Raw genomic sequence first — 275,647 nt, 5'->3', positions numbered from 1 at the left:
CGATGCAAACTTGGCGTTTAAAATAAACAAGAACAAGATATTCTTCTACTTACTTCATGATAGTTCGTGTATCGTTTTTATATTTCGTGCAATCCGCAACAAAACTTGTTTCTGACCAGACAATGTGGGGAAGTACAGCTCGTACAATAGCTTTAAAGTCTTATTTTTTGCGCTCCGTCTCTACAAATTCCTATTTCCCGCCTTTGTTCTTTCAAAATTCTTATTTTCCACTCTCATTTTTTTAAATTCACCTTAAAATATGCAGAAATAAGAAACTTCCTTTCTACTGTTTTGAAACCAAAAGAGCCCACAGGACTTTGTAACGAGTGTAAAATAATTTGCGGTTTATCAAAATGACGCCTACGCCTACAATTACATCTTTTCAATCGAAGCATAGTTTTACAAATACTTTACTAGTTTTCCACAAACACGTGGTTAGGGAGGTGTGTTATCATTTTAATTTAGCGATTTGACGAAAAATAACATGTTTATCTCCCCCTGGATTAATCATTATAGTTTTAAATCGATATTTTTCTGTTTAATTACCCTGAACTTCTGTAAGACAGTATATAAAGGGTAAAGGATTTAGAATTCGTCAGTGAAACAGCAGAACACTGCGCTGATAATATCAGAGTAGTAAACAAGGTATGTAACCCTCTGTATATTTATATTAAGAGCGCATGACAGTATCTCGTTGTTTTTTTTCGTAGTAATAAACTATTTTTCTTTGTGTTCCTGTTGAATTTTGCGACAATTTTTTTTGCATCGCACACTTCCTATCACAAGATGAATGATTATAAATTATCCATTTTAACACACTTTGTTTCCATTCTTAGATGAAGTTAATTCACTTGGTGCTGCTTTTCGGATTCGTTGCCGTTCTATGCGCAGGTAGATTTCAGATTTTTTGTGTTTTAGCTTGATTTTCTATAAAATAGTTAATACAAAGCTTTCGCAGTAAGGATTAAAGGTTAACAAACAGGCTAATTTTGTAGAGCAAAAAATAAAAGTTCAAGAAGATGCTGTTGTTTATACTTCCGAATTAGACCCTTCAGAAGACGAAGAAAAAGAGGATTTCACCGAAGGGAATGACCATGATGAAGTCGAAGACAGTGACCCAGAAGAAATAAACGATGGTTTGTATTGCTTTTAATATTCAGTTTCTCTAACATCTTAGTGCTTTATGGAAAAAAAACCTTTTACCTATTAACTTTTTGTGCAGAAGACGAAGAAGGAAATGATATTGAAAAGAGCGACAGCGCTGTCGAAGAAAAAGATGGCGAGGAACAAGGTAAAACTGGTCTTTCCCGTAGCACGTTTAGAACTTAGATCTTTATATAAATATTTAATTTAATGCTCTTTAAGATCCCGCGGCCTGGTTTTCACGCCGCCGACGAAGAAGATCTTCCCGCCGACGAAGATATTCTCGCCGACGTAGATAATATGGCCGACGAAGAAGATCTTCCCGCCGACGACGACGATTTTATTATCCACGACGAATCATCAGGAGCCCATTTCCAGGAAAATAAACACAAACATTTCTTTTGATTATATTTTACCAATAGGGTTTTAGCTTTTGTTATTGTTATGTTCCTATAACCGAACAAACAGATACAGCTAAATACTGATCTTTTCATACTGATGTTAATACAGAGCACAGAATTTAGTTCGCTCATTATGTCATTGTTTGACATTTTTATAAAAAAAACTCAAACCATTTAATGGCGCATGTGCCAGAACATAATATTACATGTTTTGCGAAGCACAAAAAAACTATATTTCTGAGGGAATAGCGCGTCTCTTGTTTTCTGGGATGTGATAATGGCCAATCATTTTTATTTTCGTCTGGAGTCGGCTTAAATATTAAATGTAATTCCATTCTGTTAGAATGCATCGTTCTATATTGAGACAGACCTTTTAAAAGTGGGTTATCCCTCGTTCTTGATAACTTCCATTTTGAAAAGAAGTTTTGTGTTATGTCGTTTTAATGTTCAAATTCTCTTCGTAATTTAACACTGAAAACATAGGTGTTTTTTTTGGCATCACTATTAAGTTTTCTCATTTTTAAATAAAAAACCGTTTAACGACATTTTTAATAATCCATGTTTGTGTAGGCTCGAACTACAACATAAAGCTACGCGTTATGATGAAGCCTAACAAAATGTTTTATTTATGTTTGTTGGTGGCAGTTTTTTTATGTCTCGGAGTTGAGTTAACAAATAGCAATATTGGTAGGAAAAATAATAAATGTCGAACTCCAATTTCTCGTTACCTACTACATCGCATTTTATTTAAAATAAGTACTGTTGCAAAATGTTCTTTATATCAAAGTTTGACACGCTGAGTGTGTTTCTCCACTGGGCGCTTATTTCCTCATTTGTTGTTTTTATTTAATTGATAAGTTAGCTAAATAAAAATTACCCTGCAATACCATTTTCTAAACATATCTTAATGTTGGTTTTAAGAATAGTGTCGTAAAAATGTTTTTCCTTACAATGGAACTGTTAATCCATTGCTCGGGCTTTTTGCTGGTATCTGAGAAAATTTAGAAAGCAAAATGTCGACTTTTTTAATAAATAAGCAAGTAATAAAATATCTCCGTTGTTTTCCCTTAATTCACTCAGGAGATTAGTTTCTAAGGCTAACAGTTTTTATAAAAGTTCTTGGAAGGCGGTTGTGGATGGATTGGCTAGATTATTATTTCTAAACTATAATAAGTTAGTCATACAAGCTAAAGCAGCATGCAAAAAATTAATAAGCCTGACAAATATTGCTTTCAGTACTGCCGTCTGTACTAAACCTGACTTCAATCAGAAAATAATTAACGGTGTTTGCAAGGTACAAACTTGGAGATACAAACAACACCACATCTTCACTTTTTTGTTATCATCAAGCGACGCTATATACAAAACAAGAAGACTTGCGTCTATAACCATCTGTGTGCAAATGTTTCGGATAAGTAGGACTTTCGCTAAATGGGACAAATTTTCCCGGTCCCTAGCTTATCCATGTACCATTTCTCTACGTTTTCAGTCTGTCAATGTCCCACTTAAGTCGTCTTCTATGAGAATCTTGTACTTTACTATAGACTGTTGAGAAGTAAGTTTTCTTTTGTGCGCTACGCTGATATTGTTAGACGATATGTTGCTTTGAAATTAACTTTGAATGCAATGCGCAACAAAAGACAGCGAATATTTTCTCAGAAGTTTTTGGTTCCAAAGACCGGTAGCATATTTCATCGACCCCGAACTTACTGTGATCCTCTGGGTCTATCAACTTTCGTAGATTTTTAATTTAAAGATATACTCTAAACTTCACTCCCGTTGAAGAACACATTTACTGCTATAAATCACAACATGAAAATCGTGAGATGAAAATCAATATAGTTATCAATATATGTTCTTTGAAACAGAAGTAAAATAACTCCTGTTTTAAAGAACACATTTGTTGCTATACCGCAAAATCACAAGAGTGATACAACATGAAAATCGTGAGATGAAAATTAATATAGTTATCAATATATGTTCTTTGAAACAGAAGTAAAATAACTCCTGTTTTAAAGAACACATTTGTTGCTATACCGCAAAATCACAAGAGTTATAAACTACATCTCAAAAAATCGAAGAAGGTACACAAAATATAAAAGTATAAAGTATCTGTTTATGCTTGTCTATTCAATGCATTACTTGAAACCAACACAGTGCGATCAAATAGTATTTTAAGCCCAACCTTCGACAGCATATCATACACAACTTGATTCTGGTCACCTGGAATCGGCATTGCAACTTTGGTGTAAAAATCTTCAACACTATTCCAAAACAATGTGATTGTTTCAGGCTTGTTTTCAACCAAGAACATTGCTGATAAAGTAAAATTTATCTTCGCATTCTTTTTTAATGTAGATAATTGACAATGCTCACATATGAGCTCGGAAAATGCAGTCGTATGGAAACCTACCTTAACACTACTAACACATTTGCTGACACAAAGAAACAGCAGTGCTGTGTTCCGTCCGTGTAAATTAAAATGCATCTAGCTATGGCGCCTACAGAATATTACAAGCACTTCCAAAACCAATGATGGTGGTGTGAAACTCTATCGGGTTGAACTAAGCAAGCAATTAAATCGATGCAAACTTGGCGTTTAAAATAAACAAGAACAATATATTCTTCTACTTATTTCATGATAGTTCGTGTATCGTTTTTATATTTCGTGCAATCCGCAACAAAACTTGTTTCTGACCAGACAATGTGGGGAAGTACAGCTCGTACAATAGCTTTAAAGTCTTATTTTTTGCCCTCCGTCTTTACAAATTCCTATTTCCCGCCTTTGTTCTTTCAAAATTCTTATTTTCCACTCTCATTTTTTTAAATTCACCTTAAAATATGCAGAAATAAGAAACTTCCTTTCTACTGTTTTGAAACCAAATGAGCCCACAGGACTTTGTAACGAGTGTAAAATAATTTGCGGTTTATCAAAATGACGCCTACGCCTACAATTACATCTTTTCAATCGAAGCATAGTTTTACAAATACTTTACTAGTTTTCCACAAACACGTGGTTAGGGAGGTTTGTTATCATTTTAATTTTAGCAATTTGACGAAAAATAACATGTTTATCTCCCCCTGGATTAATCATTATAGTTTTAAATCGATATTTTTCTGTTTAATTACCCTAAACTTCTCTAAGACAGTATATAAAGGGTAAAGGATTTAGAATTCGTCAGTGAAAAAGCAGAACACTGCGCTGATAATATCAGAGTAGTAAACAAGGTATGTAACCCTCTGTATATTTATATTAAGAGCGCATGACAGTATCTCGTTGTTTTTTTTCGTAGTAATAAACTATTTTTCTTTGTGTTCCTGTTGAATTTTGCGACAATTTTTTTGCATCGCACACTTCCTATCACAAGATGAATGATTATAAATTATCCATTTTAACGCACTTTGTTTCCATTCTTAGATGAAGTTAATTCACTTGGTGCTGCTTTTCGGATTCGTTGCCGTTCTATGCGCAGGTAGATTTCAGATTTTTTGTGTTTTAGCTTGATTTTCTATAAAATAGTTAATACAAAGCTTTCACAATAAGGATTAAAGGTTAACAAACAGGCTAATTTTGTAGAGCAAAAAATAAAAGTTCAAGAAGATGCTGTTGATGATACTTCCGAATTAGACCCTTCAGAAGACGAAGAAAAAGAGGATTTCACCGAAGGGAATGACCATGATGAAGTCGAAGACAGTGACCCAGAAGAAATAAACGATGGTTTGTATTGCTTTTAATATTCAGTTTCTCTAACATCTTAGTGCTTTATGGAAAAAAAACCTTTTACCTATTAACTTTTTGTGCAGAAGACGAAGAAGGAAATGATATTGAAAAGAGCGACAGCGCTGTCGAAGAAAAAGATGGCGAGGAACAAGGTAAAACTGGTCTTTCCCGTAGCACGTTTAGAACTTAGATCTTTATATAAATATTTAATTTAATGCTCTTTAAGATCCCGCGGCCTGGTTTTCACGCCGCCGACGAAGAAGATCTTCCCGCCGATGAAGATATTCTCGCCGACGTAGATAATATGGCCGACGAAGAAGATCTTCCCGCCGACGACGACGATTTTATTATCCACGACGAATCATCAGGAGCCCATTTCCAGGAAAATAAACACAAACATTTCTTTTGATTATATTTTACCAATAGGGTTTTAGCTTTTGTTATTGTTATGTTCCTATAACCGAACAAACAGATACAGCTAAATACTGATCTTTTCATACTGATGTTAATACAGAGCACAGAATTTAGTTCGCTCATTATGTCATTGTTTGACATTTTTATAAAAAAAACTCATTTTAAACCATTTAATGGCGCATGTGCCAGAACATAATATTACATGTTTTGCGAAGCACAAAAAAACTATATTTCTGAGGGAATAGCGCGTCTCTTGTTTTCTGGGATGTGATAATGGCCAATCATTTCTATTTTCGTCTGGAGTCGGCTTAAATATTAAATGTAATTCCATTCTGTTAGAATGCATCGTTCTATATTGAGACAGACTTTTTAAAAGTGGGTTATCCCTCGTTCTTGATAACTTCCATTGTGAAAATAAGTTTTGTGTTATGTCGTTTTAATGTTCAAATTCTCTTCGTAATTTAACACTGAAAATATAGGTGTTTTTTTTGGCATCACTATTAAGTTTTCTCATTTTTAAATAAAAAACCGTTTAACGACATTTTTAATAATCCATGTTTGTGTAGGCTCGAACTACAACATAAAGCTAGCGTTATGATGAAGCCTAAGGAAATGTTTAAAAGTTTTTTTATGTTTTGTTAATGGCAGTTTTTTTATGTCTCGGAGTTGAGTTAACAAATAGCAATATTGGTAGGAAAAATAATAAATGTCGAACTCTAATTTCTCGTTACCTACTACATCGCATTTTATTTAAAATAAGTACTGTTGCAAAATGTTCTTTATATCAAAGTTTGACACGCTGAGTGTGTATCCCCACTGGGCGCTTATTTCCTCATTTGTTGTTTTTATTTAATTGATAAGTTAGCTAAATAAAAATTACCCTGCAATACCATTTTCTAAACATATCTTAATGTTGGTTTTAAGAATAGTGTCGTAAAAATGTTTTTCCTTACAATGGAACTGTTAATCCATTGCTCGGGCTTTTTGCTGGTATCTGAGAAAATTTAGAAAGCAAAATGTCGACTTTTTTAATAAATAAGCAAGTAATAAAATATCACCCTTGTTTTCCCTTAATTCACTCAGGAGATTAGTTTCTAAGGCTAAAAGTTTTTATAAAAGTTCTTGGAAGGCGGTTGTGGATGGATTGGCTAGATTATTATTTCTAAACCATGATAAGTTAGTCATACAAGCTAAAGCAGCATGCAAAAAATTCATAAGCCTGACAAATATTGCTTTCAGTACTGCCGTCTGTACTAAACCTGACTTCCATCAGAAAATAATTAACGGTGTTTGCAAGGTAAACTTGGAGATACAAACAACACCACATCTTCACTTTTTTGTTATCATCAAGCGACGCTTTATACAAAAACAAGAAGACTTGCGTCTATAACCATCTGTGTGCAAATGTTTCAGATAAGTAGGACTTTCGCTAAATGGGACAAATTTTCCCGGTCCCTAGCCTATCCATGGACCATTTCTTTGCGTTTTTAGTCTATCAATGTCCCACTTAAGTCGTCTTCTATGAGAATCTTGTACTTTACTAGTTTTTGGAACACAGTAAGTTCGGGATCGATGAAATAATCTACCGGTCCCTGGAACCAAAACCTTCTGAGAAAATATTCGCTGTCTTTTGTTGCGCATTGCATTCAAAGTCAATTTCAAAGCAACATATCGTCTAACAATATCAGCGTAGCGCACAAAAGAAAACTTACTTCTCAACAGTCTATAGTAAAGTACAAGATTCTCATAGAAAACGACTTAATGGGACATTTCAGTTTCCCCATCGTTCCTAGTTTCATACGTGTCGAGCCTGGCCGCATCGCGCTACGCTATGAAAGTTGATAAGCCATAACAACGCAGAGAAATTGCTATGAAGGCTCTGATTTGTAGTATGGTGGTTTACACGATAAACTTCGGGAACAAATTTTGTCTCGTTTTTGGCGCAATGCCATATGTCGTTCTGTTGTTCAGAAAGACAAATCGGGAAATGAATAGGAAGTTTATCGCGAGATTTTCAATGTTGGCGCTCAAACCCGAAGCTGAATAAGACAACACACCTTCGAAGGTAAAAAGTTCGGGGGTCTGAAAAGTATTGCCCCAAAATTCTGGCGCGAGTGCTTCAAAATGGTGGAGATAGCCAGGAAAAATGATTATATACTCACTAATCAAGTGAAATACTTTTTTTATTATAAACACATGAGATGCAAATCAATATAGTAAAGATATACATACTCTAAACTTCACTCCCGTTGAAGAACACATTTACTGCTATACCGCAAAATCACAAGAGTGATACAACATGAAAATCGTGAGATGAAAATCAATATAGTAAAGATATACTATGTGTATATATATGTATATATGTTCTTTAAAACAGAAGTAAAATAACTCCTGTTTTAAAGAACACATTTGTTGCTATACCGCAAAATCACAAGAGTTATAAACTACATCTCAAAAAATCGAATAAAGTAAACAAAATATAAAAGTATAAAGTATCTGTTTATGCTTGTCTATTCAATGCATTACTTGAAACCAACACAGTGCGATCAAATAGTATTTTAATCCCAACTTTCGACAGCATATCATACACAACTTGATTCTGGTCACCTGGAATCGGCATTGCAACTTTGGTGTAAAAATCTTCAACACTATTCCAAAACAATGTGATTGTTTCAGGCTTGTTTTCAACCAAGAACATTGCTGATAAAGTAAAATTTATCTTAGCATTCTTTTTTAATGTAGATAATTGACAATGCTAACATATGAACAAGGTTGAATGGTTATCCTGTGATGTTTTCCGACACTTGGGACACGCCAACTTTCGAGATATGGACTCAATACTCATCGGGGGGAAATCTGCAATTTGAAAATCAATGTGGCCACGTCATCATTACAAGGAGCAAATATTTCATCAGATGTTACAACTTTAGACAAACCTTGCGTTGATAATTTGAAGAGTCCTGTTGGCCATTCCTTCAAACGTAAATTCTGCAATACATATGAGCCATTTGTAGTAACATTTGTTGCAAATGATCCCCATAGTTCCACAAACATGTTATCATTTTCATCATTTATAATGGCAGTTTTCATTAGGATTGTAATGAGTGTTGTCGGTCTGTTTTCGACAGTTAAAAAACCCTTTACATTAACCAACTGGTTTACATGGTTTCCGCCTTTGATTTCCTTGACTGTGACATCTACAGATTGTACTATCATTGGCTTTGATTCAAAGGACGCATCTGTCGGTTCTACATTGGAATCTTTCGTAACTTCTAAATCCATGAGTTCATTTGAGAACTTATTCGGCCTGGTTACAACGGTGGTTATTTTTACTGGAGATTTATGTTCCATTGCAGAATCGAAAGCCTCCATCAAATCCATACGATAGGAAATTCCGCGGTAATTTTTTTCTTCCGCCTGAATTTTCATATTGAAATACGCAACATTACTGTTCCTTCTTGACGTTTCTACAGGTGATACATCATGTACGTACACATGTACAGCATTTCCTGGAAAGAAAATCCGAACAAAATTTTAAGAAATGTGGTAAAGTTTCGGAAAGAGAAAGTCTTTGCCACAAAATATGCTTCAAATTAAAGGTGATATAAATTAAATTCTTGAAGTTCATTTCTGCAAAATATTTGACAAGATGAAATTTCGACATGATGCATTTTCACATAAAATTTTGTTCACAAATACAACGTAGAGCCAGAAATAATTTTCACAAATTACAACAAAAATTTGGATGACTATTGACTGTTTCATTCTTATTATATAGTGGCTAAGTTTTATTGAGGTTTGTTCATTGCTCTGCAGGAAAATATGCAATCATGATTCCCAGTTCAACCTTATATACCAGGGGTTCATAGCAGGTGCAGAGAATTTTTGCCCCTGACTTACAGAAAAAAGTGATATATTTCCCTGACTTTTGTGAGAAAAAAGATACTGAATTCCCTAACTAAGACTTTCCTGACCAAAAACAAAACGCTTGCATCGAAAATCGTATGGAAACATATGCTTGAAATTATTCGTTGTACGGGCAAAGTTAGTTTTCAAACTGAGTCGGTCGGTCGTGAAAAAAATTAAAGACTTCTTTGAAAACTGTATGACTGGAAGTGCACTGTAAAGTTCCAGCTATATGTTTCTTCATAAATTTTTGTTACTTATAATATTATCGTGATTTTCACGATCGAAAAATATTAAAAATCAATCTATTACAACTATTTTTAACTTTTAATTTTAATTTCCATATAATCACAGTGAGCGTAATAAAATGAATATGTGACACAAGATAACAACGTGTACTTTGTGTGATCATTTGACCTGCTAACACATCTTTTTATTAGTAAATATCGAGTCTAGGAAGTGTTCGAGTTATAAAAGTTAGGAAGTTATGAGTTGGGGAGTTAGGGATTTACAAATTTTTACGGTAAACCGAGTTACATGTCCGGCGAAAACTTGAGGTCAATATTTTACCGTATCTTCGACCGATTTTTTAACCGATTGCCGTAACGTCACGACTTTTAAAGTCCGACCTGACCCCGCGACCTAACGCTACGCCGGTTTTGTGCGTATCTTGATATTCGTAAAGACTGCGCTACGAAATTGATCACAAATATTGTTGTAGACTGTTATTTTAAATAAATTAATCTTTCAGAATTGTTCGAATTGTTTATATATATACAGAAAATATTAACCAAGGAATATTCCAAAGTGTCGATTTGTGAAAATATAAATCCAAAATTTTGTTCTTCATCTCAAGTATATTTTCCACGAATTATTTACATGTATTTCACAACCTTGTGCCCAGAGTACTCCTTATTTAAAAAGTGTAAAAATTGCAAAAGTAAAAAAAATACTATGCAAATATAGGGCTGCTCAATCGCATTAAGAAACAAAAAAATAAAAAATAAAATATGCTTCAAAAATGATAATGAAGGGAATCAAAAAAAAATATTTGAAAAAAAAGAACAAAAAAAAAGAAGTTCTAAAGGTTGAGGAGAAAATTCCGTGTTGGCATGTATTTCAAATTTTACAAAATTAATTAAGCATGTTGCTCTTTTCTTTTCGCTTGTCGATTTTCACTATTAGTAAACAACAGGTGGACACAAAAATATGAAAAAAATACCATAAAAAGACACCTGTTACTTTTCCCTGGTGCTGTAATGAATTTTATCATACACAGTATGATTGGTAAAATATAAATAAATAACAAAAGAAGGAAACAAAAAACAAATCAGAAATGTTCTATCTTCGTCATTACAGAGCTCGATGAAATATATTTTCGTTGTATATTAGTATAAAGTATCTGGTAAATATTATACATCAATGTTTGGGGTTTTCTGTTTCTATAGTGAATTTTATTTTTATTTTTATTTTTTATTTGAATTTCTTTTTTACTGTTTAGCTATTAGCAATGTAACATCTTGATAAGTGAAAATTATCATTATATAGTTTGTTGGTAAAATCCTTGGACTCGTCACAATTGCTTATCTCAATTTTCTAAAATAATACTATATAATTGTAAATTGTGCTTGATTTGTGTTGGTAATTTAATATAACTTTTTTTAGGGAATACCTGGCCAAGGTTTATAAAAAACAATGAAGAGATTGGTTGATTTGGGTTCTGCTTTAAGTTCATTACACAATCCATTTAATGTTGGATACTATATATACCCTGTACAGGTGAGTTGCTTGCTGGATAAATTGCATGTTGTTGTTGTTGCCAAGATATAGACCCTATACATGATTGATGTTATAGTTCTCCTGTGTAATGGGCATCTATCTTTATTGTTAATATTTTTTATTATTTTTTGCTCGGTAGGACAGAGCTATAACAACAGAATTTGGTAAAAAATTGTTACACATGCTTCATGAAAGTGAACAGATATTGCTCGAAAGTGGTTGTTAATATTTGTGGGTTTATTTTGTGATGGCAATTCTCTGGTTCTTAGAAAAAAACAAAAATTGCTGTCTACTTTTATCTGTTTGATTCTTAAGTATAGCAAGAGCATTGACAGTTAAACCATAAATTAATATTGTTTATAACATAAAATAAAAAGGAGTAACCTAAAAAGTTACAAAATTATTGTGAGTATATGTCCCAACTGTTTTTACATCAAGTTCATCCATGTCGTAGTTTATGGCAGCAAGTTAATTCGATTAACACGCTTAGATCTGCTGGGATGTATATTTTCAATGATGATTATTGGGTAAGAAGGTGTAGAGGCTTGATAGTTCCTGGGGCAAAGCCCAAAGGCAGACCGAAAAAGAGGTTATAAGGACAGACTTGATACAAAGGAAGTTGAGTTGAGATCAATAACACAGTCTAGATCAGATTGGAAGAGGGTCATTAATATACCCCCATGCTAGTTATTAATATTATTATGTCATTGATATCCAACCCATGCTAGCATGAAAAACGGGCGTTAACCCAAGAATGATGATAATGATGACGGAAATGCTTTTTTATTACAAGCTAGCAGAGCTATTTTCGTTTTTCGCTAAAGTGAAATAGTTTTAGGGTTTCTTAAAATCTTCGCTGGAATGAGCAAAACTTATTAAAATTGAGAAATCTGCTTTTTTAACAAAGGTTACTATAAACTGCACTAACTATAAGATTGTCCCGTTTCACAGCTCAGCCTGTCGACAAAAAAATTCAGTTTATATGTCATTTTAAGTCAAAGCAATACTTAAGGATTTTTTGTTAAGTTTAGCTAAGCTTATACCTTAATCCTTTCAAGGGTAGTAAAATGACCATTTTGAAAATCTTACTTCATTCGAACGACTCACTTAACACAAAAAGAAGAAATCGTAATTTAATAAGAATATTGGCAGGTAGTTTTAACCAAGCTGACGATGCCAGATGTTAGATTAGACTTGTGCCGAGTGTCATAATTCAATTAAATGAATTTGATTTGTTAAATTTGACAAATATTGGTTTGTGTAACACAAAAAATCGTATGTGTTTAGAATACTCAGACTTGATAGAATACCAAACTGGTTTATTTTATTTTCTGAAATAAACAGAGTTACCACACTTCCTCAGAGTTCCATTTCTTCTTCATTTTGTCTCCTCTTTTTAGCAACTTTCTTAAATCTCCTCAATTTTTCCTTTTACAAAACTATATGGTTTGTGAAATATTTTCAAAATGTATAAAAATAATACATGGGTACAGAAATAATTTGTTCTTTACTCGTGGCATTACCTTTAAAGTCTCCTTCTTTATGAATATATGAAAATCCTCAACTTTTCTTTATGAAAATATATACAGTGATCTTCTCATCAATTCTCATCAAAAGTCCTCAAATCTCCTGAAGTTTGATTCTACACAACGAGTGGCAACCCTATTATACCATTTAAAAGTCAGATAAATGGAGTTTGTTATGGTAAAAAATATCATTCATGATTTCTTTTGTTTTAATGTGATAAAGATAGAATGGTAAAAGACAAAGCAAGTTCCAATGACAAAAATACTGAGAACTAAGGCATCCAGTCTTTGTCAACTGGTTAACCCCAATCTTGCCTAAACAATGCTGCAACATTTTTTTTCTTGAAATACATTGGCTTTTGACAAAACGCATTTTTTCTTCACAATTAATTTGTGTTTTTGGATGTATTAACTTTCGAATATACTACTAATAAAAAGAATACAGCTACATATTTTAACCCCAAGTTTCAAAAACATATACTGTAACTCTTATTTTGAGAGCTTTGTTACTTTTAGCAAAAGAACTTGGTATCTATAAATCCTCTGTAAATTCAAGTCAGAGAAAAAAAAAACATTTAAACATTTCTACAATTTACACCCCTTGAAATAAAAACAGTCCTATGTTTGTATTATGATTTTTGTCATATTTATTAAAATGCACCAATATTTGCCACTCATGGTGGATAGAAAGACTAGAATTTGCTTTATATTGACTTGTTTCAATTCAGTGCTCTTGTCATGTTTTAGCTTTATTGTATACAAAATATCCCAAAATTAGTGTCAATTTGTAAGATTACTCAATAACCGTTGAAAGGCTTCAAAATATTCATAAATAATTGTTATAGATCTTTTTGTTTGTCATTCTTGGAGTTAAAAGGGTTCCTGTAGTTCTTGGTATTGCTGTCTTCTTCATTATGGTCTAGCATTTTTTAGACCTCTGTAGCCATATGTTCTTATATAGTTTGTTGATATAAAAAAATACAGGTATGTCTTTGTTCCAATAATTTGTTTGTTTTATATCCATGTTTAGTTGGTTTTTATTCTTTTTATTAATAATAATAATAATAATAATAATAATAATAATAATAATAATAATAATAATAATAATAATAATAATAATAATAATAATAATAATAATAATAATAATAATAATAATAATAATAATAATAATAATAATAATAATAATAATAATAATAATAATAATAATAATAATAATAATAATAATAATAATAATAATAATAATAATAATAATAATAATAATAATAATAATAATAATAATAATAATAATAATAATAATAATAATAATAATAATAATAATAATAATAATAATAATAATAATAATAATAATAATAATAATAATAATATAGTAACAACGACTTTACCATTCGCAAGGTGGGGCCTGATCAGAGGGTGACTCGGATCGAGATTATGAATGGTTTGTACAGGATAGAGGATATCGCGACTATTGTCAATAGCCAGGCGGCAGACAAGATTAAGCTTTTTGTTTTGAAAAATGGACTCTGTAGGCTCCGTCTCAGCTATGCGATGGTGATTAACAGACCCCTACAGGAGCTCCTGGGCCTACCCTACGACCCCGCAAAAAAGTACTACACGAGCGGTGACCACGATGCCCATTATAGGACCGATGTGTACCATAGGTTGAGACTCGTCTGTCCACAGCTGGATGAAGACGACTGCCTGCTGGATGGTAAAAAGTCTAAAATTCTAGCCTTGCTTCCTACTAAGGAGCTAAACACCTGGGGGGATATGTTAAAATGGAGTTTTGATACCCCTGTTTACCTTTCACTGAAGGGCTCTACGGACCGTCTAGAGTTCATGCTAACAGACGTCTATCACCATGAAAAGAACGTCTCGTTCACCGGCCTCACGATGCATTTGTTATTAGAATAAAGATGAGCGATACCAGCAAACTGTATCCGAGTTTGCCGAGTGCACCTGCGCAAGGCGCCGATATTCAGGATGAGAGTCAGGTTCACAGACTCAAAAAGATTGAGGATATTTAAAAGTACCTGCGGGATGAGATTAAGGAGCGGAACAGACTTGCGAAAAGATTCAAAATGCATAATACGTGGGTACGATTCTGTGATCATGGTTTGCTTGGCATAAGCATTATCACGTCGGGGCTTGGAATCGGGGCCATTGCCTCGGGTATGGGAGTTCCTTTGGCCATTGCCATGGGGGGCTCGCGATTGCAGCCGGTATAAGCCAAGCCGGTCTCTGGAACGCATCGAAAAGGCTCCGTGTCAAATCCAAGAAACATGGACGTATAACGCTACTCGCAGAAGCGAAATTGAACTCTATTGTTGATCTCATCTCAAAGGCAGTGGAGAATGGTGTAATCAGTGACTATGAGTACAGCCTGATCTCTCGAGAGAAGGAAAAGTATATGCTATTGAAGGAACAGATGCGGCAGCGTTTTAATCGTATCGTGAATGCCATTAATGAACAAGAGCGTGTCCAGCTAGTTGCGAAAGGCCGAGAGGAGGGGAGGCAAGAGGGAAAAGATGAAATTTTAAAAAAACTTCAATCTGTACAGTATGCAAGCACTATGTAGACACACCTCCTGTTTACAGCCCCTAATTTATATATATATTTTATAAGTCCATAAAACATATGGTTATTAATCCTCACTCAGCAACCATTTCTTTTTAAAGTCCTTGTACCGACATTCCGTAATATGTACCTGAGGGTAGTAGTTTTTACCTTGCATACACCAATGAAATAGCCAGTATGGCACTGGCTTGGCAGGGTTCATCATAGGGTACTGGCATATCGTAGAATTTAGTTGTGATCGCATCCTTGTAGTATTTGAGCTTGGCGTTCACATAACGGTCCTTCTTCACAGGCTCTGTCGTCAATTGCTCAGATATCAACTCTTCGATTTTGGACCAGATGTGACGATACTTCTTAACCCAATCAGGATACTCTTCAAAATCAAGACTCATTGCCAGTACTGCATTGGCGTTATACCGGGTGACCCCATGTGAGGACCAGATTTTTGGTGTTTTTACCCCGAGGGCTACCACAAGGTCCTGCGTATGGTATCCTATAATGTACCGTTGATCCTTACCCCCGTTAGCAGGAACGGGATCCGACACTGTCAGGTAGTCCACGTTGATATCGTTGATGTCCGTAAAGGTAGCAGCAAATAAGTAGAATAATTTAGGTTTGACAAGCTCATTCTCAAATTGTACCATCCTGTTTATTGTGTATTTCGAACGACTGCAGAGAATTGCATGTCATTGTACATACGCAGCCACCCCCATTATATATGGTATATTTATAGTAGCAGTACCAGTATAACATTTTACCGCTTACCACAAACCTACGTCCGCAGGTGCACCTGTCGTATGCATCGAGTACCCCTTCACAGTCGTTACAATGCTCCATTTACTCTATAGTCTTCAAGACGATCATCTAGGGCTTGAATCTTCCGTTCATTCTCCTTCTCCCTCTCCGATTCTTGTACTACTGCCAGGGCCATGAGGGGTAGGGAGATGCTGATACCAGCTATAAAGGTCATCAATGCTGCAGTTCCGAAGATATCGAATTTTGATTGCTGACAGTTAACGCACATTTATTATAATATCTTACAATTATAATATCTTACAACAAGGTTGTAAGATAACCTTGGTTTCTTCACCTACATATACGGCACGTTTTGTAGGGTATGGCCTGTGTTTTGAACTTGTTTGGCACAAGCCTTAGAGAACAGGTATGATGTTCAACGGCCTTGTTGCACATGTCCTGCGTCTTTAAATGATCCGGAATAAACGAAAATATATCATGGTCCTTTAGGAAAGCCTCGTTACACATATCCTGCGTCTTGAAGTGGTATGGAACCCAACATAGCATGTCCGACATCTTTACTATGGCCTTGTTGCACATGTCTTGCGTCTTGAGTTGATCTGGTACATTCATGAGCGCCCGGGGCTCCTCCTCAACAGCTTTGTTGCACATGTCTTGCGTCTTAAGTTGACTCATCTATATATGTGCAACAAGGTCCGAAGATTGCCGAGCAGCTACTGCGCATGCGTTGATTTTTAGGGAATTCCCCTCTACGCTAGAATTTTGGACTCATTTGCTGTATTTTATGACGTCATTGATCATTAGGGAATTACCCCTACTATATACCATATGATATGGACTTTACCCCTTGAATTTCATGGTTAAGCACTGTATGGTACCGCAGGGTACCGGATGGTATTGGACTTGCTGTGACGTCACTGCGTTCACGCACGTGACTGCGCCAGAAGGAACATTTCCCTATCTCTGCCCTTAACCAAAAAAAACTCTTCGGGATCCTTCGGGGATGACAAGGAGAGAAAGCACGTTGGAAAAAAAAATTTACAGTACATACTCATGTGTTGCATTTATGGAAGAAGAGGGGATATTTGCACAAAAACACATTTTTAATTTACAAGCAAGTCACCCAGTGTTATATATCTTCCTACTTTTACATTATAGGACAATCTTCGCATATGATAAACTGCTCCTTATGCAATGCGAACTCTTTTTTTCTTTGTTATCTGTCCCTTAACCAACTTAACCTAGATGACATTCATGATGAAACTACAAATCAACGTAGATCACACACACCCGGAGAGTAAAAAGTGCCTGCTGTAGGAAAAGCGTCTGCTGAAAAAATATTTTTTCTTTGATTTTTACCACGGCAGTGGACCTATGAAGATATCACTTTTTCGTGCTTACTGGTTGTTTAATTCATCTGTCGTATTCCGAACCACAGTCGCAGGGCTTTTTGTCTCTCACCAGTACTGCTCTTCTGACCACAGCACCGAATTTGTACAGCACCGAATTTTTTATTTACTAATCAGGAAGAAATAACGGCTTTCCGGACACAAGAAAAAGCATTATCGAAAGTGAGAATTGCTTCCATCAGTTCTGTTGCAACGACACTTTCTTGCGAAACATTTGACTTTTGCCTTTACTCAAACTCAGGAACATCTGCGTGATGTGTTTTTTCGAAGCGCAACTTCTCCGACGCAATTCATCAGCTTGATCAAGATCCAATCAACTGCTCTTTACATCCTTTGATTTTGTATACAAATTCAGATGTCGTAAAATTAATAACCAGCTATATGTTCAGAAAGTGTACAATCCAAACCTTGATGCTTGAGCTTGGGGATATAATCAGTCACCTCTGTTATTTCTCCCAAACCTAAATGTTACTTAGATGCGCCTTTAAAAAGCAAAAATAATCTACCTAAACATTTTAATTTTTACAGGTACTATTTATCGAGAATTTTGGTCAAAATTAGAAAATCAAGTACAGTGTACTTTTTTACCATGAAACCCCAAAGATTTATTTCAGATAAAGAAATAAAAAAGGGTTAAAAAGCAAAATATTAATTTGAGAGGTGTTCAAGATAAATATAGTCCACTGTAGGAAGAAAAACTTCTTCACATTTATTGCAGAAAAAAATTATTTGCTTCTTTGTTTGTTTCAGTAGTCTCGGGTGCGCAACTTTGGGTGAAAACACGACTAACTTCTCCAGTTGAGTGAGATATTTCTACCAACACAATGACTAGTTGACATAAATTACAGAAATTATCATTGCTTGTTTGATTCTAACCAACTTCTAAACTCCGACACTCTCGTAAATGTTGTATACATGAACTTTGAGTTGCAATGTGAGCTGACAATTCCTTGTAATTGCCATCTACTGTCCTTCCCACGACATACCAACCCTCCACCAGCATTTCCATGACATGTAGCCTCCCCCTCTTCCGGGTTACCTCCACACAACATATTTTTTGTCACCTTAAAAAGCATAATAATTTTCGTCATGATAATTTTTTAAGACCAGCTTATTAAGTTAATATTAAATACTTGTCTTGTCAACTATCAAACGAGCACTCTTTTTGGCTCAAATCTTGAATTTAAATAACCGCCCCTGGGCTTTTACTTATACCAAGAGAAGTGATTATTATAAAAAAACGGTTTTAAGCGGAGTGGAGGAAATGGTTACAGATAAGGTTAACAATTCTAAGTAAATAATAAAAAATGTTTTTAATGCATATGGAAAAGTTTGCTTACCGTTGACTTCGAAAAACGTTTGTTGCGGTCATGGCAAACTGTGTTGATAACAAGTTGTATTTTTGACTGTTGCAAATTTGAGTGCCTCCAACCTGAGAAAGAAATTTAATATACAAAATAGTCAAAATTGTATTAACTTTGTTATAAATAAAAAAACTTGCTCATGTTATCAAACTGTGACGTTTATATTCTGATACAAAAGAAAGTGGTTTGTCAATCGTAATGAAAAAAAAAATTGTCAAAATTTTCTCTTGTATTGTGCCTCACTATGTTTTTCTTTGACCTGTTGATAGTTATTCAGCAACCTCTTTTAAATGATGACATAGCGAGTCAGGCTTACCAACAACAACACAATGAGCGTCCATCTTGACATAATTCAGCGGCAAGCAGACAGGCTGCACGTAACTGTTATATTGGATAGGAGTCTTCAACTGAAGGAGAGCTATATCCTTATCCAGAGAGAATTTGTTGAAGTCGAAATGAGGAACAACATTCTTAACTTCATGATCAACGACAAATGTATTTGAACTGTCATCAGCTGCGACCCTAAAGAAAAATCGTAACAATTATGGAATTTTTTTTCTTGTACGTGCACGTTCTTAACCCTTTTAAAGCATCGAATTGTGCATTAAAGAAAACAATGAAAACTATTGACAAATTTGTATAATCGAGTGTCCGACAATGAGAACTTTAATAAGAAATTAGCGGATTATTATAGTGGGTAGTAAGAATTGGCATTTTGTCCGCATATCAAACCCAACCTAACAAAACTAGCGGAGAATAATATACAACTGGGTTCGCCACTGGTTCACTTGTCATGCTGTATCTAAGCATCAGCAACCCGTCTTACATATCATGGGAATCGCCAGTTTGTGCATCCTAGCAGAAATTAATGATTATGACGAAAAAACAATTTAACGATTTAAAATACAACTACTAATATAAAGATAACTCCCGGTAACTCGAACCCCCAACGGACCAAGTAAAATACTTCGACTTAACGAATGTTCGAGTTAAACGAAGTTTTCTTTAAGTCGAATTTACTCTAAAATGAGATTATAGTTCAAGTTAAAGCGATTTTTTCAAGAGGTAGAGCAACAGTTACCGAGAAAAGGTGCAATCTTGGCGATGAAAAAGGTAAATTAAATTTTGTTTAACAGACAACATTATCTATCTATATTACATCAGAAGTTAAAATCAAAGAAAAATAGCTGTTAAACTGTGAAAAATCCATGGGAATATTACGTGCGTCCACAGCACAGCATTACGTTCCACAATACACCGGCACGGTGAATGCGGCTGCAGGTATGACGGATTCCGTTGTTAACTGGCGATTATATAGATATCAGTAGATTGTCATTGCTAGTGTTGTCATTGTTGTGTCAGTGCACATTCTTAGTCCATTGTGGACATTTTTTTTCTAAGCGTAACCACTGGAATCCTCATCCGTATAGAAAAAAACTTTTTTAGTGCGAATAAACTACAAAATCTTATTATTCTGTACTAACCTGGCCAAATATTTGTTTGCGTTTGTTCCCTGGACGCAATGGGCAGCTGTAACAATGTGATATGGTGAAATGATGGTTCCTCCACATACGCGTCTGTTATTATAAAACAACATAACTTGCCATGGCCATGATCCAATCACTGCATTTCTTTCGCCAGTAATATAATTCGGCGAAATGATTGGTTTACCACAAGTTTCTAAAATATTATTTTTACAAAATTAAATAATAAATAAGATAAAAGAAAATAATTAAAAATATCCCTCCTCAAGAAATCATAAAAAATATTTTGCTACGTTATTGAAGGAGAAACTTACTTGGGGTTCTCGTATAAATTGGAGTCTGGGGAGCATATGTTGGTGGGTTAGGTCCTAAAGAAGAAACATTTTCAGTTATTGTTATTGTTATTGTTATTGTTATTGTTATTGTTATTGTTATTGTTATTGTTATTGTTATTGTTATTGTTATTGTTATTGTTATTGTTATTGTTATTGTTATTGTTATTGTTATTGTTATTGTTATTGTTATTGTTATTGTTATTGTTATTGTTATTGTTATTGTTATTGTTATTGTTATTGTTATTGTTATTGTTATTGTTATTGTTATTGTTATTGTTATTGTTATTGTTATTGTTATTGTTATTGTTATTGTTATTGTTATTGTTATTGTTATTGTTATTGTTATTATTATTATTATTATTATTATTATTATTATTATTATTATTATTATTATTATTATTATTATTATAGTATTAAAAGAAATATCAACATCGAGCCAACAGGGTTGCGTACGCCTTTTTTGTACGCCAATGTTTAGCTTTGCTATACAGTAATACTTCGTTATGAGAACTAGCGACATTTAACCAGTTTGTTTGTTAGTTTGTTCATAATTGTGAGAAAATGAAATGTGTAATGTGCTTATAAATTTCGTTCTTTGTGCAGAATTAGCTTTTAATTCTCATTTTTTTGCCAGTTACAAACAATGTATTCTCTTCCGATCTTACCTTGACATGTTTTACAGCATTTTCTTTTAAATACATCTTGTCGACAATCGGCTTGTTTGCATAGATATGCTGAGTTATCTCGACAAACTAAAAAATGAGTTTAAGAGTACCGATATGAGAAAAGTCGATTTTCAGGACAGTAAAATGTAGCAACATACCCTCTGTAAAGCAGGTACTAACAAACAATACAACCACAGTGAAAATCAGCCTCATTTTTACCATGCTCTTTGTTGTTGTTGCTCCTTCTTCTTCCACTTCACCTTCGGTTTCGTTTCCTCGCATCTTGTGTGAAAGCTATTAATAGACTTTTTTTATTTACACAGCCGTATTATACAACTTCGCACGACATAAACTTAGTACTTTGCTTTCTCAATGTATAAAACAGTTACACTTAGTAGCGAAATGGTTATGAAGTTAATTAAAAATGGGCAGTGACATCACTGTTGCAATAGCTAAGTGATAGAAAAATACAGATGTTCTGCTTCTTGAGGGCAAGTGCTAATATTGATATTTTACATTATAGCTGTTGATGTCAAAAGTTTAGTTATGTAACCAGAAGGTTGGTATGTTAGTTCAAACGCAGAAATTTAAGAAATTCAACGTTTTTAATTTTATATTTACCAATACAAAAATTTCAACATGTGAGAAAAGAATTCCGAAAGCCTTTAAATTTTGTAAAACTAAGACACAGACGCAATCAGGAAGTCATTACTTTTTATTAAATCGAGTACTATTTAATACATTGCTGCTAATCATCCATCCAACTTCCATTACCTTTTCCTGGAGAAGTTTTAGAGAAAGAAGTTCTCTAAAAAGTCTGCAACCTATTTTTGCTCTTCGTAAACAAGAGTACTTTTGCTGTTGATGAGATTTGCAATGTATTAGTGACGTAAAATCCACGGGTTCGCCCGTCCTTTTTTAGACCGCATTGCGTTTATCTCGCTACTTGCGGTATCATTTTGCGTGACAGGCGAACTTATATTGGTATTATAATATAGACTCGTCGTTAACCCGTCCTTTATTTATCACATACCGTGTTTCCTTAAAAAAAAGACAAACAGATGCACGAACAGACAGACGGGATACGGCTATTATTAAAGAGATTCGCAAAGTATTCGCAAGGTAGTGCTTATGAGCGTTTGTAATTACTATCTTGCGAGAATAGTAATTAGAAATAATTTTAACCTAAAATTTAAAAATTAAAAATAATAAAAATAAATCACTATATAAAGGGTTGCGGAGCGTCAACAGGTTCCTGGTCTGTAAAATATATAAAATATTAGTAAATCAAATGTTTTGCTGATGGGACAGAGACAACACGAAGAGTTGTATTTATTAAAAAATGCTGTGTTATGAAATTGTTCCCAACAACATGAAAGTCAAACGAAAGATCAATCATCGAGCCCTTCGAACTAACACTAACATCACAGGAACAATAATCGACTGTAATAGCAGCATTTCGACAAGACTGTCTTTAACGATTTACCAAAGGCCATAAGAGATTGCAATGAACTTAATGAATTCAAAAACGAAACTAAAAAGTACTTAGTTGACAAGGCCGTGCTAAGGCTTTGTCAACTAGCCAATGATATAAATTTTTACGTTATAACGTTCTCCCATAGCTAAAACTTATGTTGTTGTTGTTGTTGTGTGTATAAGTGCTCCACAAGTGCTACCAATTCCTGTTCTTTCAATTTACGCGCCTATGATCTTATTCTAATCAACATGTCAATCTTCTGGATTTTTTTTCGTATACTCAAGTATCTAATGTTTAATTGTATTCATATATTTATTTATTAAGTATTTTATTCATGTGTGTGTGTGTGTGTATGTGTTAAAGTGGTCCACAAGTGTTACCAATTCCTGTTCGTTCATTTACGCGCCTATGATGTTATCCTAATCCTTATACCAATGTCTTTATTCTACCAGATTTACTTCCGCTACTAGAGCAATTAATGTTTGATTTTCGTTCTTTGTGTTCCTTTTGGATGAAGGATTTTTTACTTTACGCTATTTCATATATATATATATACTTACGCATTTCAAAATGAAGAACCATGTAATTTATGGATATGCTTGAAATAAATCGGTTATTGTTATTACCATCTCGCCTGCGAGGATAGTATTGGTTTCCAACTCGTAACTGGCTAACTATGTCCCAAATGGTCAATTGCAACGTCACAGATTTAAACTTCGTACCTAAACTCTCTAAGTACTTAGAAGTCATCTAAATGACGTTTCAGACCAAAATTGGTATTTGTTTTCGACAAAATTTGGCACAGTTAACAAAAAAAGTATGCTGAAAATAATGGTGACATTATAATTTTGATTTTTGTCACCTAGATGTCATTTTAGGCCAAAATTGGTCCAAAAATTAAAACCACTTTATTTTCGACCAAGTTTGGCACAGTTAACAAATAAAATATGCTGAACATAATGGTGACATCAAAATTTTGATTTTTTATCACCTAAATGTCATTTTAGGCAAAAATTAGCTTAAAAATTAAAACTATTTAATTTTCGATAAAATTTGGCTCAGTTAACAAGGAAAGTATGCTGAACATGATGGTGACATCAAAACTTGGATTTTTTGTCACCTAAATGTCATTTTGGGCCATAATTAGCCCAAAAATTAAAAACTACTTTATTTCGACATGATAGGCTGTATTTTTTGTTAGCAGAAATTGTAGAATTGGGACGCATTGTCGATGTTTAGTTGTGCATTTTTAATAGCGAGATAGTTTATGCAGCGCCTGCATCTTGTTTTTATTATTATCATTATTATTATTATGTTACTAGTTCTAAGAAGTAATTAATGCGTCAAAAAAGACTTTAAAGTCATTGTTGTTGCTTAGACTGGCTTTATGTACAATAGATTTTATGTTTTTATGCAAAATTTCGAAGGATATAACTACCTAACTAGCTAGTTCAAAAGTGCGCAACACAGCAACTATTGCGGCTATTATGCATGATATGTTTATAATATTATTAAATGCTAGTCGTTAGCCAGTGGAAAAATCCACGGGTTCGCCCGTCGCAGCTAAGCTACCATTTTGCGTGACAGACGGACTTTTGGTAGCCATTATGTACGATGGCCCCTATGGCTCACTTTTCTTTCAATTTAAAAGCACTTTTCGTCTATGATCCAAACAATTCTCTTCTGCGTTTCACACCTTTCTTTCGTATTTTGACGCTTTTCTTCTGCACTTAACACTTCTCTGCATGTGGTCGTAAACTTCTCTTAAACTAAATTCTGAAACTAAATTTAAAAATCTGGTCCGCAATTTTACACCCATGGGCTGTAAATTTTTTTCACTTTTCGCAAGAAGTATACTTTGCTAACAAGTGCTCAATTTACCAACAGCTTTATATTGTAGCAGGTCCTTCGGTGCATGTGCATGATCAAAATAATATCAAAAATCAGTTCAGAGATCAGTAGCAGAGTAGGTAATTTTATTTATCAGGACTCGATAAATGGAAAAATAAATGGCTGTCCGGAGTCCTCAAAATCATGGTAGTGTCCACCAACAAAACTACATGCTTTTCTTTATAATGAATGTGCTTTTCAAGAATATCAGGCTGAGATTTTAGATTAAAACCATACGTATTTTGTTTAGAACAATAAAGAAATAAGAATGATAACCAACCTGGTTAAAATTCTGGTATTCTTATAAAAAACGTGTGTATTAAAAAAGATAAAAGAATGCCTTAAACGGATACCACAATATCATTTCTTCACCCTCGTCTCAAGGGATTTTCGCCGTCTCCCTTATATATCAAAAACGCAAAAAACCCTGGAGATGAGGGTGGTCGGTCATTTATTCAAAAATGTGAGTTATCAAAATCCAGTTCAATCATTACTCCGGACCAGAATTGGGTCTGGGAATTTTTTCAGTTAATGGAAGAAAAGTGTTTCCATCTTTGGAAGAGAAGTGTTTCGAACGGAAGAGAAAATTTCGGAGGAATGAAGAGAAGTGTTTTGACTAAGTGGCCATCGCAATAATGACTTGCAGGAAAAAACATTAATTCTTTTTCCCGTGAGCTACTGCAGTGATCAGTTTTATTATTAGTGTTATTAGTCACGTGACATTCCGACCGGGAGAATGGAAAAAAAGAAAAACATTAGTTATGCATTTCAAATGAGTTATTATACTCTAGAGAGTGATATATATATATTTTTTAATAACTTACATTTCAGAAAGTGTGAAAGATTAATGAACGAAAATCAAGATCAATTAAATGTATAATCATTATCAAATACAATGATGAAGAATCATCGCGCTAGTAAATTGACAACAAAAAAAAACTACATTATTTGCGACGTTCCGGGTGTTTCACACACCCATTTTCAAGCAATGTAGTTTTTTTTTTGTTATAACCATTATCCTTTAAAAATCATACTTACAACTGGAAAAGTGAAAAAAATAGTTTTTGGATTTTTTTAAGTACATTTCGTTTACAGTAGCCTTAAAAGCAACGTAAGTACTTATATCGAATAAATCATTAATATCCAATATATGTAAGAAACTTTTTTGTCATTTTCAGTTATATTTAGATGTCCAAAATGATATTTAAGATGATTGAAGTTGTTGTTTTTGTCCTCAGTGATCATAAACTTTTGCACCGCCAGTAGCCCGACTTTCGTGTAAGTCATTAAAGTCGAAAACAAACAGCCGTTTCGTAGCCCCTTTAAAAGAAGTTTAGTTGACTGTTGTTTTTTACTCGAACGATTTCTAGTCTTTGATTGAGAAAGTTTTTTCACCTTTTTTTAGCTCTTTCACGTTTTCAAGTTTATATGTTTAAATATCTCTGCGTCAACATTCTTCTCTTCAATCTCAACATTTTCACCTCCTTCTTCCTACATTCTCAGTTCCAGACTTTTTACGGAGATTATGTTCATTATGTCTAAAAGTCCTTACTTAACACCTCAATTGAAGTCCAGGTTGTTGAGAAAAGGTTGAATTGTGGAGACGGCTACGGTATTAAAATTCTAGTTATATGTTGTTTTATTGCCACAGAATGCTTAGCAAAGTACGCAAACGAATTTTAGAGTTTATAAATTTTTATAAATTGTAGAGAAAAAAATCTATATTCACAATTTCGCTCAAAAAGTATCATCCACTAATTACTGATTAGAGTAAATTTGAGAGAATAACGTAATAATGAAAGAATGCTCATACAAGCGAAACTACGGCAAGTTTGCATGCGATTTAAAGGTGAGAATGCGTCATTTTGCAGCCGCCATATATGGAAAAACTCGCCCGCCACGACGCAGAACATTTTCTTTAGTGTGTAAACTTACATTATAGATATTCTAACGGTACAAATTTAAACTTCGCACCTAAACTCTCTAAATATTTGGAAAAAAGTTGTCACTCGATAATGATTCTTTTCTTTGAATTCTAATAGAACCCTCCTTTATTTTACTGACTTTGATTCTTAATCCATTGCTCTAACCACAGAGTTACGACCCCGCTGTTGAGGATGCGAATTTGACTTGTAACACTTTTTGGTCTAGTGTAGCACCAGGGGGGCGCTTAAAATGCCCGCGGGCCATGAATCCAAAACTTGGCACACTTGTAGAAAGCCCTAATAAAACAGTTAAAAAAAATTAACATGATAACGTCATTGTGATCAGAACTGACGTCACACATGCTAAATTAGGCCATTTGCCTTCATCGCAATCGAAAAGTCTTATTTTTAACAATAAAGGTAAAAAAATCCTTTTTTCCAGAAGTATTGATGTTCATGTCATTAACTTTGGTACATGTTTACAATATGACATTTATAGATGTTCGATCAAACTATTCTATTTGCCACAGAAACTCTTTTGTATAAGCTGTTTTAACTCGTTTGTTTTTTGATTGAGTGTCCATACTGTCCGGTGGGAGTATCGTATATCGAAAAAGGATATGTTGTGGGTAAGGGAATGACCTAAGAAACAAGGGCACCGGTCTTGTTTCTTATACCGCTTTCTACTCGGGTAGTGAAGTTGATCCACGATAGCTGATTTAAGCAACGGTTAGCTAAGGAAAAATAAAGAAAATTGATCTTACTAACTTATAAGAACACCTAAACCAAGGAATGGTCCACTACCACGAGAAGTTATAAGTTTGTCCGTGCTAGGACGGGATTGAAAACCGACGATCTCATTATTCAGTTAGTTTTTTAAAACAACAAACATATTGATAGATTACCTAATTGAACCATAACACAAAAGTTTGCTCAAACTTCTCGTAAAAACTTAAAAACATCTATATAATAACTAGTCGATTAGGCCCGTGGAAAAATCCACTTAGGCAGAAAAACAATGGAAAAGTTCTGTCATTTGAATTTTGATGACATCAGCAAATATTTCAGTATATTGAATATGCCTTTTACTAAAAAATATAATCTGAAAATGCATAAAAAGAAAGTATATAAGTCATAATTTAACAAAAAAGTTCTTAAAATCTAACACAAAAAATCAAATGTCAAATCGCATGAAATCCTCCCAACAAAACTTCTCTAGTTAGTAGAAAGTTACAACATTGACAGTCACAACCCAGACAGTTACGACAACAATAATAATAATGTCAGAAATAACACATATCTCAAATATGTATACATCTTATTATGTGATTATGTTGAAAACCTTCAATATTTTAATCTGAAGTGTCGAAAAGAAAGGCTTGCAACAGTAAGCACAGATCTATGAAATAAGTTCTTTACGCATTTTAAACATTGTCTTTTCCCTAAATGCTTATACAACAATACACCCTGAACAATATCAAAAAGCGAAACTTAAACAAACACAAAACACCTAAAAACAAAAAGTTAAACTTTGAAAAATCATTTATTCGGTTGCATACCATCCTCTCCCGCAAAAGTATGCACAAAATGTAAAAATTAACCGGTTAACAAAACAATTTTTTGTCTAATGATCCGTACTGACTTTACCAAACATTTTAACCTGAAATGTCGAAAAAGCAATGAGCAAGGAGTAAATTTCAAATCAACAAAAATCATTATTTTGAAAACATTGTATATATATATATATGGTCCTTCCTCACAAAAGTTTACAATAAATGTAGAACACAAAGGTTTATGAGGAGCAAATCAAAATATGAACAAAAATCAGTTCAATTGGCATGTTCTATATTGTCTTCAGCCATAAAATCTTCCACAAAATTGATATGAAACCCATCAAATTCAACTCAGAAAAAGCAGTCATTTAAATGCATACAAAAATACAACTTGTAGAATATCAAATTATTATTTTTAGTATATATAATTGCATATGGTCCTCCCTCACAACAGTTAAATTTTTGCACTAAATTTGCAACACAAAATACAAATTCTAAATAATTACTATGGTTTTCCTCAAAAGTTTAATCAAAATATAAAAGATGAGAGGTGAACGACAAAATCAAAGTTTGCAGAATTTAATTATTTTGGTATATATATGTCTATTGATATATGCCCTTTATAACAATATTTCAATCCAAAATGTGAAAAAGAAAAACAGTTTGCAACAAAATCAGTTATTCTGATGATATTGCATACACTTTTTCTCCACAAAAGTGTAAAATGGTTGTAAGAAATACTTCTGATTCAACAAATACAACAAACAAACAAAAAGTGTTCCCGGTTTAGATATATTTAACTGGGGGTCTTAGCTACTGTTAGCTAGCTAATTTAGCCTCTCCAAGTCCTGCTCTCCCATCCCATGGCTAGCTCTAACCTATGAATTATGTTGTTATTCCTTTTTTTTAATATGTATAGCTATCTAACTTAGTTTACCTATCTTAAACTTCTCTTCTTTCATGAGCAAAATCTTTCAAAGATTTAAACTTTGGACAGGATAGTAGGATGTATTTTTCTAGGAGTATAATTATTTTCACATTTCCTGTAAACTTTGCAAGGGGACCCAAGCAATTTTTTTCAGAATTTAAAGCATGTGTGTTAAGTTATTGTTTTGTTTCTGACATCCTGTTAAACTTTTGTCAGCCTACATGTAAAATTCCAGGTTATTTTTACAGGGGGTTGTAGACATTTGATTGGCAATTTTACGTGGGGTTATGACTTTATTTTAATTTATGAGAGGATGGTATGGTTGCTTGTGTTTTTGTTTATGTTGCAAACTGCTGCTTTTTAAAATTTTGTGTAAACTTTTGTGGGAAAAAGACCACATGCAATATACTGAAAGAACAAATTCACGTTTTTGTTAACGTTTTTGTTAAGAATTTTAAAATTGTAATAATAACTGTGTTTGGTGATAATGAAAACTTTTTTGTTTTTAATATTATATGAAATGCCTGATTTTTCTATGATTTGATGTGTTTCATAACCTTTTTGTGGAAGATTTTTGGGCAATGGCAATATAGGACATGCTAAAAATGGACTGATTTTTGTTGATTTGAATGTGCTCCTCAAAAACAAATCTGTTTTACATTTTGTGTAAACTTTTGTGAGGACAGACCGTATATACACTCTGTTTTCCAAAAATAATATCTTTATTGATTCAAATTTACTCCTTATTCATTTTTGACATTCACGTTTAAAATGGTTGGTAAAGGTCACTACAGATCATCGTACTCAGGAAAAAATTTTTGTATTCTTAACCTGTTCATTTTTACAATTTGTGTATATTTTTTGGGAACAGGATAGAATGTAATCGAAGAAATGATTTTCCAGATATAAATTTTATGTTTTTTGACACTTTGATTGAATTATTAAAGGTTTTTCACAAAGTAGAGATGTGTTATTTCTGACTTTATTATTTGTTGGTGTTGTACATGATTCTATGCATTATTTTGATTATTATTTCAAGCTTATACATAATGATCTTTGTTGATTCAAGATTATTCTTTGCTCATTGATTTTTTGACATTTAGGTTTAAAATTGCTGGTAAAGGGCAGTACGGAACCAAAAGTGAAAAATTTTGTGTTCTTAACTGGTTGATTTTTACATTTTGTGTACATTTTTGTGGTAGAGGATGGTATATAACCGAAATGACTGATTTTTCTAGATTTAAATTTGATGTTTTACAAACTATGGCTTTTTCGTATTTTTGTATAAGCTTCAAAGGGAAAGACAATATATAAAATGTGTAAAAAGTTTATTTTTGTTGATTTGTGCTAACTCTTGCAGGCCTCCTTTTTAACATTTTAGAATAAAATACTAAGGGTTTTCAACATAATCACTTTTAGGATGTATATACATATTTGAGATGTGTTATTTCTGACATTGTTATTATTTGTGTTGTGGCTGTTGGTGTTGTGACTGTAGGTGTTGTAACTGTCAGTGTTCTTACTGTCGGTTTTGTGAGTTTGGTGTTGTGAGTGTCGATGTTGTAACTTTTTATCAACTAGATTTTACACCTTGCAAGCTGTTTTTTTTATTTTGCGTAAGATTTGAGGATTTAATGCGATTTGATATTAATATGATTAATATGATATTGTAAGATTTTAAGGACATTTATTTTTATATGCACTGCTGATGTCAGAAAAACATCTAAAGCAACCTATTTTTCATAGGACTTTGGCCTAGGTGGATTTTTCCACGGGCCTTATCGTCTAGTCTATATAATAATACGCCAGTTCTGTCTGTCTGTGACTTTTGCAAAGTGGATTATATACTTCACAATTTTCTTTAACAAATTCTATAAAACATCGCCTATAAAATTGTTCTGTAATTTACCAAACTTTAACGCTAAAATAGTATTGACGTCAAAGGAAAGTTAATTAAGATTAGTGAAGCCATTACAGTGCACCTAAAATTTTGAGGCCAAATAACTTGGAAACGAGTTGGTGACGTCAATGTTTTTTAACCGCGTGGGTAACTAGGGACCACCTGGGACCAATTTGGGTAATTTTCCAAACCTGGCTCCCCAAATCCGTTTCGGAATGAACGGGTTTATGACGTCATCAAAAAACCTTTAAACCACAATATTTCCGTAACCGTTGGTCAAAAGTACATGATCCTATACATTTTCTTGATCAGCGTTTCAAGATCTATACGAGGGAGGCAACAGGTACATGAATTTCTGAAAAAAAATTTTTGTGTGTTCACGGGCCTTTGCTGACCAGCACAATTTTAAAACCCTTTTATGTCCTTTGTCGTTCGTAGAAAAGATATGATCCTATATATTATTTTGATCAGCGTGATTCAACCTCTACACATTACAGGCAACGAATAAACTAAATTTCGCCATTTTTTTTTTGGATTTGCAATGCAGACGTCAGCAAACCAACTTTTTCAATGTCCTATTGCCTAAGTGGATTTTTCCACGGGTCTTTATCGACTAGTAATACATTAAAGCATCAATCAATAAACAATTTTGACAACACATTGATTATTACACACAATGAACAGACTTTGCACGACTTTCTTTTACTAAAGATACCACTGAACAACACAGCACATACTATATGGCTCGCTTGATGTCAACTCGTTATTTACCAACATTCCTTGGGATGAAACCATAAGTTCCGGAAACATACAAGCTTGGCTTGATATACACTTTATTACATCGTTGCTCTAAAAAATTTCTGCCAATGGGATATCCTGGAACCTTCATCGATGAAGTTGTTAAACGCCTTTTTTAGGAAGTATTTATTTATAGGCTAGAACTAAATTAGACGGACTGTTTAAATGTACATCGAAGATATTTTCTTTCAACACGATGTTCATATATATCACAGCGTTAGCATTCCTTAACGTATTACTTTAGCTTCCGAACTAATCGTCCAAATCGCATTTGATAATTTCCTTTAGACTGTTGTTCTTCAACGCTCGAATTTTGTGTTGTCTTTTTTTTTACATTTTTTTCATTTTGGTGTGCTCATGTATCGCCTGTGTATTCTCGTTTATGCTCGAATTTGTAATCTTCCCCCTCTTTATAACAAAATTGTGATTTCGATGGAATAAGGCGTCTTCTATTTAAAAGAATGGCAGTGTTCTCGTCTGTTTGAACAATTTATGTTCGTTCGTTTTGTTTTCGAAGAATTCGACAATTTTTCTAATCGCAACTAACTTTTATCATCTTCATCTCGGAATGTTACTATTTCGTTTAGTACAAATGGGTTCAAGTCTTTCCTGTTTTATCGTAATATTTTTTGGTGTCGCTACAACTGATCTTCAGTGCAACTATTGATTAAGATACTCGTAGCAGACGAGTTAGAACTGTTCAAGGTCCGTGGAGAAATCTACTTAAGCAGAAGAACAATAAAGAAGATCCGTCATTTTAATTTTGATGACGGTAAGCAATGACCCGACGATCCCACAAACATTATTTTTCAGAAATTATTTTTCGTCGATCAAATCGATCGATAGCGTTTTTAGTTAAATTGGTTACCAATTACATTAAACAATGCCTTGATCGATGGTGATTCATTCAAATTTATTTCAAAACATCAAAGTGCAATGCAATAACTTTGCTAATTTTAAAAATGCTATTAACGGTAGTTCAATTGCATTGACGTCGTGCCGTAACGTCTGGGAGACATAAATTTACAAACTATTGAAACTTTTCTAGCAGAATGAATGACCGGAGTAAAATCTTCATCGATATAAATATGACAAGTTTTTGGGAAGTTTTATATTTCATCAAAACAGTCACTATAAACACTCGGAAGTTATTGCGTGTGCGTTTACGTTCAGCAGTCGTTTAATTAAGTTACGTTTTTTACTTGATTTTATTTCAAGGATTGGTGGCGAATCTGTATCAGCAACAACAAAAAAAAAAAAATACGATCTCACCGGAATAATCTATATTGATTATGTACTGCGCTTTAATAAAAATTTCTTTACCAATGTAAGCAGTTAGTTAGTTGTTGATATGGAAACACATTGACTTGTGCACCGGCATCGATTGTGTACTTAATTATTTCTTTGTGAGATGACAAGTTTGCACTTTAAAAGTTTCCTTACTTCCATCGATGACAAATACCTTCTCCTCCGACATGTTTATCTCTGTTGTATCTTTTGACTACACCAATAAGAAATTTCATCAGCTTCTAAATTGTTAACAGATTTTAAAAGGCGTTTGTCTTTGAAAACGCAAAATTATTTTTTTTGTTACAGTTTCTACTAAACTTCCCATAAACGGACACACATTTCTTTTATGTGACCCTCTACAGTATCTCTTATAATAATACGAAGTGTGTGTGACGGTCATAGTGGATATCCTCATTTTCCTTTAATGTCGCCGAAATTTTCTTTTAAGTCGCCGAAAAAAGTATGTTTTAAATGTTAAATTTTATGACGTTACGGCGCGACATCGATAACACTACTTTAACGTCAATATCCTATATTAAATTAATGAAGCCGTTACAGAGCACTTAAAACTTTGAAGCCAAATAACTTGGAAACGAGGTGGTGACGTCAATGATTTTTCACCGGGTGGGTAACTAGGGACCACCTAGGACCAATTTGGGTAATTTTCCTAAACCTGGGTCCCCAAATCCGTTTCGGAATGGGCGGGTTGATGACGTCATCAAAAAACCTTTAAACCCTAATATCTCTGCAACCGTTTATCAAAAGTACATGATCCTATACATTTTCTTGATCAGCATTTCAAGATCTATGCGATGACGGCAACAGGTATACAAATTTCTAAAAATAAATTTTAAGGTTTTGACGGGTCTGATATCTCCTTAGGCGTTCGTCGAGAACATATGATCCTGTACATTATTTTGACCAGCGTTTCAACCTCTACACATTACAGACAAAAAATAAACAAATTTCGCGAATTTTTTCATTTGCACTGCACTGCTGACATCAGCAATACATCATTTTTTTTATTGACCTTTTGCCTAAGTGGATTATTCCACGGGCTTTATCCACTAGTTTACATATATTTTTATACTTTTTGCTGTACTCTTTCTCTCTTGAAAGCAATTGCGCGGTCTCGTTATGTTCAAGTTTTTAAGCGTGAGTCCAGATTTCTTTTAGTCTTTCGTCATTAACGCCTAAGACAATGTCTCTAATCAAAGAGTTTTCTAGTGTTCCAAATTCACAATCGTTTGCTATTTTTTTAGGTTGAGTAACAACTTAACTTCGTTATTTTGTTTATAATGTAGAAAACTTATGTCTTAAAAAAGTTTTTTTGTGGTAAGTAATGGCCATCAAACTTTTTGAGAATTATCTCATAATCAAGAGAATCCTTCGTGTAAAAGTGAGCGTATTATAAATTTCGTGACCTATTGGACCGATACAAGTTAAGAAAATACTAGACGTAACTTTATTGTTCTTCGCGTCTTCTTCTATTGTCAACAAGTAAGAATTCTAATTCTTGCTTTCAGCGAATCTACTGTTTCCTGAGATCTCCGTCAAAAGACAAATGTCTAGGTGGACTTAATCTATTCATTCCAATCAACAAATGTGTGATCCCCCCTTCCGACACCATGTTATGTTCACGAATGAAATAGATTTTTACTTCCTATTTTATTTCACGAATATATACAACTTAGAATAGAGGCTATAGGACACCACGAGAACGAATATGAGGCTATACAATATAAAGACATACAGTGTGAGACGAGATGGACATTCACAATGTGGACATATGATGCACATAAATGCGTAGTATATATATAACAGATACTAAGATGCAATCCAGAAATAGGTTGTTTTCAGGCGTAGTTTATAACTATAAATGTGGCAGCTGCAACGCTACTTGTCAGCAAAACATTATAGGATCTTTAGGTTAGAGTAGGCGAGTACATCAGCGTGTCTCTATTAAACGCTAAAATTTACGTCATCTCAACATAGTGCAGTCACAGACCATATAAAAAAACGTGAATATTCCATCTCTTGACGAATTTTGTATCCTAGCACGAGGAAGTAATCGATTTCTACTAGAAAATTAAAATTGAGAAGTTATTGTAAAAAAATTGACTTAAGAATGGGTGTGATTACCCGAAACGATGTCAAAAAATGTGTGTATTTTATCGCATATTACATTTGATATTGTTAAAAAAGTTAGTATGACACAGTTTCATTATTCCTGGATTAAGACTCATCAATTTTATGGCAATTTGCTCTTATGTAATCTCCTAATTGAGAAATTAGTTCAACATGTGGCAATTGATTACTCTAATGAGCCTTGCATCGATTGTGTGTGTATTTCTTGGTTTCAACCACCTTCTCGTTTTCCCAAAAACATTTCTGTGAATGAAGTTGCATTGATTTTCTTTGACGAATAGGTAAAAAAGAAAACCAATCAGGCTGACAAAATTCTTAAATCTAGAATACGACCAACGATATAAAGTCAAATAACAAACAGAGCAATAATTCTTTTTCCATCAATTGCTTTCGAAAAATAATTAGATGTAATTTTTGTCAACAGCGTCCAATTAATCTCTGAACATAATGAAAAGTATACGAATAGCAACATTTAGAGAGCAACAACAAAGACAAAAACAACAACAACTACGACAACAACAAAAACAAAAACAAAAACAACAACAAAAACAACAACAAAAACACTTACAACAGTAACAAACATTGAAAAAAAGCATCTATATTTTATTTTGAATGTTGACGATAATGATATAATATTTTGCACTAAGTACACGCCACAACAACTTTCCCAAACAAAAGTCTTAGCGGTGTACTTTTTAAATCACGTCTTAACAATTACACCTTCTCGTTATTTACAAACTAAAGACCACCATTGTGCAAATTGATAAGCAATCCTACTTTGTTTATATTTAGTTTCCTTAAAAAGTGACTAGCTGTCTCCTGACCTTCCGCACCAAAAGTTTATTCACTTTTTCAATCAACTCCAAAGGTTGTAACTAAGACAAACAAAGAGTGCCGAGAGACAGCACCGACATAGTTCCAATTTCTTTTTTTCTGTTGTTTAAAGCGAGAGGAAGAAATCAATGCCTGGTCTATATTTCTTTTTGACATAACCTTTGTATTGTAAAAAGAAACATGAACGGATATCACACAGCAACGTCTTTCGTAACAACGGTTAATTTATATAACTAGAGGAAATTAAGTTAGGTTGAAAATGACAAGTATTTAAAGACAGCCGAGGATATGGGCATATTTTTAAGATGTTTTGATTGGTGGCTATTAAATGTATTAAAGCTCTGCTAAATAGTTCGTTCGGAAAATGTAATATCATTTAACATATACTTTTAAAGAAACTGCTACTAACCATAACATTATAAGATCAGCTGCGTGAAAATAATTTTTTTTTGACGTATTATTGTAGATATTGTTCAACAACCTCTCTATCATGTTGGAAAAAATATTTGTAAAGAAAATGGAAAGAGAAAGAAGATCATTTTATACTGAGCTGTATACCAGACACAATATGTTTTCGCGAATGCAGCATCTATCGCTCGAAGAAAGCAGTGCGACAGAAAAGTCGTATTACCATATAGCTGTTCTTGGCGATGGAAAGGTTGGAAAATCGTGTATAATTGATCGCTTAATGAATAAATCTTTCCAACTGGAGCACACGCCAACAGTATCCGAATTGTACGAGGTGGAACTTCAAAGAAAAGTCAAACCTTTTGCTACATTGTGTATTTACGATACCGCGGGTTCCATCGCTTTTCCCGTTATGAATAAATTGACAATTTCTAAATGCGATGCATGCGTCATTGTGTATGCTGTTGATAACCTTAAGTCATTGAAAGAAGCTGAGAGACAATTTCATGAAATCAGAGAAATCAAAGAAGATAATTTTCCCTGCGTGTTAGTAGGAAACAAAAGAGACACGCTTTGCAGAGAAGTCACATTTGACAGGGGACTTCGATGTGCTGTCAAATTTGGTGCATCGTACATTGAGATGTCGGCGAAAGAAGATGAAAATGTAAAAGATGCTTTTGAAACTGTTGTTAAAAAAATCGGACATATCGAATTATTTAAAAAGAAAATTTTGAACGGCAAAAAGAAGTTAGTGAAAGGCTTTTCCGCTCGAAGGAATCTAAGCGTCAATAAATATTTTGTATAGCAAAATTCTGCCAACTGCTGTTTTACAATTCCGATAATAAAATACATAATACAGAAGGAACTTTTGGTGGACAATATTACCCTCAACAAACGTGAAAATATATTTTAACGAAAATTCACACTAAATTATTTATACATAGAAGAAAATTTTATTTAATTGTGCTCCTAATTATCGTCATCAAAGCGATATGATTTCTACTTTTGTTTGTACATATTTCTGATGTAAATATCTCTTGCTGATAAGTATAATACACACAACATGACAAGCTAAAGACCTATGCGCCAGTAAAATTTAAAAGATGTAAAATATAATATTATTCAAATAAATAAATAGCACCTAGAAAATCGAATATTTCACTTCTTATGTTTTTCTTTGATATAAACAATTTACCTGAGAGATTAATTATTTGATAGTCGCAAATACTATGATTCTTAAAAATTTCTAGCATTAACAAGAAAAAAAGCAAAGAAATGAGACGATCGTAAATGTATAATTACTAAATTGTAGCGAGTAAAGTCAATTCCCAATTAAGCAAACACTCAACGTCGGAGTTAAATTAGGATGGGCAAAAACGCGAGAATTTTCTTTCTTTTCTTTTCAACTTGTTCACTTAGTTTTAAAAAGTTTTCGTTAGTTTACTATTGTTGCGATGTATTGCGGAGAGGGAAAGTTGCGGGAAAGTCGTTGTTAGTACATGACGCGACCATTGTTGACGCTCAGTCAACTTAATTAGAATCTTAATTAGCAGTAATTTTAAATAATAATTAAATCTAGGTGACTGCTCAGAGCAATCGTAGAAGGACGGTAAAACAAAGAAAGCTATAGCAAAACAAAAAGGAAAACGAAATAATGACACCCTAAAAAGCTCTTTGCTATTATTGTTTCCTTGTTTTTTTTTCGACGTGCGAAATAATACCTTCTTTCTAAATATACTATAATGGAGGGAGGGAGGAGGGGTGGGGGGGGGGGGAGGAGAGTGTTTGTGTGTTAAAATATGGCTTTATGCCAAGGATTATTAGTCAAAGAAACATATTTTGCATGGTGCTAATGAATTCTCTTTTTTCCAAATATCTGTAATTTGCCCAACAAGATCTGAAATAGTCTTTTCTAACAATAATGAGAATACACCTCGAGCATGCATTAAACTAGGTTAGAATGTAACTCTATTCGCCGTTTCCAAGCCTTCTTTTTTCTTTGGGTATCGATAATTAAGATCCGTTCTGCTTTCCTAAAGTTTTTACCCACATAAGACCGCATCAATTATTTCTTTAGATGTGAAATTCCATACGCTTAAACACATTCGAGTTTAAAACAACGTTTTACCAATCATATAGCTGAATAGTAAGAACATTGTGTCAAACAACGATCAAAACTAGTCGATGACCGGTGGAAAAATCCACGAGTTCGCCCTTCCTTTTTAGACCACGTTGCGTACATCTCGCTACTTGCGGTACCATTTTGCGTGACAGACGGACAGACGTATACGTGTATTATAATCTAGATAATTAAACACAAATTCCGTTAAGGGGAATCCGAGGTAATCGTATTATTCAACGATTCTTTCAATGCAAGTGTTTCTGCTTCAAGTATACTTAAAACTTTTCGTATGATTTTTAGATGAACTCAATCGAGTAGTCTTTTGTAAACGCAATTTTTTTGTTGCTGCTTCACATAGACAACACGATCTTTCTTACACCCTTGATGAAATGCTAATTTCAAGAAGGCTGGTGCGTCAACTTGAATTTCGTTGCTTTCTTCAGACAACAGGGCTTGCTCTCGGCTGGAATAATCCTGAAGCTATTTCTTTCACCGTGATGACCCATCTTGTAGAAATAATTTTCTGGCCTTTGATCTTCGAAAGCCTCTTTCTCTGCATTCCAGCTTGCAAGCTCGACATTCTTTTCATCAATCACCGCTTGTTCTTCGTGCCGATAAACAGAAATGAAGACTACGTCACTTTCATTACTATTCCAAACTTCTTCTTCTGAAATGTATCTTTCGTATTGGTTCGTTCTGATCGTCTCATTTTTTTTGCCGTCTTTTTATCGTTCAATTTACGGGTACTTCATTTTTCAGAGATTGTCAGAGAATTTTTCTGTTCCTTTCTTCTTAGAGTGTTTTCATAATGTTACATTTTCATCATTAATTTCATTACTAATCGGTGCTGAAAAGTCTTCACTGTCTTTACCAGATGCGAGTGACGAAACAGTAGGTGTAGGAGTTGGCATAGATATGTTGCCTTCCATCTCCTTGTTCATGACTTCGTTATGAATAAATTGTAGCTGTGAAAAATATTTACACTTTGGCAAAGTGTGTGCCGCAGCACCTGACTTCATCATTCATATTTTTCCACTCTTTCTTTAGAAAGTCCACTAAAATTATAATAAAACAAGTCAAAAATGCTAGCTACCTCTAGGTGCCTGTGCAACAAATACAATGTATATACACATTTCTTTCGCACCAATAAGTGTTTATTTCCAACCTTTCGAGATAATATTTCCCAGCAATTTTGACGAATATTTTGGTCGTAATGTGATCTGGCTGATGTGATGTTTTCCATAGGCTGAGATGGTGAGATAGTTCGTTAATAAATGCCTCTGGTTCTTAACCTTCACTATTCTGCGGGAATGGTGCTGGTTCAAGCAGCTGTTCCTCGCTTTCAGCTTCTTTTCCAATTTGACTCGTTTGCTTCTGAGAGCAATAATTCAGCAGAGCACTGAAGTTTGTTGTGTTTATGTCTGCTTTCAGCAACTGTTGGTACACCATTTTGTTTTCAAATACCGCAAGCGATACGAAGGATGATGTAATCATTTCATTTTCAAGAAATCTGATTGGCTATCCCTGTAAAGCTCCCTCACAAAGTTGAATTCATTCTACTTTGCGAGAGGGCTTTTTTTGTCGCTGGATCACAAAAATCTCTAAACCAGCGACATTAAATCTCAGCGGCGAAAAAAGCAGCTCTATGGAAATCCACCTTAGGAGTACGGATGGAAAGTTTATAAGTTCTGTACGTGTTCTGTGGATTAAATCTTGTTAAGCATTATTCTTAACCACTCTGTTACTTTAGTTTGTCTTGTTGGTCGGAATAACGGAATAACACCTCACAGCTAGGCTGCTTAACCTTTCCTCCGACATCATGTTTCGCATCTGAGTCTTTAAACGCCTTAGTCCAGAGATACTTTTCTCACAAGTGCATGAGGTTACAGGAATTGTAGCCAAAATTCTAAAACTTCACGGATTGATGGAAATGTGTACCTATTTGTGGTTTTAAGTAAAGAGGTGATATCTGTTGGTAGAGCACCTTGATAGTTCTTCCAAAATATCCCCCACATATCTAACTGGGCATATGTTACTAAGGACCGGAATATCACTCGCAAACAATCGCAGTTAAATCTAGTTAAATCAAAATACCTTCACAGAAACACCAGCAACACCTCTCCTGGGCTCAACAATTGTGTTGAATAAATTGTCCATTTGTTTATATCATAAGCTTTGATAGGTGGTTTTAATAGGATGCTACAAAACTAAAAAATATATAGAGTGACACAATTTTAAAGGTACTGCCTGCATCACATATAGTTTACTCCTGTCAGGAATCGAACCTGAACCTTTTACGAAATTCTATCATAAATATCATACCATTTGATCACAGGAGTTTAGACATTTAGTAAAAAATTATTATACCTCAACAACATTAAAAATTGATAAAATGCACATAAATGATGACCAAATGGATTTTGAAACATATTTTGCTTACTCAATTATGACCAGTTTTCTTGACTTGGTCTTTGTATCACATCACAACCATCCGATAAACATTGCACAAAAATATTGTCAAGCGGTTGATCAAAATTTTCAAAAGCCAGGGTTTCGTCACGAATAAGCAACACAGAAATAGATCTGTAAAGAGAGTTACCATCTCCACTGACACTGCATAACAAAAAAATACATCAGATAAAAAGGCAGTTATGAAAAAAAAAATATTAGTAAGATTGGTAGGATTCTTTCTATCCATATTGTTATAGCTATATAACATATGTCAAGTAGTCTTGGCAGAAGGCACCACTACGATGACTTGGCTTGAAAATTGATGGATACGTTTTCCATCCTTAATACAGCTCTGTTTCCACTCATCATACTGGCTCAATATTCTCTCAAAATCCAACCACTAGTGTATCTTGCTAGGTATAAAATAACAAATTTAATTTGTGTGGTGGGGAGGTTTGAGTATAAAAAATAACACACACAAGACAAAGCAGTAGCTACAAACTCATTTTGTTGAAAAAATATAGCACCAGAAGTTTCATACAGAACAGGATTAGTGAAAAAACTTAGTGTACACACATTCTCAACTACTATAGTGAATAATAAAGAAGTATCTCTGTTCTGCCCAATCTTAGGACGCTGCCCAACCTTTGGGCATAAAATTGCCCAGTCTTGCCGGCCAGTCTTAAGACTGGGCAGGGCGTCACAAGATTGGGCAAAAGACCATGTTAAGCCCATCTTTGGCACCTTTTAGATTTCTAAAAAGGGATGTACCACACGAGCAAGTCCTCAGGCACATTAAAACATCATTTTGGGTACTGTTGAAATGACCCGGCCACTTTTTGGACACAGTAGAGTGAAAATCGCAGCTAGCTAGCTAGGTAGCTGGTAGAGCACGTGTTATACATTTAGCATTTATATACAGCTTGTGTAGTAGTGGCTAAATTTTAAAAATAAAATGTTTATATTTATGATGAATCAGAAAAATCGTATTCAACCATATTATTAGTTAGCTAGCTGTTAATTTCATTGGATGAGATGTTTAGCTAGCTAGCTAATATCATAGTCTATAGAAGAAAAACCTTATAGACTATGCTAATATGGTTGAGTAGTTTCAATTTTTTATACATAAACTACATGGTATATATAAATTTTTGGCCTTTTGATTTTCCAAGAAAAGTTTCAATTTAAAGTTCCTATAAAGAGGTAAATTCTAAAAATTTTACTGTGGAAAGTTTATTATTTCTTGAACATGATAGTTTAGTAGGCGACGTTTCGGGAGATCCTTCTCCCATCATCGGGCAAAGTAAAATGATGTTGAGCATGTATTTATATAATTGCAGAGGATCGAAATTCATAAAAATTAACCAATATGAATTTCGATCCTCTGCAATTATATAAATACATGCTCAACATCATTTTAATAATATGAATACTGAACAGACAAACCGAAATAATATCTTCAATAATCTAAAAATTTTATTGTTCTGTTTATCTTCCACAATTGGGCATGTGCGTCCATAGATTGGGCAGTCCAATCTTAAGACTGGCGACCCATTTGTCACTGTCGGAAGATTGGCCTGGCCAGTCTTAAGACGGGGCGCGTTCCAAGATTGGGCAGAACATCTCATCCACTATATATATATATAGATATTTTTGCAGAGAGAAACCTTTTAAAACAATCTTCTCAAGCCAAAAAAAATCTGATATTTTATCTTACGGAATAAACTATACATACTACTACACACTGGGTACTTGAAATTTATAAGAAATAGTAAAAAAGACATCCAGAAACCTAAAAGTATCACACTACCTCTGCCGTCCAACTTTGGTTGATTGGTTATAAACACGAACAACGTGGACTGTTTACATTCATTTTGTTACGGTTGAGAAATTCTGTCTACCTTGCCTTTTTTTGCTTATTTGCTTATACGTGATAGCAAAGTAGTTTTTCATCTCCGCATTCTCTCCATGCAAAAAAGCAAATATATCAACTTTGACATGCTTACTTGCTTATTCTTAAATAAGCGAGAAAGCAAAGTTGCTTTTCGTTTCGCTTGCTCAGAGGAGTTTCTATCTACTTTGTTTGGGAAAGTGAATAAGCGCAATAAGCAAAAACACAACTTCCTTACCAGACTTCCTAAAAATTACAAGGAAAACTACACACACGAAACGCGTGCGGACTTTTTCTCTACGTTTTTGAAAGTAAGCGCACGCTTATCTCGCTTATACCTCCGCCCGACCCTGCCTCACTCTTAAACTCGGCACAAGAAAGACCAAGACCAATTACTTTAGCGTGCCTCTCCACTTGTTGTCAGCCTCCCCCTTTTAATACATTTGTTCACCGTTTATAAAGGTTGTTTCGGATGCACGCAAAGCTTTCTTGTTGTTCGTATTGTCGCAGTCAGCTTCATTAAGTTCAGGTTTTTTAAAACAAATGGCAAATGCACCAGTAAAAAGTTAAATTGGAGCGAAATTATTGTAGTTTTGTAATGCATTCTTAGCACTCATCCCAACAACCTCTTCCACTTTAAAAGATTTTTATTCTTTCAACCACTAAATCAGCGTGATTTCTTTCATACACCCCGGCACTCCATGGAGATTCAGATATACCCAAAGGGCCATTCAATACCCAGTTGATATTTATTTGGATTTTGACACAGAAAATGTCTATATCCAAATCTGTTTACTAATTGACACAACTTTGATTCTAATTTTCAATTTCAGTCGTTTAAAATCGAATTTCGGATTTTTCAATATTGGATTTGATTAATTTGAATTTTCAATTCTTGCTTTGACCTTAAATATAGTTGGTAGAGCAGTTTTTTAAGATATTAAAAAATAAGAACGACAAAATCTACGACATATCGAAATATATCTTTCAGCAAGCTTTCGCCAACGCCCAGGTTGGCATGTTCACACTGCTTCTAAATTTTATTTTACAAGTTAGAGATAAAATACTAAACATAATAGGATATAATAGGAACAAAATAGAGCTATTATAATAGTTCTAAAGGCATAGATTTTACCGTGTTATTTAAAATGGGACGGTCACGCTCAATTAATAAGCTCTCCATCAGAGTAAGTTTAAAATCTTTAGACTCTTCCGCAAGTACTGAGAAGTTGTGAAACGATGCTGGAGAGTAATTACAAAACATTAAATGTTCGAGAACCGCACTGGCCCGGCACTGGCCTGGGGACCAAGTTTAACGCGTTTACCTGTAAGTGCAGAAATACCTAAATGCTCAGACATACGGACTTTAAAATGGCGTTTTGTTTTGCCATAATAAGTGGCGTTGCAGCCACTACACTTAAAACAGTAAACGAGTCCGGAGCGTAACGATTCGGGTATTCTGTCCTTAAAGGCAAAGCAGCTACGTAGCCTCCTCTTAGAAAGAGATCGTTTAAGTATCTCGTTTAAGTATCTCTAGATGTTAAACTTATATTTTTTTCGAGACATTATATTGATTTTCTCCATATCACGACACTTTTTCTTGTTTCAAACGACAGATCAATTAAACGTTGTTACGACACACAACAGAAGAAGTTACATAAGTTGGGAAATAATGAAACTTAACATGTAAAAGTAGGACACGATGCGAACAAAGTTATATTTAACTTTTCATCTTATAAATTGTCTGACTCAGAAAAATCGTTGCTTTGTAAGGGACTAAATTTCGCTATCCCCCCAAAGAAGTTGGAATATGCAAGCTATCTCGTACCTTTCGAACTTTTGATGAGAGATATCAACAGAGACGACCTGTCTAACGAAGACAAAAACTACATAAAAACAAGACTGAAAGATACTGCCTTTTCATCTTATTACTCGTACAACAGTAATCCAGAAAAGCCCAGCCTTCCTGCTAATGAGTTTAAAGCATTGCAAGACCCCATGAATCGTGATGATATCGTAATACAAAAAGCTGATAAAGGAAACACAGTAGTATTGTTGAACAAAGATAGTTATATTGTAGCTGTTGAGTCCCTTCTTGATGATGATACAAAATTTGCTAAATTGAACCTCCTGGTAAGGACATTAATTATATAATTAATATAGAAAATAGATTGAGGAATTCCTATAGATCTTTATTAAACAATAATTATATCGATGAAACTACGTACAAGAAACTTTGTCCCAGTGGGTCCAATCCTGGTGTTTTGTATGGTCTAGCCAAGGTACATAAACCTTGTGTTAATGGCGTACCTAAGTTTCGTCCTATTCTTTCTGCTATTGGTACTCCCACGTACAAGCTTGCAAAGTTTCTTGTACCTAAGCTTGTAAGTCTCACTATCAATGACTATACCGTGAAAGACTCCTTCAGTTTTGCGTCTGAAATTGTTCAGCAGAATCCTAACTGTTATATGGCTAGTTTTGATGTTAATTCCAAATATTCCAAATTTTTTCCGAATATTCCATTACATGAAACGATTGATATTATTATCAATGAGATAGAATCTAATTGTATAGATGGTATTCCTAAGAAAGATTTGAAACATCTTCTTACTCTAGAGACTACCGAGTCTATTTTTGTTTTCAACGGCGTATATTATAAGCAAATTGACGGTGTGGCCATGGGGTCTCCTTTAGGGCCTACACTGGCCAATATTTTTATGTGTCATTATGAAAACATTTGGCTTAAAAATTGTCCGTCTGAATTTAAGCCGATCTATTATAGGCGATATGTTGATGATATTTTTGTTTTATTTGAATCACGTGAGCATGTTCAAAATTTTTATGAATATATTAATTCTAGGCATCAGAATATTAAATTCACGTTCGAAGAAGAATGTGATAAGGTTTTGCCATTCTTGGACGTTTGCGTCATGCGTGAAGGTGATTCTTTTGTCACCAACGTATATAGGAAACCAACATTTAGTGGAGTTTATGCTAACTTTTCTAGTTTCATACCCATGGAATAAAAACACGGCTTGATTTTTTCTTTACTTTATCGTTGTTACCATCTGTGTTCAGATCTTAATAAATTTCATGTAGAAATATCTCAGTTGAAGACTATTCTTGGAAGGAATGGATACCCTTCAAAGGCTTTTGAATTCTGTCTCAGAATTTTCAAGAGCAGAAATTACGAACCAAAGGAACAAGTGTCCCTTGCTCCTAAGAAAGAGTTAATCCTTGTTTTACCTTTTTTAGGAAAGATTACCTTGTTAAACTTATATTTTTTGTTAAACTTATATTTTTTTCTAAGAGGAGGCTACGTAGCTGTTTTGCCTTTAAGGACAGAATACCCGAATCGTTACGCTCCGGACTCGTTTACTGTTGTAAGTGTAGTGGCTGCAACACCACTTATTATGGCAAAACAAAACGCCATTTTAAAGTCCGTATGTCTGAGCATTTAGGTATTTCTGCACTTACAGGTAAACGCGTTGAACTTGGTCCCCAGGCCAGTGCCGTTCTCGAACATTTAATTGTTTTGTAATTACTCTCCAGCATCGTTTCACAACTTCTCAGTACTTGCGGAAGAGTCTAAAGATCTTAAACTTACTCTGATGGAGAGCATATTAATTGAGCGTGACCGTCCCATTTTAAATAACACCGTAAAATCTATGCCTTTAGAACTATTATAATAGCTCTATTTTCTTCCTATTATATCCTATTATGTTATGTATTTTATCTCTAACTTGTAAAATAAAATTTAGAAGCAGTGTGAACATGCCAACCTGGGCGTTGGCGAAAGCTTGCTGAAAGATATATTTCGATATGTCGTAGATTTTGTCGTTCTTATTTTTTAATGACCTTAAATATCTCGAGAACCAAAGCTCACAATTATAAAAAGCACAACTTGTTATCAATCGTTGGTCCTCCTTTAATACTTCTGCAAGTCGATGTGAGCCTGGATTGAAATAATCAACATTTTTCAAACGCTCACAAAGTTCATCACAAAAAGATGATAAAGATGAAGAATTTAACCGGTACAAAACTCCTATGAAGTAAGTTCCTCTGCAAACGAACTTTACCTATAAAACGAACCCTGTAGTATAATTCTGGTTATAAAACGAAAACAATAATTGGGTTTCAGTCAGACATATGTCCTCATTATGCTGAATGTCAATAGCATATTTTGATAAAGATCTAACATTCAACAAATTGATCACCAAGGAGCTTATCTCTAAAGGCCAAAATACTAATGGTGGTCTACCATAAACATCATCCCACTATCACATTCTGCACACAATAAGACTTAACACCGACTGTCTTCTGAACTTGTCTTGTGTAATTATACTTTTAGGTTTGTCGCTGTTTTTTTAAAGCTCAAAACCATAAGGCAACGTGAAAGTTTTTAATTCGTTTTTGCAATAAGCATAACGTAAGTCTGATTTCGCATTTTCTCTTGCTAAAACAACAACGTGACGTCACTACTTTAAAAGTCTGACTTGGCCCCGCGACCTAGCCAAAAAAATAGTTAAATGTCGGCATATATATATATATTCTTTTCTTTCATTTCAACATTTTCTCTGCTTTGTTTCTGTCGTCTCAACTTCTGCGGTATTTATTCATAAAGAAGATGAGCACAGAGACTGACACAACGTTGTTTTTCGTTTCTTTATTACCACTACGGTCTCATAATGGATATTTATTAAAAAAAATCGGAAAAAAATAAAAAATAAAAAAAATCGGCAAAAAATGGTGATTGGTAATAATAAATTAGTAAAAAATATCTGCAAAATTTGTGCGAAAAGTATTAGTCACTTTTTTCTTTGCAGATATAAATTGTACCTTTCACACCGCGTGGAAAGCAAACTTTAAGCGCTATTATAAGAAAAAGCAGGACCACCTTGTCTGGTGGCCTTCTTCCCCGGCTTGCTCTATAGGGGTTTTGTTTTGACGTGAAGAGTGATTTTCTTTAGCTAGCCTGGCGAAAATTTGACCATCTATTTAATCAAGATTCGTTGAACCTAGGTTTAACACGGCTAAAAAAATCTCGACCGGACTGGGAGGCTAAAAAGCCTAGTTTTTATAGGGTTTCTTGTATTTCCTTGGTAATGTTAATGTTTACTTCATCAAATTATGTTCACAAAAGGCGCTATTTGCACCCATTTTTGCATTAAGCTATACATTACATTACATGTAATGCCAGCTAGCTATGATGCTTTTTAATAAAATCTCTTTTTCATATTTTCCTCCTACATATTAGTTAGATTGAAAGTGAAAACAAAACCAGGCTGAAAATAGATTAATATAGCCATAAATCTTTTTTCAGCCTGTTTGTTTCCAGGGAAGAGGGTGCCGATAAGTGTAGTAGAATATTCTGCCCCCCTAGATTATTCTGCCCCCCGTAGTTGTGACTAATTACTTTTAGTAGCAGCTATTTGTCCGGCAAGGCAGTTCGGCAAGGAAGCGAAGGAAGGTTAGTTGAATGTCAAAAATAATCTCTGACTTTGGCTTTTTATAATACGAAATAATCAAATTGGTATAAAAAAGGAGTCAAAGATGTATTTAAAATTAAAAATAGCCAAATTCATACTCTCCTCGGAAACGAAAATGTTGACTGGCAGTTAATGGAAAAGTTTCATTCTAAGAATATAAAGAAATTACTTATAGATGGCTTCTATGCTGATAAAAAATAATTATTTGAGGAAACAACTCGAACACAATCTACACTATTTACACTCCATTGTATTTAATTAACGTAGCACATGACAAATACTAATATCCTATAGTAATACACTTGTGTAAGTGACTGTGTGAGTTACCAGCACTAAAATTATGGTTTACTTCTTTACAACCCATGCATTGTCTACTCAAAGCGTGGCGTTAGGCTAAAATTTACTCTTCAGGATAAAATGAAGTTTAGTAAACAAAGTAAAAAACTGATTGGACTTTTATTCTGAAAAAGCTACCTAGATACCTGCTGAGAAAACCAAAGAAAAGCAGGTGTGTTATTTAGATTATCTGGTAGAGATTTGAATTTAGATGCATAACCATTTTTAGCCTTTTAATTTTCAGAGCTAAATTTTCCTTTAAATAGTAAGTTCTTGTTGTGTCTACAGCCGTAAAATATTTTCTTTAAGCACTGTTTTTGTGAAGATAATCTCTAAACAATGGGTCAGAAGTTCGGAATATCCTAAGATTATGTCTAAGCTTAATTGTTTGTTCTAAATAAAAAAATTGTATGATATAAAATAGGTTGGGTCTGTAAAGGTAAACTGTTCTTTTATTATTTTGGAATGAAATATTGCGGTAGATATGCGATATACTGAAATGATTCAAGTTCTTGCACATCTCTTTTATGTGTTCTCAACTATTGTTTTCTTATATTTCAAGTATAACTTTGGAACGGTTGCTGAATGCAATAGACTAAATAGCTAATTTTGAATGAATAAACGAAAAATGTTGGATTTTTTTTTAATGTCTGGGATACTTTTTTTCCTTGGTTTATTTTATATAGGATGTAAAAATCATTTATTTAAAAAAAAATTATAAGAGAATAACTTTTTAATGTGTGAGATTCCTAACTGAAACTTAAAAATCATATTCAGAGGAACAGGAATAAACTAAGCAATATATCTTTAGTTAACTAAACTCAAGCATAATAACCTTATCAACCACAAAATGTTCATATTCACAAGCACCTGTTCACTAAATTTGACTATTAAGCTTACTTAACTAAACAATTCAAAATAAGCTTCTTTCTACAGCCCATTCCGGGTTTTCATTTCTGACTAAAAAAGTGATAAATAACTGTTAACCAGTTTATTACCATATTGTCTGTGAGGATAGTATTGGTTTCTAACTCATAACTAACTATTAAGGTAAATTAAACTTAAATTTAACTAAAAAAAATTAAACACAAAATAGTAAAAATAATATACCCTGAAGTATATTTTCAATAGTGACAAAAATAAATATTTAGTGTTACTTTTTACTTTGTATGAAATTGTAAAATAGGTGTTTCACTCTTGTCGACGTTTCACAGATGTAACCGAACTAGAAAAAAATGTAAAGAATAACTATTTGAGAAAACAGGATAAAACATCCTAGTAACAATATTAAAATTGCTATAAACTTATGCACACAGAACAAATTAGAATAAATTTACTGTCACTTGGCAACATCACAATTTCCTTAAAAACAAATGGAGTTAGACTGATGGAAAATTGAACAAAGCAATATTTCCTTAAAATTTCGTTAAGGAAACAGAAACAACTGTCACAGAGAAATGAAAAGATAATTGAATATATATGTAAGGTTTTCTCAACAAGGAGACAATTTTTTAAGAGCCACCTTAAGATGGCAATCATCATCAATTTTGTTGTTACATAGCACAGATAACACCCATAACAAATCTTTCTCATCATTATTCATTTTATGTAAGATGGTTTTAGCAAAAATAGATGCCAAATTTTTTCGTTGCTTTTTTTTCAAACATTTGCTTGTTATGTACACAAAATCTCCTTTTTTTACTTTTAGACCTTTTTGTGTTTTGTAAACTTATTCAGTTCTCTCCTACAGTTTATAAAAATATTCAATAGATTTTTTCAAATCATTGGAAACTTTTAAACACAATATTTCTTGTACCATCATCCACATTTTTCCCATCTACAAAAGTTTGCCCTCAAGCACCTTTTCCTATACGATCTTCCTATACAATATCTGTGTTTGTAATGTATCCAATAATTTTTTGCTAGCATTACCCGAACAGAAAAAGTTTTCATCGGAATTACCAATTTTAGCTATTTGCTTAGCTAAATATTCTCATCAATACTTTATTGATCTTTGTTTTTTCGATTCATTTGGTCAATTTTGTAGGTGATATCTTTTCGACGTTGCCTATACTTTTGGATCTTATTGTAGCTGTTTGTGCCGTAGTCTTATTTTCCAACTAAGTGTTGGTTTTATTATTGCTAACATGATCCTTTACAAATTTAAAAAGGCTGCACCACTAAAAGTAATAGTCAACGGATCCAGTCTAAACCAAACAACATCTTACAAGTATTTGGGAGTCATTCTTGATTTAACAATAACCTTAAACGAAGATTTTAACTCGAAATACAAAATCTTAGTTCCCGATTACGACTGCTGTCAAAAGTACGTCCGAACTTGACTGTAGAAGCAGCCAAAATGATTTACACAAGTATTGTTTCAGTGTTTACCTATTGTGGGACAGATTCTATTGACATTCTCGACAGATTAAGGTTCACAGGAACCTTAATCTGTCGAGAACGTCAATAGAAAAACTTGATCAAATACACGATCGTGCTGTTACCGTAATCACTGGGAACAAAAGTCAACAAGAAATCATCACTCCGATCATGACATCAATCAAACGTCACGCGTGTAAAATTGTCAGACGATCAATTACAACGAAACTCCCATCGCCTATGGATAATTACTTTGAACTGATGTCACACTCCAAAACAACGAGAAATAATAAACACTCAATAAAGTTAACAAAGGTGAAATCTAAGAAAGCAAAGTGGTTTTTCCTATCAAGCTGCACATATTCACAATAGTTTGTCAGAGACATCTGTTATGAAAATAACAAAAATATGTTTTTAAAGAAATTAGATAATTTTAGCTTTTAACTCTGTAACTTTTTTAACTTTTTATCTCTAACTTCTAACTAGTTTCCAGTACGGTTTGGAAGATATATGGTATTATACTAATTTCTATCATGTATTTTTGCTTTTAAAATTATTATTTTATTCTTTCTTAGACGGGACTCGTTTGAAAAGCAGTTATTTTACACTTGTAAATATATATGTAAACATTATGTATATAAACTGAAACGACCTATCCTGTATAAATGAATGAATGAATGAATGAATAAATTGCCCTGTGATACATAATTATCATTAAAAAAGGAATCACTTTGCATCAGGTTACTTGCATTACATTCGCACCATCCAAATACATGCAAAGGTCTTCCAAGATCTTATTTAAAGCAAAAATGTGTCTGAATTCTTCCACAAAGTGGAACAGTGGAGCACTAATAGGCTTGTTAAATACGCCCAGAGCACGACCAGCCAAATATGCAGGGTTATCTTTTTTGATGGAGGTGTGCAAAAAATTACTTTCCACTAATCCTGTTTAACCATTGTTGATTAACTGTGAAAGATCAAAGAATATAGAATATGTGCGTGATTCCAAATTGCTCCTAAATCCCTAAAGATCTTAACTAATCTATTTAACTATACTCTTCCTTTCACGAACTACTTGTTTTTTTTGCATAAATACCTATGGATAACAAAGCACCAGGTGTAAAATTGAATAAAGTCTACATAAAATTTTTTAAGGAAACATTTTAGTACTATTGTGATTCCTGTTTTAAGGCTCTTGGCTAATTAATTTTAGTGTTATTAGACAGAGGCCTAACAGACACGAAGCTAAATAAAGGCAGGGGGCTAAATAATAGAACTTTAAACACAATAAATATTTTTTAAGACAATAAATAATTACCTTCATTTATTTTAATATATTCTTCATTGTATTTTATTCCACTTGTCACACAAAATTTGAAGATAGATTTGAGTGTCTAGAACATAAACAGCCCATTATAAAAAGAAAACCATCAATATTTTAAAAATGAAATGCTGATACAGCGTATGGATATCGTTATATATCATAGGGGGATACTAGATAAAGCAAGGGGCTAAATAACTTGTTTTGCAGCCACTGCTTGAAAAGCAATTTTTTCGCTGAGTAGGAAAAAAATTTCTATAATGACATGATTTTGTTCATTCAGTTGATGGCGCCACAGTTAACCATGATGGTAAATAAAGTGAGCAATAAGTATGTGTAAATGATATATCAATATCAAATGTGTGATGTTAACAATTCAATCGCTACATTTCTATTACCAGCCCAGTTTTTTTATTTTTCAAGGAGTCAACATACCAGCAGAAAAAATGCAAAATTTGAAGCCTGATAACTGAAAAAAAGGAGTTAAATTGTATTATTTTTTGTTTTATAGACATTGCTAAAGGTCTATCAGCTTAGAACTTTTTATTTTTGTTTTTGCTCTTCTTTAACATTTAAAAATAATTATTTGAGGAAATAGCTTTGACAGATTGATAATTAAAAAAATAAAGAAATAATACCTAGAAATTGTGTGACACATGCAAAATGACACAAAATATCTGATTCTGCTAATACTTTCTTTTTCTTCTTCAGGAAGCACATCATAATTCTTAATGAATTACATTTTTCCTCAAAAGGCTAAATAAGTGACATAAAAAACAATTGTTAATTAATTGACACAAAACTAAACAGTCAAGTTGATTCTCTAGACTTTACATATATCAGTAAGCATCTGGCATCTCCAAGGAACACATTCTAAGTACAAAAGTATAGGAACCAGCATCAGGCATTAATTGATACCCTCCTTTTCTGTACTTTGTACATCTATATATAGGAATTTATGGAATGTTCTTATTTGCAAGTTTTTTTTTTAAAAAAATGAGTTTTACAATATTACAACAATTCTGAACACTGATGTTTTTAAATATGGCAAGTACAACTAGAAATTCACACACAACAGCTAAATCACTCTGCTGATCTAATGGAAAATCCTCATTTTAGTCGACCAATAGCACGTCTCATTCTTCTCATTCTTGATACGTGGCTGAGCCATCATAGCTGGTTTCTCGAGAGTGTCAGTTCAATGTCTTCAACGTCAGCACATAATAGAATATCCTTATTGCTAACATAATCATCCCATTTGATTTTTATTATTCTTCTTAGGTGATGCTGTTGTACAGTACACAATTGATTGATGTTTTTTGCGATACAGTGTCCGAGTCTTATTGCCATACAGAAGCAAAGGCAATAAACATTGCTTCCACACTTTGATTTTTTAGAGGTAGTAAGATCATGCGAATCAAAAACTCTATTTCGCAAACGACCATATGCAGATGAGATCACCTGAATACGAAAAGTCAGTTCATCTTTCATCGAGCAGTCTCTGGATACAAAACTGCCAAGGTACTTGAAATGCTTGACATTAATAAAGCCTCACTCATATTTTACAGATACTTGGCTAAATAGCAAAAAAATACAGACCTGCATTTTGAGGTTTATACCATATACATAATAGACTTAATTTATAATAAAGCAAAAAAGCCTGCCAATCTGAAGGTGCAAGGATCTACGTTAGAGTCATTTTTATATTCATCAGAAGCAATCCAAGCTTTATGTCTGCATTCAGACATCCATCCATATCATCTGAATTCAAAATTGCGACCCAGTGAAACCTCATTAACAGGGACCAATAGTTAAGAGAAAAATAATGCTCAATGTTTTGAATAAATTTTGTTGTAAATTAATGCTATCACAGATCATCAAAAAATCAACTCATAAAGATGGTAATACACTTGATCTGGTATTTCTAAACGAAATGGTTCATGATTACCCAGTTATTCCAACACTGTTCAATATACGTTGCTGAACTATTTTAAATATATAAACTGGGACGAATTAAATGACAAGCTTCATGAATATAAAATTCCACAAAAAAGATGTAAAGGAAATGTTATCAAGTTTAACTCTGTATGATTTGATATGACGCTACGACTTAAATTAAAATAAATCAAAAAATCAGTACAACTTCATATATTGTGTGGGAATGTTGCAGAAACTGTACCCAATCAGTCATTTTCTATTGGACCAAATTCACTCTTGTTGGTGTTATTTCAGGAGTGCATCCAGGCAGCATACCTAATCCCCTCTTCTATATCATCCTCCTTGGGGATATAGATATCATCATTTCTAATGGTATTTTACAAACTGCTTATGAATTGATCCTGGGATAAATTTCTTTAGTGGAAAACTCTTATAAACCAAAAAAGCATACAGTTATATAAAGTGTATAATGTGAGGCATTAATCCAACTGATCATTATAAACTAGAAGAAAAATTTCCTGAAAATTTTAAAGTGAAGTATATTTGATGAATTTTTAGGGAACAATATTCTCAGTTAAAAGACAGCAATAATTTTCTTGAAATTCTAAGCAAGTTTATTAATCTCAAGCAGAAATGAATGGAGTATTTGCATGGTTAGATTAAGATTTTGGCTAAGTTGTGTTGAAATGATTGAGCTGTTGTTAAAAAAGTGCTTTTATTAAGAAGAGATGTGAGCCATAGGAGTCATATTAGTAATGATGCATAATTGCATTAATTTTTTTAAGAAGGGTAAACATTATGGAGATTACTGTGCAAAGATTATGATATTTTAGTGGGCAATGTTTTGGGAGATCCTTTTCCCATTATCAGGCAAAGTAAAATAATGTTGAGCATGTATTTATATAGTTGAAGAGGATCAAAATTTAAAAAAATTAATCAATCAGGAATAAGCTGATAAATACAGAAATGCAAATTACAAAAAAAAACCATCAACAGTGTAGAAGAAGACAAACACATAAACAGCATCTTGTATTAACTTCCTGAGATACGATTTATTAGCCCTACAGAAGAACTAGTCCATCTAGGTCGGAAAAATGTTAATTACTGTAATGTTAAGTACTTATTTAATCCTTAATTTCAACAGAGAACGGATGAAGCAAGTCTGCAAAACTGCACTTACAGGCGAAACAGACATTTTATCATGGATATTGTAGATAATTTCTTCATTTGACAAATCAGCTTGGAAATGGTAAAGACGCAAACTAAGAGTCATGACTTGCTGCTTCCATGTCCAAGGGAAAGGCACAAGATCATGAGGATTTGTTTCACTACCAATAACATTTCTACAATAATAACAGTAAAGGGTAGAATCCTTACTCCAAGTGCCATAACATTTAGAGGAACCCCTGTTTTGTTTTTAGACAATTATTATAAATCTTATTTTTCCACTAATTTGAATAACTTTAAGCTAATTTGAAAAGGTATCAATAATATTCTGGGTGTTAATCAGTCATCAAAAAATTGATGACTGATTAACACCCAGTCTATAATTACCCAATCTAAAATGACCCACAAAACATTGCAAACACTTTTAATAATCATTTCTGTAATGTAGCTGACACAGTTCGGTCAAAGATTCCAAATTCATTTAAACATTTTTCTGATTTTCTTGACCTTTTTTTTTCACCTACTGATCCTGGTGAAGTACTAAGTTATATTAATTCTCTTAACCTGGAAAAGTCCCAATAGTATTTCCAATAAAATCCTAATCCCTATAAAATTTGAAATTGTTGTCCACTTATCAAAGCTAATCAATCTCTTTCTCTAGTGGTGTTTTTCCCAATTTTCTTAAAATTGCCAAAGTGATAGCCCTGTTCAAAAAGGGCTCTCCACTCGATTGTTCTAACTATCGTCCAATTTCTCTTTTATCTAATGTGGAAAAGATATTTAAAATAATTATATTCAAACGTCTTTATAACTTCATTAAGCACAATAATATTTTATTTTTTCGTCAGTTCGGTATTTGGTAAATCTTTTTCCACATCTCATGCACTTATGTCTATCATTCAGCTTATTTCTAATGCCCTTGATAAAGGAAAAATGTTTGCATTTGCATGTGCCCTATTTATTGACCTCTCCTCTTCTTAATTTATATAAATGACTTATTTCATGTTATTACATTTGTGGAGGTCCATCATTTTGCTGATGATACCAACTTGTTACACATCAATAAAAATCTTAAACATCTACAAAAGGCATGTCAGTCTGAAATTAAACAATTTAATGCCAATAACACAATTGTTTCCACATCCAAAACCGCATACATTTTATTTAAACCTAGACGTAAATCTACTCACAATTTTAATTTTAAATTAAAGATTAATGGTAAACGTATTAATTCTAGTGTCATGATTAAATATTTAGGTATTTTACTCGATTCCGACTTTTCCTAGCGATCTCATATTAATTTAATTAATTCCAAACTTAAAAGAGCTAATGCCATCTTATCTTAACTGCGCCATTATGTCATCATCATCATCATTCTTGGCTTAACGTCTGTTTTCCATGCTAGCATGGGTTGGACAGGGTATATTAATGACCCTCTTCCAATCTGATCTAGACTGTGTTAGATCTAAACTCAAATTCCTCTGTATCAAAAAATACTCTTTGTCAAGTTCTTTTTGTACTTTTTCATTCCCATCTTTCATATTGTTGTTAGATTTGGGGTTAAGCCACTTCTTCCTTATTTAATACAATTCTAACTCTTCCAAAACAGGCCTTATGTATTATTACTTTTTTACATCCTCGTTCTCATGCTAACCCACTTTTCCTCCAACTTAACATATTAAAATTTCCTGATTATATCCACCTTCATAATGTCCTATTTCTTAAAAAAAATTACTTTGAACACTTCCATTCTCTGTCATTAAAACATTTGGTATTGATTTCTCTGTTAACTACGGTACTCGTGGATATAGTGATGGTCTCATAAGTGTTCAAACGGTATCCTACGGTTTAAATTCAATTCGCTTTCAATCCATTCCATCATGGAATAAATTTATCCAACATTTCAACTTATCCTTCCTCGATTTATCATCTAATGCTTCAAGGATTAAACTAACTGATTTTTTTTTACAATCTTATACCCAACAATAGTTCCTATTTCTTAAACTGCTTACTTTAAGCCAATTGTTTAAAACTTTTGTCATTACACTAGGGTCATGTGCGTGTGTGTCTAGGTGCTGGTTCTGTGTGTGTGTAAATGTGTGTGCAATTGTTTTCAGTTTTTGTTTTGTTTATTGTATATTGTTTGTTTTTTTGTTTATTTATTTTTTCCTGGTTATTTAATTGATATATACTCCATTTCATATATCCCTAAATTGTCACTGATCATATTTCTTTAATCAAAGGTGGCCTCACAATTTTCTAGCTATGCTATAGTGTGGTCTCCTGGATAATTTTTATAGTTGTGTGGATATCATTATTTTTATATTTATATTGTATTTTATTTTTGCTGTTATCCTTACAAATGAATAAGTCTTGTAAATTTCTTATTCCGAATAAATGACTACTTACTTACTTACTTCTTACTTACTTACTTACTTACTTACTTCTTTGTTATGTGAGCCACAGCTGTGGTGTTATTTCCAATCTTAATTGAAAATGTCTATATTGAATGATTTTTAAGAAGATATTGAGTGCAAAAAATGCAACCAACAACTCTGAAGTATATTGATATGCTCTGTGGCAATTCTCCCTCAGACCAACGTCCACCTATTTGAAAGTTTCTACCAGTACCACCTAACCCTGAAGAACATACATAACATCGAAGGATAAAATTAGATTAATTTAAGGCAAATGTATATATAGGTCTGGTAAACTGAGCCACTTTGAGCCACCATTTAATTCTTCAAACAAACCTGGGGTGAGGCATGCACAACAAGTCCTTACATTAGACTCCTTTTTTTTGACCCTTTCATTGATAGGCTATTGTCATCTGAGCAGAGTTTAACACAAACACTAAAAACACTATGCATTGGGCAGATACTAGAACTGACTTGTTTGGATGTATAGCTATATAGTAAATCTTAAGCTGCTCAGAAATGAGACAGTAGCCCCAATGTTTCTTTGGCATGATTCACAAGTGTCAAGTTTCGAAAGAGCTTAGCTACTGCTAAAAATGTAAACAACAGAATTCATCTATTAGTTTTACCTCTTTCGGGACATGTTTATTATTTTTAATGTATATAATTGTAATAGACCTTTTCATAAATGATTGCGTAACTTTGCTTCGTTGCACGGAAACGAGGCAAGCGGTGCTTAAAATTCTTTACTAATTGCTTCCAATATGATTCTTTGTTTACGCTAACAACAGATTCAAAATGCTGCGGAGATACATTATTATGAGGGCGATATTTACATAAAAACGAGTTAACTCCTTAATAAAAGGCTTTATCTCTATAAAGTTACGCATCTTTTGACATTAATAAGCGCTGGCATTCTGAGTTTGAAGACAAGATCTGTGGAAGTGTTGGTTTTGTGACAAGCTTTATTTCAGAAATATTATATCTAAAATTTGTAAAAAACAGTTATTTTAATAGCTAAATCTCAGCTCAATATGGATTTTAAAAAACACGAGTTGGAGATACCAGATTTTGATGATTATTTCAAAAACAACATGGTTGGTAAGTAACCTTAAACTTTTAAGCTAGCTAGCAAGAGAAATTTACGTTTTAATGGAAAAAAGTGATTGTTAGGAAAACGAAAACTATAAAAAATGTATATATATAGGTTTTTTAAATTTATGTAGATATGGATGCCATTACTCTCACAGAAGATGATATTGACAACCCATATGTAAAATTAAATGTTACAATGCTTTCAAAATATCCTATGGAACATTTAAAACAGTGGTTAGTATTTAGAGGAGACACTCTACGTGGTATTCACACACTAAAAGATGCCCAAGTTAGGTAAGTGATATTAAATTGTAGAGAGAAGCTGAACAGAATTATGGCTTTATTATATTGCAAACACAAATCTAGAAACATAAGAAAAGTGGAATGTTGGTAATTACAATTTCACAACAGAAGTCAGAGCAACCTCAATAAACTTGGATTTTATAATATTTTCATAGAAAATTATTTTACATGCTTTTTTACCATCATATGTGTATGTAGCTATTTATATATAATATATATTCTAAAAAAATATTTTCCTAAATTCAAGATTTTGTATGCATAAAAAGCAACACATTTGTATTCAATGTATTTTTCTTCACTTTAGAGTATGGAACTACTTTGAGAATAAAAACAATCAGAAGATTGTTGATCCAACACCTGATAAGCTTTGGATTAGGAAAAAAGCAATGGAGCTAGGAAAAATTTTAAAACCGCTTTGGAAAGAAGGCTCACTACCTGAAGCACCCTCAGCAATACAAAATGATATGAAAAATCCATTGGACCTCACTGGCTGGTCAAAGTCTTTGCAAGGTGTACCTGTCTTTACCGTTACGCAAATGACAGACTATCACACAAAAGTAAACAATACATTTGTTGAAAAGGCTAAAACAATTAAAAAACATTTTGCAAGAGGTGAACAATTTGTAGAAGAAAAATACATTGATACCAGCACAATATATGTCAAACAAGACAATAATATATTTTGTATAAAAGGTATAGCTGCTGCAAGTTTAAAAAAAATGAATAGATGGGTGTTTATTGTACTTAACAAAATTAATGGTGAAGTTGTATTTGCACATTGTCAATGTCCAGCCGGAAAAACCGGCACATGTTCGCATTGCTATGCCGTTATGAAACTGTTAGCTAAATGGGTAGTTGATGAATTGCGTATGATTCCAGAGCCTAAAGCATGCACATCAATGCCATGTGTTTGGAATGTACCGCAGGCAAGAGAATATATGCAAAAGCCACCTGTCTCAGAACTAACCATTAAATCACCAGATTCAAAAAGGAATGCCACAAATACTGAAGGAGCTTCTAAAAAAGGAATTACATCTTCATTGTACGAGCCAAGATCTGAACATAACAGAGACACACGTAGTGACAGTTTGAGAATTTTGCTTGACAACGTCACTAATTTTCATGGCAAAGCACATGCACCAAAAATTATGAACACAAATCCTCAGCTATACACGCAAACACAATTTGGGCCGGTGCCATTTGGATCTATTCTGAGCTACCAATGTGCCTTAATGCCACCAGATTTTAAAGTTTACTGTAACATTAAGGAGGATGGAAACAAGGGCGACCGGGTTTTGTTTTCAGATTTTACTGACCACTTTTTTAAACAAAATGACAATGTTATCGATAATTATGCCAATGAAATTCATTTAGTTGAGCAAAAAAAGCTAATGTTACTACAAAATTTAAAAGAGCAGGCAGCTGATGCAATCAGCATCGAAAAAAATACACGAGACCAAGCTAACAATCCAAATTGGTTCAAGTATAGAGAAAACAGATTTACTGCCTCACTGTGCAACAAACTTGGAAACAGTGGACCCAAAACAGAAAGAGGCTTAAAAACTTTAGCACGAAATATAGTGCATGGTTGTGTACCACAACAGTTTTTAAAAGTTAAATTTGAGTATGGACGATATCATGAACCCATAGCCATTGCACATTATGAAAGATACATGAAGATTGCAGGTTTCCAAGTTGTTGTGGAAAATAATGGTTTAACAATAGATCAAAATAATTATGTGCTTGGAGCTACACCAGATGGAAGAGTTAACTGCAATGGCTTTTATGGCATCCTTGAGGTAAAATGCAGTCACTTGTACAGAGACATAGATCCAAAGTTAGTGTGTTCTGTGGCGAAAAACCCTTGCATTCTCTATGACAGCAATACAGAAAATATCAAAATAAATAAAGATCACACATATTACAATCAGATACAAATGCAATTGGCTATCACATGTCAAACATGGTGTGATTTTATTTTTTATACCTCAAAAGGTCTTGTAATCGACAGAGTGCCATTTGACATGAAATACTGGCAAGAACTACAAAAAAACATTTTACGGTTTTACTTTACATATATGCTACCACAAATCATAGAGAAAGATCAGGACAAATTGATGTAAAATAAGACCTGTATATATTTGTAATGTATATATATCACTCTTTTTGTAAATATTTTTGATTTAAAACATTGCTTCAGTCTAAAGTTGTTTGTTTACTTTAAAATAGGGTCTTGAAAATTTGTGAGAATACCACATACCGAAATAATTTGATTCAGGGAGTTCAACATGTTTACTGGAATAACTCGATCGAATATTCGAAAACATTTGAGTCGTTGAATCATTCTTTCCACATGAATTCTTTCTGATGCTATTTGTTGACTTTTGACTACTTCAGACTCTGAAAATTGCTCGCGTCCTTTCAAAAATGATGGCATAATTAATTCCACACCAAGAGGTTTTACATAGTCCTCTATCAAAAAACCTCGATCAGCCATAATAGCATCTCCTGCCTGCCAAAGTTCTGGAAATAATAAACCACTTTTGACAACAATATCTTTATCTGAGATGCTACCGGGGTAGGCACTCGATATAAATGTGAAACCTCCACCAGGAGCAATGCCAACAAGTACTTTAACGGTGGTGTGACTTTTGTATTCTGAGTACATCATTTTGTGTAAATATAAAGATGAAGGCACTGCAATTTTAAACTCTACACAATCTATAATGCATCGTACGTTTGCAAATCTTTCTTTCATACTAGCTGGCATATTTTCTTGAACTTGACTGCGGGAAGGCCAAATGCATATTGTTCCGAGCTTAACATACATATAATTTACCCACGTTTGAAAAGTATTTGTTACAGTACCTTCAGACACTTCAAACAAATATGATAAATGGCAAACATCAAAGTTTCTTCGCATTCTAACAAGGGTCAATAAAAAACTTTCAAGAGGGGACAGCGTACGTGGTCTACCTCTATCACTAAAACCTTTGACATCTTGATTATTGTAAAGAATAACATTTTCTCCATTTTGTCCTGGGTTTAAAAAAATTAATAATTCTTTAAACACTTCGATGTTTGGTATGCCAGTGTAATGTTTACATGATGCATCAGATGACAAAACATTTTCGACAAATTTTATTTTAACTGTAGAAATTTTTTCCATGAGTTTGTGTTTCAACATTTCTATCTCTTTACACAAACTCTTTTTTTCTTCTGTAAGCTTTTCAACTTCTTTTGACAAAAAAATTGCGTCTGGTTCCTCCCTCATAATAAAGTCTGGCTCAGCTACAAATTCAGTGGAATCATCCCCTATATCAGTCTCATCAGGAATTAGAGTGGATGTTTCTCTAAATTTTTTTCGAGGAGATGGTCTGTTAACAGGAGCTTTTCTTTTGCTAAAATCCTCCACATTTTCAAATAGTGTAGGTTTGGCTCCACCTCTCAATCTGCGGCGTGTCCCTCCAGGGGCTTTTATTATATCACTTTTTGCAAAGTGTTTTTCGCACAGCACAGTATGGCTGGTTACTCTAAAGTTGTCTTGTCCATCAATACGTTTAATTCGGCTGCACCACACTTTCCTTGTTCCTGAATCTTTCGGAAATTTAAAAAAACTTATGGTTGAAGATATTAATTCATTTTCAAATTCAACCAGGCTACGATTATTGCATCGCCAGGCAGCACATTGCTTTCCTTGAGATCTTTTATGTTTTTTCTTCGTATTCACCTCCGACATTTTGTTTACAAAAAAGTTTAGCACCGCTTGTCTCGTTTTCAATACGAGGCATACTATTGCGCAATAATTTATGAAAAGGTCTATACAGTTTTAGTAATTCATTTTACTTGATGATGTTAATATGCAACGAAAAAGTTCGTATTTCAGTCAATTATAGCTAGCTAATATGTTCTGAAAGAATTTTGTTTTAATATGAATATGGAGCATATAAAACACAATCAAAGGGGCTGTAAGTCAACAAATATAATATGTAATGTAATACATTGTCACTAAGCTAAATGTGAACAAATATATGGCCGTAATATATACATTTTCACTAACCTATATCCCTATATAACTTTGTGTACAGTCAACACAGCAAACTTCGCCATCTTTAACGCAATCGCCGGACAAATATTTGATACTTAAAGTAATTAGTCACAACTACGGGGGGGGGGGGGGCAGAATAATCTAGGGGGGCAGAATATTCTACTACATAAGCCGCAAACGTCCGCATATATACGGGCGAGCTCGAGCGACTTTTCAAATAAAATTGGTGGTTGTCCCCCGAAACCGCCCGCACTTTCCCGAACTCGTCCGGAACATTCCCGAAATGCAGTTCCTTGTAACAAACCATGCGGACGATGGTTGGGAAGAAGGCGCTTGGTGAGAAAGGAGTTAATAAAGTTTATATATAAGTTATTTATAAAGTAAACTTCTTCAAAAGCCATCAAAAACAGTTCTTCTAAGAACTTCTCTACGACATAGTAAGTTTATTTTAATTTTTATAGTTTTTTTGAATCATATATTAGTGTCTGTTTTTTTTCTTCTTTCGGGCATTGTTCGGGTCTATGCGGGTTTTTTCGGGCGAATACTTGAATTTTTTTCAAAACGCTGAACTCGCCCGAAAACGCCCGCACTTTTTACGGCGTATGCGGCTTATCGGCACTCTCGTTTCCAGGGCCCTTTTTTATCGCCATCCCAAATGCAAAAAAATAAGAAAGAAAAAAAGGAGTAGGCAGGAATGCAACTTCAGTAATACTGTTTTTTTGGCATCATTTCTGTGGCCTTTTTCTCTGTCGATTCGTGATTTAACAGCTCACAATAGTACCTGGAGACTCTGGCTCTTAATCCACATTGTAGAAAAAGATACACCTGAAAGGTTAGTTGATGATTATAAATTCATCATGAGAAAGAAGGTTTTGAAAGTTTACTTCATGAAAATAAAGAAGCCAGAACCACCTACTTTTACGAAGAAACTGTTGTATATATGTAGTTTAGTTTGATATCTTTGACACTAGAAATAATTTTCTTGTGAATCACCATTTAGTCAATATTTTGTTTTATGTTGAGCAGAAAGATTTGCAACCTTCCTGAACTAGCTTTAAATTTTCAGATCACATTCCTTTTTTTGCATATATATCATATTTATATACCTGCTAGACATAAAATTGGCAGATTAAAACTTAATATTTTAAAAATAAATAGTGTGCATATATTTTACTTTTAGTGTTTTACACGTTTCTTTATTGTTTCAAAATATGCGACAGGTTAAGATGCAACATTACATTATATATCGCACGTTCTCCAGCGTTGCATACTCATGCTATTGGCTAAGAGCACTAGCAATCACAAAAGCTGTGGGAAATCTCTATGCATTTTTAAATGAATGGACATTTCACTCAAACTGTTAAGTTTTCGCGGGATCACAAAAAACCCTGATAGAATTGTTTGGAACTTTTTGTTAAACAAGGTTCAAACTAAAACAAATACACAGAAAGTATGAAATACAAAGAAAAACACAACGCCTAAATTTGAAATGAATAATAACTAAATAAATAACAAATATATACCAACTATTCTTTACAGAGCTTGACAGGATGAACATTGTGAGTGTATAACTTTCTTGAACTTCTTTAACTGACGCAAATTTATTTGAAATTTGATAAAGAAAACTTTGTAACTTTTGTATTTGAAATTTGATGTAAACTTGTTACCTTGTCCTTTTGAGCGGGAAATGAATAAAAAAACGTGAAAAAACTACATATATAAATTCTATCAATGAAAATAGCACACTTGAGACACGAACAAAAAACACAAGTTAATTACGCAATACACCATATAAGATCAATAAAACATGCACATAACAAACATATTGAACACGAAACGAACGTATAGTATCATAAAACACGAAATCAACACAAATCCAGAGTTAACTGTACACAAACTACTTTTAAAAGTAGTTTGAATGAAATGTCCATTCATTTAAATAATACCTTAATACCATTAAAAATAATAGTTGCAATTGCTCAATGTTTGTAGGGGTGTTTTCTCTTTATTTTGGATAGAAGTAAGGCAACCTTAAATCTTTACAGGGACGTTTTCTTAGCATTTTAGAAGGAATTACACCAAATGCTAGGTCTTCTAGGTTCTTTTCTTCGTTGTTTTAAGCTTTGTAGGATCGTTTTCTTGTCATTTATTGTGAAATGCAGTGATTATCCCACATCTTTATTCAATAATAATAATAATAAAGTTTGGCTTGCTACATTAAAGGTGATTGTATGAAACTTAACACATGATTCATTCAAAAGCATGATAACGTAATCGCATGGAGCTTAAATAACGCCAACATTTTTTCACACATTCCTCTCTAATGTCTATTTATTATGCTTTGTTTATGCCTGCCAAGTTTAATGACAAAATCTAAATCCTGGTATAGTTCTATATTTAAACTGCAAAAGTTTTGATTAATTTTTCAAGGTTTGACTCGCCTTCTCCTTCCTTCTTCTTGGACCTAAAATCCTAAAACTTTAAGGCCTATGTTAAGCTTTAATATGCTTTTTTTAAAAAATTCTGAATTTTCTTTCTCCTTCTAGAATTGTTAATATCCTACACAAAATGTTCATATCACCCAGGAAAATGCTATGAGAATTCTTACCAACCCCTTAAGGCGATGATACACGATCCACATAATTGAATTCGATTTGTCGAAATTATATTAAGCATTAAAATAACATCGAAACTTGACAGGTGATAAGGTGATGATGATACACGATCCAATTAATCAAATTCAATTTATCAAAATTATAGTGAGCATTCAAATAAAATTGAAACTTGACAGGAGATACACGAGAACAGATTTTTGATGTTTTCCTTTCGATAAAATGTCTTCAGAGAGCAAAGCCAGAGTTGAACTCGCTGCTGTTGCAGTTATTAACTCAGCAAAACGTATTATGTGGACGAAAAGACCTGGTTGCAGACCTAATTTAGAAGTGTGTTATATGTTAATAAACAAATTTCAGTTAGAGCGAGAAGATTTTTTAATTTTCTTTAGATGTATTTTGTTAATAAGCTCCAGAGAGAATTAAAGATGTTACCCAGATAAGAAGATTGAATTGGCTGGGGCACTTAGAAAGAATGGAGGAGGATAATTGAGTAAGAAAGTGTAGAGACTTGATAGTTCCTGGGGCAAAGCCCAGAGGTAGACCGAGAAAGACTTGGCAGGAGGTTATAAGGACAGACTTGATACAGAGGAAGTTGAGTTTAGATCTAACACAGTCTAGATCAGATTGGAAGAGGGTCATTAATATACCCCGTCCAACCCATGCTAGCATGGAAAACGGACGTTAAGCTGAGAATGATGATGATGATGAGAGCGCTTCTTCCAACATCCATTCACTGATAAAAATCTCTTTAAATTTTTCTTTATCTTTTTTTGAAACATGATGTTTTTAAATGTCCTCTAGTAATGTTTATTTTTCATATAGAAACTCACATTTTTTTGAACACACATTTGATTTGCAGATTTTAAGCATTTTGATTGGTTAAAAAACTTTCGATTAATTAAAAAAGTTAAGCCAGTCCGACTTTTTAAAAATCAAATTAGACAAGTCTGAACATGCTGAAAGCATACGATTTTTACATGATACACGATCCAATTTGTCGAATTTGACAAGTCCAATTCAATTAATTTAATTGTGTTTCACCGCCTTTAGTGAAACAACTTAATATGGGTTACTCAATTGTTTGTCAATCTATTTCTAATTGGAACGAATTGTATGTGTACTTCCATGATCAGGACCTTGGTTTCAAAGAACTTAATTAAATCTGTATGCATTAAGTTCTTACAAGTCAATAAAATCAACTTTTCTCATGGAAGGTAAGCTTTAACCAACCCCTTTTGCTTTAAAATCAAAATTTTAAAGCTTACCGAACTTGTTAATTTTTTAAATGTCTTAAGAAGTTATTAAATTTTACATAGATTTAATAATGCTTTTAAACAAAAATCTCAGATGTTACCCTAATACTAGGGGGGAATCCAGCAGTCAATAGCGAAAAGTCACTGTAAAACCTTACATGGTATATGGTGTTAATTCGATTGCTTATCAATCATTTATTTAAGAGAGTGCAATATTCATTATTAAAGTTCTGGAAAGAGTGGTTGGTTTTGTTCTAATGGCACTAGATGCAATATTTTTTCAAGACAGCGTCAGGAAAAGTATTTAGAAAAGAAAAAGAATCTCCATTTTGCCTTGTAGACAAAGGTGCTATGTAAAATTATTTGGTGGGCAATGAGAAAATTAGGTCTGTGTGCCTAAAGTTCTGTCCTTTGGTGTTTGTTTTTTAATTCTCAGTTTTTATGACCAGTTCATGGATTTAAAACCCTGTTTTTTAATCTCTCTGCAATGATTTTTTTTTACACTGCAAAAAATTTGACTTGACCAGCCATTTTTAATTCTTCACAGTCATCATAAGTGTCAGTGATAAAGTATGAGTGGGTTAAGAAGCAAGTTGACTACCTGAAAGTCTTCCTACATGAACATAAACTTGACATTCTAGCTCTAAATTCGGTATTACTAAACTATGGAACTACCCAGAACCACCCAGAATTAGCCAGAACCACCCAAAATCACCCAGAACTACCCAGAATCAGCCAGAGCCACCCAGAATTAGCCAGAATCAGTCAGACAGACAGACAGGGCAACTCAGACTCAGACTCAGACAGCTAGCTATAATTGCCAACCAAAAAAACCCATGCTTCATACCTTGAGACGTGTACTACGATAAGGCTTTCAAAACTTGTATATGCACGTTCAGCTAGTTAATTAGACGATATGGATTATAGCAACAAAGAATACCTGATGCTATTCGACCTGCTGGATAAAGAGAAGGTAAAGTTTAAACAAAAAATGTCACAGCACTTTTTTCTAACAACCATAGTAAACAAGTAATGTTCTTCGCTGCTCAATACTGCCATTATCCAACGGTTACAAATTACTACGTACAGGATTCTTCGATGTGATAAGGTACCATTGCTAAATTTCGGCTAGCCTCGGATGTTGTTTGTTTTCATTCAAAAAAAGTGTTTGAAACTTCTGAAAAAACTATTTTTACTTTATTATTTTGGCTAACTCGTGATGACATATTAATTTAACATGTAAATATTCCTATACAATTAAAATATGGTGCTCTGCGTGCAATGTTTTAATAAAACTTTCATGCGATGAGAACATCCCCCAAACTTTTCAAAATACCGATTTTTTCTTTGAAAAAAAATTGCGGGTACCTACAATTCTGAACGCTATTCTGGAAGGACAACACAAAGACATTATTAATAAGGCCATGATGCACTATAAAATGTCTTAAAAAAGGAGCATTCTAAGTTAAACATTTCATTCATTCTTGTTTCGTTTATTAAAAAAATTTTCATGCTCAAAAAAAACCCAGACAGTCGGTGTCTTTGTTGCCGCGAAAACTTCTTGGAAAAAATCAAATCATTTTTTTCCTGCTTTTAATGGCAGAGTTACACTTAAATGATATTGCAAAAAAATTGAAGTAACAAAGAAACTTGTTCGTGTAATTTATTTTCGTATATTACTTTATTTTCGTATATTACTGTTTCAATATAATAGACTTTTTTGTGCTGATTTTGCGTAATTCAAATTAAATTGAAAAAAAATTAATCCAATTTGAAAATCGAATGAATGGAAAACGATTTTTTTCTTCACCTGAAAAATATTTTTAGCTATGATACACAAAACGATTTTCGAAAAATCGAATATTTTTATCAATGTCGCGTAAGTGTAGCTCTGCCTTTAACACTTTTGCTCAAATGTCGCTAGACACACCATGTCAGTATATGCCTAGGAAAAATCTTAACAAAATTTTTATAGTGTATTATGGCCATAGTGTATCAACGGCTTGTGAGAAGCAACATTTATCCGAAATTTTGCGACAGTCTTAGGTTACGATGAAAGAAAATCTTAAAAACGCTCAGGCATTAAAGCCCATTTATGAATTTTTCATTTCTTTTTCATTCAAAGTTTAAAAGACTACCATATGGACCATTAGCGAAGTATATCAACGAGGATGTTGACGAAATATTAGACGTTGGTCACGTAAGAGACAGTTTTCTGGTTTCGTGTATGTCAGATAAGGATGAGTTATGGTATGCAGCGGACAGCTACAATATAAACCCACGCCCTTCATGCATAATGTACGATTTTGATGCGTCACTAATACCTGAGGCGATGCAAATTCCGTTACCCAGTACCAGTGTTGAACATATTGATGGAATATGGAAATAACTTTATCGTAAGTAATAAAATCTTTTATAATATGCATTGTATATGTTTTATTTCTGACATATACTTAATAACCGCTGCTTGTACTAGGGAGAACCTCGATCACAATATCGCTGCTTAGAATCAGATAAGGAAGCAAGTGTAACTAACTGCTCAGAAGATATATACGAGAATGTCCTCTTATCACCACCTCTTTCTGATTGCACAGATTCTGGATTGGTAAGAAATATAGAATTGGTCAAAACCTGGAAGAGGTATTGCCGCATTGTTTTTCTTTACTTTTTTGTAGACTTATAAATGTAATCTCTTTTATAGCAACCGGCTCAATCCATCCAGGAATCATTTAAAACTTTTACTAATAAAAAGGTATACCTTCGTATAAGTTTTAAACGAACACGGGAATAGTGTTTTACATTTATGTACTTATGTATATTTATTCCTAGAACAAGGGAATAAATAATACTGCAGCTTTCATCTTTTCAAAAATATTCGCTGAAGTTACTGACTCGAGCCTTTTCTTCAATTCACATGCAGGACCACCGATAGGTATTTCATATTATCTTAGTACCAGTCTAAGGTCTTTTTTTTATATTTGCCTACTTTCACGTCCATATGCTGTTCTTAATTATAGGTACGATAACATCTGCGACATATTTGGTAAATAATGATCGGAATTCACTTGATTCAATTATGGCCGACGATAATGGTGTGTACAAAAATATTGGAACCTACACCAATTATTTCTTCTACGCCGATGGTGATTGTCAAAAAGCACATTTTGAGGAGCAGCAAAGGTTTGTTAAAAAAAAGAGTGGGCAAGAAGTACACCAATGAAGCCGTAGAGAAGGAGAAAATATTCGCTTTGGTTCGAACATATCGTCGTCACTCTGTTCAAAAGAGCTTTACAAACACGATATGCCGCATAAAAAGCATCACAACTGAAAAATTTATGAAATATTGCCTCGTTATCAACGCGTGGTCTGGCGAAGAATCGACAGACTTTCGTATAGCATGTCATGGTAATGCAAAACGGAATACTGCAAGGTCGACACCATTTATCCGAACAGAGAAAAAGGTTCTAAAGCTAATGGAAGACGATTTGAAAAAAGGAAATAGACCAGAAAGTACTTATGGTCAAGGCATTGACAATTCTGGAGGACCATTTCGATGTTCTTCGAAATCCACGCAGCCACGAAATCAAAAACAGGTATTACCAGTTTTCTATTTTAACTCTGGCTTAAACGTTAAAATATACAAACAAAATTATTTAGAACTTAATGTTTTTAAGATGTATAACATACAGCAGAGCATTGGCAGAATTTGTTGTACGAATAATGAGACAGATGTTAATGAAGATAAGCTGCTAAAGGTTGTTGTGGAAATGAGGCGGGAAGAACAAAAATTTATTCGCAATGTAATGTTCACACCAGACGAATATATTGTCACCGCTTTCGATGACCAACAGTTGAACGAAATCGAGAAATTGTGCGTAAATCAAAACAAAATAATTGTGATGGATACCACATTCAATGTGTGTGATATGTGGCTTACAGATATCGGCTATCAAAACCTCCGACTTGTAAACGACAAAGGTAATCATCCTTGGTTTTATGGTCCCGTCCTTTTGCATATGAGAAAAACACCCGAAACATTTTCACGTTTTGCAACAGAATTTCTTTTAGCCAACAGCAAATTACGTAGCCTAACTTATTTGGGTACTGATCTTGAACGAGCATTATTCCAAGGGTTTAAACATGTCTTACCTGATCTTAAAAGTCTGCTTTGTGTTAAACACATGTCTGATCGAGACAAAAAAAAGTTGACACAGCTTGGTGCAAAGGGGCAGAAAAATTTTTTAGCGGATATCTATGGCATCAATGACGGCGTTGTTATGGAATTAGGATTAGCGTCGGCTGAAGATGAGGACGATTTTAAAGCCAAGCTTGACTCTTTGAAGGAGAATTGGGAAGACCTTGCTCCAACTTTCCACGACTGGTTTTCGAGGAATCGAGGAAAACAGTTTATTGAAAGCGTGATCGAGTCGGCGAGAGAGGGATCTGGTCTGGATGGGCTATTCTACAACAATGCAATCGAATCACTTCATTCCATTTTAAAAATGGAAACTGGAAATAAAAAACTTGGAATTATCGAGCTTATTTCAAAAGTGAAGGTCATTATTCAGAGACAAAGAACTGAAGAAGTTCGAGCTGTTTACCAGTCTGGAAAGTACATATTAGCAAATGATTACAATCAATTTCAGGTCATAATATAATTGTTGTATACACTTTTTTTATAAGAAACAGAAAATTTTGCTTCAGCCTGAAATGCACTTGCCATTGTTCTTTTTTTTCAGCAATTCTGATCCTCATTGTTCTTATAAAATTGTTCTTATATAAAAAAGTGTAATTGTATAATTGGTAGTAACATAGTCGTTTTAAAAAATTACTTTTCATAGATGCTGACATAGTATACGTTCACGTCGAATAAAATTATATTATAAATAATTGCAATATTACAGGTTGATCCAATCACTTGGCACCGTTAGGACGAGGCACGTAGAATGGAGCATGTAAACAGTCTTCGACAATTTTCACCATCGTTCAGTGACCTGTATATAACATCTAAAAACGTTGGGAGGAAGCCAAACCACATTAATCGCAAACGCCACTTCACAGATGCAGTAATAGCCGAGGAAAGGATTGATATAACTCAAACCCCGGTCACACCACTAGTTGTTAAAAAGAAAAAAAATGGCGATTATCATTGCCAGAAGGTGATGCCTGTTGATTTAACTATGATTAACCCTAAACGAAAGACCTCTGGGAAATGTATGATGCTACGACTCAAGGCAATGCATAAAATGGTTGCAAGGTATTTTTAGTTCGTGTAATTCTTTAACATATTGAAAGTGTTAAACTCTTTGTCTAAAGGTTTAAGCTCTATACGTTAGAATGGCTGGCATATGGTATTTTCTTGAAAAAAATTGTTTTAATATGTTTTAGATGTGTCTCACCAAGTTGTACCATGAGAATTACGCCGCAAGACTTTCTCATCATCAAGTCTACTGGCGTCGTTACATTCACCGACAAATATAAGAAAGTCTCACTACTGCACAATGTAACTTTTTGCTTTCGCTAGGAATACCCATTACATTGTAAATATGTTTTTCACTATATTACAGTAGCTAACTAAGTACTATTAATGTTACTATTACCATTAAGGTCAATCCAGCGCGTGAGGTTTTTTGTGCGTGTGTTTTGCCAATTTTCTCGTTATGAACAATCGCTTTTTAACATTGTATATTGTTTTACATGTAAATAAAAACATCTAAACAAAAATCATATTTTTTCTTAACCCTACGCAATTATAGCTACCTTTTATCCTATTTTACAAAAACCGTTAAAAGTCCAGCATTGTTATTTGCCCAAAGATTTAGGGGCAAGGCGGTTTATGAAATCGCGCCCCTGACGGTACCAAATTAATAAATTAGTGCATGATTTTGTTACACGTGTTAAGCCCTAATTCCACCGACCATCATGACAGAGAAGCAGGGCAGAGGAGACTGGGAGTTAGAAGCTAAATCACTGCTGCGGTATATTAGCATTTCATCCACAGAAATAAAGGAGGTTTTAATATAGAAGGAGGGAATATTGGAGATTATTTTTTCATCAAAGCATTGCAATTGCTATGCTACTGCTGGATTTACTAGAGAGGCGGAACAACGCTTACGCGCAATTTTTATACTGACTATGGACAGGTCTGAAAAAGTACCCTAAAAAGAGCATATGAAATATGATTTTCACACTTGATGTTTTTGACTAAAGAAAATTCTTTACTATCAATTATATTTCTCTGTAGTAAATGAATATCGAAAACACAATGTCCAGTGCAACATACGTGGTCGAGTAAAAATTTTAAAAGAGTTAAATTTCTCCGTATTTAATTCGAAATCTTCTTTTGGGTGTACGCATTCTCACTGTATTTAAGATCGGCGCAGTTTGCGCATGACATTTGAAATCGGCTGGGTGATTCTGGCTGATTCTGGGTGGCTCTGGCTGATTCTAGGGTGGTTCTGGGTGATTTTGGGTGGTTATGGCTGATTCTGGGTTGTTCTGGGTAGTTCCATAGTTTAGTAATACCGCTCTAAATTAGACTAAAATTGACAGCCATGTCACTGTTGTAAAGTGTTGGACAAGACAAGAACACTTATATGTGTTGTTGAATGTATTATATAGCTCCTCACTTGTTACATGTTTCTGAAGATATCGCCATAACTTAACCAAATAAATCGTAACTCTGCACTGACACCAAATTAAATTCAATCCACAACCAATCACGCATGAATACCTGCATCCATAGAAACTTCACCAATTGCAGGATCAACAACCACCAACCATATCAATTTACATTGATAACAACAATCGCAATCGCGCATGATTACCTGCACCCCATAGAATCATCACCAATAGCAGGATCAACAACCACCAACCATATGAATTTACGTTGATAACACCTTCAATATGTTTCATTGATATATTGACTTGAATATAGTTCAATTTCAATATTTTCTTTCCAACAGTCATTTGAACTATGTGTAATTTTACGTTGTAACATATGGTATAACTTCTTAGGAGCTTGTATAATGTATGGGTGACAGAGCTTGAGCACCCCCCACAAGAGTGACACTGGCCACTAACATTTGTCTACTAAAGTTAGGTTCACTCTAAGAGCTTACTAACTGCCTCGACGTTGGCAGACCAATTGGTTAATTGGTGATTTACATTTGTCTACTAAGCTAGGTTCACTCAAAGAGCTTACTAACCGCCTCGACTTTGTCAGACCAATTTGTTTAAAACCATGGAGGGTGACATTGGTGATTGACATTTGTCTACTAAGCTAGATTCACTTAAAGAGCTTACTAGCCGCCTCGACTTTGTTGGACTAATTTGTTCCAAACCACAGAAGAGTTCTCCTTGTCCATGAGATGTCCATAGAAGGCAGTACATAAAAAAGAGAATCAGTAATTAACATATTTCCTTCATCAGTGGCGTGGCGCCGTAGATTAGTGGTTATAGCTCTCGTACTCTGTGCGGGAGACCGGGGTTCGATTCCTCTTGACGGCGATTCAACATGGGCGAGTGAATGTTACCATAGCCCCGGGTTAACCCAAGCCATGTGAGGAAAATTGGGAAGATGGCACACTGTGTGGGCCGTTGGATGTTGCCGGGAGTTGTCTAGTAGAGCGCGGGCTCTAATTTGGTCTGCGTAGCTCAAAATGAGCATTAAATACTCTAGGACTCTCCATCTACGCCATGGCCCCTCCTGGAAATAATAGACAGGGTATATCCCTCGATATTTGTGAGGCTAGCTATGTAAAATATGCACATCTATCTATCTATCTATCAGCACAATAGCAGATATAAAGAGCTTTTGTTTCTAAAGTGACTGAGTGTATACTTCCCAGTCAAAACACAGCATCTTGGTATACCCAACACATCCCTTCCTTAACTATATAGTACCTTATCTCCCCTTGGATATTCTGAAAGGTTTTGAGCTATAGTAAGCGTTTCCATCAGAGTCATATGTTAGTATTTTAGGGGGTCTTCTCTCCCTTTTTGGACGTCTCTTTACTACTGATTTGTCTTCCGTGTCTTGCCTTATATCTGACGTTCCTTCTGTATCATCATCTCCCATAGTTGTCTTTTCAGAAACATGATTATCTGATTTATCACTCTCCACTGTGCTGTCTAATTCTTCCGTGGGTTTAACTGTGCTTTCCTCTTCTCCTGGGCTTCTTTTTTCCTGTGGATTGTTCTTCATCGGGAAGTAGGTTACATTTCAGAAGAAGGTTTTTATGCAATGTTCTCATATTTTCTTTCCCATCTTCCTGCTTGACTTTGTACACTGGTATGTTTGGAAAACATTCAATTACTTGGAAAACCTTATCCTCCCAAAATGAGCGTAGTTTCCCAGCTCCTCCTCTCTCTGATAGGTTTCTTACTAAGACTCTGTCTCCTTCACTTAATTCACCACCATGTTGTTTCTTGTCATAATGCGACTTACTCCCAGCAGATGTCTATACATCTTTAACTTTTAAAATGCGTAGTTCTTTAAAGAGCAGATCAGTTGCAGGTAATGACCCAGATGTGATGTGATAGTTGTCATTAGATGTTAACATTTTTACTGCCTTTTTTGTAGAGTGAAGATGGTAAAAGCATCTGGATATATTGGAGTTGAGCTTATTACAAGTCTTGCTAACCAGATTATAAAGGATGGTGCTATTCCGAGTGAGTGGCAGTCGAGTGTAATAGTGAATTGTTTCAAGGGCAAGGGTGATGCATTAGAAAGGGGTAACTATAGAGGTTTGAAGTTGGTTGATCAAGTAATGAAAGTTATTGAAAGAGTGATTGATAAGTTACTTAGAGAAAGAATTGATATAGATAAGATGCAATTTGGTTTTGTTCCAGGGCGTGGCACTACAGATGCAATATTTTTACTCAGACAGCTTCAGGAAAAGTATTTAGGAAAGAGAAAGAATCTCTATTTTGCCTTTGTAGATTTAGAGAAAGCTTTTGATAGAGTGCCACGTAAAGTTATTTGGTGGGCTATGAGAAAATTAGGTGTGGATGAGTGGCTAGTTACGATGGTTCAGTCTATGTACAGCAATGCTAGAAGTCGTGTCAGGATTAACGATTCACTTAGTGATGAATTTAGTGTAAATGTTGGTGTACATCAGGGTTCTGTACTTAGTCCTTTGTTGTTTATTCTAGTCTTAGAAGCGCTGTCGATGGAGTTCAGAACAGGTTGCCCATGGGAGTTATTGTATGCAGATGATTTGGTTCTCATAGCAGAGTCGATGGAAGAATTAGTTGAAAAGTTTGAGAAGTGGAAGAAAGGACTAGAAGAGAAAGGGCTGAAGGTAAACACAGCAAAGTCTAAAGTCATGATAAGTAGCATTGCAGCCAAGTGTGACCTTGTAGTTGGAAAGTGGCCTTGTGGAGTTTACAGGAAAGGGGTTGGTAGTAACTCAATTTTTTGTCAGACTTGCAAGCATTGGGTACATAAGATGTGCAGTAGTATTAGTGGAAGGTTAAGAGCTGGCATACAGTTTGTATGCAAACGTTGCAAAGGTGAGATTATAGAGAATGAAGTATTTCCAGCTTTAATGATGTACAACAGTGGCTCGTTAGAGATAGTTAAGAACTTCTGTTACTTAGGTGATATGTTGGGCAGTGAAGGGGGTGTTGGAAGAAGTGTTACTTGCAGGATAGGTTCTGCTTGGAAAAAGTTTAGAGAGTTACTTCCTTTATTGACTAGCAGAGTCCTGTCAATTGAGGTAAAAGGTAGGTTGTATGAGGTCTGTGTAAGAAGTGTTATGTTGTACGGTAGTGAGACATGGGCAGTGAAGCAGGAAGATCTTGACCGTTTAGAAAGGAATGATATGAGAATGGTTAGGTGGATGTGTAATGCCAGTCTGAGAGACAGAAAGAGTTCAGATGAGCTAAGAAGCAGGCTAAGTCTCTGTAGAATTAAAGATGTTATCCAGATAAGAAGATTGAATTGGCTGGGGCACTTGGAAAGAATGGAGAGGATAATTGGGTAAGAAAGTGTAGAGACTTGATAGTTCCTGGGGCAAAGCCCAGAGGCAGACCAAGAAAGACTTGGCAGGAGGTTATAAGGACAGACTTGATAGAGAGGAAGTTGAGTTTAGATCTAACACAGTCTAGATCAGATTGGAAGAGGGTCATTAATATACCCCGTCCAACCCATGCTAGCATGGAAAACGGACGTTAAGCCGAGAATGATGATGATGATGATGATGACAGAATCACAAGCTGACCCCCAGACTTGAATGCCATAAACAAAATGATTCAGAGCTAAACAATTGATATTTAACCATAGACTTTGTTTGAGCTCTTGGTTGATACAGTTTTCAAGCTTGAGAAGACTATCAGATTCAAAATAGATGTTTGTGTCATCAGAAAATAACAGTTTAGATGAAATGTTAGGCAGATCATTGATGTAAAGTAAGAAGAGAAGTGGACCAAGTACAGACTTTGGGGGACCCCGGTTGTAATTGTTTTGAGAGAAGAAGATTCATTTTTACAATTTACATATTGTTGTCTGCCTGATAAATAAGACTCAAACCAATCTAAAGAAGCACCCCTGACACAATAGTGTTCAAGTTTGGATAATAATATTTTGTGATTAACAGTATCAAATGCTTTTTTTAGATCTATAAATTCCTTATGTAGAGGGATGACTTTAGCAACCTTCAAAGCATTAGGAAAAGTACCAGTTAAAAACGAGCTATTAATTAAACTGCAAAGAGGAATTATAATCAGATCAGCCACAGATTTTAACATGTTAATAGGTATACTAGCAGGACCTAAACTTTTACTTTCCAAACCTTGAATAATATCAAGCACCTCCTGTGAAGTAACGTTGGATAATAAAAATTCATTGTCTTGTCTATTTTTAAAGAATTTGTCATACGAGATGTTTTTTTAATTTAGAAATACTTTTATCTAAATTAGGACCAACATTCACAAAAAAGTCGTTCACATGATTGGCTATCAATATTGAATCGTTCATAATCGAACCATTGACATTAAGTTGAGAAATGCCTTGATTTGAGTTGTTTTTTGTGTTGATTAAATAGTGAATACCTTGCCAAGTTTTCTTTATGTTATTGCTATGAGTTAGAAAGTAAGAGTTGTAATAAGCAATTTTAGTTTTTTTTTAAGTATGGTTTACTTTATTTCTAAAAAGTTTATAAGCTCTCTTCACATTATTGTTTCTAGGTTGTCTTTTTTTCCTCGTAAACAATTTATTTTTTAATCTGATCATTTTTGAGAGGTTTTGGTCAACCCAAGGTGTAGTTTTAAGTTTCAGTTCATTAAAAGTTAATTTTTTCATAGGTGCATGTCTATCTACACAGCCTTCGAGCCGCCATAAAAAATCATTCATTAACTTATTGCTTTCACGTTCAATCTTCCAATTTTGAATTGAGATATCATCTCTAAATGCATCTGCATCATACTTTGAAAAGTCCCTTGAAAATACAATCTTTGGCTTGAGTCTAGTTTTGAGCGATTTACAGAAGCAATTTGGGAAAAGTGCTCTGATAGGGAGAAATAGATGTTCCCACTATAGATTTTATCCCAGATATTATTGCTGAAAATATTATCAATTAAAGATGGTGTTTGATTTTCTACCACCTTAGAAGGATGTTGAATAAGAGGAAGAAAGCTATAGCTACAGAGTAAGTTATAAAAATTAAGAAAGGAGCTAACTTTCTCTAGTTTTAGAAGATTTATGTTAAAGTCGCCACAAATGTAAACTTCTTTATTTTCTTTGGCTAATTTCTTAAGGACATGTTCCATATAAAAAAGAAAATCGTCTAAATTTTGTCTAGGATGTCAGTAGATACATCCACAAATAATGTTTTTACTTGTTTTGTTAGAGATCTCAATCCAAGTACTCTGGAACTGATCAGATTTAGCTCCGAGGTCATGTCTTGTAAAAGGTTTGTAAAGACTATTAACAAAAAGGAGTGTACCACCTTTAGCTTTGTTTGTTGGCGTAGAAAATATGTCATAAGCGGCAATGGAAATGTTGGAAATAAATCCATCATTTTGTTCAGATGTTCTGAGATTGCAATGATATCAAGAGGTGAAGGACAGTCAGATAAAAATTGATGTAAATTTTCAAACTTAGATTTAAGGCCATTGACGTTTGAGTGAAAGATATTCAGCTTATTTTTAGCATTAATATTGTAAAAGGACTGGACAGTATGATAGTGATTGTCCACTAGACTAGGAATTTCTTCTACATCATCACCTATATTATTGTTAGGTTTGAACTGAAAATCAAGCTGGCTAGCATTAGATACTATGGTTGCATTAGGAATACAGATGACACAATAATTATTCAAAGCTGTAATTCTCCTAGTGAACTTAAATCTGCACTTGATATTGAGTTAAATAATGTCAAGAAATGGATCTAAATTAATAAAGTCACCATAAATAGTGATAAAACTGAAATGATCTTTTTTGGAAATAAAGCAAAACTTAAAGCATGCAAAGACATCACTATACGATGGCATTGAATTAGCTTCAAGAAAGAAGGTGAAGTACCTGGGGGTTAGCTTTGATAGTAACCTGAGTTGGAAAAGTCACATCAAAAGCGTTGTTAGTAAATCATATTATAAATTCAATAAAATAAGATACATCAGTTCATACTTGAACAATGAAACAAAACAATTACTCGTGAATGCTATTGTTCACCAACATGGTGTAATGCTAATAACTCATCTTTAAAAAAGGTGAATAAATTATTTTCTAACATAAACACTTTCTTGGGTAGAGATGCTTCAGATCTGAACTCTCTATTTAATTTGAACTCAAGTATTTTCATCTTTAAAGCTGTCCATTAGATTGCACCTGTATATTTGAGCAATAAGCTAACATTAATTAAAAGCAACCATTGTCACAGCACCAGATCATCTACAAGTAATATGTTAGTTCCTCATCGAAGTGGTGCAAGGTGTTGTAATAGAACATTTTTATATTCATCTCCAAAGCTTTTGAATAGTTTGCCAGGTAATATCAAAAAATTGAATAGTCTCCAACAATTCAAGGTTGCAGTTGGCAAACATTATAACTTTAAATAATAATTTAAAGTTCTTACATTTTTAATGAAATATTTTAACCTTTTTTCTTTTCTTTTAACACAATTAAATAATTCGGATATATAATAATTCTCAAAAGTGGCCCCCAGTAGAAAAAATCTGAAAGCTGTCTAAAAGCTGAAAGATTATTCTGGGCACTGCCACTATAAAAATACATTATTATTACTACTGCTGCTGCTGCTGCTGCTACTAGTAAATTGATGATTGTTATACCATATCTTTTTTGAGTGAAAAGTTATTTACATAACTAGAAATTATGTTTTTCTGGTAATTCTTGTTTAAACTAATTTTATGCTCTCAAAGTATGTAATGTTCATTTTATGTAACAGAAATCCCACTGATAAGATGGAATCTGATGTTAGGCTAGTGGATAATAAGCAGGAAGCAGATTTATATGAGGAGGTGCGTATTCTAGGGAAAGGTGGATGTGCATCTGTATTTCTTGTTAGAGATAGAAAAAGTGATAGGTGAGTTGACATACTTCCATTTAAAACCTTTTTTATTAAAATCATGATGTTATTTTTTTGACGTTTGAAATCTTCAATTAACTACAGGAATATATTCAGGTGATCTTTCCTGTCTTAATTTAGTAATAACTTGGTTATAATGTAATTAGTCTCCAAATTTGATTCGGTAAAACCCTTCAAAATATTTATTTTTTGGTTTTTATACTTTCATATCATTAATTATTTATAAGTTACATATTTTATTCCTTTTTAAAGACTCTCCCTCATATATTATTCTTATTTTACAGAGCACTTAACCTACTTGATTAACGTTTCGGTTCTTTTAAAAATAAAAAAATGTACATACACACATTAATGTAAAGTGAGAGAAAGAGAGAAACTTTAAGTATAGGAAATAAGGTCACAAAGAATGAATAACTGTCTCACTAATAAAAAAGGTTGTAACACAAATCCTTTACGCAGATTAGTTAATACTGAATTTAGCCTTGCAGAATTAATTTTTTCAGAACTCATTTTGTGAACTTTGCCATTAATCTTAAACAAGTCCTGCGAAGAATTTTAAATGACTATTTGAAAAATATTTCCTGTAAAATAAGAAATTCTTTTCCTTGTGAACAAATATTTATGAAATGTAATTTTGCTGTTTTGGAATGTTTATTTTGGTCCATCTCAGCCTTTTTAACACATTAAATGTTACATTATATTTTTAAAATACTATTTTATAATGTTATTCTGTTTTATTTTAAGTATATAATATTTTTGAACTATATGCAAACATGAAGTCAATACATTTCATTTATAAGGTGCCACATGTTATTTTCAACAACTTATTATGTTTTACAATTTTTAGGTTTTAGGTTTCCTGAAGATACTAACTGTAAAAGCAACATAGTTGTTGAAAGTATTTATTAGCAATTTTCTTATAAAATAAGGCTGGAAATTTTGGATTTTTTTTCTTTAAATCCTAGTGGTTATCTTTCACTACAATAACTTTAATTATTATTTTAATTACTTTTGTTTTTTTACTTTTAGATTATTTGCACTAAAGAAAATAGAGTTAGATCCTTCAAGAGAATCACGTTCCAAAGAAAATGTGCTAAAGGAAGCCAGGTCTGATTTTGTTTTTAAAGAAATATTATGAAGTGTCAGAACTTTGCTAGTTCTATAGCACATCTAAATTAATCTATTCTTTACTTTAATGTGTGTGTTTAACTTTTGCAAGGAGGATGATTTTACAATTTATTGTTTGGCAACCTTTTATTAGTGAAGCCGATGCTGTGCACTTTGTTGAATCTAAGGCTAGACTTAGTAATGGATGGAAGTAACTGACATCATCTCCTATGTGGGTAACGAGGGACAACAAGGGGCCAAAGCTAAATCAACCCTATTTTCCAGAATCGACAGGTTGATGACCTTTAAATTTTATCTACTTTCTTTTTCCAGGAAAGCACATGATCCTATACATTATTTTGATAAGTGTTTTTAGAAGCAACAGGTTAACAAATTTCAGATTTTTTTTTTGTATAGTGGGTGCTGAAAAATGACTGCTTTAATATATCTGGATACTTTTTATGCCAATAAACGTTTATTCTGCCACTTAGAGATTTCGACAATAGCTCTTTTTAAGGGTTTTTCAAGATTATTGCAAATCTGCAATTTTTTCCACTTATTGTTATCCACACAATTGGATTCATGAAAAATTATTTACTTGTCTTCATGGACAATCTAACCTAAATTTTCCTAAGTTTATGCTACTGCAAACAAAATGTAATTAAAGGATAATGATTATACATTTAATTGATCTCGATCTTCGTTCATTTTATCTTTCACACCTTCTGAAATATTGTTATTTTAAAAAAAACATCACACTCTTGAGTATAATAACTTATTTGAAAAATATACCAAATGTTTTTCTTTTTTCCATCTGCTTAAAAAAAATTACTTTTTATTTCTAAAAATGTAAACACCTTGTCACGATTCGTTTCTTGCAAGCAAAAAAAGAAAGAAGAAAAAAGTTTATCATGTCCCATTAAAAGAAGAATAAAAATAGCTAATTAAAAAAATTGAGTTTTGTTCTGTTCTGTTTCTCACGTTTTGCAAATAATATTTTAATATTTAATAATATTGTAAACATATTAGGTTAATAGTCGTGATCTTTTGAAAAAATTTATCGGACGTGAATTGTCCTGTACATCTTGGATCTTATTTACAAAACTATAAAAGCTCTGTGGGTGATTAAACTTTCATGTGCAAGCCTTTTTGTTTATCTAGGAAGGTTTTTTAATTTGTTTTACGGCTAATTAAAATATTTTCAAGAAATTACATCATAAAGTCAAAATTTAAAGTAAGAAAAAAGTATTGTAACTGTAAATTGAGGCTGTTCTAAAACCAAAAAACCTGTGTATCACGATTCTAAGTCACGTGGAATTGGAACTGGGAACAAAGTAGTTTTGTAAATAAGGTCGTTTTAGTGAAATGTGTTTTTCTAACTTTTTTTTCTTCTCAAATAAGAGAAGAACAAAAAAGGTTTTATATCTTTGGAAAGGTTATTTATTACCGTAACTACTAAAACCACAAACCACCCGAAATGAGCCAAAATCACCCAAAATCAATCTAAAATACATTTTTTTTAATTGCCTGATTTTTTTGGTTGCCATATAAATTTGTGCAGTAAACAACCTGGATAGTGACAGTACTTGTGAACCCCTGGTTGTCACGATGTACCAAATGATACAAGTGGGTTTTAGTTTAAAATGGATCCAAAGGATTTTGCTTTGTGGTAGTTATTGGAGTTACCACGGTTGATGTTGTTGATGCTGGCATTGTTGTATCAATACAATCATGAAAAAGTTCTGCTTCAGAATTGCCACACCTAATTTTTTTTCAGGTGGTCCCTTCAGACTAACATTTTTGTATATGGGTTGTGTATGGGTTGCAACTGATTTAAATTTCAAAAAAAGTTTCAAGTGTGATTTTCTTTTTTCTTGTGACCAACTTAAATAATTACATGCGCCACGTGCATAGCTTTCATATCCTGGAGCCAATCTATACTCTCCCTGTCCATAAAATGCTCTTTCAGTTTCCCTATTTTATGACAATACCCAGTGATACAAGTTTTGGAATACAGCAGTCACTGAATTGAACAACTACTTGTGCCTCAAAAATATTAGCCCTTTTTTTGACTAACCAGTCATGAAAACCGGGTACAATACAATACCATACTGGCTGCAAACTGGAAAGCTCAACTTGAAAATCTTAGGAATCAATGATGTCTGCTAAACCAAACTGAAGAAAACCTGACTTTTACCTGACTTCCATAAATATCTGAGAGTATCCTCTACCTGTCAGACTGACTTGCACCTTATTGCTCAAGTTTTGCTATCATGTTTACTTACATGTTTACTTAGATTTTGTAAACAGATTAAACTTTCAGCTGTACTGAAGATAATTGTCAAACCATTTTTTTTTGCTGCATCAATGTTGTGATCAACTTTATTTATAAAAAGCAAGTTAGGTAGTGCATTTACAATTTCTGTCCCAAGACACCTGTACATCTTTGAATCTTTAGTGAAAGGGACCATATATGAAAACTCTGGATAAGATGTGCTGTCACTGCATTTTTTAAAGCTATGTTTGTATAACTAGTGTCAATTACCCACAAATTGTTTATTATTTTAAAGGTTGTATTACAACTTAGCACTGAATGGCCATTCACACAACAACATTCAATATTTTGCAATGAGTGGTCAGTGAAAGCAAAAGAAAAGAAACAATCTTGCAAAATAGTCAAATTTCTTATAAAGTTTTTATCAGGTGAAAATCTCACTGCTGTCACAATATCTGTTTTGACTGGATGTCAAGTTCCACAACTGCTTAGGATTACGAACTTCTTGACTCACTAAAGACGAAGGTTTCCTTAATTTTTTCCTCAATTTTTTCATAATCTCAAATATCTGCTTATTGGTACGATAATAAACTGGCGCTGTTGGCTTCTTTGCTTTCCATGACGGGTTAGTTTAAAATTTTATATTTCTTTTATTTCTATGAGTAGCAGGATACATAGAAGTGTGGCATTTCAGATGAAAAGTAGGTCAAGATAGAATCGCCTTATTTTGGCGATATTCACAAAACAATTCATAAACACTATCCAACTGGACTTTGATTCTGTTGCAATTTTTCCTACCCCACTCATAAATATACTGGAAACCGTTTTCATCTATTTTACATGTCCTAGCTAGAATAACTTCACTCTTAGCCTCATTAAACTGAACAAAGAAGAATTTCTTTGTTGTTCCTTTGCAAACATATGCTTCATTATCATCTGACTTACATTCGTCAACTGATATATCTGTACTATCTAATGTGTAAAGTAAATTTTTGCGAAAACACCAGATGGCTTAGTTTTTTATTGAAAATCTGTTGGTGAACACAACAATATATTAAGCACTGTGGCAGCATCACTAATACTTTACTTTGCAGCATAAAAACTTTTTGGATCCTCAAGACAGTGAAATTAAAAATGGAGCAAAAATGGACAAACAAACACTCAAAAAATTAAAAAAAAAAACAAGTTCTTAGGATCATTAACACTCATAAGTGGCTTGCATTTAGCAAACATAGCTACGTAGGTACTTATTTTCTCACCTAAAGCCAGCTAACATACGAGAAGAACTTTTAAGTAATGCAGCGTAATTCCCAATATTGAAATAGCAATGCTCCAGAAAAACTTGTAGAACTGACCTACATAACTGGCATCTATCCTTCCTCTTTCAGTGCTTTCCAATCTGTACCTACCGTTTTGTTTTAGATTAGCGTTGTTTTTTATGTGTCTTGGCTTTCCGGAGTTAAAAAAGTGTTATTATTTATTAAAAAAAAGGTCAGATGTCTTCATGCTCATACTACTCACTAACAATTTCTATAACCAATATACTTGATAAGAATAAAAAATATTATTTTTTGTCCAATATAGGCATAAATACTTAAAACATTTGCACTTTTAACAAATTTTACACCGTCTTATGCATTGCAATAATCAAAAAGGTAAACTCATGCCGTGGGCATGAGGCAACATCACTACTCCTACAAAGTGTTTAGCTTTAGCTTATAAATTGCTAGCTAGCTAGTTATAGCTGGTTATGTTATGTTTTTAATGTTCTGAAAGCTTTGCTGGTTTTGGCTTGTTTGTGTGGTTTTGGCTTGTTTTGGGTGGTTTGGGCACTTTTTGGGTGGTTAGTGGTTTTAGTAGTTATGTATTTAATATACTTTTAAATGATTAAGAATGTAAAAAAGTGTGCTTGAATTTTTTTTAAAAAAACAAATTTTAAAAAATCATGCTCAATTCCTTTACAGTATCCCTAAAGTTTTATGGCCTGTATATGTGAAATATATATATATATTTTTGATAGATTGTTATCTAAATTAAAGCATCCTCACATTGTGGCATGTCAACACTTCTTCTTCACTCGAAATGAGTACTTGTCAATTGTCCAGGTCAGTATGAACTGGTAGTAAAGATAGTTACGAATTTGCACTATAGGTGGTCATTAGTGTTATTAGGAAACAAGAAAGCCCTTGTGGTTTTATCGAATATGTCAAGTGTAATCTGCATACCTTGAAAAGGTAAATGCAAGACGAGAGCTTGACAGCTAAAGAAGTGTGGGCTAAAAATTATGTATGACGACACTAATAAAAAAATGGAATGGTTAAAAATATAACCCTACATGCCTTGGTAAAACAGCATCTCACCAAGAGTGGGTTAATTAGTGGAGTCTAAATTCTTAAGAGCCAATCAGAATTTGTGAAGTTCCTTTATTAGATCAACTTATTTCATTCAAAAAGGTAAGCTATTTGTTGAAATTGTGAATAGTGAATCAAAAAATCATCAAAAAAAACTCCTTCTAGATCAACTATATTAATTTTTGATTCTAAGAATACCTTTGAAAATGTGCTCAAAAGTTTGCATTACTATTCAAAGTGCTCCAAAAATGATGGATTAAGCAGGACTTAAACCCATGATCTCTCGCTTGCTGGGTGATTGCTCTACCCACTGTGCTATCAATTTAATGCTCTCTCCCTAGCATGCAGCATTTCACGTTCCATTCAACCCATCATCTTTAAACTGATGTGCAAACTAACTTATACTGATATATCTAACATATATAAACAGTGGTTTGTATTAATGTTTAATGTCTTTTAATAGCTTTTTTAAAAACACTTGCATGTCAAACAGTTAAAATTTGCTGACTTGAATTAGGAATTTTTGTTTACATGCCAGCTTTCGCTTTAGTGCCAAGTGTGGATAAGAATTAGCTGGATTAAAATGAAGATTTTCCTACTTTGGATTTGAGAACCTAATAAAGGCAGATATTAACCAGGTAGAATATTCTCTGTGTGACCTGAGAAGTCGGTTCAGAAATTATCAAAATTTACTTTCAGGATTATTGTGATGGAGGGACAATTTATGATAAAATATATGATGCTAAGAAGGTAACATCTGTTTGTTAATGTGAAGTGATTTGTATTAAAAAAAAGTGTGATACAAAAATTTTATTGTCTTCTTTAGAACAAGAAATATTTTGATGAAGGTACCATCCTTAAGGTGGGTTGACTTTTATGTGTTAAATTTCTAATACAACTCACCAATTTTTCTAAATAAATAATAACTTTTAATTTTAGTGGTTTGTCCAAGTATGTATGGCTGTACAATACATCCACTCTCAAAAGATTCTTCACAGAGATATCAAAACTCAAAACGTGTTTTTAACAAAGCAAAATATTGCAAAATTGGGTAAGAAACTTTACTGGCTTTCACTCTGTGAATATGAACCACTCAACTCTTAACTGACAAGAACGTTTTCAATAAATTGTATCTAAAAAACAGTCGTTCTTGCAAAAAAAAATTGCACTATGTATCATAAATTTAGGTATATTGAGTTTTACAATGAGTTAAAAGTTCAGTGAGCTCATTTTAGAACGCTTATGAAATGCTGTGACTATTAAGTAATAAAATATGATAAATTATGTGTTATACCAAAGGTTATTTTATGAACACATTGTTTTATTTGTTTATTGGTCACATGCGATACAAGAGTGGTCTATGAATAAGGGTCTGTATGTTCATACTTCACAGCAGAAACTTTTCTTTAGGTCTGCGTATTAGTTTTTTCTAATTTTTTACACATAGTTTTTTTATTTTTGTTCTTTTTGAAAAAAAATCATAATGACACTATTTTGGACCCAAAACCCAAAATGTGGCTCAAAAATAGGGGTAGCTTTAGCTTCTCTGAGGAAATTGTTACTTTTTTCTATAAATAGTTTCAGATGTTACTACAGATTATTATCTACAAATATTATTTGGTCCCGTATGTGGGGGAAATCTGGTTGGTAGGCAACAAACCTAAAATGGCCTAAAATAGGTTTTCTTTGCATTCTTATCTGCATTCGTCACAGCTCATTTCTTGATTTTTGCACTAAGCTACTTATCAATAATGCTAGAAAGTGATGATTTTAAATTTTTAAAAAAGTCATAATGGTGGCATTAACCAAAAATAATGTTTGATACATGCGTGTGACCATTAAGATGAGAAGATGTTCTGTTTGACTGGAATCGTCTGTGTTTTCCCTTAATCAAAAGTTGTACCACGTGACGTTCTTACAGTAAGAACGGCTTTTTAGAGAAACATTTGGATAAAATTAATAGGATGTCCTATGGAAGATTGTCAGATCTTAGTCAAAGGCCTTTCAATGACCCTATGTGGTAAAATTAATATAATTGCATATGCAAGCGCCTTACTTTACTTCACTTATCATTTACAAGCTATTACTCAATTCTTTTTTTTCACACTTCTTTTTACGTATGTGGAAAATTTACCATTTAAAAATATATTCGTAACAAAGGTTAAAAAAAATCTTCCTGATGCTATTTTATTTACCTGCTTAGCTAAAAAAATATTTTTAAGTTCTTTAAGTTGATATTTTTAACTTACTCATAGTAAATTTTTCTCAAAATGGTTTTGTAATTTATCTATACTGTTATTTTCTCCATTCTGCAAATTAAACGTTTATTGGCTTTGCGTCATGCATTTGACAGGCCGCGGCTTTACATGGTGCCTTTCAAATTATTGACTTTCAGCTTTCACATTTTAATTTGTAATTGGACATATTCTCTGTGTTATTCGCACAGCTTGTTAATATAGATTAGACAGTTACAATTAATTTTACCAGATTGATTTTACTAGCAATCCTAGCTATATTAGCAGCATTTATTTATGCGACTAGACTGACTAGCTAGACTAGATTATATACATACAAATTACCTAATTTACCTAACCTTTATTAACATTTAACAAAATTTACAATAACCTTGCATTTAATTTCTGTTACTAAAATCTCTAGTATGATCATAAGACAAGCGCATAGAGCTATTCTGTTATAAAAACTGCTTATGACTTCTTAAGGCAGTTTTTATACCACAAAAATGTTTCCACATAAGTTTTGTCTTCGTAAGACCATTGTTTGTAATACCAAATCTTTCAAAAATAATGCTTTGCTTACCCAACATTTTGTAATTTCGATGGCATACAAAGTTACCCAGGACCAACATTCAGTATAAGGAAAGTTGTTTGGGCATCTTTTCATAAAGATGACACCAAATTTGGAGAATCTGTAGGCATATAGTGTACTACTAACTCATGTATGTCAATCTGCTTTTCCTGCAAAAAAATTATCTTTATAGAAGTACTGGGATTTAAATTACATATTAGAGCAAGGTGGTGCATTATTGAAATCATTAGGAAGCACCCAGAGATTGACTGTTGATGAATTACCTATCACAATCTGTATTGAAGGTGTATCAGTTAAAATTGCAGGTACATACAGACTACATACAGGTTGACTGTACTTGTAAAGAATTGGATTTGATTAAAACAAAAAGTGCCTAGATCTAAATTAAATATACATAAAAAAGAATAAGTAATTTTTTGGATATTTTTTGGACAAGTCTATGTTTGTTATAATTTGTATTTACACTCTGTTTTTAAATTTGTGTTTAGAAAAATATACCTTAGATGCTACAGAAATTGTTCAACCTGCGAAAATACATTAAAATACATTAAAAAAATATACAATACCAGAGCAAGCTGTTGCTAATAAGCTACAAATTTACTTAATGTGTCCTCATAATATGCGAAATATTGTTAAAAGTTGTTATAATGTCAAAAGGACAATTCCTAATGCTGATAAAAACGATATCACTTATGTACTTCCACAAGGAACGGAAAGTAAAGAGTTTTAAATTAAGTTAAATTTGCGTCTGCTTAAAAAATAACCCTCTGTACCATTACACAACTAATGACAGGAGGAACTTTCTATCTGAGTCAACTGTTCCACAATCAAATAATGAATTATTTAGATGAACACAGATTTAACAGCCAGGAAAGTTTACTTATCACTACTATTCCAAATGTTGAGAAATGTTGAGAAAGATCCTACAGAAGTCATCAAACGAGAAGCGAGGAACATCTTAATGGAGTTGAAGAGAAAAGAATACATCAACGATAAGCAGTATTACCGACTGAAACCTTGTGACGGACCACCACCGCGATTTTACGGACTACCAAAAATTCATAAACAGGGAAATCCAATTCGACCAATAGTCTCCTGCACTGGAACACCGTTATACAACCTATCAAAATTTGTTGCTTCTATCCTCAGCAAATTTACAGTAAGTGATTACAGCAAAAACTCAAAAGAATTTTCGGAATACATCAGAGAAATAAAGATAGCAGACAACGAATGCATGGTATCATTTGATGTCACATCACTCTACACAAGTGTTCCCATAAAAGACACCTTAAACATCATTATCGAAAACGATGTTGCATTCGGTGAAAAGACAAAGATTCCAGTTCCGGATTTTCTGCGTTTGGTCGAACTTCTTTTAACCAAAACATGGTATCTGTTTAATAAGAACTTCTACACTCAAACAGACAGAGTTGCCATGGGAGGCCTCGCATCATCAGTAGTCGCAGAAATATACATGCAAGCACACGAGACAGCAGCATTACTCACATCAGACAGACGTCCAAAGGTTTGGAAAAGATTTGTTGACGACGTATTCGCCATAATCAAACGATCTCATCTAGAAGAGTTCCATGAACACATCAACGGCCTACACCAATACTCCAATACGTCGAGTTTTAAGAAATACAAGATCAAATGCATTCTCAACTCTAAAGACACCCTAAGAAGCACTTTGTCTAAACCAAAAGACAAAATAAACATGGAAGAACAAAACAATGTTGTTTACGAAATCCCTTGTAAAGATTGTGATGCAGTGTACATAGGCGAAACAAAAAGAAAGTTTAAGCAACGAGTACAAGAACATATGTGTGCAGTGAGAAACGGAGATGTGAAGAAAAACGAAATTGCGGACCACAGCTGGAGCAGAAGTCATCAGTTTAATTGGGATGAGAAGAAAATCATTGACAGAGAATCCAGAACAACGGCCAGAAAGATTAAAGAAACCATCAACAGTGTAGAACGTAACAAACACATAAACAGCATCTCGTATCAACTTCCTGAGATTTGGTTACCAGCCCTACAGAAGAAGTAGTTACTTACATCTAGGTCCGAAAATGTTAATTACCGTAATTAAATGTAATTATCAGCTCGTTTCTGATTGGTTGATTTTTATGAATTTCGATCCTCTGCAATTATATAAATACATGCTCATCATCATTTTACTTTGCCCGATGATAGGAGAAGGATCTCCCGAAATGTCGCCTACTAAACTATCATGTTCAAGAAATGATAAACTTTCCACAGTAATACATATTTTTTCTTTGTCAGTGACACAAAATATAAAGTTGCGAAGTCAAATAAATATTTCATTACAGAAAGGATGTGGAAATCAATTAACTGCAGACATGCTTGCCTGAGGCAAAAGCATGTCAGCTTATAAATAATATTAAAGCTACATCAGCATATTGGAAAAGGTTCTTGTTTGAAGTATTGGTAAAACAACTTTGTCTACCAACTTTTTTATGACTTTAAGCTGTTCTGATCTGCATCGAGATGATTGCTAGTATTGCAGAACTTAATGGGAAAGATGTAAGTGATGATAAGATAAATAAATCGTGTGGATTATTTTGAACATTGTACATATTTAAATCCAAACTATGTTCCACTAGCTAGGCCTTTTTTAATATCTTGTGAAAGCATTCTTAAAAACTATTTTAGTCAATGGTATTCTTTACTATGCTTATAAGAGTCCAGTTACAAGCAATTTGTAGACCCACCACATATTTATTCATTTCTTTCGATATTGGATTCTTCACCTCCTAATGCATATGCATTTGTTAAATATGCTGCTTACACTGCCTGACGGCTACAAAAATCCAACTTTCTTTGATTTAGTTGCCACATTATCAAATTCATTCCCACTCTAATTCCTGTCGAAAATACACAGGTATGTAGGTATAGGTATATCCTGTAGAAATATCGTTGTTGTAGCATTTCAAAATGACATGTCTGACAAAGAAAAGTAGTGATAATGCATAAAAGGGATACTCTGTTAAGTCATGTTAAAGCGTATTGTTGATGAATTGCTTAATCCTAAACAACGCTCCCAGAAAAGTGGTGCCAGTGATAATGAAAACTCTGGAGCAAGTATCCTAGTGTGGCCAGTGCAAATGTGAGGTACTTGTTACAGACTGATAGTGAATTGTGATGTGTGTAATATTATGTGTCTGCCAGAATATTAAGTTGTATTATCTATTGTTTTGTTCATTGTAACAGGTGACACAAATGAACAACTTACAGCAAGCCATGAAATTGTCTTTAAATGTTTTGACATCACACCAGACAACAAAAAAGGAATAGCGAAAAAGATGCTTAGCAAGACCGTTTTTCAGTTAGGCCTGAGGATTTAATAATTGTATAATAAGTGCTTTGAGTTTTTATCCTAAATTGTCTTTTGTTTAGCAGTTAATGATTTTAATTAAAGGAACACATATAGAAATAGATTTCTCTTTTGTAATTATTGAAAAATTGACACCTTTTCAAGCCCGCTTTTCTGGCCCTGGTGACTGCTTCACAAATTCTTAGTTTGTGTAATTAGAGTGTAGATAAGTTCTTATTTTTTTGTTTTAATGAGTGTATTTATTTATAAGACGAGTTTTATTATACTTATTATATAAAGCACTTTCCATTTAATAACACGGTTAACTAAGATTTTTGAGACATTTATGTCAAACGTAGCTATTCTATTTTCTTTTAAATTCTTTAACTTAATTCCAACTTTGTATCTTTTTTTAAATGTTCTATCAATTTTTTATATCCTTTTTTCTGCCTTTGCTTCCCTTTCCTTCTTTTTGTCCCCATTTACTTCCTTGTTGTACTTTTAATCCTTGTTACAACTCCTTTTAACTATTAATTTTAAAATGCAGTTACTTATTTTTTGTTATTATATAGGACATTTTGTTGTTTTTATAGGAGATTTTGGCATTGCAAAAGTAATGGAAAACACTCTTGATCTTGCTCAAACTTGTATTGGCACACCTTGTTATCTTAGCCCTGAAGTTTGTCAAGATTTGCCGTATAGTTCTAAAGCTGACATATGGGTAAAACTAAATTAATCATTTGGTACATATATTTTCAGCAGAATAACTTTTCCATCCATCCATTAGAACATCTTAGAAGGGTAGTTCTTAAAGGGAACCCGAGATGTAAAATGATGTTGGACTTATATTATAGAGCTTAAAAAGTTGATTAAAAGTCTTTTTATAATTTTTTACAAAATTTAAAATGGTCTGTTTTTCCATATTTTAGGCTTTAGGCAGTTTACTTTTTGAAATTTGCTCATTATCATACCCGTTTGAAGCATCAAACCTTGTTACCCTGTACTATAAGATCGTAAAGGAAGATGTCAAGGCAAGTGAATTTATTTTTAACACCATGTTCATACCTAGCATAGATAATTTATAACGTTTCACACAAATTTTAAGGAGCTACCACCACACTACTCAAGTGACGTTCACATGTTAGCAAACAGCATGATGAAGAAAGCCCCAGAAGACAGACCCAGGTTTGCATTTAGCATAATTAGTTTTCTTTAGTGATCCATATTTTATGCGTAATTAATATTATTTAAAAATTACGTAATTGATCTCTTCCTTGAAGGTAGTGACTGCTTATATCAAGTATTCAGTTAATTGAGAAATCAAATCTTACTATTTCTGAATTTCAAGTTAAAAGTTGAAGAATAAAACTTCCAAGCTGTAATGTTGTTTTTCTGATTTTCAAATCTTCCCCTCCATGCTTCCGATCACATTCTCCATTTTGAAATATGTTTTCCATTTTACGCCATTGTTCATATTCCATCATATATGTCTCAAGGAAATAAATGTATTTATCAAAAAAACAAATGTTAGTTTTACCCCCGTCACCAAGAGGTGAGTTTCGAATGAATAATTTCTTACTTTTTTCGTCCTTTTGAAATTTGAAAAAATGAAGGGTCTTGTCCACATTGGAAAAAAATATGTAAAGCAAAAGAAAAAATACGGAATATCTGTTAATTTGGAATATATATAAGACTAACCTGTAGGTTATCTTCACAATAATTCTTTTTGTATTATAACGCAACGCTAAATTAGTGTGATTGATTCAACTCAACACTATGGAACACCACTTTAACTAAACACAACGAATTACCAATGATACTGGTTCAACACAATTAAAACCCCACCACCAAGTGATTCTTATTAGTAATCGCCTAGATGGAAGATAAAAAATCTCCCTCTATTTTCTTTCTGTTTGGCGTTCAGTTGGTTATTCGAATGTGAGAGGAATTTATGGCGACTCCTACTCGCTTAGTACAGTGGTCTTGGGGCAAAACTGGCTCTTCACCAAAACCCTCTACTGTACTAGTCTTGGTTAAGTCATCACTACATGTATCTCTCTTTCTTCGTGTGATTACTTGTGTGGAATTTAAACATAAAAGTTCTAAAAGATAAAAACTCAAAAAAACTTTAATTTTTGAACACAATATTCAAATTTTCATAACTCGACATTAAAAAGGTCACTATTATTCCTCATGACCCTTCTGTAGCACATTCATTAAGAGTGTGCTACTCGCTCCTTGTTTTGTTAACACGTCTGCTAACTGATGTTTGGTAGAAATCCACTTTAATTCAATCTCTCTCCGATTGATACTCTGTCTAAGGGAAGCCATATCAACCCTTAACTGTTTGTCTTCCAAAGACTTTGTTGGATGGGCAGCTTCGAACAATGATTTGTTATCTGTATGACATAAGATGCCTTCTAGATTAGTATTCAACACTTCATTTATCACATTCTTCACCCATATGCATGTATCAATACCATTAACAAGAGCTAGTGTCTCAGCAGCAAGAGTGCTACGCGCAACTCTCTTAGTATTTTTAGACTGCCATGTGATAGGTGCCATAAGATTCTCAACACCTTTCAGGAAAATAAAAATTTGAGAGCTGCAATCTTGAAGGTTCCCAAATGAAGCATCAGAATATAAGATCAGTTGTAATGGAAGCTTAAGCTTCCAAAATTTCAAGGAAATGTTGGGATCCAATTTCAACTTCTTTACCACATTATTGACTCTCATGACATCATTAACTACTGCACAGTTTAGTTTTGTGCTTAGCTGGCACACTTCAAAAGAAATGTCAGGCCTTGATAGCGATGACATGCAGTTTAGTTGCCGGTATATGCATCAGAAGTTTGATTGTTCTTCATGTGATAGTTGTTGATGTCTGTCTGTTGTGTTTTAAATCTTGACCAGTTTCATACCTGCCACACAGTTTTTTTGGTCATAATTAATAGAACCATTAGATTGTTGTATACTGACACCAACATATTTGAAATTGGAGTAATCTTCAGATCCAATGAGAAAAGTTTCTCTGATAGGCGAAATGACCTTCACTTGAAAATCATGGGATCCTCCTAATAGAAAATCATCAACATGTATCTCAATCAGTCCTTGGCAGCAATCATCTTGAATCCAATAAAATAATGTTTCATCAAATAAAGACATTCTCAACCCCAAACCGATTAGCTCTTCCTTCACAGGTAGATACCAAGCTCTTAAAGCATCAGCAAGGCCGTATACAACTTTATTTAGTTTCCAAAACACACCTGCTGTATTTGCTTCCTTTGGGGGCTTTATGATAACCTCTCTGTCAATCTGGTTGCCTTGAAGAAATGCGTCTTAACATCTAAGGTGTGACATTCCCATTCATAGGTTACTAACATCGTGAGTACAATGCGAAGACTTTCTTTTGAAAAAGTTGGGGAGTCCTTAGTCAGATTTTTGACCTCTTCTTCTTCGAAACCTATTATGACCAAACGAGCTTTAACTGTTTTGTATCCCTCTATATTTTTTGTTGCGACCAACCATCTTGTGGATATTGCAGATTGATCCTTATCTTCTACAGTGGAGAAAACTTTGTTGTCTTCCCAATTAGCTAATTTTTTATACTTTGCATTTAGGACCTCATCTGTAACAGTTGCTTGAGTCGATAATATTACTTCTTCAGTCTCGTTTGTCTCAACAACAGGTTGCCAGTCACCCACACATCTTTTGAAATCTAACCAATTTATTTCATCTGTGTCTTCATTTTGGACATTTAAACAGCTACCATACTGTCTGCCTTCTTCTTTTCTGCTCACTTATCCTGCTCTGCTGTGGACTAATCCCCTTGTCCATTCACTGTCGGGAGTTAGCTTGTAAATGATTTTTGTCTTCAACTTTGGTCTTCCTTGGACTGTTGACGAATTGCTAACATTTCGATTGGTTGTGATTTCATTTGTTGATATCTTGTGTGTTATTGTTTCATTCATTAAGGCACGGTCTGATGTTGTTTCTTTTGTTGTTTGTAAATTATTGTTTTCTCATTTTCTGGGTCTTCTGTATTGTTACTATCAAAATCATCTGCACCAACATATTCACCAAAAACATCATCGCGTTCAAGCAGAATGCAATTGTTCACTTGTGTAGTTGTCACTTCAGTACTCCTTTCTGTGTCTTGTAAAGGTTTTTGTGAATGCAAAACTTGGTCCAACTTCTGCAAGCGACACATGTGTACTCTAACATAACTTCCACCATGTTTTACAAGGACTTGCTTATTCTCCTGTGCAATTACAGTGCCTGGTCCATGCCATTTTTCACTGTCTTTTCTCTTATAGAAAACTCTATCTCCATTGATATATCGCTCATCATTGTAACACTGAACATTATGCCTTAATGCTCTTCGTATATGCTCAGAAGACTCTGCTGCTATAAAGGCTCTTCGTGATGCATGCATTACAGCAAGGTTATGGGCCACGGTTTTGCTTGAAACTGTGTCATTCATAGCTGGTAAATGATCAGTGAGGATGCAGGGATGGTCGTGATTTTTACCATAAACAAGTTGATTTGGTGAGAATCCCTTATAGTTTGATAAAGAATTCTTTGCACTTATATAGAATAGTGTGCGATTGTGTGTATATTTTATGTCTTCAATAATTTTTCTCAGCACTTCCTTAATCATACTATTGTGTCATTCACATAGTCTATTTAACCAAGGACTTTCAGCTGCAGTTGTTGAAAACTCTATGTTACACTGTCCACGCATTTCTTCATACACTTTTTTAACAAATTCTCCACCATTATCAGCTAGAAACTTCCTTGGTTGACCAAATCGGGCTAACCAAATTTCAAAAATAATATCTGTTATTACATCTTTGTCTTTTGTCTTTGTCAATTTTGCTGATGAAAATCTGGTAAAAACATCTATGATAATGATATTGCGAAAGTTGCACAAGATCTAGAGCCACACACTGGTTAAATTCTGATGACATTGGTAAGCCATCAATAGGTCACATTCTTGGTTTTCTCTATTTGATGCACACTTCACAAGAGTTTGATACTTCAACGATGACTTTCATAACTTCAAGGGGAACTCCAGTAAAAATCACTTTTTTCTTTTTTGTTTTATACGTACTCAGAAAAGCATAAGAAATAAAAAAAAAATTACTTCACTTGTTTTCCTTATTTAAAATTGTTGTACTAGCCTTCGCATATTCAATTTTTTTCTCATAAAAAAACAGACGGGCGAGATTTCATTTAGGACTGGACCCGATTATAAATAATGACATCACATTGTACAGAAAGTTTAAGCAAGCACAGAGAACGTCCATGTTAAGACTTATAGCTTACATTTAAATCACTTTTTGTATGTAATTTACGTTTAAATTTTCAAAAAATGGTTAGGTGCTCTGCGTTTCGATGTAGCATTCATCAGAGAAGTGTAAAAAAGTCAGTTTTCACAGAATCCTGTCTGAAAAAGAAATAACTCAGACAAAAATAGCTAGCTAAACAAAATACGTCGTGCAGGTGATCTACCAAGCGATCAAAGTTTTTATATTTGTTTGTCGCACTTCACAGATATTCCTTTTAAAAGAGATCTCCAGGAAATAAACTTCCATATTAAAATATTGCCACTTCGTAAAAATGCCATTTTAGCTAGCAAACGCGATCAAAGTTTCTCATTTCTTCTTATTTCATTATTTGTACTTATATTCACAGAACACAACCAAATAACGTTTTGAACATTTTTATATTAAATAAAAGGGCATTATACCAATTTCCAATACAAACACTGACAAAAAATTTTTTAGTTACACATGTATCTTTCGTAGTGCTCAAGTTTATATTCTTTGTTTTTCAAAAAAGAAGCTTTTTTGATGAAGGATCTGCTGAATATTTTCAGGGGATAAATGTGCCCATTTTCTTCAATCTTAAGGCTCTTAAGGCTGCTAATGCAGTTTCTAAAACAGCTTTTCAAAACAACCACGTATAAATCAGTAGCTTCTGCAACGCATTTATGACCTACCATAATCATAAGAATGATTTTTATTTATACAATATTAATACCCCCGTTTTACCAACTTATCATAACATGAACATTATTCGATCTTTCGATCACGCATTTCAATGGTCCTCCATCATGGAGAAAATTCCAACGTTACATAAAATTTGTGCGCATTTGTGTGCAAAAAAGCTTGTAATGTAAGAAAGGTTTTTTACTGAAGCAAACGATAAAGTTTTTACGAAAAGAATGTAAAAAAAAGAGATTTTAAATATATTTTTTATTTCTTTAAAAAGAAAATATTATGCTTTGAGTCAGTAAAAGGCATCAGGTCACTTTGCATCAATATTAATATCTCCCTTGTAAGACAAAAGAGGTGTAAAGTTGTATGGTAGCTTTGTAAAGTCTTTTTCATGAAGAGAATTATCCGATTCTAAGTTTTCTGAGTTATAATCTTCGTCTTTATTACAACACGTCTTATCAACGAACAATGTAAACAGTAAGTAAACAAAACTTTTAGAAGGCGTGCTGCTGAGCTCACGGACTTTCTGCACGATGTGACGTGTGCTCATTTATTCGGACCTAGCCCTCTCAACTTTACGCGACCTTGCAAATTTATTTGAAATTGAAGATGTTTACAAACCCGATTAAGGTATAAATAAAGATTTTTAACGATTGTAAAAGGTTTATTTTGACATATTTATGTATTGTCTTATCAAAATAACATTTTTTCAAATATTTTTTTTTCACTGGAGTGCCCTTTTCACTTCGGTCATTTAAGAAGGAATTAGATGCTTTGATAAGAGATTTTAATTTTTCAGCACTTGGATGGCAAAATTGACGATGAAGTTTAATAATCTTACTTTTTCTTGATTTTGAACTTGCACAAACAAAGGCAACCTGGGGTAACAAGTGGTCATGTCTCTTTCCATTCATCTCTATAATGTTGTTGTTCAAAGTTGTAAATTTTAAAGGATGGTATTCTCCAAACATTGTAACCAAATCATTGCTAAAATATAAAACTGCCTCTGCTTTTTCCATGGAAGCTTGACTCAGTAACAAAGGAATTTCGTTTGGGACAATTTTTGTCTCTAGATAAACTTCTTTTGAGACAATAATTACAGGTAAGAACACTCTTTTTATAGAACAAACTGCTTCACTATCTCCAAATTTAAATCTCATTTGCCTGGGATGCTCTTCTGGTAATCTATCAATTTCAATAAAACATTGATACCAAGTATTACCACAAACGGTCTTTGTGCAACTACAGTCTAAAACTGCACATGACAGGGTTTCACCAACCAGAGATTGCATTTCATCTTCCCTGATTTTTGCAAAAAACGTAACCTTAGAATGACTGTCATCTTTTCTAACATCCTCGGGTTCCTGGTTCTCATAAGAGTGTGGACAGTTTGAAGTCCAGTGATATATAGATTGGCAAATATTGCATCTTGATGGACTTCCAGATTGATCGGGTGGATTCATTCTTCTATTGTTGGATCTGGTTTTTCTTCCTGCATATCTCTGATTTAAGCAGCTGCAGGTCTTCCTTTTCTAAACCTTGAGCGTTGATATCCCCCTCTTTGAGTGAAGTAATTTTGCTCAATTGTATCTGCACTTGCCTGAAGAACTGGTTCTATTTTTACTTCATTATTTGTTTCTAATGAGGCCACAGTATCCCCACATATTTTCTTTAACTGCTGTACCATTGCTTCATACCGTAATTCATTTAAAGTTGCTCTTGCTAACTGTTGCTGCTCTGGTGTAAGGTTGGCACTTTGTAGAACTCTATATGCCAACACTCCATCAGGAAGCACCATATGATGTCCTTGGATCTTATGGTATAACCGTTCAAACTCTATAACTCTATGGATCATTTGGTATAACTGTTCAAACTCTATAAGATAGTCATTCATACTCATCTCAGGCGGTCGCTTAAATCTTTCAAAGGTTTCATAAGCTAGGTAAGCAGTTTGATTCTCATCTTTTAAATATTTTTTGTCCAATCTGTCAATATTAGCTTTTACTTATCTGTTCAATGTCTAATTCTAGAACTGATTCTTTAGCTTTCCCTTTTAAGCCCATGAATATAGCTGGCCCTTGTTTTTTTGCCTTTAATTCTGTCAGTGCTTGCCATATTTGCACTTCTTTTTTCCAAACTTTGTTACTCGTCTCTTTGTCTAATGATGGTGGGGGGACCCAACTTTTTGACATTTCACTTTTATTCCTCTGCTACCATTGTTAATTTGGAATACATTATGTAAGACAAACCTGTAGATTATCTTCGCAATAATTCTTTCTGTGTTATAACGCAACGCTAAATTAGTGTGATTGATTCAACTCAACACTATGGAACACCACTTTAACTAAACACAACGAATTACCAATGATACTGGTTCAACACAATTAAAAACCCACCACCAAGTGATTCTTATTAGTAATCGCCTAGATAGAAGATCAACAATATCGTGCAACCAATTACACTTTTTTAAATTTTTCATTGACAAAACGTATTTATAATGTTGTAATATTATACTAATTAGGTAAAACTGCAATATCAGCCCGAGTTTTGAATGTAAAATATGTGTTCGAAAATATTTTCGTGAAAACCGGGCCCTAAGTTTTATATCTCAATAAGATGTGCGCTAAAATCTTTGGGTTTGTGGAAGAATCTTGGCCTCGTGTGCTGCGTATTGCTGCAGTAATAAAAGTCAGTGCGAAAAAGATAGAAGTTTCTTCCGCTTTCCTAAAGATGATAAGTTACAGAAAGCATAGTTCCAAGCAATGGGCAGAGATAATACTCCGAAATATGGGAGGCTATGCTCTGACAATTCAACTGCTTTGCGTCGGCAGTACTTTTTTGTAGTGAAATTTTTCAGCTGGCAAACACTTTCGCCTTTCACCTTATATTGGGGCTAGACTTCTCATAAATTCGATGTATTGATCTCCTAAGATAATGACAAATGGCAATGAATTACAAGTCTCATTGACATGCCTTCCCGATGGTGATAGTTAATAGTTCACTGCCAACTGTCTTTGTATGTTTCAAGTTAAACTCATTAGGTCAGCATAATTGTGTTGTATATTGCTGAAGTCGCCGGTGACGTGCTTCGAAAATGCTTGTCACTGGCACAGTTTAACATGAAGCAAAACTGTACAGGAGACTCAAACGTTAGAGTCTTCGCAGAACGTCTCTCCTCAATAACCGAGGGCAGGCCCGACCCGACTTATTGCCTGCTGTGTCAAGTGGGACGATATACATTTTTTTCTATTATTAGTGCGAATCGAATGGCATCACAGTATTTCTGTAGCTTGAATGATTTTAGTTAGTGATAATGGCCTAACTTACTAAAAAACAAGTGTAATTTTTCTTTAGTCGCAATGAGTGGGAGTAGCTCAAACAATACCACAATTGCTGTTTTTTAAAAATTTTACAACAAAATTACGTCGGCAATCTTTTTGCCGATGCAATTACGCTACCTTAACATTTTACGTCAGCAATTTTGTCGGCAGTGGTGAATGCCAACGCAAATTTTAATGGCTGTGTAACTCTCACACTTTGTGCGGAAGACCGGGGTTCGATTCCCCTAAACTAATAATAACGGATAAACAATAAATAATATCTACGATATATCATTAGAGTTATTATAAATACATTTCATTAGTTGTCATCGTCCGGGACTAGGGTAATCCTAACGTATCCTATTCACAACACAAGAGGGTATGAAACGACATACACCTCTTCCGAATCATTAAAACTGGACAGGGTTTCCGAGGCACTCGCTCTAATGGGTTAATATTGAAAGTCAATAATGTTAATGTTATTGCTTTTAGTCGCCATTTTTATTGAAAAATTGTTTTAAAAAAAGTTTAAAGAATGTATCGAACAACTAGAATGCAATCTATACTTATAACACTAAGATGCGTTTATGCTTTTTCTTGTGTTAAGTCCCGAAAGTAGTATATAACAACTGACGTCAAACACATAGTTACGCATATTAAATTTTTTACCCAGTCTCTAACTGCGCAAACATTTAGAATGAACAAAGCTGTGCTTCGACATGGCCACATGAAATAAACTTTTGTTTTTGTTTGTTCTTATCAAAGATTGTTGGGGGAAAGGTAGCAGTTTTCTTTATCAGTGTACAAATATGAGTTAATACAGCCATTACAATCTTTAAGCAGTCACTACATTTAAACAAAACAATAGTTAGGTTCTGTTATTTCCCCAAGGATTTAGTCTGTCTCGGTTTAAAACTTGATAATATTAACTGGCTGAGTACTCTGTGATATGCATTTTTGAGGTGTTTAGCGTTGTAGGTTTTCAGAGAAATTGTTTATATCAGCCAGGTAAAACTCATTTCTTGTCCTGTCTAAAAACATGTAATAATGTGAAGCAGCTTTAATGTTCGTAGCTGCTACTTACTGAAAACTTGATAGTTCTCTGACGTCAATGCAGTTGTAGGTTATTAAAACTGATTGCAAATAATGTATAAAATACATGAAGCACCCAAGTTGTTATTTATGCCAATTATATATATAAAGGAAAAGCTTGTAATTTATAAAAAAATTATTTTTATTAAAAAATAAGAAGGACAGGAAAATATATAAAATAAACTTTATTTGTAGGTTTTATTCAGTAAAATTTTTTTTTTTTTATCCTTAAAAAAAATTGTTGATGTACCTGTATTTTTGGAACCCCGATAAATGAATATTAAGACAAAACCATGCTGTTTTTTTTTTGTTTTTTTAAATTGAATTGTTCAGTTATCATCGCAGTTTCAAGGTAAAAAAGTACAATGGAAAAGCACAAAAAAAAACATTTGTGCAAATTTGAAATTCAAACTTATTAGTTAGTACTTCAGTGGAGATTGAGTTGAATGAAAAATTATTTTTTCATAGTTCTGAACATGGGTACTACAGTCAAACATGTTATAACGGTCACCTGTATAAGCTGTTTTAAATGACCAAATTTAATTTATAGTCATGTTGCAACTTTTTAAAACGATCACCTGCCCAACGTAACCAGTGACTGCTATTTTTCATTCCCCAGACAAGATAATACCTGTGTTAGGCAGCGTTTACATGAAGCCCGTAGTGAGTTCAAACTGGTTTGAGATTCCACTACACCCGTAGCGAATTTCACTACGGCTTTAAATTTCGTTACGGCCCCTGGTCACATCCCTATTACCATTTACATTAATACACCCATTCTGAAAGTCAAACCAGTTTGACGTCAAACCGGCATGAGAAATAGGTTCGAGATTTCAAACCGGTCTTGAATGTTCATGTAAACAGTATGCTAGCCTTATCAAGTTTTTTTACGCATGCGTCAATTCAATTATAGACATGCGCAGATCTGAAAGCAACAAAACGGAGCGAAATAACTGTACGATCCTTTCATTTTGAAATTTGTAAACATGAGCAACAACGAACAATCAACTCTCGATGCCATAAAACGATTTAAACGTAGAAGATTAGGTTTGAGGTGAGCCTTCTCTTTTTGACAACTACAGAAATATGTCAAGCATTCTTCAGTTTTCCTTAGCTACTTACCTAAAAAACTTTCCAAACCAAAGTTTTTATTAAACTACGTAGCTAGCTAGCTAGCTAGCTAGGCATTTTCCTAATTTTCTGATTTATAGCTAGTATTATTACTTTTTTAGTAAAAAATCTGTATCTGCTACCATCAGGGAAATGTCAAGCGGTGGAAATGATGACAGCAGTGGTGATGAAGAATCACAACCTACATCGATTGTGTCAGAATTTTATAGCCGCCCTGAAAACCAGCTGAATACGATCAACGCTAGTGATATCCATGAAAATTTTTACCCTGCTGACGAATTTCCAGAAAACCCACCACCGCCGCTGCAGCAGACTGCAGCACCATCATCAGGCATCAGGGTAGGTCAAAAGAGAAAGGCAGTGAAGGAAAAAAGATGGACCTGGAACGATGAAATGGTGGAAAAACTGCTTCAGAATCTACACGAGTATAAAGGCTCGAAAAGTTACGAAGGTGTAGATTTTGAAGCAGATTTTGTAAAGATGTATATTGACCTTTGAACCGAAATGAGCAAATTATTTCGTATATCGGATTTTGGGCCAGAATCAATTCCAAGAAGAGGCGAAGACGAAAACAACACCAACTATAAGAAAAGGATAGAAAAATTAGATAAACTAAAAAAAGAAGGATACACTAGGGTCAAGAATAAGATCAGGGAGTTGAGACGTGGATATAAGCAAGCAGTAGATCGGGGTACTCGTTCCGGTTCGGGAAGACTGGTTGCTGACAATTACGAGCTGCTTCGGGAGATATGGGGTGGATGCCCATCCGTGACTGCCATACCCACAGGCAGGGTGTCACTGCAAACAATGGATCAAGATGTTGGTAATGTTAGTGAAGAGGAGGAGGAGGAGCAAGTAGAAACCGTGCCTGAGGAGTCCGTTCCTGAAGACAAGGGCAAGAGAGTAAATATGCAAAAAAAATTATCTGCGCACCAACGCGATATGATGCTGGTCGACCTAGCAAGAGAGGAACTGGAGTTAAAACGGGAGAATACAGAGTTGACACGAAGATCTCTGCAACAAACTGAGGAAGCCATCAAAGGCATGACAGAGTCCATGAACCTGATAGGGAATGGCATAAAAGATGGACTGGGTTTGTTAGCAAATGTGTTTTTACAGTCTCAAACTCAGACACAGCCTCCTATGTACCCATTTTACAACACCCAAGGTCATAGTGCTCACCCTTACCAACCACCATTTATGTCGCCACCGCAAACACCATCTAGTGACAAATAATTTGAAAGATAGTTTTTTTTTTATTTTTTAAAGAGTTTTTGTATATCTTTTATATATTTTCTCTACACCGACTTGTTTTCTTTGAAGCTACTTTTCCTGATATGACATGTTATACGTGTACATATTCTCAACTTTCTTGCCATGCACCAAAATTAATATGCGCAAATGGTATGTGTGTCAAAATTATTATGCGCGGAATTTTTATTTTTGTCTGTAAAATTTCAAATATTTTTCTTTTTTGGAAGATCCGGATCATCCCTTATGACTGCATGATTTGTGTTCGAAAAATAACAACCGAAAAGATCTCGTCCTTTGGTTCAGTATGCAGTGTTTTAACAAGTTTTTCATATTTTTGAAGCAACAAATGTTTCTCAATATGATCCGCGAAGATATGTTCACGCGAAAATTTCTCGGTAAGGTACTGTGTGAACAATTGGCTGCGCGAAAATAACTTTTAAGGAGTGTTTTTCAGAAAAAAATCAGAAACATATCAGCCTTGCCATTGTTATTATTTTTCAGTCTCATTATTGTTATAAAAGAAAAATTAGTTATTTATATACCTCAGGGGATTTGTCAATGATAAAAATGTTACTGCCTATCATAACGGTATTCCATCACCAACTCCCTGACAGGTTTTCCACGTTGGGAGTTGTATGTCTACAACCGATTGACTTGGTTGTGGTGCTCACAATCCATAAATTTATCCACGTAAGTCCAACATCATTTTATACCTTGGATTCCCTCTAAGGTGTAGCTTACGCCATTTAAAGCACATTTTAAAAACACCTGGTCAGAAAAAACATAGCATCAATATTTGTGAGTGTTTGGATACAATAAAAAATAAAACATCATTTAGTGGAGTGACTAAAATATTTATAAAAAATACAATATACAAGTTAAAAAGACAGTTTTTCACAAACATTTCTATCTATAAAAAATACAATATAATACAAGATAAAAACAAATGTTCATAGTTTAATTTTCCATTTTATTGTGCAAGTATTCCATCACAGAATCTCTGACAGCTTTTCCTCGATGTGAGTTGTACGTGTATAGCCGATAAACTTGGTTATGATGTTCACAATTTTGACATCGTTCTTCGTTCATCATTTGTACTTGGAGCAAGTCAGGATGCACATCAACCTTATTTATTTCACAATAATTGTGAAGAACAAAACAAGAGTAAATGAGATTCATTGCAAAATCCAATTCAACATCGAGACACCGATTTAAAATTCTCCATCTTGCTTTTAACCGTCCAAAGGCACATTCAATTTGATTTCTGGCACGACGTAATTGGTTATTAAAAATCAATTCTTTTGAACTGCTGCATGAATTAAATTCTTTCATAACATTAGGCAACAATGGGTATGCTGGGTCTCCAATTAGTAATGGCGGTACTGGTGTATACCCAGGCAATAATTCCTGTAAACAAGGTGGAAGACGGTTGTTCACAAACATTTTGCTAACTGAACTGTTAGCAAAAACCCTTGCATCGTGTACACTACCAGGCCACTTTACCTCCACATCGATAAAGCATCCTTTCTTGTCACAGATAGCTTGACAATTCAGTGAGTACTTCATCTTGTAGCAGAAGTATTCCTGTGCATTTTCAGTTGGCCTTTTTATGTACTTCATCTTGTAGCAGAAGTATTCCTGTGCATTTTCAGTTGGCCTTTTTATAGGAATATGAGTGCCATCAACACAACCGATGGCTTGAGGGAATCCAAACTTGCTTTCGAAGAGCGTTGCAGCATGTTTCAGTTCAGCCTCTGTACAAGGAAATTTTATTAACTCTGGACCAAGAATATCATTAATTGCCCCACACACTGATCTTAACGACTTGGAAAGAGTGGCTAATGATACACCAAATGTATTACACGTCATCCGTAAAGAGCCTTGATCCTTCAAGTAATATAGGACCATTGCTGTTCTTTTCTCAGCAGAAAGAGTGTCTATTCGAAATGAATTGTGTGCCGGTTCAACTTCTACACAGATTTTATCAACTAAATTCATAAATGTAGGGTAGTCCATTCTTAAGTTCTGACACCATTCCTGTTCCAGCAACGCTCCAGAGTATAAATTTTGCCAGCAAAGATCAGTACGTCCTGGGTTGATCCATCTTCTTCTTTTTCGTGTTTTGTTTACCCTAAATAAAAAAAAACTTCAGTCGTAAAGCCAATAATTTTTCTTTCTGGATATTAAGCTAGTAAAGCACAGGACAGGGAAGCAAAAAGCAACCTACCTATGTTTTAAATTCTGCATTTTTCTTAGTACAGCATTGTGATCTTCCACAGCATTAAACAGATGTCGTTGCTGTTTCCTACGAAGTGATAGTAGATATTCAACATTTCTCGTAAACACAGCAACCAATGAACCCAGCGAACTTAAAAAAAATGATATAAGCATAGAGAAGTTTTTCATAGCATATGTTTTGCTCGTCGCCATCTTGAAAATAATCCTAAAAATACGCACGGAAAAGACTGGAACTAGAAAAAAGATTTGACGAGTTTTATTACCTGGCCAAGCCGTACCGAAATTGTTCATGTAAACAGAAGGGCTATTTCAAACCGGGGTGAAAGTCAAACCAGTTTAAACTCATTACGGGCTCCATGTAAACGCTGCCTTAGATGACTTAATTTTCTTTCAAAAACAGGAAACAAATGTGTTAATTCGGCAAATAATTCTTTTTCTCTTTCACCTTGTTACATCGAAAAATTATCAATTTTGCATTGTTTCCTCAAAAATTTATTTTTAAAATTTTCATTGTTTCCTCAAAAATTCAATTTTTAAATTTTGCTCTGTTTCCTTAAAAAATTATTTTTTATTTTTCTCTTGTTTTCTTAAGTGCTTTTTTCAAGTTATAGTGTATCATACTATCAACAGATGATCAGCCGAAATATAAATGGTAAAATAAATTAAACAATGGAAATTAAATATTTATATGGAAGTTGCTATGCCGTTTAAGACACAATTTCAAACATCCCCCACTTCTCTAAAAATTAAAATAATACGGAGTAAAGCATTTACATTAGGTAACATAGTTTGGATAACGTTAAGATCACAGCACTTGCGTAATTTTAACTTGTACCACACTAAAAGGTAAAAATCTATCTAAAAGGCCATCTGACATTCTTACTCTGCTATAAGCTGTATGGAAATGTATATAAGAAGTTTATTAAAATAATAAAACCTTAGCTTCATAATGTACATTTTTTTTTCACTTTCAGCATTTCAAGTATTTTAAAGCTTCCATTTATCCAGCTACATATTCAACAGTTTTTAAAAGATTGTGAGAACATAAAAGAGAAGCATGCTAATAGGTTAATAGAATTTATTTCTGTCATACTTCTGGAAATATTTTTTTTTAAAAAATGCAGATTTAACTAATTCTTTTAAACTTAAATCTTAAATATATAATATGTCTTACTTTGTCCAGTTTACTGTACAGTTGAAATTGTAAACAGCTAGAATTAACTTTTCTTAGAACAACACCACGCGAACAGCAAAATAATGAAACTGAATGTGATAAAGGTAATTTTACTTCCAATATTTGTGATAACGTTGGTTTTTTATAAAAAACAGCACTTGCATCCTAATTCATTTTAAAGTCTATTCAAGTTATGAAAAATCTGACTTGGAATACTTGCCATGTGATCTCAATAAAAGATTTTTTAAAAGTATATTTTCCAATACACTTGCCAGAATTATGGAGAGTTAACTCAATTTTTAGAAGCTTCAGCTGTTCCTGTTAAAATAATGTCATCTATGGACACAGGTATTTATGCTGATGACTTTATTGAAGAGGATGAATCAGATTATTCGGACGACTTTGAAGAAGATGACAATGAGGTGGAGGAGGGAGAAAAGGATGTAAATTTAAAATGTGAGGAGGAGGAAGTATGTATCTTTTCACTTTTGATAGCTGTAATTGATTATGTATCCTAGTGGAAATCAATATAGAAAGAGTTGTGAAGCGGGGAACAGGATCCCCTAAGTTCGTAGGCGAAAACCCTTTCCAGACATAATATGGCAGATTGTGGTTACATACATTAGTTAAATTTTCTTGTGATGAACTAAAACACTCTTGTTTAATATGAAATTTTATTTTCCATTATTGAAATTGATGATGATGATGCTATGAGGATAGAACTGTATGCAATTCTTCCCTTTTTTTCTTCAAAGTTCCACTATTGTCCTTGATATAGCTACAATATAGCTATATATAGCTATAGCAACAGGTGCAAGATAATTATGTTTTTTCTAGCCCTGTCAAGGATTCGAACCTGGATCCCTCATTTGCAAAAGTGTCATAGCCATTAGACCAACAGGCACAAATGCATACATAAATTTACAGTTGCACGTTATACCCAGAAGTTTACAGTAAAGTCTAGTTTACTAAGCTTTTCAAAGATATCAAAATTCAGTTTCCTTATACGAATGTCTCAAAGCAAACCCAAGCCAATGTGGTCACAGCCAGGGAATTTAATTTAATCTGCAAGTACTCTAAAATTAACCACAACAGCAAAAACAAATCAAAATATGCATAACCAAAATGTATCCAACTTTGTACTCTGTTCACATGAAATACAGACAATATTTACCTCAAATCAATCTTTTTTCACCAAAGCGAAAAAGGTTTAATTTGAGGACATATGTCCCAGTCTGTTCCAGACGCGATATTTCATGGGTCATTAACATTATTTTGTTAGAACTTGATGTTCCAGAAAATGCTAAAAAATGTTTAACACAACAAGAATGGTACCTGGCATCAGTATACAGTTCGGGTCAAGTTCCATAAATTTTCTTGTCGGAAATGTACAAGTTTATGAGATTTCTAGATCATAAAATGTTTTTTTTTTTAAAGTTGCTCTGATTGAATGCAAAAATTGGTACATATGTTTGAAGATTCTCAGTACGTGTTGACGATTGCACGAGAACCGCTCCTCATAATTTAAAAAGCATCGTTAATAGAAAATATAGATGTTGATGTAGAAAATGTTTCCTGATATAGAAATACTTTTCGCTTCTGTAACCTTGACCTGCATTGCTATTAAAAAGCCAAAAAATCTTGATGTAAAAAAATTGATCCTGGGGTTGCTGTATTATAGCAAAAGAGCAGTCTGTTTGAGACGCATTAGTGTATGGGTCATTTTTTTTTTAATTTGACGACCAAAAACAAACCAGTAGGTAAATGTCTACTCGTCAGGTGTCAGTGATGTGACACTGATTTTGTCTAAAATTTGTAAGATCGAGCATATTTTGTGGACAGATTTAATTACCAAGCATAAGCTATGCGATATACATTTCTGATTGAAGCAGAATTATGTCACTCACTGTGCAATATGTGTATCAGCTAGCTAGCTCAAAAATTCTCAAAAAATTCTCTGATAGCAGCATAAGAGAATTTTTTAATACCTTAATATATAGGTAGTTTTATGCTAGATAATTTGGTAATTTTGGGCTTGCTAAGCAGCTACTGTTGTGCTAGCTAGCTTTAGGTGTATGAAGTTAAAGAAGGGTTCATAACATTTAAAAATAGTGATATACTGAGTACATATACTGAGTAGTGATATACTTCTTTCTTTTCAGAATAGTCTTATTCTGTTTCTAGCTAAGCTTAGCACCATCTTTGAAAAACAACAAAATCTCTGACGTTGTGCTAAAAAAACATGTACCAGAGAATGACTATATTAAATCGCTGGAAAATAATAATCCTTTAACGAAATTTTGATATTTTGGATGTATATTGGGGGACGGAAATGCTATATACTCTGCACCGTAGTTACTTTTCACTTATATTTACCTTATTTAATGAGGAAATGGGCTTTCCTCTGCTTTGCAATAATTTACCAAGAAAAAATAAAGTTGTAATTATGTACTTTACTTTAATCTTTAATCAAGTGATAGTCACATTTCTTTTTTTAACAAAGGATTTTTCCTCCGTTGTTGCGAATGCACGAGAAGAAGTAGAAAAGGAGAAGAAATGTGAAAGTAAGTGTTTTTGTAACTATACAAAATTGTCGACCTATATAAAAGAGACTTCGTTGTGCTAGTGGTTCAATGCTTTTTCAGCATCATTAGTATAAGACCAACCCTGATTGATTATAAGCCATGACTTTAGACTACAATAGTAGTGATTGGAAAGTCAATTTGTACATGCTCTGATGTGTGAGCAGTTTCAATCATTGTCATAAGTTAGATAAATTAGCAATGAAAACAAATAATTGATGATGATTTTTTTGTTCTTGTTGTAGGTGACGATGATTTCTTTGATGAACCAAATTACTCAAGTATAACAAACAGAAATCTTTTTAAGAGGTTGTTACTTGTTGTGTTTTTATTATTTTGTCAAATCAGATTAAATTCTGAAAAAATCTTTTCTATCTGAGCAGCTTATTGCTGATGACATCATTTTTTCTCTTTTAAATATTTGGCATACTATATACAAATGCTTAATATCAAGGAGGAAAACAGACCAGAGATCTGCTTTGGTTTATTTTATTAAGTACATATTCTTTCTTAGAAAGGAAAAAGGCAGTGATTTTGAATGATTATAGGCATTGTAAAGATTTGATGGGTTCTACTATCTTTAATCAAGTTGTTGACATGTGCAGACAAAGGAAGGAAGATTCCCAACTTAGGTAGGCTGCGCTCTATGTTCCAACTTGAAATAAATTGTGACATCAATCATATGTGACTTCTGTCTTTTTGTAGACCACAATTTGAGAAGGTTGCCAGAAGTGAACTGCTAGAATCGTGTTTCCTTGTGAATGACCTCGTTCTGAGTGAAAATATTGACGACGATATACAGAAATGACTAAAACGAGATCATTTCTGCATGTGTAATCTTTTGTGTAAATTTTTAGAAGTTTTTTTGATTTATTTATTCCAAATTTTGTTTAATATTTTTACCCTTGTATATTCCAAGTTATATGAAACATTTTGAAATGAAATGTTTTGATTTATCCATAGATATGTATACATTTTTAGAATAAACAATTGATTTTTCACCTAAACAATGTTATAGTGACCTGTTAATATTGTGCCCTAAAATTTGTGTAGCAATTGCTTCTTATATTTGTTTATCAAACTCTTAACAGGACTATATATCTTTATAGTTGAATTAAAAGATTTTTTTTGTGATAATGGTAATCGTTTAGAGCATAATGTAAAAACTATGTTAAACGATACGTCTGTGTTGAATTCTCTTCGTTTTACTGGTCAAATAATTCATCAACCTCTTGTGTGTTAAGTAAAATGTTTGTTTTGCCTGTTACATATGTGCGTTTCACTTGTTACATGATGTGTCGATTTCTCTTTATTTTTCTTGTTAAATGATGTGTTGACTTGTTTTTGATTTACTTGTTGAATAATTTGGTGAATTATCATCTGCTTATTGTATCATGTTCAGACACTTGTTTAAATATGTGTAAATTCTTTAATGCCAATTTATTTTAGAAGTTACTAGTAAACAGTCGCTTAGTTATACTCAATAGGTATTGATATTATGTGAAAACTATATACATGAGTTTTTATTATAAATGTTGTGATTTTAGAGCATAATAATATTGGACATTATGAGTGGAGGATTGTATGGTGGAGGTAGGTAAATTATGTCATAGACTGTAACTTGTACTGACACTGAATATGTACCAACACTGAGATTACATACTAGCACCAAGTTTATATACCAGCATCGAGTTTATGTACCAGCACCGAGTTTATGTATATATATTTTAGATGAGGTTGGGGCAGTTGTTTTTGATGTTGGTTCTCATACTACTAGAGTTGGTTATGCTGGTGAAGACTCTCCAAAGGTATTCTGTTACATCTGTTGTCACTGTTTTTATTGTTTTTGTTGATTTTGTTGAGTGACATATTAAATAATATAGAAGTACCTCTAAGTCGAAAAAATAATTTTCCAGCAAAACATTGCAACAAAATAAAAATCACCATTGCAAACATTGACATCATCTTGCAGTACCTCTTTTGTAAAACATCAGACAATTGTATCTTTGTCAATTAAAATATTACATAAATCATCACTTGGTCAGTGTAATGAAAAAGAAAGTTGTATACGCACATGTTGCTGAATTATACTTTGAAATGCAAAATTTGCAATTCTTCATCAACCTTATTAATTGAGTTCTAAAAATCATAATATTATTTCTTCTATATATCATAGTATATAACATTTTCAGAGTATTGACGTCACACTCAACTAGTGTAAAATAATAAATTTACGCAGCTAGATGGCAGCAACTAAAATTGATGATGCGACAAATTAGTTCTGCCAACAATGAAATTGATGCAGATTGATGTTGTGTGTAGTGGAGATGTTTGTCTCCTCTCCCAGTACGAAGATCTGCACATCCTGCTCACTGCCACTATGCAGTGTCTTAGCACAAAATATCTGTGCTTCAATTTAAAAGAAATTAATATCAAAATTTCATATTAAGACCTAATTTAGGTCTTTTGCTCAACAATTATTAACAGGTTGTTATACATAGATGTCATGTTCTAATTGTCTTTTAAAAGATAATTTGCAAATCTCTACTTAGGGCGAGATTTCTACCACTATTGGTGTCATAACAGAACAAGACGAAACAATGGATACAGGTATGCTCATGCCGAGTTAAAATCGATTTTCTTGATTCACAATTTTAAAAATTGCAATCATTTAACAGGTTTTTGATTATTGAATTTTTTCCAGCAGTTATTTATTTTATCAAGAAAATGAAAACTTTTACAAGTAGACCTATTTTATGATAAGTTAATAGCAGTCACATCAAAGTTTGGAGACACTGAACTTGTCATGGTGGGCGGCGACTTTATTGGTCATGTTGGGAAGTCATCTGAAGGTAATAGGGGTGTGCATGAAGGCTATGGATTTGGGAGCAGAAATAAGAAAGGTGAGAGATTGCTTCAGTTTGGAATGGCAACGGACATGGTGGTTTACAACACATCATTCAGTAAGAGACAGAGTAGGCTGATAACATATGAGTCAGGTGATTACTTCCTGGTTGGAAAGTCAGACAAGAAAGTGGTGAAGGACGTGAAAGTTATATCGGGGGAAGAGTGTGTTTCCCAGCATAGGTTGCTGGTTTGTGATATTATCTTGAAGAGTGTTAAAGAAGCCAAGGGAAAGTCCAGGCCCCGTTGTAAAGTCTGGAAGCTGAAGGAAGAGATTGTAGCAAGACAATTTAGTGCAAATGTTCAGCAGTTAGCCCACAATGGTCAGTGTGATAGAGACAATGTTGAAAGTACTTGGACTACTTTGAAGAATTGTCTTCTAGAAGCTTCTGATGATACCTGTGGGTGGACGAAAGGACCAGCTAGACATAGACAGGCCTGGTGGTTGAATAATGAGGTTGACCAGTGTATAAAGGAAAAGAGGGAACTTTGGAAAGAGTGGAAGTCAGGTGGTAGTAAAAATATTTACTTAGAAGCTAAGCGTCGTGCTCGTACAGCAGTGTATAAGGCAAAATCAGAAGCAGACAGAAACAGATTTGCAGATGTGTTAAGAAGGGAAGACCAGCGCAATGAGGTATTCAAGATAGCAAAGCAAATGAAGAAGACTAATCAAGATGTTGTAGGTGAGAAGTGTATACGTAGTGATGAAGGTGTTTTGGCTAGCACAGAGGAGGAGAAAAGGGTAGCTTGGAAGAATTATTATCAGAGGTTGCTTAACACTGAGTTTGATTGGGATGAGGATAATTTGTCTGATGATGATGTTGTAGAAGGGCCAGCTATGCAGATCAAGACAGAATGGGTAGTGAAGGCTATTAGGAAATTGAAGATTGGCAAGACTGCAGGAGTATCAGGTATTGTTGCAGAGATGGTAAAAGCATCTGGATATATTGGAGTTGAGCTTATTACATGTCTTGCTAATCAGATTATAAAGGGTGGTGCTATTCCGAGTGAGTGGCAGTCGAGTGTAATAGTGAATTGTTTCAAGGGCAAGGGTGATGCATTAGAAAGAGGTAACTATAGAGGTTTGAAGTTGGTTGATCAAGTAATAAAAGTTATTGAAAGAGTGATTGATAAGTTACTTAGAGAAAGAATTGATATAGATAAGATGCAATTTGGTTTTGTTCCAGGGCGTGGCACTACAGATGCAATATTTTTACTCAGACAGCTTCAGGAAAAGTATTTAGGAAAGAGAAAGAATCTCTATTTTGCCTTTGTAGATTTAGAGAAAGCTTTTGATAGAGTGCCACATAAAGTTATTTGGTGGGCTATGAGAAAATTAGGTGTGGATGAGTGGCTAGTTACGATGGTACAGTCTATGTACAGCAATGCTAGAAGTCGTGTCAGGATTAACGATTCACTTAGTGATGAATTTAGTGTAAATGTTGGTGTACATCAGGGTTCTGTACTTAGTCCTTTGTTGTTTGTTCTAGTCTTGGAAGTGCAAGAACAGGTTGTCCATGGGAGTTATTGTATGCAGATGATTTGGTTCTCATAGCAGAGTTAATGGAAGAATTAGTTGAAAAGTTTGAGAAGTGGAAGAAAGGAAAAGAAGAGAAAGGACTAAGGGTGAACACAGCAAAGTCTAAAGTCATGATTAGTAGCATTGCATCCAAGTGTGACCTTGTAGTTGGAAAGTGGTCTTGTGGAGTTTGCAGGAAAGGAGTTGGTAGTAACTCAATTTTTTGTCAGACTTGCAAGCATTGGGTACATAAGAAGTGCAGTAGTATTGGTGGAAGGTTAAGAGCTTACATTCAGTTTGTATGCAAGCGTTGCAAAGGTGAGATTATAAAGAATGAAGTATTTCCAGCTTCAATGATGTACAACAGTGGCTTGTTAGAGATAGTTGAGAACTTCTGTTACTTAGGTGATATGTTGGGCAGTGAAGGGGGTGTTGGAAAAAGTGTTACTCGCAGGATAGGTTCTGCTTGGAAAAAGTTCAGAGAGTTACTTCCTTTGTTGACTAGGAGAGTCTTGTCAATTGAGTTAAAAGGTAGGTTGTATGAGGCCTGTGTAAGAAGTGTTATGTTGTACAGTAGTGAGACATGGGCAGTGAAGCAGGAAGATCTTGACCGTTTAGAAAGGAATGATATGAGAGTGGTTAGGTGGATGTGTAACGCCAGTCTGGGAGACAGAAAGAGTTCAGATGAGCTAAGAAGCAGGCTAAGTATCCGTAGAATTAAAGATGTTATCCAGATAAGAAGATTGAATTGGCTGGCGCAGTTAGAAAGAATGGAGGGGGATAATTGGGTAAGGAAGTGTAGAAACTTGATAGTTCCTGGGGCAAAGCCCAGAGGCAGACCAAGAAAGACTTGGCAGGAGGTTATAAGGACAGACTTGATAGAGAGGAAGTTGAGTTTAGATCTAACACAGTCAAGATCAGATTGGAAGAGGGTCATTAATATACCCCGTCCAACCCATGTTAGCATGGAAAACGAACGTTAAGCCGAGAATGATGGTGATGATGATGATGACCTATGCCTTTTTCGCACAAAACATTGATGTTGTAGCCTTATTCCATGATCAATAACTTGTTTTCTCTGTTCCTCACTTTTTTAGACAGCACAACATTAACACCAAGCTCGCGAAGATATCATTTTGATCCACAACATGTGTTTCCTATCTCCAACAAAGACATGGCCACGCCACTCAAAGATGGCATGATTGAAGAATGGGATTTGTTTGAAAAATTGTTAAACCACATTTATAAGGACCATATACGTGACAAATCCGAAGCACATCCAGTGCTGATGTCAGAAGCACCGGTATAATTTTTTTGTGATTGTTTTAAAAACCCCTTTCTCGGAAAGTCAACGTATGTAAAATTTTACATTTTAAACGCATACAATAGACCTTTCCTGAATTTCCTAATTATGTCAAACTCAATTAAAAAAGGTCCATACTAAAAGTGATTCTTATCCCTTAGTTTCTTAGCAAAAGGTAGAACAAATTACCTTATTCGTAACTATCTTTATTCGTTAAGTGCCTTAATATCGGGATAAAAGTTACGGTCAAACCCTTCATAAAGCTTCATAAAGAATAGCCTCTTTTCACAATAATTATTTTCCTCAAATTCAAATAAAATCCGACCAGAATATTATATTGCTCTAAAAACTTCATTTTTCTCATGATAATTTAATATTCTATCTGAATATCATTATTTAAAGAGCACAGAAACATTATAAAATTTGGGATGACGTAATTTATGAAATTCGGGAAAGGTGTATTAACGCAGTTTCCCCAAAATTACATTGCGGGTGCATAAAATATGGAAGAAGTCTAGTAAAAAATAATTCTTGTTTTAAATTTTCTTTGCTCTTTAAGCAAAAGAGTAAATTCAACTACGACGCCACTCCGAGCATCTTTTACTCCGCGAAATAAAGCCAAATAACATCTTTTCGCTGTTTACCAATTTTTTATTTTTCGACTTGCTGTAGCTGTAGATAGTGCTAGTTAGGAAACCCCTATAGCCCAATTGTTGTTTGGTGTGTCGTTGCTTTTTCCCCAAATAAGTTTTCTTAAAATGATCAAATAATTTGTTGGAATGCTTCATTTTATCATAATGCATACTGCATGCATACCCTTTCCATACCAGGTCGTAGTTATTTAGTACATGGAAAAAGTAGCTGTGTTTGCTTTGTTGGATATATGAACATCCTATTTTTATGACTTTTAATATCTCAGTTGCTTAACATAAAAGAATTGAGAAAATGACAACATAGTTGCCATTTAACTGATTTAACTGTATCTGTGGTTTAAATGATTTAGCTGTAGTTGTTGTTTAACCGATTTAACTGTTGTTGTCGTTTAACCGATTTAACTGTTGTTGTCGTTTAACCGATTTAACTGTTGTTGTCGTTTAACCAATTTAGCTGTAGTTGTTGTTTAACCGATTTAACTGTTGTTGTCGTTTAACCGATTTAACTGTTGTTGTCGTTAACTGATTTAACTGTTGTTGTCGTTAACCGATTTAACTGTAGTTGTCGTTAACCGATTTAACTGTTGTTGTCGTTTAACCGATTTAACTGTAGTTGTTGTTTAACCGATTTAACTGTTGTTGTGGTTTAACCGATTTAACTGTAGTTGTGGTTTAACCGATTTAAATGTTGTTGTCGTTTAACCAATTTAGCTGTAGTTGTTGTTTAACCGATTTAACTGTTGTTGTCGTTTAACCGATTTAACTGTTGTTGTCGTTAACTGATTTAACTGTTGTTGTCGTTAACCGATTTAACTGTAGTTGTCGTTAACCGATTTAACTGTTGTTGTCGTTTAACCGATTTAACTGTAGTTGTTGTTTAACCGATTTAACTGTTGTTGTCGTTTAACCGATTTAACTGTTGTTGTCGTTTAACCGATTTAACTGTTGTTGTCGTTAACTGATTTAACTGTTGTTGTCGTTAACCGATTTAACTGTAGTTGTCGTAAACCGATTTAACTGCTGTTGTCGTTTAACCGATTTAACTGTTGTTGTCGTTTAACCGATTTAACTGTAGTTGTGGTTTAACCGATTTAAATGTTGTTGTTGTTTAACCGATTTAACTGTTGTTGTCGTTTAACCGATTTAACTGTTGTTGTCGTTAACCGATTTAACTGTTGTTGTCGTTTAACCGATTTAACTGTTGTTGTCGTTTAACCGATTTAACTGCTGTTGTTGTTTAACCGATTTAACTGTTGTTGTCGTTTAACCGATTTAACTGTTGTTGTGGTTTAACCGATTTAACTGTTGTTGTCGTTTAACCGATTTAACTGTTGTTGTCGTTAACCGATTTAACTGTTGTTGTCGTTTAACCGATTTAACTGTTGTTGTCGTTTAACCGATTTAACTGTTGTTGTCGTTAACCGATTTAACTGTTGTTGTCGTTTAACCGATTTAACTGTTGTTGTCGTTAACCGATTTAACTGTAGTTGTCGTTAACCGATTTAACTGTTGTTGTCGTTAACCGATTTAACTGTAGTTGTCGTTTAACCGATTTAACTGTAGTTGTCATTAACCGATTTAACTGTAGTTGTCGTTTAACCGATTTAACTGTAGTTGTCATTAACCGATTTAGCTGTAGTTGTCGTTTAACTGATTTAACTGTAGTTGTTGTTTACCGGTTTAACTGTAGCTGTCGTTTAACTAATTTAACTGTTGCTGTCGTTTAACTAATTTAACTGTTGTTGTCGTTAACTGATTTAACTGTTGTTGTCGTTAACCGATTTAATTTTTTTTTAAATAACGCCAAAGATTTATCAACTTGTCTAGCTACCTTCTGACCTTACATTCCTACCCTGAACACTTTTTCCTTGCGTTTGTGTTTCGCTGGCTACTGACAAACACAATCAAAAAAATTCAGGGTTCATTTGACAGTACTGTCTCAGTAGAAAAATAGTTGTTAAGCAAGCAGTTGAGAAACTTAAGGGTGAAATTGGCCCTCTTCACTAAGCAACATAAAGGCTGACCCCGGAAATAGGGTTGCTTTGAATGAAGCGGGTATAGTTGACAAATTTTCACTCATGATTAATTTTTATTTAGTGGAATGTGAAAGAGAAACGGGAAACACTTACAGAGCTGATGTTTGAAAAATATAACATTCCAGCCTTCTTCCTGTGCAAAAATGCTGTGTTATCAGCATTTGCAAACGGTCGTTCGACCGGTTTGATTTTGGACTCAGGAGCCACACACACAAGTGCCATACCAGTGCACGATGGATTTGTCCTTCAGAAGGGTATCGTTTATGTTTTATTTGTCGACAAAATATTTCGTATTGGTAAAAAAGGATGATGTTGCTTTCTATTCCCAGTATATTGTATTGTATTGTATTATTGGTTAGTATTTGATTTGGTTTGTGTACTACCCGATGTCATTTTGATGCTTATTAATTTAAATCGAAACCGATTTTTATATGTCGTTCTTTGTTCTCAGCAAAGGAAATAAAAACCTATAGTGATATAATTGTCAACAAAAATTGTGACAATTTTTCCACAGGCATTGTTCGTTCTCCAGTAGCTGGTGATGTCTTGACAGGTCAATGTACAGAATTGCTAGCGGAATGGGGTGTGGAATTAATACCTTCGTATGCCATAAAAAGTAAAGTAAGTTTTCCTCTATCGCTAGCCTCTTCGTGTAATGTTTCTAATTTTTGATGTTTTGCGCTTTCTTCCTGTTAGGAAGAAGTTGAAGAAGAAGAAGCTCCAGTTTACACGCTTCGGAATCTACCAAAGTTAACTCATTCTTATAAAAATTACATGAACAAAGTATGGGTTGTTTTTAGTAATGATAGTGATACTGCTTTGCAAGGGTTATAGTACTTGTGTTTTCTATAGATGCTAATGCAAGATTTTCAAAAATGTGTGTTGCAAGTATCAGACAGTCCTTTCATTAGAAGGTATGCTTTTTGTATGTTATTTGCAATGGCTTTTTCGAAATAGGACGATGCTGTTTTTAAAAGTTTAGGCGGACGTTTTTTTTCACAAGCAGTATATTTAAAACCTACGCCTGGGTAAAAGTCCCAAAACTCGCGACCCACTGTTACGGGAGTATTAGTTCGAAATTATGGAATCTATAACTTCAAATAGTTTTGGTTTTTGTGTTTGAAAACTAACCTCGTTTCCATGGCTTTCTCTTTTGTTCAAAGGGACTGTGAAGAGGTTGTTTGAAAACGTCTTTCTTGGTCAAAGCTTAGTTCACACCCGTCAATAAACAATATTTTAAATATTGCTAGTGTAACACTGATCTAAAAAAACGGCGTGTTATTAAAAAACTTGTACGTATTTTTCCAGGGTAGATCAATGCTGTTTTATTTTCTTTTACTACTAGCTTACATTTACGTCAGTAAAGTGTTAATTCTGAAATTTTATTTCTAGTGAATTAGAAACAGTGCCGAGTATTTTATACGAGTTTCCGAACGGTTATAGCCGACAGATAGGCGTGGAGAGATTTCGTATCAGCGAATGTCTGTTCGACACTTCACATATCAACAATATCAAGGTAACGTTTCATACATGATGAAAGTTGATGATAAGGGAATGCAACTTTGCTTTTTTCTTCCCAGGCAAATAAAATCTAAAGCTCGGTCTGGTACTGTCTAGAAAAAAATATTGCGGTTTATGCGAGCTCTTTACGTCGCGCATTAAATCGGTTATAAGTAAATAAAAGATGTTAATTTTCTTAGGGTTTTGAGAACACTACTCTCCTGGGAGCACCACATGTTATCAACACAAGCATTGGAATGTGTGATATCGACATTCGTCCGGTAAGTGGCGCCACATCTTGTTTAGTAACCTTTCACAAGGTTTAAATGCAGTTCTTATTTTGAATTTACACTTGACATTTATGTTGTTTTATGTGTACAATTGTTTCTCCTTGTTGTCAACCTGCGATTTTCATATTTTACTGTAGGGTTTATACAATAGTGTTATTGTGGTCGGAGGAACAACCTTAATAAACGGATTCGTTGACCGACTAAATCGGGAACTTCTTCAAAGGACACCGAATGTAAGTACACATTAATTTATTGATTGTTTTTGTTTATTGTACCGTAATGCATCGGTTTATCCGCATCCCAATCACATAAAGCCTCCCTTATGTCAGCGCCCATACTCAGTTAAACATCCTTTAAGATTATGTTAGCGCCCATACTCAGCTGAGCATCCTTTAATATTATGTTAGCGCCCATACTCAGTTAAACATCCTTTAAAATGATATCAGCGCTCATACCCAGTTAAACATTCTTTAACATTATGTTAGCGCCCATACTCAGTTAAACATCCTTTAAGATTAAATTGTATGCTTCTACGATCTAACAGTTTTCAGTTAAAAGTAAAAAGAATAGACAGTTTTCAAGGTTAATCTGGTAAAACTAGAAGCTTTTGTTAATTATTTTATAATCTCGTTGTAGGGGTGTTTAACCCTATTTGCTATTGGGGGGGGGGGGGGGGGCATAAAGCGCCCGCGGCATTTTCAAATTCTAATAACTTTTTAAATACTGGATGAAATTACCTGAAATTTTGTGACTTTTCCTAACTTTTATTGGACATGGAAAATGAAAAAAAATTTTCAAAAAATTGTCCTGTCAATGTCATGTCCTTTTTGACAGGGGGTCACATCAACTTTTTTATTGTAGTGCTAACAATAAATGTTTTCTAAACTAACCAGTTGTATAAATATGCGATTATGTATGTGATAGTGACAAAAAGTCATCATACAATATTGACATGCATACTGTGTAATTTGCAGACCGGAATATTGGTAATTTACAGACCAGAATGTTTGTAATTTCCTATTTCTCTATTTCTATTGTCATATGATAACGCCATAGGTCATTTTGTCCCATGTCAATCCAAATTGTCTTTATTGAGTAGCTACCGACGTAAGTTCTAATAGATATACCAAGTTTTATTCCATGACAGCTACTAACACTAAGGTTCTCAAATATAGATTTTTCCAAAAAAATTCTTGAAGATTTGAATTCTGATCGATTTCCATTTTCTCCTTAGAGAAATCCTTTGTCTTTATACCACCTGTTAATGTTCCTAATAATATCTTACATTCTTATATTACTTTTTTAATGACTAGTACTGTAAATAGTTTTAAAAAAGATAAAAAAACGAGAATTTCCAAGAAAGACATATCTTCAACCATTGTCACATTATGACGTCATCACTTCCTGTGATGACATGTCAACCTAAATATTTTGTCACTAATTAAGTTAAAACATATTGGTGCTTCTTTGTGCCAAGTTTTGTCACTTAAAACCAAACTGAACAAAAGTTACAGCCCGCGGGCACGTTATGCCCCCCTATACTTACAAGGGTCAAAAAAGCCCATACCAAATAGTGTTAAGTATTGTTTTAAAAGCACAATCTTTCTTCTTCCCTTTTTTTGCTGTCAATTGAAGCAGCCAGACAGTAAAAATGCAGAATTCTTTGTGTTTCAGAACATGCGATTAAAGTTGGTTTCAAACAATCAATCATCTGAGAGAAGATTCAGCTCGTGGATTGGAGGATCAATTCTTGGTTCACTGGTTAGAAAATATATATACGCCTAATTTGTAAAAAGTTATTTTTTTGACTTTCCTTGACTTTGTCTTTATTCTTTGCAGGGTTCATTTCAACAAATGTGGGTATCGAAACAAGAGTATGACGAATTAGGAAAATCGATCATCGATAAAAAATGTCCCTGATGGTACCATCGATCTCAAACACTCAATCACTCAATCGATCTACTCCGTTTATTTACTCCAAAAAAACAGTAGTTATTTATTTGCACCAAGACGTTCGCGGGAAACTGTGTTTTTATTACTTTAATGGCTGTAAAAATAAATAAAAATATATGTATTAAGAAATGATTATGTTAGGCCACTAAGTGAGTGATGTCTATTTTAAAGTTTGAGTGACTTTTCTTTACAAGAAACCTTTGGACTATCCTGTGCAGTTAAACATATCATTTACATATACACTGAAGAAGAAAAACAGCCATGCCACTTGTCCAATGAAATTATCCTATAAAAATCACATGATACAATTCAACTTTTAGTTAGTTCCCGCCAGTCGTTACGCACAATCCCGAAAATCCCTGAGGCTTGGAAGTCTGCTCAAATTTAATAGTATTCAGATTAAAACAGCGACACTTCTAATTCCAATGGAAATATAAGTAAAAAAATGACAGGTTCATGTTTTATACAAATATCTGAAAATGCCTAAAAGGAAAAGCTTACATCTGTATTTACAGGCAATCCTGGTCTTCGGGTAGATCATTAGCATATTATGCCTCACTGGCTTCGTTTGTGATTTGCAGTTCTAACGACTGTGTATCAAATTCTGCTTGCAGATACACGCATGAAAACTGTGGTAGCACTGGTTCACTTTTATCACAAATATTTGAACCTTGATTTCGCATAAAAATTATGAAATCTAAGGCCGGGGAACTTAAAAATAGTCGGTATCTGGTATGATATAGTGACCTTAGAGACTGTCACTAATGTTAAACTCCCATGTTAAACAAACATCTATATGGCGGAAAGTTGAAAGAGGCCACCTTAACCCTGTTCCAAGGGTGTTTATGATTAGTTTGATAGCTGTATTGTTAGCTGCTTTGTAATAACGGCTAAGAGTGGCTAGGAGGCCCTGGCGATGGATACGGTCATCTCTCAATAACAAATGTGACGGTCAAATCTCTCATGTGCTGCGGAGGGTTTATAGCGGACACCTTAACAACAAACGTCTTTACAGAGTCAAATTTACTAGCTGTAAAACTGACAGACGCTCGTGGGTAAAGTTCAGCAGAGTTGGGGTTCATCCATTGGACTCATTCTCGTCCCCAGAGCTCTTTGAGATTAAACCTACCGTAACTCTGTCATGTGCAAAAGATTTCGACGGTTGTTGTCCCAGCATAGAGATTTGTTAGAGATTTGCTAAAGCAACTTCATTGAATTGAACCAGTAGCTAGGGTAATCAGACGTTGTTAGGTTCGCATTTTTTAGGAAATTACTCTGTGAAGGCAGCCCACGATGTTAGGGGTTTGGACATACACCTCCTAAAACATTGCTCATACTTGAGAATTCAATTTCTTATTTTAACTATGATATAAACTGGGAATCTTAAAGCTTGGTTTTAATTAGTAAAGATTAAAAATTATTATGTCATATTGTACATTTTCCCGCGTATGTCAACCTCGTTCCCAGGGCAATTTTTCGCTTTTTTAATATCCGGGACGGCGCGAAGAAATTCTTCTCGCCGTCCGAGATTGTCAGAAAGAGAAAAATGGGCCTGGGGACGAGGTTGCCACGTATTTGTATTTTTTAAAAAAATAATAATATGCACATCCCTTTGATTTATCTTACACTACATATTTTTCATGAGACTTGAGATTTTTGTTTTGAGCCTCACGATTCTTAGAAAATTTACATTTTTAGGCCTTAAATAATTCTTAAAAGCGATTTAAGTAATCCACAAATCTTTTAAAAAATGCGATGACATTTAAAACATGGTTGAACAAATGAAGTTGCTGTTAAAAATGAATATTTCATATTAAATTCAAGAAGTTAATTGTCTCGCGCGCAACATTTAAACTTGTTAAGTTAGTGAGAATTAGTTCCTATGATTATAGTAGGAACTAAAAGTTGTACAATAGACTTCATGCAACAAACCAACACGATCGTCGCATTTCAATTATTTAGCCCCGCCGTCATGAGCTGCATTATAGGTCCCAGGTCCTGAATTTTCTACACCGATAGATTGTGGACCGTGATATGCAGGCTGTGAACTTTGTGGTGGAAAAGGAGTTACAAAACGAGCATCATAACAACGAAGACATCAGTTAGATTAGATAAAGTTTGCAGTATGGAAGACGATGTAGGACTAATAAAAGCTCCTCGAATGTGCCACATGGTGCGTGGAGATAAAGGATATGGATTTAATTTGCACGGTGAAAAAGGAGTCGTTGGACAATATATAAGCGCAGTAGATCGAGGTGGGTTTTCCTCAGACTTTTTTCACTTGTCACTGGACCACAAGGTATTGCCAGTGTGTTTATGAATGCTTTTAAATAATTCTTATGTAAAAGATTAGCACAGGTTACTAAAAAGTTACTGAGAGCTAAGTGTATTTATTTAGCTACGTCCAGAAGACCTCTGATATGCGGGACAGTACACAAGTTCACAGTTTCAGTTAACCATTGCTTAAATAAATCTTTCTTTTGTTACAATACTCTTGTTGAGAATTGAAAAAGGAAGTGAACTGTCATGAATTAAGAAGCTCTGACCATGAAGAAAAGAGCTTTAGCTAAGTTGGATTAACCAGTACGGGATCTTTCCCTGATCAGGTGAGTGTCCCCCGATTGAGTAAACCACTGGATCGAGAGAGTCGGCACTGGCGGCAATTTTTTACGACCATCCGATTGAGTGAGTCATAACTGGCGGTAAATTTTTAGCTAGCTAAATACATAAACAAACCGAAGGTGCTTGGGAGAGACTTAGTTCTTGCCTAGCACCTAGTCAGCTTAAGCTCTAGAGACAGCTAACTAGCTAGCTATGTTAAAGATATCAATATTTCTCTACCATACTTTTTGTCAGATACGATAAAAAATATGCACATTTTTCTCTATATAGACTGGCTTCTTACTAAACTAATTCCAAGTACATGTCTATAAGACAACTAAAATGAGCTTCAGAGGTACAACATGTGCAACCTAGACTGAAAATATGCACCATGTTGTCAATCCAACTCAAGAAATCATCAATAGCATTGGAACGGCACGGTGAATTTTTTTTTTAATCAGTGAAGCGGCGCAAAATAAGTTTATGACTTAATGTAAACAAAAATTATATTGCACTTTTGGCCAGCAGCTTGCCCTTTTAAAAAGCAATTTTAATAAAAAAAAAATACTCACCCGATTCAGGTAAGTCTCTCCCGATCGGAAAGACTTACCTGAATAAGAGGTTGCGCACTCACTCGATCGGGTGATTTACCCCGATCGTGGGACAGTCACCTGATCGGGGAAAGATCCTGTACTGTTAACTGCCAATAACATACTAAATTTTCACGTCAAGAGACTAATTATTTCTTCAGAAAATGAGAAATAGTAATAATGCCCATAGTAGTCAAAGCCTTATAGACCACTTTCTTAGTGACATAGTTGTTTTGATTCCATTTTTAGTTGTTTTGATGACATAGTTGTTTTGATTCCACAACAATAGGCATGGGCTGACTTTTGTGTAGGTAAATTAGCAGGACTCGCACAGGGTAAATAGGCTATTAATGACTGTTAAAGATTTTTTGAGTAATTTAGGAGGAACTGAAATTAAATTTTAACTATATATATATATATATATATATATATATATATATATATATATATATATATATTCTTTTCATTCTTCTTAAAAGATTTCACTAATTTTAAGCTAATATTTCTTTTTTGTATGAATTAATTTGATTACTGTGGTCTGTTTTTATATTTCGCATCTACAGAAATGCTTGCACGCATGCAAAGAAACACAAACATTTTTACTTTAGTAGCATTGCTTTAGTTATCATCTATTAGATAAATTTATCCTGACTAAAAAACCCTTGATTAAAAGAAGTAAGGAAAACGATTAACAATAAATGTTTTCACCAGGTAGGGAAATTATCGAGCACTTCCTCCACATGATGACCCTAAAAAAATTTTTGAACCGGTATATTATTGCCATGTGTTTGTGCGTACTATTGGCCACATATTCCTGATTGTATGGGTATTTTTTGGTTATCAATATTTTGTTTTTTTTTAAGATATAATTGACCATAGCTATACATTAGTACCAACTTCGCTACCCCCTTCTCTCAGATTCTTAAAAATTTTATTTTAACAATCCTGGATGTAGGTATTCTGGATGCCGAGATCTGGGTATTTTGGATGCCAGCACTTCCGTGACTGTATAAGTGATTTAGCAATTGTGTACACAGTGATTTAGCATTTGTGCGCTAACAGCTGGGAGAGTAAGTATGTATATGATGCTAAAAATTGAATCACAGAAACATCAATTTATCAACACAGTGATTTAGCATTTGTGTGAGCATTGGACCTCCATATTAGAGATCAATTGCTGACACAAATGAACCAATAAAGCTTCTTTTTGATAGTATTCCTCATGACAGCGATTTAACATGGTAGAGTGAATGTTACCATAGCCTCGGGTTAACCCAAGCCATGTGGGAGAAATTGGGGAGATGGCACACTGTGTGGGCCGTTCGATGTTGCTGGAAGTTGTCTAGTAGAGCACGGGCCCAATTGGGTCTGCGTAGCTCAAAATGAGCATTAAATACTCTAGGACTCTCCATCTAAGCCATGACCCTTTCTGGAACTAATAGACAGGGTATATCCCTCGATATTTGTGAGGCTAGTCATGTATAATATGCACATCTATCTATCAGTGTTTTAGATTTTTTTGGATAAATAACCATTCTGTTTAGCTTAGCCCAACTATTCAAATTACAGTAAGACATCTATATATGATGATAAAACAATATCCTATAGTATCATCAACAATCATCTTAATGAAATCATCTTTAGAGAAGTCTGGCAGGTTGTTAGCATAAAGGCTATAGAGCCTTGGACCCAATAATGAACCTTGTGACTCTTAGGTCAACAGGACAAGACTTTGTGCTATGTGACAGTTAATATCATATCTTAAACTAATAATGGTAACGTTTTTATAGTTTTGGACTGTTTTTATTGTCGGTTGACGTCGTTGTGACATAACATAATTACACAAAAGATTAGATAAGGATCTAAAATTCCAAGGTCCAGGGACTGACATTTCTATCTTTCAGCCACAAGAATTCTCCACAATGATCAAATGTTATCTGTGTTGTTGTTTTATGATATTATGTAGAAGTGAGTTAAATTTGTACTGCAAATTATAACTAGTGTAATTATTCCCTGTTAAGTCAATGTTTAAGTCTTTTAACACGTTCTTTTAAAGCTTACTTTAGTAACAGTTTCCAAATGAAGAATACCATTTAGGTGGTTAATAAATGCAATGTATCAGAAGTTTTTGCAATTTACTAACAACTTCAAGCTATACAAGTTCCAAATTGTCTCAAAAGAGGAATTCTTAAATCATTTTCTGCAACTTTTGAAGTATATGAGAATGTCACCCCAACCAGATTGTCCAGTACTTCTGTCTTTCCTGAGCATATTTTTACCATCAAAGTTTATGATAATCATTTTCTTTTATTTAATTATGCAAGTGGGACTCATTTATTGCTGACACATCTAATTTCGATTCATCCAGAAGTAATTTAAATTTCCATGCATTGTGAACAAATGACCATTTATATTTAAATAGCTAACGTTTAAACCAAATACATATTTTAGATCCTGCACTACAGTGAAGCAAGGGGATCTTGACCGTTTAGAAAGGAATGATATGAGAATGGTTAGGTGGATGTGTAACGCCAGTCTGAAAGACAGAATGAGTTCAGATGAGCTAAGAAGCAGGCTAAGTATCCGTAGAATTAAAGATGTTATCGAGATAAGAAGATTGAATTGGCTGGGGCACTTGGAAAGAATGGAGGGGGATAATTGGGTTAGGAAGTGTAGAAACTTGATAGTTCCTGGGGCAAAGCCCAAAGGCAGACGGAGAAAGACTTGGCAGGAGGTTATAAGGACAGACTTGTTACGGAGGAAGTTGAGCTTAGATCTAACACAGTCTAGATCAGATTGGAAGAGGGTCATTAATATACCCCGTCCAACCCATGCTAGCATGGAAAACGAACGTTAAGCCGAGAATAATGATGATGATGATGATGATGACTACAGTTTTATAAGCAAATGAGTGGGTTTGTCTACTGTCTAAATTTATTTTGCTTTTAAACACCTTGGATACACGACTATTTAAAATATGACAGTTTACTGTGTTCCTCATACTATTTGACAGAAACATCTCAACAAGGTGACACGACATTTGCAACCATTATACTGAATAGAAAATGAGTTATTGCTACAGCTATTTCACAGATTGGATATTTTGGAGCAATTTTTGCAATAATTTTGGGGTGTATCTCAGGCTAAGTTGTCGTCACACCTGCCTTCTGTCTTTAAGGTGCGTCACCCTATTTGTTTCTGCACCTTCTTAATCTTAAACTCCCTTATACTCTGAGACTGAATAGTTGTTTGAGTATGTTACATTGTGAGTATAACTTATAGTAAAGCAATTTATTAGTATAGGTAACTAAAGATGATTTAAAAAAACAACAACATTCTATTAGTTTTAATTTTCTATTTCAGCTCTGATCGTAGTCTATATGCACAACCATATTCAGGTGTTTAATGCATTCATATCTTTGCTATACTTAAATGACACAGATTAGTATTTATTAGAACACTACAACTTTAAGTTGACTGTTGGGAAGGATGTTTGTTACTTGAGTATATCTCGATTTTAAGGTTCCATTCAGGTAAAAGGTAGCTTGTATGAGACCTAAATAAGATTTTGTACGGTAGTAAGATATGAGCAGTAAAGCAGAAAATTCTTGACTGTTTAGAAAAGAGTGATATTAGAATGGTTAGGTGGATGTATGTTTAACACCAGATTGAGAGACGGAATGTGCTCAGATAAGCTAAGATGCAAGCTAAGTATTCATAGTGTTAGCATTATATCTTTTGACATTCTTTTTTATTATTATTATTTTTATTCATTATTTTATTTACAATTGAGTTAATGCTCCCCAATCTTGCTCTCTTACTTATGCAAGTTATCATTCATTATTTTTTTTTAAGTTTGATACAAGATTTTGGCACAGTTCTTTAGCCATCCGGCTTTCTTGTTTTCAACTGATTTCTTTACAATTGTTTCTTGAGATATTTCTGTGAATTATTTTATGTAAAAATCTTTTATCTATGCAACTGAAGAGAATCAATGTAATCAAATTTTTAAAACAAAATAATAAAAAATAGTATTTTTACATTTCTATTAAGAAGGTGAAAGGTAAATTGTGAACCCAAACACCATTAACTTTTCAACATTTCCGAAATGATAGTCTCTACATCGTCTAATATGCTGATATGCTATGACTCAAAGAAAAAATCAGACTTAAAAAATAATTTTTTGAGGAAGCAATGCAAATTTAAAAAGTAATTTTCTGAGGAAACAAGACAAAAGTCATAAATAATTATTTTCCATTTGTTTTTGTTTGAGAAGAAAAAATATGGTTGTCTAACATAGGTATCTTGTCTAGGTATAAAAAATTAGCAGTTGCTGGTTGCACTGACAGGTGATTGTCTCAGACAGAATTTATTGGACATTCTACAACTTTACTAAGTTTCTTGACTCAAACAAGTGTATATAGTTTGAGATTTTTTGCCTGCAGGCAGTCCCCCTCTTAGGGTTAGACATGCCAAAAAGGATAGGTATGTAATTAATTTATGTTTTTGCTATGAAACTAAAGCAACTTTATTTATTTTATTAATTACCATTTTTAAATTTTATTTGGAATTAATTTTTCATCAGCATTTTGTAATCATTTTAATTATTGCCATGCAACCATTTTCACTCCCAACCTCCAGATTGTTTTCAATAACGTTTGCACTGAGTGTTCATACAATTTAAATTTTTGTCGACTTTTTTCTTATTGTGAAGTTAAAAAAATTTAACTGTTGAAACAAATTATTTAAAAGTTTCACACTTAGCATGACAAAGTGTTTTTTTAATACATTATCTATAATTTTCTTTCATTTTTTTGTTATTAAGGGAATTCAAATAAGAAGTAACAAGCAAAAAAATAAAGAGGAATGTAAAGGTTTATGTCATAATCAGGGTATCAAATACTACTTAAATGTTAATTGAGCTGTTACCAAATGTTTTTTAAAAATATATATTAATGAAATATAATAATGATCCAGAAAACCAATTAGGCCTTTCCATCACTGATCACTTGAGTCAAAGTGATTCTAACATGTCATTTATCTCTTATGACCATGACAATGCAAGGATTACATTAAAACTAATTAGCATTGTGGTTTTTCAGCAATGGAAAATATAATTTTTGTGGAAATTTTATATTCAACTGTCAAACACCTTTAAACACACATTTCATACAAAATATCAGTCTTTTTCAGGAAAGGCGTGCGATCGCACACACACACCTTGGCACACGCCTAAATCTTTTCAGCTGTGTGATTAATCTGAAAAATAAATATTGAGTTTTCAAAATCAACCTTTAAAATCCATTTTGTAGCACGCGATGGCAGCCCTCAAAAGAATTTTTGGAGACTCGTCAGACAAAACGTCCTATAGATTTCCATCATGGTCGGACACTTTCAGATCTCAGAAATTTTTGAATAGTCCTGGTCCTTTTAATCCACGAGCAAGCATATTCATAACCAACCTGACCATCCTAGCTAATTCACCGACTCCTGACTTAGTTTAAAGAACTACGTAGACATAATTCTCTTTTGCCTGTCATTGGTAACCAGGTCTTACACAAAAAATCCAGCCATGCGGTTCTTAACTAATGCAGAGGTGAACGCCGACGGAGCACGGATGAAGCAAGTCTGCAAAACTGCACTTACAGGCGGAATAGACATTTTATCATGGATTTAATTGTAGATAATTTCTTCAGGTCCGAATTTAATGGATTTTTTCTTTAGGCCTGTAAAAACGAAACCCACATGCAGTGTAAATTTTTTTAAAGTTTTAAGCCACGTGGATAAAGATTTTTTTTAACTTGAAAACAAAGCATATTTTTGCCTATTTGCTTGTGATGACCTGAAAAGTGAACAATAAATATAAAAATGACAGTATAGTCATGCATACTATTTCGGACATGTAGAAAAGGAAGTTAAGATTGAGAGAATCGCTATACCAGTAGACGCTCGATCATCGTGTTTGGGGTTCACGATTTAAAACTTCCCCCCACTGTCGTATGCGTAACATTCTTTGCACATGCGCTTTACATCGCGTTACTTGATTTACACGTGCGAATCATCGCACACCTACTCAATATTCCTGAAAAAGACTGAAATATATAATAATATATAATAGAACTAAAGTGATTGAATTTTAAGCAGATAGTGGCATTTTAAAGAAATTTCAAGCTTTTGATGACGTCACAGAAAATGTGTTGACGCAAGCAAAAATTTATTGCTGCCATTTTTTTTCTTTTGTGACGTACTATAAGTGTGCTAAGCTTTATTCAATTTAGACATGCCTGTGGAAAGTTTTTGAGGGGGGGGAGGATTACTACTATTATCTTTCACCAAAAATATTCAAAATATTCATACCTCTTTAAAATAAAATCATGAATAATTAATTGTACAGAAAGAAATGACGTAATTATTAAAGATAACGTTAATAACAACAAAGATGGCGCATTATGTAGAAATTTAAGACGATCTATATTATACTACACTGCACAAGCTTTAACTTTCAATAGCATTTTTGTTTTACTTTAAAATTTTCAGACATGCTTGGTGAACCATGCAGCCATGATATGGTGTGCGAAAATCTTTTTATTTGGAATATTTTTTTTAACAGCGTTTGATGCAGCAGGGGATGCTAACAAAGAATCTTTTGAAAAAAACAAAAGGCTATTGTTAAAAAATAAAAATGAGCAAAAGAAATCCGCACACTGTTTTAACAGGGTTAACCCAAGGTTCGTTTAAAAACAGGTGATGAAAAATAACAAGATTGTAAAATGTTGGAGCTCGCAGAAGCCGATTTTTTCTTGTTCATGATACATTTTTAAATAGAAATTTCTCCTGACTCAGCAATTTTAGTGTTAAGTTAAAGTCATTTTATTATGTATTGAGGCCTATATTTTTAGGAAATAGTAAAAAAATGGTATAAATAAAACACTGGGTAAATAATTCAGCTATTTGGACAGCTAAAAAAGGGTTACTGCCACCCTAACACAATAACACTATGTATATAAAAATCAGGGATTTAGACAATTCTTGCCTGTTTGACAATTTGAAATATTTTTAGAGATAGAAATGTTTTAAAAGATACTTTAAAAATCTATTTTTCTGAACTGAAACTAAAGTAAAGGAGTGTCAAATATTTGTATTTGAAAATTTACAAAAAACCTTCAACTACTAATTTAGGTTTTTTAGAATATTTTGGCATATGTGCTGCATTTGGAAACTATTATGTTTTGCTTGTATATACAGGTTTGGTTTTATAGGGGAAAGCTTACTAAGGGAATAAAATTTTGCTAACTCAAAATGATTGCGGAAAATAACTTTAGTCATTGACCCCTTCTACTTTTTTTTGCGAGAATTAACTTTTAATCTAGGTGTTAATTATTGTTTATTCAAGGTTTTAAAATACCATGTAAAGTGATATATTTAAATAATAAGAATACTAACAATAATAAATAATTAATTATAATTGAAAGTAAACTATACAACTTCAACAATGTAAAAAGATAAAAAAAAAGTGTTGTTGGTTTGCTAGATATTTACAGGAATATGTTGTTCCATAAATCCTGTAAAGCGCTTTTTCACCTAAGTACCATGAAATTCGATGTGTTGATCTAAGCACACCTTTTAAATAACTGAAATTAATTCTGAAACAACAAAAGTTTTGAGTAAACGCATTGAAGATTATATTTCAGGTAATCACACATACATGCTAAAAAAAAGTAGATAGACAGACTCGTAAAGAAATTACGTAACAAATGAGGAAATAAACTTTTATGATCTTTAAAAATATTTATCAGGCCTAATAAAATTTTTAAAGTATTGGAAGTCATGGATGGTGGGATGGAAACACTTTTAAGGTGATTGTTTACAAATTGAGTTAGTAAGTATTAACAGGCCATAAAATTTTGTTGCCCTAACTTTTAAATAGTGTGAATGATTTTTTGTTACCCAAGAGTATTAATATTTCATGAATATATATTTTAGAATTTACTTATAACAGCCATTTTTTACATTCAACTGGTGCGCTAAGTTTATGCTTCCATGTTTGTTATCAAAAGTAATGAAGATAATTTACATGCCCAACATCAACAGTGTGATAAGGGTCGACCTTGTCTCCAGCCTTTTAACTATTTTTCAGCTCTTTGATAAGGTTCTTATTCATGACAAAAAATAGCTCGCACAAGAGACTATAGCTCTCAAGCTTGCATAATGGCAGATATTAGCAGTAGGACAGAATAACGGATAGAAACTTTTTTTTGGCTAGGCAGTGATGTGACATTTGCTTAGAAGACAGAAAACTGTTAGAATACGTATTTATTTGCACCACCCAGTATTTTCAGTAATTGTTACCCTAACAATGAAATAGGTGCAACGTAAAATCACTGTTGCTCAAAGATAAAATTGGGGTGAAAGAAGCTCTGTTACCCTCAAACTTTTTCGGCTTGAGCAACATTCACAGTATAGTTGTTACTCCTCTATAAAAACTACATATGAAATGTAATCAGCACAAAAAGCACAGAAATGGTATGTCTTCCGAACAAATCACCATTGACCACTATATTGCTTTAACATAATAATTGTTGCTTTTTAATGTTTTAGGTGGTCCAGCAGATAATGCAGGAATCTGTATTGGAGATAGGGTTGTTGAAGTGAATAGTGTAAATGTAGAAACACTGTCACATGCTGAAGTGGTAAATAACATTCGTGCAATTCCAGATAAAACTTCGCTGTTGGTTGTGGATAAAATAACTGACAATTACCTAAGAAAGATCGGGCATCCTGTGACTGCAGACCTTGTTAATTACTCTTCTGTTCATGAAATTAAGATTTCTGGATCTGGTGAAAAAGATCTCAACAGTACATCAGACACTGATGCTGTTGATGAAGTCACAGACGAACCTCATGATGATCTCCCAATTACTAATGGTGATGTAATAGCAGAATTATCATTAAGTGATGGTGATGGCAAAGAGCCTGAGGAATCTGCCAGTCTTCAATCTAAGCCTGTTTCTGCTAATGAACCTGAGGATCCTGTTTCTGTGGAGGATCCTGTTGTAACACAGGAATCATTTTCAGCACAGGAGACTGCATCAGTAGAGGAAGCAGAGCCCTCTTTTCCAACATACGAATCTGTACCTCAAATGATAGCAACCACAGAAAACACAATTCCAGATCAGTCAAGCGAAGTAACTGACATGGTTGATGGCACAGCTCCTTCTGTTGAAAACAAAGACACAACAGAACCTGTCAATAAAAACAATGTCAACAACGGTGATGTAGCAATGGTTCATACACATGCTCGTCCTGCATCCGTCCCAAAGAGGAAGCAAGTCAAACAAACAAAGACAGACTGGAAAGCAAAGCAAGATCTTTTCAATAATTTGTAAAAAGTTATCCAACAAAAAAGTATTTTTTTAAAAATGCCCCTATATTTGTGTGATTTTGTGATTGTGATAAAGTTATTAGACCATATATAGAGAGTTTATGTTTTACCTTATATATAATATACACTGTAGTTCTATCAATCTTTATGTCTGTGTCTGATCAGTTGATTTTGCTGATGTGACTTTATTAACATTTTTTAAAGTTAAATTTGAATCAGTTGGAAGGTATAGCTTTACAGGTAGAAGTGTTGGGACTTACACAAACCAATTTTTATTCCTTTGTACATTTAGTGTTCCTATATAAATATATATATGTTCTTTAGTGTTTATGTAGTCACTATTGTGAAATCAATGTTAGTACACTTTATTATATTATAAGTGTTATATGGTTGGGTGGGTGTGACTGATACATGCTGAAAAAGTATGTTTTGATATGTAACTTTGAAAGAAAATTTTTTTAAATCCTATTCTGTTTTTGTAACCGTTTCGATTTGGATTTATTTGAGATTAGATATTACTCCATCAATTTTTAAGTCTTTTGTAGTGTTCAAGAACAAGTGTCTGTTTCTATTCAATTGTTTTAATATTATTTTTTGGAATTTTTAATGTGGCTTGTAGAACACTGCTATAGCATTTCCAAAGTAAGTAAGAAATGTGACCATCTTAAATTTAAAGTGTTAAGTGAGAACGGTATTTTTAAAAACAGGGATCACCTATGTTTGGGTCTGCCTCAATTTATCTTATTTTTCAAATTTTTTTTATTTTTTTTTTGAATAAGGTTATAGAATCTATTGCGTGCTTTTTGTAAACTAATGTTTTAAGTGATTTCTATGTGTGTACTTTCCCCAAACGATTTGTAATTTGTAATATAAATTTGATTAGAAAGTTTTAATGTCTTAAAGTATCTATACACCATCAATGACATTCAGATTTTTTAGTTGATACTATGGTAGTTGTAGACCTTTCTTAACAGAGAAAAAACATCAAAAAAGTCAACTTTTTACAATTTAAACAATTTAAAACTATTGAATTCACAATTAGATTGCTTTTTTAAGTATTAATTAAAAACTAGATTAGCAATCAAAAATTAGATCAGCGTCTGACTACCAAGAACTAAAAATTGTGTATTTTTGGTGCTGTAACATGGGCACCCATGTTATTATTTGAGTATTGACTTCCTGTAGGGTATGTCATATCACTCTTTAAATGGTATTGCAAGAGATTGGTGTCACACACATTCTTTATTTAATATTTTTTTGTGTTGGTGTAAAAACTATTTGCAAACAACTTTTTATGAAAGCAGATTTATTGTAAAGACGTCCATGAAATGCATTATTGTCTGCAGGATTTTATGCATTTTATTGTTTTTGGTATTATTTTCCAATCTGGCATTGAAAATTATTTTGGTGTAATGTCTAAACGGTGCTCAATTGCCTTATTATTATTATTATCTCCTTTTAATATCCATGATTAAAAATTAAATTAATAATCTTTGGTGAGTACTGAGTGTAAAAAGATATAAATCATAAGAATTTTTATTACAATTTCATTATAGGAACTATCAAGCTATTGGAAACCCTTAATTTTCTTTTTAATACTGCCCTGTTTTTATTGTCAATTAAAATTTGTTCTCCCTGAAAGAGATCCGAATTAGAGCTTGGTGTAAAACTTTAATAAGTACAAGGGTGTTAGGTTTTGTTTTTTCACAATTAAAGACAGCTTGAAAGTACAGCTTTTGGGGCAAACAATTGCAACAGTTTTCATGAAACATATTGTTGCAATGTTGTTTCACTTACCTATTTATATGCAACATATGGAATGATGTTGCATAGCACTGTTTATAATAAACCTCTTTTAAGAAATCATAATTTAAAATATGGCAGGATATGATGATTACCAACAGAGTTCAACATTTTATACACATCCATTTATTTTAGTATTTATTTTTAACTAATTTTTGAGAAGCTAAAAAACTTTTTTTGTGTTTGCTAAAGTTAGGATGCATAAGTTTTACATTTTTTTGTTTTATATTTTGCTGACACCATACAATTCGCGCAATACAATTCAATGTATAGTGGATTTGAGGTTAATTCTATTATTTGATCAAGTATAATGACAAAAAAGTTTTCTTGGTGATGAAAAAAACTTTTGATTTTCAACTTTTGCAAATTTTTGTCCCAACAAAGACTTTTACTGATTTTTCGCAGTCCAAATACAAAAACATTCCACAGGGTATTCTTTTGCAAAAAGGTACTATCAAATTCAATTTACAAATATGCTATATTTAGCAACATATTTTTGTCACTCTTTCTTGGTTCATTCTTACATCTTTATTTTAGTTAATAATGTATCCTTGTATTAATTAAAAAGAATGGCAATAGGCAAGCAGCTGCTGTGTTATGTTAAATGCTGCAACAACAAGAAGTCTATACTGCTTGAGCACCGTGGTTTAAAAGAAACTCTTCTTCTTGAAGATGACGTGGCAACTGCCCTACGTAAGTAGATGTCTTACAATTCTATTGATAAAAGGTGAATAAAAGAGCTATCCAACAGTGAATACAACTATACACAACTATACTACAATGTTGTAATATGTGCACTAATAATCAAAATCTTATTCATCATTATTGTAAATTAAGGTACTCTTACATGATCATATTCTCTATTCTGTATGATATATGATATTACAAGTACCTGTTATACATTGCTTTTAGATGTTTATATTTATCATTCACTTAGGCATTGCTGGGAAACATTTTCTGTCAAGTGTGCTAAAAACAATAAATCTATATAATAATATAGAGACTGTATGTGTGTGTCTGTCTGTAACAGCCAAAGTTGATATTTCCATTTTCTTTTGATGTTGCAAAAACGTTATGTCTTATTTGTTAATCTTTCTGATGTTGTTACGCTGCAATGTCAATGCATTTAGACTGACGTCAATATGTCTAATTAGATTGGTAAGGCCATTGCAATGCACTTTTAACTTTGAGGCCAAATAACTTGTCATATTTGTCATAACAGTCATTTTTCATGGCATAGGTAACTGCGTAGGTAACTAGCGAATTGGGTAAGTTTCCCAAAGTTGGGTCCCCAAATCTGTTTCGGAATGAACAGGTTAATGACGTTATCAGTTATCTCTGCAACAGCTTCTCAAAAGTACACGATCCTTTACATTTTCTTGATCAGCGTTTCAAAATTTATATGATGAATTTTTTGTACTTTGGCAAGTCCTTATATATCTACTTAGGCATTCATCAAAGGCACATAATTCTACACATTATTTAGATCAGACTTTCAGGCTCTACACAATAGAGGCAATAGGTAAACAAATTTCCGAAAAAATTTTTTTTGTGTATTGACAGTTCCTTGCAGAGCTTATCAAAATTTAAATGATTTTTCTCTTTGCCATTGTTCTCCTGCCTAAGTGGATTTTTTTGTATAATAATAATACATCTGAACAACAAGCACATATACACGACATCATATTATAGAGTTCCTTACACATTGAAATTTGTGCTACAGTATATGTCATATAAAATATGTGTGAGCAGCTGCACGGTTCATCTCCACTATGTGGCGTATTCTGTGCCTGAAACAGTGCATTTGATCTTAGCTCCATGTGCTCAACTATAAAAAGTGTGAAAACAGCAAACATAAAAGCAAACCAGGGAAGAAAACATTTGCATTTATCAACAAAAAAACTTTTGTTACTTCTCTCACAAACAGGTTGAACAAACAAAAACAAAAACTTTTGGTAGGAAACTATACAAAGAACAAGCAAAAAAATGTAATTTTGTAGTAGAGACCTCTAATTTCATAATTTTGGATTACTTTTTCAATTGTTTTCATATGTGTTTATAAACATTCTATATGTTTATATAAGATTCTTCATGTATTAAAAACGAAAAACAAAAGTGGCAAACCTGTTGGTCTACGGGAAAGTTTAGTAGTTAGCTTGTGATATTTAGAAATGATGAATATAATACAAAACTCTTGAGTTATATCTTTATTTTCCTAACACTAGGGAATGGTATTTCAATGCGATCGTATTGCCTATAAACATGATTACTCTATGCAATAATTAAGAGCAAATAGTGTTAATAATAAATTTTATCAGATTAACAAGTTTAATGAGTAAAATCATAAAATTTCCTCACACAAACTCAGTACATGAAATTACAATTATCCACAACCCCAGTTTAAAAAACAAATGTTGTGGAACTTGGGTAGTTGGGCGATTGCTTCAAAAGAGATAAGCTCTCTTCAACAGAAATAAAATGAAAAAAGGTGCAAGTTTAAACAAAGATAAATTTTAATAATGTATTCAACACTATTGACAGAAAACATGGATTTATGCAAGCATGGCTGCACTGTTTTTAATATTTTTTTCCAATTACAAAGTCTCTTACTATTGTTTTATTGGCGTTTTATTATGCATATTATAAATGTGTTTGTCAAATAAAGACTGACTAGTTAAATTTTCCTGAAGTAAATAAATCGCTCAATTTAAATAGACTTCTTCCGTTCCATGCTTTTGGCTACTCTTTAATATATCACTTGATTAAACAGTATTATCAATCGGCCAAGGGGAGTAAAAAATTTTCGGCAATGCTTTTAATTGTTTTATTCTACTTTATTGTCCAATACATGCCAACGTAAAAAAATATTTCTAAAAATTTTATGAAACAAAATAATTTAATAAGAAAGATATGAAAACAAAATCTTTATGTTATCAATGGTAAAATGGTAAAACAGCCACACCAGATTCTTCTTGTGAAAATATTTGTATTGATGGAAACAATATCATGGATTTATCAGCTTCACTTTCCACAAAGTTCACTTTACAGAACCAAACACCCTACGACCTTAAAAGGTTTAAAAAATTGAGGAATTGAGGCAGGCCGACTTCAGCAAATATTAGTACCATTTAACAAATAAAGTGTGGCCTAGTTATAGGTTATAGAGTTCACTTTGTAAACTAAAGGTCTGTGGTTAGGTCCACAGAGCGGGCATGTACCTTTACATTCATGTCATGAAATTGTCTGTATACCTAACGCATAAATTTGGAACACAGGACCCAAATTGATAACAGTTTTTTTATTTCAGTAAATGGCTATATCCTGTATAAATAATTTATCCTGAGTCCTAAATCTATTGAAAACATTACAATGCTTGTCACTTCTATACAACCAGTTCTTGAATAATTATATTGGACCTATCCATTACAGGTGAGGTCATATAAATTGACCTATGTCTGTCTGTCCGTTACCAGCTTTTCTTAGAATTGGGTAATTAGTTTTTCTTATTTTTTGAATAAAGATAGAGAACAATAGATCTTCGAATGTGACGAAGTCAGTTTCTTTTAGAAAAGATCTTGTTGGCTTGAAAATGGTGGATTTTCTCAGGATTGGATTATTAATTTATTCTGTTTTTTTTGCTCAAAAATGAGAACAATTGCCCCTTAATGTGACGAAGTCAGTCTTTTGAGAACTTTTTTTCCAGCCCAATAATAGCAAATTCATGGTCAAAATGATTTAAAACTCAAAAATTCGAAAAATTAAAAGGTTGCACTGCATGGAAAGTGGAGCAATTATACCACAACTAATAAATAATAACTCCATTGTAATCTTGTAATAAAATAAATTTATTCAGAATTCTCTGTTTACAAGCTAATCTGTTTACAATAGTTTATTAATATTTTGTTTCTTTTATTATGCACAAAAAAACCAAAAGGAAAAAGAGCTATTGTGTTATTATATTATATTTACTTGTGGGACTTGGAACTAGCTGCCCTTGCCTTCTGGTATAGTTAATTTTGAGGTCTTTTCAAACTTGCTATTCTGTGTTCTGGTAATGATCTTAGAGAGATTATCTACTTAAATTATTGCTAACATCAATACCACCTCTGGGAGTTTTTCCAGTTTAGTTTTACTGGTCTGACCCATTGTAATGTAGGTTGCAAGCAAATTCTAAGAAATATCAAGATCTGGCTTGATACAATGTTATGGTAAAAAAGAATCTTTCATTCTCAATTTTATCTTTATTTGCTGTAGTGATGTCAATTTAATTATTTTTATTCACTTAAGTCACTAGCCTGCTCTTCATCTTAACTTGAAACTTTTTAAAACCTTCCAAAGAACATGAGGTAACTAAGTATGAATAAGCCAGAATTTATAGCACCTAGAAAGTCAGCAAAAATTGTTTCTAAAAAGTCAGGAATGGCAACGAACTAAGTTAGTTCAGGGAGAGGCAGGAAAAAAAGTTGGAGGAATGTGATAATTATTAGGTGAGTGTTGCTGTGTATTTGCTATTCACTTTTTGTTTTCAGTTTATTGATAATCATTTCCTCATCTCTGTATATATGTTGGGCTTTGACAAGATTGATTCTTTCTTAAGTTGCACTATTTCTATTTCTTAAACCTAAGTCACATAAACTACAATCAGGGACAAAAAATGTGGCCAAACCATCAAAAATAGTGAAAATATCAACTGTAGCCCCCTTCCTCCCACTATCAATGTTTTGTTATGTGTCATGCACTGAATTTTGTTGAAACATTGATATAGGTATATTGATATTGATATATACAAACCCTGGAGCTCTAAACATCACTTGATCAAATAGTTTTTTCTTGTTATGACAGTGTATAATCACAAAGTCTATGCATGTGATGATGGGTTATCTTCGGTGACAATGATTAATTTAAGGATTAGTGGTTTCATTGTGTTCCAGTTTATAATGCTTGCTCACCAAACCACGGCCATCTTTAAATATATTTATACTGCATATATCTTTTAGGGGAAGACGAGTTTAATGCTGTTAGAAAATCGTATGAAAAAACTGTGGAAGCTTATGCTAGCTTGGGCGTTCTGAAATTTTATATTGGTGAGCAAAATTTAATGATAGCTTAAAACTTTTTAATGTTGTCATTTTAAGCTTAAAACTTTTTAATGTTGTCATTTTAAACCTTGTTTAACAAGTTACCTAATTCTGGTATTTTATCAGAACAAAGATTTAAAACAACCAGTAATCATGAAGAAACTGCAAGGCAACTAATAATTCTTTTTTTTTTTTAAATATGCATTTGTTATTATGATTATCTTCAATGTAAACAAGAGTCTAGATAAGTCTCATAAGTACGGAAAATTTAAAATGTTCATGGAATTTTTTAAGGGTGGCTAACGACCTCAAAATTTCTTGAATTACTTAGGATTTTATTATTATTATTATTGTTATTCCTATTATTATTATTATTATTATTATTATTATTATTATTATTATTATTATTATTATTATTATTATTATTATTATTATTATTATTATTATTATTATTATTATTATTATTATATTGGTAGGACTATCAGGACATTGGTAGGACTATGGGGACATTGGTAGGACTATCGGGACATTGGTAGGATTATTGGGACATTGGTAGGATTAAACGGCCTATTATTACTGGTAGGATTATACAGACATTATGCAAAAAATATTGCTACATTTTAAGAAATACTAATGACTTTAAAAAATAAGTTAAACATTTATTTCACATAATTTAGTCGTAGTGTACTAATATGGCTTACTTTTATAATTAGTCACGTGGTTTATTGATGACGTCTGGAAATTTTGGGTATGAAATATTAATTGGCCGTCGGAAGGAATCGAATCCCGGTCTCCTGCACAAAATGCGAAAGCTTTAACAACTAGTCTACGGCGACTGAATACGGAATATACTTTACTCGCTTTTAATATAATTGACGGCATGTAGACATTATACCCCCCCCCCTTCCCCAAAATTAACGCTGCCAAATTACTCCCAGAGACAATGATTAATCCAGTTTTGAAATGTTTAATTTTAGGTTTCTTGTATCTATATGTAATCAAATTGAACATATTGGGTTAAAGCGCATACACAACACTCTGGTCGATAAACCCATGCAAGATGTGTTGTCACAGCCTATACCAGGAGTCAAATATTAATAAAACAAAACAATTTTGATACACAAACATATCTTTCTGAAGAAGTTTCCGCAATAAGTCTCCAGAAATCAAGCTACAAAAAAAGAATTCTTTTATAAAACAAAATCTACTAAAACTATCGTCATTCAGCATTTCATTATGGCACAAACTTACAAAAAAACATTAAAAAAAGCAGTTGCATTTGTGTTAATGTGATGAAAAAGAAAAACATAAAAGTTACAATAAGCACAACTTAAAAAACACAAAAAAATGTTCTAATCGAAAAATAACTTTCTTTTGTACGCTATCCTTGTCCTGAGCCGCTTCTAATCATACTTTTTAATCAGGTTAGTGCCAGCTAATACGTCCTTGATTTGACATTTCGTCATCGTTTCGTATTCGCAGATCATTCTTTTGCACTTCTTTCGTAAGACTTTAAGTTCATCTTCGTCAAACAACTTTTTCCGTTTTCGCACTTGCCGTTTCTAAATCATATTTAGTCATAAAACTTAGTTACAAATCAGAAAATATAGTTTCTTGTGAGAAAAATTACTCTTACCTTAGTTTGCTTATAATCATCGTCATTGTGGGAGCTTCCTTTGTCACTTTCTCCGTGTAAGTTGATGGTGTCTCTTTCCTCAAAATAATATGTTTTCTTTAAAAAACAATCTACAGTATTCGTTTGTACAATGTGCTGCTCGAAAAATAATACCTCATAAACTCTTTTATCACGAAGTGGATACAATTTTCTGCAAGTATGTGCTTTCTTCAGTGACTGACAGACATAAATAAAAAACATAAATAAAAAATATAGTTAAAAAACAAAGAATGGAGTGAAAATTTTGGCTACCGCGACATGCGTGCGTGCAATATGCATTTAAACAAACATAAGCTAACTAGCTTGTATCTACATTTTGTGGGAGTTATTTAATCCATCAACAGATCAATGGCCTATTAGAAGAATTCTTTACAATTTTTACTTAGCATTGTAATGCAGATAAACAAAAAAGTAACTTATACTTTTTCGTCACAATCACTGTCAATGCCATCTTTATTGTCGTCGAATAACTTTATTTTTGTCGTCATTAACATGAAAAAGAAGATTTACTTTCCCACTATCATTAACAACAGATTGGGCAAAATCAACATCACCATCATGGCTGCCATCATTACCGTTTCGATCAGCATTGCTGTAACCATTGTAACCATCAACGTCACCATTGTTACTATCATCATCAACGTCACCATCGTTACCATCGTCATCAACGTCACCATCGTCATCAATGTCTTTATCGCTACCATCGTCATCATCGTCACCATCGTCATCAACGTCACCATCGTTACCATCGTCAACAACGTCTTTATCGCTACCATTGTCATCAACATCATTATTCACATGTAAGCCAACTTTCTGTAAAAAAAATACGTTATCATTATGTCAACTATTTTAAGGTAACTATTTTGTATTGAGTTTGTGGATATTTATATCTTACGTTGACGGCGTTTCCATAAAAAGACAAAGAGTTTCCACTAAGTTCTTACTTTTTGCTTTTTTTGCTTCAACTTTTTTAAGAAAATCCTCCTCTATACAATAAAAATGTAGATGAATAAAAAAAACCTTTAAAAGTTTAAAATCAATAAAAAAAATTATTAAAAATAAATCCATGCATACTTTGCCGCTGATAATTTCTCATGCCCTCCTTCACCATTCCAACGAACGTACTTTGGTGCTCTGTCATAAAACATAGGGAAATTAGCACTTAAATTTAAAGACAAATACTTTAATATGAAAAAGAAAAAATACCTAAATTTTCTGCGTCGTCTTTGTTTCTAGAAAGAGAATAATTATTAAATTGCTGGTTAAACAAATTAAACACACTTTTGTCAATGAGGCGGGTCAAGTATTGTTTAACGTCGTATGTTATGCGATTTATCACAAATGTCACTTTATCACAAATGAAAAATTATATTTTATGCATTTTTTGTATATTGATAGTAAGGATTTTTAAAATTTTCCCCTTTTATAGAAAATTCTAAAGAGTCATGCAAAGTACTTCATTGATCAGCCATATTCTTTTTCCAGCCACGTGCCAAACGAACAATAGCTTAACGCAAAAAGTTAGAACTGGGAAATAACACATACCTCTCCTGTAGGTATAACCCAAGAAAAACTTCAGCCTAAAAAAAATGACACGGAAACGTTACAATTGCAACCCTACTATGATATATTAATGAAAACATCAAGGGGCGGATCTAGCATTTTTAATATGTAAGTCAATCTCCTGCGAAGCAAAAATACCTAGGGGTCGTGTCCAATTAACAACAACTGGAGCAAGCTGAACTCAGGGAACAGGGGGTTAAAGAAAACAAATTGATAAAAAAAGACAAAAACATTTGTATGCAGTAAGGGTAAAATTGAAAGAAGGTATATATTTTGCCTTTACTTTTTGGATTATTTCGATCAATGTTATAAAAATGGTTGGCTTTAAAAGCCTTACTAGACATCCTCCATTAGTATATTTAGCATTTAACGATACAAAAATAGGTTAAATTTTGCAGTTAAGTTTATGTCATCGTGCAGGAAAATAGTAAAGTCTATTTTTTAATGTAACCCTATACATAGTTTGGTACATAGTTCATTCCCCACAAATTCTATTGGTGTTACACCTCAATTACAAAAGGAGACATACTTATATGCAAGGTATAAAAATTTGACTTCCCTTGATATTCTTTATATAATACATAACAGTCTTCTATTAAATTTCTAAATAAATATTCACCTTAACTCTAGACCACCTCATGGATTTCGCAAGTAATAATATCACGGCTTCTGGCAGTAATACTTTAACATAATAATCATGCATCTAGACAAAAGAACACTTTACAATCACCTAACAGATTGTATAGGCAGAGAATGTGATGTGTACATAAATATCATGGTTACCTCGCTTTCTTTACCAAAATGGTGCATAATCTGTGAAATGATTAACTCTCTTTGACCATCTGATAAAAGATCCAGCACACAAGTATCGTCCATATTTCCTAAAACAACAGTTGTACTAAGTGAATACGAGCTGTCGTCCTCCTTAATAAAAGATTAATTATAATAAGATTAACTGTATACACACTCACGCTTATGTTTGCCACCCTTCTTAAATGTATTATGCCTATGGCTGTACAGCTAAAATATAATTCATTATTCTCACTGCAACAGAAATAAAGAATTCACAAATTTTTTTATCTATATCGTGAATAACAAATGTCTAAGAAAAAGTACCTGGCCTGAAAATATTAATTTTAAAGACTTTGATTCCACAACTTCTTTGATTAACTTGGAGTTGAACTTGCTAACACCTAAGAAAACCAAATACGATAAACATTGGTGATAAGAATATGTAAATCTTGGGTGAGGTTACACATGCTTATTTTTAACAAATCTAAGCTATTCTTACGCGTTCTGAAATATACGCAATATTTAATATACAAAAAACGGACAAAATGAGCTTTCTAAAAGCCATTAACAACTTCTCTCTATTTTTAAGAAAAACATGTTTGTTATTGTAAAAGTTTTACAGTATAATGGTAAACTAAGTTATTTGTAAAAAAAGTAGTTTAAATACATGGAGGCCAAAGATGTTCTTAAAAAGTGTTCTTAGTTTTTAGGCAAATTTCAGTTTTACTTTTGCATTTATAAATATAACATGTAATTCGTTTAAATTAAAATAGTAAAAAAAAAAAATGTATGGATTGATTGATTGTACTAACCCTCAATAACAAGTTCTTCCTTGCTAATAGTACCACTAGTAATTTCATCTAAATTACCTAGTAGAAAATTAAAATATAATGAGTATGAAAAACACAGCTCCCTTTTTTGCAAGTGATTTAACCACATAAAACTTCTTTTATTTGTTTTTTACCTGGTTTTCTATAAGACAACATTATTACTTACCAGTACATTCTTTACATACAACATGGCCATCCCCAACAACTCCACCATGGCATTTAACATCAACATAATCTTTGCACAAGACGCATTGTGTTGCAGATGAATTAGCTTCATCTCCACATATTTTGCTATAAAGCATTTTTCGTTGTCTTGCTGCACACTATAAAATGTTAAAACTGTGATTTAATGTCAACCATATTCAGTCTGAAGTTTCAAGCTGCAAGCATAATCATAGTGCTAAAATTTTCCTTTCTGCTCAGTGTGGTATAAATGTACTTTAGCCTAGCCAACTTTTGTTTCTTGCTACTGTATCTTCACCTACCAGATGAAACTTTGCGTATTTAACTACCTAGCCAAAAAGTGAGAGTAGCAGACAGATTTGTGTTTCTATTAAAAAAAAATTGCCAGAAAATTTCCTCATTATATTGTTTTTTGTGCTTAGATGTAGCAGTGTCAGCTGTACTTTTCAGTGTCAATGCAACAACAGTCTAATAACCTGGTGAATGATATGTAATTGTGGCTATGTGATACACAAAATCTTTTGTGAAATACAAATTTTTTCCATAATTTTATCTATGACAATGCTCAACAAATTGTTTTTGTTTTTCTATTGTGTTATTTAAAAATGCTGGGTGACTGTTTTTTGCTGAAACAGCCTTAAAGCTGAAACCGGTGCTTTTATTTCAACCGAATTTCATTTCAATTTTGAAACTTCCACAAAAACTTATTTCGCTAAAATTAGAAACTGGTGGGCGACTCTTTTTTTGGTATGACATAGTTTACGATAGTTTGTATCGAATGTTTTTATTTCAACAGGTGGATAATTTTTTTTTTAAATAATGCGGTAGTGTATTATGCAGGGTTTCACCCCTGAGCCAGGTCGTTGGACAGGAAATATGTCCTAAAAATATATTTACAAGCTCAGTTGGTCTGAATTTTTTTTATGTGCACACTCCTTGATCACATTTTGCTGGAAAAAAATTGTAAGTATCACTTAATTATTTGGTCAAAATCTGTTATTCTCTTCAAAAAGTCTTAGCAGCCTCTCCAAAAATGCCTAAATTCTGGAACTCAGCAAGTATCAATTATCTAAAAAAATTTACATATTGAATCCATTACATTAGTCTAATACCACCCCATAACAACTTTCAAGTCAAAAATCCTTTTTGTAATCAAGTTCTTTTTTATTTCCACGAAATGGACCTGAGGTATACTTAATCTTGACCATATGATGACTACTGATCTGATGGAATATTGATCTGTCTGCTTCACCCATGTTTGAGAAAACAAATTTTGCAGAAAACTTTTAACTACTAAAAGGATGCAATTACAGTTGTGTGTACAGGGTTACATCTGGCATGAGAGCTATTGTATAAATGGTTCACCCAATCATCCACCATCCCAACTTTCTCAAACAAACAAAAAAAGATAAGTTTCTTTGAAATACTCATCATGGCATGCAATAACTTAAACTTCCACACTTTCTTAGATATGGATAGTTTTTTTCTGTTCTTTAAGGACAGCTATACTTTAAGTCTTTTCTATACTTATGAACATAGTGTACACTGTTTATGGCTACAGTATACATCCTTTGCCTTTTATTGAAGCAGAAGATGTTATAGAACTATTTGATATATATAGGGAATATTGGGATATATATCCAAGAAAAGTTTGGAAATTCAAGTGATTACACTGAACATATTGTATACTTATCATGTAGCTAGCTAGCTATGTTGGCTACCATCTTATTGCCAGGCTAATTAAAATCTTCCTGTTAACTGCCAGTTAGCTAGCTGGTTAGCATTAATCTCTGTAAAAGTGTTAAAAGTTTAGAGTCGTAGCTAGTTACACAATTTCATTACAAAAAAAGATAATACCTGTGTTGAGTGACAATTTAATTAGTTAGCTCTGCGTACTATTTCACCAGAAACTTACTTTAATTATATTGGACTAGCAATATATTTTATTTAAAAATTATATTCTTTTTAAGCGCTTAAATTATCTCAAACTCTGAGATGATTTAAAAAGCAAATGTTCTTTGTGCTGTGTCCACGCTAAAAATGAAAGTAAACATTACAACCCAAACTGGCCGTTCATGGGAAATCCCAATATATTAGCTACTATTTTGATTGCCAACGCACAGTGATTTTGTTTATAAATAGGTAGGACCGTGCAGTCATTTGCATGAACTTTTGCGTTTTTTGAAAGAAATTTTGGCAAATTAAAACCATATTTTGGTGCAATAGCGTGGTACAAACCTAATATTTTACTTTTACCTAAGCAATTTTTCTGAAAGCGCTTAGATTTGTGCAAACAACAGTAAAAATTTTGGATGTTTTTGAGGTGACATCGAATGTGATACGCGAGTAGGGTTCACTAAAGTACACTCGGCTTTCAGGTAAAACTAAAAAAAAGTTAACTTTATGTTAAGCAATGCTAATAACACTTAGCATGCAAAAACCTAATTATATCATTATACATAGAATTGCAGAAATTAGTTTGAAAAAACTTATTAACGGGAAGCTATTTTGATTTTCTTATGGTAGGATTATCTGGACCAGGTGGGTTATATAACTCAATTGGTTACCTCAACATGAAATATATTTGCGCTGTTCGATTCTTCGTATTGTAGGGAGTGTTCACACCAAAAATGGAACAATTAAATTATATAGAAAAAAAGTTATTGCTAATGTCCTGATAGTCCTATCATTTAACTATAATTATTATTATTATTATTATTATTATTATTATTATTATTATTATTATTATTATTATTATTATTATTATTATTATTATTATTATTATTATTATTATTATTATTATTATTATTATTATTATTATTATTATTTTAAAATGTACTTTATAAAAGCACTAATCAAGGCTTGTTCTGGAATTGTTATTGAATTTATAATTTTTGACAAATGATTTAGGTTAGCTGAAAATCTGCGAAACCTGTGAAAAATAAAAATTAATATTTGCGAGTTCTCCTGTTTGTTTTCTTGCTGATACAGTGCTTGCTCTTTAAAAATGTTCTTGAATCTTCTACAATTGTTTAAAAAGTTGGCCACTTTGTGGCTGCTTTATTGAGATAAAGGTTTTATGATTACTAACCGTCTTTCCCTTTGGAAGGCAAAGTAGAATAAAATTTAAGTCAGTAACTTTTTCTTTGTTGGTTCAGCTAGGGAAAAAAATGAATGTGTGAAAATCAGTGTGTTATTCCCTCTCGCTTTCCCCATCGTACATTGAACGATCAAATTGGTTTAGTTTTAGTTTGTTCGAGCGAACACGTTGTTGTAGTTTGCTCTGGTTATCTACCAATATATAAGTGTAGATATTGGCAATTTGTGTTTCGTTCTTTTAAAAAATACTAACTGAGTAATGAGATAATCAGTGTGTTATGTGTGAAAATCAGTGTGTTATTCCCTCTTGCTTTCCCCATCGTACATTGAACAATCAAATTGGTTTAGTTTAAGTTTGTTTGAGTGAACATGTTGTTGTAGTTTGCTCTGGTTATCTACCAATATATAAGTGTTGATATTGGCAATTTGTGTTTCGTTCTTTTTAAAAAACTAACTGAATAATGAGATCATCAGTTGATTTCTACCGTCATTGGAGTTTTCGGCCCCGTCCTAGCACGGACTAATCAATAACTCCTCGTGATAGTGGGCCATACCTTTGTTTAGGTATTCTCATCAGTTAGTAAGAACAATTTTCTTTTTTTAACTTACCGTTCTCATTGTCGTGTAACTGAAACAAATTCAAAGGATCGTTTTGATTCATGATGCGTAAGTATATCTTGCGTATGTATGTCTTGCTACGACAGCTACTCGAGTGAAAAGAGGTCGATTTTAAGACATGTGCAGCCATATATAGTTGAAGGGCCGTTTAAACGGGCCGTTGTCGACTGTTGTTCGTCTTTTTCAAAAAAGCGCAATGTGAGTATTAGTTGTTGCCATAGCGATATGGGTTATGATTAATTTAAGAGACCGGTTGCAACTTTGTACTCAGGTCTCTTTTATAAGTAAAACACAATTTAGGATTTTAGTCAGGCTAATTTCAGAGTTGGACACGGCTAAAGGTGTCCATGCGTTACGTTTTGTTGAAAATTTGTGTCAACAGGCTGTTCTACAGTATATTTTTTGTTTGATATTTTAAGGCACAATGGTGGTGCATAATGTTGCTATGGTAATATGAATTTTAGTTGGTTTGAAAAACAGTTTAGGTGTCAAGTGTCGTTTAGAAGTTGATTTGGGCACTATGTCTCTATGTTGTCGGATGGCTGTGGTAACAGACCGTTACTAAATGTTGTTCGATTCGACCAATTGTAAATATATATTTTTTATATCATGAGTACAATGAGTTGCTATGGTGATATGGATTTCTCTTCTTTTTGAGAGAGTTGGCATATTGTAGCTCATGTCACGACGTTGTTTTATTTTGTGTTTTAGAACTAACGGTACCTTTGTTCGTTACACTTCCTCTTAAAATGACGGAACAAGTTAGTTCCAGTATCTTTGCATTAAATGTATTGTGATGTTGTGTTTTATAACGGTGTATATCAAGTTTTCCTGTTATAATAGAGTTGGTAATGGGGAAAGAGAGTTGCTCTTATATAAAGAAAGTTACGCTTATAACAAAACAGTTTATGTCAATGATGGTATTTGTTTGTGGATTTATTGTACTTTTTTTGTGCTTCAAGGTTGGTTGTTGATGAAACCTTTAAAGTCGACATTGAAATGGAACGTTCGATATTTCCACCTTTAGGTTTTGTTGTCGAATTGCCAAGGTTGTTGCCAGGTCCAGTATTATTTATCAATGGCGGGTGTACAGGTTCTATTTTGTTGGTTGCCATTGTTGTTGAGGTTGAGGAGTTATTGATTAGTCCGTGCTAGGACGGGGCCGAAAACTCCAATGACGGTAGAAATCAACTGATGATCTCATTATTCAGTTAGTATTCAGTTCACAAATTGCCAATATCTACACTTATATATTGGTAGATAACCAGAGCAAACTACAACAACATGTTCGCTCGAACAAACTTAAACTAAACCAATTTGATTGTTCAATGTACGATGGGGAAAGCAAGAGGGAATAACACACTGATTTTCACACATGGCTAACGACCTCAAAATTTCTTGAATTACTTAGGATTTTATTATTATTATTATTGTTATTCCTATTATTATTATTATTATTATTATTATTATTATTATTATTATTATTATTATTATTATTATTATTATTATTATTATTATTATTATTATTATTATTATTATTATTATTATTATTATTATTATTATTATTATTATTATTATTATTATTATTATTATTATTATTATTTTAAAATGTACTTTATAAAAGCACTAATCAAGGCTTGTTCTGGAATTGTTATTGAATTTATAATTTTTGACAAATGATTTAGGTTAGCTGAAAATCTGCGAAACCTGTGAAAAATAAAAGTTAATATTTGCGAGTTCTCCTGTTTGTTTTCTTGCTGATACAGTGCTTGCTCTTTAAAAATGTTCTTGAATCTTCTACAATTGTTTAAAAAGTTGGCCACTTTGTGGCTGCTTTATTGAGATAAAGGTTTTATGATTACTAACCGTCTTTCCCTTTTGAAGGCAAAGTAGAATAAAATTTAAGTCAGTCACTTTTTCTTTGTTGGTTCAGCTAGGGAAAAAAATGAAATAATTGTAAAGAAAATTTGGGCTTTAGGAAAGCAGTAACACATGGGTCAAATTAATATCACTCACAGGGTTGCTACGCCTCCTCAAAACTCCTCAAATCCCCTCTAGTAAATTTTAACAATTTTTCCCTCAAATTTCCTTAATTATAATTTAACACCCCCATGTTTTTTATTTCCAGAATTATAGAATTGCTACATTCTTCACTCGTGACATCACCTTAAAAATCTCCTCAAATATTTTCAATTTATGAGAATGCCGTCGTCTTTTCAAAAAAAGTTTAGTTTGTCGTGAAAAGTCCTCAACTCTTCTCAGATTTGTGATAACCCTGACTAAAAGGAGGAATGTTTTGGGCATCTTTCTTATAACAGTTACGTAAATAGTGGATAAATCAAAATTTGTATGTGCTTTTGTTAGTTTGATTGAAGTCAGCTGCTGGAGAGACCGAAACCAGTCTTTCAGTTTGTAAATAATTTGTGATTTTAATTTCTTCTTTTTTGGAAAGCAGAATTGATACATTCTGATCGCTCTCCTCTAGGTAACAGCAATGCATTGGGTTATTTGTTTTTTATCACGGGATGTTCGTCCACTGGAAAAATCAGGGGTACAGAGATTTACCGAATTAGCAGTTGTTCCTATGTGTCACTTCAAGACGCTACGGACGTGGATATTCGCATCGGCGATGTACAGAAGCTTTTAATGTCTGGCTGTTTTTACTTTGCTGTTGATGTATCAGAAGACCATGAAAAGACGTTTGTGCTTAACATGTCGGCACAGAGGCAAAACCTCTCACAAGAAAGTCACGATCACAGATTCTTTTGGTATTATTTTAATTGTGTTATATCTTTTGTAAATCTGCTGTCTTGTATTTTATTGCTGGTTTCACACATTCGTTATGTTTTTCACTTTTGTGTTCATCAAGTGCATTAAATGTTAAATATTGTGTCGAAAATAAAACTAACAAAACATGCTCAGGCTGGTGCACAGTTACAAAAACGTGTTGTGAGGTTTTATGTGTTGTCATTCCAAAAAGTAGGTTTTAAATATCCGTCGCGTCGGACTATCGTGGGTCACTAAAAATGGTCTTACATCTTTAAAACATCTTAGTACAGAATTCAATAGAATGTAAATATATAATTATGAAAGCAGCGTTTTCTCTTCTATCAATGTAAAAGAGAAACACACAAATACATTGTTTCATGAACTGGTGTCTTTACCTACTTAATTCACGTTTACGGCTTTTCGGATAATTGGTCTCTGTTAAAAGTCATCATATATAAATCCCTTATTGGTCTCTGTTAAAAGTCATCATATAAATCCCTCTTTGATCTCTGTTAAAAGTCATCATATAAACCCCTTATTGATTTCTGCTAAAAGTCATCATATAAATCCCTCTTTGATCTCTGTTAAAAGTCATCATATAAATCCCTTATTGGTCTCTGTTAAAAGTCATCATATCAATCCCTTATTGTCTCTGTTAAAAGTCATCATATAAATCCCTCTTTGATCTCTGTTAAAAGTCATCATATATAAATCCCTTATTGGTCTCTGTTAAAAGTCATCATATAAATCCCTCTTTGATCTCTGTTAAAAGTCATCATATAAACCCCTTATTGATTTCTGCTAAAAGTCGTCATATAAATCCCTCTTTGATCTCTGTTAAAAGTCATCATATAAATCCCTTATTGGTCTCTGTTAAAAGTCATCATATAAATCCCTTATTGTCTCTGTTAAAAGTCATCATATAAATCCCTCTTTGATCTCTGTTAAAAGTCATCATATATAAATCCCTTATTGGTCTCTGTTAAAAGTCATCATATAAATCCCTCTTTGATCTCTGTTAAAAGTCATCATATAAATCCCTTATTGGTCTCTGTTAAAAGTCATCATATAAATCCCTTATTGGTCTCTGTTGAAAGTCATCATATAAATCCCTTATTGATTTCTGTTAAAAGTCATCATATAAATCCCTCTTTGATCTCTGTTAAAAGTCATCATATATAAATCCCTTATTGGTCTCTGTTAAAAGTCATCATATAAATCCCTTATTGGTCTCTGTTAAAAGTCATCATATAAATCCCTTATTGGTCTCTGTTTAAAGTCATCAAATAAATCCCTTATTGGTCTCTATTTAAAGTCATCAATTAAATCCGTCATAAATGTTTTACATCTTTCAGGAATTATGGAATGCATACTCATTTTAAACGATTTGGAATTGATTGCGAAAAACTATTTGTTCGGATCATGTGTGGAGGTGTGGAAATTCGAACAATTTACGTTGGTGCACAGCAAGCTAAAGTATGTTTGATCTCACGCTTAAGCTGTGAACGAGCTGGAACAAGGTTCAATGTGCGAGGAACTAATGACGATGGACACGTGGCAAATTTCGTAGAAACTGAGCAGGTAGCTCATTTTTGTTTATTCCTGCCTGCCTGCCTGCCTGCCTTTCTGTCTTTCTGTCTGCCTGCCTGTCTGTCTGTTTGTCTGTCTGTCTGTCTGTCTGTCTGTCTGTCTGTCTGTCTGTCTGTCTGTCTGTCTGTCTGTATAATCATAATTTGCTTTATACCTTTAGTTTGTTGTGATTGATGACAGTGTCACTTCTTTTATTCAAACACGAGGATCTGTGCCATTGTTTTGGGAGCAGCCTGGTGTCCAGGTGGGTTGTTTACGAAGGTAGAATATCAATACAGTCTCCACCAGTAATGACAAATGCGCCTTTTAGATGAAGATGTTAGGTTATTTTTTTAGATTTGCATCCTAAAAAGATGTTTAGATAGTTTCTAATGGTCGCTCTACAAGTACTAAATGAAGGTTTAATTCCATGTTTTAATGCTTTAATTTTTTCTTTTCAACTTCTACGAAGGTTGGTGTTCATAAGATAAAAATGAGTCGTGGCTTTGAAGCGTCGACACCAGCGTTTGAAAGACATATTTTAAATTTAAAGAACTTGTACGGCTATCAGTTGTTGATAAATTTGCTCGGTAGAAAGGAAGGAGAAGCCATCTTGAGCGCAGCGTACAGAGAACACTTAAAAAAATCTAGCCACAGTTTTGACACACACATGGTGGAGTTTGATTATCACAGGCACTGTGGAGGAGGGAAATATGACAACATCAAGGTTCTAATGAAGCAGGCCAAACCTTCCCTAACAAATTTTAGATTTTATTCAAATGTTAGAGGTGAAGTTAGCAGGTAAAGTTTTTATCGTGTTTATTTTTTTATTAAGACAAAGTTAACTTTTTTTCCTTGAAACGTTCTTGCCTGTCTCCAAGCTGAAAAACGTTGTAATACGACCAGTAAGTTGCAATAGAATTTTAGAAAGCTACACTTTTGCTTTATACGATTTCATTCCATCTTGAGTATTTACTTTAATTAACAGTGCTATGGATTTATTTGAATTTTCTATTGTTTATTTTTCCAGTTCACAAATTGGCACTTTTCGTACAAATTGCATTGACTGTCTCGACCGAACGAACGCTGTCCAGACTGAGATTGGTTTGCATGTAAGAAATTGTTTATTCTATTTTTGAAATTTATGCTGGTGTCCAGTTATATTTACACAATTCTTTTGCAACATAGATGCTAGCACAACAATTGAATAGCATTGGGATATCTGACAGTCAGTCGGTTTCTCGCTTCCACGAGGCACTAAAAAGCATGTGGCAGTTGAACGGTGACCATATTAGTCGCATCTACTCAGGAACTGGGGCGATGGAGTCTGGGACGAAAGGAACGGTTAGTTGTAAATACATAGTATTTTTCTGTTTTCGTGGTTTGTTTTGTTAAGTTTTCAACAAAATAGAAATTAGTTCTCAGCTTACGAACAACACTGAAGTAAGTTAATGCGAGTTGCCATCTACTTAGTACACGCCTGCACCAAATGAATAAACTTCCCACACTCGTTAGTAATGTCTTCTTATTTGTGTAGATTGCCAGTAAACTTCATGATGGAGCTGTATCTGTAAAGAGAACTATACGCAACAATTTCTTTGACGGAAGCAAACAGGAAGCAATCGACATTCTGTTGTTGGGAAATATCTTTGTTGGAAGTATTGGCGAACGTGCTCGAGCGTTGCTTGGAAGGTCGTTTTTACATTGTGAGCAGAAAAAAATTATTTGTTTTTGTTTCTTTGTTTTAATAGCAATAAACAATAAAATAAACAATTTAATAATAATAAACTCGTCAGTCATGGGGTACACATTATTATGTGAGAAACCGAATTAGAGGTCTAAATGCAGATTTTTTTAATTCTGCGTTTACCCCATTCACACCTAAAGTTAATATATGTTTTAATGTGGTTTTATAAATCCATGTTTTATATATACCCGTTCATACCACAGTAAAACCTGTTTTAATTAATCAACATGTCAAGTTTGTTTAATTCGTGTTCTAAGTGTAACCTAGCTATCAGATATATTCTTCATAAACCTTATTCATGGTTCTGACCAGAGGATATTTCTCACTCCTTTCAAAATAGCTTTAGGTCAGGATTTCTGAGCATACTGAATTTTAATTTTGATCATGGCAAATGTGTTTTGAACTTTAGGTGTGAATAGTACATTTAAAAACAGAGTTTTATTGAAAACCAATTTTGTTAGCTATTGAATTAAGTATTAGATTTTATCCTAAACATAATAAATTGTATGCTAATCTACAAACTTGTGAAAGAAGTTTGAGTGTTTAATTAAAAGTTGTGTGAAATAGAAGATAGGTAATTATATTCACTGACTGTTGAACAGAAATATGATAGGAGCTTAAGGTATAGATATATCGGCTTTGTCTACACTCATATGGCATGGGTCGACCTTAGCTGTGGTAGTAGCACTTGCTAAACACATTCGTGCCTCGTGTGCCTACGTGCTTTAATGCTTACCAACGTCTCTACGTGTCATAGTTCTTTGCGTGCCAGTGCTTTGCGTGTCATAGTTCTTTGTGTGTCATAGTTCTTTGTGTGTCATAGTTCTTTGTGTGTCATAGTTCTTTGTGTGTCAGTTATTTGCGTTTCATAGTTCTTTGCGTACCATAGTTCTTCACGTGCCATAGTGTCTTGTATGTCAAAGTACTTTGCGTGTCATAGCTCTTTGCGTGTCATAGTTCTTTGCGTGCCATAGTGCTTTGCGTGCTTTAAGTCCCCTTCTTATACGTGGCATGATTTTTGATTTTCCCTTGTGTTTTAGGTATTTGCAATGATAATAATAAAGTATAAATAAACACGATAAAATGAAAAGTAGGCACATATAAGAAAAACATTGATGTCTATTTAAGCATGTTTCATTATTACTGCTATTCAGTGAATTATTTATTCTAAAATATACCATCAGGCCCAGGTGAATATAATTATTCTGTTTAACAATAATCAAAGGGGAAGTTCAAGGCAGGTTGATCTCTAAAGACACATAAAATAAAAACACGTAGATATGAAAGCCACGTAAAGCACTAAGGCACGGAAAGCACGCGAAGCACGTAGTTTAACAGACTTCGGTGCATCGAACCATCGTCCTTATCATTACGAAGCGAATTTTCTAACGACTTGGCCACACGTAAGTTTTTTCGCAACAAAAAGCAAGACTTTCCATCAGAATGATAGGACGTACCATCAAAACGATAGCACGTTCCATCAAAACGATAGCACGTTCCATCAGAACGATAGGACGTACCATCAAAACGATAGCACGTTCCATCAGAACGATAGGACGTACCATCAGAACGATAGCACGTTCCATCAAAACGATAGCACGTTCCATCAGAACGATAGGACGTACCATCAAAACGATAGCACGTTCCATCAGAACGATAGGACGTACCATCAGAACGATAGCACGTTCCATCAAAACGATAGCACGTTCCATCAGAACGATAGGACGTACCATCAAAACGATAGCACGTTCCCTCAGAACGATAGGACGTGCCATCAGAACGATAGATATTGACTAATCAACCTTTCTTGCTGTAGCATCACCAACCATTCTTCATGATCTGTGTCTACAAAATGAGAAGTTCACCACAACTAAAGAAATTCGTATCTCCGTTGGCACGTGGAATGTGAATGGAGGAAAACACTTCCGCAGTATTGCTTATAAGCATCAATCAATGCATGATTGGTTGGTGGACTATTATAAGCTCGCCCCTGAAGGTATTGTGGACGCTGAAGAAGACTTCACCAAGCCAACTGATATATTTGCTATTGGTTTTGAAGAGCTTGTGGATCTAAACACAAGTAATATTTTGTCTACAAGGTAACTATATTGCGTAGACTAGTAAATTTCATGCACTACACGTATCAGGTACAATTCTATTTTGACAAGTTTTATAATACGACTGCTTGTTATGTATATAGTTCTGTGCAGAAAAAGGAGTGGGGTTCAAAATTGCAGCAGATAATTTCAAGAGATAATCCTTATGCATTGGTAACAGCTGAACAGCTTGTCGGGGTGTGTTTGTTCGTGTTTGCAAGAGTACAGCATGTACCATTTATCAGGTTCGTTATGAGTTCTTATTTTTAGTTGAGTATTTCGGTCAAATGACAAGATTTTGTTTCTTTTTTTTTCATTCAAATTGGAAATATTCTACTTTTTTATTCCCAATTGCTGTTATATTTTTAGACTCGATCAATTTTTCACCTTTTAGGGATGTTGCAGTAAGCGCGGTTAAGACTGGCATGAAAGGTAACGCGGGAAACAAAGGTGCTGTCGGGATACGCATGTTGCTTCATTCTACGTCATTTTGTTTTGTGTGTGGTCACTTTGCTGCTGGACAAAGTAACTTTCTAGAAAGAAACAACAATTATCATGATATCTCCAAACGAATGATATTCCCCATGGTAAGACCATACACAATTTTTTAAACACTCATATCAATATAGAAAGGGTTGCAAAGCGGGGAACAGGATCCCCTAGGTTCGCAGGCGAAAACCATTTCCGGACAGTATATTGCGGATACACATAGCTAAATTTTCTTGTGATAAACTAAAACACTTGTGTTTAATATAACATTTTATTTTCCGTTAATGAAATTGCTGATGATATGAGGATCGAACTGTATGCAATTCTTCCCTTTTTTTTAAAGATTCACTATTGTCCTTAATATAGCTACTACGTAGCTAGCTATTGATGCAAGATAATTATGTTTTTCCTAGCCCTGTCCAGGATTCGAACCCGGATCTCTCATTTGCAAGAGTGTCATAGCCATTAGACCAACAGGGCATGAATGCATACATAATTTTACATTTCTGGACGATAGTAGTTATTTAATAGTACTTTCCTAATCAGAGCAGAATTATCTCATTGTGCAGTATGTATATGACTAGAAAATGTGTCTTACAAATCCTTTTAAGCTAACTACATAGCTAATTTTATGCCCACCAAATAGCCAGTTTTATGCCAGTTAAGTAGCTAGTTTTATGCTAGTATAATATCAGTTTATGCTGCCAAAAGTAGCTAATTGTATTTGGCAATTTCATGCTAGCTAGCTAGCTAATTTGGTGGTTTTATGCCAGCTCAGTCTCTAGTTTTATGCCACATATGTTGGTAAGTATTTGCTGAGGCTGGGAAGAGGTTTATTACATGTAATGTGATATAGTGATATACTAGCTAGCTATGAATACTCTTTCTTCGTTTTCTTGAAAATTTTCTTTCGTCCGTTTTTTGCTTGGCACCATCTTTAAAAATCAAAAAACACTTCATCGCTTTGCTTATTAAAAACTGTACCAGAGACTGACTATATTACTGTGATTTTTGAGTCAAATTTTGCAATTTTGGATGTATAGTGGGACAAGGTGCGGAAATCCTATGTACTCTCCACCGTATCTACTTTTTAGTTATATTTGACTATTATAATGAGAAAGTAGACATCGCTGCGCTTAACAAAAAGTGAAGGGACAGTCACTATTACTCTGTTCAGGGGTATACAGGGGCCATGGGAGCCTGTACGACGGCAAAAATGCTACTTTTAATTTCTCTTGTCTTAAGTCATAAAACTGGTATTACGTTGTCTTTCATATTACAATTAATGGTGTCTGTGGATAAGGCTGTCACGACACCTAGCCTGTTGACTAATCATTTAAAAGTGTTAATGTAAATCAATTTCCACTGCTACCTTTCTATTTCTTTTTGTCTCAATGCAGGGCTCTACGTTGGATTCGCATGATTATGTGTTTTGGTGTGGCGATTTTAATTATCGCATCGATCTGCCTAACGCAGAAGTAAAAGAAATGGTAAAAGAAATGCGATGGCCTGAACTGCTTGCTAATGATCAGTTAACTGTACAGAAATCTGATTCGAAAGTATGTATGCGTTTCTATAACGTGAAAAGAATGCCCTTGTTTACTTCTCTTTTCCTTAATTGAATGACCATACTGTATCTAGGTGTTTCCAGCGTTTCAGGAAGGTCCGATTAATTTCCCTCCGACATACAAGTTTGATTTGTTCTCGGACGATTATGACACGAGCGAAAAGTTCCGCACTCCAGCGTGGACAGACAGGGTGTTATGGAGGAGAGCAGAATATGCGAAGGAGGACGATGATTCGGATGAAGGTTGGCGCAGTTTTAAACAGCGTTGTATTCATATGTTTGACAAGCAGATTAACAGCAGGTTTCTTGAATTTTTAGATGTACCTCCTGAGTGGAAAGAGGATCGGAAACAAGCATTGGACGTTGTATTCAATCCTGGGCGTTGTATCTATTATGGAAAAGCAGACCTCAAAACATCTGATCATAGGTGGGCAAGCCCTTTTATTCAGCGGAAACATGCGTTATCAAACGCCTAAAGCTTGTTTAAAAATTGCATGCGTCATATGTATTAATCTCAGATTCCTTCTTTCCCAGACCAATGTTTTACATTTAGACCGGTGATAGCGTCGATAGATGTTGAAGTGGAACGCGCACAAGTAAGTAAGTTGAACAATATACATCGCGACGTTTTAAAATCATACGGACCGTCCGATCCAACTGTTATTATCCAATTGGAGTATGATGATGACGTTGCAGAAGTAAACATGGAAGAACTGATCGAAATGTTCGAGGAGCATGGAAATATTGTTCTAATCAGGTAAGTGTTGGAACAATTTTGCGTGGTGATCTGTTAAGTATACATTTCGTTATCTTTTAGTTCAACTTCTTTGCGACATATTTACAATTATAAGATGTGATATCTATCGGATTGGTCCTTTTGTTTTAGAGTGGTGGATGACGCATTGATTGTCACGTTCGATAATGGAGAAAGCGCCTTGGAATCATTGACATTCGACGGGGAATATGTAGGTTGCTATGACATTAGACGGGGAGTGTGTAGGTTGCTATGACATTAGACGGGGATTATGTAGGTTGCTGTGACGTATGACAGGAAAGTAGTATGATTGTTTGTACTTTTATGGTTTTCTGTTTTAGATAGGCGATATAAGAATATCTGTTTACTTAAGATCTACAGACATATTGGAACAAGCTGAACACACCGTCATGTCGATGGTTTATGACGATGTGTCTATTGACGACGAAAGCGGCGATGATGTATTCAATTTTCGACAACGAAAGATGTCCGAGATACTCTCCACCACACTCAACAGTAGTGGAGTTTTACTCGAACCGGAGAAGATCAACGAGCAGGAAGATTTTCTAGAAGATTTTGTTGAAGAAGGCGACGAATCTGTCGAGAGTGAAGATGAAGTGATCATGGATGAAGAGGAAGTCGAGAAGCTCAGAAAAGAACGTATGTTGCAAATGGTAAGAGGAAAATATTCTTTTTTAGACAGAAGTGTCGTCTGGAAATGAAACGTAGAGAATGCGCTCTCATGTATTATTCACACGAAGATGCAAACTTTCATATATGATGCATGAACTAACACCTAGTAAAGTGAACTTATTGCGTATATTATCAAGAACACGTTTAAATCACTTGAGTTTGTGTGGCCATTTTGCACGATATCGTAGCAAAATATCTATAAGGCCAGCTTGATACGAAAGATCATGAATATTAAACCATGGGGGAGAGCGCCACTTGTAAAAGGATCCTAGTAGTGGATTCAATTGCAAAGAAGGACATCGCATGAAAAACTGGGCAATTCACATTTAGAAAAAAATGTGCACAACGAAAGTCTATTTACCTGACAGGAGCTTTCCTACATATCTCGTTTGAGTTTTTTTTCACGCAAAGCATCTGTGTAAATTAACTGCTGCTCTAAATTCGTGCAGATGGAAAAAATGTGCGAATGCTGATGGGCATTTTTCCTAAAGTTCAACAAGAAATTCTAAATTCTCATCAACACAAACAGAAAAACTTTTTCGCGTAAGGCTATTAATACGTTGATAAGCATTTTTTGTATCCATCGAAGATTATAGAATAACTATATTAGTGAAAAAGTTACAAAATACATTCTGTTGATTTAGGATAGCGATGAAGAGGAGGAATTAAGTGTTGAAAGTGATTCGACTCCTGTCAAGGTGGAAACACTCAACGAAGGGAGTAGGCCAGAAAAGCCAATTAGGCCTAAAAAACCTAAGGGTCCAGTTGTGCCTAAAGCAACTAGCAAACAAGGGAATGAAGTAGTGTTTGAAAAAAGTACAGAAGAGAATCCTACAAATATTTCTGCAAAATGTAAACCAGAAAAACCAGTTCGACCAGTTAAATCATTGACCACTCAACCGGTGCGACCTCGGCCACCTCCGCCTAAAACAAACAACAAAAGTACGTCTGCTGTGGAACCCGACAGAAAAATGGTAAGTGCGTAAAAATGAGCCATTGTTTGTTTGAAGCTAGTTGGGGAAATCCAGTTGCAAAAGGATGGGGCGTTTTTGCCAGTGTTGTGTCTTGTTCTGTAAAAAGTTTTTATTGTTCAAATTTGAAATGTTTCACTTTTAGTTTCCCAGCGATGATGGTGTTAGTACGCCTTTTAATATCCAACACTTGATGCATGTCGACGCGTCAAACGTGGACGAGTTCATAGCCAAGATGACCAGTCAGTTAGCAACCATGGAGGAAAAGAGTAAACCTTCAGACTCGAGTCAAAGGAAGAAAAGTATCAGGCGAAATAGCAGCAAAAAGGAGACGAACTTAAAAGAACAACCAGCAAAGAGCAGTAAACCGATACCTCGACGCCCTGATAGACCCGAACCAAGTTTGAAAGGAGAAGTACCTCAACGTCCGCAAAGACCGAAGAAAAATTCCCCTGAAGTTGTTGCTCCTAAGCGGCCTCAAAGAACAGACACGACCCACAAAGACGATGTACCTCAACGACCTCAAAGGTCGAAACCAACTGTCCAAGAAATTAAAACTCAAAGACCCAGCAGACCTAAGACTCGACCAGTTAGTCAGTTTGATGGTTTGATGGCAGATGGTGCAGAGAACGACATAGCTAAACCCGTAAAACCTCCACGCAGTGTAAGACTTCTGAGCGATGAAACCTGTGTGGAAGAACATGTAACTGATAAATTCACTAAAAATGAGAAACCGCGTGTTCCTCCTAGAAACAGTGTTTCCGAAGATGATTTAAATGACGAGCATACCATGCAACACACTCTTGTTGCAAGGAAAAAAGGTAATTTTCCACCCCCTCTCCCTATAAGAATACCACCGCCGCGAACAAGTGGGGACGACTTAGATAATATGAAATTGACAGATAACCCAGTGAAGCAGGATGGGCAGTACTTTTCGAATGAGGCGCCATCTAAATCAATAGAGCATGATAAACAACTATCTAAACCTGAATTGTTAAAGAAACCTCAAAATAAAGCAAAACCGCCGTTACCGAAAAGATTAAATGAAAATGTGACTGCAGATAATTCGTTAAAACCAGCTTTACCAGAAAGAACTGACCTGGAGCCACCCCCCTTGCCGCCCCGTTAGAGCGAGTAAATGTCTTTTTAAAAGAAGCATATTCTTTTGTTATTTTGATATCGTATTTTTAAAAAATATGTAATTTAAATTGTAGAGCACCTGCATTTATTTATCTTGAATTATGCTTAATTTGATGAGTAATATTTTTAAAATTCTTGATTTTACGTCGTGACGTACGACACCACTGTGAAGCAGCTGATGTTGAAAAAAAAGTGAAATAAACCACGCCCCTTTTTCTTTATTCCCAACCTAACCAGTTTTTCTAATCACAATAATACAATAAAATTTGGTGACTTGTTGACACGAAGTTGTTTTGTTATTTTTTAAAATTTTTAGCCTAGTTGACGAAGTCGTAGATAAGTTAATAAATTCATAGAATATTTTTTTATGGGATGTAGTTATTTTCTTTTAGCTATTTATATGAATCTAATTTATTAACAAATTATTTTTCTGATTTTCTAAAATAAACACCACGAAATAAAACCTGTTTGTTTTTGGCCCATTCACGTTTCAGGCCTTGTTGCGCATGCTTTAAACTGAGAATCGGTCATTAATTATATCCTTGCTGAGCTTCTGCGAACGGTCAAAAGGACGAAAAAAATAAAATATAGGAAATATCATGAACTTTGCTCTACTCACCTATGTAATTTTTTTTTCTAAGAGAATTTCTGCGTTACTGTGACGATATTAACATATGAATAAAATTATTTCAGTTCTTACTTAAAACGTCAATTTGAAGTAAACAAAACATAACATTTTAATAAGAAAAGTATTTTTGGAAAAACATCCCCCAAAAACATGCTGGCTGCAGAGGACTAATCATTTCATCCTTTTTGTCGTGTTAGAAAATGACGAAAAAACTACCTTTCTTTCATTAATTTTGTCCACGAAAGTTATAATTTTTTTTATTCTAAGAATTAAAACGAAGGCTGTAGCGGAGGCAGGTATGGAACCTGAAATTTAGTAGGCACGTGTGTAATAGAAAAATATAAAAAAACAGCGAGAAAGAGTTATTAAAAACTAGCAAGTGTGCCTTTTCAATAGAATATTATTAATGAAATTATTTACCCAGGATAGCCTCTTCAGCACCTACACAGGTACTACTGTCAACGAGGGTCCTGCGAAGGGGGTCCTAGTGCATTTAAAGCTTTAATTTCAGCTATAAAGGTCATTCTAGCACATCAACCACTCAACTAGACAACTGCCTAAAATATAAATCCAATCCTCGGTCTTAACGGTAAGCAGAAAGGACAGATACACACTTTCATAGTCTCTGGCATGACTCAGCCGGAGTTTGAACGCAAGGCTTTCTGCATTGGAAGGGAACCATTTACCAGAGGCTGGCAGATGGTTGCTTTAATTTATTAGTCTGGAATTAAGTTGATCAGTGAAAACTTTTTGCTGTGGAAATGTTTACTCACCAACCTTAAAATTAGTCACACTTCCATGTTTTTCTTCCCGATAACGTATGCTTTGTCCTTTATAGTTGTTGTTTGGCACGTTTCTCCTAGAACATAAACTTGTTCTACATAGAGTTTATTTGTTTTAATCATAATTAATTCTGCTTATTATTGTAACCTGGCATAATTATGCATTGCTAGGTAACCAATTATTATTGTTGTTTTTTAAATAAGAATAAAGTTCACCTTTATGACGTCACCAGCGTGTTTTGAAGCGAGCTATTACTTAGAAAAACACCAAACACTTCAACGAAGTGATTTAAAAGTTTCACAAAAAGTTAGGCGATATCCTGAGATGAATTCCATGACATTTTTACACTTCGATGAAGAGAAAAAATTAGCAAACACGGGAAGTCGATAAGTTATTTTAACATTATTGAAAAGATTGTTAAATAAGATACTATGCTATTTATATCACAAATATACAATCATTTTGGTTAAACATATACAAACTTTTATTTACAGAAGTAATTGTCAAAAAAACAGTTACGATCCTGCGTAGAATTATAGGAAAAACTCCTTTGTCGAACAAAGCCCTTTTATTATTTTTAAGAAATCTTTTTAAACAGTGTTTTTTCATGATGTTATGAGTGATGTCAAATAAACATTACACAAATTTATGTGTTTAAACACTTGTCAATGAAGCCCTCTGCGTAGAATGTTTGTAGAGAAATATTACTTGCGCTCCGTTTTGCATTATTTTTGTTTCTTTATCGCACCTGTTGTTAGAAGAGGAGGAATATGTTAATACGATATAAGTAGAGCATCCCTGCAAAACGACAGTAATTGCCAGCACGGAGGAGAGAACACATTTGGACGGTACATCAGTAATTTTTGTGAGAGTGAAACATCCTTCAACAAGCATGTATGTAGTTACAATTAACGCGCTTAAAACCCAAATGCAACCAATACATCGTCGACTCGTTAAGTTCTTTATCACAGTATGAAACAACAAAGCACTGGTGAAAAAACTGAACAAATTGACAACGATTTTGATATAAGATAACGCTCTGTATATGTGGGTAATCTTTTCTGGTATGTCTGTTGTTTGAATGCTCACGAAAATAATTTGCATCTGCTCTGGTGCATCCTGGAGTAACATCTAATCAAAATAAATAAATAAATAAATAAATAACGAAATAAATAACGAAACCAATAAACAGTTAATAAAAAAAAATTTAAATTTTTTTGCATAAACATTTCTTAGCAGTTTTCAATAATCAGTTTCTCGTATTTTAAACCGAGGCTATTTTAGTTTTATCATCGTAAATAAATGTGAGTAGGTGTGTGTGTTGCAAACGTAGCCGTATACAGGACTCTGATGTCGTATATGGCTACGTGAGTTTAGCTCGGCTTTTCTAAGTGAAATTTGGTAAAAAAAAGAAGAAGAAAGCGAATGTAAAATTATCATAAAGGGAAACAAACCTAACAAAAAATATTTAAACAAAAAAAAATTTCATACCTTAGCTGACATTCCTATATTGAAGCACGAGAACATTGTCGAAGCCATGCTGAACACCAGTACAACTGTTTCTAAGTCCACACAACAACATAATCTATTCGATTGTTTCATCTTTGCCTGTAAGTGAAATAACAGTTGCTTGATTTTGTTACTAGCGCTAAAGTTTCGGATTGGTCAACATGCTTTTTATGAGACATTCGAGTCAGCCTTTGCATGTTGTTTATTTTAAAGCTAAAAGCAAAATTAAAATGTTTTTTGACCAAAAGGCTTATGTTCTTGCTTGTTACAAAATATCGGACACGGATTGAGCAATAAAACTTTTTTGTTAATTTCTGCTTACCACTTACTTTCTTCAACGCTAACAATTCTTTATAACCACGAGTGAACAGTGAAAAAGTTGAAGGTTTTAAATTTCAGTATGTTGTCGGGTCAGATTTTATGTGTGTACAACACAAAAGGTTAAGACACCAATTGCAGCCAATTATATCTTATTAAATAAGATGTCAATCAAAAAAGTGACATTTCTCAGAAAACTTGCTTCTCATTAAAAACATTGTCATTAATACTACAAATTAAGATTAAAATAAATTCTTCAAATAACAAAACGGATTCCAAGAGAATTCGCAAATACTTGCTATTTATTTTCGCAACATAAAAAAATTCTCTGTTCTTATAGCACAATACCGAGAACCCATACAAATAACAAGTACAGAACGTCGTGGTGAAAACTTATTTTAACGGTAACTAGAAATCGAACACTATTTAACTTCGCGAGATAATTTTTATACCAATCTTTTACAAGCATTCGTTTACATGGAATAAAAGGTTCAATTTTTTGTCTACCGTGTAATTGCGCTATCATAATATGGAAACTGTGTATGTCTGTAACAAGCAAAATAGATATTTTCATTTTCCTTAATAAAGTAGAAAAAAATGTCTTATTTGTTAACTGCCTAGACGTTATGCCACGACGTCAATGCATTAGACTGACGTCAATTCATAAAATAGGATTAGTGAAACCATTGCATTGCACTTTTAAGTTTAAGGCTTAAACTAGAAATGGGTGGAAATAACTGACGTCATCTCCTGTGTGGGTAACTACGGACTACCTGGGACCAAAATAAGAACAATTTTCCAAACCTGGTGAAGCCACCTCTTTCAAAAGAGAGGGGTTGGTGACGTCATTAAATTACTACAACAATTCTCAATATCTTTGTAACTGTTCATCCAAAGGACACAATGCTATACATTTTCTTCATCATTGTTTCACATAATTCCTTACATTAATTTTGATCGAATGGTCATTCCTGACGTCAGCATCAGTTTTAAACTTTTAAATCTCTTCAACCGTTCTTTGACGGTTTTATACATTTTCTTGAGCAACGTCTAAACGATAGAGGCAACGGGCAGATATATTTTGAGATGTACTTTCTTAAAAAAGTGCATTTGCAAATCTTTGTTATTGATGTTTGAGATGGCAAAAACTAGTGACTATAGATAGGTGGAGAATTCTGTTGAAATATAAAACCAAAATAATATACCTAAGTGACGCAGAGGTGATCAAAATAACATTTTAAAGTTGTCATGTCAACTTCAGTGCCCTTGTTACTCTCTGTTGTTTATGGTTTGTAATATATTTTTTAACAATAGGTAAAATGTATGTTTAAAAATATACTCGAACTTTATACAAGATCAAAGAAAATTGTAAAATATTTGAATCTCTAGCATCTCTTTAATAATAGCCGTATTATGTCTGTGTGTCTGCAAAAGCTGCGTCCCGTAGCGGAAACACGAAATTTTTAAAATGCGCATTAATACCAAATGCGATATATTTTTATCCACTTTGTTGCGACGGGTAAATTTAAAGGACGAGCGAACGCAACGGGTGACCCCGTGGATTTTTCCATGGGTGACGACTAGTCTCTATAATAATAGCCGTCGTCTGTCTGTCTCTGCGCGGACCCCCCGCTGAGTTAGAAAATCATGTTACGGAAACACGAATATCAAATGCGACATATTTTTATCCACTTTGTTGCGACGGGTAAATACAATGGACGGGCGAACCCGTGGATGTTTCCACGGGCAACGACTAGTCTATATTATAATACCTGTATGCGTCTGTCTGTCACGCAAAATGGTACCGCAAGTTGCGGTATAAAATAAAAGGCGCACAAATTGCGGTATAAAAATAACGGGCGATCCCGTGGATTTTTCCACGGGCCACCGACTAGTATATTTAAAATATACAGTGGTCTCTCTATAACTGGAACCCCTATAACTCGAATCTTTCCTTAACTCGAACGATTTTGCTGGAATATCCTAATAAACTCTCATAAAAAACTCTCTATTACTCGAACTCCTATAACTCGAATCTCTGCTTAACTCGAATGTTTTTTGGTCTCTTCGGGTATTTTCTCTCTATAACTTGAATGTCGCAGCATGTATCTAGAACTTTATATAACACAAGCAGTTTTTTCGCATTGTTTTGGCTCTGTAAACGTGAATGGAGTCTTAAATGATTCGAATGTTTCATATCTTACATGTGTGAGGGGTCTTAAATGATTCGAATGTCATTCGAACAAAACGTATATACGATTCTTTTGTATACAAGGGAAAAAATCACGCTTAATTGGCCATTTATACAAAACTTGTACAAAAGCTTGAAAAAACTTCCAACTCTCTATTACCCGAACCTCTCTATAACTCGAACGGTTTCCGATTCCCCATGGCTGTTCGAGTTATAGAGAGTCCACTGTATCTCTATAATAAGCAGAAAGACAGTTTACCTATCACCCTTTCCAAATTTCATGTTTTTTGAAACTTTTTTATCTTTTTATCTTCGAATTAATTTAGCATAGCCATATTATCATGCGTACAAATTTTTAACTTTTGATATAACAAATAAATAAACTGAATTTTTGCGAGGTTTTCAATATTTTATTCATTTTCTGTCACATGTTTTTGAAAATGCACATCAAAGAACATAAATGCAGAAGTCTGTATCTATTCATTTGCGTGTACGGAGTTTGTAAATTTACCTCTCCTGTACTTACTGTTATTAAACATTAACAAAAGGGACGAGTGTTAAAACCGCGAAGTTTTTTTTGTTTAATTTAAAAAAAAATGCTGAGGCCATCATTCAACAATTAAAAATGTTCATTGGGGCGAGAACTTAGGGGTATTACAACATTTTCATGTATTAGACTAGCGTCCTCATCAAAACTATCAGGATGCAAAATTTTATATTTAGATTTATTAGCAAGAGTTTCTACCAACTTCGTCCCCATGATTTCTTTTGCATTTTAAATAAAAACAAAAAGAAGAATCTGAAGAGCAGGTTGATTTCCCACGTATATTTTGAATGCTTGATACGGACACTATTGTGTCGTTTGAATTTGCCATATCTTTTTATCTGTAATGTATATGTAAGCGCCTCTTCTGTGTGAAAGAAAATATAATTGAAATAATACAAACGCTTGTTAACTCGAACTTTGGATAACTCAAACAACATTAGTCAACTCGAAATTCCATTTTTGATTTTTTGTCGGGTAAAGGAAACCAACAGATATAAATAAAAAAAAAATATTTCTTGCATTTTCACACGACCTCTTGCTTCGGCAAATATATGCCCTATACAAGTAGTGTGGCCAGGTTCTTATTTATAATTGTAAATATTCATGCACTAATTTTAACAAAAAAGACTTGTTTTGGTCTCTTGTAGCAACTTTGTTCCCAGTACATGTAAGTTCTTTTTACATTTTTATGTTGGGGTTACGATCGGCGTAAGAAACCATGTAAAAAGGTAAGTGGCTTGTTGACGAGGTTGCCCGGATACTTTACAGCAGTAGAAGTCAATGATTGTGGTATCAAGGAATCACAAAGATTGTTACTTCATAAAATAACAACAGACATCGAATAATATATACCGTCAATCTTCTTCTACATGACAATAGGTTTGTTTTTCTAGTAAGCCATTGATTCAATGGGAACTTCCAAGATATTTAAATCACCTTCGAAGAGGTCGAAAAAAAATATAAAGGATTTTCTTGATCACAATGATTAGAAACTAAAAGTGATGTTTGAAAGTTTTTTCTAAGAAGTGGAATGTAAAAATAGAAGAAAAAGTTTGTGCTAAATTGGCTTATGTTTGGACGAGCACACGAAAAAATGCAGAGACGATTTAATTGTTAATACTGTCTATTGAATTCCATGGATCTTATAGTATATATACTTTTAAAGTGATTAGGAGATCTGAAAGCTTAAAATGAAAGTAGGACTTTTAAAAGATTGTCTCTAATATTTGTCGTCGTGCAATCGAAATGAATTTATTTGAGAATACTCTAGAACTCATATATTTTTTACCTCCTATTACCTCCTCCTCCTACACACAACTTTCGTACTACATGTGCGATAGCATATTTAACATTCAAAATGTCAATGTTATTGTACATTAGCAAAATGACCACACCCCCTGAATCATTACCTAATCTTTAGACGGCCCATAAAAATGTATAATAAAAAAATGTATATTGATGATTCTTTGTATCTAGATTAGAAAAGAGTTGTGAAATATGTTTTAGAGTTATAAGCTGCCCGATTTTTTGGAGGCATTTAAATTAGACACATACTTTTCTATTCCTTATATGCAGTAAGACTTCATTAATGCCACAAACTGTCAGAGCTGTTTTTTTTAATACTACAATTTTTAATTTGTATCTGCAATAAACATAACGTAAATATATTCTGATTGTGTTTCTCGCATAAGCATTATAAGCCTAATTTCGAATGTTCGAGTTTTTGTCTTCAGTTGAGTGACACAATTTGCGGCAAAACAAGAATTTAGGCTTTCTCACAGCCCAACTTGCCACTTGTCGACCGAATGTTAATGCTTTTGGTTGCTTTTCAGAACTTCGATCGTTTTTAACCGTAATTAGACAAACATCAGCTTAGCAGAATTTATAAAATGATTGAATGGTATCCTGTAATTTTTAATTTAATATTTTTCTCGGAATTTTTGTAAAGGTTAATGACATTATTAAAATTAATAAAAAATAATATATATAAAAATCACGCTGTAAGTTCCTAATATAAATTTGTCTGACTCAAAATAAGGGAGTCATGTGTGATTAAAATTATGTTTGAATTACCTGGGTATTCTGCAGGGATTGTATTTACGCAATCCATAATTTTGGCAGAATATTTCATTTAATCAAAAGTAAAAATTAATTTCTAATTTAACTAAACCAGAGCAACGGATCATGACATCAAAAAAGAGCTCGAAATATTAGAAATGATTGTTCTACCAGTTTCGATATGATTCCAGCGAAGTTTATAAAACCGGTAGCAGAATACTTATCGTTATTGCACATAATTAAAAACTGTATTCAGAGAGGAAGATTTCCTGATCTCTGGTAAGTGGTTAAAGTTTGTCCAATACAAAAACTATCGTCACCAACCTCGCCGGCAGACTTTCGACCCATATCGGTGTTACCCATACTATCCAAAGTCTTCGAAATAAGAATACTAAAGCAGCTTATGACGTCAGGATGTCCGAATGGACCATCTTGTATCACACTGTTACATAAATTATGTGATGATATTCAATCCTCTTTCAATAGAAGTGAAGTACGCTGTCAGTCATGGCAGATTATAGCAAAGCATTTGAAACTGTTGAATATAATCTCCATAATAATAGCCGTTGTCTGTCTGTCTCTGCGCAGACCCCCCCGCTGAGTTAGAAAATGATGTTACGGAAACACGAATATCAAATGCGATATATTTTTATCCACATTGTTGCGACGGGTAAATATAAAGGACGGGCGAACCCGTGGATTTTTCCACGGGCAACGACTAGTCTATATAATAATACAGGCAAAGTGGATGTGTTGTTTTTTCTAAAGGAACAGCCGCGGTAACATCTCACTTTTGCTAAACTTTTTATTCTGTCTTTTGTGTGCTTTTTCAAATTGATTTAAGTTTTTGTTTTAAAAAAGTCACGGTTAATTTATTTTATTGTTCTCATAAAAACCTTTGTGTAATGATGTAAACTTTATTACACAAAAGTCACGGGTAATTAATTTTTATTATTCCCTTAAGCACGTGTCTATTGTTATATGAAAAACATATGGGTTTTATTTATTCCCGCTTAAATGAAATTAACAACAAAACGTTTTGACAAAAAGAACAATGAATTTTATGGTTGATTTCGCTCACTATTTCGCTGTTCTTTATTTGGTATATACAGTGGATTTTTCCACGGGACTAAATACTAGTCTATATAATAATACGGTAGTTCAATGTGTCTGTAACAGGCAAAGTGGATGTGTTGTTTTTTCTAAAGAAACCGCCACGGTAACATTTGCTAAAGGCCCGAATAGAATTTTGCAGATCAATTTTCAAAATAAAATATTGAACTAAAATTGATTTAAAATTGTTGTGTATATACTATTAAAAAATAATAGAACGATAATACTCAAATGACGTAAAAACACAAATCAAAATTCGAAAATTTTTATTGCCGAGTACGTTTAGATCTTATCAAAATCCGCCAATTTTAATTTGATCAAAATTGTATTATATGCTCCCCTTTCATTTCTGTGATGAAGCTAATCCTTCACCCACACAGTTCTTTTTTTCTAACTTTTCTTTTATGTGAAAGAATTAAACTGCTTGAAAAGATTAAGGAGCACAAATTGTGTCTTCTTCGTTGTCGATCATGCCTGATGTTATGGTTCCGTAAAATACCGAAATCAGGCGCACCCGATTAAATGCGCACCCGTTGTTAAGCACACCAAATCCTTACCAAGATTTTATTCCCGTTTATAAGCACTTTCTAAGATAATCGCTTACCGGGGAAAGAGATATAGAATACAATGTTTGTTTCACATCTTGTTAATATTCGAGGTTTTCTGACGATTCAAAAACTGATGAAGATTAAGATAAAATGTACAAATTGATACACAAAAAAGAATATACATCTCATCCAAAAAATATTATCCAATTTTTTTTTTTTCTTGCACTTTTCTTATACTCGTTTATAAGCGCATTCGTGGATAAGAGCGCCCTCAGATAAGTGCATCAGATTCTTGCTATCACCACTCTGATAATTTTGAATTTGGCATTTTACGGTAAATTAAATTCAGATTGTTCCTTATATTGTATAGTGTATGCATACAAAAATATTAAATCAATTTAAGAATTGAATAATTATTGACCTAAAATTTTTGCGCGTATTTTTTTGAACAATATTCTGAAAAATAATATTTTTTGGAAATTGATTTACAAAATTGTTCCGTCTATTCGGGCCTTAAACTTTTATTTTTATTCTGTCTTTCATGTTTACGAAAAGAACAATGAATTTTATGGTTAATTTCGCTCACTATTTCGCTGTTTTTTATTCGGTATCTATAGTAGATTTTTCCACGGACTACATACTAGTAAGTTAGTAAAGAAGTTTAGAATGCTTAACTCCGATAATAATTTTTTCTCTCTCAACATTGACTATCTTTCAGAGAGGAATCAGGAGGAAGTATTCTTGGTCCTACACTGTTCAACATTTATGTTCATGATTTATCTGACCAATCCTAAAGTTCGACCATTCAATTCGCTGATGATACAATTATACCGTTCTTGTAAAGTTTCTTAACTGAGAGATTTGCCAAAAATAGGAGAATGGTTTAAAGAGGTTAACTTGATTTTCAATGCTGAGAAAACTAAAACGATGAGGTATTTCCAAGCGTTATTTACGTTAGTAAATAAATAAAGTGGAACCCAGTTTTGAGTCATTAAATCATTTGCAAATGCAACTGGGTCGCATTTTTTATAAATTTTGCAAGTAATCTCTCATTTTTAAATGATCCAATTTTCGTGTGGATATAATACAATCGAGATCACTGATGCTTAACAGTATTGCATCTGTATTAAATATTTGTTTGTTAACAAAACATCAATAGTAGTACTTGTATCGGTAGTGACTCTTTTGGGACAATCTAAAAGTTGTTGAAATCCCTTAACACGTACAATATCTTTGATTTCACGATTATCTGATTTATTTAAATAGTTTACATTATCATTAAAAGTATTGTCTACATTTCAGGATTGTTAAGGTTGATCATCATATTGTTAAATTGTAAATTACAATCTTGTGATAAGTATGCAGAGCTATCAGGGGGTGGATAAATACATCCAACTAAAATGTGTTTACCTTTTTCAAAACAGACCTAGATCCGTCGTTCCCACTTATTATTTTGCGACACATAATTGCGACTCTTCCGCCTTCTCTATTACAACGCTTTTTAAATAGAAATTGGTATCCCGGGATATCATGCAAACTAATGTTATCAAAAGCACTATTAAACTATTAAACTGTTATATTTAAAAGTTAAGAGTTTGTTAGTTGTTCAGAGGGTTTTTTATGATGTTTAAAATACCCTTGAAATTAAAATAAAGAAAGGAATTATGCCACCTGATAGCTGATTAAATAGAATTTACTTTAGGGAGGATGGAAAAATGACTTTAACACGAGTCATTTATTGGCCTTTTTGCACCATAAATTATCTTAAAAAGAAACTCTTACTTATTTTAAGATCTTTCTGATGCAATTAGCACATTAAAGCATTTTCATGATGGTCGACGAAATAAACTAATAATTTTTGCTTTAAGTAGGCTATCTTAAAAATAATTACTTTCCCACTCTTATGTTCAACTTCATGGTACCCATTTCTCTTTAACTACAGGTAAAACGAAAACCATGCTGTTCTCTGCTTAACAACTATCCACAAAACATAAATTTCATGACTTGTGCTGGCTTTGTTTTTAGTTTTAAATACCAATGATGTTCTGAATTTAAAATGGTTGTTATAAAAAAAAAATTGATATATTCCCACAACAAGTGATTGGCCGTTTTATCTCAGTAATAACTGCACTAATGTACATTGTTTACACGGCAGACGGATATTTTCTGATATGCAGAAATCAACAATATGGAAAACGACTAACGGACCAATACACTCCTCCATAAACGTAAAGAAGTGTAATTTAAAAAAACACAATTAAACAATTAAAATTCTATAGCAAAAAAATCTCCAAAATACACCAAGTTGTGCAAAACATTTTTAAGCTAATTATATTTGTAGTTACAAAACAATTTTCAGTTTGATGTTTTACTATGTTAGCTCCCCTAAGGATTAAATGCACTTCAGAAAAAAAATTAAATGCATACATTACAGATAATTAACTCCTATATATACGGAGGTGTGGCACCCGAGGGCCAAAATATGCTGATATCAGCAGCAAATATCTGAAAATCATAAGGCAGAACCACATTTTTTCAAAATTACCCAGAGACAAATGACGGACAACGTCGAGGACGACGTTGTCCGTCATTTTGACTAGCGCTGAAACTTGTGACTGAGATGCGATTGGAAGCTCAGGGATCGTGGCTTGAAACTAAAGACATGCAAAAAAATGCCATGAGTAGTCCAAGGGAAAGAAGAGGAATTCTTAAGTAATTTTTTTTCATTGGATTTACAAGAATTTGAGGTACCCCACAATGAGAAGTAAAGAACAGAAACGCCTTTCCGATGTCTGATGATGAGGGATGGTCACATCTGGATAAAAAAACTCACACTATTTCTAGATCCCTGAGTTTAAGAAAGCGTGATAAGAGATGTGATGTGATGAGAACCCAACTTTTGTGGAAGATGTAAAGCTGAATTCTACAAAGATGGGAAGAAAATTACATGTAGAAAGAATTTAAAAGTTTTTTTGGATTTACGTATGCCATATAAGAGATTTTAAGGAAATCGTACTCTATTTGTGGCTATCGACGAAAATTGCGACTCTTATACATTCCGAAGTAATTTTATTGCTTATACAAAGATTATTTTGGATTAGTTGGTTTATATGCAGAAAATTTAAACGTTTTTGGGTATTACACGTCCCGGCAAATTGCAACAATTTGCAAAACTTCTTATCAACACTCTATATCACCATGGTAACCACAATGTCTTATGCCGTAATATTAATAACATCACTAATTACTTTATGTATTGATTTTAACGATAGCATTGAGACCATTGAAATAAATGGAACGATTGTAAAAGGTGACAGAAGCTATAGTTACGTTATTAAAAGAGGTAAAGCAAGAGTCTCCTATTATAACAATACGTGTGCTACATTTAATATTATTTTGCAAAGTGGCGACGTGGAAACCAACCCGGGGCCCAAACCCCAAGCAACTAAGTGCATTAAATGTAGAGCAACTATCAGACGAAATCAAAAGCAGCTCGCCTGTGAAATGTGTTTTAATCGAACTCATGCAAAATGTGCCGATACCAACTTGACACATTCCATAATGAATTGTATTCCGGTAAAGTGGACATGTACTGACTGTACACACTTATTAATGCCGTTTGCGCGAGAGAATGATTTGAATTCAACTATTTCATCAACTATTTCAGGTGCAACATACAGCAGTCATCAACACGCATTGCATGAACATTATCAAAAATTGAGAGTACTGCACATAAACACACAATCGATGACATCTAATTTTAACGATTTACTGGTATTATTGGATGACCACCCATTCGACATTGTTTGCTTATCCGAAACATGGCTAAAAAATAATGCTAATTTATTGGAATACGTCCGTATACCTGGTTACTCAATGGAATATGTGAATAGAGACCAAATTCGAGGAGGGGGTGTTGGAATTTATGTGAACAGTTTGATCAAATATCGCATTCGAAAGGATATTAATGATATGTACGAAAATTTAGAGCATATATGGATCGAGGTAGATGGCCGAAACAAGCATAGTAAACTACTTCTTGGGGTCATATACCGCTCGGAAAGAATCATCTCCTTTTCTGAATGGTTAACTAAATTTGAAGATTTGATAACTTATATCCAAACAACATGGGATGGCCTGCTACTTATAACAGGGGACATAAACATAAATCTTCTCAAACCAGAATGTTGCCAAGTAAGACAGTACAACAATATTTTATCTGCATTCAACCTTAAACAGATAGTATCAAAGCCAACCAGGACGACTCCTTTAAGCGCAACATTGATCGATCATATGATAATTAACAATAATACCAAAATCGCACATACTGATGTATTACCATGCGAAACTATTAGTGACCATGATGGACCTTACGCTATCATCAACATTAAATACGATAAGTTTAAACCTCGATATAAAATGATAAGAGATGAAAGGCAGTTTGATAGGGAATCTTTTGTGTCGGATTTCTCGAACCTACCGATATCAGTTATATACGCTATAGATGATCCAGAAGAAAAAGTGGAGATACTTCACAAGTTCATGCAAGATTGCATTGATAGACATGCCCCGTTAAGAAGAACAAAAATAACAAGACCACCATCTCCATGGATTCATACTTTAAACATAAAAAGTGACCAAACGAAGCGAAATAAACTTCGAAAACTTGCTCATGAAACTAACGATCAAATGATATGGAACGAATTTCGACAACTTAAAAACTCTGTTAAGAAAAAGATCAAGAAAGCTAAAGTTTCCTTTTATAGAAAAGCACTTAGTTCTAAAAACTCGAAAGAAGTGTGGAACACTATCAATCGAATTTTACATCCTCCTTCGAAGCCTCTTCATTTTGACGCTGATAGTGTAAACACTTTTTTTGCCGGAACAGCTGAGCGAGTTACTGGATCAATTCCAAAATCTGAAATTGATTTAAAGGAAGTACTCCAAACATTACCACCATCGACTTCCAAAATGTTTCAACTCAGACATGTTAAGTATGAGGAGGTACTTAAAGAACTTAAAGGACTACGTAACGATATATCAACTGGGTTTGATGATATACCAGTGAAATATGTTAAATTACTAGCAAATGAAATTTCTTCTGTTCTAACACATATTATAAATACGTGCATTGAGAAAAAATGCTTCCCGTGTCAATGGAAAGTGGCAAGAGTCGCACCTATTCCAAAAGTGAATGTTCCTACATCAATAAAAGAACTACGACCGATCTCCATCCTTCCTATTTTATCAAAAGTATTTGAACGTCTTATCCTTACACAAATGATAATCTTTATCGATGAGAAATCTTTATATTCCGAAACGATGTCCGGGTACCGAAAAGGACACTCCTCGACTACTTTGTTGATGAAACTTAGAACGGATATCAAGGAAGCAATGAGTAAAAACGAAATCAGTCTTGTAGTATTAGCTGACTTTTCGAAAGCCTTTGATAGTGTTCAATATGAAACTACAATGAGGAAACTCAACCAAATCGGTTTTTCCAAAGAGTTTGTTGAACTAATTTTGAGTTACTTGTGTGGCAGAAAACAAATTGTGCGAATTAATGATAAGACCTCTGAATTTTGTAACGTCACATCTGGTGTGCCGCAAGGGTCAATATTAGGCCCTGTTATTTTCAATTTATACGTCACTGACCTGGAAATGAATTTGACAATGAATACGTTACAGTATGCTGACGACACCACTTTGTTTACGTCCACAAAATTAAATAATCTTGCGAAGGCAAAGGAACAAATAAACGGAGATATAAGTCAACTTCAAAGATGGTCTACAAATAACAATCTTGTTCTGAACAAGGAAAAAACAAAGTTAATGGTGTTTTCAACATCACAAATGTCAAAACGACACAATCTCAACGACCTCGATTGTACTGATATCAAACTGGATGACTTCCAGATTGAAAGAGTTCCAACATGGTCTGTATTGGGTGTTAAATTAGATGAACACCTAAGTTGGAATGATCATGTACAGAGTGTAGTATCGTGTTGTCATGGCATCTTATCTATATTACGTAAACTAAAACGCATGGCACCATTTAAGTTACGAAAACAATTAGCTGAAATGCTAGTCTTGTCAAAATTAGACTTTAACGACACTGTTTATATTCCATTAACAGCCATACAAATTCGAAAGCTGCATAAAGTGATGATATGTGCAGCCAGCTTTGTATGGAATAAGTACAGCCATACTGAAGATATAACACGTTTAGGTTGGTTACCCATTAAACAAAGACGAGAATGGCATTTGATGATCACAGCCTTTAAAAGTGTTCATCAGAATAATTGGCCAAAGTATTTGAAAAATAAAATTGTTGTTCACAAAAGAACTCTTCGAAATGCTGACGAAATTCGATTAAAGACATCACTTCGCAAAAACACTTTCGAAGATGTAACAACTACGTCTTTCAATCGACTTCCTAAAGACATTCGCTCGATTAAAAAGCTGATAACATTTAAAAGAGAGACAAAATTATTTTTACTGAAAGAAATTTAAGTAAATTTTTGTGGATCATTCTGTTGTAATGCGTTAATTGACTTTTCCTTACTCAAAATCGCGCACTTTCTCTTCTGTGTTTTTGTTTTTGTTTTTGTTTTCTCGTCCGTTTCTTTTAACAATATTATTATTAGTATTTTTTTTTAATATATATTAGAAATTTCTTTTAGTGTAAGCATAATGTATATATATACATATATTTTAAATTTTATTAATCTCCTTGTTTAAAATTTTCTGGATGAAGAGCTATGTATTATTGTATATGGATATGCCAGAATATAGTCTTTTAATAATTTAATAATAATAATAATAATAATAATATTTATTTGGTGATTTTAAGCTACCTAGCCAGTACCATACCAGCACTCCAGGGCGCATTTGTTATTAAATAATTAAGTGATAAAGTACAAAAGCTAAATATATTACTTTAATGTAGCCAGCTGCACAAAAGATTTTTCAAGGCATTCTGTCATTTTAAATAAAAATAGCTAGGTAGTTATTTGGACCTCCCATAACAGTGAACATTCAAGACTTGAGTATATAGCTAGTTAGGTATGCAAGACCGTAAACATCTTTCCACAACAAACTGAAACCTATATTTTATAAATAAATTTCTGCATATATATATAAATAATTTTGTAGATTTTCAGTTTTCTTTTATGAAATAACAAAATTTGGGAAAGTATAGCTAGAAGTAATATTCGCTTGAAGTGGGAAGACCTAAAGTCTTCAGGTTAAGACTTAGTAAAGCGTAAACTGTTTCACATGGAGGACACTTAGTGTTATGTGTTACAAATCCAGTGGAGCACTTATAGCATTAAGGGTATAATATCTTTTTCATAAACCAACATTCCAGGACTTATGATAAAGATAAAGCCTATTGTTACTTCTGCAAAGCAAATACAGTTGTTTAGCATTTTTCATTTTGCATAAAAAGTTCCTGTGGATATTCAAAAATTAATTGTGAGTGGCACCAGACTGGGCGATTAGTGCAAAGTAAACGTGTTGCAGATCCAGGTGTACAAAAAATAACTTTCTAACCACTTTGTATTTATAGGGCAAAAAAATTAGATTAGGTAATTTGGCACTGTGCTTTAGAAGCACATTCCCACTTTCTCTGAGCTGGATAAGGTATTTGGTCCTAAACCTGGGACACATTTTTATCTGTTTGAATTATTTTTAATCCTGAGAATCACTTAGAATGTTTTCTGTACACATGGCTTGTCAAAATTGATATGCTGTCAAAAAAAGTTTATCGGAGTCTCCAAAAATGGCCAAAATTAAGAACTCAGAAACTATGATAGTAGTAAAAAAAAATTTTGGGTTTATTTCATCAAACTGGTCTAAAAACATGTAATACTAAGTTTCAAGTCATTATTTCAATTTTTACTGAAGTAATTACTTAGTATAGTTTTAGCATAGTTTTTCATACCGCTGACACCTAAATGACTGCAGGGACTAATCGGTTTGAAATTAATCTATATTATAATACCCGTATACGTCTGTCTGTCTGTCTGTCTGTCTGTCTGTCTGTCTGTCTGTCTGTCTGTCTGTCTGTCTGTCTGTCTGTCTGTCTGTCTGTCTGTCTGTCTGTCTGTCTGTCTGTCTGTCTGTCTGTCTGTCTGTCTGTCTGTCTGTCTGTCTGTCTGTCTGTCTGTCTGTCTGTCTGTCTGTCTGTCTGTCTGTCTGTCTGTCTGTCTGTCTGTCTGTCTGTCTGTCTGTCTGTCTGTCTGTCTGTCTGTCTGTCTGTCTGTCTGTCTGTCTGTCTGTCTGTCTGTCTGTCTGTCTGTCTGTCTGTCTGTCTGTCTGTCTGTCTGTCTGTCTGTCTGTCTGTCTGTCTGTCTGTCTGTCTGTCTGTCTGTCTGTCTGTCTGTCTGTCTGTCTGTCTGTCTGTCTGTCTGTCTGTCTGTCTGTCTGTCTGTCTGTCTGTCTGTCTGTCTGTCTGTCTGTCTGTCTGTCTGTCTGTCTGTCTGTCTGTCTGTCTGTCTGTCTGTCTGTCTGTCTGTCTGTCTGTCTGTCTGTCTGTCTGTCTGTCTGTCTGTCTGTCTGTCTGTCTGTCTGTCTGTCTGTCTGTCTGTCTGTCTGTCTGTCTGTCTGTCTGTCTGTCTGTCTGTCTGTCTGTCTGTCTGTCTGTCTGTCTGTCTGTCTGTCTGTCTGTCTGTCTGTCTGTCTGTCTGTCTGTCTGTCTGTCTGTCTGTCTGTCTGTCTGTCTGTCTGTCTGTCTGTCTGTCTGTCTGTCTGTCTGTCTGTCTGTCTGTCTGTCTGTCTGTCTGTCTGTCTGTCTGTCTGTCTGTCTGTCTGTCTGTCTGTCTGTCTGTCTGTCTGTCTGTCTGTCTGTCTGTCTGTCTGTCTGTCTGTCTGTCTGTCTGTCTGTCTGTCTGTCTGTCTGTCTGTCTGTCTGTCTGTCTGTCTGTCTGTCTGTCTGTCTGTCTGTCTGTCTGTCTGTCTGTCTGTCTGTCTGTCTGTCTGTCTGTCTGTCTGTCTGTCTGTCTGTCTGTCTGTCTGTCTGTCTGTCTGTCTGTCTGTCTGTCTGTCTGTCTGTCTGTCTGTCTGTCTGTCTGTCTGTCTGTCTGTCTGTCTGTCATGCAAAATGGTAGCTTAGCTGTGCAATAGCGAGAAGCACGCAGTGCGGTATAAAAAGGATGGGTGAACCCGTGGATTTTCCACGGGCTAACGACTAGTTTATAATATTTTAATAAGAAATTTTTTCTCTTGATGTGTTTTTATTTTCCTGCAAAAGTTGTTGCATAGCTTATGTATTAACATTAGGATAAGAACGAAAAAGTTACTGTGAGACATGGGTTTCAAACCTAAAAAATGTCCAGCGAAAAAAATTAAATTCAGGTTGAATTGAATCGTCCTTTGGCTGTTGTGAATTTCTTTTATAGGGTTGGCTTGTTGGTGGGAATTCCAGAGTAGTCTATTCTGTTTTTGTCCAAAATCGTGTAGTTTAATCATCGAGAATTAACAGGTAAGAATTATTGTATTTTGATTAGCTAAGTGGAGTAGGTTAGTGTTTTTTTCAGCTGATCTGCGCATGACTTTGTTTAGTCACCAAGCTATATATAAAACATAATTAGAGAGCTACCAGAAAAGCAAAGTTTTTAGTTGGGTTGATAGTTAACCAATTGGGCGTAGGTACCCCTTTTACTTTTTTTACAAGGGTTTTAATTATCCATTGGCGTGACCTTCAGATTTTCTATGTAAAAGCTGGGGCACTTTGTCAAACCTGCTTGGTAAATTCCCTAACCCACGAGAAGCATTTACAAAATATTTTTTTAGGTTTTGATTGAATAAATATATATTTGAATTTTATATAAATTGCTTGTTCCTAGCTACGCTTAACCCCATCATATATATAGTAGCTAGCTAGCTAGCTAGACGTATTTCATCATGCCACAGTGGTGTTATATTTTCAGATATATTTATGTTATACTAAAAATGCAGGCGGTAAGCCATAGACTACTCTATTTCAAAATTTATTTCCAACATGTGTGAATTGCCCATGTATATACTATGTTATAAATTGCCGACATGAAACACAAGTTTGCCGTGGTGAAGCAGGCAAAATGGTAGTTCATGTTGGCAATTTTGTGCTGACTTGAAATAAATTAATTAAAAATGCTGACGATTTACTTTTTTATAATTAAGGTTTATTTATAAGAATCTAGTTGATAAGAACTGAGATTAAGAATCTAGTTGATAAGAACTGAGATTTTGCCAAAAATTAAGAACATTTTTGGAACGTACCTCCATAGATTATAAGAACAAAATAATGAGTCTACAATTGCTATTGTATATACAATTAAAGAACACTTGGGACTAAAAAAGCGCAAAAAGTAATATCATTTAGCATAAGCTGAAAATTGGGAGAACTCATATAAAAAAACGTGACCCTATTAACCTTTTTCCATCCAAGAAAATTCCTTTCCCCCTGTTCTCTTTTTAATAACTCTTTCTTGCTACGCTGCATGGTTATGATACTTACTGAGTTTTCATGTTTATCTATTAGATACTTGTATGCCATATATTTAAGTCCCATACCTCTCAGAGCTTTGGATATTGGCTATTACTTGAAACTACCGCTAAAAATCTCTATGAATCCTTTTAATCAGGAAATATAATATATAACTGTCGTTAGGATTATTCTTAGGACTTGAAACTTACAAGACAACTTTATTTCGTCGAGGGAAATCTTTTTAGAATTTTGATCTCGTGATTAATCCGATTACCCGATTTTTTGAAAAATCAGGAAAAAACAGATTTTCGGGCAATTTTTGGCCTTTATTTATGAAAAATATGTAAAAACGGGAAATCGGACATCTAAATATAAATTCACTCAGAAGGTTGTCAGGAGGTTGCATGAGGTTGCAATATGTTACAGGAGGTTGTCAAGGATCATTTGGACATTCTGCTGATATCTGAATCGAAACTTGATCAATCGTTTACCGATGCTTTAATTGTCTTAAATAGTTTCAAACGTCCCTATCGAAGAGACCGAAACAAATATGGCGGGGGATTGGTTTTGTATGTTAATTGCGAAATAATTAGTAATCCTATAAAACTCCCTTCTTTACCTGAAGATATCGAAATAGTTGGGATCGAAGTTATCCTTCGTGCACAAAAATGGCTCGTATTGGGCATTTACAAATCACCCAATCAACGCTGCGATTATTTTCTTGAAAACCTTGGTAAAGTCCTAGTTTTGTTTCATTACGAAAATTGTATAATAATGGGCGACTTCAACAGCCACGAATCCGAATTATCAATCTTAAAAACTCACTATAATCTTTCAAACTTAATTGATTCACCAACTTGTTACAAGAATCCTGCGAACCCATCCTGTATTGATCATATATGGGTTTCTGACAAGAAAAGGTTAACAAATAGCTGTGCAATAGAGACAGGACTGTCCGATTGGCACAAACTCACTGTGACTGTTATAAAAGCGGAGATGCCAAAAAAGAAGCCCTGCATTATAAAGTACAGATCTATAAAAAATTTCAATAAATCCGAATTCCAAAAAGACCTTACTAAGTCAATGGAGTAACAGGAAATGAATTTCGCAAACCTCGATACAGCTTTTAAGAACGTAATTGAAAAACATTGCCAGTGAAGCAAAAGATGGTTAGAAACAATTATGCACCATTTATTACGAAAAGAGTATGCAAGGAAATTATGATGAGAAGTAGGAAAAGAAACGTATATAATTCGAATCCAACTGCTGAAAATTGGAACTCTTTTCGAATTCAAAGGAATAAGTGTCCAAAGATTGTCAGAGATGCAAGAAAGAATTATTACAGAAAACTTGACGTGTCGAAAGTTCGAGACAACAAAGCATTTTGGAAAATCGTGAAACCAAATTTCTCCGAGAAAGCAATCAAGGAAAATATAACTTCGTTAGTCGAAGATGATGCTGTTTTACGAAATAAAGTTGAAATTGCAAACGTCATGAATGACTATTTTTCGTAAATATCACAAGATCACTGAATGTAAACAACATCCCTGAAAACAATCCAGGTACAGGTGATGATTGCTCTCGTACTGAGGTTGATGCAATTATTTCAAGTTTCAAAGAACATCTGAGCATAAAAAATATCAAATCAAAATTCTCCAAAAGTGCTGAAATGGACGAAATGAAATTCTGTCATGTTTCTGTTGAAAAATTAAAACTTTACATTGGTTCTTTAAAAAGTGGCAAGGCTTGTCCAGAGGGAGACATACCTGCAGATCTGCTCAAAGCTCATGCAAATGTTTTTGTTAAGCAGTTCAGTCACTGTTTTAATGACTCATTATATAGGTGCATCTTTCCTGAGTCTTTGAAATTTGCGGATGTGTCTCCACGCTACAAAGCAAAGTCTAGGGTCTGCAAAGAAATTTATCGGCCAGTTAGTAAACTGCCAAACATGGCTAAGGTGTTTGAAAAGATCTTATTTGAACAGATAAGTGAGTTCATGGAGGGGAAAATGTCATCTATCTTGTCTGGATACAGTAGCCAACATGCTCTTTTAAATCTAATGTGCTTTCTTCAAAAAAAGTTAGACTCTAAAAAGTGTGTTGCTGCCTTGCTCATGGATCTAAGCAAGGCTTTTGACTGTATTAACCACAAGCTGCTTATTGCTAAGCTTCATGCTTATGGATTTTTTTCTAGTCCATTATCTTTTATTGGGAGGTATTTAAAGCAGCGCTTTCAGAGAGTAGGTGTTGATGGGGGGTTTTTGGTTTTTGGAAGAAAATTTTTTCTGGTATACCACAGGGGTCAATTTTGGGGCCGTTACTGTTTAACATATTTTTAAATGATTTCTTTTTAAATATTACGTGAATATGCCGCCCTGCTCTGATATTCTAGTGTGTAACTATGCTGACGATAATACTTTTTGTGCATCAGCTGAAACCTTTCACGAAGTAAAATATATGTTAGAACAACTTTTTAAGTCAGCAGCTTTATGGTTTTCCGATAATGGCTTGCCATTAAACGCAAGCAAATGCGATTTTATAATATTCGGAAAGCCAGAAAGTCCACAAATCCGGCATTTAATTTTAAATGGAGCAATTTTATCTGCATCCAAATGTGTAAAGCTTCTTGGTATTAAATTTGAAAGTCAACTTACTTTTAGAACATATAAACACACTGTGCAAAAGAGCTAGCTGTAAATCTAATGCCCCGAAAAGAATTTCCTGGATTGTTGATAATAAAGAGAAACGTTTATTATATGCAACATTCATAGCATCTGAGTTCAATTATTGTCCTTTAGTCTGGGGATTTAATAGCAGGAAATCTCTTTCAAAGGTGGATAGAGTTTTAAAAAGGGCAAGGTCTCAGTCTAAAGAGGAATCCATTTCTTCTACGAAAAGTATTCATATGCAACATTGTAGACAATTACTAAAAGCGTCTACAAGACGAAATGGAAATTGAATCCTTCCTACATGGAAGGTGTGTTTCAGTTTAGAAATGATACTGGATACAATTTAAGGTCATCAAGTGCTTTAGTTAGATCTAGAGTACAATCTTCAAAATATGGGCTGCAAACATTTGGATATATAGCCTCCCAATTATGGAATTCTCTTCCTGATGAAATCAAATCTGCAGAATCTTTGGTTAAATTCTGTAGAGTTATAGGCGAATTTTCGTCTTTCCAATGCAAATGTCGGATCTGTGCAGAATACATAATTAATTTAGGATTTATTTAATTTTTCGTTTTGACAGTCGATTTTAATTAGTCTTAATAGACTAACCATCTTCTCCAGTAGAGTCTTTCATGTTTTTCAGCCAAAAAGCTTCCCGATTGATTCTACTAGAGAAATGGTATTTTATTATTATATATTATTAGTATAATTTATTAATATATTTTAAATCTTTTGTACATTATCGACTATAAATAAAGCAACATCACACATGCGCGACACAAGAAAAAATCAGGCAAGTATAATCTAAAAAAAAGATAATCAGCAAAATATCTTTGGAACATTTTTGATTTCCGCCAGCGCCACGCGAAACGGAATCTTTAAAACCGCCTGATGGAAAGATATCTATATAGATAGAGACAGCACATAGCCTGGACGCTGCATATTGTACTCTCACTTTATTGCATGGCCTGGTTTGCAGGCTAACAGAAATACTCAACCTCGTGCTCAGATATCGTTTTTGAGAGTCTTGAAACCATTCTCCTGCTGGTTATCTTTACCGAAAATTCGATTGGGGTGTGATTGAACTTGCTTAGGTAATAAATAATTTAACTTTATGTTTCAATGTAGCTAAAGAGCTATAGCTATATACAAAAAAATGATAATAATAATAATAATGAATATTTAAAGTGGCTAGCCCAGAAAATCACAAAAACCTATAGTGGATTGTTTCCACTTGGAGCCACTAGAACAAAAAAGAAATAAAAAAATGATAAACCTTAGACTGCCTCAGCTCAATCAAACATAGTAACATTTATAATCTGTGAAATGGAAGTCTTAAAGAAATTATTCATTGAATATTCCCTCTCTTTCCCAAGAAAGGTACGGACACATTTTAATCGTTTTTCTAGTTTTCCCAATCTACCTTGGGTGGCACAAGCCCATGCCGAGGAGCAGTAGTTAAAATATGGCATGACAAGTGCATTAATTAAAAGGTTTTTTGTGTGAGGCGTTAAACAGGATGCAGTGGTTCTAATTTTAGAATATTTAATTAGTATTTTTTTATTTATGTCATTAATGTGCTCTTCCCATTGCAATTTTTGATCAAATGTTACCCCAAGATATTTAACTTTTTCGCTCCTTTTTAAAGAAATACCCATATAGTTGATAGTTTTGTTCTCAACTTTTTTTAACTGGCTGTGGTTGCCGAAAAAGATTTTTTCCATTTAACAGGACATAGTATTTAAGTATAGCTATAGGCTAGTTTTTAATGTTTACAAAGTTAGCTATGGAATTTGTGCATGCATACTAAGATGCAAAAGTGGAGTACAACATAGGCAAATTAGCTTCTAACTTTACTGATTAAAGCAACTAGAATTTTTTGCCTTAACTATTAACTTCTCTTTTTAAAGCTTACCTCCCGTTTCAAAGCAACTAAATATCACTCTTATAGCGTTAGTATTTTTTGAAAATACAATCTTTAAGTTTATATACATTACGTTTTTTACAATATATATATATATATTTACATATATCTACCAAATTTTATGTTTGTTCAATACTGTCCTTAATTGTTCGTTTGCCGTTTTCCAACTTGCCATTTTATTGCAGCTTTGAGACATGCTTAAAGTAAACGTTGCACCGGCTGGCGTTAAAATATCAAAATAAATTTATATTGATACGTGTTAAAAAGTTAATTCCAATTAATTCACCTGCTTATCGCGAATTAACACCCGATAAAACCAAGCTTTAGTGGCAAGTATTTCTAGACCAACGAGAAAGCAATAAACTGGGGCGACGGGTAAGCTAGAGCTTAATATATTTTATAACATATTTTTGTACCTGAGGCTGTCCTTAAAAAATTTTTCGTTTGCCGTTTTCCGACCGACCTTCGCAATTTTTCGCCAACCACAAAAAGTTTGGGTCGCGATTTTTCAATATTTTTTTATTTTCCCAGTATTTCGCCGATTTCCGACCCAAAAACAGTTAAACTACCGATTCAAATTATCATAACGCATATGTATAGTTAAATCAAAATCAAAATATAGCAAACAAATAATCAAAACAACAAATTAAGTCCGATAGCGCACTTCAAGCGGCTACCATATTCATTTATATGTATCTGGACTAAGAACGACAACAAACAGCATTTCTGAAGTGGAGCGATTATAATGTGCATGTCGCAGAGGTACAAATAATAAACCCAGCGTAATGCAGTTAAGCAAGGCTCATGAGAAGACCAAAGTAGACAGTAATATCATATTATTTTTGTCTGACAAAAATGTAATAAAAATAATCTGCCAACCGACCAACCCTGCAACAAAACTACGAGTCGGAGAACGGCAAGCCAACAATTAATTAAGGAATTAAGGAGCGCTACGCAACAGTCGCACCAAACATTGACACCATCTTAACCAAGTTGAAACCCATGAGCATAAATACAATCAATTATACTGATCATTTTAAACAAATATGGCGGTTGCTTGAATTGCGTTATTGCGGCGTGCTCTGTTGTTTTCGTTATTCATTTGCTGAAAGATTTGTTTACAACATTTTTATTTAGCTATACTTCTACTTTAGAGAAAAATAATTCGAGTCAGGACAGTTTAACTCGTTGGGTCGTAAATCAGTGAAATACTGGAATGTTAAAAAATATTGCGTCGAACTTTTTGTAGTCTGCAAGAAATTGTGTAGGTTATTCAGGAAACAGCAAACAAGTAAGATTTTAAGGACAACCAAATCTCTATAATGATACAAAAGTTCTGTCTGTCTGTGCTTGGCAAAGTGAATATTATTTTGAAGTCATCAAAAACATCTCAAATATTAATGGTCAAATTGAATGTCATGACGTAAATAACCTGTATAAACATTTAACACAAATAGCTAAAATTTAAATTAAGCCAAATAACTTAAAAAAGACGTGGTGACGTCAGTCATTTTTTACTGTGTTGGTAACTAGGAACACCCTGGGACCAAATTGGGTAAGTTCAGAATCGAAACTTTGATAAAGTCATCAAAATAATATACATTGTCTTGAACAGTGTTTTCAGATTTTTACGATGAAGGCAACAGGTATACAACTTTGCTGATGTTAGCAAAAATTTTAAATTTATATTTCTTTAACCGTTTGTCAAAAGCACGTGATCCAAGATAATTTCTTGATCAAAGTTTAACCCTATACACAGATGCAATAGGTAAACAAATTTTTGAGATAAAGTTTTTTGTACATTAGCTTGTTTTTGCTAATATCAGCAAAAGTTTTAAACCCTTGTATCTCCTTAACCCTATTTGGTCCAGGTTTATTCGAACATATACTATGACCAGGGGCTGAATCCGCCCACCCCCCTCAATAACTTTTTATAGGCTTGTCCAAATTGAATCAAACTTAGCACACTTATAGTACGTCACAAAAGGAACAAAATGGCAGAAATAAGATTTGCTTGCGTCAGCACATTTTTTGTGACGTCATCAGAAACTTAAAGATTGTTCAAAATACCACTATCTGCTTAAAATTCAATTACTTCAGTACGCAAGCGAATTTTCTAATTCTGCTTGAAGTTTCTGAAATCTAAATAAAAGGTATTTAACATATTATCCGGTTTTTACATTGATTGCATGAAAAACTGCCAAATATTGCCGAAAATCCGTTTTTTCCGATTTTCGGGTAAAATTCGAAAAAATCGAGAAATCGGATTAATCACGTGACCAAAACAAGCAAAATGAGTCTTCTTGGTGACACAAACTTGTGTTGTAAGTTTCAAATTCTAAAGATAATCCTAACAAGCGTTATTACATTTTCCCCATTATAAGGGTTTCATAGAGATTTTTAGGGGTAGTTTCAAGTAATAGCCAATAGTCGCTGAAAGATATGGGACCTAAAAATTTTGCATGCAGGTGTCTAATAGATAAATATTGAAACTCAGTAAGTTTTGTAGCCATACAACATAGCATTAAAGAGTTATTAAAAAACGTCAGGGGGGCGGGGGGCGAAATCCGCCCCCCGGACCGAATAGGGTTAAGAGTTGGTGGAAAGCACATAATCATAGTTTCTATATATTTTTTTTCAAAATGGACGAGTTATTGGTAACCCGTATATATACTTATACAACAGGCTAATCTGAAGACCAGAATAAGTAGGACAGGCAAATACGTGGATTTCAACAGGCTAACTAGCATTTTATTACCGTTTTTTAGGGTATAACTTATTTGGGGGTGGGAGGTAAGCTTTAAGTGCAAGTTTTAAAACATTTCTACTTTTCAACTTTATTTCTCATGTTTATTTATTTTGCGTGTGGATGGCGATACTAAAAATCACAAGATTTACGTCACCCCACAACTCATCTCGTGTCTGCCAGATTTGATAGAATACCACGAGGACTTGGTATCCTATTTAATCAAGTGCATCGATTTAAGAATATAAAATAGCCGCATAAATATTTCGCCGTAAAGAAATTATGCATATTATGCACGCAATGAATCACTTTTTCTTATTTTTTAGGTTCGGCAACCATCACTCGACAGAGTATAAAAAAGAAGAAACTCGACAGAGTATAAAAGCTATATACTCAGACAATCAGATATTCAGACTACTGAACTTTAAATTGAATTTATTAAAACTGAGCTTATTTGGTAAACATATTGGCTACTTATTGGTGAACTTACTGAATATATTAAGCCCGTTGCAAAACTATGTGTTTTTTAAATAATTTTTAAATAATATGACAGTTTTTAAAGGTTGTTTTTCTTGGTATCACGTCAACACTGCTATTGTAAACCACGCGTATAGAAACTGCCGCGTTATGGTTCTTTTACTGTCCGGTGATGTTGAAAATAATCCTGGGCCTTACTCTGTTTTAAAGTCGGTACAAGGATCTTTTCATCAAGACATGTGGTACATCAGTCCTTTTAAAATTTGATTCATTACCACAAGTTGAAAACTACATACGCGAAATATATGTGTCCCCTGGTGAAGAAGTCTCGAGACTCAATATTTTAAAATACTAACAACTGAACAGATAGCCGAGAACATTATGCTTTTCACTCGTAAAAAGGGCCAACAAACGCAAAGAACTGCCAAGAAACGACATGCAGCCCAATAGGGTAAAGAAATTAAACGTACGCGTGTTTACATTTTGCCCTATTCTAATGCAAAAATAAACCAATTTAAAAAATGCATTGAGAATGGACCATTTTATTTTTGTGTCATATGTAATCGTTCTTTGTATAAGCGTTCAATAAAGTTGTTTCGCCATGTCGATTATGCTGCCATTTCAGAAAAACATTTTCGTTTCAGAATACAAAGTTTTGATGGTAAAGAATATATATGTACAACATGCCATTCAAAACTTAGGAAAGGAAAAATTCCTTCCCAAGCTGTATCTAATAATCTTCAAATGTTTGATCTCCCAAAATCAATAAGCACATTACGACGATTGGAAAAAATCGTTATATCCAAAATAATTTTATTTAAACGAATTGCAATAATGACTAAGGGTCAGTGTCCCAAAATAAAAGGGCAATCTGTAATGTTCTAATAAAAGCTGATGAAATAAGCAATGTCTTACCAAGAGGAATGGATAATAATGGTGTAGCGCAAGTTGCGTTAAAGAAGAAACTCAATTTCAAATCTAACGATTACTTAGAGTCTGTAAGGTCAGATGTTATTCGAGAAGTCCTTTATTATCTAACACTAGTTAACCCTCTTTATGCAAGCATTGAAATTAATCTCACGAACATACCACCTTCTTGAAATAATTTAACATCTGAACATGAGATTAGAGAAAATGAAAATAAAATGAACATTGACTTTGCAATAGAATCGACACCAAGTATTAATACCAGTGACGTAAAAACCAAGAATGAGGATTACTCGGACGATAGCGAAGAAGAGAATGAAAATCCGTTAAACGACCATCGCTTATCTTGCCAATGCAGTGCCGCAACATCTTAATTTGAATAGTCGCAAAAATACCGCTATGCAAAAAATTAAAGCGAACAGTCTTACAGCAGGAATGATGTCTTTATATTTCAAAGAAAGAGTTAAGTCGTTTATAGCCAGTGACGACGCTTTCACGTTTATGAACACGTTGAAAGGAACTCCTGCATATTGGAAACGATTTCTTTTTAAGTTTTGGCTATGGTAAAACAGTTAGGACTTCCAACGTTTTTTATGACTTTGTCTTGTGCAGATTTAAGATGGAATGAACTGGTTAAAATCATCACTAAATTACAAGGAATTGACATATCCGAAGAAGAAATCGACAATCTAAATTACTATCAATGAACCGAGATTCTTAGCAGCAATCCCGTTCTTTTAGCAAGACATTTCCAATACCGAGTTGAGACCTTTTTTAAAACCATACTTGTCAACGGATCGTTAGGTATAGTAAACTACTACGCCATTAGAGTTGAATTTCAGGTAAGAGGTAGCCCACACATCCACTCTTTATTATGGGTTGTTAATGCACCGATTTTACGTAGCGATAATAAGAAAGAATATATTGCCTTTGTGGATAACATAGTTAAATGCCAGCTTCGTAGTAAAGACCCAGTTCTTCACAAACTAGTTTCGACATATCAAACACATTCTCATTCCAAATCTTGTCGTAAGTATAAAAACAAGAATTGTCGATACTCTTTCGGGAAATTTTTTACAGACCATACAATTGTCGCTGAGCCTTTGCCTGACAACATCTCTAAGGAAGTAAGGGAAACACAACTAAAGGAAAGGAAGACTATACTAGAAAAAGTAAAAACTTCAACCTGTTCTTGATTATTATAAAGCAGTTTCTTATATGTGCGCTTATTTATCTAAAGCTGAGGACAAATCTCAGAAGCAATGAAGAAAGCCGCATCACAAGCACTAGAAACTGGCGATTCGTTATTTGTACAAATAAAATCCATTGCAAATGCGTATCGAAATCATCGTGAAATGTCAGTTCAAGAAGCAGTTGCTATTATAATGCCAGAAATATGGTTACGAAAGACATTTCCTGTTGTAGTTTTTGCAAATAGTAACATTCCTGGGAAGAGATTTAGGGTATGTCGTAACGAAGAAGAGATTTTAAGTTTGCCACCAGACAATCCTGATATTTTTCAACGAAATATGTTGGATAGACACATGGATAGACCAAATCCAGAATTTAAAAGAAGGAGATACCCTATGTTGGAACAAATGTGTTATGCTGAATTCTTATAATAAAACCGAAACCAGAAGATGAAAATGACAGCCAACCAGAAGTACTTGAAGAAATAATAGCTGATACTCACATGGAATCTCTTTATCCGGAAAATCTACCTCTTATGTCCTTAAAAGAAATGTTGTCTTTACGAAAAGAAAAGTGTGTTCTACGGTGCCATGTGCCTAGTCGACAGAAAAAAGGGTATGCATATCATTTGCTCTTTATGTTTTATCCTTTTCGCTAGGAAGCAGAATTGCTAAGCAAAAAATCGTGTACTTACTCAGGGAAAATATTGGAAAACGGTGTATTAGAAATTATAAATACAAATAAAAGAATATGCGAACCATTCGGTGAACTTGTTGAAGAAGCAATGACAAATTTTCACACGAATGTAAATAATCTTGATTCCTTCGCTGAACAAGAAAATGACGATGTTTATGATGAGATGAGCAATATGATTTATCATAGCAATGACAAAGTTCCAAATGAAACCGAAAACGTCACAGTTATTTGGAACAATTTTTCATCGGTTAGTAATTCTGGAATTTCTGATGACAAACTCCATAAAAAAATTCAAGCATTAAACGAAACCCAAAGGAAAGTTTTTGAAGTCGTGCATGATTGGGTTAGAAGGTACACAAAAAGCTTGGCATGTAACGCACACCATAAAATTGAGCTAATTCACATCTTTCTAACAGGAAGTGCAGGCTGTAGAAAGTCACACTTGATTAAAACAATTTCTGACATGCTAAATAAAGCACTTTCTTATCGCACAGGGAAATTAGAAAAGGATAAAATTCTTATTCTGGCGCCAACTGGTGTTGCTGCTATCAATGTAGAGGAAAATACAATACATTCAGCCTTAGGTATACCAGTTGATAGAAGTTTTACTAAAAACATTTTTAAGTTGAGTGATAAAAAGAGATGCATGCTTCGAAATAAGCTTTCAGAGCTAAGCATTATCGTAATAGACGAAATCTCAATGGTCTCAAACAAGCTGCTGCTGCACATTCACCAACGGCTAACTGAAATATTTGGATGCGCAGATGACATTCCATTTGCAGGAATATCTGTTATAGCATGTGGGGATTTCTACCAACTTCCACCAATTCAAGCAAAACCAATTTATGCAGACTACAAAGATGTACTGTTAAATCTTTCGCATTGCTGGAAATATTTTAAGATTGCTGAACTAACCGTTTTTACATTTCATGAGTATATCTTTTTATTCAATTAGTTCATGGTAAATTTATTTAAGAGCTCCTTACCTACAAAACAGCTTTTATATACGTGTACACAAATTCGTCTTAAAAGTTTTTAAAATCATCCATCACATGCTTCAGTGAACAATAATAAGACTGCAACCTTTAATTACCCTAATGTGACCTTACAAGATTATCTTGTTATTCTGACATAATCTTCTCTCTTTTCGATGTTATTGTCGGATAAATATAAATGTCACAAGGACAATTTCACCTTGGATGGAATGTGGAGAATTATAGACATTTGCTGTGCAAAAAATGTGGATAGAATTTATGACATGCAGAAAAGACAAAATGTTCTGTCAAACATAAAATATGTTCATTTTTTTTGACAGAAGACAATTACTATATGCATAAGTATTGAACTCGGCATTTTGACAAGATCAAGCCATAGATCAAGGGCCTGAACGAAAGTATTTTGTTTGGCTAGAAAAATATTTGGTGGGAAAGTTCATTTTATTAATAAATATGTCAAGCTCGTTTTTCAAACTTAACCAATTTCTTTTATAACAGTACTTTATTTAATTTATAATTTGACTACACGGTTTTTTATAAGAAGCCTCTTACAAGCAACATAAGGCTTAAATCCTTCAACAAATGAAGCTACTGGTAAGCAAACTGAAGTGAGTAAATAGAAAAGAAGAAGGACAAACAACAGGGAATACGAAAAAGCTAAAATTTGTTAGACTTCTTTGCTGCAAAAGTCATGCAAGTTTCACGAAACTACGAAAAACTTCATTAAAACGGAATATTTTCGTTACTGCAAAAAGCGTGTGCAAATCACTCATGAATATTTTTTAAGACGCGAAAGTTTTTTCACAACAAAAAGATTAAGAACCTGGGAAATCTCAAAGTTAGTGATTTCTTGATTTTCGGCGACTGTTACGCGACGTGGAATTTTTAAAATCCCAGGGAGATAGATAGAGAGCCTCGACGTACGGGATTGTGTCATTAGGCTAAAACATTTGCGCGGACCCTGGCCAATGTTATTATTTGATTTTTTTGTTATTACCTAAAAGGCAATAAAAAAACTTCGTTTTGTTTTCAACTAATAAGAATACAAACTTCTATTATTCTACGTTCCTTGGCTAAATAATAGTCGCGTTGGACTATGACCAAAAGCACTTTTAATTCTGGTTTAACTCGTCTTTGGCTGTGGTGAGCTTCTTTTAGGGTTGGCTTGCTGGTGGGAATTCCAGAGTAGTTTATATTATAGTATACTCGATATGATATCTGTTCAAAATCGTGTAGTTTAATCATCGAGAATTAACAGGTAAGAATTATTGTATTTTGATTAGCTAAGTGGAGTAGGTTAGTGTTTTTTTAACTGATATGGGCATGCCTTTGTCTACTCACCAAGCTATAGAATAGTTAGTAGAGAGCTACCAGAAAAGCAAAGTTTTTAGTTGGGTTAATAGTTAACCAATTGGGCGTAGGTACCCCCTTTATCTTTACTTTTATAAGGGTTTTAATTATCCGTTTGGGTGACTTTCAAATTATCTATTTGAAAGCTTAGGCACCTGTGCACACCTGCTTGGTAAATTCCCTAACTCGCCAGAAGCATTTACAAAATATTTTTCCAAGCTTTGATTAGATAAATAAATACTTGAATTTTGTATCAATCACTTGTTCCTAGCTACGCTTAACACCATCATATACTAGCTAGCTAGTCATATTTTATGGTGAAACGGCGATGTTTATATTTCCAGACCCTAAGGTGGTAAACCATAGACTAGTTTCAAACTTTTCTTCCAAGATTTGTGTATTGCTTTATATACTATGTTTTTTACAACTACATAATAACTGGTATATATATTACCTTAACACGTTGACTCTGGATCACGTACATATACTTTTTCCCATAAGCTGATAAAATCCGGACTACATATATATACGTTTAGTCTTTCGAATTCAAGTTGACACTCGGCAATTGCCGAGGCGAATGCCAAGGTGTTACCAAAAATTCTTAATTTACGTCGGCATGCATTCGCCGACCTGGTTTTTATTTATTTTTAGTTGGATGTGATTTAAACTTACAAAAGTTTTGTTATCATTTTTCCATAAATTTCTCTCTAAATTTAACTGGTACTTGTGTACGATCGTAAACAAAAATATGATGTGAACGGCAAAATAAAAGCAGGTTCAGACCTTGAAGAAAATATTTTTTAGTATTTCTGGTGCTTTTTCACCGATGTTGCACAAATTTAAGTATATCTAAAAAAAATGGAATATTTTCACAAGTAGTCATAATTTTTGTATTAGTCTTTCTTACATGTGAAATATGTTGTGAACACTTTTAATAAGGAGTCCTGTTCATTTATTCAAAGTAAGTAAAATCATGTATAATTTCTCGTCTATGCCTTTCTTGTCCTCGTACTTTTAAAATTGGATAGAGGGATAAATATGTTGTGTATGGACAAACTTTCCATTTGAAAAACACGCTTTTTATGACCTCCAAAAATTAAAAAAAAATATTGGTTTATGTGAACAGGGGCGTTTTTCAGCCACCGTCCTGGGCAAAGACTCGTGAAAATATGTCCATCGCCATCTTGTTAAGGGTATAAAAAAGTGTGGGAATAAAAGCATGTGGAATAAAAAAGTGTGAGACTTATGTGTGAAATGGGGTAAAAATTGCATCCCAATTATGGCAATTTGCACTAATAAGTTTTGTACTACACAAAAGAATTAAGATTGACACTAAAGTAAATTGAATGAGTTACATACACTAATTAATTCTACACTTTTTAGCGATGTCATTTACATAAAATGCTAAAAAATAGATTAATTCGAGTTAAAGCTTTTATTATTTTTGAGAATACTATATGTAAGTAATTTATTTTTTTATTTATAGATAGACCTTCTTTTTTATAAGAACATGGAAGTGGAAGAAAGCCTTTTAATGTTCTTAACGTAATGCAGCCTATAAATGTTCTTGGGATGCTTTTAATTAACCGTAAGGGCAGAGGAGCTATTTAAAATTTCGGCCAATAAGGTGGGCGCTTATTTAACAGGGCGGTCAATTAGGCTGGGGCGCTCATTAAATTAAAACAAAATACACTCACTTTGAATTGAATTTTGAGGAGACTAAAATTATGAAAAGACTAATTTTAGAATGAAAACTTGGATTGGTAATCGTCAAACAAAACTGAGCAAAAACTTCTTATGTATAATAATTTCAAATAAGCGCCCATTTCTGATTACTGTGCGACAAAATGATTATATTATTGTTTTCTAATTATTTTAAAACTTGTCAAACTTTAGTGGCAGATAACATGCATCGCGTTTTTGTTTTGTGAGGATAGTCTCACACCAAAATGACATATTTTACTCCCATGCTTATTACCTATGCTAATCGCGGAAATCTGAAAGCCATCGGGCTTCTTGTTTCTTCTTTAATCATCTTTAAAAATAAGAGAGAAAAAAAAAAATTTACCAATATTAGGACCAACAATGAGTATGTTTATTATTTTTTATTGACAATATATTTCGGATAAAAATTATCCATCATCAGGTCTAAAAGCAAATAAATAATGTTAAAAACAGTTAAAAACAAGTATAAAATTATTCAACATATCATACATAAACTACACCTCACACTACAACAAATCAAATTTACAAGAAAATCTAAAAACAAAACGAGTTTAGAAGAGAGTAAGGTAATTAAATTTTTATTACCAATGCTCTGCTTCTATATTCGTCTTTTGTATTTAAAACCGGTTTGATGTAATTGATCATTAGCGCCTCAAGAGTCATTAAATGATAAACGTTCCGCGTTGATGAACATAAAATTGATACATTTTCCATTGTTAAAAGATTATTGCAATCGTCGAAATGCTTTCCCACCGGACCAGTTCTTTTATGTTCCTTAAGTCGTTTGATTAAATGTCGGCTCGTCTGTCCGACATAGCACGAGTTGCATCGTGGACATTCTATTTTGTATACCAAACAACTTTTGAAACATTTTTCAATTACAGGTTTCAATGGAGGCAGAGAACTTTTCAACTTTTTCAATGTGAAAATAATTTTACACGGAATATTCAACTTTCTCATAGAAGTTTCAAATTTCTCCGAAACTCGCCCACGATATTGAATGAAAATCATCTTCTCTTCAGACTCTTCTTTCTCGTTTTCTTCATCAGGATTCTCGTTATCATTATTTTCCATAATCTTAGATATCGTACTTTTAATTATCGGGTCATAGAAAGCTTTCGGATATTGATTTTTCTCAAGAACAGTTTTACCTTTTTCTAGACTTTGGTGAAAATTCGACCATGTGCTACACGCTCGATGTATTCGATGAACTAGGCCGGATACGACTGACCGTTTATATTTCCGTGGTGCCAGTGAATGAAAGTTCATCGTCAGGCCTGTATCGGTAGCTTTCGTGTACCATGTCGATGATAAATTGTTATTTGAACGAATAATTAACATATCCAGAAAAGGTATAGACGTATTCTTCCCTTCTTTTTCAATGGTAAATTTGAGTGACGGATGCAGGTCGTTAATTTGTAGAAGTTTTCCGTCAATTCTATTACGTTCTATGTTTCTCAAAACATCATCCATATACCTTGAATACAGTACAGCATCGTCTTTGAGGATAGAGTCAAACTTGCTTAGCCAACCATTAGCGAGAAGTGGAGCTGGTGGGCTGCCCATAGCTAAGCCATCGATTTGCTTGTAATAACCATCGTGTGATAATAAAACTACGTCACGACTGCACAAAGAGACTAAGGTTTTAAAGGTGTCTTTATCTACCGGAGGCTGTTCGTATTTACCAGAAAATAAAAGCTCGGTGCAATCATTTATGGCTTCATCAAGCGGAACGTTTGTATACAAAGACTTTATATCAAAACTAACTAGTTCTTCGTTCGTATTAAGTTGAATTTGAGATAACAGATCAGAAATTTCCTTTGTTGAGGAATTGATATTGCACTCCTTTACAACAGATAACCATTTTGAAACTTGATTACCAATTTTATAGTAGGCTGAGCCAGGCATGGAAAGTACTGGTCGAACTGGTGTATCTTTCTTATGTACCTTCGCTAGGCCATATAGACGTGGCGGTTGGCTTCCTACTTCCTACTTCCTACTCGTCGGGAGAAGGAAGAATGAGAAGCACCCAATGCTTAAAGAAGAAGAAAGAGTTTTATCCATGTTAAAGTTGTTGAAAAAAGATAATAAAATCTCGGACGCATTGTACGATAAGATGAAACCAGTAGGAAGCCAACCGCCACGTCTATATGGCCTAGCGAAGGTACATAAGAAAGATACACCAGTTCGACCAGTACTTTCCATGCCTGGCTCAGCCTACTATAAAATTGGTAATCAAGTTTCAAAATGGTTATCTGTTGTAAAGGAGTGCAATATCAATTCCTCAACAAAGGAAATTTCTGATCTGTTATCTCAAATTCAACTTAATACGAACGAAGAACTAGTTAGTTTTGATATAAAGTCTTTGTATACAAACGTTCCGCTTGATGAAGCCATAAATGATTGCACCGAGCTTTTATTTTCTGGTAAATACGAACAGCCTCCGGTAGATAAAGACACCTTTAAAACCTTAGTCTCTTTGTGCAGTCGTGACGTAGTTTTATTATCACACGATGGTTATTACAAGCAAATCGATGGCTTAGCTATGGGCAGCCCACCAGCTCCACTTCTCGCTAATGGTTGGCTAAGCAAGTTTGACTCTATCCTCAAAGACGATGCTGTACTGTATTCAAGGTATATGGATGATGTTTTGAGAAACATAGAACGTAATAGAATTGACGGAAAACTTCTACAAATTAACGAACTGCATCCGTCACTCAAATTTACCATTGAAAAAGAAGGGAAGAATACGTCTATACCTTTTCTGGATATGTTAATTATTCGTTCAAATAACAATTTATCATCGACATGGTACACGAAAGCTACCGATACAGGCCTGACGATGAACTTTCATTCACTGGCACCACGGAAATATAAACGGTCAGTCGTATCCGGCCTAGTTCATCGAATACATCGAGCGTGTAGCACATGGTCGAATTTTCACCAAAGTCTAGAAAAAGGTAAAACTGTTCTTGAGAAAAATCAATATCCGAAAGCTTTCTATGACCCGATAATTAAAAGTACGATATCTAAGATTATGGAAAATAATGATAACGAGAATCCTGATGAAGAAAACGAGAAAGAAGAGTCTGAAGAGAAGATGATTTTCATTCAATATCGTGGGCGAGTTTCGGAGAAATTTGAAACTTCTATGAGAAAGTTGAATATTCCGTGTAAAATTATTTTCACATTGAAAAAGTTGAAAAGTTCTCTGCCTCCATTGAAACCTGTAATTGAAAAATGTTTCAAAAGTTGTTTGGTATACAAAATAGAATGTCCACGATGCAACTCGTGCTATGTCGGACAGACGAGCCGACATTTAATCAAACGACTTAAGGAACATAAAAGAACTGGTCCGGTGGGAAAGCATTTCGACGATTGCAATAATCTTTTAACAATGGAAAATGTATCAATTTTATGTTCATCAACGCGGAACGTTTATCATTTAATGACTCTTGAGGCGCTAATGATCAATTACATCAAACCGGTTTTAAATACAAAAGACGAATATAGAAGCAGAGCATTGGTAATAAAAATTTAATTACCTTACTCTCTTCTAAACTCGTTTTGTTTTTAGATTTTCTTGTAAATTTGATTTGTTGTAGTGTGAGGTGTAGTTTATGTATGATATGTTGAATAATTTTATACTTGTTTTTAACTGTTTTTAACATTATTTATTTGCTTTTAGACCTGATGATGGATAATTTTTATCCGAAATATATTGTCAATAAAAAATAATAAACATACTCATTGTTGGTCCTAATATTGGTATTTTATCGTGAAGCCACAATGTTTTTATCTTAAAAAAAAATTTGTTGCCATTTGCGAAAGATTTTCCCTTGCAAATAAAGTCATTTTTAAGCATATTCGTCCTAAAAGTTTAATTCGCGAAAGTTTTTGTCGCAAAATTTCGGAATTTTTCGACCTCGCAAAACTTCCGCCCGCGAAAGTTTCTAACTTTAAAGTACACAATGTTCTTTTATGATGATATGCACTGTATTTCGCATATTTTTTTTTTCTTGTCGAATCTGCGTGTAAAAAAGATGAGGGGGATGTATATTGCAACATATCTACCTTGGAAGACCAAGTGGTAATTAACGACACCGGTGGGCGAGATTTCGTTGGTTTCCTAAATTAATTGTTTTTTATTACAAAGGCGACACCTCCACACAACCACTGTGAATAATAACTAAACGATGATCACTTTTATTATCATCCCCCACAAACACTCACACGAAGCTGTACCTCTTAACAAGATGCAATATGCTAATGTGTCAACGTCTCGGCACATACCAATACAAGAAACGAATTCTCCCCCGTGGAAGAAAAAATTAATCAGTACCATTTTCTTGATGCAATGTGTTTTCTCAAAAATTTATTTCTATTGCGAAATATTAAAGTAGGAAAGGGTAATAAGAAATTTTGTCCCATTTTAACGGCTGTGTAATACAGTAACTCTAAAAAAAGTAAAAACAGTCAGTTTTCTATTTCGTACCGTGGTGCCTACATTTGGAATAACTTTAAAAAATTTAAGAAGACAAAATTTGTGTCAGATTCGGAGAACATCTTTATAACAATAGCCGTCTCTCTGTCTGTTTGTCTGTCTGTTACGGCCGACTAGTATGTCTGTATAAAGTGAAGAAACACTCTTATTTGACTTAAAGAGCTGAAACATCTTTCTTCTAATTCAAATTATTTAAAAAATAAGTAAATTTATCATGAATTAAATTACGCGATCACATGTTTATCTTGTAACATCTTTTTTTGCTGTTAAACAAAGAAGTTTATTAACCACGACTGGAACTTGAAAGCGCATTTTCAGTGCATTTAAAATAGGAAAAATGTTTCAATATAACGTGGTGAGCCGTGTTATTCAATCCTGTTTGAAGTGATCAGGAGTGCCATATATTTACGATTTCAACTGTCAGTGTAGAAAGTAGGAGTCAAAATTTAATACTTGTTTGCTTATTTATGTCGAAGATTTTAGGTCCAGTAAATATTAACTTGGTTTAGCGAAAACGTTAACATTCAACTTCTTCTAAAGATTTTATTCACTTATTTCAATTTGCCATCACAACAGCTGAACCTGTCAAACACATCACACTGTTAAAATTCCAATTTAGATTAATGGTCACGGCATGTGACAACTGGACAATAGAATAGCAATTATAAATATCACCTAGCCAGGTACATCAAAAGATAGGGGGGGACATTTTATAGCATTTAGGTCACTAGCAATAAACTGTAGGAAACCGCAACATTTCGTAATAAAACTTTTCTAATCCATATTTCCTGGCCAGTGCTACATCCGAAACCGAGTTAAGTAGTTCACGCATGTTTACTCATTTTTCCACATTTCCATAATGACTTTACGTGATTAGTCATGCATCTCTGACCTTTCAGCATATAGCACAAGCATTGATTTTATTTGCCCTTAAATCTTGTACGTTCTGGTATCGTTATTAGTATTATTATAGCTGAGTGAGATGTTAGTAGATGGCATGCTACGTAAAAGAATGGACGATTTTCTGAGGTACGCTCTTCGTTTACGTGCTGTTATTTATGACACCAACCTGATATGAAATGGCTCGATTCTGTTAGGTAAAACAACGTTTCTGCATCCTCAGGTATCATATGCTTATAATTTTGGGGTAATTTATTGATAAATCCTGTTCCAGCTAAGAATTTTCAACATTTGATTTCGTCCACACGTCCACGTTTTTTTCGTTGCATCTATATCTATTGCATCTATTTAGTTTCAACATTCGGTTCCACCACAGTCAAGCGTATAAATAAGGAGCACAATTTTATTTTAAGTAGTGTACGCTCTCTTAGAAAAATGTTAGTAAATCGCATAGCAATAGGGAGCCATTTTTTCCCTTTTGAGATCAGGTGAATATATTACAGATGTAATAGGTTTTACAAAGTTCAATTTGAACGTTTTTTTACCAGTTTAAAGATTGTTCAGCTAAATAAGTAAAATATAAAGAAATTCTGCTTTAAGAAAGAAACGTTTTAAAATGTGGGTAGCCTTATCCTTAGCACATATCACAGTCATATATCACAGTCATATATCACAAGCATAAATCTATATATGTTACAATCATCCCTGTCGTGAATAGTCTTATGAATGAAAATCTCTGGAAAGGAAATGCCCATCTTCACATTCTGTTTCAATTTTATTAAGATTGAACATGAAATTTGTGACTATTTTACGCGACTGGTCAATATATGGGTGGATGGTAAATCCAAAATAGTCATGTGAAAAACTAAAATTGTATCAGATTTACATAAAAGCATTTTCAGACAATACTGTTGGTTTACAATTCCAATGGTTTCTTTTTCAGTAGCCATTAAAAAATAGTTTAAAATCACGTTCAACTTGACGTTTGCATATCAAAAATTAACATTCGCTTTACCGAAAAAACACAACCTGAAAGAAAGCCTTTCATGTTAGGAAAAGGTCATGTCACTATTGTCCTTCCTGCACGAAATGTTTGCATCCTGATGGATTAGCAGATTCAGTGACGATATTAAGTCACAGTTAAGAAGGAAATCTGTACTTAATGAGCACGTTTATAATGATGTGATGAGAAAAAACCTTTTGCTATTACATGACTTAATCTTCAATTAAGAGATTATCTCATGGCAAATGTTGATCAAAATTAGACACACAAGATTTCAAAACTTTTAATTTGGTTTAAAATTGTTGTAAGTGCAATAAATTTCATTTTCTTATATGGAGACTTTAATCTCATTTCATACTCATTTTTCATCACATAATCGGGAGCATTAAAGTCTTTTTGTTATTACATTCAAGAAATTTTACTAAAACAGAGGTTTTTGGGAGGATCACAGAAATGTTAATATAAATACCAAGAAATGAACAATCTCAACGATATGGCGGGTATTAAAACTTGATAGTTTAGAATGTAAAAAATGTAGCTGTAATATTAGAAAAAAATTTATGAAAAATGAGCGCATTAAGAGCCATAAGTCACAAAGACTTTAACATGTGAAAAACTAAAATGGTTCTCAGAGCATTGTTTGAGTTTGTAAGATTATTTAATCCACACACGCTCGTTTTAACTGCAAACTAATAACTTATAAAAACATAAATGGGTAGCTGAAACGCAGCACATGTAGTCAGGTACAATACAAGCTATTAATTCCATCTGGTCTGAAATCATAAAAATGCTTAAATTTGCTGTTTTTAGGCATTATCCTTAGCCTTCCCTAAGGTAATGGTTGCCTCCATTATGAATTATTTTTTTTCATATTTTGTATTGGAAAAAATAAAAATTCATTCGCGATGGGTGTACATGGTAATTATTGATTAAAAATGGCAGCAGCAATAAAACTATCACATGGTTTTATATCAATTCAAAGAGTTGGCTACACTACAAAAATTAAAGCAACAACAATCACGACAATTAAATTTAAAGAATCTGTTTTAACACATTTCGTGCGATTAAACTTCTGCCGTTAAGCTTTTTTACAACAATTTATGGGGCCTAACAAAAATAAGTTTCGCGAAAATTTCTGCGTAATTTTCTATTTTAGTACAAGTCATTATTTGTTTACAAATTATAGGCGGTCGAAGTGGCTACGTTGACGTCGAAAGTATCAATGCAGTGACATTCGTTTGGAGACGTGTTCTTATGTCTCCACACGGAAGCCACTGCATTGATATGTTCGTCTCCTGAAACTTGTAGTCAAATTGTGGCTATCGGCTTGGTTGAGACCATGCTCACTATGTTGTGATAATTCTCGGAATTGGAACTCCTCTCCTCATGCGTTCTAAATTCCAAATTATAAAATTGCTGATGAAATCTCTTATAATAATACAGAGACTGTGTCTGTTTGTAACAGGCAAAGTGGATATGCTTATTTTACTTTGATGTCGCCGAAAAAGTTTGTCTAATATGTTAAATTTCTGACGTTACGGCGCGACGTCAATAGCACTACTTTAACGTCAATCCTATATTAAATTAATGAAGCCATTCCAGTGCACCTAAAACTTAGAGGCCAAATAACATGGAAACAAGGTGGTGACGTCAATGATTTTTCATCGCGTGGGTAACTAGGGACCACCTATGACTAATTTGGGTAATTTTCCCAAACGCGGGTCCCCAAATCCGTTTCGAAATGGACGGGTAGATGACGTCATCAAAAAACCTTTAAACCACAATATTTCAGTAACCGTTGGTCAAAAGTACATGATCCTATACATTTTCTTGATCAGCATTTCAAGATCTATACGATGAATGCAACGGGTGTACGAGTTTGTGAAGAAATTTCTTTTGGAACTTTTGGTAGGGACTTTGCTGACGTCAGCAAAATTTTTACACCCTTATATCTCCTTAGGCAATTGTCTAAAACATACGATACTATACATTGTTTTGATCAGCTAATCAAGCTCCACACATTACAGACAACAATTGACTAAATTTCACCAATTTTTTTTTGATTATGCACTGCTGACATCAGCAAAAGGCCTAAAATATACAATTTTTACATTGTTCTCCTGCCTAAGTGGATTTCTTCACGGGCCTTATCGACTAGTCTCTTATAATAATACGGAGAGTGTGTCTGTGTGTCTGTAACAGGCAAAGTGGATGTCTTCATTTTTCTTTGATATTGCCGAAGAGTGCATGTCTAATATGTTAAATGTTTTGACGTTACGGCGAGAAGTCAATTCTACTGCTTCACGATCTTATATATCTTATATTAAATTAATGAAGCCATTACAATGCACCTAAACTTTGAGGCAAAATAACTTGGAATCGAGGTGGTGACGTCAATCTTTTTTCGCGTGTGTAACTAGGGACCACCTGCGACCAATTTGGGTAATTTTCCAAAACCTGGTTCCCGAATCCGTTTCGAAACGAACGGGTTGATGACGTCATCAAAAAACCTTCAAACCCTAATATCTCTGCAACCGTTTTTCAAAAGAACACGATCCTATACATTTTCTTGAACAGCGTTTTAAGATCTATACAATAAAGGCAACAGGTATAAAAATATTTAACAAAAATCTTTTAGGTTTTGACGGGGCATTGCTGACGTCAGCAAAGTTTTTAAACCCTTATATCTCATTAACCGCTCATCAAAACCATATGATCATATACATTTTCTTTATCAGCACTTTAAGTTCTACACAATAGAGGCAACGTGAAAACAAGGTGCTAATATTTTTCTTGTGGATGGGTTGCTGACGTTATCAAAATTTATATGACGTATCCTTTTCATAATTATCCTGCCTCAGTGGATTTCTCCACGGGCCTTATCGACTAGTCTCTATAATAATACGGAGCTTCTGTCTGTGACTTTTGCAAAGTGGATAAAATTTCTTAGATAAAGTCTATAAAACATCGCCTGTAAATTTTTCTGTAAATTAGCAAACTTTGACGTTAGAGCAATATTGACGTCAAAGGAAAGTATATTAAGATTAGTGAAGCCATTGCATTGCACTTTTAAATTTAAGGCTAAATAACTTGGAAACGGATGGAAATAACTGACGTCATTTCCTGCGTTGGTAACTAGGAACTACCTGGGACCAATTTGGGTAAGTTTTCAAAACCTGAGTCACTGAATCCTTCTGGAATGGACGGGTTAATGATGTCATAAAAAACCTTTAAACCCTAATATCTCCGCATCCGTTTGTCACAAGTACACGATCCTATACATTTTTTTGATCAGCGTTTCAAGATCTTATACGATGAAGGAAACAGGCATACACATTTTCTGAAAAAAAAAATTTGTGTTCTGACATGTCTCTGCTGACGTCAGCAAAATTTAAATGACGGTTGTTTTTCTCTATTATCCTGCCTAAGTGGATTTTTCCACGGGCGTTATCGACTAGTATATTAACGACTAGTATATTAATAATTACTTTAAAAAAACATTTACATGGTCGTTCAGCATATATATTTTTATGGTAATATTTCGACCTCCGTATTGGAGGTCTTCATCAGACTATATATGTTCACGTCCTTCATCAGACTATATACGTTCACATGAACATGTCATTTAAGGAAAAAATATTAATAATTAATTCAATGTACTAAAATTCATACTGAATTCAAATTTATCCAGGTACTGTAGTTGTGATGGAGAACAATAAGTCGACAACAATGTTTAACCAATAATTTTTATTGTAATGTTAGCGATTTTAGTTGACTGGCATTTCCACAGCTTTTTTAATATGCGCATAATTATTAGTGTTTTTGCTCTAATAAGTCACAGTATAAGGAGCTGTGCAATTAAAGGCAAAAAAAGATCGATGTAAAATCAAGATTTTTAAAATGAATCCATCGACAGAACTACCTTTAAAATCAAGAAACAACATTGGTAAAATATGAAAAAAGTGACCGACATTTAGGGAACATCAATTTTTATTCTCCAAAATTTTGAAATATAAGCTGAAAAGTAGATTTTTATTGTTTTGAAATGTTAAAAAAATGGACCGGACTTTACACACATTTTCTTAAAAGCAGCCAGTTTATGAGCAACTGTATTACAGCCTGCAAGATTAACGCTAAATATAAGCAAAAATTTATGATTTTGGGCCTAGACTTTACGGATACATTCCAGGTCAAATGTTTAAGTTGCTTATAAAGAAAAATACGTGTAGTTTTTAAGCCTAAATACTTTGTTGATCATAGTTGGTGAAAAAGTTTAGCATTAAATAGTACCAGGGTGACGAATCGAGTTAACACTTTCTACCTTTTTGTCATGCATATTGTCGATAGTATAACAGGTATAAATGAACACGTACGATTACGGGATCATTCCAGAACGGACTCGTGATAAAACAAAATGAATTTAGTAAAATCTTCTATTAGACCACGCTTATCAAAAAAGTAAACGACGAGCTTAAATTAGGCTGACAAGATAATACTCGGCTGATAGTGTAAATTGAAAATTGAAGAAAAAAGTCTTTACTGTAAAAATGGTATTCCTGTTTTCAAGTTAGCACTGCTCTTTATTGGCAGTCGCTAATTACGAAAATGCCATAAATTTTGTTTCCTAAACAGCTTTTTCCATTCCAAGAGAAAGAGAAAAACATATTTCTTCTTAGAAAAAAAAGTTGCATAATAAGTATGAGAGTAATGATTCGGCTTTAAATTGCATACCGAAATTATTATCCGGATATCACGAGATTATTTATAGCAGAAAATGCGGATATAGTCATTACAGTGTTCAGCTTGCATGTAAATTACATTTATGGAATGAAGCAAATACAAATGTGAACAACTTTATCGGAGTATGTGTTATATTGGAAGGTAAGATGTTTTTTCGAGACTTAAAAACAACTTTAAACTTTTGCTGTAAAAATTCACAGTCATCTTCTCTTTAAACAGGTTTCGATGTGTTTAATCAAAGCTTTTCATCCGTATAAACATTAACAGACAAAAAACAACAAAATCCAGCTTTTTTTGTCTTATTAGTTATTTGATTTTTGTGTGTGTGAAGATGTGCCACATGGGAAAATTCGGCTGCACTTTATGTGTGTATCTGGGACATTTTTAAAATCCAAAGTCTGTGTAACGGTTTTTATGCAAAATAATCCCGATTTATTAGAATAATTTAATATAAATAATTACACAAAGTTAAGATTGGTGGCTTTGTAAAGAATACCTTTCTTTCGGTCCGCTGTTTTCTTTTACTTGTATCGTTCTTACGGTGAACACTCGACATACAAAGGATGAGTTGAAAAGCGATCATAAATGGAAAAATCTAAGTGAGAGTGATGTCTTGGGCGGAATTTGCAGTATTTTTAGGGAGATATTTTTTTTCTTTTTCCAATGAGAAATATAGTATTTATCAAGTAAAAAGTATTCATCGAACGCATTCTAAAAATATTATGTGGAGAATCTGGTTATGACGTTCCACTTAAACAATCTTAAGTGTGCGTTGATTCGTTTGATTTTTGAGATATTTATTTTGAGATACTTCATTTCCTTCTTAGCAATGACAGGACTTTGTAACAAATTATGACGCAAAAATATGTGTTATTATCACGCCGACGTCCAATGCTTTTCCAGATATGTGTCATATGAAGGAGAAAGTATTAGCGGTTTTGAAAAATAGGATTCTTTTTAACAAAGGTCTTTGTGACGTATTAAACATGAAGAAATGCATACACTATGTTTTTAACCTCCTTCGTAGCTTCGCAATACTTCCCTCCTTCGTAGGTTCGCAATACACTAATTGAGTCTAAGATACTTTGTGAATTTAAATCAAACCAGTCCGAACAGATGATAAAGTCGTCAGTGCAAATATATTGTTACTTCTGCAAGCAGACAATTCTGACAAAACTTGCTTACTCAAGATCTGTGTCTATAAGAATATCTTAAAAATCATACTAAGCCTGGAACCTTTTGAAATAGCTAGTGTTAGCTGATTTCACGGCATATAATCTTTCTTTTGAAATAAGGCTCAACATGGCGTGGAGTTAATTAATGGTGAATGACACGATAATACAGAAGTACAATAAATAAAGTTGAATTTTAAAAAAAGTCTGTTTGGAAGCGACGTCGCAGAAAATATGAGAATCTGAATGCACACGAGCCATTTTAATATCTTCCCATGTTATTCAACAAGTAAACAAACATGATTTTTTATCATGGCTGTAATTTTTTCTGTTTAAGTGAAATGTAATAAAAATAACTGAGAAAACGTGCGGGATGTCACGTTACTAGGTTAGAACGTGCAGGTGAAAAACAGTAATACCATCCGAAGTAGTGTTTATTTTTTTCTAGAATTATACTGAAATACAAAGACCAAATGCCTCTCTTTGGTATCTAGTCACTTGCATATTTAATTAAAGTTCAACGACTATATTTGCCGATCAACGAAAAAATCTCCCTCACTTCTTCTACAAGCATGTGCAGCGAAGTAAAATAATCGTTGACGTGCTAACAAAAGTAGTTCGAAAAGTATCCAAAAAAATTTCCATTCTGCTTCAATTTTAACGCGCGAAATGAAAAAACCCAATGTAATATGGCATCCCGCGGATAACTTGAAAACGCACAATTTTCTCAGGATAATTAACACCTAGGATAAGCCCCATGGTAAATTGCCACCTGAATAGCTCCTACGTAGGACAATTACCCCAACTCAAATTTCCTCTTAATAATTTAATTTAACCAATGAGCCAGTTTAAAAGTTTTCGTTTTTTGGCGCGAAAGAAGCTATTTTAATGTCCAATGTTTATTCAGTTTTGATAAGAATATGTAAATAAGAATCGTGGTTATAAAAGAACAGTAAAGTATAACTTTTATAAACCACAAGTATTTTGAATTCGTTAGAAAATGTCTTAGAACAAGTTAAGAAAATGGCAGGGGGGGGGGTTGTCCTAAAATCGCTGTACACAAATCCATAACATAAGTTTAGAGAAAATATTTCTATAATTTAAAACCTGTTTCAAGAAAGATGATTGAAGGCGCTGTTAAGTTTTGTAAAAATGTTTCATGTTATTCTATCAACGGGAATACTTGTTAGAGAATTTAAAATTAAAACGTGTTGTTAAATTTGTTGATAAAACATTTCTTGCGCGATTTTATGAATTCACATTGCAATGCATGTAGTCAAGACCTTGTTGTTCGCCATCTTGAAATATTTAAACTCCATGTTGCTATTTTTAATTTTTGCTGACGATTGACGAAATTGCGTAATAAGCACTCAAGCAGCATTTTTTGCTAGAAGAAGGAAACAACGTCGCTAAAATTCAACTTTCTTAAACATTTTTTGAGATAAAAAAAAAACTCTCAGTCATTAGTATAATTGTCTAACTGCGCATGCGCAAACAAAAACTCTTGTCTTTTTGTGCTACAAATGCAGCCAAATGGTTCTCTACAGATAGGTTAGACGAGTTTAAATACAACAGGACTAATGAATTTCTAGACACTAATTTTTTTTATTGACCACTCTACGTACACGAATAATTTCAGCCTGTTTAATAAAATGAATAAAATTAAAGAAAATTTCAGCCTGTTTTGCTTTCCATTATTCTTACAAAAAGAAGGTGAAGCATCTCAACCAAAAAATTTAAAAAATGTTTGTTGTTTTACCATTTTATAAACTTTGGATAAAAACTTTTTTAGTTAAAAACATTTTCTCACAATTTTTTTTTGTAGTATTTCTATGATGCACTGGCGTTAGTTAGTTTAGCAAAATTTCAGCCTCACCTCCTTTATAAAATTTCATTTAAACTTCGTTAAATTTCGTTAAATTTCGTCAATACCGTTAAATTTCGTGGAATTTAATAAAATTTCGTCGAATACCGTTAAGTTTCGTTACAAAATGTCATTTTGTTTCTATTAGAATTTGTTTGCTGATACCCAATGTTTGAATCGTCTTGAATCACTTCCGAGAGAGAAAGTGCGCAGTTCTTACAAGTGGAAACTCGCCTTAACAAAAAATAAAGCTGGAGCGTTCTGTTTCACATGCTGTATACTAAGTTTTATTCCATATTAACAACAAGCGCTTTCTATATTTTGTACTGCAAAAAAATTAAGAAATCATTCTCATAACTCACATAATTATTTTGTATTTCCACACATTCCAATTCAGCGTACTTATTTCACTTGTTGAAGTAACAAAATGTAAAAGTTTGTTAATTTAAATTGATTGTTTTATATATATGAATTTCATGTTGGTATAAGTGTATTTTTGAAATGTAACACGCGCATGACATATACCAAGCAGATATTTAGTTGTGCTTATCATTTTTAACAAACAACGTGTGATTAAATGAACTTAAAAACTGGTTTCACTGAGCCGAACTCTTATCATCCAACAAGTTTATCAAAAGTACATAATTTTATTTTAAATATTGATATCCTCGCGACTAATTCGTAGAGCTGTTAAAGTCGAGAAGGGGAGAAGGGGAGAAGGGGAGAAGGGGAGAAGGGGAGAAGGGGAGAAGGGGAGAAGGGGAGAAGGGGAGAAGGGGAGAAGGGGAGAAGGGGAGAAGGGGAGAAGGGGAGAAGGGGAGAAGGGGAGAAGGGGAGAAGGGGAGAAGGGGAGAAGGGGAGAAGGGGAGAAGGGGAGAAGGGGAGAAGGGGAGAAGGGGAGAAGGGGAGAAGGGGAGAAGGGGAGAAGGGGAGAAGGGGAGAAGGGGAGAAGGGGAGAAGGGGAGAAGGGGAGAAGGGGAGAAGGGGAGAAGGGAAGAAGGGGAGAAGGGAAGAAGGGGAGAATATTTGGTTAGAACAATGGCAAGGATATTTCAATCTTACTAAAAAAAGTAAAATAGTCATCATTGACTTCAAAAGTTGCAGTCAATGTGCCTCCGTACTAGCGCGAACATCAAGTTACCCGGTTCTAAAATTGCAATTCCCCTCTGATTTTAAATGAACACTTGAAACGTAGTTTTTTACGTATTAGATATATCATCTCCCCTGCAAGGTGTATGCAAAATACACCAGTCTATACGGAAATCTTACTCTCTTTTATTCGGCCAAAAATGTTGGTCCCACAGGTGTCCGGAAGTTTCTTTACAAATTTTCTAGGCATATGATAAACATATTGTTCAACCTTTGTGAATCTTTCTCATGCGTACTTTATACACAATAAGACCTATTTAACGCTACTATAACGCCTAAATTTGCATTGCGTAACTATACCTTTAGTTTCGTTGATTTTTTTTTAAAAATTAAGAATGTGACCGTTTCATGTTATCGTACATGTCAACTTTAAGTTTTTAATTTGTTTCTGCGATAAGCATAACGTAAGCGTACTCTGATTGTGTTTTTTGCATAAGCATATCCAAGCCTGATTTCGAATTTTCACTTGTTTCTAAACAAACATAAATTTGATTCACAGTCAAGAAAATGTTTCCTATATTAACAACAGTGTCACAATGTAATCCACTGCACTTTTTTTAACATTAAATGACATCACCTTATAAGTGGGTGTAATATTTTTAACAAAAACGTTTGTGCACTGTGTTTCCTGTTTAACTCTTTGTAAATATATTTTTGTTTACAAATATAAGGATTAAACAAACAATAATTATTTGAAGCCGCTTACTAAGTAATGATTTATTCGCCATATACTTTTATTCACCATAAACAGAAAGTTTTATCAAAACATCATAAGAGGATGTCGATAAAAAATGACGTGATGGACGTTGTTTACGTTTACTCTTTCCGTCATAAAACACGCGTCAGTATATGACGGAATATAATTCTGTCGAAAGTTTAATCGGTGCAGTTTCGATGGTTTTACGAAATGCATCGGATTGTTCTTCGAAAACATTTCGCAAATAAAAATTGATGAACTCGCATGTTTTTGAAATATAAATTCAAGACATCAACAATCTCAAGAAGGTATATAAGTATTTTATTCAAACCGAGAGAAAATCTTCGACAAGACGGTGAGTTTAGTAAAAAAAAAAAAAAAAGATATCTAAGGACAGGTTTGTGTCACAAGGTTGAACTTAACGAATTCAGATCAATTCTACCTACGTTTCTTTTGCCATTTTGCCATTATGTCATTTAATAAGGAAGGATTGTAGGAGGGATGGCGATGGGGCAGGCTATGATCGGTGATTTTCCCATATACCACCTGTATTAATAATATTGTTTTGCCACCCCAATTTTAACTTTTTATTATTATATTTTTAGAATGATGTGGTTTTCAAAAAGACATTGCTTGTGTTTTGACATACGCACAGCCGTCATGTTAGTAGCGATGATATCGTTCGTATTTTCGTGTTTTAATGTGGCCACTTCCTGTAAGGTAAGAACTGTTTTCTTCCATTGTACTTCCAGCTTCTTTTTTATTTTCCAAAAGTGTACATAATACATGACAAAATTACAGCTTCAGTTAGGTTATTCTGATTTTTTCCTGATTATCTAATGTTTACTTTTTCACTGAGGGATCCCAAAAATGACTTTAGATGTGTTAACCACAATTCGTAATATCGTTGCGATTTGTAACAACTATCGCAATTTGTAATAAACCTGTCGCAAAATCCTTTTAATTGTGACGTCACGCAGCGAAATTAAGTAATATCCACTCCATCTATTTCCAGCCACGCGGTATTACGAAATACAGGAAGAACTGGTTGCAATCCCTTGGCGTTCTGGCTAGAACTAGCTAGAATTTAGTTCTGTGTTGTTTCATTTTCTTAATGATTATAAAAGGAGTCATAAAAACTAGTGGCTATACCTAACTTTTTAACCTTTTGCTATAACCTAGCTATGTGGTCAGTTGCTAATCTAAAATTATGAGCAGGTGAAATGTGTACCTAACCTGTAAATGCATCTATTTTTTTAGAACATGAACAGGAGTTTAGTTTTTCAAGTGAATTTGATTTTCCCATGTAGATAATAAGCAAGCAACAAGTAAGCAATAGTTCAGCCTATAAAACACATAAACAAGTAGCATTGATAATTCAGCCAAAATATTGTATTGCAAATGTGTAGTTAACAGTTTCGTTCCTTTTATTTTTCGCATTCTAATGTGGATAGCACTTTGTTCGAAAAAATTCTTAGATAGAGATTAACTACAGAAGAGAAGTGGTGGACTATATTCTGTTCTTGAAAGAAAAATTTGCATTTACGTTTGTGCTAACTAATTAAAACATCTCAAACTAGCGTTCTGACTTAATTTATTATATTATTCCAGGTGCTATCCCAAGTTCATCCAGACTCGGTGCAAGTTGTCTTCATTACAATAAGCACTCAACACATCAATTTGGACACTTTTCATGTGTATGTCATTTTTACATATATCAAATTGAGTTTTTACATTTTCAACCTACTCACAAGCACGTCCTTGCTTATATGCACAGTGACAAATCTTTACGCAAAAGCAACATTTAGCCACATCTGGATTGCAATGTCTTTTGTTGTTTTAATATACACAACCGTGGAGTGTAGTTACACAGTGGCGCAAATGAAAGACTCGTTCACAAAATTCATAATCTCTTTAGCTTTGGTGATAACGATTCTAGTTAAGCTGTATTTTATATTTATCGTGTTGTCATGCACACTGTACGACCGACAAAGTAAAAATGCTGTCGCCAAAGTGGAAATGCGAAAAAAAGAAGGATCCAGTGAAGTGATATGTTATGAGGTATTCCATGGTGGAGAAGATGAACACGGTGATGCTGTTTGAGGTGAAGAAAAAAGAAAGGGAGGCTGGTGACTACCTTATAAAATGATACTTTTAAAAAAATTATGTTGAATGCTTTGATGTGCTTCAGCAGTGAAGATTGGGGTTATGTTTTATTAATTTATCGCTAATGGTTACAACAACTAATGCTGTACATACATCTGAAACTGTGACAACTTGTGTAAATGCGGAATGCATGTTTCTCCATTATTTTACTTAAAATTATTTATTTCATATTTATTTATTTGTTTAGACAATTTTGACTAACTATTTTTAAAAATATTTTCTTAATGCAAATTCTTTTTTCCTACTGTTGGTTGTCCTTTTGTTGGAGCTGATCCTGCTGTTTCTTAGAAGGGATAGGTTCACAAGTAGCTAACGTAGAAGATTGGAGATTGAAGTTAACTTAAAATATGTAATTTCTAGCAGATAGTTGTCTAGCACTAATAAATTAGATTTTTTCAGCATTAATGTTCAACACATTGGTCAACATTAAACACAGTTGTCAATATTGGACCAGTTGGTCAACATTGGATAACTGGTCGTTAATAATAATGAGGATATTAATAACATGACGAGTGGCCTATTAGTTATGGATTTCGCTTTGCAAGTACAATATCCATGGTTTAGTTCACAGTGCAGGCGTGTTTATCAAGCGCCTTTACCAAAGTTACGGGAAATCCATGCCGCGAAAGGGAAATTGGGTATGTAATGCCAGTGAATATGTCTTATTTCCTGACGTTACGGGTGCCTGCAATGACCCTGCCTGTAAATATTTTTTCCATCATGATTTATTTTACTCATTACATTTCGCACACACTACACTGGTGTAAACTTTAGTAAAGCAGCTTGTACGGATACTTTGTCATGTTTAGCTACCTTTTGATAGTTGACAACTAAAAGAGGTAGAAACCTTATTATTACTAGTTATATCACTTGATCCAATAATCATTACATATGGAATTGTGGTGACGAAAAAAAGGAAGCAAAAAACATAATTTCGACTCTTTTGCTAGGCTAGGTGGCAGGTACACTGCACAACGTAATGTGAAAATAAAATAAAGTATTAAAATAAAATATTATAACAATTTTTATTTTCAATCATTTTCTTATTCACTTTGTTCAACCGAAAATAAGAGCCTTATTGTCTACGTAATCTCTTCAAGACTTAGGATGCTATTTGAGAAATAAAATTTAGTGAGTGGAGTCATCTTTAGTATTCTGTGCTTAAGAGTAGGGGTGATTTCAAAATCCTAATGTCTGACATACAAAGAGTAAAGGACTTATGTTATCTTCAAAATACCAATCTTTTGCCCGGTCTGACGTCCAACGTCCATGTGGTTAGAACAAGCAATCATTAACTCCACTGTTAGCTGCTGCAGATGCACCGCCTAAACGAAGGCTGTGTAATCCAAAATTTCTTGGATCTAAGCCTATATCCTCGATCACATCTGAACAAAAACCTCTTGCTTTCGTGTGCAAGATAAGTTTATTTGTTTTTTTCCTGTGATTATTGCTCGAAATTATAATTCCATTTCCAGCAATTCACAGGAGTTTCTGCTTTTACTTAATGGGACACAAATCGGAATTGTTTTATGCAATAAACATCCAGGTGACTTTTTTATTTACGTCAGTTTTGCTTTTGCTAACAGACGTGTTAAAGAAGATGATGTCAGATCGACAAGTTAAGAATTTCATTAAATCTCAAGAATCCTATCAAGCATATCACTAGTGTTCTAAAATTCCTAATATTGGAATTTTCACCTTCCAAATAATTAAAAATTGGGCGCGAGTAATTTATTGTTATATGATTTTTTTTCTCCCTTTGTTTCTTTTTTCTTTTTGCTGCCTCAAGCATGTTTCTAACGAAATTTGCCCAAAACACTTGGTATTTTATCAGCTAGTGATTGAAATTCTTTTTTCGCATTTCCAAGAGTTTGCTTCATCTCAACACTTGACAAAGTCTCAATTCAGAGGATAAATATAATTATTATGCAGTTACACTCATCTTTTAGTACAACCTCTATTGTTTTCTGCAATCCTGTTAACCTACTTTGTTAACAATTATCAATGAAAGCACAGGCTGTCATGCTGAACATATTAGGCACAATCTGCTGCCATTTTAACTGTTTACTCATACTACCCATAAACTGCTTAGTTATGTTAATACAATGAACAGCCACATTTAGTATAAATCATTAGAATCATATATACCTGGCCTGTTGCTAGGTTAGCTCTACGTTCACCATTAACCATAATATAAAGTTATGTTAGCTGAACATAATGAACTAATAGAATGTGTTAGCTAAGTTAGCTAGTTTTTCAATTTATAATTGATTTCCGCCGACCGCTACACGAGGCGGAATCTTTTAAATCGCCCTGAGGGATATAGAGAGAGACAGCGCAGCTAGGCTGGATACACGAGGTTGTGATATTTAGGCTTTAAGCTAAAATATTTGGGCGGACCCTGTCATTGTTATTACCTGAAAAGCCAAAAGGAAAGCTTCGTTTTGTTTACAACTAATAAGAGTACAGATTGTAAATAATCTGATCTTCACGATTTTCTAGTATTCTACATTCCTTGGTCAAAGCTTTGGACTATGATCAAAAGCACTTTGAATTCTGGTTGTGCGCATTATGTCCTTTGGCTGAGCCTGTGGGCAATTTCTTTTAGGGTTGGCTTGCTGGTGGGAACTCCAGAGTAGTTTATATTATAGTATACTTGATATAAGGTAAGAATTATTGTATTTTGATTAGCTAGCTGGTGTCTTTTAGCTGATCTGCACATGTCTTTTGTCTAGTCACCAAGCTAGTTAACTTTAGAATAGTTAAAGCTAGCTAGCTACCAGAAAAGCAAATTTTTAGTTGGGTTAATAGTCAGCCAACTGAACGTAGGTACCCCTTTATTCTTTAGTTTTACAAGGGTTTTAATTAACTATTTCGGTAACTTTAAGTTTTTTTTATCTGAAAGCTTGGGCACTTTGTTGAACTTGCTTGGTAAATGTGTGAAAATCAGTGTGTTATTCCCTCTCGCTTTCCCAATCGTACATTGAACAATCAAATTGGTTTAGTTTAAGTTTGTTCGAGCGAACATGTTGTTGTAGTTTGCTCTGGTTATCCACCAATATATAAGTGTTGATATTGGCAATTTGTGTTTCGTTCTTAAAAAACTAACTGAATAATGAGATCATCAGTTGATTTTTACCGTCATTGGAGTTTTCGGCCCCGTCCTAGCACGGACTAATCAATAACTCCTCGTGATAGTGGGCCATACCTTGGTTTAGGTATTCTCATCAGTTAGTAAAAACAATTTTATTTTTTCAACTTACAGTTCTTATTGTCGTGCAACGGAAACAAATTTAAAGGATCGTTTTGATTCATGATCCGTATGTATATCGTGCGTGTGTATATCTTGCGTATGCATGTCTTGCTACGACAACTACTCGAGTGAAAAGAGGTCGATTATAAGACATGTGTAGCCATATATAGTTAAAGGGCCGTTTAAACGGGCCGTTGTCGACTGTTGTTCGTGTTTTTCAAAAATGCGCAATGTGAGTATTATTTGTTGCCATAGCGATATGGGTTATAAACAGTTTAAGAGACCGGTTAAAATTTTGTACTCAGGTCTCTTTTATAAGTAAAACACAATTTAGGATTTTAGTACGGCTAATTTCAGAGTTGGACACGGGTAAAGGTGTCCATGCGCTACGTTTTGTTGAAGATTTGTGTAAACAGGCCGTTCTACAGTATAAATTTGTTTGATATTTTGAGGCACAATGTAGGTGCATATTGTTGCTATGGTAATATGAATTTTAGTTGGTTTGAAAAACTGTTTACATGTCAAGTGTCGTTTAGAAGTTGATTTAGGCACATAATTACGTGTCTCTATGTTGTTGAATGACCGTGGTAACAGACTGTTATTAAACGCTGTTCGATTCGACGAATTGTAAATATTTTTTTCATATCATGAGTACAGTGGGTTGCTATGGTGATATGGATTTCTCTTCTTCTTGAGAGAGTTGGTATATTGTGCTCATGTCACGATGTTGTTGTATTTTGTGTTTGAGAATAAGCGGTACCTTTGTTCGTTACACTTCTTCATGAAATGACGGAACAAGTTAGTTCCCAGTATCTTTTCATTGAAGGTATTGTGATGTTGTGTTTTATAACGGCGCATATCCAGTTTCCCTGTTATAACAGAGTGGGTAATGGGGGAAGAGAGTAGCTGTTATATAAAGAAAGTTACGCTTATAAAAAATCACAGTTTATATCAATGATGGTATTTCCTTCGTACTTCTAAAAAAGCGCATATTCTAACTACAAGCATGATTCAGCCGCCAGAGATTTAGTCACCAGTCCCCAATTTCGTCCGGACAAGGTGGTCCTGGATGTTTTTGTGTCTTGTGAATGCAATAAATGGTTTGTTTGGAAAAACTTTATGCAGTTCTCTGTCATAAGGTAAGAATTATTGTATTTTGATTAGCTAGCTGGTGTCTTTTAGCTGATCTGCACATGTCTTTTGTCTAGTCACCAAGCTAGTTAACTTTAGAATAGTTAAAGCTAGCTAGCTACCAGAAAAGCAAATTTTTAGTTGGGTTAATAGTCAGTCAACTGAACGTAGGTACCCCTTTATTCTTTAGTTTTACAAGGGTTTTAATTAACTATTTCGGTAACTTTAAGATTTTTTATGTGAAAGCTTGGGCACTTTGTTGAACTTGCTTGGTAAATTCCCTAACCAACCAGCAGAAGCATTTACAAAATATTTTTTCAGGCTTCGAGTGGATAAAACTATACTTGAATTTTGTATAATTACTTTTCCCTGCTACAGTTACCCCCATGTCTTGTAGCTCGCTAGCTAGACATGTTTCATTGTGACACAATGGTGTTTATATTTTTATACCCAAACACAAATTGACAGGCTAAAAAATGCAGGCGATAAGCCATAGACTATTTTTTTAAACGTTATTGCTAAGATTTGCGTATTGCTCACTTATATATATATACTATGTTTTAATAGTTTTTTACATCTATATTATAAGGGGCCTTAAGAAATTAAGAAATTTCAAAAATTTGTTCGTGGCCTGAAAACTCCTTGTTGTTCGTGAGCACATCTTGTCATCAAGCTTGTCATCAATTCCGATAACTTTTATCTACAAAACACGCCCTGAACCATCCAAGATTTATCCGAATGTGTGTATTTCACGGACGGAAATCCGCTAAAAGAGGGGGGAAGGGGGTCCGAATCTTAGCGGCGATATCCCGCTAACGGGGCCCAAAAAGAATTTTCGAAGGCCCCTAACTGGGACATATATGTTTTTTCGTAAGCTGAAAATCCACCCCACATATATATACGTTTAGTCTTTATAATTTACAACGTCGTTGACACTGCAATTGGCCCAGGCGAATGCCCAGGTCTTAGAACAGGCTAAGGGTAGTTCATGTTGGGAGTTTTCTGCCAACAAGAAATAAATGAAATTAGAAAGGCTGATGTTTGAACACATTTATGGACTATATAAAAGAACAAAATTATGAGTGTACAACGCTAAAAAGCATAAAAACGCTAAAAAAGCATAAAATTAAAGCAGGTTTTAACTTGGAAGAAAATAGGTGTTTTCGTCGTGTGTCTGGTGATATTACACTGAAATTGTGTTTCACTGATGTGGCACAAATTTTAAAAGAAGTATAATCAATTATTTTCACAATTAATAATAATTTTTGTATTAGTCTTTCTTACATGTGTTGTGAACACTGTGAATAAAATCATGTATATATACTTTACCTGTCTCGTATACGTTTTCTGTCCTGATGGTTTTAAAATTGGATGGAGGGATAAATGAGGGATAAATATGTTGTGTATGGACAAGTATCCAATTGTATTATTTTTCCTCATTTTTTGAATGTTTTTTCTTTTTTAGATTAGCCCTTATCAAAACATCCACTGTCGGCATTTTCAAATTGAGCGAGAGAGTTAGAGTAACACCTAATTAAATTCTGAAACATTCAGAAGTTCAATGTTACGTAAAAGAATTTGTATATATCAAAAAAAGTCCACAATTTTCTAGATCAATTTCAAACACATCAATTAAAGCTTTTATTTTTTTAGAGAATACTATATGTAAAATATTTTATTTTTTTGTTTTTCTATAGACATTCTTTTTTTATAAGAACATGAATATGGTAAAAAGCCCTTGCATTGTTTTTAACGTTTTTAAAATGCAACCTGTAAATATTCTTGGGATGTTCTTAATGTACCGTTAATGACGATTAAGTGCCTGGGCAGGGAGCTTATTAAATTTCACCCATTAAAAGGGGCGCTTAATTAGCAGGGCGGTTAATTATGTAGTAGTGCTTATTCAGCAGGGGGCGGTTATTCTGTAATTTATGGTATTACCCTAATTTGATGATAATTGCTACAAAGTGTAGCACTTGGATTTTTTATATTTTTTTTATATTTTTATTAAAAAAATTTGTAGTCAAGCTTCACAAAGCCTTAAAATAATCTTAACATGTTCTTAAATTTTGAGACTTATGTTCTTATATACTTTGTTTTGTCCTCAGAACAAAAGGTATTTACGCAGGGCTTACTTTGATTTTTCTTTGTTTTTAAACTTGTTAAACTTTGGTGCAGATAGCATGCATTCCGTTTTTGTTCTCTAAGGATAATCTCACAATATATGACATATTTTAATCCCATACTTATTATGTCTGCTGATGGCGGAAATCTTCAAGCCATCGGGCTTCTTGTTATAGTTATAATTCTAGAGAACAGAAGTACTTCTGTTGCCCCTAGCTGTAATCAACTGCTTCGCATGCCCCGAGTTGAACCAATACAAATGCACGGAATTGCATATTGGACACAGTCTCACTTCCCTAAGGTTTTTAAAAAGCTGGACGGGAGTCACTACTGGGATTTTTATGGGTGCAATCACAATAACATTTTTGGTTATAAACTTCCCGCCTTTAAATTGACTCACAGATCAAAAAACAGCGGTATTATATTATAGATTTTTTCGTTCCAAGCTGTGATAAAACAGATGTCGCAACTTGTAAAAATTAGAAAAAAAGCGGGGGCACATAAATTATCAGATACTACTGATCCCATCCCCAATCCCCAATCCCCCCCCCTTCCCCCAACGAAAAAAAAGAAACAAAGGCAATAACTATAAACCTTGAGTGCCTGCTACAACCCCATGAGCAAAAACCTCTTAAAGTCGACTTATATTTGAACTATTTTTGTCAAAGTTGTTGCAAAATTTTCTATATTTTTTCCACGGACTAGAAAAACTGGATTTCAACTTAAACATAACTTATGAGTGTTAATATAGACTCCTTGCTGCATACGACGTTTGAAGGAAGAAATGCGAAAATAGAAAAAACGCAACTTAAGTAATAGGAGCGGAAAGCAAGGGCACTCACCCCCCATTTTCTAACTGAGTTAAGCAACCAATTTGTTTTGATTTTCTCTTTTAAGCATTTCGTGTCAAAGGATTTTGTGAGAAGCAATATTTGAACGTATTCATGCCATGGTATAGGACAGTGGATTTCCGTAGCGGTTAGTCGGTGGATGGAAAAATGCACTACAAACATAACTCCACTTTTGTTGGGTTGCAGTCATAAAACTTTGTGTGAATGATGTTTGTTACATGACAATAAAAAAGAAATAATTTTTGCTAACGGCAGCATACTTATGTATTTCTAATAAAATTTTCTTAATAATATATAAACTAATTGATATTTTGAATGCAAAAATTAAAAGAATTATAATACGCCTAATTAATTCTATGTAACGTTTATTTTTTGCGACTAAAAAATAAACAATTTCACAGGGCACCAAATTCACAAACACTGCAGAAAATTTAAATAATTTTAAAAATAGCTATGTAACCAAATGTTGATGAACCGTACCACACACCCAGGTTTGCTTTAAATCTAGTGAAGCGCTTACAACAATAGAGTATTTTGACTGTAATGTACTTTTCGTAAAATAATTTTTTCGTAACATATGTTGAAATGAAAAAAAACAAACAGGCTACAACCTGTTGTTACCTAATCGTAGCAAAAAAGTAAGTCAACATTTATCGACCACCTGAGGGCGGTCATTTTCAGGCGGTCACGTGCGAGAACTTGCAGTACGGTTTAATCTCGCACGCAGCTAATCTTCCATGTTTTCTATTGTTTTTGAAAAACCGTTGGACACATGGGCAAATTGCTACGGTGGTAAGTACCATTATCGTTGTTCCAGCCCTGCGCCTGTCCCGGGTCCCCAATAACACGAGTAATGCCGTTTCTTCATAAAATAGTTTAAGCGCAGGTTTTAAAATTTATGCTTGCAAAGGAATTATTTCAATGTGCATTTAATACACTGAAATTCTCTCCTTTTTTTGCCACTGCTCTTCTTACAATAATATTTTAAAGCTCACTGCGTGGTAATACTATTTTGACGTCCTTGTTTTTCAAGGTTTTTATGTGATTAGCTCCATGTGAATTTTTTCTTGGTATTTCCAACCAAAAATAAATGTTGTGATTACCGATCTCTATATACATTTTTCAAATTTTTTTGTAAATGATAAATTTGTGAATGAGTGAATAATATCTAAAAAGTTAAAATATCACTTTTAGCCTTTCTTTAGACTACGCTTCATTTTGTAGGCGGTAACTCTACAGCGCGCACAATTGTTGCTCTTTTTTAAGGTAGAGATGAACAATAAACTTTTTTGTGGCAGCCACAAAATAAATTTTAAGCGGGTAGCCAAAATTAAGGAATGTCTAAATCCCGAAATCTAATAAAGTAACTACCATAACGACACACAAATAACTATGTTTCATAAATAAATATCCATATTCCTTCCCAGCAACATTTTTACAAAGTTTTTATGGCTGTGTTGGTAAAAAAAGCAAAAATAAGACCTTTTCCTTCAAGATAACCAAGAATATTTTACATACAATCGCAGTGCCAGCATTTTATAACCTTCGTTAATACTTCTTGGAACTTTATAAACAACTGTCACAGCCCAAAATAATATTTTTTTTGTAATTTGGTTCGCTTTTTCACAACATACATCCAACTTCAAGTGATGAGGTTTGTTGTGATGAGATGGCGACAAATTTGATAAATACGCAGACCGGAAACTTTCAACAACACATCGAACGTACAATATGGTGGTTTCAGCTTTGTTTACAAATCTTTATTTTCTTTATCTTTACTCATGAATTAGTTTACTGAGTTCAGTAATAAAAATATTTTCGTCGTGTTATTCAACTAATAGCATTTTTGCTATTTTGATCTTAAACTTCTGTATTATTTTTAAAAAAAACAGTGTGATTGATCATCGAAGGGTGACCATCACGATTCAGAGAAGGATCTAACATTGCTTCTGAATATAACCACCAGTTCGGCAAATGTGTAAAATTACTGAACCATAAAATGATTCAGCATTTAAGGATAAAAGTAAAAACTGGTATTTTGTAAGAAACTTCTATGAGCCGATGTTCTAGGTATAATGTGCGTATAATAATGTGTTGTTGTGCTGCAAAGTTTTAAGTCATAAATTCACCTTTTTTAAACAAGCAGCTTTAATTTATTACCTCGTTAATATAAAACAGCAATTCTTTGTTTATAGCCACTTAATTTGATGCTAACTAAATATTACAAAACTAACAATTGTCAAGATTTTACGGGATTTTTCAGACCAGCGAATCTGGTCTCTGAAATTATCTTTGGCATCATGGATTTTTAATCAGCAGCCGTGCCGCGGCTGTTCGCCCCTCCTTTAAAACATTTTTTAATTCAGCGCTGTTTGAAAACGGCTTAAGCGAAAGACCTTCTTGAATTCAATTTAAAAAAAAGAATAGCCATATTTTACAGTGGTGCAGTTGTAAAAGTCAAACAAATTCACTAAAAAAGAATGCTTTCTCGCCTAACTTGGATCTTGTAAAAGAAAAAAAAAATAGTGGAAACGTATTGGATGCAGACTTAACCTACTAAAATAGCATCCTGTACATATTATCTTCTGTAATACTAAAAAAATCATGGGAAAAAGTGTATAAAAGTATAAAACAGAAATACACCCCTTAAACAGAAACAACAAGAAGCGCTGTGGCTTAAAGATTTCCGCCATTAGCAATAATCTGAAAAAGTGCTGAACTTTGAAGAGGACTGGGGGAACAAAATCATTGTATATTCTAAAATTTTAAAATTCAATTTTTGATTATTATTGTAACTGTAAGTCATAGCTATCTAACTTACATAAACTTCATTTCTCTATAGGAACAATTTTAAAAGAAAAATAATAATCCTGAAAATTGATGAACAATATAAACAAAATAAGAACAACGGCAAGGCTGAAAATTTATCTATTTTCTCTTTTTCTCTGAAAAACAGCTTGGAAAATATCTTTAAAGGTGGCAGCAAATTTTTTTTACATAATCAGTTAGAAAAGTTTATTTTCAGACTACATATTCTTATTTTTTCTTTTATGACACATTGTCACGATTTTATAGCTATAAATCTTACACCAAAAATATTCAGCCTCAACAATTCCTCTAAATTAAAATTCATGAATAATTAGCTTTAGTCTACGTGCTTGCAAAATTGTACAGAGGGAAATGACGTTAATAACATCAAAGATGGCGCATTATAAGGCGATCTTCATTATGCTACACTACACGAGCTTTAACTTTCGATTATAAACTTTAAAGTAAAGTAATGTTCATTGGATAATAAAACAATTTGTTGCAGTGTTAAGATTCTTATTGGCTTAAAGATAATTAAAGATAATTAACTCCCTTTTTTTTGCGAAAAGACTGCGCGAGTATTTAATGTGCGTGGGATATTCTTTTGAAAATGTGCGAGAAAATTAGATTACGCGAAACTAACAAAAACGAATAACGCGTGTTGAAATTTTGTACCGCCTTTTCCCACAGAATGATAAAAGTAAAGAGCGCAATACAAGATTACACTTTTAGCAGTATTCCGAAAGATATGTAATACATCGAGTTGTACAACCCGCAGAAGTTGGTCCTAACGTTAACGATTTCGTAACTGACCTTACAACAAAACAGTATTTTTTTTCACGCAAAAATACCGGCACTAGAAGCCACAGAATCTGCTGGAACGAATTTCGAAAACTCACGGGAAACAATTAAAACGAAAACAAACAAATCAAAACAGTTTTTTAACTTTATCAAGATTTATTAAATAAATTTTTGGCAGAAAAAACAATAACGGTTTCGCTTTCTTTTCATCACCCGCATTAAAAGATTACATCACTCACTCCCATTGTACACAATCTAAAAGAAAAAGAAAACATTTTCATATAGTGAAGCGCCAGTGCCTTTAAGGGATGGCTAAGTCAATGGAATTGAAAGCGCTGTTTTTCATCTCATAAATAATTAAGGCTAATTCGGATTAATTAAGTATAAAAGAAAAAACCTAAACAATCCAGCAACTTTACTAATGTTATATACTAAGTTCCAACCATACCAACAATTTCCAAATTTGACAAAATCATTTTAAAAGTGTTTATTTCTTCAGAATTTGATTGATGCAAGGCCAAGGGAAATTAAATAAGTTTATTGTCCTAGACTCATTCAAAAAACATGCTTCTGATCATTCAGGTTTTTTTCAACCAACATTAATGTAATCACCCAGAGGAAATTATAATGTCTCTTGTCTGTGTTTTAGAAGCTGAGTACACAAATACAAAAATATTACAAGTGCTGAACTTTTGCAATCATATTTTGTAATCAGACCATTTTAAAAACTATGCTGAATCATGTCAATTATTAAATTCAGCACTAATAGAAAAGCACCTTGGATAGGATTCTTTTTGGAGGAATAAAATGACTGACAAATGGTTTATCGTGAATAAAATAGTAATCTTTACACAAATAATTTAAAAAATAACGAACTTTTTTGTGTGGGTTGTTTTCAAACACACGTGGGCGGTGGACAAGAAACTGTGATGTAATTTCTTTTGGTCTATTATTTCTGAGAATATTCTAAAATAAGAGGGTGTCAATAATCTGCAAACGCCCACATATATACAAGAATTTGAGGTACCCTACAATGAGAAGTAAAGAACAGAAACGCCGTTCCGATGTCTGATGATGAGGGATGATCACATCTGGATAATATTTATTTTGTGATTTTAAGCTACCTAGCCAGTACCATGCCAGCACTCCAGGGCGCATTTGTTATTAAATAATTAAGTGATAAAGTACAAAAGCTAAATATATTACTTTAATGTAGCTAGCTGCACAAAAGATTTCAAGGCATTCTATCATTTTAAATAAAAAAGCTAGGTAGTTATTTGGACCTCCCATAACAGTGAACATTCAAGACTTGAGTATATAGCTAGTTAGGTATGCAAGACATTGCATGTTGGTAAACATGTTTCCACAACAAACTGAAACCTATATTTCATAAATAAATTTCTGCATATATATATATATATAAATAATTTTGTAGATTTTCAGTTTTCTTTTATGAAATAACAAAATTTGGGAAAGTATAGCCAGAAGTAATATTCGCTTGAAGTGGGAAGACCTAAAGTCTTCAGGTTAAGACTTAGTAAAGTGTAAACTGTTTCACATGGAGGACACTTAGTGTAATGTGTTACAAATCCAGTCGAGTGCTTATAGCATTAAGGGTATAATATCTTTTTCATAAACCAACATTCACACGACTTATGATAAAGATAAAGCCTATTGTTACTTCTGCAAAGCAAATACAGTTGTTTAGCATTTTTCATTTTGCATAAAAAGTTCCTGTGGATATTCAAAAATTAATTGTGAGTGGCACCAGACTGGGCGATTAGAGCAAAGTAAACGTGTTGCAGATCCAGGTGTACAAAAAAAGAACTTTCTAACCACTTTGTATTTATACGGCATAAAATTTAGATTATGTATTTAACACTGTGCTTTAGAAGCACATTCCCACTTTCTCTGAGCTGGATAAGGTATTTTGTCCTAAACCTGGGACACATTTTATCTGTTTGAATTATTTTTAATCTTGAGAATAACTTAGAATGATTTCTGTACACATGGCTTGTCAAAATTGATACGCTGTCAAAAAAAGTTCATGGGCGTCTCCAAAAATGGCCAAAATTAAGAACTCAGAAGCTATGATAGTAGTAAAAAAAATTTTTGGGTTCATTTCATCAAACTGGTCTAAAAACATGTAATACTTAGTTTCAAGTCATTATTTCAATTTTTACTGAAGTAACAGGACTTTTACTTAGTATAGTTTCAGCATAGTTTTTCATACCGCTGACACCAAAATGACTGCAGGGACTAATCCGTTTGAAATTAATCTATATTATAATACCCGTATACATCTGTCTCTCACGCAAAATGGTAGCTTAGCTGTGCAATAGCGAGAAGCACGCAATGCGGTATAAAAAGGATGGGCGAACCCGTGTATTTTCCACGGGCTAACAACTAGTTTATAATATTTTAATAACAAACTTTTCCTCTTGATGTGTTTTTATTTTCCTGCAAAAGTTATTGCACAGCTCATATATTAACATTAGGATAAGAACGAAAAAGTTACTGTGAGACATGGGTTTTAAACCTTAAAAATTTCCAGCGAGAAATTTGAAAACTAATGAATGACAAAATCGCAAAAGTTTATCTTCAAATTTTTAATTTTTGTTAATGTAAAACTAATCCACATGAAAAAAGTTTTGATGCTTTTTATGAAGAAATCTTCCATATTAGCCATACGGGGTAACTTGATGAACAATGTATTTTCCTGCAGGTGTTCTCAAATATGTGTAGTATAATCTTAAAAAATGTGATGTAATTTTCCTCATGAAGTTTTGACTTTTAACCCAGCTAAAAAGCTCAATCTTGTCCTTTCATGCTTAGCCTAGCTAGCTATAATATTCAAACTTGACCTATTTTACTGAGTATTAAGTAATAAATGCTAGTTCAATCCTAAATGTAACTATAGTAGCTAAGCTACCTGTAAGAACAACATCAAACAACATCAAGGCTGTTTTCTTTGTAAACAAACCCATTGGTATTTTTGTAATAAGTACGAAATTTTATGTGTTCATTTCTTGCGCTTATTAGTGTAACCAAAGTGCCCTGTACGTAAGTCCTAAAAATTTATGTCATTGGCTCGCTCTTTACGAATGACACAACGTAACAAAGGAAAACCATGCTTTGCTATTTCCCGTAACCTATACCGAGATTTGGTTGTGAGTCCAGGCTCTGGGCTGTCTCTATATCTATCTATCTATCTATCTATCTATCTATCTATCTATCTATCTATCTATCTATCTATCTATCTATCTATCTATCTATCTATCTATCTATCTATCTATCTATCTATCTATCTATCTATCTATCTATCTATCTATCTATCTATCTATCTATCTATCTATCTATCTATCTATCTATCTATCTATCTATCTATCTATCTATCTATCTATCTATCTATCTATCTATCTATCTATCTATCTATCTATCTATCTATCTATCTATCTATCTATCTATCTATCTATCTATCTATCTATCTATCTATCTATCTATCTATCTATCTATCTATCTATCTATCTATCTATCTATCTATCTATCTATCTATCTATCTATCTATCTATCTATCTATCTATCTATCTATCTATCTATCTATCTATCTATCTATCTATCTATCTATCTATCTATCTATCTATCTATCTATCTATCTATCTATCTATCTATCTATCTATCTATCTATCTATCTATCTATCTGTAGATTCATCTAGGGGAGATTTTCTACGCGTAAATTAAGGCTGTATCTTTCCTATATATGTCCGCGCAAATGCAAGTTTAATTAATTTTTTTTAAAATTTGTTCAATACTTTCTGCAACCCCCATAATTGTTTTCCTAAGATCCCTTTCAAATTTTCGCAATAACGATTTAAAGTTGTCAATGTAACTAATCTCCCCTATATCAGAAATTGGGCCTAAATAAGGCCCAAATGAGTTAAAAAAAATTTTAGTCGTGTTGAGACACCCCAATAGCATAGAAATATACTATCCACTAAAATCCCTTTGCTTTTAATTTGGAGTTATGTTTTGAATACGACAGTCAAGTGGGGTTCGTGTAACTAAACGCAACCTTGGAAAGGAGTTCGTTGGAGGAACGAAACGCGACATCGTTAATTTCTGAAAATGTGTTTTGCGGCCTTATTTGTTGATGAATTAACTTAAAATTAGGTATGTGTATAGATATATCATTCAGCAACTATCATGCAAAAATTCATGTCAGTGGGATTTTCAAAACGGATAAAATTTAAGGTTTAGTGATAGTACCCCAATTTTGCTGTTGACGTAACTAATCTCCCTCAATTTTAGGAGATCCATGGATATTAATTATGTTGCTGCGCTTTTAATAAAAAAGATTAAAAACCCACTGAGAAGGAAGATCAAAGCACTCTGCAATACTAAAACCACAAATTAGCACCTGTGACAGTCATTTAGACCGCAGAATTGCAATATAAATTTTGTATCTTTTAGGGGAGATTAGTTACGAAATTTTATTTCGCAAAAAGGCCATAACCATGCGTTTTTTGTCAATATTGCAAACTTGTTTTGATTAACACACATTAAACTTGGGACTGTCGAGTTCATAATAGTTTGGCGTTAGTTAAAGATAAAAAGAATTTTGCCGCCAGCACAGCAGGTGGGCATTTACAGCCTTGTTGTTAAGGCACAAAAACGAATAATAAACTGGTAGTTTAATTGAATGTGGTCAACGAAAATATAGGTGCTAAATGTTGTTTCCATATAAGTCCTGTTGACGTAAGATCCGTGTTCTTCCAAACACACAACGCGTGGGCGAAACGTACACAGGGAGATTTATTATCATTATTACTAATTCATTTTAAGCATTACAGCATATATAAAACAGTTGTATAGATCGAAAAGGTATCAATCTTGGCAATAATAGTTATCTTAACATAGACTGTAATTACATTGGTAGGCTAAAGGCATTCTAAACGTCGCAACAACCTGGAAAGCTAAGATAAGGGTTAGGAAAATCATGAAGTCAACCGTGATTTTAATAAACGGTATAACTACCGTAACACAAGGCCCGGAAGTAAATCTCCAGTGACCTAATTCTCTCGAGTTACCGCTTTAACATTTATTTGAAATTTTATAACTGGAACCCCAGAAACTGTACGTCAAAGCCATTGGATGTTGGAACCATAACATTCAAGCTGAAACTCTAGCTGCAAGTAATGAGGCGAAAAACTTTGACTGACAGTTCACCTTATTTTCGCGCAATCCTGACACTATTCGCAAAATTGCACATACTAGAAACGATTGGAATTTTTTTTTTTTGGTTGTATAAGCTCTTGGGCGTTTCATTTACGTATTGCGAGAAGTAAACTTAACAAGATTGTTTCTCCAAATAATTATTAGAATGGGGTATACAAATAAAAGACTCAACTTAATAAATTTGCATGGCATCATAAAAAATATACATAAAAGCGGCTCAAAAACATGTAATAAAAACTTATCGTTTTTAAAAATAAAAAACTCGTTATTGTTTAATAAAATATGAGTCCTTGTTGTTGTATCAAATAAAGACTCACTATCGTTTTATCAAATATAGACTCGTTGTAATTTTATATAAAATAAGCACTCGTTATCTTTTTATTAATACAAAATACGGAACTAATTTCAATAAAACCTTTTAAACTTTAGGTAATTGTTAGACATTTCTTAACGTTTTCTCCTATCATCAAAAACAGATAACATAATTTTCGTAGCGATCAAAGAAACTATGTGCTCAAAAAACAAAAACAAACAAGGAAAAAAGAAAGAAAAAGATATCGTTTCCCATTACTTAAATGTTTTATCGTTTTTTCATTCTGTACATTCGGCGTTCGTATTTCAGCCTGGTCTGGACTTGCATAATTTTATACTTTTGCAGAATTTCTCTACCAATTTCTGATTTACTCAATTTTTCCAGTATGCGTTCAGCAGAAATTGGACCACCTTTTATGATGTCAAAACAAAGACTTTTGATTTCATTGGTTTCAATAGAATCAAACAATTTCTGCTGACCGGAAAGATTAGACGATGTTGTTGGTGGTATTACGTCAGTCGCGATAGACGAACAGTCGTCATGCTCAGATTGCTGATAAAATGATGCATCAACGGGAGGACAAAGTTCAAGAGCTGCATTTTCTTTTACTTTTACTTGATCTTCAACGTTGCTACTTGTACCTGCATCGTAAATAAAATAGGAACGAATTTTGTCGTAAATCTGTTTCTCAGATTTAGAGATGTCTAGTAATGGCAATTTTTCCCTGATCATCGAAATATTTATGTATTGCGCAGCAATTTCTTTTTCAAAGTATTGCAACACTTTTGCCTCCTCGTCTTTGCTCCACTTGTTTGGTTTGGATGGTGTTGAATTTGGTCTTGGTCTTTCAAAGACAGAATTTATAACGTTTATTCCTGCAACGGCTTGCTTTTCGCGTTCTTTAAGGCGATACACTTTCTTAGCTGTGGACAACGAATGTGCAAGCAAATCAGCTACAGGCTGTGCGTTATCTGGTTGCTGATCATGGACGCGAGTTGTGATGGATTTGCGTATTATCGTAGTGTTTATGTTCCCTTTTGGCATTTCAAAACCATCGTAAACTCCAGAGCGTGTCCAAATGGAGTGTATTTGTTTACTGACACTGCCAGATTCCAACGGTTTTCCATTCCAAGAAACAAACACCTGATTTGCCTGTCCAGGTACCTGTGGCCTTAGGTATTTAACAAATAATTCCAATAATCTTGCTTTTTGGACAGGGATGCAAATTACCGCTGGGCCATGCGTACTTTTTGTTTTGTGGTACTTTACCTTAATGAGAATATTATGACCGCTGTCATCTAACTTGCGCTTTCCAAATTCCTCCAAAGTTAAATTGGATGCTACACCCGCTCTGTGTGCATTTTGCAAAGCGATAACAGTCATCAAGTAATCACGCACGTTGGTGTATTCCAACATGGTGAAAACTTCGCTTTCTGATGCTGTCCCTAACAGTTTTACCGCATTTCTGGCCAATTCGCTGCATTCAAATGTTGCCCATTGGTCTGGACTGACTAAAAGCTCCATTTGAGCTTCTTCTCTGTCCCAACGTTGCTCATCGATGACTTTGTTATAAGTTTTACGCCATTTATGTAAGCGTAATTTCGCGGTTATAAAATCATCCACACAAAGTTCAGGCAACTCCAAACCTTCACTGACTGCAAATTCCATGAATGAAATTAGCGAAGACATGTAGTGCTTGGAGGTTGCCGGCTTGCTTTTCTTGTCTAAGTAATTGACAAAAAAATCGTCTCGGATCTTATTCTTCTTAAATAGATTAATAAGCTGCCCCCCCAAAACATTTACCACTGTGCGTACTTCGCTAACAGCTTGCAAGGAACTTTTCCTTTCACGTTGCCCACCATCTGGGGACATCAGGTACGCCAGAAACTGTTGCATTGTGCCATTATTGTCAAAGCTTGTGCTGCTTTCGCAGTCGTTGCGTTCTGCTTCAGTAACCGGATTGATGAAGTTCGTCTCAAAATCTACACTTGATTCTTCCCGAGGAGCTTCGTTGCTTTTGGAAACGGGACGGGAGGAACGTAATAACGCATAATACTCTTCATTAGTCTCCAATTTATGGTAAAGTTGGAGATGCTCTGACATTTTTTTTACCACTCTCAAACATGTTGGCAACGGACATATGCGAGGAACATGATAGTCTGGATAAGTTTTTTTATCTGCGCCTCCTTTTTTCCTACTGGGTGTTTCAAGGTGCCAATTGTAGGGCTTTCTCAGACTATGGCTTATCACTATCTGTTTAGACTTTGCTTTTGTCCATTTGTGTTTATCCTCCACGTGACGAGGCAAATTAAATTTACTTTCCCCACATTCTGGACAGATCTTCTTCTCCTTTTTGTACGTCCTCTTTTGGCCCTAAGAGTAAAAATAACAAAGTGTACGGATTTTATAGATAGATCTATATTTATAGATGCTATTACACAGCAAGCTGAGAACTTTATGATTACATATCATCATACAAGTTATTTACAATTTTCGTCCGTCACGATAGTAAGGGAGCTAAATTAAAGTTCTTACCACCGCAACATTTGTTTTAATAGATCCCTCTTGTTCTGCAATTTTCTCGTCATTTTCCTTCTCCCTTTTCTTTACTTCCGTTGCTATTATACTTGATCGTTTCATAACTATAAAAGAATTTCATTGAGTAAATATAAATTTTCACAGTAATAGTCTTGGCAGGCTTTTTCTAATAAAAAGAATAATAAATGACAGCAAACACTACCAACTGTTTTTGTGTCATTCTGAGCAATAAAGTATTAAATCAACAAAGAAAACTGTGATAAGCGATTAAAGAAAGAATCCCAAATTCACAAAACGAAAATTGTTCTGAGAAGTACAATTCCCTCAAACATCGTTGACACTTTTTCTAGGTAATAGCAATCCTCACAATTTTTCAGTGGAGATAATTTCAAAACAGACACTACTACAAACAAGTGATTATCAAACTCATAAAAGACATGGGTAAATTTCTATTTTGGTTCGAGGTATTAGTCAAAACAGGGTACTGAAACCAACAAGTTTTCTTACATCTCCGTTCGAGCATGTCATAAGCTTCTTTGCCTCTATCTTTACCTCCCTCAGCCAGGTAAAAACGTGCCACTGCAGGGCTAACTTTGCAAAAACCAATAGTAGTCCACAACACCACTATGTACTGCAAAACATCCACAACAAGTCTCTCTTGGTTATCGCAGTCCACAAATTTGTTAAGGACCACCTTCATAGAATCTAATTGGGTGTCTTTAAAATTACCATAACCACTTTCAACATTATGGTACATCAAATGGTGTGGCATCAATCTCTGTCCATCAATTTCAACTACTTTGTGTTTGAATACATCAAGGCGATAATTTGGTCTTTTCCCCAACAGCACTTGGTGGATATATTTATCACACAACTCTGCAAATTGTGTTATGGATTTGTCTTGTATCTCGTTAATAATATCATCCATTTTAGTCAACATAGATTCGTCAACCTTTTCAACTGAAATCAATCAATGAAAATAAGGGATAATAAAACTTTTTTAAAGGTACTACACAAATAGCAATATAGAAAATTAGAGCTACTACCATATATGGGAACAGAAAAAAATATGCCTGTTGCGATGTGAAACCTTCACTCAAAGGTGAATAATAAGTAACTATCTCTACTTGGCAAACAAGAACTGATGCATCCTGAAATTTTCAATTTTTTTGTAAACCTGTAAAATTCACAATTTAGCAAGAAAGATTACAAAATGAAAATTTAATGATGTCGCACAATTTTTTAACATAATCAGAAAAAAAAATTTCAAGTTGGTGGATTATGTTTTTTTTTTTCATTTTACCGAGAATTAATGTATATATAAAAAGATAATATTCAAACAGATTTCCAGAAATGGAATGAGATAAAGTAAAGCTTACCAGAAAATTCATCAGCATCTTGATCAATCCAATACTTCAATGATTTTAATGCATCACCAACTGCAATGCTAATAACAGACATGTTTTTATTTATTTTATTGATATATATAATTGATATGATATAATCTAAAGAATAATTATATATATAAAACAAGTATTTCATAATATTCTGGATTAGTAGAATACATTGTTGCAGTCTTGGTCATGAATATTTGTACCCGCGTGCGGTTGTACGTACGCCTACACTAATACAGGCGTGCAATCAGTATCGCACGCCTAGCTTATGATTTTGGCGTGCAATTATTACATTCAGGAGAGCGGCAGCGCAGAGTTTTTAAAGCATTGTTTTTTACTTTTTATTTGCTTCTTTTTCGTTTGTTGACTTATTTATTTTAGCAACAAAATGTTTACAAACCATGTTCACAACAAGCCGCCATATTGAATGAAGCATGTGAAAAATGAATAACCAACTTTAATCTGCGAAGACTCTTAATTGACTTTCCTGTACAGTTCCGCTTTGCATTAAACTGTGCCTGTGACAAGTATTTTTGAAGCATGTCACCGGCGACTTCTGCGATATTCAACTTAATAATGCCCTGACCTTCGGTTCGTAAATAGCATTTCCATTTGTCATCGTCTTAAGGAGATCAATACAAGGGTAATGAAGAAATTTTTTGCCAGCTGAAAAACAAAAAAAATATTGTCGACGCAATGCCGAGGCAAAACATTTGAAATGTATCTCACGTTTTAATCTCACATTTTAATGAAGGTGGGTATTTAATAGAAATACATTTTAGAGATACATTTTAACGCAGAAGAACAATTATGTATTGGGTAAAGTTTGGGTAAGGGATTACTCTAAAATAGCTCAGTTCTGCTTGGCGTGTGTACAAAGTAGAACGGAGGCATGCGGGTGCGATCGCACGCCATTCATGACCAAGACTGTTGTTGATGCACAATACTTAATGTCTTAAATGGAAATATTTCCAACCCTAAGAAATAAATACATATATACTTTAAATTTAAAAAAAAGGATGTATAAATACTTTGTCAATACAAAATTATTTCTCAAATTGATCTAAAGCAACCCATATGCTACAGTTAAACTTTTTGCCAATTTGGATTGCTGCCTGTCTTGTAACTGCAATACTTAACTAATATATTTGCCTTAAACCTGGTATATATATATTTTAATAAAATAAATAATATGGCAGCCTTTCTAATTTAATTTTTTTACACGATACGTTACTTTCCTGCATTGCCAACACGTTACGCTTTTTAAAAAATGGGAATTTTAAAATAAAGAATTTAAAAAATATCTTTACTATCAAAACTAAATTATAATGATTTATAATGGGAAACAGCTTAACACAGTTTTGTTCTAGAGAATTAATTTTGCACACCAGTAATGTAAATTACAAAAATACACCTTGAACATGGTATAATAAAAAAAAATTCTTTAAGATAACAAGGATAGCTTTAAATTTTATTCTAGAGTCTTCTTCTCAGAAATGTTGTATTAACACTTTGCATATTAGCATTAACTAGCTTGTAAAGAAATGTTATTCATTAGATGCCAAAGTCAACACATGTAGTAAAAAAGTTGTATATTTATTACCCTAAAAACATGCACCACATGGCATACAACAAATGTTGTCTGAATATTCAAAAATATATAAAACAGAGTTTAAATGAAAATTGATGCTTTGAAAGTTCTGAAAGGCTTTCTTCTTAAAAATTCAAGAAGAACTATTCGTGTAACAAAAGTAAAATCTAATCACTAATAAGACCTAAAAATACACACTGATAGGAGCACAAAAAAGTTAATTAGAAAATTTATCTAAGAATTTAAAAACTGCACATATGTTAAAAAATACTTGTTAATTTATTTGTGCCACTAAAAAAATTTAAGAGCCTGTCCAACCTTGAATAAACAAACAAATATCCATCTACGCCCTTGTCGTACAGGGATGGTAAAATCGTGATTTTATTTGACTGCCCTTTTGTCTAGGATAGTATTTTATACAAATATTTAGTTTATCTGACCTAATTGTGGGTGTGAATGTACTAAGTATATAGTTTACCATGTAGAAAAAGTTATGTCACAATTCAATCCGTAGATGTAAGAATTCTTGAATGCAAATCAAGCAGTCGCTCACTCACTCACATATTGATTTTTAAGTGTCATTTTTACACTAAGAAAATGACCTACACACCCCTCTTAGCGTCCTAACAACCCGCAAGTTAGTGTACAAATGACGTTAAAAAATCAAAAATAGATACAAGTGACCAACACAGTAATATTTGCTTAATCGACAGAGCATGTGACTTATGTCGAAAAGTTAATGGATTTGATCTTAACATAAAGGTTGTTGTCTAGTTGTACAAAAATTTCTGTAGCTCAAATGGGATCTTTAAACACTATATAAACAACTTTTGTGGTCCCTCTTGGAAAGAATTAACAGGGTATGTGCCTGTAATTAGTGAGGCTAATTACCAATAAAACACAGATATAAGGGGGTGACTGGCTCATACCACTGTATCTTTGTAGATCAACCCAACTTTGTTTACTTATTTTTCATTCTTTAAATGAAAACATTACATTTCCATTAGGCCATAAAGGCGTTAAGCCATAAAAGATGTAGAGCCGCCACAAAGCTGGGAAGCCATCAAGATGGTAAAAGAGTAATTCAAAAAGGGGAAATTTTAAAGTTGTTCCTCTAGCTAGCTTATTAAGATTATAAACACTACTGTAACTACATCAAAAGTACAATTAGCTAGCTAGCTGGCTAGCCATTGCTAGCTGCAGCTCTCTAGATTAGCTTGCTACTTAGCCATAGCTAGCTACAATTATTGATACTATGGTAAGAAGACCTAACCTAGCTAGTAGGTAGCTATGTAAAGCAAAACCAAAATTCATTCTTTGTGAAGCTATTTAGTTAAATAGCTAAAAGAATAAAGATTGGGGAGCTTATTAAAAAAATAAGCCACATAAATACCCATAAACTTAATAATAAATAAAGCCAACGGATCAACAAACCTTTCGTCCATTCATCTTGAATAGACAATAAAAAATATGAAATGCGCACGCGCGTAACAAATCTCCCCGATCCCGTAACTAATCTCCCCTAATTCGTAACTAATCTCCCCTAAAAAATCCACGTAACAAATCTCCCCTACGGCCGGCGTAACGAATCTCCCCTAAATGTAACGAATCTCCCCTAAATGTAACGAATCTCCCCTAAAGTTCCGTAACTAATCTCCCCGTGAATCTCCCTATCTATCTATCTATCTATCTATCTATCTATCTATCTATCTATCTATCTATCTATCTATCTATCTATCTATCTATCTATCTATCTATCTATCTATCTATCTTTAGATTCACCAAATTGCTGGATTGCTCCCGAAATGCAAATTTCGTAATCAGTCTTTAAATCGATCTAGCATCTTCTGTAGTAGGAAATACGTGGCTGTTAAGTGCCAAAAAGAAAGTTCCATGCCTCTTTGATGGAATTGAAGTAAAAAATTTCTATAATTTACATTTACAAAAAAAATTGAGCAGAAGTGCGTAAAGCGTTTGCATTTCGGGAGCACGCATGTTTTCTCGGGCTACATTGACCCCCATAAGTTGTCCTTTGGTCCCATATTAGCTTGCTTTATTCCCTCTTAAATGATAGAATCCCACTCCATTCCACCTTTATTTTATCATATCTATCTAGGAAAAATACAAAAATTTTGATAAATTTGGTTGAGTCAAGTTCATAGTGTAATATCGGGTATGTGTTACGTACGCTGATGTAAAATGCGACTTCGATAGCGTTTGATTTTTTCAGTGTAACTCTCATATCATCTTTAAACACTACAAAACCAGTTTAAATCCTTTTGCTTCTTAACAAAGTGGGTCTGGGGTATGTTTAAAGGATGGAATGGAATAGTAAATATTTTTTGAAAAAAAATTATAAGCATTTTCTCGAGTTTTTGCCTTCAAAAAATTTGATTTGAATTTCGGGAGCAAAAATTTAAGGCGTTTTTGTGTAATTATTCTTAAAAAATGTAATTACACAATGCGGTTCAGTTGTTTAAAGAGAAGGAACAATTCACACAACTCAATTCAAGAAAAAAATTGTTACAATTTATATCAATGTGCTCGATTTGACGCATGCGCAAAAAGACCCAATTTTGAAATTTGGATTTCAGGAGCAATTCCCTGGATAAATTGTTACCTTAAAAAGCGCAAGTTTATTCTTGTTTCAATAGGTTTCCAGTTGTTCATTAACGTGCAGTACTACAAGAAATGAATTAAGTTAATTTTCTGTCAGTTCTTAACAAGTAGTTGAAATATTCTTGCCCCCTATTTTGTGGATAAGTCGTATGTAGCTTGTTTTTATGTATTTTTTATCTTACCAACTCCCGTATTCCTCATAGATAGGACACGTAGGTAGAAAGTTGGTATAGGTGATTATTATGATGACACAACGACAGGAAAATTGCTGACGTCAGCATTTTTGTGAAGGTTCCTCATTTCTGCTGACATCATCAAGTTCATTGTTGTTTTAAAACCATTGAAGAAGCTTCTTTCTTCCTCAATTATTTGAGGGGTAGTCATTAGTATGTGCCATTTGCAGGTTCGAGTTTTTAGTTAACAAATTGTGGTTGTTCCACCGGACTTTTACATTTTTTTGGGTATTTCCTATGTATGTTTTCCACATGTTAGTCTGTCTTAATGTTTAGCGGAGGAGCCCGCAAGAAGTTTGTACGTGGCGTATTAGTAATTATAGCGTTTCGTTGTTTCATTGATGCACAAGACAGATGTGTTGCACATAACATTATTGCGCGCAAGAAGATCGGTGCTACGGAAACATAAAAAACGTCCGGGCTGGGCAAATTCGTGGGTTTATCCATGGGCTGTGGACTTATATGAATTTATTTTGTTTACATACGGAAAATCTGCACCATTTTTACTAATTACCATCCCTACGTAAGCGGTGCTTGCCAGAACAGCAGTTAATGTATTAGTTTTAGAACATTGTATGTAGCTATATCGACTCCTACAGTTTATTTTGCTAACATTATGACAATTACTTCAGAGTAACATCTTTGGTACTACCTACGAATGTCCTGTGGGAGAACATCTTTCTCTATACTGTATCTAAGAATAGTTTGATATGTTGGTTAATACACGCCATAATAGACACTGTAATGTTAAATGTGTTTTATTTAGTCAGAGACGCCGTGAATAGTAGTTTCTAAGGCAGAACAATATGTTAATGCTGGAAAAAGGTAAGTTCCTTACAGAAATGTTCATATAAACACAAACGTTTACTTAAATTATTATTTCTAACGGAATAATTATGGGGAACATTTGTTAATACAATGTTGAAAATTAATAACAATATATCGTTTTGCAACATACAGTTAGATATTCATTAGTTAAAAATAGCTCTGAAAGCGTATTACACGAAAGAGGTGTATGAGAGGATGGTAAATTAAGAAAATGGTCAGAAACATTTTGTTGGTGGGAATTGATTTGGTGGGAAAATAAATTTCACTTTTTGATTATATTTTTTTATTGCTACTTTCTATATGCATGCTGGGAAATATACTAATGTTCTAACTAGCATTGTCCTTTGCAAATTTCTTTTTCTCAGTGCGAACTTTCATCACTATTGTGGTTACACCGTATTTTTCGATCAAATCTTTCACAACTCTGTCAGCTTTGCTTGCACTGCGAATATCTGCCTCCTTAATTAATTTACTTCCTGTTATCAGGTCTCCAAATTTTCCCCAAATTGATTGGTTATCTTCGCTGGAAAACTTCACCCTATCTTTTCTAGTTCCAAACAAGGATGAAGTCGTTTCACACGTCGAAATCGATGTATTGTCGCTGATCAGAGCTTCATTATCGTTAAAAGGGGCTTCTGGTTCGTGCGCTGTTAATTCTAAATGTTTAATTTTCTATTTTAATTATGTACATTTTTAAAGTTATCCGTTTTAATTTTCCTTTTAAAAGCTATTTAGAACAGGGTTGTATGTAAATGTGTATTATTTAAGTATAACTGAGTTATTGACGCAACACCTTTTCATTTTATTTTAACCATATATGAAAAGCAACTTCAACGCCTCACTCACAAAATATTAAAGGTATATTGACGGAGAACAACATGATTAGCAATGTGAAGTTAATACACCCCAAGAGTCCTTCGCCTGTTACCCCAGTACGGCAGTTTGTCATTATTATTTTGGAAAAGCAAAATCTAGTGACTACAGTGACTGGACACTTTTTCTAAAAGCAGAATATATTTTTTACAAGATTAAGTCTCCAAGTGCCACGCGAGACAACGCAGCGAAACTTGTAAATTACATTTGTTTTGAAAATATGATTTTTGGGGGAAGGAAATGGTTAATAGTAGTCACTTTCTTTTTTAAAAGTCTAAGTTTTTTAAAAAACGTAAAGCTTACAGGGGAATTATAACGTAATGTGCAGAAAGAATGGGATAATAATAAATTGCGTAATCAGGTTAAAATTTTAATAAGAAAACTAAAAATCAATTTGTGAAAACGTATTAAAATGCTATGTCTCAAATTATTACCTTTATCTCTAACTTCATCGTTATTCTGTCTCTTCGTCTTCGACATGATGAAATAACGAATTTTATCTCGTAGCTGTAGTGAGGTAAGATTAAAAAAGCTCGGATGTAATGTTGACTTTTCTTTCACGACAGTCAGAGTGATTTTACCATCACTTATCTCCTTTGCAAAATGCACTTTAATGGCATCCTCTAGAGACACATCAACGTTATTCCCAGTTTGGCGTAGAACAGATCTCAGCTCCCTACTTGTTTCTGCGGCATTTTTTGACTTTTCTTGCAGAAAGTACGACCGTCTGGCTGTTGCCTTGGAGTGGCACATTAAATTTGCCAACTGTTGCTCCAACTCTGGCCTCAAAGAATGAGTTTTAGTGACACACGTCTTGCGGACTAGTGTTGCATTAAGACGTGGTCGCAGCAAACTCCTTCCCACTGCTTTATTCCAAAATGAGTTCAACTGGCCTGTGGCCATTGAAGAAGACATTTTATTTCCGCTCCAGCTGGTAAAAAACGGGTTGTTGGCAGAACCTTTTTCGTCGTCTAGGCCTTCTAGCCTATTTCGGAAATGTTGAAAGAATATCGATGATTCTTTATATAGATTTGCAGTGAAGCAAATTGTCGCTGGTCCCGACGTCGCTATTGTTTTGTGGTTAAAAACACTTACAATATATACTCCATTTTCCATTTTTCCCGTCATGAACTCTTTGGTTGTCATGTTAGCCAAAGCACCGGTCCTTGACGCGTTATCCAAGCAGAGATAAGTTAAGATATAATCTCGAACAGAGGTAAATTGCTTGAATGTTGGAACTTTACCAGTGGCCAACACTTCCTTGATATTCCTGCGACAATTGGATACGTGTGTTGAATTATCGAAGGTGTTGACCTCTTCAGCTGTTATGAGCTGATCTAACTGCTCCAAATCTTTCATCCATTTGTCACTTTTGGCCTTCTTTCTATACTCCACAATCCAGTTTTCCATGATAACTATCATGCTTGGACAGTCCTTAACGAAATCTTTGAAAAGCACAGGTGTGTCACACAAAATATACTTGTAAAAATGACATAGAGAATGGAGATAACTTTTTATAGTTCCAGCTTTTCTCCGTTTTTCAAAATTCAGTAACCATTGATTCCTGATCTTCATGCGGTCAAAAAGAACGGATAATTCGTATGAATCTTGGCTGGTGTCCTTTAAAATCAGTTGCACTTGTCTGGAATGTTGTTTCGCAGCACGTTTATTTTTTCGCTTACCATCAGGGCTAACCAACCACAATTCAAATTTGTCAAAATGTGACTCATTCCTCCATGGTGTAATTATAATATCCATATTCTCATCCTCCTCATCTTCATCCTCACTTCCATCCAAATCTTCAATTCTACATTCTAGAAGGAAAAAAACTTTTAAATGATGATTTTCCTCAGGGAGATAAATTAAATTCTTTACACTAAGCTATTGAAAGGCTAAAATAATATAATACTATGCATTTTTTACTAAGAAAATCCTTATGGTTCAACAGATGCAAGTATTATCAAGTTACTTACGCGACATGTCTTTGCGGAAAATTTATAGGTAAAAAATTCCTTTAAATACTAAATAATTTCTTGTAAATAAAAATTAACAAAATAATTTTTTTTAGAATATCCTGCTACTTACAAACAATTAGAAAATGTTCTTATTACGGACTGTTTTTTCTTTGAATCCTTTTAGGTTAAAAATTCTGCTCACTGTTTAAGTTCAAGTTTCTTAAGCATAAATTTTAAGTTGAACAAAAGTGGCAAATTTCTTTAAAAAATTAAATCCTGTTTAATGCTGGATAGAAACAAGTTTAATGAGAAAAGTTACGCAAAAATCATGTACAGAGAATAAAGTCGATATTTTCTTCATAACTTGCACGCTTCAATATATGTTCATATCAAATGCTCATATCTTAGGAGCAAAATTTTTACGCAGCGTTGTTACAAAAGAGGAGGGATTTTTTCGGTAAACAAGTCAAACCTTACATACCTAGTGAATCGTTTTTGCTTGTTATTGGCAATTTACTACGGACAGGTTCTATAAATAAACAAATTAAAAGTAGAGTACGTCACAAGAAATACATTAAAGGTCTTCTGTTATCAAAAGAAAACTGTAGTTTTTAATGGTTGTTTATAAGACAGGTCATAGAATGAAAAATAATACCTTGTCCTTGTTTTTCTTCGAAACGGACAGATAAAGGCTCAATCGTCGTTATGGAAGGAGCTGAGATGAGATAAAGACGATTTATTGACAATTATTGTGATATCATAACAGAAAGGATGAATTAAACAATCAAGAGTGCCATGACGACTTCTTATCAAATATGCACTTAAAGCTAAACATACCTAGTGTCTCATTGAAAATTGGGAAATTTGAGTCAGGTTCTATAAATTAACCGAATAAATTGTAAATAAGCAGCAAAATTTTGTTTTTAACGGTTTAAAGTGCTAAAAAAGCGCTAACTGGGACAGAAAACATCTTTTCTTTTTTGTATTTGAGAGAAATTAGGATAGTTTTGTGAAACGGACATGCGCTTTCGCAGAAATTAGGATAATGGTTATACCTATTTCTTCCGTTTCTTCTAAATCGACAGATAAAGGACCAACACTTGCTATGGAGGGAGCTAAGATGAGACAAGGAATCGTATATTATTAACAGTGAAAGTAATAAAATAGCGAATCAACGAAACAAGCAGCAACCAATCACCCTAGAATTATTTTTTTTTATAAGCGCCTCCCTCATTTAAGCGCCCCATGTAACAAGTATTGTTCCCTCTAAAAGAAAGAGGCGCTCAATAGAATTTTTTTTCAGATTCGTATCAACCAAAACAAAAAACAAAAAAACTCGTAAATGATCTTAAAAAAAATCTTCTTATTAAAAAAGTTACAGCTTAATTTTCTGGGAATTTTAACTGCCATGTAAAACTTTTAACGTAGTATTTCTTCTTTTCGCCCCAACAAAAGAAAGAATGAACTTAACTGGTTATTCATATTCGAATCACTAGAATCTTTGAAATGTTATAAGGGTCTCCTTGTTTTAAATACACACCCCTGTGATAATCTCCCTCCCCTAAAAACTGGAAAATTATACTTGCCTTGGGCAACTATGAAAATTCACATTTTAGAGCTTAGACGGTGACGTGTTTCAGTGAAAATCTGCTTTTTTTTAAATTTCGCGATTGAAAGTAGCCTTGTTTTGGAAAAATGAATGAATGAGTGAATGAAATAATAAATGAATGAAGAGATCGTTTATTTGTAATAGTTAGTTATAAAACATACAAACCTACCTCTAGAAATCGTGGAAGAAGATTTTCGATGCTTAACCAAAACAGTTTCTTCTTGTCTTTCGCCTAGTGTACATAAAAATAGTTTTCTAAGCAAATTATCACCCTAATTTTTATTAATTATTACACCCCCACGGCGGGTAAAAACGGTCCAAGAAATGCTTATCAAAAGCGTCCGCGTTTTTCGGCCCGTAGGTTTTTAAAAACGGTCGAGGACCGTAAGTATTATATCTTTGGTACATGGTACCATACTTTTATCTGGTATGTGTTTTAAACGTGTCTGATGGTTTTACGAGCGCTAGAATTTGAAAGTCGAATAAATTTTCTTTCGATCGAATATAAACATGCTTATGTTGAACATCGTGGAATGTCTTTTTAGCTGTCTTGAAATAGTGCCTCTTTCAATTTTACCCTTCCAGTAACAAACTTTGTTGGGTATAGAATAGTATTAAATGGTATTATTTTTCTATTTGAAGGCATTAAAACGCAAGTTGTAAGACGAATCTTCAATTCTGTTGTTTTACATTTTTTAATTTTGAAGTTTTTTTGGTAAATAAAAGCAACGGAAGTATGGGAAAATTGTAGTAAGCTACGTATGGCAGTCTCAGGAATTAAGAAATGGCGGCCATTTTTAAATTGTTTCTTTTTTATTATATTCTGTAAACTAAGGTGTGTTAATGGTCTATCTGGCTATGTCCTATGAGTATAAGTATATTTTAGGTCTCATATAGCCGACTTCTCAATTTTTCACAATATATACAAGAAACCCATCCATATAAAAAAAATTAAAACTTGTCTTTAAAGCTAGCTAGCTAGCTAAATATTTTGTGGATGTGTTGTCCCATTGTATAGCTATAGCTAGCTATGCTTTATTCTGACTAAATTTTCTCATGTATTAATTTTTTCGCAAGTTTTCATTCATCCACAAGTAACAAGGAAAAATTTAGGGTTTTTAGGCAAAATAGATGCGTTAAACCGTAGCTAGCTAGAGTTCTGTGTATAGATGAGCGAATGTTTACAAAGTTCTGTATATGTACGCGCATTCTTACAGGCAATAAAAGAAATCGAAGTTAAATGCAAAGGAAATAGTGCAACGAAACGTAGTAACTTGACATCTTATATATCTAAAGTTTTGAAAGGTAGACAAGAAGAAGTCCCCTTGGTTGGCCATTATATTGATAAAGCAAAAGGCGAACCTCTTCATCTGAAGAACAATGTCGTCAAAGAGCACTTCATGAAGTTATTCAATCTATGTTTGGCAACTGCTCCATTGAATTCCTACAAAGCATTTAAAGATATACCTTCCTCACATGCTTTAATTAAATTTGTTAATTTTATACGTTCAGCAATGGGATGTAATTTTTTGTCGAAAAAAATTATCCGGTGGTTTAATGAAAGCAGTTCTAAGAATGAAAGTAGTTTCACTTTTCGTTTTCGTGGAAAGGAGAGTAAAGCCTTTCTTTGTCATTTCCCAGAATTAAATTTACTTATTTTAAATGAATTGAAGAGTGAACAAATGAAAATAAGGCTGCATCAAATCCATTTTCAGTTCATATGTTTGCGAAAAATTATTTCACTATCAGTACGTGTAGAGAATTTCAATTTGGAACTTTTAAAAGATTTAAAGAAGCAATGTAAACTACTTTTCAAGTCAAGCTGTTGGTATGATGTAAGCGTCTCACCCAGTTTATGGACTTTATGTAACTGCATACCTTTCCATGCTGAAAGTACTTTGCTGTGCTACGGTTTCGGAATTGGATGTAATAGTATGGAAGGGCGGGAGCAAAAGCACCAGATGATTGTAAAGTATTCTAACAATACCACTTTCCAATGTCGCTGGCCAAGAATTTTCCGTCACGAGTACATACAATTGTTGCATCTGAGAGAAAACGGTTACGATAAGTTGCACTATGTTTCAAGAGGATCTGATTACATACCAGAGAGAGATATGTGTTGTGAACATTGCTTGCTGCTTGTTAGAAATAACTTGAAATGCCAACTATGTGAGAGTGCTTTCATGAAAAAGGTTTTTTCTGATTTAGAAATTTAGACACCGTTTTTTGTTTAAAAGTTCAGTATGTTGATAGTTCGTGTTAGATGTATATTTTCCTTATTTCCTTATTCTGCTATATACTTTTTGTTTGCATAACATTTGCAATGTATATTTGTGAATCAGTGAGATAGTGTCTTTCGCAAGAGTATGAATATTAATTTTCCCAATTAGAAAGCTCAAAGAAATCAATTTTTTAATATAAATGTGTGTGAATTAATGTTTTGTCAGAACATTTGGTACATAAATGTTTACGACGTAATCATATAGAAAGTATGGTGACTATTACAGCATAAAATTTATAATATTTACATCAAAGAATATGTATTTTATACAAATATATTTTATTTTTATGAGCATGGCAATGCCAAATTTTCTCTTGCAAAAGAAAACAAATTCTAGATCATCATCATTTTTTTCTGTGAATAGATGTTATAAAACACTAGCTATATGATAGTTTATATTTTATTAAAAAAAAGTTTTCATAGTTCATATGTTTTATTTAAACAGAGTTGTTGTGTTATTATTTGCTTCATATTGAGATACAATGTGTCACAAAAGTAGTTTTTGTTGTTTGACTGTCCTGTGTGTTCTGGCAGCTAGCTAGCTGTGCTGCCTCCATCCCATCTTCTTTTTATTTTTTATTATATGCAATAATGAGTAACGGTAGCTACGAAAGCCATAAAATAACAATAATTTATCCATTTTTTACTCGTTATATACCAAATCAAAACTTTAAACACTTGCAGCAACCTTTCAGTGTGTTTAGCCAGGTAGCCATTTTTATTTTTCTACAAATCTCTCCATCGCGCTGCTGTTGTACCTGCTATTGTGAAAACCTAGGTTGCAATTGAAGGAGTGTCGAATTGCGGCGCAAACTCCATGTAACAATCCTTGACAAAATAGCCAGGCCGTTTGAAAAATACGAGTTAAGCATTTTCACACGGGAAATAGCCCGCCGTGCCCAGATCTGTATTGAGGGTTTTGGGTGTATATTGATTTCGTTATTAAAGTCATTGTTCAACTCACTAGGTCATAAAGATTTTTAGATTCAAAGCGCAAAAAAACATTTGCATAATGTCACATGAGAATAAATTTTTCCGACTTTATAACATCTTTGCTTAACCTAGTCTTTTAACAGCGCACTTTTGAAAGTAATCTTGTTTGATTCACCTGTTTTTTAATCGTAAATAAAATGTGATTTGAGAAGTATGTTGTTTTTAACAGGGAATTAATCAACAGGTTAATATTTTAATTCCAGTGCGTCTCACTTTAAGAAGAAAGAAATTATTACGGCATCCAATATCAAACATTTATTTTTTGAACAGGCACACAATCGTATGTCAACAAAATCTGCAATTAACAAAGTTAATAATTTTCTTACTAGTTCTACGCTTTCTTTCTTCTCGCCTACGTTCCGCAATATTTCTAACCTTTCTCGAAAACCAATCTTCATCGCTGCTATCATTGGAATTCACAGGCGACATATTTTCAGCAACGTTGAGGTACTTCATTCCACCATTCCTCATGATCTTGTTTTCCTCTTCCCGTTCGCTACTTTCGCTGCAACTACTTGTCGCGCTATCTTCGCTTAAACCATTTTTAGGTGTAAATTCCTCGAAAGCAATGGCCTCTTTCAGAGCAGCCTTAAATTTTTTGTTATCTTTAATTTTGTGTGTTTCTCTCAAATGATTTTCTATTCGAACAACCACTTTTGAGCAGCCCAGAATGGGACAAATCTTTTTCCGGTAAAATCGAGGTTTGGTTTTCCTTTGCTCGTTGGCTAATCTTTTTCTCTCGTTATTTGAACTGATTCCGCTTTTATAACTTTTGGCATTCTCTTCCGTTATCTGATGTACTCGAACAAGATGAACCACTAAATCAGTCTTGTCTTGAAAGCAGACTGGACAAGTGCACACTTTTCGTTTTCGTTTCTGTGGAAAAGTGCTCCTCAAAGATTTTTCCCATAGATTGAAAGTCTAAATAAAATTTTAACAACTATTAATTTCGGTAGGTACCTAATGTTAACCATAAACAAAGGTGAATTGCTTACTTTTTTGGCTTCAGCTACATTTCCACTCCGAATCAACTGACACAATCTTTCTGTGACGTTCAAATCCTTCAATAAGTATATTTTTCAGAAATACTTAGTAAATGTTACAAGATTTGTCAAAAAATAAGTCGGAAAAGTTATTACTGTAATACCTTTTCATCACAGTTTTCTTTTCGCTTCACACGTTTCATAGGTGGCATTTCTGGTAGCGGGTTATCCTAAAAATGGGTATATTGTCAGTGTAAATTATTTGCCGATCTTGAATTAAATCTACATTTTAATTATTTTGTAAAATTGAAACAAAACAAATGCTTGTCATTTCCTTGTGTCATATTATGGTATTTTGTTATTTATTTCTACGAAAATAGCATAGGATATATTTCCAATCGCTTTTAGAACATTTCCTCTTATAACGACGTTCCTTTAAATAAAATAAGATCGTAAAATCGTAAAATAAAATAAAGTAAAGAGCCTAAATCGATAAAATCAGATAGTTTTACAGAAGATCCTAAGTAAACATACACGTAAGCGTCTAACTTCTAATGTTAATTCATCGACATCAGCAAACTAAAAGTAAACACGTATTGCTACTATAACTATAGCATTCTGTTACCACTGATAGTCATTTTGGCATTTGTAAAGAGTGTTAGGCAACTTGTCAGTCCAAAATGCTCATATAAAAAACTTCCTTAAGTGCTGATTAAGCAGTAAGGTACGTTACCTTTTCCTGACCATCGGTAGGATTAAAAATTTCATTTACAATTTCCGCCGCATTGTATTCTTGAGTTGGCAATACTTCCACTTTCTACAGGCACAGAGAGTAAAAATAACAAGCTCAAGAAAATGTATAAAATGCCCTACAAGAATACTAAATAATGAAGGAATTAATAAACAAATAAACTTGTTTTTACTCTTCCATGTCTAGCAAGTAACAGTCAAAATATATTAATACATTGCAATTATACATGCACTTACATTTTAGCTTCGGTTAAGAAAACTGGTAATGTAATTAGAAAGCCAGTTTAAAATGAGAAATGTTTAAAACTAACCATATCTAGAACTGGTTTTGAGCTCTCAGTTGTATCGTTAATGCTTCCCTCACCTGTCGCCTGTCTTTTATCCTACAGGAGCAAATTTTTGGAATGAACAGCGTGTTATTATTGCGATATCAATATAGATTTAGAAATATTAAAAACTAACTGTATTTGAAAATTCCCTTGCGCTCTCAACTGTATTTTCCCCGCCTTTGTCAACTGTCTCTTGTCTTCTACCCTACGAAAGTAATACAATTCATAGTATAAAGGCTATTTTACCAAAGATTGCGTGTTATAATTGCGAAATCGATATATAATGGAAAATAATAAAAACTAACTGTATTTGAAAATTCGTTCACGCTCTCAACTATATTCTCCCCGCCATCGTCAACTGTCTTCTGTTTTCTAGCCTGCAGAAGTAAAATAATTCATAGTATAAGGGCTATTTTACGTGTTATAATGAACTTGAGATATTTTCAGCCTTGTGATTTTGTTAAAATTTCTTAAGATTCTGGACTTTCAAGACTAAATTTCATATATTGGGCATTAGCTAAGTTTAAAAGTTTTTTTGGTAAATCTATTTTGAGTATCTAAGCAGAACGTATACTTTAACAAGATTCAAAATCTTATGATACCAATTTTCATTATGTAGATAAAGTGCCCAATTATCAAATAGTACCTTATTCTGTGGATCCACATCAATAAATGTTAATCCATCTTTTATGTATAGACTTCTTGCCAGTGCAAAGTCAACGTCACAATCACTGTTTTTCTAAAAGGTTGTGTCAAATGTGGAATGGTTATTATTTTAAAATTAATCACATTTCGTGCACATCTAAATAATATAATTACCTTCTTATTCTTTTCCTTTAGTTTACTTAAAGTGTATTTTACCTTGGACCTCTTATCCTATAAAAAGACAGTATTCAATGTAGGCACGCATAGGCTTGATGCATTAACATAAAGAGAAATTCACAAACCTTTCTCCACCAAAGACCGCTAGCTCCATACGAGTATCGCAACTCCTCACCAGGGCAAATGTCTTTTAGTGCAAATAAGCACAAGTGCAGGCGTCCATTTAACAAAACACTTTTCATTGCAGAGTTGGGAAACTTTGAATCGTTGACGTATTTTCCTAACCTTTCTTCGTGTGTTGCATCAATGCTATAACATAAAAGTCAGATGTTACATCAACAATCTTACGTACTTGTTTAAGTTTACACATTTTATATTCGAAATGAATCACTTTGTGTGCTTTTGTAGGTAAGAAAATATTTTTTGAGAAAATATTCTGTCTGAAAGAAAAAGTAACGGTAGGTGACTTACCATTTATTTTTATAAAAAAATAGGAACGATCCTATGTCATCTGGATAAGTTTTCATCAACTCATCACCTTCCTCTTCTGTTAGCAAAGTACCAGGGTACTCCAACAAGAAATCATTCTTCTGGAAGTTAATCGTCGCAAAAATTCCATAACCTACACGAGATCGATAGACTCAAAAATAGACCTACAAATAAACGAGCGACTGAACAAACGACTGCACGAACGACTATTCTTACCAATGTAGTCATCGATGTAACATTTTTCAAATCCAGGAGGATCGGCTCCGAGCTCGCAAAAGATTTTTGCTACCTCTTCTCCAGTTTTTTTTCTTGATTTTTGTGGCTTAAGATAAGATGTTCATTGTTAGACTATTTTATGGTTACATTTAAATAAAACAACGGTTTGTAAGAAGCGGATATTTTCAACATCACCATCAAAATTTACTAAGGAATTGATTTTTCGAATACGTTAACTGATATAATAGCTTTTGTGAGCATGGCAAACCACTCTTCGTATAAATACTAGGCGTTCGTTGGTTGGGTGATAGCTTTTTGAAGACTCAAGTATTGTTTGTTTTACACAAACTCGTCCCCAGCGCCTTTTCTCTCCTATTAGTAAAAAAGAGACAAAAGGCACTGGTACGAGTTTGCGTTTTACAGTTACTATAATCTTCTTAGTACCAAATAACTTCTTATACAAATACATTGCCTTCTATTTCATTCATCTTCGCTGAAACTCTACAATCTCTAGTTTAAATTTTTTAGTTCTATATCAACTAAATAACTCACCTCTCTTGATCTGATTCCTGAACTCATTTTCGTGTTCTGACTTTAAATTAACTATTTTTTCTGACTATTGTTTATAACCTGCTTTTTAAAAATATTTATACACTAAATGTTGTACATTATTTTACAGGAATGTGTAATGTGTCAAACCTTGCTCGACTAAATAAACACTGACACGACAACATATATACAAACTGAAAGCTGCCCTAATTAAAAGCCATACATCACACTTACGTCTTTGACGTAGCTTATAAGTTGTTTCTTAGTAAAAACTTACACGTTCTTATTAAAACTGGTTAAATTATTTACCCTAATTCCTCGGTTGAGCACTATACTGGGGCCATTATTAAAGGTAAATAGTGTATTGAGCCTTATAATCGCCTCATTCAGGGAAAAGAAAGTTATTCAAATATTTTGACAATGATTTTAACAATGATAAAACAAACCATAGAGATATTTTAATGATATTTCTATGATAAAACTAAAAATGTACTTCGGTTAGTTTAAAAAACATTTTACTGAATACAAAGTTCTGCAGTGTTTTTTACTCCTGAAATTCTCCTGTCAATTAAATTAAGAATTTCATTCACTTCAGAATTTCCATATATGTTTACTTTGCGTGCCCCTGTTTAAAACTATTGGGTCCAGGGTTTTTTAACATACTACTCCCCCTCCCTCCTTTCACAACTTTTGATAGGCTTTTTCTTTAAATTCAATCAAACTTGGCACACTTATACTACGTCAGGACAGGAACGAATTTCTGACGTTATTTAACATATTTTGCATAATTCGCGTGAAAAAGGATAATATTTCATCCTTACCCTTATAAAATGATTTCAAAGAAATTTAAAGGGTAGTTTTACATATTGATCATACAGCATAGCAAAAAAGAGTTATAAAAAAAACCCGGCAGGGGGTTCGGCATCCGTCCCCATCCCCTGGACCAAGTAGGGTTACAGCCTGAGATTTAAGTAAACACACTTGCAATTTTAGAGAAAACATAGGTTCTTTGTTTGGGCTAATGAAAACAAGTCTAAGAAGAAAGTTTGTGATACATTCGCACAAAAAAATTTCTTTGATCTACGTACAGCATACGCACTCACATGAAAACAGGCCCGAAGAGAAAATTTTGAAAGCTGGGGGGTAAAACAGTACATAAGTATTTAGTATATAAGGATACCCCAGTATGGTTGTTGCTGAGGAAGAAGAAAATATTGTCAATTTTACTCCAAATTCTATAATTTCGCTTTCAGGTTTCAGGTACAAAGGTACAAAAATTATACTGGTAACGTCTTTTTGATGGATGATCTCAAGGAGCATAGCTCATTTTCACGTTTGCGCAGCATGTTTTGCGCTTTGACACAGAGGCGCGTAAAAAGGTTTTCTTGTCTCGCACCAAAAAAGTAGGTTGGAGGGAGTATTATGATCTTGTGATTTACAAATAAAAATAGGCAGGAGCAATAGCTTGTGTGCAGGTCAAAAGTATCAAATACTTCAGGTCAAATTCTTTTATATTTCGTTTTTATGGTTATTTATTTGTAACAGCTTAGAGTACTGCCGAAGATAGATATTTTCAAGTTACGTCGGCGGATCGTTCTTAATGCGTTAAATTTAATATATGATTTTCAAGTTACTTTTAAAAGTGACATCATAAAAATTTTAATGGTTCTAGAAGGTTCGAATATTTGGAGGGCAAAATCAAAATCAAATCAATCTCCCATTTATATATTTTTAGCATAAAAAGAAGAAAAACTAGTTAGACAAGTTGATGGAAAAAATCTGGTCTACTTGAAACGTTAAACACATTATTATATAACGGTGTTTGTACTCCATCAAAATATTAAAGGGTTATGTGGGAAGAAAGATCTCCTTGAAGATATTTTATTTAAAAATAAAAAAATCGACATTCTCTCCTCGAGTGAAACATTTGTTGCTAACGACGAGTTGTTTGACACAGAAATCCGAGGGTTCGACTTCGTGCATAAGAGTCGTACAACTGGAATGGGACAAAGAGTGGGTGCATATATCAAGCAAGGTGTTCCATATGTGAGAAGAAGAGAAAAAAGGATATTGAAATTTTATGGCTCTTGGGAGATATAAATTGTTTTTCTTATAAGAATCGATCACAAAGAGATAAAAGATATATTCACTACCTTTAGTTTCAAACAATTAATTACACAACCAACGAAAATAACCGAAAATAGTGCAACTTTAACAGACGTTGTACTATCAAATTCTCCGAACACCATTTCACATGGTAAAACGCTTTCATCCAGTCTAAGCGATCACGACACGGTCAACTGTATCAGAAAGAAATTTGTTACAAAATTCGCTCCAAAGAAATTAACGAGTCGAAATTACAAACATTATAATTCAGAAACAGTCTAGATGAGTTAGGGACAATACAACACGCAATTTATTACGAAAAGCAAGAAAGTCAGGTTAAGATTGCGACGTCGGTCTATTAACGGAAGAAAAACTACGTAAATATTCTGATCAAAAAAGCCGAGATAGAATACTGTAAAAATCAACTCCAAGACAATATTTCAAGTTTGAAACTTTCTGGATATGCTTGAAAAATCTCTTTCCTGCGAAGGCAAAAAGGACTATATCAAACGCTAAACGGAACCGAGACCGCAAATAAAAAGAAATTGCAAATGGGTTCTGCTTGTTTTTCCACAGATAATCGAGAAATGTATTCATCAACAACTTTCAAAATACATGGAATCAAATAATCTTTTGTCATGAAAGCAATTTTGGGTTCCGTAAGCATAGATCAACTGAAACGGCTGCAACTTTGTTCTTGGATGACATTCACAAAGCAATGAATAAATCACAACTAACTGGCGCCATTTTTTATCGATCTTAGCATGGCTTTCGATACAATAATTCATAGCGCCATTCTAAATAAACTACCGAATTATGGCATTCTCGATCATAAAAAAGAATCTTTTACAGATTACTTAACCGTTTAACCGTTGGCAGCACGTTTCCTACAACATCACCCTATCTTCGAGTCAACCCGTATTTTATGGTGTCCCTCAAGGATTAATACTGGATCCGCTGCTTTTTTTACTCTATTTTAACGAGACTGAAAAGCAACTCGAGAACTGCGAAATTATGATGTATGCCACGGTCATTAACTTTCATCACAACAATATATTTTCAATCGAACATGCACTCACCAAAGACTTAAAGAATTTATCTGACTGGTTAGAAGAAAATGAACTCATCTTGAACCTTAAACAAGAAAAAAACAGAGGTCATACTTTTTGGGACACAGTCACGACTTACAAGACAAAACCAAAACATCAGCATTATGTATCGCTCAGATAAAATTAACAATACAGAAAGATACCAGTATCTAGGAGTCAACCTGGATCCACCACTGACTATGGTTGATCATTTCAACTCTGTATGCAGGAGAGTATCTGGGAGACTTCGAATGTTACGTAAAATTAGATCTCATCTATCAGCTACCGCAGCACTGCGTATCTATCAGGCTATGATCGTACCGAACGCAACATATTGTTCACTTACAAATTACTTCCACCAGCCATACAGAATGCATATGCTCGAGTTACTAGATAGCACATAGTATCATCCGACACGACACTCACATTACAACAATTCATAATTATCAGATGCGAAAGCTCTGTACCACCGTGCATGAATGTTTAATAGGCGACGTTCCTATGTTTGAAGAGTATTTTAAGGTGATATGTCACAACATCGGGACAAGGAACAATCACCACCTTCTTCGGGTCCCAATAGTTAAGCTTGAATCGACAAAAATCAATGCTGCACTAAACTATAATAAACTTCAACTTGATATACGTTCAGAAATTGACACAAAGGACTACTGCCAAGTTAAGGTTTTATTCTGTATGAATTAAAATTTGAGTTTTTTGGAATGTTTATATACCTATCAGTTGAGTATGTCATTTGTGCTATGTGCTTTCTCTTTTTTCTGTGGTCCTCTTTTTTGTTTGTGATTTCTAATATTTTAATTGTGTTTATAATGTACATATAATAAAGAATGTTTTTAACTTTTCATATTTATTAACAAACAGGACTTTATAGAAAAAACAGTTTATTTTTAACTGATATTTAGAACCTGTAAAATATTATTGAAATAAATTAAATAAATTAAAAACAGTATATTATTTCATTTTAACCCAATTTTTTGACCTGCGTAAGTATTTGAGGGTAGCATAACGTGCATGCTATCCATGAAATCTGACAGAGTTATACCTCGGCACATTTGACGTCAGCATTCTTTGTGTGTCGTCTTGAGAAATTTTTAGGTCAGGTAAAATATTATTACCTATCAAAACGGTGTTAGAGACCGTTCTGTATAATACTTGGCTATTTTGCTATAATTTTCTGTTGGTAATATACAATGGTGTATAACATCATCTATTTTTACACATAGTGAATCCTGATAAATATTATATCTCGCATTAGAAGCGTAAAAACCAGGGAAGACAGAATTCGCAATCGAGAAAGCATTTTAGATATCAAAATTTAAATTTGCCGCAGGCACATTATGACCCCCGCCCATGATAAATAGAGTTAATAAAGAATAAAAGTTAGAATAAATAAAGTTTTAAATTTTTCAAATATCTTTGTTGCTTCATCCAACTTTAAAACGCTCTATAAAAAGAGGACAGCCTCAGAGAGCACTTTTTTCCTGCTATTTTATCATTTAAGGCTGGTTATTACTTACAAGTCGTTTCATTCTTAAAAAAATTTGGAGCCCCGCGTTGCTTGAAAGATGCTGATAAAAAATTTTTTATTTCAGTGCATTAAAAAACCCTTTTTCTCTCACTCGAGTAAGACAGCTTAAACTTTCCCCAACAATATTCTTTCGTTGGCCATTAAAAGGCTACCACCTTATATTTTGCGCAAAAAAACTGAAGATTTAATTATCGATGTTCGGATGTAAAACTATGGAGGTGTGGAGAAAGAGGAGAGCAATTAATTAAAAAAAGAAAAGGAAACATTGTTGTAGTGCAGCCTTGAAGGAAAAGTTGTGAAATAAGTTAAGTTTTTAACATTTTTGATCTAAACAGAGCGCTTATGTGATAAAAGCGCTTAATCAACGCATCTTAGTAACAAAAAAAGAACGAATAAGAAATATTTTTCGGTAGCACCTCCCTAATGCAAGAATTTGTCTGTCGTATTTAAAATGTGACGCATTGTAAAAAAATCCTTGTTTTAGTTAAGTTTAAATCCCTAACGTTCTTAATACTTTTATATTTGACACGTTGTAACAATTTGTGTAGAAACTTGGTATATATGCAATCCTGTTAGAAAGGAATATTTAAACGATTTATCAGTTTGATCAACGTGTGCAACGCAACATAAGATAAAAAACACCTACAAAAAATTTAAATAATTATGTTTATTTGTTGAAGAAAGCTGTTATATTGTGGCGACCTTATTATATTAAAATCTAATCATACAAAAAATATGCAATATCAAGCGTGTTCATAATTAGCTGTAGTTTATCGATTATGGTTATGTTGTTTAAATAATATAATGGCAAGCGATATTTCGTATATGTGTGCATGTAAGCGTCAGGAAGTGTGTACCGGAATTCATTTTGTATTCATTGTATATCATCATCAGCATGCGGTCGTTGCTATCAAGAATATTTTTCATCTGTAATCTACAGGAATGTAACAAAGTTAAAATTTATCAAACAAATGTTTTATATCTTTGTGATCATCGAAAAATTTATTCATATACTTTAAAAAGACAATCCAAATTATTGCATTACGATAAGTAATTTTACCTATATAACACGCCAAATATTTCAAAGCTGAGAAAAATGATAAATAAGCTTAACAATCTGATTAGTAGAGTTGAAAAATGTATATGTACATACTTTGGAACAATTGACTTCCCCACAAATGCCACATAATCAAACTGTCATTAATCCTGTTGCCATTTTCTTGCTCCTGGTACACTTTATTTACTTTATCTAAATGACAGAACTAAACTTAAAAAACGCATTGTAATAGGAAATCCATTTACAGTGATAAATATTTCGAATTTAAAATTCTATGGATTGTGTTGTCAGGAGTTTCATATTTGAGACAACTATCTGGTTTTTTGAGAAAGCTTCAAAACCTATTGCATTGTGGAGTGTTTACAAGGTTCGTTAAAATGCACTGAATGCATTGATAAACTTTCTACCAGCATTTTTTTCCTTAATACTTTTAACCGAAATGAAAAATAAAATAATGAAAAATGATTTGTAAAAAAAAAATATACAGAATACATAATCAAGAATTTCATTTTTAGAAAAATAATTTCTTGAATCGAACTTTACAAAAGACTTAGTATAGACTCAGTATAGACCACACACTCAATTATTAATAACAAACCTGCAACTTAAATTCTTACAGCCTAATTGGTCAAGGAAAGCAAGCAGAATTCTGTTATATCATATCTGTTAATATGATATGCACTCACAATTGCTCTCCACATTGGAATGTGGATATAAAGGATGTACACCAACCACAATCTAGGAAATTAAGATCTTAAAATAATTGGGTGTCACAACCATGACTCTGCTGCTTATATGGTGGCATAATGTATATATACATCTTTCATGTCTTATATTCCTTTACTGCAGCTAGATACCATATTAAGACAAACTTATTATTAATTTGAATGTTCGTTGCAAAAAATATAAAAACAATCAGACATACATGGAATATGTGGTACAAACAGTATTTTGCCGTGTAAACCCATTTACGTCATTGAAAACATTTCGTTGCATCAAATTATTTATATAACTTTCATTCATTATTTTTTATTTGACGTGTAAACTACACAAACAGACAATCTTCTGTACAACAATAGCTACCCATTATACAGAATTTATCACAATGACCGCAATCCGGGTAATTCTCACTTGACGCATCAGCTGGTTTTCTTAAGAATTATGCCCAAATACGTTTACAACAAGTATATATCTTTTAGAAACCAAAAAAAACCCAGCGTGTTGTCACTCTATGGCAAACAAAAATAATAAAGAGAAAAAGAAACATCTAATCAGTTACACATAAAAGATAAATGTAATATATATAGCTAGCTACATATAGCTATAACACTTAGCCTAAGGGGCCTTCGAAAAAAATTTTCGGCCCCGTTAGCAGGATATCGCCGCTAAGATTCAGAGACCCTCCCCCTCTTTTAGTGGATTTCCGTCTGTGAAATACACACATTCGGATAAATTCTTGGAAGGCTCAGGGGCGTGTTTTGTAGATAAAAGTTATCGGAATTGATGAAAATAGGAATTATGCTCACGAACAACGAAGAATGTTCAGGCCACAAACTATTTTTTAAAATTTCTCAATCGTTAGCGGATTTCTTTTTCAAGCTTCAGACCCCCTCCCCCCTTAGCGGTGATATCCCGCTAAGGGGGCCCGAAAAAATTTTTCGAAGGCCCCTAAGTATGGTAGCTTTGCACTTTGAAATTTAGAGATTATATATAGCTATGTTGAGAGGCCATGTTCATTTTTTCAACAATTATTTCCTCATGCAACTTATTATGTATATACTATTTCTAGTTTTCAAGGATGTTGTATAATAGAAAATCACAACTTTGAACTTTCATCTTTACGATAGCTAGCTAGCTATACATAAACTGCTAACATAGATAACTAGCTAGCTAGCTAACTAGTTGAATATCAAAATAAAAGTCTATGATATTGTACATATTCTTAGCATGTTAACAAAAAGATTAATAAAGAAGCAAAAATATAATCAACACAGAACAAGAAACAATCCTACACCTCTGTAAACTTTCACTAACCAATATTCACTGTTTGTAATAACCTCGATATCCTCCGTTTGTTATTATTGTCTTGATTGCTTTGTACCACGGGAGCACTAAATATGAACATCGGGAGCACTGCTCCCGATATGCAAAATCGACAATTTGCATTTCGGGAGCATTGCTCCCTGGATGCAAAATGAAATTTGAATTTCGGGAGCAAAATTGTTACAGGGAGCAGGCAATTTGAATTTCGGGAGCAATGCTCCCTGGATTCAAAACTAAATTTGAATCCAGGGAGCAAAATTGTTACATAGGGAGCAAATAATTTGAAAATCAGGAGCATGAATATTTCTATCTATCTATCTATCTATCTATCTATCTATCTATCTATCTATCTATCTATCTATCTATCTATCTATCTATCTATCTATCTATCTATCTATCTATCTATCTATCTATCTATCTATCTATCTATCTATCTATCTATCTATCTATCTATCTATCTATCTATCTATTTAAGAGGTGACAAAACTAGGAAGGGAACGGTGGTGAAAAATGATCTGGACTTTGATCTAAAGCAATTTGATTCGCAACATGGTTTTCGTTTTTATTTTCACCATCCACTTCTTTCGGCATCGTCTGCGCTTTTTGATGTACCTAAAACTGTTTGACGGTGAATATATATACGCACTGTAGATTGTCGCTAGAGAAGGAGGGGGTCCGTTGGCTAGACATGTTTTGTTAGTTGCTATACACCACTAAGTATATGTGGGTGCAAGTGGTGGTATGAAAATACTAAATATATGCCTATGAAAGGTATATTTCTAGTTTTTATAAATAAAGGCTGGGTATATATGGGGTGGAGGATGGCTAGCTGGCTAGGTATTGCTGTGGGAGTGTGAATAGTGTCAAAATACCCACAATATTGAAGTAGAATATATATATTCTATTATAACGTCAGTAGAAGTTGTTAAAGATTGATATGAAAAGCTTCCCGAGTCATTTGGGTCATTATTTAATTCGTCAATAAAATTCTGAATTTCTTTCTCAGAAAGCGAATAATTTCTGGAAGCCATATTTTCTTATAAAGTTTAATCGCCTGCACACGGCACTTTTAGGCACACAAACGCTTAAGATTAGGTTTTCTTAAACAGGAATTTACCGTTCTGTCCGAAAATGTGCGCAGATGAGACCGTACAAGGTTTTTTCTATTATGACGTAGTCTAAAGGTTAAGCAAATATCACTGAAAATATATGCCGAACAATACATCTTTGAATAGTCAATTTAATTATTACTGACATTCATCATTTGAGGCATAATATTTTATTGTCATGTTACAGACACTATTCGTACTAAGTTTTATGAACCAACGCAGGAAAGTTATAGGGGTAGGGTATCTTCAACCCTCCTTGGCTCAACACTTGCTGCTCCCTATACCATTGCATGAATAGGGTCAATCATAAATGACACCAGGAAGATGGTTTAGTACAGGCAAACCATGTCGCACATCTGTGTGGAGTGTAGTTGTGCGCCTTCTTTTTAGCGTTATGTCGTTTCAAAAAATAACTTGCTCACTTGCTTGAAATATTAAACTTTTTTTGCCCAAGTGATAGATTTTTAAGTAATAGGTGTATCTACCTAACCCAATTTGACGATCAGTTTCTGGAGTAAGATAGAACAACCCAAACTTTAGCTTACAAAAAATCCAATAATGTTTGCTGATACCAAAGTGAATGATAACTTTAATAAGGCAGTACAAATAAGCTAGCTAGCTGGTTGGCTGGCTAAGGCTGCTTCTCACAATGTTGCATGTAGCCAAAATCAAAAACAAAATTTGAAGCTCCAACATCCAACTGCTTTATTTCAAAATGGCTTAGTCGTCGGTATCGCCGTTGTCCGATGCAGTCTTCGGATTAGTTTTGGTTCATTTACCACACCGCGAAATATTTGTAATGTTTTGACGAAACCGCCGCGAACCGCTATTTTCTGTGAAAGCTAGACGTAGATTCACGTACTTGTTTCTGAATATTTTGGACCTGAACATTTTAGATTTTGCATTACAAACTGACAGACGGATGATAACTATTATTAAAAAGATGCTGTGTTTTATAGACGAATTTGCTGTAGCAAATAGTGATTAATAGCATATAGTGATCCCACTTTGTATATACGCTACGGTATTTGCTATTATTTTATGGACTAATACATATATAAGACCTTGTGGTCTTCACATCTCGCAATATCTTAAAAATTGAGGGAAGCTCTTTTGGGAAATTAAAATTAAGTAATCATTACAAAATAAGTGTATATTTAGCCGATGGCGTATTTCAAGTAATGTTAATTTTACATGACCGATTTCGGTGTTCTTGATAAAACAGTGAGCAGGCTTGCGAAGAAGTACAATGACACACTCAACCAAGCACATATGTACGAGAATCCAAAAAGCAGAAATGTTTTGATATGAGTTGGATTTTGATCTGTGTATATGGATAAAGCGGACATTAATATTGCTCCTGTAAAAAAAGATAAGAAAATTACATAATTGGAAGAAGTTGAACACGCTGTTTTTATAATTCAGATTATTCTAAAATCTTATTAGTTTTTTAATAAATATAAAGGTCGTTGGTTACTATCTGAAGTTCATTTTCGGCGGCTGAAAATCTAGACAATGCAAATTTTTAATTATAAAAATCTTAAAGCTCACGAAAAGATCAGACAACATACACCGTACAGAATATGGTTTTCAATATATATGCTCCTGTTTTTTTGCTTTGCGTAAATCCAACTCTGTTACCAAAACTTACCTGACGTAAATGACAACATTGAAACAATATCACTTAAAATTCGACCCAGTAATACTTTCATAATGAGAGTTACAGCTATAGTCAATATACCAGAACTGATGGATATATAAATCAAAACACGAACAGCTGTTACCCAGTCTACAAAATATAATTTAAAAAAGACCAAAATAACTAGAGACAACAACAACGCAAACAAAAAACAACAAAAAGATTATTAAAAAAACAACAACAACAACAAAAGCAGAAAAGACCACGACAAAATAAACAATAACAATAAAATCTGTCTCCTACGATTGTCCATCTTCCAATCTTGCAAAGTTTTGCACTGCAGTGGAACGACATTAGGAATATGGAAGCAACCTTTATATAAACCTTTCCAGAAATACACAAATGACTTGGGCAGGTCTGATATTGTTTTTACTGGACTTGCCATTTCAAACCAATGGTTAGTTGTGATCGCCACACATGTCAAAATTATGGCAAAAATGATTGATACAATACTGAGAACTTGTTTAAGGTGTTTTCCCATAGCAACTTAGTTGCTTCCACGGTTAGCAACAACTCTTTTTGTCTAAATTAAAGAAAAAGAATTAAAAAGAACTTCTGTACTGCCTCCTTTCCCAATATTCTACAAAATGATCAATTTGTGTTTTTCCTCTCTATCTTTTTTGTTAAGGCCGCAGTAACTGCCAAAAGATTTTTGCCATTAAGAAAGAAAACAAAATTCGGCTCAACTGAAAATTCAATCTACTTTTTAAACTACAACAATGTTACAAGGTCTTAATATCTTCCAAAATGCCAACACAATTTTGTTGGCGATAATTAACATGGCGACAAATATATTCGATCAGTATTTAATGCTTCATCTTTTTTATTCCTTGATAAAGCAATGTAATTGATAGACCCTATCTGGATATACAAGTTATACCTTTGTACTTCGCTTTTTATCGAAAAGAAATTCTCCCTTCAGTTCTGTGAAGTTATTATCATATATATTCCTCAGGAAGTGTAAAAAAGCAAAAGATTTCTTAAATGTGCTGTTAGAAATGAAAAATAAGAAATAAAACAAACAAATGAGAAGTTTAGTTGGTGTTAAAAACTTATAAAATATTAAGTTACTAACTGTTGAATGAAATATCACTTGTTGAAGAAAAGATATAAAAGTCATGAAAATCTTTATTGCTAACATGAAAAATTCCCAGAACGCTTAGCGAAATAAAATTTATTATTTGGCTTGTTCTTCTATCACTTCCTCGAATCCTTGCTCTTCTCTGGGTTGCATTTGATTCCTTGCCATTCTTTTCTCTGGGTTGAATACTAAAAAATAACCAAATACGCTTAGAAGATTTACCTGGAAAAACCCAAACTAAATTTATTAAAAAAAAAAGAAAAAGAATAACGACTCTTTGGTGAAATTTTTCTTAACGACGTTTCGACGTACGATCGTACGTACGGTCGTACGTCGTTAAGAAATAATACTTTAAATATCATTACACACTCAACCAATTGTTTTAATTTACTTTCTTGTATTTTTTTACATTTTACTTTTTTTTACATTTGACTTATGCTCTACATTTACCACAGCTTTTTAATTTGACAGAAAATAGATGAAATATTTAAAATTTTTCACCAAAATTTTGAAGTCAGAAAGTTTCGAAATTTGCAAAAACGCTTTACCTGACAGACTTTCTTTAAAAAATTGAAATAGTTAACCTATTCCATCCTTATTCCATCTCTATTCCATTGCAAATTTGGCATACAACGCTGGGTATCCCAGCACAATAATGTTACTTTTCTTGGGAGTTATTCTCCGCAGGTTTGCACGCGTTTGGCACGCGTTTTTCGTAACAAGCTTCATCATAGTATTCCTCGTTTTGTATTTAGTTTCAGCTGCAGACTTAAAAATTTCTGTCAGTGCATCACATTCCTACGTACCTAGGCTGTGGCTTTGTTTATCAGTGGGCACTGATAAACAACTATGAAGAACTCTGACCTTCTGATATAAAAGTAAGGACAATTTAAGGTCAGAATGTGAGACTTATTTATCATCCTCTTGCTGTTCGGGATCGTAGCTATGAATGTGAATATGTTTCATAGTCTTGTAGTTTTATTATGCCATGCAGTGACAGTGACGATTTTATTTTAACCTTAGAACTATTCTAGCATAAATTTTTTTTATTGTTCATGATTTGTATGTTACATAAATTTTGTGCTTTTCTTAAAAAAACTTTGTACATGATCATGGTGTACGGAAGTCTCGTAAACTCCCAGGTAGCATATATTATTTATTTTTGGTAAACTTTATATCTCCTAAAGAAAATCTACATACCTATAATTGCCTAAATGTAAAAAAAAATTTTATGCTTATCTTAACAGAGTAAAACCACCGAATAAAAGGCTTCGGGTCATAGATGTTTATGTTTTATGAATTTTCAGAATTTTTCTGCTACATCACATTGGCATCATGTAGCACTGCTATAAACTGTACTTTCTTCTCTCTTTGTGCCTTTTCTCAATCAAATAAGAATCTAAAGTTTTTGTAACAAAAATTGTAAATTCGGACCAAATAAGAACAAATAAGTAAGATAGATTTTAACAAAATAATTCTCTTAAGGCCAATGTACACACTTAAACAAAGCAGCGAGACCAAAAACACCTGTTATTGTATTTAAGACAAATCGTTGATTATTTTCACATTCCGTTTAAATATGTTTTTAGAATTAATACGTTGTATTATATAAATAAACCACTATAACTAAATTCGCTGTCTCTATAATAATAGCTGTATTCCGTCTGTCTGTCTGTTCAAAAGGGTTACCGATATTCCTTTGATCTTTCCGCGATTTTTAGAAACCAGGGGGTTGTTTAATCGCAAATTTTATTATTGATTAAAATAAATTCTAAAAATTAATTTATTTCTTTAATTAATTGAATTACTTTAATTTATTGCCATAAGTAAGAAAAATAAATTTAGTGATAAAAATGAATGCATTATTTTAAACGCCATTTTTAATAATAATTACCCCCCGTGACCTCAATCGCCATTTTCGCTCAGGAGCTACAGAAAACAAATGGGACAGTTTACTGATAGTTTTACTGACTTTGTTTTGACCGCTCGCACATAATACACCAATCAAAACGCTTCATTGTTTGAAAAACCAATCCAAGACTTTCGCGGCCTGGGCATGCCAACGGAGAAACGAGGACCGAAACATGATGGCCATTTTAGTTATTAAAGTAATGGTGGTCAGTGCTGTTTGTAAAGTCTGTTTGAGCTTTTTGTATTCTAAAAGCTTTTTACTTTAGAAATATTTGTTTCCTGTATGTTTTTACATGCTAAGACAAATATATTGTCACGTTTTTTAGCCATGTACAAATCTTGACGGCACCATTTTTAGGTTTTTTGGCCAGGAACGAAGACTTTTGAAGGCTAGCTAGCTATAGGTAGAGCCTTACTTATTACTATTCCGTATAGTATAAGAGCTTTTTATCCTAGCCAACATTTATTTTGGTGTTGAGGCTCCTGCTATTTAGCTACCTCCTTAGCTATATCTTTGTCTAAACAGTGAAAGTACAAAAATGCAGTTTGACTACAACAATATTCTTAAGCAATAATTTTTATGCTAAATGCAGTTAGCTAGGTAGCTACATATTTTATTATTTTTCTGCAAACGTTTTCTGCAAATGAAATGGCTGAGCGATTGTGATTGCGACAACAGATTGTTTTTTGGAAAAGGCTGTTACGCCTATGTGCATGTGCAATGTGCCCACCGTAAAAATTATTTTTTAAACTTTCTCGCTAATCACCTCTGTACGAATGTTCAACTCCGCTTAACTGCACTAAGCACTCAGCCCGGTGTCATGATTAATTTTTTAACTTTTACAAAACCTTATTCCGCAAAATAAAATAATATTTACCGATTGTTCTTGCTATAATGGAGTAACAACGGTTTGTAAACACTATTTTTATTTCAGTTATTGCTGCGGAAAAGTTATTTTTGAAAAATATGTTACAGTCGCGACACTATAATGATGTATGCGCTTTACTTGATTTGCGACATCTTCATACCTGTATAAAAGTGCTCCACCTGATCGTGTGACACAGTATACACGGCTCTTTTATAAGCGCTCCTCACGGCGTTCAACAACAGCTACTTGTGGCTTCACCCGGTGTTTCAACAGAGTGTATCGTGTGTTTTGTAAATCAAAGCTGCAATACAGTTTTTTGAAAAGGGTATTAAGCCTGAACGAGAAAGTTAATTTTTGAAAAATATGTTACAGTCGCAACGCTATAATGGTGTATGCGCTGCACTAGATTTACGACATATACTGCATACCTGTACTAAAGCGCTCCACCTGATTGTTGTGACACAGTTAACGGCTCTTATTAAGCGCTCCACAGAGTGTTCAACGCGGATCACACCTTGACTTGTGGCTTACCCCCGCGTTTCGAAGCCAGGTCTCCCGGCTAGTCTATATTATAATACCCGTATGCGTCTGTCTGTTACGCAAAATGGTACCACAAGTAGCGAGACGCACGCTACGCGATATAAGAAGAACGGGCGAACCCTTGGATTTTTCCACGGGCTACCGACTAGTTATTTATATTATTTAATAACCTAGTCGATAAAGCCCGTGGAGAAATCCACTTAGGCAAAAGGTTAATAAAAAGAAAGTTGTTTTAGATGTTTTGCTGACGTCAGCAGTGCAGTGCAGATAAAAAATACGCGACATTTGTTTATTCTTTGTCTGTAATTTGTAGAGGTTGAAATGCTGGTTAAAATTATGTACAGGATCATATGTTCTCGACGAACGCCTAAGGAGATATCAGGGATTAAAAATTTTGCTGACATCAGCAAAGACCCGTCAGAACCTAAAAATTTTTTTTAGAAATTTGTATACCTGTTGCCTTCATCGCATAGATCCTGAAACGCTGATCAAGAAAATGTATAGGATCATGCATCTTTGACAAATGGTTGATATATTAGATATTAGGGTTTGAAGGATTTTTGATGACGTCATCAACCCGTTCATTCCGAAACGGATTCGAGGACCCAGGTTTGGGAAACTTACCCAAATTGGTCCGAGGTAGTCCCTAATTACCCACGCAGGAGATTACGTCAGTTATTTCCACCCGTTTTCAAGTTATTCAGCCTTAATTTTAAAAGTGCAATGCAATGGCTTCACTAATCTTAATATACTTTCCCTTTGACGTCAATATTGCTTTAGCGTCAAAGTTTGGTAATTTACAGAACAAATTAATAGACGATGTTTTATAGACTTTATCAAAGAAATTTTATCCACTTTGCAAAAGTCACAGACAGAAGCTCCGTATTATTATATAGATATTATCAAATGTTGTTCCTTTCACGAAATAAGGTCCTGCAAAATGGCTAAAAATTGTTCTGCGAAAAATAGTTTGTTGTCTCAGCTACAGTAAAGCACAGAAATTCCAGAACTGGACTTTTTATATCTTTTTGACCAAAAATAGATTAAGAACAGCAAAAATTGAATTCAGAACCATAACTAGATGCATCCTGTTCTATATTTTTGTCTCACTTTCGATTTTAAAAATAGACTAGTTTGCATTGTTTATATTGGAATAAAAAATTATTTGTTTAGAAGCTAAAAAGAGCACCCAGCTCAGCTGAACTCGTTTAATTATTGCCTTGCTGTCATAGCTAACTAATAATTTAATTGTATTCACAAAATTTAACGGCAACAAACTTTCAGTACCTTTTATGGCATTTTTTCATGTCAAAAAATTAAGCTAAGCAAGATAAATGACGAAAAATCATTGACTTTAACGCAATTTTTAAATTTCCTTTTAAGGCGAACGTCGAATTAGAATCTCATTAGCTTAAGGTTTTTGGTGAAATTTAGAAAACATAGCCAATAGAAAATTATCACAGACATTTGTTAGGCTGTTTTATGACCCTCCACATCAACCTCTACCTCCACTACCAACAACACCGTTAATAATCAGCATAATGCTGTAATGGTAATGCACCTTGTTTAGGTTTTGAATTTGACCTGAAAGGTAATACACATTTTTATTATAAGCAACTCGTTTATAAGTAACTAAACCTATGAGAAAAGAAAACTACAAAACGTCTTTGTTGCACACTTCACTTTTTATTTAAATTTCTTTTTGGCCAAAAATATGACTTCTTTTTCTTTTTCCCGTTTACATATATATTTACAAAAAATGGTTGAATAAAATTAAGCAACTATCAAAGAACTTTAGACCTAGATATTGATTAAAAAATAACTTGAGATCTGACCAAAATTCAAGCTGCTTATAAAAAAAAGTGTGCAATCAGCTCAATGCTGTAATGCACCTTGTTCAGGTTGCAATTGTCCTACAACGCCATGAATAATAAGCACAATGCTTTAAAAATAATGCACCTTGTTCAGGTTGCATTCAGTCATGCGCCTTCTCCTTCGCACACTTCATATGTTGATAGCGATAAGTCAAAAGGGTATGGTAATTGCGGTATGACGATCGGTAGGGTACAGACAATATGTTGATAGCGATAAGTGGAAACAGTATGATAATTATGGTATGATGATCGGTAAGGTGCAGACGATATGCTGATTGTGATAAGTCGAAACGGTATGGTAATTGCGGTATGATGATCAGCATGGAACAGACGATATGTTAATTGCGATAAGTCGAAAAAACAGTATGGTAATTGTGGTATGATGATCAGTAAGGTATAGACGATATGTTGATTGCGATAAGTCAAATCAGTATGGTAATTGTGGTTTGATGAACGGTAAGGTATAGACGATTTGTTGATGGCGATAACTCGTACCGCTAAGGTAACTGCGATATTATGATCGGTAGGGTAGAAACTATATATTGATTGCGATAAGTCGAAACAGTATGATAATTGTGGTATGATGATCGGTAGGGTACAGACGATATGTTGATTACGATAAGTCAAACCAGTATGGTAATTGTGGTGTGATGATCGGTAGGTTACAGACGATATGTTTATTGCGATAAGTCGAAACAGTATGATAATTGTGGTGTGATGATCGGTAGGGTACAGACGATATGTTGATTACGATAAGTCAAACCAGTATGGTAATTGTGGTGTGATGATCGATTGGGTACGGATGGAATAGATATGTAACTGGATATAAAATGTATCCATGGTTAATGTAACAATCACAGACCTTTGTTAGGCTGTGTTATGGCCCTCCACCTCCACCAACAACAACACCATTAATAATCAGCATAATGTTGTAATGTTATTGCACCTTGTTCAGGTTGCATTTGCACCTTCAGATTATAATGGTTTTTAATTGTTAAGATTGTGATTGTCTCCAAAATAGGTGAATTTAGGTTGTAATTATCATTATGAATGGGATAGGCATATTATACATGTGCAAATTACAGATGGTGAAGAACAAACTGTATCTTCAATACCATCATCAAAAACACGTCAAGTTCTTTCAACAAGTTAATATACTTTTCCATAGTGATATTGAATTTTTTGACGGGTTCATTCGATAATGCTTTCAGGCGTTTCTCTTCCTCTTGCTTGGCTTTCATACCTGGATGTGTATTAATGTACAAGAATTGTTCTTAAGTAATCGGTTCGACAAGTGCCCAATTAATTCTTTTTCGCATCTCGAGAATGCAGTGTAAGATGTACTAATGTTATTATTTTCCATCTGAATTGATTGCTGTAACTTGATGCGCATGTGGGTCGCAATTTCACCATCTCCAACTGACTTTTGGCAATTGTTATCGCATATCCTGGCATCAATGGCAGGCCTTTCTGCTGCAACAATCAGACTCACATCAACCTTTAACATCAGTAATTGGTATCATGTTGGATGTTCTGAAATCCATAGTGGGCCTTTATAATTTGAAAAATTGACAACAACAGCTACTGGAAATTTAGGTGGTGACGTATTTGGCGAATAAAGGATTGCAATTACTTTTCCTATGGCACCACTATTAATTACGAGGCTCGTAAGACATTTTTGGTTCTTGGTGAGTTGCACCAACTGCCATTGGAGATCTCAGCGGTATTTGAGCCACTTGCTTATCGGTCAAAGAGTGATGTTTACCACGGCCTCTTGATGGAATAACAGCAACTGGCACACCAAGGCTGGCTAATTTATTGTGGTTTTCTTCATTAACTTTATTCCATGTTTCCATTAACGTAAGGACGCGCCCATGAAAAAAGTTACATTTTGCGGTTCGGGGCAAAGCATTTTCGTAACGACTATTTATATCCTGCCAATCTTGTTGAGTGATCGATCCATTATGTAGTAGTCGTTGTAAAAGATCCAACTGACTTAGGTCTTGGCGCATTGTTTCTGTAAGAACGATAACATGTTGAAACGAGTGATAGATTGCATAACCAGCAAAGTTGATCGTGGAATCATCGTGTTTTGGTGGCTCATGTAGATCGAAAGCACGAATTGGTCCAAGTTTACCAAGGTCCTCAAAGAAATTGACAGTTGGTACCTCCATAATAATTATCAAAGTCTTCTGCGGCCTCACATAATCTTTGGCTCCACCAGGCCACAAGAAGCT

The 275,647-nt window shown here is 33.7% G+C and overlaps 24 protein-coding genes and 1 long non-coding RNA gene across 38 annotated transcripts; 14 read left to right on the top strand and 11 right to left on the bottom strand.

Moving 5' to 3' along the window:
• The first annotated feature begins 548 nt into the window (after positions 1-548).
• On the top strand, positions 549-1,622 carry LOC130629083 (uncharacterized). 2 transcript variants are annotated; one of them, XM_057442178.1, is made up of 5 exons: positions 549-645; positions 837-891; positions 996-1,136; positions 1,223-1,291; positions 1,366-1,622. In XM_057442178.1, the coding sequence occupies exons 2-5, from the start codon at positions 837-839 to the stop codon at positions 1,440-1,442; spliced, it is 342 nt and encodes a 113-aa protein (XP_057298161.1). In that variant the 5' UTR covers positions 549-645; the 3' UTR covers positions 1,443-1,622. The 2 variants fall into 2 exon arrangements, with proteins under 2 accessions (XP_057298161.1, XP_057298162.1); XM_057442179.1 differs by having other exon boundaries at positions 550-645; positions 1,047-1,136.
• A 3,053-nt stretch (positions 1,623-4,675) lies between these two features.
• LOC130628903 (uncharacterized) lies at positions 4,676-5,748 on the top strand. 2 transcript variants are annotated; one of them, XM_057441957.1, is made up of 5 exons: positions 4,676-4,772; positions 4,963-5,017; positions 5,173-5,262; positions 5,349-5,417; positions 5,492-5,748. In XM_057441957.1, the coding sequence occupies exons 2-5, from the start codon at positions 4,963-4,965 to the stop codon at positions 5,542-5,544; spliced, it is 267 nt and encodes an 88-aa protein (XP_057297940.1). In that variant the 5' UTR covers positions 4,676-4,772; the 3' UTR covers positions 5,545-5,748. The 2 variants fall into 2 exon arrangements, with proteins under 2 accessions (XP_057297940.1, XP_057297939.1); XM_057441956.1 differs by having other exon boundaries at positions 5,122-5,262.
• Positions 5,749-18,419: 12,671 nt separating this feature from the next.
• Positions 18,420-21,781, bottom strand: LOC130629121 (chymotrypsin-C-like). The gene is made up of 7 exons (XM_057442227.1): positions 21,636-21,781; positions 21,478-21,564; positions 20,792-20,845; positions 20,478-20,673; positions 19,310-19,515; positions 18,970-19,061; positions 18,420-18,693 (listed from the first exon to the last, which is right to left on the bottom strand). The coding sequence occupies exons 1-7, from the start codon at positions 21,757-21,759 to the stop codon at positions 18,484-18,486; spliced, it is 969 nt and encodes a 322-aa protein (XP_057298210.1). The 5' UTR covers positions 21,760-21,781; the 3' UTR covers positions 18,420-18,483.
• Positions 21,782-36,400: 14,619 nt separating this feature from the next.
• LOC130628659 (GTPase HRas-like) lies at positions 36,401-37,433 on the top strand. Its single transcript, XM_057441642.1, has 2 exons — positions 36,401-36,430; positions 36,687-37,433. The coding sequence occupies exons 1-2, from the start codon at positions 36,401-36,403 to the stop codon at positions 37,431-37,433; spliced, it is 777 nt and encodes a 258-aa protein (XP_057297625.1).
• Positions 37,434-50,013: 12,580 nt separating this feature from the next.
• On the bottom strand, positions 50,014-63,665 carry LOC130629269 (uncharacterized). Its single transcript, XR_008981930.1, has 4 exons — positions 63,598-63,665; positions 53,256-53,373; positions 52,615-52,690; positions 50,014-50,142 (listed from the first exon to the last, which is right to left on the bottom strand). It is a non-coding gene; the product is annotated as an uncharacterized LOC130629269 (long non-coding RNA).
• LOC130629259 (uncharacterized) lies at positions 59,099-61,743 on the top strand. The gene is made up of 3 exons (XM_057442399.1): positions 59,099-59,240; positions 59,366-59,528; positions 59,842-61,743. The coding sequence occupies exons 1-3, from the start codon at positions 59,174-59,176 to the stop codon at positions 61,658-61,660; spliced, it is 2,049 nt and encodes a 682-aa protein (XP_057298382.1). The 5' UTR covers positions 59,099-59,173; the 3' UTR covers positions 61,661-61,743.
• A 6,621-nt stretch (positions 63,666-70,286) lies between the features above and the next one.
• On the top strand, positions 70,287-74,319 carry LOC130629260 (uncharacterized). The gene is made up of 5 exons (XM_057442400.1): positions 70,287-70,385; positions 70,471-71,046; positions 71,128-72,099; positions 72,358-72,710; positions 72,842-74,319. Exons 2-4 carry the CDS (start codon positions 70,504-70,506, stop codon positions 72,382-72,384), a joined length of 1,542 nt encoding a protein of 513 aa, XP_057298383.1. The 5' UTR covers positions 70,287-70,385; positions 70,471-70,503; the 3' UTR covers positions 72,385-72,710; positions 72,842-74,319.
• Positions 74,320-77,794: 3,475 nt separating this feature from the next.
• LOC130629261 (serine/threonine-protein kinase Nek5-like) lies at positions 77,795-113,239 on the top strand. Of its 3 annotated transcripts, none has more exons than XM_057442403.1 (16): positions 77,795-80,999; positions 82,032-82,109; positions 86,405-86,489; positions 87,435-87,485; positions 87,562-87,597; positions 87,675-87,786; positions 93,492-93,619; positions 93,828-93,929; positions 94,004-94,083; positions 108,910-109,002; positions 109,167-109,213; positions 109,413-109,579; positions 111,613-111,673; positions 111,937-112,000; positions 112,240-112,323; positions 112,397-113,239. In XM_057442403.1, exons 1-16 carry the CDS (start codon positions 80,824-80,826, stop codon positions 112,497-112,499), a joined length of 1,467 nt encoding a protein of 488 aa, XP_057298386.1. In that variant the 5' UTR covers positions 77,795-80,823; the 3' UTR covers positions 112,500-113,239. The 3 variants fall into 3 exon arrangements, with proteins under 3 accessions (XP_057298386.1, XP_057298385.1, XP_057298384.1); XM_057442402.1 differs by having other exon boundaries at positions 109,413-109,583; positions 111,590-111,673; XM_057442401.1 differs by having other exon boundaries at positions 109,413-109,583; positions 111,584-111,673.
• Positions 87,802-93,444, top strand: LOC130629264 (uncharacterized). Its single transcript, XM_057442406.1, has 2 exons — positions 87,802-92,108; positions 92,415-93,444. Exon 1 carries the CDS (start codon positions 90,409-90,411, stop codon positions 91,609-91,611), a length of 1,203 nt encoding a protein of 400 aa, XP_057298389.1. The 5' UTR covers positions 87,802-90,408; the 3' UTR covers positions 91,612-92,108; positions 92,415-93,444.
• On the bottom strand, positions 106,508-108,140 carry LOC130629262 (putative nuclease HARBI1). The gene is made up of 2 exons (XM_057442404.1): positions 107,925-108,140; positions 106,508-107,828 (listed from the first exon to the last, which is right to left on the bottom strand). Exons 1-2 carry the CDS (start codon positions 108,125-108,127, stop codon positions 106,655-106,657), a joined length of 1,377 nt encoding a protein of 458 aa, XP_057298387.1. The 5' UTR covers positions 108,128-108,140; the 3' UTR covers positions 106,508-106,654.
• LOC130629263 (actin-like protein 6A) lies at positions 113,194-124,019 on the top strand. Its single transcript, XM_057442405.1, has 13 exons — positions 113,194-113,284; positions 113,423-113,499; positions 114,244-114,301; positions 117,212-117,417; positions 120,168-120,360; positions 120,621-120,727; positions 120,803-120,889; positions 120,959-121,020; positions 121,499-121,622; positions 121,807-121,887; positions 122,034-122,129; positions 123,571-123,657; positions 123,736-124,019. The coding sequence occupies exons 1-13, from the start codon at positions 113,260-113,262 to the stop codon at positions 123,814-123,816; spliced, it is 1,284 nt and encodes a 427-aa protein (XP_057298388.1). The 5' UTR covers positions 113,194-113,259; the 3' UTR covers positions 123,817-124,019.
• A 1,842-nt stretch (positions 124,020-125,861) lies between these two features.
• On the top strand, positions 125,862-137,770 carry LOC130629265 (Na(+)/H(+) exchange regulatory cofactor NHE-RF2-like). The gene is made up of 2 exons (XM_057442408.1): positions 125,862-126,104; positions 135,639-137,770. The coding sequence occupies exons 1-2, from the start codon at positions 125,975-125,977 to the stop codon at positions 136,424-136,426; spliced, it is 918 nt and encodes a 305-aa protein (XP_057298391.1). The 5' UTR covers positions 125,862-125,974; the 3' UTR covers positions 136,427-137,770.
• A 963-nt stretch (positions 137,771-138,733) lies between these two features.
• Positions 138,734-167,997, top strand: LOC130629258 (synaptojanin-1-like). 2 transcript variants are annotated; one of them, XM_057442397.1, is made up of 20 exons: positions 138,735-138,918; positions 143,223-143,309; positions 154,549-154,831; positions 156,188-156,413; positions 156,583-156,666; positions 156,874-157,202; positions 157,432-157,513; positions 157,590-157,745; positions 157,939-158,107; positions 159,965-160,247; positions 160,349-160,489; positions 160,639-160,831; positions 162,134-162,292; positions 162,375-162,543; positions 162,619-162,727; positions 162,854-163,057; positions 163,187-163,265; positions 163,396-163,728; positions 164,392-164,721; positions 164,864-167,997. In XM_057442397.1, exons 1-20 carry the CDS (start codon positions 138,795-138,797, stop codon positions 165,845-165,847), a joined length of 4,524 nt encoding a protein of 1,507 aa, XP_057298380.1. In that variant the 5' UTR covers positions 138,735-138,794; the 3' UTR covers positions 165,848-167,997. The 2 variants fall into 2 exon arrangements, with proteins under 2 accessions (XP_057298379.1, XP_057298380.1); XM_057442396.1 differs by having other exon boundaries at positions 138,734-138,918; positions 162,375-162,727.
• LOC130629268 (uncharacterized) lies at positions 144,415-145,179 on the bottom strand. Its single transcript, XM_057442414.1, has 2 exons — positions 144,940-145,179; positions 144,415-144,865 (listed from the first exon to the last, which is right to left on the bottom strand). The coding sequence occupies exons 1-2, from the start codon at positions 145,177-145,179 to the stop codon at positions 144,707-144,709; spliced, it is 399 nt and encodes a 132-aa protein (XP_057298397.1). The 3' UTR covers positions 144,415-144,706.
• On the bottom strand, positions 144,956-150,363 carry LOC130629266 (uncharacterized). 3 transcript variants are annotated; one of them, XR_008981929.1, is made up of 11 exons: positions 148,330-149,855; positions 148,146-148,202; positions 147,658-147,734; positions 147,513-147,561; positions 147,325-147,422; positions 147,161-147,244; positions 146,524-146,558; positions 146,185-146,210; positions 146,053-146,112; positions 145,401-145,791; positions 144,956-145,017 (listed from the first exon to the last, which is right to left on the bottom strand). XR_008981929.1 is itself a non-coding variant. In XM_057442409.1 (11 exons), the coding sequence occupies exons 2-11, from the start codon at positions 148,463-148,465 to the stop codon at positions 145,769-145,771; spliced, it is 645 nt and encodes a 214-aa protein (XP_057298392.1). In that variant the 5' UTR covers positions 148,466-148,486; positions 150,204-150,363; the 3' UTR covers positions 145,354-145,768. The 3 variants fall into 3 exon arrangements, 2 of the variants coding, with proteins under 2 accessions (XP_057298392.1, XP_057298393.1); XM_057442409.1 differs by lacking the exon at positions 144,956-145,017 and adding an exon at positions 150,204-150,363 and having other exon boundaries at positions 145,354-145,791; positions 148,330-148,486; XM_057442410.1 differs by lacking the exons at positions 144,956-145,017; positions 146,185-146,210; positions 146,524-146,558 and having other exon boundaries at positions 145,354-145,791; positions 148,330-149,487.
• On the bottom strand, positions 167,692-169,244 carry LOC130629267 (uncharacterized). Of its 3 annotated transcripts, none has more exons than XM_057442411.1 (3): positions 169,101-169,244; positions 168,761-168,877; positions 167,692-168,400 (listed from the first exon to the last, which is right to left on the bottom strand). In XM_057442411.1, exons 2-3 carry the CDS (start codon positions 168,869-168,871, stop codon positions 167,924-167,926), a joined length of 588 nt encoding a protein of 195 aa, XP_057298394.1. In that variant the 5' UTR covers positions 168,872-168,877; positions 169,101-169,244; the 3' UTR covers positions 167,692-167,923. The 3 variants fall into 3 exon arrangements, with proteins under 3 accessions (XP_057298394.1, XP_057298395.1, XP_057298396.1); XM_057442412.1 differs by having other exon boundaries at positions 169,108-169,235; XM_057442413.1 differs by having other exon boundaries at positions 168,761-168,991; positions 169,101-169,222.
• An 18,449-nt stretch (positions 169,245-187,693) lies between these two features.
• On the top strand, positions 187,694-188,362 carry LOC130628658 (uncharacterized). Its single transcript, XM_057441641.1, has one exon. It carries the CDS (start codon positions 187,694-187,696, stop codon positions 188,360-188,362), a length of 669 nt encoding a protein of 222 aa, XP_057297624.1.
• Positions 188,363-197,807: 9,445 nt separating this feature from the next.
• On the bottom strand, positions 197,808-202,632 carry LOC130628657 (uncharacterized). The gene is made up of 7 exons (XM_057441640.1): positions 201,349-202,632; positions 200,697-200,718; positions 199,454-199,515; positions 199,165-199,218; positions 198,991-198,994; positions 198,202-198,252; positions 197,808-197,881 (listed from the first exon to the last, which is right to left on the bottom strand). Exons 1-7 carry the CDS (start codon positions 202,630-202,632, stop codon positions 197,808-197,810), a joined length of 1,551 nt encoding a protein of 516 aa, XP_057297623.1.
• Positions 202,631-204,428, top strand: LOC130628656 (uncharacterized). Its single transcript, XM_057441639.1, has 3 exons — positions 202,631-204,211; positions 204,302-204,309; positions 204,413-204,428. Exons 1-3 carry the CDS (start codon positions 202,631-202,633, stop codon positions 204,426-204,428), a joined length of 1,605 nt encoding a protein of 534 aa, XP_057297622.1.
• Positions 204,429-216,379: 11,951 nt separating this feature from the next.
• LOC130629148 (uncharacterized) lies at positions 216,380-219,164 on the top strand. 5 transcript variants are annotated; one of them, XM_057442260.1, is made up of 4 exons: positions 216,797-217,061; positions 217,359-217,473; positions 218,365-218,450; positions 218,672-218,807. In XM_057442260.1, the coding sequence occupies exons 1-4, from the start codon at positions 217,018-217,020 to the stop codon at positions 218,694-218,696; spliced, it is 270 nt and encodes an 89-aa protein (XP_057298243.1). In that variant the 5' UTR covers positions 216,797-217,017; the 3' UTR covers positions 218,697-218,807. The 5 variants fall into 5 exon arrangements, 3 of the variants coding, with proteins under 3 accessions (XP_057298243.1, XP_057298241.1, XP_057298242.1); XR_008981916.1 differs by lacking the exon at positions 218,672-218,807 and having other exon boundaries at positions 216,380-217,108; positions 218,014-218,550; XM_057442258.1 differs by having other exon boundaries at positions 216,807-217,061; positions 218,365-219,164.
• Positions 219,165-233,928: 14,764 nt separating this feature from the next.
• LOC130628548 (uncharacterized) lies at positions 233,929-242,630 on the bottom strand. The gene is made up of 4 exons (XM_057441489.1): positions 239,353-242,630; positions 238,481-238,933; positions 237,971-238,077; positions 233,929-237,808 (listed from the first exon to the last, which is right to left on the bottom strand). Exons 1-4 carry the CDS (start codon positions 239,513-239,515, stop codon positions 235,703-235,705), a joined length of 2,829 nt encoding a protein of 942 aa, XP_057297472.1. The 5' UTR covers positions 239,516-242,630; the 3' UTR covers positions 233,929-235,702.
• A 2,671-nt stretch (positions 242,631-245,301) lies between these two features.
• LOC130628549 (uncharacterized) lies at positions 245,302-249,387 on the bottom strand. Its single transcript, XM_057441490.1, has 6 exons — positions 249,245-249,387; positions 248,522-248,581; positions 248,304-248,342; positions 248,122-248,181; positions 247,948-247,995; positions 245,302-247,325 (listed from the first exon to the last, which is right to left on the bottom strand). Exon 6 carries the CDS (start codon positions 247,267-247,269, stop codon positions 245,869-245,871), a length of 1,401 nt encoding a protein of 466 aa, XP_057297473.1. The 5' UTR covers positions 247,270-247,325; positions 247,948-247,995; positions 248,122-248,181; positions 248,304-248,342; positions 248,522-248,581; positions 249,245-249,387; the 3' UTR covers positions 245,302-245,868.
• A 2,300-nt stretch (positions 249,388-251,687) lies between these two features.
• Positions 251,688-257,580, bottom strand: LOC130628655 (uncharacterized). Its single transcript, XM_057441638.1, has 16 exons — positions 257,576-257,580; positions 256,638-256,693; positions 256,225-256,310; positions 255,939-256,044; positions 255,705-255,855; positions 255,359-255,542; positions 255,231-255,287; positions 255,058-255,150; positions 254,717-254,788; positions 254,545-254,616; positions 254,394-254,465; positions 254,066-254,149; positions 253,867-253,911; positions 253,497-253,562; positions 253,345-253,410; positions 251,688-253,270 (listed from the first exon to the last, which is right to left on the bottom strand). Exons 1-16 carry the CDS (start codon positions 257,578-257,580, stop codon positions 252,635-252,637), a joined length of 1,851 nt encoding a protein of 616 aa, XP_057297621.1. The 3' UTR covers positions 251,688-252,634.
• A 1,651-nt stretch (positions 257,581-259,231) lies between these two features.
• On the top strand, positions 259,232-260,085 carry LOC130628654 (uncharacterized). The gene is made up of 3 exons (XM_057441637.1): positions 259,232-259,252; positions 259,473-259,749; positions 259,820-260,085. The coding sequence occupies exons 1-3, from the start codon at positions 259,232-259,234 to the stop codon at positions 260,083-260,085; spliced, it is 564 nt and encodes a 187-aa protein (XP_057297620.1).
• Positions 260,086-266,595: 6,510 nt separating this feature from the next.
• Positions 266,596-268,549, bottom strand: LOC130629131 (uncharacterized). The gene is made up of 4 exons (XM_057442237.1): positions 268,016-268,549; positions 267,379-267,658; positions 267,088-267,225; positions 266,596-266,796 (listed from the first exon to the last, which is right to left on the bottom strand). Exons 2-4 carry the CDS (start codon positions 267,614-267,616, stop codon positions 266,627-266,629), a joined length of 546 nt encoding a protein of 181 aa, XP_057298220.1. The 5' UTR covers positions 267,617-267,658; positions 268,016-268,549; the 3' UTR covers positions 266,596-266,626.
• Positions 268,550-275,647: the final 7,098 nt, after the last annotated feature.

The sequence above is a fragment of the Hydractinia symbiolongicarpus genome, chromosome 15 (genome assembly GCF_029227915.1).
Source record: "Hydractinia symbiolongicarpus strain clone_291-10 chromosome 15, HSymV2.1, whole genome shotgun sequence".
Lineage (NCBI taxonomy): Eukaryota > Metazoa > Cnidaria > Hydrozoa > Anthoathecata > Hydractiniidae > Hydractinia > Hydractinia symbiolongicarpus.
Note: the sequence above shows the minus strand (reverse complement) of the source record. Positions and strands in the feature narration are given on the sequence as shown.

Bases quoted from the DNA above. Each gene is read 5' to 3' on its own strand.
- LOC130629083 (XM_057442178.1), top strand. From the start codon at position 837: ATGAAGTTAATTCACTTGGTGCTGCTTTTCGGATTCGTTGCCGTTCTA. The intron at 892-995 runs GTAGATTTCAGA...CTAATTTTGTAG, and splicing joins CGTTGCCGTTCTATGCGCAG to AGCAAAAAATAAAAGTTCAA. The intron at 1,137-1,222 runs GTTTGTATTGCT...CTTTTTGTGCAG, and splicing joins CCCAGAAGAAATAAACGATG to AAGACGAAGAAGGAAATGAT.
- LOC130628903 (XM_057441956.1), top strand. From the start codon at position 4,963: ATGAAGTTAATTCACTTGGTGCTGCTTTTCGGATTCGTTGCCGTTCTA. The intron at 5,018-5,121 runs GTAGATTTCAGA...CTAATTTTGTAG, and splicing joins CGTTGCCGTTCTATGCGCAG to AGCAAAAAATAAAAGTTCAA. The intron at 5,418-5,491 runs GTAAAACTGGTC...ATGCTCTTTAAG, and splicing joins AAAAGATGGCGAGGAACAAG to ATCCCGCGGCCTGGTTTTCA.
- LOC130629121 (XM_057442227.1), bottom strand. From the start codon at position 21,759: ATGCGAGGAAACGAAACCGAAGGTGAAGTGGAAGAAGAAGGAGCAACA. The intron at 21,565-21,635 runs GTATGTTGCTAC...CTCATTTTTTAG, and splicing joins TAGTACCTGCTTTACAGAGG to TTTGTCGAGATAACTCAGCA. The intron at 19,516-20,477 runs GTTAGTACAGAA...ATTTTTCTTTAG, and splicing joins GCAAACAAATATTTGGCCAG to GGTCGCAGCTGATGACAGTT.
- LOC130628659 (XM_057441642.1), top strand. From the start codon at position 36,401: ATGAACGGATATCACACAGCAACGTCTTTC. The intron at 36,431-36,686 runs GTAACAACGGTT...GTATTATTGTAG, and splicing joins ATCACACAGCAACGTCTTTC to ATATTGTTCAACAACCTCTC.
- LOC130629259 (XM_057442399.1), top strand. From the start codon at position 59,174: ATGGATTTTAAAAAACACGAGTTGGAGATACCAGATTTTGATGATTAT. The intron at 59,241-59,365 runs GTAAGTAACCTT...AAATTTATGTAG, and splicing joins TTTCAAAAACAACATGGTTG to ATATGGATGCCATTACTCTC. The intron at 59,529-59,841 runs GTAAGTGATATT...TCTTCACTTTAG, and splicing joins CTAAAAGATGCCCAAGTTAG to AGTATGGAACTACTTTGAGA.
- LOC130629260 (XM_057442400.1), top strand. From the start codon at position 70,504: ATGATCGGAATTCACTTGATTCAATTATGGCCGACGATAATGGTGTGT. The intron at 71,047-71,127 runs GTATTACCAGTT...AATGTTTTTAAG, and splicing joins AGCCACGAAATCAAAAACAG to ATGTATAACATACAGCAGAG. The intron at 72,100-72,357 runs GTCATAATATAA...GCAATATTACAG, and splicing joins ATGATTACAATCAATTTCAG to GTTGATCCAATCACTTGGCA.
- LOC130629261 (XM_057442401.1), top strand. From the start codon at position 80,824: ATGCTCTCAAAGTATGTAATGTTCATTTTATGTAACAGAAATCCCACT. The intron at 109,003-109,166 runs GTTAATAGAATT...AACTTTTCTTAG, and splicing joins AAAGAGAAGCATGCTAATAG to AACAACACCACGCGAACAGC. The intron at 111,674-111,936 runs GTAAGTGTTTTT...TTCTTGTTGTAG, and splicing joins AAAGGAGAAGAAATGTGAAA to GTGACGATGATTTCTTTGAT.
- LOC130629264 (XM_057442406.1), top strand. From the start codon at position 90,409: ATGAACACAGATTTAACAGCCAGGAAAGTTTACTTATCACTACTATTC.
- LOC130629262 (XM_057442404.1), bottom strand. From the start codon at position 108,127: ATGGCGACGAGCAAAACATATGCTATGAAAAACTTCTCTATGCTTATA. The intron at 107,829-107,924 runs GTAGGTTGCTTT...TTTTTTATTTAG, and splicing joins ATGCAGAATTTAAAACATAG to GGTAAACAAAACACGAAAAA.
- LOC130629263 (XM_057442405.1), top strand. From the start codon at position 113,260: ATGAGTGGAGGATTGTATGGTGGAG. The intron at 120,361-120,620 runs GTATCGTTTATG...ATTTTTCCACAG, and splicing joins TGGATTTGTCCTTCAGAAGG to GCATTGTTCGTTCTCCAGTA. The intron at 123,658-123,735 runs GTTAGAAAATAT...TATTCTTTGCAG, and splicing joins GATCAATTCTTGGTTCACTG to GGTTCATTTCAACAAATGTG.
- LOC130629265 (XM_057442408.1), top strand. From the start codon at position 125,975: ATGGAAGACGATGTAGGACTAATAAAAGCTCCTCGAATGTGCCACATG. The intron at 126,105-135,638 runs GTGGGTTTTCCT...TTAATGTTTTAG, and splicing joins TATAAGCGCAGTAGATCGAG to GTGGTCCAGCAGATAATGCA.
- LOC130629258 (XM_057442396.1), top strand. From the start codon at position 138,795: ATGGCAATAGGCAAGCAGCTGCTGTGTTATGTTAAATGCTGCAACAAC. The intron at 158,108-159,964 runs GTGAGCAGAAAA...TTCTTGCTGTAG, and splicing joins TGGAAGGTCGTTTTTACATT to CATCACCAACCATTCTTCAT. The intron at 160,490-160,638 runs GTTCGTTATGAG...TTCACCTTTTAG, and splicing joins CAGCATGTACCATTTATCAG to GGATGTTGCAGTAAGCGCGG.
- LOC130629268 (XM_057442414.1), bottom strand. From the start codon at position 145,179: ATGTTTTTTATTTATGTCTGTCAGTCACTGAAGAAAGCACATACTTGC. The intron at 144,866-144,939 runs GTAAGAGTAATT...AATATGATTTAG, and splicing joins ATGATTATAAGCAAACTAAG to AAACGGCAAGTGCGAAAACG.
- LOC130629266 (XM_057442409.1), bottom strand. From the start codon at position 148,465: ATGCTTTATAGCAAAATATGTGGAGATGAAGCTAATTCATCTGCAACA. The intron at 147,245-147,324 runs GTAACCATGATA...TCTTTTGTCTAG, and splicing joins ATTTTGGTAAAGAAAGCGAG to ATGCATGATTATTATGTTAA. The intron at 146,211-146,523 runs GTATGTGTTATT...TTCTCTTTCTAG, and splicing joins GGGTTATACCTACAGGAGAG to AAACAAAGACGACGCAGAAA.
- LOC130629267 (XM_057442411.1), bottom strand. From the start codon at position 168,871: ATGAAACAATCGAATAGATTATGTTGTTGTGTGGACTTAGAAACAGTT. The intron at 168,401-168,760 runs GTATGAAATTTT...TATTTTGATTAG, and splicing joins ATATAGGAATGTCAGCTAAG to ATGTTACTCCAGGATGCACC.
- LOC130628658 (XM_057441641.1), top strand. From the start codon at position 187,694: ATGGACGAAATGAAATTCTGTCATGTTTCTGTTGAAAAATTAAAACTT.
- LOC130628656 (XM_057441639.1), top strand. From the start codon at position 202,631: ATGGAAAGTACTGGTCGAACTGGTGTATCTTTCTTATGTACCTTCGCT.
- LOC130628657 (XM_057441640.1), bottom strand. From the start codon at position 202,632: ATGCCTGGCTCAGCCTACTATAAAATTGGTAATCAAGTTTCAAAATGG. The intron at 199,219-199,453 runs GTAATATATATA...ATCTAATCAAAG, and splicing joins TCCAGAGTCAACGTGTTAAG to CTTGGAAAAATATTTTGTAA. The intron at 197,882-198,201 runs GTAAGAGGCTTC...TTTTTTGCACAG, and splicing joins ATTTAAGCCTTATGTTGCTT to CAAATGTCTATAATTCTCCA.
- LOC130629148 (XM_057442258.1), top strand. From the start codon at position 217,018: ATGTTTTTGAAATATAAATTCAAGACATCAACAATCTCAAGAAG. The intron at 217,062-217,358 runs GTATATAAGTAT...TTATATTTTTAG, and splicing joins ACATCAACAATCTCAAGAAG to AATGATGTGGTTTTCAAAAA. The intron at 217,474-218,364 runs GTAAGAACTGTT...ATATTATTCCAG, and splicing joins ATGTGGCCACTTCCTGTAAG to GTGCTATCCCAAGTTCATCC.
- LOC130628548 (XM_057441489.1), bottom strand. From the start codon at position 239,515: ATGAAATACTTGTTTTATATATATAATTATTCTTTAGATTATATCATA. The intron at 238,934-239,352 runs GTAAGCTTTACT...GATTGATTTCAG, and splicing joins AGATGCTGATGAATTTTCTG to TTGAAAAGGTTGACGAATCT. The intron at 238,078-238,480 runs GTAAGAAAACTT...ATTCTTTTATAG, and splicing joins TGACATGCTCGAACGGAGAT to TTATGAAACGATCAAGTATA.
- LOC130628549 (XM_057441490.1), bottom strand. From the start codon at position 247,269: ATGGATATTATAATTACACCATGGAGGAATGAGTCACATTTTGACAAA.
- LOC130628655 (XM_057441638.1), bottom strand. The intron at 254,466-254,544 runs GTTAGTTTTTAA...TTGCTCCTGTAG, and splicing joins CAAGGGAATTTTCAAATACA to GATAAAAGACAGGCGACAGG. The intron at 253,912-254,065 runs GTAACGTACCTT...GTTTACTTTTAG, and splicing joins CTACCGATGGTCAGGAAAAG to TTTGCTGATGTCGATGAATT.
- LOC130628654 (XM_057441637.1), top strand. From the start codon at position 259,232: ATGAAAGCAATTTTGGGTTCC. The intron at 259,253-259,472 runs GTAAGCATAGAT...AACCGTTGGCAG, and splicing joins TGAAAGCAATTTTGGGTTCC to CACGTTTCCTACAACATCAC. The intron at 259,750-259,819 runs GTCATACTTTTT...TGTATCGCTCAG, and splicing joins TAAACAAGAAAAAAACAGAG to ATAAAATTAACAATACAGAA.
- LOC130629131 (XM_057442237.1), bottom strand. From the start codon at position 267,616: ATGGGAAAACACCTTAAACAAGTTCTCAGTATTGTATCAATCATTTTT. The intron at 267,226-267,378 runs GTAGGAGACAGA...TATATTTTGTAG, and splicing joins AGATTGGAAGATGGACAATC to ACTGGGTAACAGCTGTTCGT. The intron at 266,797-267,087 runs GTAAGTTTTGGT...CTTTTTTTACAG, and splicing joins AATGTTGTCATTTACGTCAG to GAGCAATATTAATGTCCGCT.